The sequence below is a fragment of the Hippopotamus amphibius genome, chromosome 14 (assembly GCF_030028045.1).
Source record: "Hippopotamus amphibius kiboko isolate mHipAmp2 chromosome 14, mHipAmp2.hap2, whole genome shotgun sequence".
NCBI lineage: Eukaryota > Metazoa > Chordata > Mammalia > Artiodactyla > Hippopotamidae > Hippopotamus > Hippopotamus amphibius.
Window position 1 is genome coordinate 14744946 of NC_080199.1, and position 288358 is coordinate 15033303.

General features: G+C 41.9%; 2 protein-coding genes across 2 annotated transcripts; both read left to right on the plus strand.

Moving 5' to 3' along the window:
• The first annotated feature begins 5352 nt into the window (after positions 1-5352).
• On the plus strand, positions 5353-6586 carry LOC130835547 (zinc finger protein 677-like). Its single transcript, XM_057707184.1, has 2 exons — positions 5353-5524; positions 5595-6586. The coding sequence occupies exons 1-2, from the start codon at positions 5353-5355 to the stop codon at positions 6584-6586; spliced, it is 1164 nt and encodes a 387-aa protein (XP_057563167.1).
• Positions 6587-30794: 24208 nt separating this feature from the next.
• LOC130835726 (ATP-binding cassette sub-family C member 4-like) lies at positions 30795-223565 on the plus strand. Its single transcript, XM_057707518.1, has 31 exons — positions 30795-30874; positions 35279-35389; positions 35930-36050; positions 46040-46264; positions 57012-57101; positions 58149-58312; positions 59476-59601; positions 60776-61025; positions 70186-70287; positions 73114-73203; positions 74845-75036; positions 83306-83400; positions 83627-83713; positions 90066-90162; positions 93508-93711; positions 95077-95217; positions 96024-96061; positions 96434-96528; positions 98393-98539; positions 118162-118241; positions 146258-146408; positions 152698-152817; positions 154010-154120; positions 155207-155307; positions 156985-157176; positions 167670-167825; positions 178601-178690; positions 195343-195515; positions 195956-196061; positions 207570-207704; positions 223380-223565. Exons 1-31 carry the CDS (start codon positions 30795-30797, stop codon positions 223416-223418), a joined length of 3909 nt encoding a protein of 1302 aa, XP_057563501.1. The 3' UTR covers positions 223419-223565.
• The last annotated feature ends 64793 nt before the right edge of the window (positions 223566-288358 follow it).

The window sequence follows — 288358 nt, forward strand, 5'->3', positions numbered from 1 at the left end:
GTGAAAAGTTGGTCTTGGGGTAAATCTGATGAGAACTAACTGTCAAGAAGAAGGTTTAGGGCCTGCTCTGGAGAGAAGACTTATTTTCAGAACAGAAAGGACATTCTAGTATTGTGTTAATTTGATGTAGGAGGATAGGATAACAAATGACTCAGAATTACTGTGACATCTGCTGGAAAGAACCATATATGCTTCTCATTAAAAATATAATACAGCCTGATTTCCTAAGGTGTTCTTAACTTGTTACTAGGGAATTACAAGATGTGAGCTCAAATGAAAGACCCAGATGGACAGGAGAAGAAGACCTTGTTTGGCCATAGCAGTACCCAGTAAATGTTTGCTGAATGCATTTAAAGGACAGAAAAGGAGAGGATTAATAGCACAGTTTGTGTTTGTGAATTTGAAATATTTGCACTAAATATCTCATTAAATACTTGCATTATTAACTCTTTTCATATATTGATATAAATATAAAATATTTGCATTAAGATGAAATATTAATTATAGGTAGTTATATATTTGTAATAGTTTATGCTTATTGCACGGTACAAGTGGAGAAGGGGAAATCGTTGGCAGAAAGGTGGCAAATTGCACAGAAAAACCATGACTTTGCTGTGTGATTTGCTAATGAGATTTCAGTCTGCTGTTAGCTGAGTGGGCTCGACTACATGGCCTTAAAGATTCCATCCAAATCTCACATTCTGAGTCCTTGTTCTTCACAACAAGATAGAGAAAGTTTGGGAAAGGAACTGTTTTACTCAGAGGTAGGAACATTTAATATACAATTCAGACATTACATTTGTAATGGGTATTTAACACAGAGTAACTGTGCAAATAGATTCAATTTGCTTTTTTCTTAAGCATAAAAATGTTAAAACACAAGAGCCTCCATTATTTAACACTAAAAATGTTGACATAAAGACAAATCTCAATATAGAGACAAGGGCTCCCCATGTTACTTTAAAAAAAAGTGGAATTTGTTTGACATCAAAAATTTTTCCTTGAAATTGGAATGTATTGAGGTTTTATGCATGATACACAGAGCCAATAGGCTATTTTCAATTTTAGTGTTCATATATTCACCTATAATTGCAAATTGCATACAGATAATACTTTCCTTAGTGTAAATTCTAAGTGGTGTTAGCAAATGTCACGATTATTAGTGCCATCTATTGGTGAAATGTAGTATGACAACATTTATAGGGTGCAAGACATGGAGCTACTCTGGGGACAGGGAAGGGATAAAAGGACAGATTAAACAGTGATTATATACTGAGATGATGCTGAGTCTATCTTCTATGAGACAATTATAAATTTGAACACTGAAAGGGTATTTGATATTAAATATGATTGCTAATTGTTTTTTGGTGTGATGTTGGTATTGCGGTTCTGTTAAAACATCCTTATGCTTTAGAGATTTGGGGCCAAGTCTGTTCCACTATTTCCTATGGTGCACAAGCTAGGAACAGTTTTTACATCCTTAAATGGTTGAAAGAATCCAAAGAAGAAGAATATTTTGTTTCGTAGGAAAATTATATGAAATTCAAATTTCCGTGTCCAGAAATAAGGTTTCACTGGAGCACAGCCACGCTCATTCACTGACGTTTGTCTAAGGCCATGTTTGTGCTACACCAGCAGAGCTGAGGAGTTACAAAGACCATAGGGTCTGCAAAGCCTGAACATGTACTTTCTGGCCCTTTACTGAAAAACTCTGCCCACCATGACCTAGAGTTTGGTATTCTAAGCATGGTCTGTGGACCAACAGCATCGGCTTTGCCTGGGAGGAACATGGAATCTTGGTCTCTACCCCAGACCTACTGACTCAGAATCTTCAGGTCCCAGGTGAGTCCTGCTCACATTAAATTCTGAGAAGTGCTGGTTTAGAGGGCCCTGCTCAGGTCACCCTCTGGTTGCACCCTCCCCAAGGTTCAGGCAGCCAGAGAGGACAAGGGGGTGGATTTACCTGGAGGCCCCCTCCCCCTCTAGGCCATGCTCTGAGCATCCAAACCCTAGAATCCCTGCTCCCAGGGCCAATACAGGTCTCCTTCCTGGAGCCCATCTCCTAGCCTGACAGGTGGTCAAGATACAGCTGTTTGTGGGGCGGGAAGAGGGTGGCCTGAGCTTGGACTTGAAGGCTGGGTGGGCTCTTGCTTGGGCAGCAGATTCCTCAGGGCACAAAGAGGGTCAGAGCCAGAGGTGGGAAGAGCAGGGGGAGGACTGGGGGGCTGGGGGCAGCTCTCCCTCTGCTGTCCTGCCTTCTGTCTTGGAGCTCCAGGGTCCAGGAGTCCCCGCCTGCCAGGTGGTTAGGAAGGTGTACTTGACAGTGTGTTAGCTTGATTTACAACTTAAATATTCAAACATACGGTATGGGCTTCACTTATACTCTTGATCCAGGGCCCACAGATGTGAGTTAAATGCTTCTCAAAGTGTGTTCAGAATTCTCTGGATTGTTTGCATCAAAATTCTCTGGATTGTTTGTTAAAAATTCAAATTTCCAGGCCCCACTTGTGTGACCCCCTGGATCATATCTTTGGGGCTGGAGCCAAGGAATCTGCATTCTAACCACTCCCCTGGTGATTCTGATCCACAGCAGAGTTACAGGAGCACCTGTAATGGGGGAGCGTGGAGAGGAGCTGCCCCGAGTGGCAGGAAGCATCAGGGAGATGAGAGGGAGGCCGCCAGGTCAGAGGAAGGTGCTGACCAGGAGCTCACACTGCTTCCTGCTTCTCTCATTAGTTCTCCTCATAACCTGGCCTGACTCCACCCCTGGGAGTTGGCTGCAGGAAGAAGCTGCCAGAACCGGGCAAGGGTGTTCTCCTGCCGAATGTGGGGCTCTTGGGGGCTGCTCTGCAGAAGCAAGTATCCGAGTCAGGGCAAAATAGGGAGCAAAGGGGCTGCGGGTGCCTGGAGGGACCACATGGACCCAACCAGTGAGAATCAAGTTGAAGCCATTGTGCAAATCTTTGGGCAGGTGAGACCTCCGGGGACCTGCAGGGGACATGGGAGGAGCTGGGATAGACTACACAGTCCCGCTAGCCTGGGTTCAGAGGCTGCATTTGTCAATTAGGAGTTATATAACATTGAGCAAGGCCCTTAAGCTCTGTAGGCTTGTTGCCTTGTCTGCAAAATGGGGATCCTAACACACTCTAGGCTTGTGTTACAATTAAACGTAAGTAAAAACACATCCTTGCCACACAGAGAATAATAAAAGGGGGCTGCTGTTTATTGTGACGCTTGTCACCTTGCACCTCTGCACTTCCTGATGCTTCATATCGTAGGCACTTGTCACTGGTGATGAGACCAATTTCCTCAAACCCCAGCACAGGAAGGCTCCAGTCACAGCCTGTGCCAGCCCTGCACTTGACCAGTGGCCTAGAGCTCCCTGAGCTTCCCTGCGCAGGAGCAACTGCTGAAGCTACTGCCAAGCTGCGCATTGTGTATGGTTCCCAGGATATCCCTCCAAGCAAGTCACACCTTGGGACTCACGCTCAAGTTTGTGATGAACTAAGGCTGGGCTTGTATGAAACCTCCAGGGACAGTTTGCCATACTGAAAACCACCACCAGGGGGCAGCAGAATCCAGGCGTCCAGGTGAGGAGCGTGGAAAGGCCATGGAATGAGGGGCCAGGAAGGCCACACAAGGGGCAAGAGGGATGTAGGGTCCCAGCCTCACCCTCCCCATCTACCCCACCCTCCACACACAGAAACACACACTTCTGCTCCTGCAGAATCACCTGATCACTTTTACTGTTTCCTTGTCCAGGTACAGTCCTTTATATCTTCAATATGGCAAAGGCCAGTGGTTTGCAAACTTCCTACAAATTCAGATCCCCAGGGGAGCTCTGTAAAATCCCAGTACTGAAGCCTCACCTCAATTCAATCAGAATCTCTGGGGAGGGGAGGCAGGAATCAACACTGTTTAAAGCAGCACAGTGATTCCACCCTGCAGCCAAGTGAGAACTACTGTTGGAGGCAAAAGATCTCATGTCTTCCCAAATGGCAGCTGCTTTCATCACTAGAGGCCTCCTCCAAGAAGCCTTCCTAATAATCACACTTCCTCTCCTCCATCTGTCCACGGGTCTGTCTGTAGCTGGGCCACTGCTTTCCATATTTGAATGTGCCTATAGGTCACCTGGGGAGATTGTGAATATGCAGATTGGGACTCAGGAGGTCCAGGTGGGGCCCAGGGTCTGCATGGCTAGGAAGCTCCCAGGGGCTGCCCCCCTGCTGGTGCAGGGACCACACGGGGCAGGGGCTGTAGGAGAGCAGCCTCTGTCTGCACAGGCGCCTTTGCGATTGTTCTCCAGCTGCTCTGGGCTCCTTTTCTGCCTTCCCTGCCACACGGGGAGAGCGGCTGGTTTCCAGCTCTTTCCCATCCTGCTTCTCATCCCACTCGGGTCCCCACCACACTGGCCACGGTGTGGACACAGACCTGCACACACACGGAAAGTTCACCAACAATGTGGTGAGAAAGTCTCGGTGTTGTTAATATACACGAAGGTCTCAGGAGTGTCCTGAGGAGAAACCCAATCAATGCTCAGGGAGCCCTGGGTTTTAAGCACCGTGGTTGGTGCAGTCAGGCTCCACTCTATGGTCGTGGTGACAGGCTTCTCATCCACACTTGGAAGACTGAAACATCTCATCAAAAACTAACAAACAGGGCTTCCTAGGTGGCGCAGTGGTTAAGAATCCGCCTGCCAATGCAGGGGACACGGGTTCGATCCCTGCTCCAGGAAGATCCCACATGCCGCAGAGCAGCTAAGCCCACAACTATTGAGCCTGCGCTTTAGAGCCTGTGAGCCACAACTATTGAGCCCATGTGCTGCAACTACTGAAGCCCACATGCCTAGAGCCCGTGCTCTGCAACAAGAGAAGCCATGGCAATGAGGAACCCGCGCATCACAACGAAGAGTAGCCCCCACTCACCGCAACTAAAAGAAAGCCCGCGCACAGCAAAAAAGACCCAACACAGCCAATAAAATAAATAAATAAATTTATAAGGAAAAAAAAACCTAACAAACAAAAAAGCCCACTAAACCAAACTCATACATACAGAGAACAGATTGGTGGTTCCCAGAGGCAGGGGGTGGGGAGTGGGTGAAACTGAGGAAGCTGGTCAAAAGGTATAAACTTCCTGTTAATGAGATAAATGAGTCCTGGGGATGTAATGTACAGCAGAGTGAGTATAGTCAACAATACTGTATTGTATACTTGAAAGTTGCTAAGACAGTAGATCTTAAAAGTTCTTATCACATCAACACGGAAGCAAATCCCGCAGCAAGGCTGGCGCAGTCCAAATAATCTTACCTGAAGAATCTAACAAGAAGCTCAGAGGAGAAGGAAAGGAGAAGGAATGGAGCTTTCACAGGGACTGTTTACATTCAAGGATGTGGCCATTGAATTCTCTCAGGAGGAGTGGGAATGCCTGGACCCTGCTCAGGGGAACTTGTATGGGGACGTGATGCTGGAGACCTACAGGAACCTGATCTCCCTGGATGAGGATAACTTCCCTCTGGAAATTGATTCAGAAAATCATTGACAAGATATCAAGGAGCTTACCATGTTTTCTTCTAGAAGTTTTTTTTTCAGGAAGCCATTCTGCTGAATTTGCAATCAAGGAATTACCATCAAGCAAGGACATTGATAAAGGAGAATTACACCATCTAGTGACATCAGAGAGAAATGAAAGTCATGGCATCAAGGATTTTGATCTCAAGGAAGTCTGCGCACATATGCAGGACAGTGAGAGTGAGTGGGGATCTGATGTAAGAAATGACAAAGAAGTGCTTTGGACCCATAACAAAAATCTCACTCAGAGAGAAGATCAAGATAGTAAATCCTTAATTAATTTTCCCCAGAGTGTTTCTGTAAGAAGTAATGCACGTGAATATTTCACACATGACAAGCCATTCATAAGAAGTTTGTTAACAATGAAAAATAACGTAAGCATTGCTGCAAACAAGGATATAAAGTGTTTGGAAAGCAGAACTGGAGTAAGGCCGCAGGCACAGGTGGCTGAACTGCAGAGGTTTCCAACTGAGGAGAAAATGTACGCGTGCCCTCAAGTTGAGCAGTCAGTCAACAAGGGTCCCTCAGTTTCACCACTTCACCGAATTCCTCCTGGTGTGGAAAACGCTTTGTTACCTGCACAATACAGGAGAACACACACTGAAGAAAAATCTAACAAGTGTAATGACTGTGGGAAGGCTTTTAGCAAAAGATCAAACCTCACAAATCACAAGAGCATTCATTCCGGACAGAGACCTTACAGATGTAATCAGTGTGGCAAAGCCTTTAACCACCAGTCACACCTCACAACACATCATAGAGTGCATACAGGAGAGAAAGAATATAAATGTGATGTATGTGGCAAGGTCTTTAGTCGAAATGCACGTCTTGCAAATCATCAGAGAATGCATACTGGAGAGAAACCTTACAAATGTGATGAGTGTGGCAAAGCTTATACCCAGTTTGCAAGCCTAACTAGGCACCTGAAAATACATGCTGGAAACGACTATAAGCCTCACACATGTGGCAATGCTTTTATTCAAAACTCAAAGTTTAGGGATCATCAGATTTCACAGTAGAAGGAAACTTTAAAAATAATTCAGACAAAATTTACACATGTATTCAAGCCTTACTCAACATATGGGACTCTGTCAAGGAGAAAGAACACATACAGACGGCCAGCAGACACATGAAAAGATGCTCAGCATCACTGGTCATCAGGGAAATGCAAATCATAAGCTCAATGAGATACCACCTCACAGTTGTTAAAAATGGCTAACATCAGAAAGACAAAAATAAGCATTGGCAAGCGTGTGGAGAGAAGGGAACTCTGTGCACTGTTGCTGGGATTGTACGTTGGTGCAACATTTATGGAAAACAGTATGGAAGTTCCTCAGAAATTAAAAAAAAAGACCAAAACCCAAATAATCAAACCTGCTATATGAGCCAGGTATTGCACTTCTGGTGATTTGCTGGAAGAAAAGAAAAACACTAATTTGAGAAGATATAGGCACTTGAATATTCATTGTAGCATTATTTCCAATAGCCAAGATATGGAAGCAACCTAAGTGTCCATCAGTAGATGAATGGTTAGGGATATAGCATGCGCACACATGCACACACACACACAGGAGTATTACTCAGCCATAAATAAAGAAGTCCAGCCATTTGCAAGAACATGGATGGATCTAGAGGATATAATGCTAAGTGAAATAAGTCAGACCTAGAAAGACAAAACTGCATGATCTACTTATATGTGGAATATAAGAAACAAAAACAAAACAATGAAAACAGATTCATAGATAAAAAGAACAAATGTGTGGTTGTTGCCAGAAGGAAGAGTGGTGTGGCGCCAGGTAAAATAGGTGAACGGGATTAAGAAGTACAGCCCTCTAAGTCATGGGGATATAATATCCAGCATAAGGAATCTGTTCAAAAATAATGTAATAACTGAGGACAGATGGCTACACATATTGTTATTTCATAAAGTAAATGTTACTTCATGGATGTAATACAGCCAAAACGAACAATGTTGTAATCCATTCTATTTCAGTAAAAAGAGACTCCACTGTAGAGAGAAACCATATAAAACTAATGTACGTGATCTTTAATATTTACTCAATTGAATTTTGTTATTTAACACTAAACCTCTAGGCATCAAAAGGATAGTAAGGGACTGTTACAAAAACTCTACACGAATGTACTTGACGACATACATGAAATGGTAAAAGTGGAACCTACCACAAATCACCCATGTGAGACAGGTCATTTGAATAAATACTTTGAATTACAAAAAAAAAAGTTCTTATCACACAAAAATTTGTAACTGTCCAGTCATGAACATCAACCAGGTTTATTGTGGTGATCATTTTGCAACATATACAAATATCAAATCACTCTGTTGTACACCTGAAACTAATGTTATATGTCAATTACACCTCAATTTTTAAACTTTTGTCAAGAATATTAGAACCCTATTGCCTTAGAGTTTTGGTTTTATCTGTAGTGATGTGTCCCACTCTTAAAATTTTATCTAAAGGAGTTGATTATGTGGGGTTTTTTTAGTCTTTAATTTTTTTCTCTTGGCACTTAGATGCATTTCTTGTGGTTAATATTTGATGTTTTAAAAAGAAAAACAGAACATAATGTTATGAGCTCCTTGCTGGAAGGACTGTGTGTTATTACTGTTTCTCTCCCAGGCCTAGGACCACGCCTGCCCCTACTAGGTGCTCAGCAAAGGTTGGATTGTAACTGCTCAGTGAAAACCTCTGATAGGGCGTTTAGGAAGCTGGGGAAAGCCTCCTTTAGGACTGAAGACTGTGTCCACAGAGGGATCGGGAGTGACTGTGAGTCTGTCCAGAGGGCGCGGGGACAGGCTCCACCACCTGAGTCCCGCCTCCTCTCGGCTTCATCTCCAGACGTTCTCTGTCTCTCCAGCCAGAGCTCCAACATGTCTTCACCTCTTTCAGTTCCTCGAATTCACCAACCTCTCCTTTGTTCTGGACCTTTGGACCCGTCTTTCCGCTGCCTGGAACCCCTCTCCCGTCTTTTATTCACTGACTCTTCCTCTCCTTTCAGTCACAAGTGAAACATCCCTCTGCCCAGCAGGACCCCTCCTCCTCCGTGAGATGAGGCCCCCTTCCTGTCCTCCCTCTCCTGACTCTCCTGTGTCTGCTCCTTTCTCGTCTCCTTCCTCCTCCCGCCTGGAAGAGCAGCAGCTGTGTCTCCTCCGTGGACCCCCAGCACCTGTCTCGGAGCCTGGCGCACAGTAGGGCTCAGTCCTTGTTAGGTGACTTTGAAAGCACACAGGCTGTAGGGGTACAACTTTCCAAGTCCCAAATGTGTTCACTGGCTTCTCTGTTTCCCATGGACTAAGAGCTTAGTGGCTAATAAACTACAGGTATTGGGGTGTGGGGGAGGGTATCAGAATAAGGACAAGTGGATGATTTAAACAAAAGACAGTTGGAGAAAGAAGGAAGAAAAGAGCTTGCTAATTCAGGAAGTGCGTGGCCAACTGCAACTTGCTGTGATTTGCATAAAGCCTGTCCTGTCCAGTGTGAAGAGGGCTCCCAGGATACAGGTGCCTTGGAGACTTCCCCTAAGGGCTCCCTCTGGCTGATTATCTGATATGTTGAGTCTCTGTGGACAAGGTTGTAAATGGAAATGGAACTTGGAGGGAAACACATGTTGTCTCTTGGTATAAATTGCTGCTACTCTCCACTGCAAATAAACCACTTTAATAGGGACATCACACACATTATAGTGTACAAACCTCTCATCCACTCCCAGGGTAGAAAGGACATTGGGTGTCATTGAGTCCCATCCTTCACCCTCTGTGAATTCCTCACTCACCTTCCCCAGAAGAGCAGGGCTGAGGCCGAGAGAAGGCCTGTCAGCCTCCATCACCAGCCCCCTGACTGCTGAGTGAGCCCGGGACTGAGAGCTGGGGAAGAGGATGAGATGATGAGTGTCCTCCGGCCCCAGAGCCGGTCCTCCCCCTGCCCCGCCCCCACCATCCCCACCCTTCTGTTCCCCTCTGACCTTGTGTCTGCCCTTGGACTTGCCGTCACATCCATTCAGGGCACCCAAGAGTTCTATCTCAGAGCTGAAATCTTTCTTAAGGCAACTTACCTATTGTTTAAAAGCTTATCCCTTGATGTTTGAGTGTCTTTAATCAGAAAGGCAAGGAGGGGAGAGTTGAAGATGGAAAAGACATGAGGATCTGAGGTATTGATTGATTTCTTCTCTCAGCTTTTAAACTAGGGTATGGGGCACGTAACACGCAGCAAAGGCAAACATAGCATTTTCACCAGAATCAGGTCCCCTACAACTGTGACAGGAAGGAAAAGTTACCTTCGGTGGCCTGTGACCTCCATGTGGCAGCCCCTCTCACCACTCCAGGCTTTTGGTTTGTTCCTATCTCTCTTCAAAATCATTTTTAATTTCTGACTCCAAATGTTGGGTGGAAAACTATCTGATTAGGTTATTGCATAATAACGGCAATAGAAAAGGAGTGGTAGCAAGATAAGACTGAAGCTGTTTATCCAGTGTTTCAAAGGGAAGAAATGAATCATTCCAGAAACTGCCATCGTGTAAATTCCAAAGTGCACTATTAAGCTGATGACTTGTGGAGATTTAGAAAAGGAAGCAGTGATCAGTAGAACATCTTGGGTTCAATAAATAAATATAATGCCAAATTACATGCACATGCTTATAAAGACTGGTGGATCAGAAGAAAACCGTATTGAGATCCTGTATTAAGATTTTAGCAGGCATCTGACAAAGTTTCTCGAGATACCCTTGAGATATATGTATACATATATACACACACACACCCACTCAAGTCTTTATCTCATAGAGATGCATACTGGACTGTCTATGGGTAAAATTATATGTACCTGAGAGTTGTTTTAGATATTGGATGCAACCCAGCAAAAGTGGAGAGTTTAACGAAACAAAATGGACAGCATGCTAATAATTGGGGAAGCTTGCCTCCTGGAAGTTCATTGTGCTATTCTACTTTTGTGTATGTTAGAAAATTTCCATAATAAAAAGTTTAAACACATACTTCCCACAGTAGGATACAAACAAATAAGAAATAATAAATAAAGGCAGTGTCTTTTATCAGATGAATTCCAAGAGATTTAGGGTTGGGAACTCACCATTCCTCACAATACTTCCTTACAGGCAGGCAAGGGTTAGAGAATTGTTAGTCTTTGTGTGAGAACCAAGGGAAGGAGGGAACTGACGTAATAAAAAAGAACACCCTGGGCTCTACAGACAGGTGGGCTGATGGCTGGGACATGGGACACCTGCAGCCTCACTGCTAAGATTTGTTGCCAGTGATGCATCCAAGTTCATCCCAGAGCCCTCTCTCCTCCGTGGTCACTTCTCAGGGTTTGCCCTCCAAACTTCTAGACTCCCCTCATTCAAAAAAAAGCCTGGAATCACCTGCCTTGCTGATCTTCAGTTTCTTGATCAGAATTTGACCCTACATGAGCAATTAGTTCCTTGATCAGACTTTGACCCTACATGACTGTTGCATCCACAAACTGCAAAGGAGTGAATATGAACTTCATATTCCACATATTATCCTTTTGCCACCTGACTATGAGTATCCCCAACACAAACAAGCCCAGGTTCTTTTTTCAGGGTGGATGGAATGTTGAAGCAGGGAAGTGGAGAGAGGATTGAGGACTGGACTTTCATGATGGGTCTGTCCACCCAAATAATGTTGAGCTCATCTCCTGGTGTCTTGAATCCCATCTGCTTTTCACAGCCCCACCTCCACCACTCAAGCCCAGGTGATGAGTATTTCTCTCCTGGAAGAGAGTCACAGTGAGCAGAGAAGCCCTGCATTCACTCCAGCCCAGTGGTTCTCAACTGGGAATTGGCTTCCCCAGAGGACATCTGTCAATGTCTGGACACAGTTTTGGTTGTCACAACTAAGGGGGGCAGTGACTACTGGCATCTAGTGGGTAGAGGTCAGGGACAATGCTACATATCCTGCAATGTACAGGATCTCCTCACCAACAGAGAATTGTCAGAATGTCAGTAGCACTGAGGTTGAGAAAACCTGCTTCCAGTCCCCCTGCAATACCTGGAATATATAACCATGTTCTTTCTTTTAGAGAGCAAATTGGATCACGTCACCTCATGGCTTAAAACTTTTCGATGGTTTCCCATTATTCTTAGTATGAAGATGAACAACAACAAAAAAAATCCTTAGCTCCTTGAATCTACATGACCTGAAACCTACCCTCCTTCTTTTCTTGTATTATGTGCAGTAACCAGACTAATTGTATTCCTTTTTTACTAGAAAGTGTCATGCTTCCTCCAGCTCATGGGTCTCGACACATGTTATTCCCTCTTATAAATCATTTCCCTCCCTCTTACCAGCCTCTCCCCCTTTTGCCGACTCACTGCCGCCTTCTAATCCTTTAGGAGGCCTCAGCTCAGAGTTTACTCCATCAGAGACTCCCTCCCTGACCACCAAGCTGGAAGCAGCCTGAGATGAAAGGCCATGTGGAGAGAGAAACCAGGCCATCCCAGCCCTTCCAGCCATCCCAGCTCAGGCCCACAGTGGACGTGAGGCCCGTCTTGGACACCCAGGGCCAGCTGGGCCCCCAGCTGTGGGCAGGCCTGTGAGTGAGCCCAGGGAGGCCAGCAACAGCCCTGCCTAATCAACCCTCACAGCTGTACTAAGTAATAAATAAATGGCCACTGTTTTAAGCCATTTATGTCTTGGGTGGTTTATGTAGTGATAGACAGCAGATTTATTCTCACTGCTGTCTTGAGCTGTGCACTAAGGAGAGCTCCCTGATATTGTACGGAGTTTTCCCCTCACCTCCTGTCTCCGTCACACTTCACAGGACTGTTGCTCAGGACTTGAGGTTCTGAGTCAGGGTCCACGTGACAGGATGACGCTCTCTCCCCAGTAGGTCAGTGAGTGGAGGTGGGGAGACTGTTCCCCTTTCCCCTCTCACCATCCTGTCCCATCAGCCTCCCTAGAGCTGCAGCCTTGTACTGGGCAGGGATATTCTAATGTAGGTAACTCAAGGGCTAGAATAAATTCAGAAGGGTATTTATTTCAGTGCGGAAGGGAAATGCCTAAAGTTTTTGACAATTTGTCTTTTCCCAGATTGTAGAAGGGAAATCACTTAAAGAATTGGGACTTTTGCAAAAAGATTACTTTGTGGGAACTCACCAGAGTCAACATCATTCCTCTTCCTCCCGTTTGTTTTTTTAAAGCTTTTATTGTTTTGTTTTGTTTTGTTTTTTATTTATTTTTTGGCTGTGTCGGGTCTTAGTTGAGGCACACAGGATCTTCTTTCCAGCATGTGGGATCTTTCATCACGGTGCATGGGTTCTTTATCCTGTCGTGCCAGTTTCTCTCTCTCTAGTTGAGGCTCATGGACTCACTTGCCCCGGCAGGTGGGATATTAGTTCCCCTACCAGAGACTGAGCCCACGTGCCCTGCATTGGAAGGTGGATTCTTTACCGCTGGACCACAGGGAAGGCCCGCCCCAGGTTTTTTATTGAGGGCCCTCCTTCCGCTCTCTTCACGTGAATTTCTACCCACCTCCTTCAGGAGACCCATCCCCACAGGAAAACCTCATCCCCATGAAGGTCTCATCACCTGAATTAGGCTCCTTTCCCCTAGACAGTCACGAAGTCTCAAGTCTCAATCACTCAGTTGAGAGTGACAGGGGTGTTTCCTGGGGCTCAGGTCAGTAGGGTGGGGGCATCTGAAGGAGAAAACACTCAATGGTGTTGTCTCCTGGGTCTAATGTGAGCCTGGGGCTCCTGGACAATGGATTTCCTTCCAGAATCCCACCTCTGAGAGGTTCCTGAGTGTCTGATTCGTTAAGTCTTTGGCCTGATAGGACAGGAAGGTCTATAAACCTCACCTGGATTCTCTCAGGAGGAGAGGCCTGAGTTTCCGAGGATAGACATCACTTTTCAAGGGAACGATGCAGACTACACTCGTTTTAAGAAACCAATAGTTTTCTTAACTAGTCCAGTGCTTCTCCCTTATCTAGGTCTCTAGGAGATGTCACACATCGTTATTGGGCAGAAGAGGGTTTGATTTCTTCCTGTTCTGTTATCGACCCTCTTAAGTCACTTTCCAACACGGATCCTTCTGCCAGGTGTGTCTCGTCCCAATAGAACATGCTCTAGAGCACATGCTCTCCCCAAACAGCCAATGGCAGGGCTGCTGTACATGGTTCCTGTCAGCGGGGAGGGGGCGGGGTTCTCGCGAGGCGGCTCAGCTGTGCGGCTCGAGGCTCCAGACCACAGTGCTCTGCACACGGCCCGCTCGCCGCTATCTTGAATCGCAGTGCTGGGTGCAGCGTCTCTGCACAGGACCGCTGAGCTGAGGTGTTGGCACCGCCGTTTGCCACCAGGGACTCTGGTCTGAAGGGCCGGATATGAGGCCCTGCAGGAGGCGCCTTGTGAGCAAGTGAAACTGGACTGAGCACAAGGGACAGACAAAAGGATAGGCTGTATTTTATGACCCAGATTCTGCTTTTACTCCCAGGGAATTCTGATGGGCTTTGGGGGTGACAGTTCCATCACAGCCTGGCCTCCTGGGATATTAAGGGCACCAGCTTACCTTTAATGACTGTTTCCTGTGTTACCTGTGGAGATAATCCTGATGAAGAGAAAGGGACCAATTTCTTCCTTATGCCCGAAGGTATTGAAATAATCATTTTTATTTGTTTTTGTTTTGTTTTTTTACCCATAAGGTAACTCCCTCTCGGTAGGGGCTTGATGTTGCTCCTGAAATGAGTGGGAGTCCTTGGTGCCCTTCACTGGAGGGAGTCAACTGGGTGTTAAATAGGAAAGGGCAGGGCCTAGACATCAGGGGGCAGGGAGAACCAGGGCGGGGCTCCTGGGATACGGGCTGAGACGGCCTCGTCACTATGGAAACAGTGTGTCTGTGCTTGTGAGACAGGGAGGAAGGGGTGCACTGGTTAAAAGAATGAGGAGGGGGCACAGCTACTGAGGAAACCAGGATCCCACAAAAACTGGCTCAAACCAGCTGAAATCAAGATGGTGTTGATCATGGTCTGGTCAGTGACCTCTAACTCATGACACTTTCATTATAATAATAAAAATCATTCCCCTCATCCCATGACAGGCGCCATGATAGTTCCGAGGCTGATCATAAAAGGCCAAAATGTGTGTGGTGGTTCAATTCCTGAAAATCCCCGTCCCTTCCCCAGAATAGCAGCAAAATTCCTCCCGCTCATTATCATATGAAACTACCCAGCCCATAAAAACTAACAAGCCCATACCCTGGGGACCTCTTGCCTTCTGAGAAGGTCCACATTCTGTCTAAGGGGGTGTATCTCCCTGAATAAATCCATTTTCACTTTACTTCAGTTTGCTCTTCAATTCTTTCCTGCACGAAGCCAAGGACCCTCACTTGGCAGCTGGTTCCAGGGGCTCGCGCAGGTCTCATAATGTGATGTTTCCTTCTCCTACACAACTTGTAACTGGAGAGTGAAGAATAGGGATTATGGATCTAACCTGATTATAAAGCAGATGATCTAGATTTAAGAAGAGTTCTTTATATTCCTAGTGTTGTCTCTTAAACTTTAACAAAGTCTGGTTTCCACTTTCCTGGGCAGATGTTTTTAAAATGTATTTTGTTTTTAAAAATCAGTTCTGCTATGGGTTTTAAAGGAAGGATGTAACTGAGGCCTCATCTACTTCCCAGCTGGATGGCATAGGCTTCACCTCCTTCTATTTCATTCTCTTCTCCTGGCTCACAGACTCTATAAGCCTGCTGCCTCCTCCTTTCTGAATTTTCCAGACCTCAAGTGGGAAATCAGGGCTTTTCTTTTTTCTTGTTTTATAAATTTATTTTATTATTAATTTTATTTTATTTTTGGCTGCATTGGATCTTCGTTGCTGCATGCAGGCTTTCTCTTAGTTGCAGAGAGTGGGGGCTACTATTCATTGCTGTGCACAAGTGTCTCATTGCGGTGGCTTCTCTTGTGGAGTACAGGCTCTTGGCGTGTAGGCTTCAGTAGTTGTGGCATGCAGGCTCCGTAGTTGCGGCTTGTGGGCTCTAGAGTGAAGGCTCAGTAATTGTGGCGCACTGGCTTAGTTGCTCTGTGGCACGTGGGATCTTCCCAGACCAGGGCTCGAACCCATCTCTTCTGCATTGACAGGTGGATTCTTAACCACTGTACCACAAGGGAAGCCCCAGGCTTTTCTGCTTTACACATAACACAGGCTGATGGCATGCAAGTCTCCTCTACAAAGCTGCCAACTTGCCTGGCTTATAGCAGGAGGTAAGGCACACACCATACTTGAAGGGGGTTCTATCACATCTTGTTTTCTCCCCTAGTTTGTCATTGCTTGGGAGTTTGAGGATGGTGACTACTGGGGACCAGGATCTCCAACTCTCAGCTTCTCATTCCCAAACCTTTCCTCTCCTCTGACTTGGGTTTTAATCTCTCTTCTGTGAAGGTAATCTTGGTTGGCTAAGTTTTCTTGCAAACTACACTCTTTATGCCAGCACCAGTGCCCTTCAAACCTTCTACTCACAAAGGTATAACTTACCGAATTACTGTAAGTCATAACTAGCTTAAGAATTCCATTTTCATTCCTTTTACACAAACATCCAGGCCATGGCAAGGGATAATCAATGTAGTATTCTGGGAAAATATCTTGCCATAATAACTTCCACTTATTGACCATCTTCTCTGTACCAGGAACTGCAATAAGCACTTTCACATAAACAATAACTCCGTGAAATAGATGTTACTTTTTAGTATCTATTTTACAGGTGAGAAACTGAGTTCAGAGAATATAATTGTTATTCAGCCAGAGGTAGAAGAGTTGCATCTGTTAGGAGGGGGACTTGCTCATTTATCTGATACAGCTGCTGGGACCTAAGCACTTCCAGTTTTTGGAGGGATCAGGTAGAAAGAAAAGACAAATGTTTTAATTTGACTCATAAAGGTATAACTTACCAAATTGCTATACGTTATAATTAGCTTGAGGGGAAGGTTTTCTTTGTATCTGGAAAACACAAACTAAAACCAGTAATATTTTAGACAAAAACCATAAAAATTATTACCATATTTACCAGTTCACTCAGCAACTGATCCCTTTTGTTAACAGTTTTATGCAACCATCAGGTTTTCTGTTAGGATTCTGTAATTTCTTACCCAGTTCAGCAGTATGATCTGAAACTAATCAGAAACATTTACTTGTCACAAGTCCTTCCTATGAATCGTCTTGAAGATGAAGTACTTTTGCAAAAATATCTGAGTACAATAACTGTCTGTAAATGACATAAGATTTTTCCCACGGATGCAAGCTTCACAGGTTAATAAACTGTATTTCTCTTGTTTGTCTTATAATTGTTGAATTTCCAAGGGCCCATCCAGAGAGCTTAGAAGAGTAAAAGAAAAAGCAATTTTCCCCTCCCCTACATGGCAAAATATACGTAATGTAAAATGAACCATTTTAACCATTTTTTAAATGTACTGTTCTGTGGCATTAATTACATTCACACTGTTGTGCAACCATCACCACCATCCATCTCCAGAATTCTTCATCTTCCCCAACTGAAAGTCTGCATCCATTAAACAAACCCCCCTACCCCAATCTCCTGGCAAACACCATTCTTCTTCTCTGTGAATCTGACCACTCTAGATAATTCATATAACTGGAATCATAGTATCTTTTGGTGACAATTCTTCTGGATACCAAGTATGTGGGCTTTTCCCTACACTAACAAATTCTCCTAATCTTTAGATACAATTGTATCCTACAATTTAAGTCAATTCTGACACTAGCTACCTGGACTTAGTGTCAGTCCTCATTGGTTAAGGGCTGAGTCCCAGAAGATTGCCCCTCCTTCCCAACTTCAGAAGCCAATCATAAGTCTAGGTGGTTCTTACCTGTGCTTCTTACCAACTAGTTATAAATCAGGATTCCCACGACCCCCTCCTTGGGTTTGGTCATTTTCTAGTGTCTCTCAGAACTCAGGAAAAGAGTTTACTTGCTAGATTACCAGTTTATTATAAAAGCAGCAGTCCCCAACCGATTTGGCCCCAGGGACCATTTTCATGGAATACTTTTTTTCAAGGACTGAGGGTGGGGAGGATGGTTTGGGGATAATCTGAGTGGATTACATTTATTGTGCACTTTATTTCTATTATTATGACATCAGCTCCACCTCAGACCATCAGGCATTAGATCACAGGGGCTGGGAACCCCTGATAAAAGGATTCAACTCAAGAACAGCCAGATGGAAGAGATGCAGAGAGCAAGGTATGGGGGAGAGGCAGGAGCTTCCAAGCCCTCTCCAGGCGAGTCACCATCCTCCCCGCACCTCCACATGTTCACCAACCTGGAAGCTCTTTGAACCCCATCCAACTGTTTTCTTTTCATCAAGGCTTCATAAAAGCATACTTAGGCAAGGTTGTTTAAAGCATTGGCCATTGGTATTTGAACTCAGTTTCCAGCCCCTCTCCACCCTGGAGGTGGGGGTGTGTGGGGGTGGGGCTGAAAGTTCCAACATTTTACTCAGGTGTTTGGTTTCCCTAACAGGCAGAGTCATTCACAAAAAATCAGGTGTGGTTGAAAGGGTCTTTTTATATCTAACAAAAGATACCTTATTTCTCTTATCTTAGAGCTCCTAAGGGTTTTAGGGGCTCTGTGTCAGGAACAGCATGAAGGCCAAATACATATTTCTAACTATAAATCACAACATCACAGTCTTCAAGCTTCTTCCATGCTGTAAGGTTCATCCCTCCATTTCTTTCCTTTTTAAGGCTGAATGATATTCCATTGTATGTTTATACCACACTTTCTTTATTCATTCTGAAAGTGTGCACCTCAGACTGGGACTCGAACCCAGACTAAACCCTGATTGGGACTTGAACCCACAAGGCCGGGACATGAACCTGGCCAAAACCCAAGGTCTTCTAACTGAGATCACACACCTGGTTTTGGGACTTCATGAAGCTCAGGTTGTTGATGTCTCATCGCAAAAAGAATTCGGTGAGAGACAAAGTGATAGGTAAGAAGTGGATTTATTTAGAGAGAAACACACTTCACAGACAGAGTGTGGGCCATCTCAGAAGGTAAGAAAGGCACCAGGGTATGGGGTTAGTTTTTATAGGGGTGGGTGATTTCATAGGCTAATGAGTGGGAGGAGTATTCCAGCTATTTTGGGGAAGGGGTGGAGATTTCCAGGAATTTTGCCACTGCCCACTTTGTGATCCTTATGGTCTGGCTTGGAACTGTCTTGGCACCTGTGGGTGTGTCATTAGCTTGCTGATGTGTTACAGTGAGCATATACTGAGGCTCAAGGTCTAGTGGAAGTCGGCTTGTCCGCCATCTTGGACCCATTTGGTTCTAGTCAGTTTATGTCATGTCCTCGGGCTCTGTCATTCTTTCAAAGGTTGTGCCCTGCCCCCTTCCCTCCTGTTTCCGTGCCAGAAATAACACTTCTGAATGGTTTACTTTCTTCAAATAAATCTTGACATATATTTCAGATGGATTTCATATATGGGAAAAAAGACCGAAGTTACTTATTTCCCTCTTGTACTTAATAGCTCCCTTAAAATTTTTTATTTATTTGAGGGATAAACCAAATAAATTTTTATTTCTTGCTCATGCAGTTTTCTCTGTGCATCAGTTGACTGCTGAGTAACTGTCCTTCAGGCTAGGAGAAGAATGTGCTTTTGTCTTTCATTTTTTCCTCTCTTATTAAAATAGGGTTCCTCCAGGACCAACCTAGCAGTAGAATAAACACTAGGGAGTTGGGGTTGTCGTCTAAATAGCCTAGCTTGGGTTGTGCCTGTCATTTATGCTGACCTCCACTGACCAGTGCTGGCCACTAGCCCCATGTATCTCAGGCAGTGGAGGAAGCATAGTCCTTCCTTTGGTCCAGAGAGACAAAAAGTTTTGAGCCACATTAAATGCTTTTTTTTTTTTTTTTTAAGGGCTTCTCATTGCGATGGCTTCTCTTGTTGAGGGGCGTGGGCTCTAAGCGTGAGGGCCTCAATAGTTGCAGCTCACAGGCTCAGTAGTTGTGGTACACGGGCCCAGCCGCTCTGTAGCATGTGGGATCCTCCTCAACCAGGGAACGAACCTGTGTCCCATGCATTGGCAGGCGGATTCCTAAAAACTGCGCCACCAGGGAAGCCCACATTAAATGCTTTGAGAGGTTGCAGCACCCTCCTCTCTCTGGTGGGTGTGGGTATCCTCATCATTCACCAGGCATGTGTTTCCTAAGACCTCCTGTGGGCAGGGTGTTGAATGGGCACTGGAGACCAGGGAGCGGACCTACTCATCCTGCTTTAAGAAGCCCGTGGTCCGGGCATGGTGAACCAGTGCAGAGCCAGCAATTATAACTCACAGCTTGTTTTTTAAAAGCTGAAAATAAAACTAACAGGATTCTTTCTCCCTTATCTCCTAAAGATTAGTTTATATTTTACCTGTAACTGTACTGACTGGCAGCTAGTAGATATTCAGAAAATACTGCTGAAAGATAAGAGCTGCTCTCATGTAAAGTGTGACTGAAGAATCTAATTCTGATCAAAAATTTATTCTAAACTATGTTATTATGTAATCTGTGCCATTTTTAGCCCTTAAAGCTCAGATATACTTTAGAATTGTGTTTTCTTGGCCTGGGCAATTTTTTAAAAAATCCGCGTCTCTACTGTACAAGTTGATTTTTCCACCATTGTGATCATACTGTCCATGGTTCCAGGGTTTGGAGAGCACAGCATTCCAATCATTCACCCAACATGACCCTAATGACCCCACTCTAGGCAACCATTTCCCCAGCAAACTGTCTGTATACACATCCAGCCTCCTGGTTCTAAACTGCATGGAGCACATGAGAAATGTTGATGCAGTGATTACTCTTTGACTTTCTGTTGCTGACTCTAAAATCATAACTGAAGTTGGAGAGAGAGGCAGCCCAAAGTGGCAGAGAGTTCATGGGCTTTGGGACTGATATCTGGGCTCAACTCTTGTGGGGCTTTTTCCCCCATTTTGGAGAATTCACTTCCCTTTTCTTTAAACTTCATTATGTGTAAAAAGGTAATAATAATACATACCTTACAGGAGTATTGCAAGGATTTAGTGAGATGGTAAAAAGGTATAGCTACACATTCAATAAATGGTAGCCATTGTTATTGAATAAAAACCATGTTTTGCCAAACAGTTGCCTTACATGGCATAACCTTTGGTCTGAAGCATACTTCTAGACTGATTCTAAATTCCTTGGAATGTTGGAGTTTTGGTATGTTTTTCATATGAATATTGGTACTTTATTTGCTATGTGTTGCTGAGAAAGCAGCAGCCATGATTTTATTTAGCAATAGCTTTTGTTCTTTTCAGACCACCTTCTGAAATTCACGAAGTCTTTATTAATCTGTATGTTGAACTTACAGTACTTGTTTACCAAAAAAATCCTCTTTTTCTTGTGGAAAAATAAGTTTTGTTTTGGTTTCTAATCATCCATAATCCCACACTACAGAAATAATCACTGATATCATTTGGGAATATTTTCTCTAATGTTTCTTGTTTCATGAATTTTTGTGTAAAATTGGTGTAATGGTTGCATGTCACTATATGAATATTTTCTGTTGTCTTAGCTTGGGTCCCCTGAAACTAAACTCTAAGAATTTGAATACAATAGATTACTTGGGAGGTGGTCCCAGGAAACAATCAGAATGGAGTAGGGAAGTGAGACAAGAAAGCTAAAGAAGGCAGCAAAGGTTATATTATCAAGCATGTTCCCAGGATGGGGCTGCTGGGGCACAATCCTGCCGGGAAACTGTAGGGCACAGTGTGGAGCACAAGCCTCGTGGTCACCTTCTCTGAGGAGGGAGTGAGGTGGGTGTTTACACACCAGCTCCTGTCTGTCTGTTGACTGAAGGCTGCTGGGGGAGGAGAGCAGAGGGACACATTAGATTCCCAGCACTGCTGGCCTGCCTTGTACTTGAGCAGAGCTGACTCTGGGGGCAGACAGAGCCCTCAGGCAGAGCTGCAGGAAGTGAGGCTCCTGTGAAATGGAAGGGCCCAGGGCTTATGGGCAGACACTGACATCAGTCACCCCTGTTATGAAACACTGGCTACAGGACAGGCTACAGTGTGGATGATGCCTCCTCAAGGGTTACACTCCTGCAGGGATTTCTTTTTCTGTTTTCTGTTCCTCCTCACAGCAAAACTGCTCACAGGATCTGTGTATAACCACTGTCTCCACACCTTCACACCCCATTCTCCTCTCAACACATTTTTATAGGGTTTCTATCTCTCTCTCTTTAAAGTACTGCTTTTAATAAGTCATCAAAACCTTCCACTTTGCCAAATCCAATTGTTACTCTCCTGTCTTCAACTTACTAGCCTCTCAGAAGCATAAACTCCAGCTTTTCCTTCTAGAAACACTCTCTTCACTTCTGTGACTGCACATTTTCTCCCACCTCCGTCTCCTTGGGTGTGAGCCACAACTATTGAGGCTGCATGCTATAGCTACTGAAGCCCGCGTTCCTGGAGTCTATGCTCTGCAGCAAGAGAAGCCACCATAATGAGAAGCCTGCACATAGCAATGAAGAGTAGCCCCTGCTTGCTGCAACTAGAGAAAGCCCAAATGCAGCAATGACGACCCAACACAGTCAACAAATAAATAAATAAATTTATTTTAAAAAAAGGGGGGAAATTTACTAATCACTTATGAACACTTATAAAGCCTTTAGCAAACCAAAGCACCTTCTGATAACATTCACTTCTCCAGCTGTCATTCTTTGGTAATTTCAGTCTCACAGAAGACAACTGAGAACAAGAGGCAACTACGTTGCCAAAATTATATGTCCAAACTCATCATTATTATTCCTAGCAGAGATCCTCAGGTGCTTACTTTAAAGCCTATTAAATCTTACTGTACAAGCTAGTTTAAAAGTAGTAAAAAGTAAAATATTATTTGAAAAGCAAAGAGAGGAAATCAAAATGTGGAAAAAGTTGATGAGAAATTTTTAAAATTTAAGTTGTTTGTAGATATATGTAAGTCCATAAAACCCTACACATATGTTTCTTTGGGTCCTAAGAGTATTGTACCAAATGGCACAACACTATGCTGGTAATGATACCAAATAATTAATCACATTTTTCATTATGTTCTGCATATTCCAAGAATGGAGGAACAGCAGCAATACATTTTAGGAAAATGCCCATCAAAAATCAACATTTTTGTTTTAATATTGAAACATGATGGACTTCATGTCTGTTATCCACATTATAATAAAAGCCTTCACGCAAAGGTGTGACTCTAAGGATGAGAACTGCACACACAGTGTAAGTTGTAAACTCTGTGAGGGTAGGAAACATACGTTTCATTTAGATGGAGTTTGCTACTTTTATACCCAGAGCTTCCCTGACAGTGCAGTTAAGAGTAAACTATCCTGTGATGCCTTAGAGGGCCAGGACAGGGAGGATGGGAGGGAGTCGCAGGAGGGAGGGGATATGGGGATATATGTATAAATAAAGCTGATTCACTTTGGTGTACCTCAAAAGCTGGTACAAGTGTGTAAAGCAATTATATTCCAATAAAGAGCTTAAAAAAGAAAACAAAAGAGTAAACTATCTAGAAGGAGTGATGGGAAGGCTTTTTTCAGAAAACAAAAAAGAACTCTAAACTTCATTACAGTACGTTTAGGAAGAGCACTTCAGCTTTTTGACCCCTGAATGTCATATACTCTATCTATGAGTATCCAGAACAGAGATTAAAAATTAATAATATGCAATGTAAATTAATTTCATAAAGGTATTTCTTACCTCAAATTCTGTTTTTCTCAGTTTAACTGAAGTCACATTTAATAAACAGAAAAATTTCAATGAAGAAAAAATGGACTCGCTGATGGTAATTTGCAAGGGATGGAGAGGAGATTAATGATGATAACTCTGGTAGTGTTTATAAATTATTTTTAAAAATTGACAGGAGAAAGGCTAAGTCTGGCCTTCTAATTTCCTTGATTAAGTTGAAGAAAGCTGTGTTTCTATCAGATGATGTATAAGCCTGTGAAATTCCTAAGGGATCAATAGGGCATTTTATTAATATGAATCTCAATCTATAATGTTAAAAAATCACTTCTTTTTCTCTATTACAACACTTCACCTTTTGCATATATATAATCTTCACCAATATTTTACAAGTACTTCTTAGATTTTTCTTTCTTTTTTCTTTTTTTCATTTTTTTTTCTTTTTTAGGGGCAGGCACGGAGATTTCCTGTACACCCTCGTCCCCACACTCCACAGCCTCCCCACTACCCACACCCCCACCAGGTGATGCATTTGCTGCATCTGATGAATCTGTATCGACACGTCATTGTCACCCAAAGTCCGCAGTTTACATTAGGGTTCACTCTTGCTGTTGTGCATTCTATGGGTTTGGAGACATGTATAATGACATTTCCATCATTATGGTCTCACACAGAGTATTTTCATTGTCCTAAAAATCCTCTGTGCTCCACCTATTCATCCCTCACCCCCACCTCCACCCTCTGGCAACCACTGATCTTCTCCCTGTCTCCATAGTTTGCCTTTTTGTCATATAGTGAGAATCATACCGTATGTATCCTTTTCAGATTGGATTCTTTCACTTCATTATAAGCATTTAAGTTTCCTCCATGTCTTTTCAAGGCTCATTTCTTTTCAGTGCTGAATAACACTCCATTGTCTGGATGGACCAGTTTATTTATCCTTTTGCTTCCTGAAGGATGTCTCAGTTACTTCCACTTTTTGGCAGTTATGAATAAGCCTGCTATAGATATTTCAAAAATTCAAAAAAGTTCTTTTTTCTTCCTTCAAAATTAAACGTATAATCAACCAGCTTACTTCCAATATGCATCCAAGCCAGACTGAAGCGGCACCTCCTTTGGTCTACTTCATGCTCTCTCCATGTTTGTGTTAACTGCATTATTGTTAATATTAGCATATTAATTTTCTCCATCTTCCATTTATTTATTTTAAATAATACAGGACAATATAATGAAACACCCAATGATCTGTGAACAAGTGCCATTACAATACAGAGGTGATTGTTTTGTAGAAACTGAACCAGTTGACTGATAGGCAGAGATGGATGGCAATACTTGACAATCTCTTGCTGGATAAAAGTTAAATTTGAAATAAGAAAAATGGTTTGAGGGTAACAGATTAAGTGTTGCCATCCTATAGAACATACAGATGTGTGCTAGAAAGAGCATGCCTGGCTGTTTTGAATATGAGTAGAGACTTAAGTCTCCTGGCTATTGAAAAATGATAAATGACACACATATAAAGGTGTCAAAACTTTTGGTCCAGAATTCTGGTCTCAATTTAGAGAGAGTGGCATCTCTCACGGGATACAAGCAAGCTGTGTCACATAGTTTGATCCTGAAATTTGCTTGGATACAAGACATGAGTTAAGTGTATTCTTACAGACCAGCTCACTTGAAGAGGTAGCACAGCCTTTCTGACCAAAGCTACCAGCTTTGGACCAGAGGCCAGTTTCTCTTTCCCAGTTGCTTCTTTTCTAAAGCTTATCTGCTTTATCTTGGGTCCTCTGTCTGGTAGATGGTTGTCAATAGTAAAGTACTGTCACCACACAGAATCCAGAGAAACCCACTGCAGGCAGTAAAAAACAAACAGAACAAACATAAAAAACAAAAAAAGTCTACCTCTTTATCTTTGTCGCACTGTGAGGTAGACTGTGGTCAATAATAAAATACCATCACCCGGCAGAATGCAGCAAAAATCACTTCAAAGTTAAAAAGAACAGTATCCTTAGTTACAAATGCTCAGGCATAGTTAAATATTAGGAATCCAGAAAGAACGTACAGTTGAGTCAATAAAAGGTATTAGCCATCAGTACAGTAAATGTGGGTCAATACACAAGTCAAGGAGCTGGCTGATCGTGAGTCCACAGGAGAGGTGACACACAGCATGTGGTTGCCATGGAAGAGAAGTGAAGCGATGGGAGTGGCAGGCAGAATATAGGAACCTCCTTGCTAGAATCCTCACAACTTCTCTGTTGCTCTCATCACTACACTCTCAGGATGCAGCTTTGGCAAGTTCGTCTTCCACTCTGGCCACTGTTCAAACCTTTCAATACTATTTTATCTGTTCCTCTTGCACAATTGTCCCCTCACTCCTTCTTCGATGCTCTTCCTTACTTTACATAGATCTGAGTTTCCAATTTACTTTCCTTCTCCATGAAGAACTTCTTTTAAAATTGTTTTGCAACAAAGTCCCTCAATTTTTGTTTGTCTGAAAAGGTATTTATTTCTCTTTCATTTTTGAACGATCATTTCACAAGGAACAGAATTCTAGGTTGGTGGTTTTTTCTTTCAACACAAATTTTTTCACTCCACTCTCTCCTTGTTTGCATGGTTTCTGAGGAGAGTTGGATGTAATTCTAATGTTTGTTCCTCCATAGCTAAGGTGTTTTTCTTTGATTTGAAAACAATATGCCTAGTTGTGGGGGTTTTTTGACATTAATTCTGCTTGGTGTTCTGTGAGCTTCCTGTGCCTGTGGTTTGGTGTTTGACATTAATTAGGAGAAATTCTCAGTCATTATTGTTTCAAATATTTCTTTTGTTACTTTCTTCTCCTTCTGGAATTCTCATTATGCAGATGTGGCATCTTTTCTTTTTGATCCTCAGTCCTTGGATATTCTGGGGTTTTTTAGTCTTTGTTCTCTTTGCTTTTCGGTTTTTGTGGATTCAATTGATATATCCTCTAGCTCAGCAATTCTTCCCTCAGCTGTGTCCAGTCTATTAATAAGCCCATCAGAGGCATTCTTCATTTCTGTTACAGTACTTTTTATCTGTAGCATTTCTTCCTGGTTCTTTCTTAGGATTTCCATCCCTCTGGTTACATAGCCCGCCTGTTTTTGCATGCTGTCTACTTTATCCATTAGAGCCCTTAGTATATTAATCATAGCTGCTTTTAAATTCCTAATCTGATAATTCCAACATCCCTGCCACATCTGGTTCTGATGCATGCTCTGTCTCTTCAATTTTTTTTTTTTTTTTTTTTTTTGGCTTTAGGTGTGCCTTGTAACTTTTTTTGATATGCAGACACAATGTCCTGGGCTAAAGGAGCTGCCGTAGCAAGGCTTTTGTGAGGAGGTGGAGAGGTGTGAGGGCAGGCAGTTCCCATGATTGAGTCTCAACCCCTCAGTGAGCCTCTGCCTCTGGACTGTGAACATCAGAAGTGCTTCTCATGTTCCTCCCCCACCCCTTTCCATATGTGGGACAGAATGGCCAGGACCAGCTGGAGTTGGGGATTTCTCTTCCCCCAGGTCAGTAAATCTCAGTTAATTCCCCAGCAGGTTAGATTCTGGTAAACTAGTTTTCCCCGAGTACAGGCCTTCTTAAGAAGACTGAGTGCTCAGGCCTATTTCAAAATTGGCTACTTCCCCGCTGGCCCACTGTCCCCCCCAAGCCCACCTCCTGCCCCATTGGGAGGCCTGAGGGGACTTTTCTCTGGTATTTTCTGTAGGATCCTGGTGGAGCTCCTGGAGGTAAATCTCACAATGTTGTGAGTCCTCCCATGACTGGGTGCCCCTGGAGTTTTTAATTCTCAGACTTGTCTACACTGAGCCTCCAGCAATTAAAATTACAGTTTAGTTCCAGTTCTTCTCCCCAAGCACAGGTCCCTCTGGTGGTTTCACTCTGAGTCTCTGCTCCAGGAAGCCTTGATTTCCTCTATTCACTGGGGGCCTCCCCAGTCTCGGGGGTGACAGTTTGCCTAGTGTCCTCCTTCTCTTACAGATGCAAGAGGAGGTCTCTCTTCCCTTTTTAAAAACAAAAACAAAAACAAAAACAAACTACATTCACCCCCAAGTTATCCAATACTATGGATTCTTTTCTTTTTACTTATTTATTTATTTATTTATTTACTCCCAGACTTGCATAAGACTGAGCCCTTGGTTTTCATGTTTCAGCTCAAGTTTCTCCTCTGAGCAGCCTTCCTGACCACCCAGTTTACACCAGGCCTTGCTGGCCATCTCCAACCACTCTCATTTCCTATTTGTTTTCCTCATAGTCCTCATCAAATCTGATATTCTCTTGTTCATTCATTTACTTGCTTACTTCCTACCTTCCACTACTTCAGTGTAAGCACAGTGAGAAGATAAACTTTAGTGCTTTGTTTACCATTGACCTCTGGTGCTTTGAAGGGTATTTGATGTATGGTATGTGTTCAAAAAGCACTTGTTTAAAAATGATTCATGATGTATTTAATCATTTTGCTATAGCTGAACTTAGAAGTTAGGATGTTTCTAAATTCTATTTTAACAAGCACTGCTCTGAGAAACATATTTGTACATAAATAAATTTGTACATAAATACTTGTCTACAAGTAACCTTATGCTTTCATCATCTTATAAGTGGAAATCCTATTAAATCAAAGAGGATGAACATTTTTAAGGCTCTTAATAAATATTGTCAAATTATTTTCTGAAAAGGCTATTCTAACTTATATTTTACCAACAGTATATTAGAGTGCCTTTCACACTTTTCCTTCATTAGCATGGGGTATTCTGGTTTTTAAAGCGTGTTTCTAATTTAATAGGTGAGAATGAATGTATTTGTATATTTATATTATTTTATTATCTGTATTATTTTGCTATAATTTCCTTTTTACATATTTTTCTAGATTGTGAACCTAATAAAAACAGGGATTTCATGTTTTCTTAGGACATCTTTATCAATTCTTAGCAGTTTCTGGACAACTGATCTCAATAATGGACTAGTTTTCCAAAAGACTGAAAACAAAATAACTCAAGCTTCCAGTATAATTACATCTTAAAGGAAGACCAATAGAATATATTGACTTTAATTAAGCAGTTTATCAACATTTTGCCATTCTTCTGTTTGACTTATAAAACTGTTTGAATACATGAAAGTTTTGTTTAGAATCCATTTCCCCTCCAGTTTTATTGAGGTATAATTGACAGTGAATATTTGTATATATTTAAATGTACAACCTGATGACTTGATTTACGTTTACAATGTGAAATATTCATCACAACCAAGCCAACCAACATATCCATCACTTCACACCTTAACCATTTTCATTTTTTTCTCTTTTTTATGTAGAGACCACCCAAGATCTAATCTCTTAGCAAATTAAAAGTATATAGTACAATGTTGTCAACTGTAGCCACATTGCTGTACATCAACTCTCCAGAACTTACTCATCTTGCATAACTGGAGCTAAGAGCCATTATTAATAATGCCATTATTAATAACTCCATTTAGCCAAGGTACAGAGGAAATTATCAGAGAATAACAAAGTGATCTTGTTATAAGCACCACAAACTTTGATCCTTCTTCATTTAGGATGGAAGGGAAGAGAAGCTGCTGAGCTGGTAAGATGGCCCCCCAAATAACTAAACACTTATGAGTGGGAGTCCAAGATGTTGTTCATTCAGTCCTACAATCACTCATTCATTCACACAGCATGTTCTAGGCACTTTTCACACACACTGACAGTCTCACATCTACCAGTGAGACAACCATCCTAGACTAGAACTGGAGTCTAAATCAGGATTCCTCTTTACTGATTTGAAGACCTTTAACAACTGCTGTCCTTGAGTCTCATCTTTCTCATCTGCAAAACAGGGATAATAATACCTTCTTGAAAAGGGCATTGCTAGAGTTAAAAGTGAGGTAAGGTCCCCAGAAATGTGCATAAGCTGTGTTCTGTAACATATGCCACTGTTATTTGTCTAGGCCTTGAGCTCATGTTGAAAGAAATCATAAGGCAGTCTCTCTCTCCCCGTATTCTCCTTTCTCAATCTAAGATGGCAGCAAAAACTCACAGAGGTACCCCAACCCCCCACTACCACAGCGCAACCTGTGAGATGCCAAAAGCCTTCCTCAGTAACAGCATGCATTCATCCTCCAAAATCATTTGAGCTCTTCTTCTGTTACCTTCTTTACTTAAGTCTTGCAGTTCTACATGCATAATCTGTACTAAACCCTGCTTTTGTCCAAGGTCAAATGTTTGGCTGCTGGTTGTGTTGTCCTACCCAAGCTCTTGTTCCCAATGTACAGTGAGGCCAACAAACTGAAATGTTGGCGTTCTGAGCAGAGAAAGGTTTATTGCAAGGGCCAAGCAATGAATACAGCAGGCTCGTGTTCAATAGACTAGAACTCCCCCAACGGATTTCAGGGGGGTTATTTTAAAGGCAAGCTGAGGGAGAGAGAGAGTCCAGGGTACCTGATCAGCTCATGCACTGTTTTCTGATTGGCTGATGTGGAGGAACAGGGTGATGTAACAGGGGTCCTCATCGTTAAACCTTAGGTTCCAGCTGATCCTGGTCATCATGCAGTTAACTTCTTCCACCTGGTGGGCTTTTTAGCATCTGTACAACAACTCAGGCGTGTGCATCAAGCATGTTATCTACATCCTTCAGGGAGAACTAAAGATTCTATGACTGCTATATGGTCCATCTACTGTTTAAACATTTTTGTTATTACACATTCACAGTCTTTCGATCATTAATTCTTGAGCCAGCCTTTTGTGACTCAGGGACGCCTGGGAGACAAGCTCTTCTACGAACAAGAGGCAGGCAGAGGACATGAGGTGGGGTGGGGTCTGTCCCAGGAAGGCCCCTAGGGTCCTGCTTGGAGCACCTTCCACAGTACCCTTGTTTGGTCCTGATGAGGGCAGAGTTCCCAGAGGGCGGGCTGTTACTGCCTTCCTCCAGCTTTTCTCCAGGTCTTCGCTTCAGCCCCTGGGGAGCTTCTGAGGAGCAGAGTGGGGCAGAGCCTGAGCCTCCTCTCTCCCCCTGCTGGGTGGGTGCCTGGGCTCAGAGCAGGAACTCGGGCAGAGTGTGCCGCCAGGTGCTATCCTGGGAGCTGGGTTGGTTGTGCGGCGCCATCCGCCTCCCCGCCTCCGCGCCTCCATCAAAGAGCGGGTGGCCTCGCCTGGCACCTGCCTGCGGCTTGTGGCCGCCTCCACCAGGCTGGCTCTTCGTCCCGCAGCCCCACACGTGCGCGCTGCTCCTGTCTCCAGGGCTGTGGCCGCAGGCGTCCTGGGGGCGAGCGCGGAGGCTGCGCAGGCGGGGCGGCGGGGTCAGGGCGGGCACTGGCGCTCCCCTCCCGGAAGCAGGTGCTTCCCGGTTCCCGCCCCGGCGGGTTCGCGAGGCGGCCGCGTCCTCAGCAGCCCCGCGCCGGCGCCTCCAGGAGCCGCGGGAGCCGCACCGCCGGCAGAGCCGCGCCCCCCGGCCCCGCGCCCGCCCCGGCGGCAAGATGCTGCCGGTGCCCCCGGAGGTGAAGCCCAACGCCAGCCCGCTGCAGGGCGCGAACCTCTGCTCGCGCCTGTTCGTCTGGTGAGCGCCTCGCGCGACCCGCCACACGCGGCCGCCTCGGTGCCCGTGCCTGCCGCTGCCGGGCCTTTGGGGGCCGCGGGGCCGGGCGAGGGGGCGCTTTCCGCCGCGGGTGGAGCCTCCCCACGCCGGCCGCCTGCTCCCCTTTGCGCCCGGGCACGCGGGGCGGGCGGGGGCAGGGGCGGGAAGGGGGGCCCGGGGAGCCTGTGGGCGCTGGTGCGGGGGCTCCCTGCCTTGACGCCGCTGCCCCGCCAGCCTCCAGCGCCAGAGAGCAGGGGGAGCCGCAGGAGCAGGAGGTGGGGAGGCGGAGAACAAGGCTGCCCAGGGGTCACCGCCCGGGGGAGAACCGGCTGGACCCACCGCCCCCTCCGCCCCACAGACAGGCTCTACTCTTAGCCAGCTTCCCGCTAACTCTCAGGACGTCGCAGTTCTGAACTAAAGCGGCACCTCCCCAACTCCCACCCCCACCTCCTTTTTTTCTCCCTAGGCAAGCAGTTTATGAACAGCTTCCTTTATCTAATGAGTGCCCTGCACCTTTGTGGTCTTTCAGTAATGTCCCCACCTTTCCCTATATTCCTTAGGTGAGAGCTGCCTTCCAACTCCATCGGGCTCCCTGTGTCCCTATGTCTATGACCATGTCTTGTTTCCCTCCCTCCATCACCCCTCCTGTAGCTCTCACTGTGTCCTGATATCTAGTTGTAGAAAATTTCATGTGGGTAAAAAACACTATTGTTTTTTATTTAATGAATGGGGACGTTATTCTTGAAAACGTTTTGCTTTTGCCTGGGACACACTGAGAGGAATGGAGTATGTACTTTACCAGCCCCTTTCCTTACTGTGAATATTTCTGCTTCCACCTTTGAGGACCACTCTGGAGATGGGGTCCCTGAAGCCTGTGGGGGTCTTATTCAGATCTCTAGCCTTTAGAGAAGCAGTGCATGGTCTTTATGTAGGTGGTCGTCCCCAGGAATCATTTGGTCCTGAAACCACTGAAGGGTCCTTGAGCTGGGACGAAACACACCAATGAAAAACAGCTCAAAGAGGTGAAGCTCTTAACTATAGTTTTCCATCTAGTAGCTGGGACTACTAAGTAGGTGGGCCTGAACCTTTGGGCTTTAATCACACTTGCGTGATTACTAGATCTTTTGTTTCTGGACCCTAATCCACTCATCTGTCTGAAATTCTGAAATTTCCTTCTTTTATGGGACAGCCTGGGGATCCCCAGGGGATGGGCACTGCTATGCTTGTTTTGATTGTGGTGTATTTAGTGTGTGTAGCTATGTCTCTTGGCCATTTGATGGCCCTTGAGGAAAGAGAGGCCTAGAAGAAGGAAGTGGTTGACAGAAGTAATAACCAAATAGGCAGACATCTCCTTAACCTCAGGCAGGGCAGGGAATACTCCAAGCACCTTCTGTCTGTGGATTTTCACAGTGTGTGTGTGTGTGGACGTGGGAAGGTGAGGATGTCTCATGGATGTTGATGGGCACCCATTGCCAGTTTTCCTGCTGGAAGGGAAGGAGCTGTTCCCTCTTATTTTACACCTGAATGCTCTGAGCAGGGAGGTTGAGTGAGTTGCCTACCATCACACAGCTAGTAAGTGGTGGAACAGGATCCCAAAGCAGGCAGTCTGGCTCCCGAGCCTGTGTTCCTTGTGTAGGTAACTTCTGTACTTCTCACCAGATTGGTCGCCTGGACTCGTGCCAGGGTCCTAGCCCAGGCTAAGGATTTATTCCCTTATCTTGGCGGGGAAGGTTCTTTATCCCCTCGGATTCTCACAGCCAATAATTAAAGCAATGGCGATACTAGAAGATCACAAGCTTTATCCAATGGCCAAAGAATGGAGAAGAAGAATAGTTCACAAATCAGCTTCTCAACCCAGTTTGGGCTGAGACACTGTATGTCTAGGAGGGTTGAGGTAAAAGGGAGGGAATCGAGTCAAGAGAGGGAGGAATATTCATGACTTATCTGAGAACAGGGGTGTGGTTTGGGCCTGAAACTGAGGCAGCCCTCCTTTTCAGTCCCTGTATGGGCTCTTCAGGTTGTTGCCATGGCCATTGTCAACTGTCCTGGCCCTGGTGGGGGTGTCATTTAGCTGCTGATATATCACAGGGAGCGCATAATGATGCTCAAGGTCTACTGGCGGTTAGGTCTCCCGCCATCTTGGGCCTGGCTGGTTCTAACCAGGTCTTATTTCTCTCTCTGCAGCTTCCTCCTTTTATGGTGGAGCCTGAAACTCAGATAAGAGCCAGTGGTTTTTATTCGAGGGAGGGGCAGGGTTGTAATTCTGGGGCAACAGCCTGGTAACAATTCCTCCCTTTCTTTTTTACTGCTCCTCGTTCTTGAGGGACACTGAAGGGGCGAAGGTCGGTCTTCTGAAATGGCTTCATGCTGAGCACGGGTGTTGTCATATGTTGGGTGAGAGGAGCAGAATTTTTCCTAATTCAACTAAAATAAGTCTGACTGTCATCTGTCTGGAGTCCCAGTTGCTGATACCCCTGGGTAAGGACCATGTGCAGTTTGATTGCCTCAGGTCTCCAAGAGATGAAACTAATGAGGCAGTTGAGGATACAGCGACCACAGAGCAAGAGAAGGGGAATAACTGTAAGGGGTCCTAAGAATCCAGAAGCCCAGGGAAGCTGGGGATCACCCTTTTGATACTGTCCCAAATTTGTTCAGTCAGGCCCTTCTTATTCTGGGTAAAATGTAGCCAGGCAGCCTTCTCTAACAGTCAGGTTGCACTGTCTTCTATTTGGACACTCAGGTTAACATAGAAACAATAGAAATTTTTTCCAAGGGCACAACTACCTCCTTGAGCAGCCAGCAGGTAACTGGGAGCTGTGCAGTGGTTGAGGGTCATGTGGGCCAGAGGGTGCAGTGAAGATTGTATGATTCTAAAGTTGGAGCCGGGTTCTCTAGTTCTCCAGGCCACTGTCCGAGTGACTTCTGTTGTGGTTACGGCGTTATAAATTGTTCCCTGTGCTGGGCTCCCCAAGGATGCTACAAGGGCCACCACTCCTGCTGGTACCAGTCCAGCTCCCCTCCTGACTAGATGAATGGCCCCCTGTGGTTGGGAGGTGGGGTGGGTGTCATTAAAACCTGGATGTAACCTGGGTCGGGAGGGCACCACCTGTCGCCCAGTGTCCGCTGGTATAGTTTTCTCGGAGGCAGTTTATGGCCCAACCATGGGTGGCCCTGGCCACAGGGGCCCCGAAGAACCAATACCCCTCAGGCGCACACACCATCTGTGGGTTTTCTTGAGTCATGTTTAGGCTGATGGTGGTGCCCTTCCAGCCAGGGTGCTGGCTCCATAGGCCAGGCCCCTCTGGGTCTGGTGTGGTCCTGTTCCCAGAGCCCTTAGGCATGGGGACTGTGTAGTCGGCCATGGCTGTAGGTGGGGAGCTCATATTGGAAAGGTTGGTTGGGCCCCCAGAAAACAGGGATTTGACCAGCACATATGCCTTTTCCAGGGTGGGGTGGCAGTGGGGGCAACCTGATGTCCCTGGGCAGAAGCATGGGCGTGGAGGAATCAAACTGCTGTTTGGTGATGCTGTCAGCTGTGAGTGGAGTCCCCTGAAAGTATGGAGGGGCTGTATTTATTCCCTGACTGAGGCTGACAATGGGAGAACCAACAGTCCATAAAATTCCAGCCCTTTTGAACTTCTTGTGTTACATTTGAAAAGAAATTACTCTTCCAGGGAGTGATACCAGGGAGGACCATGAGAAGAATCACCCCATGCCTTTTAGTTGGGAAGGCGTTACTTATCTCTGGGATGTCTTCAGAAGGTCGGGGTCAGAAAGAGGCTCCTGTGAGCGTCCTGGCTGAGGGGAGTCTGACAGGGCTGTGAGGAGGTCAGGGTCCAGAGCCTGTTTGACTCAAGGGTGTTGTATCTGTGAGGTGATTCCCGGTAAGAATTCCATTGTGTTAACAGCTAATCCAAAGAAATCTTGAGACCACAAGGTTACATCTGCTTTGAGAATGACCGGAGGTATCCCTGAGCCTGATACAGTTCAGAAAACTGAAGTCCTCAGTAATACAGGAACCTGTCTGCAGCCTTACCCACAGTGGCCATTCAGCTCTGTTCTGCGTGCCTGAACCACAGTTACTTTATTTTGATTTCTAAAAGTAGTTTTCCTTAATAACTAAAGCAGATGTGCAATGTATGTTCCGAAGGCCACAAACAGGCTGCTTTAGTTAAGTTATATCATGTATAAGCCAGAGTGACTTCCCTGTGCTTTGATTTGTATGTGTGTGTGTATAAGCACATAATTAATGCCCCTCCCCCATATCCTTATATATTTAAAACGTAGACTTTTTTTTAAACAAAGCCCATGACTGTAGGATTCTAATTAGACAGTGCTCTGTAGTGTGGATATCCGTCACTCTCCTTTTCTCTTAATTTTTAACAGGTGGCTAAACCCCTTGTTTAAAATTGGCCATAAGCGGAGATTAGAAGAAGATGACATGTACTCAGTGCTTCCGGAAGATCGCTCCAGGCACCTTGGGGAAGAGCTGCAAGGGTGAGCAGCAGGCAGAGAGGAGAAGGGGAAGGAGGAGTGAGAACGTCTCCGTGTGGCTCACGGTTTGGAGTGGGTTTCGCCTCCTCCGGGCTCTTCTGGAGCCTCCTTCCCCTGACACTGCACGCTCACCCCCCTCAGGCTGAGCCCGGGCTTAGCCCCCTTTGGAGGCTGGGGGCCCCGTGTTTGCTGTGCAACGTGGAGGGAGCCAGCAGCCCAGGCGCTGGACCCCGAGCTCTGTCCCCAGAGGTGGTGTCCCTGGAGGAGGCTGTTTGCCCTCTTGGGCTGCTCATGGTGCTGTGACTCCAGCAAAGCGTGGCAGGAACTTGTTTCCCGAGACTGGGACTCTTTCCCCTCAAAGGTGTTTTTCTGGTGCTTCAGGGTCTGCAGGGCTCATCTTTCAGGAGCCCTGCAAGCAGTTAGCCAGCCTTTACAGGGCAGCCACGTAGCGCCCTGTAGTAAAGGCTTCTCCTCCCCTCTGTCACCTCCCCCGTTTTGCCTGTGGCTGGGCTGTTCTTTACTGTGCTTTGTTTCTCATCACAGGTACTGGGATCAGGAAGTTCTGAGAGCCCAGAAAGACGCACGGGAGCCTTCTTTAACGAAAGCAATCATAAAGTGTTACTGGAAATCCTACTTAGTCTGGGGAATGTTTATGTTTCTTGAGGTAAAAGCTTTTACCCACAGTGCATTGCTTTTCAGTGTATGTGGGTCGGCACTGAGATGGACGGGACGGGTGGGAGAGAGGCCAGTAGTTTAAGGTCTGAGGATAAAATGTCTAGGAAACATGAAGCTCATTGGTTGTATCTTCTTTAGAACAGGCAGATATGTAAAGGAATGGACCTCTGAGGACCTCTATTTTTCTTTTAATTGTTTAAAACATAGTGTCATGGAAGGATGGCACTGAAAAGGAAAGACATTTTATATTATGTTAGGATGTTCCTGGTGCTCAGTAAAAATGCTGAGTGATCTTTGCCCCAAGGAAGATCCTACAACTTCAAGGAATATGTGCCCTGTGTTTTGGAGGAAGTACATTTGGACCAGAGCAATGTAAGAGATTTTACAGGCACTCAGCCAACAATTGTTGTTTTCCAGGTTACATCTGGTAAATGCTTTCCTAAGATGGGATCTTGCCTCTCCCCTTCCAGTGAACAGAACTGGGGCCCTGTGTCTGAGCTGGAGCTGCCCAGAGCTCTCAAGAGCACACCCTTCCCCAGGCTGCCCCCTTCCCAGCGGGCTGAGTAACCCAAGCCAAAGCCCCCCGTGGGAGGAGCTCCAGCTTCTGGAGAATTTGGGCACCACCCATGCTGGTTTCTGTCCCTGGCTGTGAGGGTGGATTGCTGGTTGAAGGGGGAGTCTTTGTCGCCTGGCATTTGCAGAGGGTGTAGGAGGGGATGTGCAGGGGAAAACCAAAGGCAGAAAGCCATGAGGTCAGTGATCTCCATGACCCTGGGTTAGGATCCCCCAGTGAGACAGTTGCACTTGGGGGCCCAGGGCCAGTCAGCCTCCCTGTTCTGGCTGTGGCTGCTGTAGGTCTGCTGCAAACCCACCTGGGTGGCTTGTGCTCTCCGGGGCACCTTAGTGCTTCCTTAGGGACTTGGGCAGCCTGTGAGTGTGAGAGCAGGAGGGACAGAAGATGCACTTGCTATGAAAGAGTTGTTTTAGATGGAGAAGATGGTGAGTTGTCATAAGTACACTGTGTTGGGGGTGAGGTGGGGGGCCAGGTGGTTTGTAGGTAGGAGGGTGTGGCTCTTGTTTAAAAGCCTCTGTTGTACGGAAGGGCACTGCAGGCAGTGGGCAGCTGGATAGGTGAAGTCTGCCCCACACAACTGGAGAAACCAGAGAATCTGTCAGCTCTCAGGTGATGGTCCTGGGAGATTGAGTTCCCAGTAACAAATGTGTCTTTGATGACATAGGTGGGTTGGCCATAGGTGGGTTGGCCCTTCGCAAGGCACTGCAGTATGTAGGGGGTCAGAGCTCTCTCAAAGGTGGCACTCTGCCCTATATACGTGTCCCCACTCTCTGTCACCACCACAGTGGTGACCTTGAGCCGTGAATGAGGGTGATGACTTTGAATCAGTTTTCTTTTTTTAAGCATATATGTTTTTATTGGAACATTAAAAGAATTTTTTAAAATAAAGTGTGATTGACTTACAATGTTATTAGTTTCAGGTGTACAACATTGTGATTCAGTATTTTTTATACATTACAAAATAATTACCATAATAAGTCTAGTTACCGTCTGTCCCCATACAAAGTTATTCCAGTATTATTGAGTATATTCCCCATGTTGTACATGGCATCCTCGTGACTTAATTTATTTCATAACTGTAAATTTGTACCTCCTAATCTCCCTTGCCTATTTCACTCAACCCCCCACCACCCTCAGTCCATTTTCTTTAAGAAGTCAGGAAAGTAGGTGACTCATTTTTAAAAGATTGCATTCATAATGGTTACAATTTTTAGCAATCTGCTTAGAAGTGAAATTTTTAATTACTGTCTAGAAAACTTGGCTTTTACACATCACTTTTCTCAAGAGCTTCTTGTGCTGCCAAGATGGCCTGTGAGCAGCATTGAGTTTTCCAGGCCCTTTATGAAAGCAGCCTCTGCTGTTAAGAGTAGAATAGGTCTCTTCCCAGGACTTCTGATAGTAAAAGTGATCCCAGCTTACACTTGTTTTTATGCTGGTTGCAGAGCACTTTGAGCTGTTGTAGCTCATTCAGTTGTACCAGAATTTCTCCAAGGTAAACAAGGCAGATATTTCCACAGATAAGGACCTGGAGGTGCAGGAGGGCATATGATAGGTTTAAGGTCATGTAACTTGCAGGTGTCTGACCTGGTTTCTGAAGCAAAACTTTTCTTTTGGCCATGCCATGTGGCATGCAGGATCTTAGTTCCCTGACTAGGGATGGAACCTGTGCCCGCTGCAGTGGGAGTGTGGAATCTTAACCAATGGACCTCCTGGGAAGCCCCTGGAAGCAAAATGTTTTGATTCCTAGGTCAGTGTTCTCTGCATTCTGTCCTGATGCTTCCTCTCCTGGCACAGCCTGCACTGAAGGGTCAGAGCCAAGCGTAGGTATTTTTCTTTTTTCTTTTGTTAAAAATTTTATTTATTTATTTACTTATTTTTATTTATTGGCTGCTTTGGATCTTTGGTGCTGTGTGCGGGCTTTCTGTAGTTGTGGAGGGCGGGGGCTACTCTTCATTGCAGTGTGGAGGCTTCTTATTGAGGTGGCTTCTCTTGTTGTGGAGCAGGGGCTGTAGGGTGCACGAGCTTCAGTAGTTGTGGCTCATCGGCTCAGTAGTTATGGTTTCGGGCTCTAGCGCGCGGGCTCAGTTGTTGTGGTGTGTGGGCTTAGTTGTTCTGTGGTGTGTGGGATCTTCCCCGACTAGGGATTGAACCCATGTCCCCAGCATTGGCAGGCGGATTCTTAACCACTGTGCCACCAGGGAAGCCCAAGAGTAGGTATTTTACTGACTACAGTTCTGTGCTCTTCTGTCAACTGCTTCCTGTAGTGTTTTTTTTTTTTTTTCTATAGGTTTTTAAAAATATTTCAACAATGCAAAAATAGAATGGGATTGAAGGGTATCAGAATATGTCACCCAGAATATGCCTCTTTGGCACAAAGATTATTTTGAGCTGATAATTTGTTTTGAGAGATAGACACAGGGAAAGCTCTGAAGACAGAAAAGTTACCCTTCTGTGAGGGACATTTATACGGATAAAAGAAATCTTCATTTATAAAGGTATCTCTCTCTGTGCACCAGAAAGAGAAGGATGGCTCTAAATCTCAGAAAAATTCTGTCAGTGGAGGAGTCTTCAGGAAGACTTAAATGTGCATAACAGTCACAGCGGGACCCTAGTTTAAGCTGCTTTTCCCATTAACCTCTCATAAGTGTCCCTTACTTTCTTTTGTCTTTAGCTGGAGGTGGTATTTAAGGTGGTGGCTTGGGCCATCTCAGGGAGTTACTCAGTTTTTCTGGGTATTTCCCATGTGTGCCAGAAATATACATATCAATATACTTCTGTTTGATTTTTCTCTTGTTATTCTGTCATTTCTTACGGGGAGTGTCAGTTAAGAGCTGAGAAGGGTACAGGGAAATGACCCTCTATGTAACCTAAGGCAGCTTAAGTAATTGCCAACTCATGAGCAGTCTTGATTCATCTGAACCCCTACTCACTCTTATTTCCAATATTATTTTGAAGCAGTTCCTGGATATCACATCATTTTTATCTATAAATATTTTCATATGTATCTTTAAAAGATGTGAAATCCTCCCCCTAAATAATCCTAATCCCATTGCTCTGCATAAACACTAACTTTAATGTCATCAGTGTCTAGCCAGTGCTCACAGTTGTCTTTTCCCCCCTTGTGTTTTGAAATAGTATTAAATAAGGTACACATGGTTGATAGAGCTTCTATGGGTTGCTTTTCTATTCCCCTCCACTTGCTCCCCTCTCTCTTTTCCTCTCAGCCATTTATTTGGTTTATTTATTTAGTTCTTTTAAATAAATAAATTTATTTATTTATTGGCTGCATTGGGTCTTCATTGCTGCACACAGGCTTTCTCTAGTTGCGGCGAGCGGGGTCCGCTCTTCATTGTGGTGCACAGGTTCCTCATTGTGGTGGGTTCTCTTGTTGTGGAGCACGGGCTCTAGGGGCGTGGGCTTCATTAGTTGTGGAATATGGGCTCAATAGTTGTGGCTCACGGGCTCTAGAGCACAGGCTCAATAGTTGTGACACACAGGCTTAGTTGCTCCATGGCATGAGGGATCTTCCTGGACCAGAGATTGAACCCGTGTCTCCTGCATTGGTGGATTTTTAACCATGGTACCACCTAGGAAGTCCCGGTTTATTTATTTTTTTAATGGAAGAAAGCAGGTTGTTTGTCCCATAGTCTGGGTTTGGCTGATTGCTTCTCTCCCTTTGTTATGTAACATGTTCCTCTGGCACCTTAGGTTGGTGGTTAGATCTAGAAGCTTGATCTGACTCATTCAGGTTTTCTTCACCCCTTTCCTCTTTGTAGGAGGTAGGGTTGTAGGGGTGTGTCCCTCCCTTATGAGGTGCATACCATCTTTTCTGTGTGTGTGATGTGAGGAGCTACTCATGATCATTGTTCAAGATCTATTAATTCAGTAAGAGTTGCAAAATGGTGATGCTCTAATTCTAACTCTTACCCTCTTCATTTATTAGCTGAAATATTTCCATAAAGAGGAACTTTGTCATTATAAATTCCTTGGTAACCCTGAGGTATAGTATTTATAAGAAAGGTAGGGGAAATTCTTAATTTTTTCACTTTTTGAAAAACTAGTTCTCAAAATAATGAGTTGGTTCTCCTCTAGGGCTAATGAGTTTTTGTTGTTGTTTGTTTTGTTTGTTTTTATGAGTACCAGTTTGAGCTCAGGATTTAAGCATTTCTGATGTGCTTCAGTCCATTTCAGTTGCTATGCTTATGCCAACCTTTGGGCATCTTTGGCCAGTGGGAGTCTATTCAGGTTGGGTCCTTATTCTTTTGCACATACTCAGGTAGTCTTTGCTAGCTTTTTTACTCTATCGTGTGACAAGATATTTCTAGCTCATCTTGTACAGGTTTTGCCCCAGCCCTGGAATTAGCCGTTTCTCCAAGCAGCCCTGGCTCCCTTTAGTGGGAAGTAGTATTTAGAGATTACAGTTCGGGCATTCGAGGTGCTCATTGCTGCTGGGTTGGCTATTGTTTCTCAGCCTTTTAATTGGACAAAGCTAGAATACATTTTTTAAGGTAAACAAAGATGTTTATATGGGTGTTTCCAATCCAAGTCAGATTCAAGACACTCCTGTTTTTGCTTCATTACTGTTACATTTGTATCTCTTTTGTCCTATCATCTATTCTCTTTTGTCTCATGTCTAATCCCAGTTCTCAGTGATATCAACATAATTATTCATCTGCTTTATCTTACAATATCAACACCGTCCCATGTAATGTGAGTTCTAAAAACAATTTAAGATTTTTTTTCTGCAGTTCATACTGTCTTTAGGTAGGTATATCACACAGAGAATGTGTTCTCAAATTATTTTGTTGTACTCTGAAATTTTAGGAATTGCTTTTTAAAAAATTGGTTATCATAATAATTCCATATAATATTTTCATGATTCCAAAGTCAAATCAACAGAGAAGGCTATTTTTAAAGAAGGCTGATATCCTTGTTCATTTTCATTCTCTCTCCTTTTAGAGGTAGCTTTCCAAGTGAATTTTGATTCATCTTTATATTTTGTAAGTATAGTCTTTTCTGCACATTTTATTTTTCCTGCTGTGCAGAATGAAAAGTCTTAATTTCATCACTGGAAGCTCAGGTCTTGGGTTCATAAGGGTTTTCTTGGAAGCAGAAAGTGTGTCATGGAACTCTGGTTAAAACTCTATTTATGCTCCTTGTAACTCCTTCTAAGTAGGTCTGCCGCCTCTCTAGGCTCACATGCCATGACAGCACAGGATGGAGGATAGCAGATACTTATATGGGGTTAGTGTCTGCATCTAAAATCTTCCAGGGAAAGGGAACTTCTGGCTCCATCCCTAATCAGTTGAACCTAAACCAGAGTCTGGTGGCTGGGTCTCAGGCTTCTGAGTGCTCTTAACCTCTCCCAGATGATACTAATATACAGTGAGGATGAAGACTACTGTGTGAAAGAGGACTGAAGGCATATCTAGAATCCTGATGGTTATAATTTTCCCAGATTCACTGTTTTTCCCCCTTATCTCTAGATCTTTCTCAACTCTACCTTTGTCACCTTTTCCCCCAGTTCTAAAAATTAATTGCATATTCATTTTCCCACAAGCTCCTTCTTTTATGCTTATATGTGTCACTCAAGCATTTTTTTCTTTGTCTAATAGCATGTTTCTATTTCCTGTGTTTTCTCTTTTTTTTTCATGAATGAGAGATGGGAAAGTTGGGTAAGAAATGTTTCAAGTACATGAGGAGACGTGGAGGAAGAACTGTACCCACTGTGGCAGTTCTATCATCTAACTGTGTAAGAAGTTACTTTCAGAAGCAAGAGGTGGGGCCCAATGTGAGGTGCTTTCAGGAGGCTGAATAGCAAGGACTCCAGCAAGAAATGTCTGCCTCAGAGACTCTGAGACTCTCAGAGAACCTTGAGTGATGGGCATTGTGGTATTAAATTGGGCTCTTTTAAAAATCCTGCATGGTTTCACAGTTGTGAAGACTTCTTGTGAAAGAATAAGAACTGTTTTCTCAGTTGGTTTGTGGAAAGAATATTCAGGGGGTCATAGACTGATGTCAAAGATGAAGGGTTTCTGGGGGCATTTTTTGACCTTGTTCCTGCTTATCCAGAAAGTTTTAATTTTCTTAGTTTCATGTTTGTTGTTGAGTATTTTCTCAGTTGTTTTATTTCTTACTAGTTGAAGGTTAGGATCAAGGATGGACAGATGAGGGAATTTCACGGTGGCGCCCACCAACACCAGTGTACACGTGTAGGGGGAGCTCCGGGAATGGCTGTGGCCAGTGTCTCTGTCCCCAGGGTGAGCCACAGCTGCCCCTCACCTCTCTAGGAGACTCTCCAAGACAAGCAGAGTCGTCAGAAATTGGGCCGCCCCTTGGGATTCACACCACTGTCCCATTTGGAGTTAATACTTGGAACAGAGCATTGAGGATATGCAGGTGTTAATCTTCTAGCAGCTGAAAAACATTCTGCCTGGTTTGCCACAGCCAGTTGCTACCAAATGCCAGAAATGGAGACATTCACAGGTTACAGATGCTGCTGCCAGCTCTCCTGTTAAATGATTCTTCATCTCTAACCTTCCCTTGTGTGTGGAGGGGATGGACATACTGGGTCCACCTTTGATGGCTGTGATCACTTCTTCCCTATGTGTTCTGGAAGCTTTGAAGAATCATATTTAGTACATGTATTCTTATTCTCTGTATGTACTTTGGGGTTTTGTTTTCACAATTTTGTGTTATTGACTATTTTGTTTTTTATTTTGTTGAGAGAAATTCTTGGAAAATTGCTTTTTACTTACTGTTATTTTCCTTACGGAGTATAAAGTCAATTTTATAATTTCAATAGTTGCAACTTTTGTTAGAATGGGAATTCCTTGTACTTTATACTTTTCACCTCTTTTCTGAATTGCCATGACTAGTCCTTATTGGAGGCAGAGTAGTACTTAAGACTAACAAATAACTCTCCTCTCAAATTATGTCAAATCAAAGTAGCAATTCATGTTCAAAAACCTTTATCTTTTGAAAATTTCAATCCTAAATAAAGAATAATTATTATGAAGAAAAAAAAATAATGGACAGATGAGTGGAAGATCGGCGTCATGAACTGGCTTTACACCTTAATGAGGCTGTTTGCTCTATTGGCTCATTAAATACTGTCTCTCAGTGGAAAATCCAGGTGCTCAGACGATAGTGAGCTGCCGTTATTTTGCACTCCGTTTTTTGCTAAATTTCTTGTGTCTATCAGTATTCTCTTTGGTTGGTGACATTATTCTTACTTCTTTTTCTTATAATTACACCAGTGTTAGGCTTAAATGGAGCTGGGTAACAGGCAACAGCGATTCCCAGAGACAATCATAAGTTTCCAGAAAGTTTGGGACAGCAGGGTTACCACTGGGCTCCTGGAGAGCCCCAGGTCTGTAGGCTGCAGCCTTGGGCTGACCTTGACCATACCCGGGCTGGAACTGTCCATGTGTACAGTTTGACGTTCTTACTTCTCTGTGTAAGCCTCCAGATTTCCTTCTCAGTAAACTCTACAGCAGTCTGTTTTATGATCTCCTGTATGAGAGGCTCTTCCATAAGCTCTTCATGCCCTTTGGGGTGAATGATGGGACATGCTGGAAATGTAACAGTGAGCCTTTGTGTTCTTGAGAACTGATCCTCTTACTCTGATCTGATCATCTTACTCATAATTCTTCAACTAAACAGTGTTCCCTTACTTCTCCATAGTAGATGAAAACTGCTGTGACTTCATGGAAGGTGACGTGCAGCCTGTGACATGTGTGTGCATGTGTGTAGAGTAAGACAGGAGTGTTGGGCTTTGATGTCACTCCCATTTGAGGGACGGGAACAGCTTTCTATAAATATCCTGATTGGGCACTAGTTGGTTGAGCAGAAATCGCATGTTACTTTTATTTTGTGTTTGGTGTTTTGGATTTTCCTTCCTTTCCTCTTGTAAGTGGGTTCATCAACTTTGGACAGACAGAAGAGAACTATCAGAGGAGACCCATCTGTTGTTTACCATGTCTGTGTTAGTAAGGAGTGATTGCTTAAAAAGAGAAGCTTGTTTCAAAGTTGAGTTCCTGAAAGATTTCCCTACTTTTGGCATTTTGACTTTTGAGAAGTGTGTGGCGGAAATGATGTCAAGGGCCCAGGTGTTTACTTTTGGCAACTTGAATTTGTATTGAGTGTTTGGTTCTCCTTGATGAGGGAGAAGGGTACCTTACAAGGGGCAACTAGAGGGAGGAAGTATGCTGTGGGGTGGAGTGGCCGTTTGGCAGAGTGGGCAACTGTTGCTGTTTCTTTGTCTTTAATTTGGGAAAAGAAAGTTGCTTTCCCTAAGTCTTACTCAGCAGGTGAGCTCCCCAATGCCCACCCCTCAGTCAGTGGTTTAGGATTTTATTTTTTCCTTGAGGAATAAATAATTGGTAATTTTTCTTCCAACCCAGCACCTGCAGTGTACGACTGATGACAAACAATGGATAACATCCTTTTTTAGCTTGGCTTCTGCCATGTTTAAGTTTTTACTCCAAGGAACATTCCAGCTTCTAGTGGGTAGAGACATGATGAAGCAGTGTCCTCTGGGGTGGAGAGAATTGGAACCTCCCAAGCCTGGTTTCTTTGTGATGCTCCCACAGAAGCTGGGCTCCATTCTCTTGATCTATTGACAGGTGGAGTTCCTGCTGGAAAAGAGTGGATGTGTTTGTGCCAGTATCTCAGTTCATAAAGACTCTTAAAAAAGAATGTGATGGCAAAGGACTTGTCTCCCATAGATGAACATCTTGACTTTCTGTTGGGCTGGGATGTTGAGAGTACAGGGGACGGGGCAGGCTGCCAGCAGGGCTCCTTCATATGGAAGCAGATATCTTACCTTTCATCTGCTACCTTTTGCTTATTCATCATAGGCCAAGACTCTCTTGGTATTTTGTCACATGTGTTCTAAAGCAGCGGTCCCCAACCTTTCTGGCACCAGGGACTGATTCCATGGAAGACAATTTTCCTACAGATGATTGAGGGGGGATGGTTCAGGCAGTAATGTGTGCGATGGGGAGCAAAGGGGAGCAGCAGATGCAGCTCCGCTCCCTCGCCTGCTGCTCCGCCCGTGCTGTGAGGCCCAGCTCCTGACACGCGGCGGACCAGTACCGGTCCCAGGCCTGGGGCTGGGGACCCCTGTCCTACAGCACTGGTTATAGTATTTATGTAGCATCCACCGTGTACTAAGCATAATGCACTGAGGCTTTACTGTCTTCGAACGTAAAATTTTGCCTTAAAGTTAGAACTATTGTCTCTTGTCTTGTAGAAGATAGTAGATCTGCATATTTTTCTTTTAGATGAGCCATGAATGTAGCATTTTGTCAAGATACATTTTTAACATGTTTATAATAAAAGTAAAGCTTGTGTGAAGAAAAACTGGCATTGTTAATGAAGGTTTTTTTCTTTCCTTTTAGGAAGGCACAAGGGTACTTCTGCCCATATTTTTGGGCAAAATTATTAGTTATGTTGAAAACTATGATCCCACCGATTCTGCCACTTTGTACGAAGCCTACAGCTATGCTGCAGGGCTGAGTGCCTGCGTGCTGGTCTGGGCCATCCTGCACCACTTGTACTTCTATCACATTCAGCGTGTGGGCATGAGGTTAAGAGTAGCCATGTGCCATATGATTTACCACAAGGTAAGTGTCACTCAGTACCAAATTGTGTACCTCCCCTGAAGCATCACAAGTATTGGGAAAAGTTCTCTGTAAATTAAAAATGTTGTAACTGGGATCATTTACACTGTACTAGAGAAGCTTGCTATTTGCATCAAGTCAATTTTGTTGTTATTGCTTAAGCAAACTTTACCAGTAAGTGATAACAAGTTTTCTATTGACATCAGGTTAGGGCTGTCTTTGATAACTTTTAGTGACAGGCACTTGCATAATACCCACCAAATTTGTAATGAAATCTAATAAAAATTAAGTATCAAAAGTATCAAATTGCTTTCAATGTTTTCATGCCTAAATCTCTCAGTGGTATTTATGGAAATTTTGTTGTTGTTCATTAAAACCTTCATTTACATCAAATGTGTATTAAAAAAGTGAAGTTCAGTGATTGGATCTATAAAATCATATCTAGAAACAAAGAATGACTTTGAGAAGGGAAAGATTATAATTTTAAAGGACCCATCTAATTATATTAAATACAATTGTGTAACTAAAGAAATATGTAAGTGAAACCCATGCCAAATACAGACTCACTCAGTATATTCTATAGATATGATTGTTTTTAATGGTATTAAAGAAAATCCTATGGTGTTTGTGATAAAACTTGAAACTTTACATTGTTTTAGTAATTCTGGAGAGAATTTGTCACTGTTGATTCAAGTTATTTTTTTAATACAGTATTTCCTTTTATCTTTAGTATGCATCATAGCACTTTTAATAAGACCTGATTTGATGTGTTTGGTGACTGTTTGAGAAATGCCATGAAATTATTCTCAATACTGGTTTACCCTGGCCTTAATTAATGTAAAAGGAGTAAGGATTTCAGGTGTCTTTACAAAGGAATTGCTACATATATATCCGTGTCAAGAATAAATGGCTCTTTATTAACTGAATTCTGGATATCTCTTTGCCTTAGACCGTTTGCTTTAAAAAAAAAATCCTCATTTGACTGTATTGCATACTTGCAATTTTCTCAGCAAGTAGATCTTAAGTGTTCTCACCACACAGACAAAATAGGGTAACTATGACCTTTTCTTAAGAAAATATCAAAATCATAACAAACTGCTGAACAACAATCAAAGAAATTCTGGAACCCACCAAAAAAGATATAGTACATCCAGAGACAAAGAAGAGGTCACAATGAGATGGTAGGAGGGGAGCAATCATGATAAAATCAAATCCCATACCCGTTGGGTGGGTGACCCACAAACTGGAAAATAATTATACCACAGAAGTTCTCCCACAGGAGTGAAAGTCCTGAGCCTCACATCAGGCTCCCCAGGCTGCGAGTCTGGCAACAGAAGGAGGGGCCCCCAGAGAATCTGTCTTTGAAGGCCAGCAGGGTTTGATCACAGGAATTCCATAGGACTGGACGAAACAGAAACTCCACTCTTGGAGGGTGCACACAAGGCTTTGTATGCACCAGGACCCCAGGAAAAAGCAGTGACCTCATAAGAGCCTGGGCCACACCTACCTGCTGATATTGGCAGGTCTCCTGCAGAGGCGGGGGTGGCTGTGGCTCACTGCAGGGACAAAGACCCTGGTGCCAGTAGTTCTGGGATGATTTCATTGGTGTGAGCCCTCCTGGAGACTGCCATTTTCTTACCAAGACCTGGCCTCACCCAACAGCCTGTAGGCTCCAGTGCTGGGATGCCTCAGGCCAAACAACCAAAGGGTGGGAATACAACCCCACCCACCAACAGACGGGCAGCTTAAAGTCATCATAAGCACAAAGCTGCCCACTAAACACACCCCTGATATGGCCCTGTCTACCAGAGGGACAAGACATAGCAGCACTCACCAGTGGGCAGGAACCAGTCCCTCCCACCAGGAAGCCTGCACAAGCCTCTTAGACAGCCTCATCCACCAGGGGGCAGACAGCAGAAGCAAGAACTACAGAATGGAAGCCTGCAGAATGGAAACTGCAATCACAGATATTTAGACAAAATGAGACAGAGGACTATGTCCCAGATGAAGAAACAAGATAAAAACCCAGAAAACAACTAAGTGAAGCTGAGATAGACAATTCATCTGAAAAAGAATTGAGAGTAATGGTACTAAAGATGATCTAAAATCTCAGAGAAGAAATGGAGGCACAGATTGAGAAGATACCAGAAATGTTTAACAAAGACCTAGAAGAAAGAAAGAAACAGACAAAGATGAACAATACAGTCATTGAAATAAAAAAATTCACTAGAAGGAATCAATAGCAGAATAAGTGAGGCAGAAGAATGGATAAGTGACTGAATACAGAGTGGTGGAAATCACTGCCATGGAAAAGAATAAAGAAAAAGAAAGAAAAGAACTGAAAACAGTCCAAGAGACCTCTGGGAGAACATTAAATGTGCCAGCATTCACATTATAGGGGTCTCAGAAGGAGAAGAGGAAGAGAAAGAAGCTGAGAAAATATTTGAAGAAACTATAGCTGAAAACTCTCCTAACATAGGAAAGGAAACAGTCACCCAAGCCCAGTAAGTGCAGAGAGAGTCCCAGGTAGGATAAACCCAAGGAGGAACATGCAGAGACACATGGTAATCAAATTGACAAAATTAAAGATGAAGAAAATATATTAAAAGCAACACGGGAAGAATGACAAATAACATACAAGGGAACTCCTATAAAGCTTTCAGATGATTTCTCAGCAGCAAGTGTGCAGACCAGAAGGGAGAGGTACAATATATTTAAAGTGATGAAAGGGAAGTATCTGTAATCAAGGATACTCTACCCAGCAAGGCTTTCATTCAGATTCAACAGAGAAATCAAAACTTTACAGACAAGCAAAAGCGAAGATTGAGTTCAGCACCAGCTGACCAGCTTGGCAACAAATGCCAAAAGAACTTTTCTAGGCAGAAAAGAAAAGGCCAAAACTAGAAACAAGAATATTACAAGTGGAAAACTCACCAGTAAAGGCAAATTACCATAAATGTAGGAAATCATCCACACAAATACAAAATAATATCAAAACCGGCAATTGTGAGAAGAGGAGAGTATAAGTGCAGGATATTGGAAATTTATTTGAAATTAAAAGAGCAGCAGATTAAAACAAACTTGTATATATAAAGACTGCTATATCAAAACCTCATAGTAACCACAAACTAAATATCTTCGATAAATACACACACAAAAAAGAAAAAGGAATCCAAACACAGCACTAAATTTAACCATTAAATCACAAGATATGAGAACAAAAGAGGAAGGGAAGAGAAAAACAAATATTGTATATTAACACATATATGTGGACTATAGAAAAATGGTACAAATCAACCGGTTTGCAAGGCAGAAATAGAGACACAGATGTAGAGAACAAACATATGGACACCAAGTCGGGAAAGTGGGGAGGGTTGGGGGGAGAATGAATTGGGAGATTGGGATACCAAATTGTATGCTCTAAATATATGCAGTTTATTATAAAAAATAAGAAAATTAAAAATTAAAAAAAAAGACTTACAAAACTAATCTAAAACAATTAACAAAATAGCAGTAAGAACGTACAAATCAATAATTACATTAAAGGTAAACAGATTAAATGTTGCAACCAAAAGACATAGACTGGGTGAATGGATACAACAACAAGACCTGTATATATGCTATTTACAAGAGACCCATTTCAGATCTTGGGACACATACAGGCTGAAAGTAATGAGATGGAAAAAAGTATTCCGTGCAAATGGAAATCAAAAGAAAGCTGGGATAGCAATACCTATATCTGGCAAAATAGACTTTAAAGACTGTTACAAGAGATAAAGAAGGATACTACATAATAATCAGGAGATTAATCCAAGAAGAAGATATAACATTTGTAAATATACATGTACCCAACCTAGGAGCAGCTCAATATATAAGGCAAATACTAACATCCATATAAGGAGAAATCAACAGTAGCAAAATAATAGTGGGGGACTTTGATATCCCATTTTTATCAATGAATAGATCATCCAGACAGAAAATCGATAAAGAAACACAGGCCTTAAATAACACATTAGACCTGATGGACCTAACTGATATTTATAAAACATGCTATCCAAAAGCAGCAGAAAACAATTCTTCTCAAGTGCCCATGGAACATTCTCTAGGATTGATCACATGCTGAGCTATAAAGCAATCCCCAGTAAACTTAAGAAAACAGAAATCATATCAAACATCTTTTCTGACTATACCTCTATGAGATTAGAAATCAAATACAAGGAAAAAAATCCTAAAAAACACAAACAAATGGAGGCTAAACTTTATGCTACTAAATAAGTGAGAGGTCACTGAAGAAATCAAAGAGGAAATCAAAAAATACCTAGAGACAAATGAAAATGAAAGCATGATGATCCAAAACCTATGGGACACAGCAAAAGCAATTTATAAGAGGGAAGTTTATAGCAATACAATCTTACCTCAAGAAACAAGAAAAATCTCAAATAAACAACCTAATCTTACACCTAAAGCAACTAGAGAAAGAAGAACAAACAAAATCTAAAGTAAATAGAAGGAAAGAAATCATAAAATCAGATCAGAAATAAATGAAATAGACATGAAGAAAACAATAGAAAAGACCAATGAACCAAAGCTTGTTCTTTGAAAAGATAAACACAATTGATAAACCTTTAACCAGACTCATCAAGAAAAAAAGGGAGAGGGCTCAAATCAATAAAATTAGAAAAGAAAAGGGAGAAGTTACATCAGACAGCACAGAATTACAAAGGATCATAAGAGACTACTATAAGCACTTATATGCCAATAGAATGGAAAACCAAGAAGAAATAGACAAAGTTTTAGAAAGGTACAACCTTCCAAGACTGAACCAGGAAGAAGTAGAAAATATTAACAGATTAATCACAAGTACTGAAATTAAAATTGCTATTTGAAAACTCCCAACAAGCAAAAGTCCAGGACCAGATGGCTTCACGGGTGAATTCTATCAAACATTTAGAGACGAACTACCACCTATACTTCTCAAACTATTCCAAAGAATTTTAGGGAAGGAACACTCCCAAACTCATACTATGAGGCCATCACCACCCTGATACCAAAACCACAGAAAAATATCATGAAGAAACGAAAATTACAGGCCAATATCACTGATGAACCTAGATGAAAAAATCCTCAACAAAATGATGGCAAACAGAATCCAACAACACATTAAAAGGATCATAAACCATGATCAAGTGTGATTTATCCCAGGGATGCAAGGATTTTTCAACATCCTGAAATCAGTGTGATGCACTGCACCAACATATTGAAGGATAAAAACCATGTGATTATCTCAATAGATGCAGAAAAAGCTTTTTGACAACATTCACCACCCATTTATGATAGAAAGTCACCAGAAAGTGGGCATAGAGGAACATACGTCAACACAATAAAGTCCATTGATGACCAACCTGCAGAAAACATCACACACAACAGTGAAAAGCTGAAAGCATTTCCTCTAAGATCAGGAACAAGACAAGGCTGTCCACTCTTGCCACTTTTATTCAACATAGTTTTGGAAGTCCTAGCCATGGCAGTTGGAGAAGAAAAAGAAATAAAAGGAATCCAGATTGGAAAAGAAGAAGTAAAATTGTCACTGTTTGCAGATAACATGATGCTGTACATAGAAAATCCTAAAGATGCTACCAGAAAACTAATGGCTTATCAGGATTCAATAAAGTTGTAAGACAAAAATTTAACACACAGAAATCTGTGGCATTTCTATACACTAACAATGTGAGCTCGGAAAGAGAAATTAAGTAAACAATCCCATTCACCATTGCAACAAAAAATAAAATACCTTGGAATACACCTACCTAAGGAGGCAACAGATGAGTACTCCATAAACTAAGATACTGATAATAGAAACTGAAGATGACACAAATAGATGGAAAGATATACCATGTTCTCAGATTGGAAGAAGCAATATTATCAAAATGACCATACTACCCAAGGCAATTTACAGATTCAATGCAATCCCTATCAAATTACCAATGGCATTTTTCACAGAACTAGAATAAAATATTTTGTGGAGACACAAAAGACCCTGAATAGCCAAAGCTATCTTGGGAAAGAAAAACCAAGGTGTAGGAATCAGGCTCCTTGACTTCAGACTATACTACAAAGCTATAGTCATCAAAACAATATGTTACTGGTACAAAAACAGAAATATAGGTGAAGGGAACAGGATAGAAAGCCAAGAAATAAAGCCACACACCTATATTCAATTAATCTATGACAAAGGAGGCAGGATTATTCAATGGAAGAAAGACAGTTTCTTCAATAAATGGTGCTGGGAAAACTGGACAGCTACATGTAAAAGAATAAAATTAGAACATTCTTTAACACCATACATAAAAATAAATGCAAGTTGAATGAAAAAGCTAAATGTAAGACCTGATACTATAAACACTTAGAGGAAAACATAGGAAGACCACTCTTTGACATAAATCACAGCAATATCTTTTTCAATCCCTCTCTTAGAGTAATGGAAATAAAAACAAAAATAAACAAGGACCTAATTAAACTCAAAAGTTTTTGCACATCAAAGGAAACCATAAACAGAACAAAAGGACAATCCACAGAATGGGAGAATGTTTGGGGGTGAGTCAAAAAGTATCCCCACTCCAGGTACATTAAAACTTCTGTTGGCCACACTGTCTTATCAGTGCTTTCCATTCAAGGCTCCTGTCTTCCCAGTCACGGCTGTACAGATGTGAACATGTTACAACAGTTCACTTGTAACTGTGGTATGAGCAAAACTGGATGCCCCACTTGTGATTTGCACAAAAGAAGAGCAGCATGTAGTGATTTGTTTTTTGTGGTCTGAAGATGTGCACGTCTGCACACTTCTGCCCACACTGTCAACATTGTGCAAAAAAGTTCATTTTGAGGTGTTAAAGCATCCTCCCTATAGTCCTGATCTTGCTCCATCGGACTTTCACCTGTTTGGTCCCCTGAAAGCAGCCCTACAAGGATGAAGATTCACTTCTGATGAATTGAAGAAAGCAGTTCATTCGTGGCTTGCAGCTCAGCATAAAACATTTTTTAATGAGGGAATGTGAAACCTTGTTGACAGATGGACAAAGTGTATTGAAAAGTAATAAGATTATGTGAAACAATGATGTATTTGTCTTTTCTAAAGTTTAATTAAAATAAATTCTACAGCCAGAGTGCGGATAATTTTTGACTCACCCTCGTATTTGCAAATGATGCAACCGAGAAGGGATTAATCCAAAATGTACAAACAGCTTATGCAGCTCAATATCAAAAAACCAAATAACCCAATCAAAAAATGGGCAGAAGACATAAACAGACATTTCTCCAAAGAAGACAGCCAAAAGGCATGAGAAAAGATGTTCAACATCGCTAATTATTAGAGATGTGCAAATCAAGAATACAATGAGATATCACCTCACACTAGTCAGAATGGCCATCATTAAAAAGTGTACAAACAATAAATGCTGGAGCATGTGTGGAGAGAAGGGAACCCTGCTACACTGTCGGTGGCAATGTAAATTGGTAAAACCGTTATGGAGAACAGTATGGAGGTTCCTTAAAAAACTAAAAATAGAGGTACAATATGACTGAGGAATCTCACTCCTGGGCATATATCTGGAGAAAAACATGATTTGACAAGATACATGCACCCGAATATTCATTGCAGCGCTGTTTACAGTAGCCAACACATGGAAGCAACCTAAATGTCCATTGACTAATGAGTGGGTAAAGAAGATGTGGCACATATATACAATGGAATATGACTCAGTCATTAAAAAGAATGAAATTATGCCATTTGCAGCAACATGGTTGAACCTGGAGATCATCATACCTAATGAAGTATGTCAGAGAGAGACAAATATCATATATCGCTTATATGCAGAATTGAAAATAAATGATACAAATGAATTTTTTACAAAACAGACTCACAGACTTAGAAAACAAACTTATGGTTACCAAAGAGGAAAGGTGGGCAGGAGGGATAAACTGGGAGTTGGGGTTTGTCGTTTACACACTACTGTGTTTAAAATACATAACCAACAAGAACCTACTGTATAGCACGGGGAACTGCTCAATATTCTGTAATAACCGAAATGGGAAAAGAATTTGAAAATGAATAGATACATATATATGTATAATTGAATCCCTTTGCTGTACATCTGAAACTAACACAACATTGTTAATCAACTATTCCCCAATATAAAATAAAAATTAAAAAAATAGGATAACTATGTGAGGTGATGGATATATTAAGTGGTTTTACTACAGTAATCAGTTCCCAGTGTGTATTTATATCAGAACATCACGTTGTAACCTTAAACACATACCATGTTTATTATTTAATAAATAAAATCCTCATCAAAGATAAAACCAAACAATTTAAATGGAAAGTATTGCTTCCTTTCCCTATTTGCTACTTATCTAAGTGCTTCTGTTTCTTGGGATACTTTTCTTGGCAAAATGGAAGATGGCTTCTCCTCCTCCTTCCTTGAGCAGAGTCTTGTTAGTCTCGGGGCTGTGTGGACCCGGGGGCCTGGCATCTCACTGTGTGGCTCCAGCCCGTGAGCCGGTTTCCTCCTGGGTGACGTCTGAATGGCAGCGGTGCCCCCCGTACACTCTAGTCAGGAGGCTTCCTTGTCAATCATTGTCATCTGTGTTATTCTGCTGCACCTTCTACCGTTTTTTGGATGAATACTCAGACTTTCACACAAATTAGCTAAATGTTTATCTTTCAGATCATACTTAGGTCCCATAAACACACAGGAAATTTCACCAGAACTGCCCTGTGAAAACCTTGTTTTAGGTGTGAGGAGATGGTTTAGTCAAAGCTCCTGCTTTGCTGCACAGCTGAGCCATTGTCCACCTGTTTTTCTTTCTCTTCCCACTAACTCTTTGAAACATCACCTCTGGGAAACCTGATCTGACCTGGCACATTTGCTTATGTGAATGTAAACATCTCCCAAAGCCATTACTTTGCTGGCTTGATTAGATTAAGAGAATTGTCCCTTTATGAAGTCAGGTATTGTTGGGGTTAAACCAGAGACATAACCTGAAATTCCAGAAACATGGGAAAGACCAGTTTCTTCATGCCCAGGCTTGCTTCTAGGATCCTGCTGAGGTAAAGAAATAAGACCCTTTTTTGCAGGTTACAGGTGGGCTGATTCCTTAGGGGAAAAGCAGGTGCTGCAGAGCAGCTCTGGAAGGCCCCTCTGAATATTTGTTTTATGTTCAGCCCTACTTGCTAATCCCTGGTCCTGGGAAGAAATCAGGTTGGGTGTTAGAAATGGAGTGGGTGCTAAGCTTGTTTATAATTTTGAATGATCTTGTGGGATGTATCATATATAAAAATTTGTCATTTATTTACCTTTCTACAACTTTGGTAAAATTACTTTTGGCTTTTGATGATTGATTTTTTTAAAATTGTGGTAGAATACACACAACATAAAATTTACCATTTTAACTCTTCTAAGCGTAGCATTCAGTTAATATTAAGCACATTCACGTTGTTGTGCAGCCATCACCACTATGTGAATTTTTCTTCTTCCGAAACTGATCCTCTGCACCCCTTAAACACTAACTCCCCAGCCCCCTCCCCTCACCCTCTACTTCTTCTCTCTGTGGATCTGACTACTCTAGGTGCCTCGTAGATGTGAAATCACACAATGTTTGTCATTTTGTGTCTGGCTTATGTCATGTAGCACAGTGTCTTCAAGGTTCATCCATGTTGTAGCAGATGTCAGAATTTAATTCCTTTTTAAGGCTGAATAATATCCCATTATAGGTATCTACAACATTTTGTGTATCCATTCATCTGTCAGTGGACATCTAAGCTGTTTCCACTTTTGACTGTTGTAAATAATGCTGCTGTGAACACAGATATTGTACAAATGTCTATTTAAGTCCATGCTTTCAGTTCTTTGGAGTACATTCCCAGAAGCGGAATCACTGTGCTATATGCTAACTTTACATTTAATATTTTGCGGAACTTCCATACTCTCTTCCATTGTGCTTATATCATTTTACATTCCCACTTGATCACTGATTATTCTGTTTGATGTGATGAGTAAATGAAAAGTTTTTATGAACTGTGACATTTTGTTTGGATCTGTGGCTCCAGTTGGTGGTCTGTTGAAAGAACTCATGGTGGTCTCTTCAGGTTCCTCAGATCTCTAGAGCATTTTTCAGAACTTTTTACCAAATATAGGGATTGTGCAACACAGGTTGTGGTTTTGGAAAAGTCAGCAGACTGGCAGTAAAAACACAGGTTCCTCACAGGAACAGTGCTGTGAACATTGTTCTCATTCATTTCAGGATGAGGAGACCAAGACCAAAGTGTTTAAATGATGTCACATATGGAATTAATGACTGATTCCGCATTTACCGTCCAAGTCTCCTAATTTTGTTCCTTCAGGCAGCCTCCCCACTCTCATCTCAGTTGGCTCAAAATTATTTTGGTTGGCTATTAAATCTAACCTTGCATCCCTTTATCTTTTGGGCATGTCCAAGTTCATTGAGAAACAGGGTGGGGGATTTTGCTTCTACCTCCTATTGTTCCCTTTGCTGTCCTTGAGGGTGTGACTGCCGCCACATTGAGGAGTTGAAGGATAAACGTGGGTCCCTGGAGCCCTGCTGTCAGGGGTCATCCTGCTCATCCTGACACCACTCAAGACCCCATGAAAACAAACTCTGTTTTGTTATGTTCTAAGAGTGACTTGGTATCACCATAGGAATCCAATTCTCTGTATTTTTCTTACTTCAGGCCCTTCACCTGAGTAGCCTGGCCATGGGCAAGACCACCACAGGCCAGATAGTCAGTCTGCTGTCCAATGATGTGAACAAGTTGGATCAGGTAAGCTGCCCCTGAGGGATCCTTTTCCAATTCCTGTCCTTTGTACTGGGTTAAGCTTATTGGGGTGCCAGGTGCCAGGTTTGGCATTGGCCATGATTCTGTTGAGGATGTAAGACAGAATGTTTTTATCCAACTCTTATTTCTTCTTTGTGCAGCTTAGATGTAATTATATATGTTGTCCTCTAGATGAGAGTTTTGTTTTTCTAATGTTGCCTGCACCATACTCCAATAATAAATAGGCAGCGTTGTTCTTGTGCAGCTTGGTTAGTGTCCCTAAGGGTCCTCCTGGAGGGGCCCTTCTTGGCACGCTGTATTTGTGTTGCTGGCTGAACTGTCTTCCTCCTCCTGTAGATGAAGAAGGTCTGGTCACAGGGATTGTTCTATTTCCTGTGCCCTGAATGGTGCCTGCTGCATAGGGAGCCTTTGATAAATAATGCCAAATGGGTGGTCCCTAGCCAGACACAAGCTACTCTCTGCTGTCCCATCACACTCTTTTTGTACTTACCTTATGAACAGATCACATGATCCTTGGTGTTGAGGCTGTTGGTCAGATCTGTTTTGCACTAGATCCGTTTGAATTATTCATTCATCAAACATGAAGTAAGGCCCGTCCTCAGTTTCAGGGATACATAAGGCTCAGTTTCTGCCCTGGAGAAGCCACAGCCTGTCAGGGAGGTAAATACACAGATAATTACTGGAGAGTATGGCAGGTACATAATATAGGCTTTCCTGGGGTGCCAGAGAGCCCCAAGGAAAATGGGGGCTGAATTTTGGGGCAGAGAGAGTTTGGGGAAGCCCTAAGCTCCTCTGTTGGGGGGACACAATCGACCTCTTCCTCCCCATGCTGCTGGTCTGCTTCCTGGGCGGCCCCAGAGCAGCTTCATCTGGGGAGGGTGCTTGGGTTTCTGCTTTAGCAGGTTTAAGACCATTGAGATCATGTCTGTGTAGGTTCATGTCTGTTCTTTCAGAGGAGATTGTTTCTACACTGTGTCCTTACTGGTTATGTTTTCATACAGTCCTAAGAAGGCTTTGTCTTTGTCTTTTAAGGTAACGATGTTCTTGCACTTTCTGTGGGTGGGGCCACTGCAGGCTATCGCAGTGACGGCCCTGCTCTGGATGGAAACAGGAATATCATGTCTTGCCGGGATGGCGGTTCTCATGATTCTTCTGCTTTTGCAAAGCTACATCGGGAAGCTGTTTTCATCACTCTGGTAAGAGAAACACTGGTCTAAAAACTGTTAATATGTAATTGGTAACATCTACCGTCTACGTGACACTTTTGTTCAAAAACAAACAAAAACATGCCTTCTCTGGTCTCTTCTTTGCATGTGTTGTAGACCCTTCAGGCTTAGCCAGTGGAGGCTCCAGCCTTAAGCTGAAGGCTGATCTTGCAGCGGGAAAGGTGATGGCATTTGCTGTTTTCTCACAGCTAGCTTTTCAGACACTGTACCTGAATATTAGAGTGTCCTTAAGCAGAATATATCTATGTCCAAGTTTTTTACACATTATTAAATAGTAATAATGTTATAGGCCCTTTTCTAGCTGCATATATTTTTGTTATGCTTGTGTTGGAGGCTTTTCAGATATGTATGTTTGTGTCTTGTTTTCAATTCAGTGTTTTCATTAAGTTATAAGCAACCAAAGGGCAAGGCTGGTGTTAATTAATTATGTCTTTATAAAGCCCCACATTCCCAGCAGCATGTGTGATAGAAAAGTGGCTGGTGATGAAGAGCCTGATGGTGATGAGTTAGACCTAAAACAGGTCCCAGAGGGTTGGAGGTGCGTCATGGTCCAGGTTGTCAGGTGATGGAGATGTTGTGCCGTTTGAAGCTCATTGAGTTCTTCATGTGTGTGAGCACCTCTATGTGTGGTGTATTTCTCTACTTGGAATTTCCTTTCCTCTCTTTGCTGTGGAGACATGTTCCTTATCCTTTGAGGCCCTGTTCTGATGCTACCAGGTCTCTGAAGCTTTTCTTGCTCTCCTTTCCCAGGGGAATTCACAGCCCCATCTTTTCTGCTCCCAGCACCTTACTCCTATGTTATTACAGCACAGCCACTGTCTTCCTGTTAGATTCGTGCCTTCCTACCCACCTGTGACCTCCTTGAGCAGATGGTTTATATGTGACTCATTTCAGGTCTTCCTTAGTCAATACTGCAAGTGCTCCAAGTTACTTCTTGAAGTGGGCTGAATGGTTGACTTCCTAATTAAAGTCTTTCTCCATTTGTACTTTGAGTAGGACTTACCTGTATTGTCAGCACAAAAGAGCTGTAGGGAATCATTTGATCCAGGGTCTCGGGCTGGGCTGCTGATGTTCCTGATAAGGAAAGCTGGGCTGTGATCACCAGGGCTCATCTCTCACGTCTGTCCCCTTAGGGGTAAGACCGCAGCTTTCACAGACGACAGGATCAGGACCCTGAGCGAAGTTATAACTGGCATCAAAACAATAAAAATGTATGCTTGGGAAAAGTCTTTTGAAGACCTTATTACCAGCTTGAGAAGGTATGTTTTTATGTATATGAAACCATATTTTTGTACTTTTTTATTTCCTGTTTGTACTGAATGAATTTAGAAGTCTTACCAAGATTTCGCATTACAGTGAACTTAAATACTATCCACTCCACCCCCTGCATGTGGCAGGGAGTTTAGCTAGACTAGGGGAGTATGTAATTTTAACCTGCTTTTACCATTTACCATCTTGTTAAAGGAAAAAATATATGTACTGCTTATTTATACCAAAATGAAATTCCAAATATTTCCTAATACCACAAATCCCAAATAAACAGTGATTCTAAGAGGTAAGTATTTGAGACAATGACATTTGAACCAAAACTGTGATTTATGCTAAATAGCACAAATGGGGAGATTGTAAAGACCGGGTCTACCTGTATCAGGCCAAACGAATCAGTGTTATTCATACCACATACAGCTGTAAAAACACTGTTTTATTTGTTTTGTTTTTTTGCTTTGCTTTATGTTTGTAGATTTTTTTTCCACTCTCATTTAAATATCTGATGAGTGTTTATACTCTAGCACAGGGCACTTAGAATTCCCCGGGAGCTCCCTGTCACCTCTCACTTTGCCCCTTTGTGGGGGCCCCTCCCTCTGCTGGGAAGACACTCCCATCTTCCCTCTTCTCTGGCCTCCGCCAGGCCTGACTGACTCCCACTCATCTTCTCAGGTTCCACGTGTGTGTGACTTGCTCTGACTCCACTGCTCGGAGTCACACGCCTCTGCTCTGTGCTCCGCGGGGGCTGCGCTGGCTCCTCTGTCTAATGTCTTGGTGTCTCACAATTTTGGGGGTTGTTTAGTCTCTTCCCCCACAAGTTCATGAGCTCCTGAAGGGGATGGGCTGTCATCAGTCAGGAGCCCAGCACAGGACTTGTGGTTACAAATGCTGGTTGAATGAATGTTCAAATCCAGTCTGATTGACCCAGAATGTTTAAAAGTAGGACATTTAGCCTCCATTTAGTTGGAGAGTGAGGTGGTGATGCAGGGTGTGGTCCTTGTGTCGGGCAGACCCCCGGGTGTGCACTGTGTAGTGTCTCCATGATGTGAGGGATGGTTTATGTTAATCTGTGTCCACTCCCTAGAAAGGGGCCACTTGCACAGGGCACTTGAATTCATGTGTTGGATGTTGATGCTTTTAAAACCTGTTTCCCACTCTCTTTTCCAGTAAAGAAATTTCCAAGATTCTGAGAAGTTCCTACCTTAGAGGAGTGAGTTTGGCATCATTTTTCGCTGTAAGCAAAGTCATGGTCTTTGTCACCTTCATCACTAACTACCACCTGGATAACATGATCACAGCCAGCCAAGTGTTTGTGGTGGTGACGCTGTACGAGGCTGTGCGGTTGACGGGCACCCTCTACTTCCCCATGGCCGTGGAGAAGGTGTCAGAGGCAGTCGTCAGCATCCGAAGAATCAAGGTTTGGTGACAATTTTTGAAGTTGTAGGTGGATTTTACATAAAATGCCTCCTTTTATTTGGTGTCACTGTGTTCCTGTTATGTGAGGTTTAACTCTCTCAATGCCAAAGCTTATTGTCATTCCAAAATGTCTTACCTACCCCTCTCTCTTCTTAGGTAGAGTTCATTACGAATATGAGTTCCCTGCTCATTTATGGGCTGTGGTATAGATTAGCTGTGGCACAGGGTTCTTGATATAAAGTGATGACTACAGGGCGATTAAAATCACTGAAAGCAGAAGAAGCAAACAAATGTCATCTCCTGTGCTAACTTGAATGACTAGGTAGTGACTGTGTTGAGTCCTGGTGTGAATAGGATTCTTCTCTGGGCCGGGAGGGAAAGAAGTTGCTGAGAGGTCCCTGCTCCTTGGGCAGGAGAAGGGCCTCAGATTCACTTAGTTCTCTGTGTTTAAACCTGGGTTCTTTCCTCCATAGATGCTTTGCTTGTTGATGTCTGAGCAGGCCTTTTGCATCTGCCGTTTCCTCCCTGTCCTCTTTTCACTTACTGCTTAATCCTCTCTCTAGCTGCCTCTGCCTTTCAAATTTGGGATTCCCACCATACTCACGGCCTCCTTTTCCTAACTAACTGTCCCTAAATTGCCAGGGTCAAATAATTTATATCATCCAGATAAGGGCCTGGCACATAATAAATGCTTAGACATTTGCGTGTTTATGACTAGGTCTAAAATGAAAATAAATTGCCTCTGTGAGCTAGCCTGGGCATGAGCTTGAGTATCTGGACTTTATAAAATATCCAATTTGTTGTGTTCCTACTTTTCCACAGTGATGGGCAGCCAGTAATATATCTCTAGTGAAATTAGAAAGCTCTGGCTATGGAGATAGTTTATTTTTGTGTCTTGCCATAAAATCTGACATTTTTTTTGAATGAAGTTTGTATATTATAAAAAACTATTACCCATAAAACAAATCAGTCATACGAGGTCAGTTCTGGTCCCCTGAGTTTATCATTCTTTCCAACAAGGGCTTCTAGCCACACTGTTAAGAGATTGTCCAATAAAATTCTTTTTCGTAAAGTTCAATAAAATTCCCTTTTCATGGCATTCACATCTTGAAACAGGACACTGAGGAATAGCCTTGGACTGGAGGGATGTTCTAAGGTCACACGGTTACCTGTGCAGATGGAGGCTTCACACGTGTGTTGTGCTGCTGGGGTTTTGTTATTGCTGCTGCCGCGGCCGCTGTCTTCAGTCGCTGCTGCCAGGGCTCCCTGTGTGGTCCGGGCGCTCCTGAAGCCTTTCCACGTCATCTCATTTAATCCTGACAGCAATTGAGTGGGATAAGCACGAGTGTCCCCACTTTACAGATGAGGAGACAGGTTCCTGTAACAGGTGAAGTAGCTCACCCTTCCTCACACAGCTTGTACGGGATAGAACTAGGATTCTGCCCAGAGCCTGGTTTTTTAAACCATTGTTACACTGCCTTCTTAGTACCTTCTGGCATGTGGAATATCTCAAGTGTAGTTTTGATCATCTGGTCTTACTCTGAAGACCTTTAACAGGTCCCTGTTTCTGGCAGAATCAAAATTTAAAAATCTTGGCTCCACTGGCCACTCTATTTGTCTCCCAGCTCAGGACCCTCGACTCTGGCGGGGAAGGGAGGCTGTCTGTGACCTGCCACATTCATCCCTACTTTTGGTCTTTGCTCACTCTCTTCAGCCCCCTGGGCTGCCTTCTCTTCTGTCCTTGATTTAAGCAAATGCTGCTGAGCCTGTAGCAGCCCCATGACCCTCTCCCAGCACGTTCGTTCACGCTGATCTAGGGCTTCCGTTTCTGTGCTCGGCCAGTCCCGCACCGCCCAGCCTCCAGTCAAGTGGGGTGATCCTGACTCCCCAGGAGTATTCTAAGCCCCTTCACAGCAGACTCTATCTGGTAGTTCATTAGTGCCTGGCCCATGTTGAACACATCATGGGCATCAAATAAAGACTGGATGGACTGAAACAACAGTTAGAGGAAACGGCTGGGACCCCACAGAGGCCCAGGGTGGCCCAGTCTGCACTGGAAGCTGGAGAAATAGTGCAATGTGAAAGGAGGGAGCAGATTGGAGTTAGTTCCTTCCTGGAAAGTCGGAGCTTGGGGAGGGGCGGGGTCTCACCCCAGGGGAGCTGGATCTTATCCAGAGTGGGAATAGGTCTGAATCTTCCTCTTGTTCTGTGTGTCCATCAGTGTATCTCAGACCAGCCTGACTGGACTTGGTGGACCTGCTCTCTAAAGAGAGGAGCTGTTCCTGCACAGCCTGGTGTTCATGTAGACCCTGCTGGCCTGGCTCCTGGGCTGGGCTCTTGGGCCTTGTGGATAATTAGAAACACTCAATCATACTTTGTTAAACTTATTCTGACTGTCTTGCTGGCTGTCATGAAACAAAATATCAATACTATGAGGCTTTGTGGTAAAATACATCTCTAGTGGAAAGTTGCTGTGTGACAAAGGGAGGTCACCTAGTCGGAAGGTGGTCTTGAGACAGAGTTCCCTCCTCTTTGGAGTTGGTCAGTCTTTTTTCTCTGAAGGCCTGTGACTAATTGCATGAGGCCCACCCACATGATGGAGGGTAATCTGCTTTACTCAGAGTTTACTGATTTAAATGTTGATCTCATCTGAAAATACTTTCACTGCAATAGGTGTTTGAGCAAGTGTCTGCGAACTGTGGCTTAGCCAAGTTGACATAAAATTAACTGTCACACCCTCTTGACACCTCTAACTCTGAGCTCCTGGATGTGACTTTGTCCTCACTGGCCGAGAATGAGAGTGGTGAGAAGAGCTGGTGTTAGCGTGGCAGACTGCTTCCTGGTGGGTGGACGTATCGGTGAAATATCTTTTTTTCTTTTAGATCATAGACCCTTCTTCAGCCCATATAGTTGCTACAGCGTCTAGTTCATGAGAATCACCTGGTGTGTTTATTAAAACTAAATGATCACACCTTGGAGTTTCTGATTCACTAGGTCGCCCAAGGTATCTATGTCTTTAGTAAGTGTCCCTGTGTACCTGAAAATAAGTCACATTTTGGAGACATTGCCCAAGTTTAGAAAAAGGCAAACAAACCCAACATGTACTTTAGCAAATATTAAAGATGATAGGATCTTGTTAAGACTAAGAAAAAAAAAAAAACTTTCTTGGTTTATGCTAGACTTTTGGGGGTCAAATTTCAATTTATTCTTCCAATCACTTGCTCCACAAATAACTGAGGACCTACCTGACGCCTGGCTCAGGCTCAATGCGTGTGTACAAAGGCAGGGAAGCAAATGCAGAGAAGTCCTTCCTGCCTGGAGTTTATGCTTCATCAAGTGGGGGGTTAACAAGGAATCAAACAGTGAAACTCACTGTGGATGCGCTTGTGTGTCATCAGTCCTTGGAAGGAAAAATCTGAGGTGGCATGAGGTGCTTTAGCAGAGTTGCTGGTATAATTTTGATGTCCATGCTTCCTGGGAAGGCTGAGGAAATTACCTGCAGAATGACCTGTGTGGGGGTAGGGGAGGTGGGAGGCTGATGTTTCGCATTTTCCTGAGGATGATGACCTGACAAAGGCTTTCAGTGCACAAAAAGGGGATCCATGCATTTGAGGAACCAAACATGTCCGAGGCTACAGAGTAGAGACTCTGGAGGCCTGAGCAGTGGACTACACAGGATCTTCCAGGTAACATCAAGGTTTCTAGTCTCAGAGCTCACCCTGTCTGCAGCCTGGGGAACAGGTCAGGGAGGTGGGGTGGGGACCCAGAGTAGAGACAGGGAGACATGTCAGGAGGCTAACGCAGTACGTGGTGCAGGGATGAGATGATGTGGTTTGGTTTAGGGTGAAATAGAGAGACTTGGCCAGATTTGAGAGCCACTCAGGGCACATCTTGAGTTGGGTATGGAGGGAGCGGACAGATCTTGGGCTTCTTTGGGCTTTGGGGCTACAAAATCTCCTGGATTAACTCAAATAAGGAATACTAGAAGAGGACCAGATCTGGGGAGGCAAAATGCACAAACTTAGCTTTGGATTCTGAGAGCTTTGGGGATGCAAAATCTCCTGGATTAACTAAAATAAGGAATACTAGAATAGGACCAGATCTGGGGAGGCAAAATGCACAAACTTAGCTTTGGATTCTGAGAGCCTTTTGAACTACCCATATTTGCTGTAAGACCCATCTCACTGACCAGCCATTGGCCTGACTCAGCCTCCTTTCCTGTTATCTAACAGGTAACAGGCAATGATTGGATGTCTAATTTCCTTCCTTTCCCTGCCTCTCACTTAGATGTGTTAGTGCCCAATTAGAAGGTGAAAATAGCAGCATTCGTGGAAGAGAAGATCAACTGAGTTTCCTGACCAGGTGGTCAGAACTGGGCGAGACTTGACCACAGACGGGCTGGAGGTGTGATGAGCACGTAGAGTTGAGCACACAGTGTGGCGTTGAGCCCTGCTGCCCCACTGCCTTCTGCAGCCTGGCACTCAGGAGAGTGGATGGGCCATCTTCCAGGAATTGCACTGAGGTCATGTCTGGGAGCCCTAGGAAGGAAACTCACCATCCCTGCCCACCTTGGAGGGGGTGCGATGGTCTGTACCCACGGACAGACCCACAAGTGGGTGTCATAATTCTGTGTCTTCTTGTTTACATGTGCTTTTCAATTTCCTTTTTTCATATACAGAATATGAGGATTTATTATGAACTTATAGGCCCAAGAAGTCCCTTTAGTTTTCTCTTAGTAAGGAAAGGGGACTGAAGGTCTTGGCCTTGGATGACTCCAATATGATTGTAAATATCTTAACTTCAAAGCACTGAAAGGCTTCAGTGACTTTTACATCCGGTAAAATGTGTCTTTGAGGTTATACTGTTCACAAAGCTGCTTAGGTTTTCCCCACCAGCCACTGGAAAGTCAGTCTTTTTGTCTGCAGTTCTGACATTGATACTTTCCTGCATGATCTTTTCTGGGTCTGCACGTCATGGCTCTAATGGCCATTTAATTTCAGCTTTTTCATCAGCCTGAGTCCTAGAGAAACTCTGGCCAGAACTTCTGGCACTGTTACAAGCTGGTCATGTGTTGAATGGAGTCTCATTTAACCCCTGGAAGATTGTGACATTTTTCCCCATCCAGACCTCTTTGTAGACAAGTGCTCAATAGATTTACTTCCTCACTTAGGGTATACTTCTTCTTTTCTTTGTTTCTTTTTCTTTTTGAAAGTGGGGAATTTCTGTTCTACTCTGCACACACTGACTATTGAGGTTTTTGTCTTGGTAACATGCTTAAGCTAAAATTGGAATTTTTGTCTAGACAAGATCTATAACATACATGTATAACCTTTTGCTTGTTGTTATGTTAGCTCAGAGTATGTAAAGCTGTAGCCATGCAGTCAGTGGTTGGACTGATTGGAACCAGCCCTACAGTCTGTTCCTTCCTTTAGCTGATGCCCATGATGTGCCAACTCTGTGCAAGGCTTGGTCTTAGTTGGCGCTGGGACTGTGTAAGTGCGTGAACTGGTTCCAGGGGGAGTAGCATTTGAGATGGGCTTGGAAGGATGGGTGGACTTAGTACTCAGGGCATCCAGGCAGAGGCCACTTGGGGAGTGTGGACTCAGGTGCTGATGGGTCACTGGAGGGTGTTAAGCATAGTGGACATTCTCAGAGGTGTTGTAAAGAGATCAGGAGGGATTGGTGGTGGTGTAGGTTCGGTAGTATTGTGGAGGGTTGGGGAAGGAACCAGAAAAGAAAAGTATCAGTATTTGAAATGATTCATAGTGAGATTGTGAAATTATGTTGTTCCAAGAGGAAAGGAGAATTGGGAGAGAGGTGAGCTGTGGCAGAACAGGCGAGAGCTAGTACCTGGGTGATGATGGGAGAGGCCGTGCGGAGAGAGAACTCAGGCTCCAGTGGTTGACAGCCTGCAGAAGAGTCCTCAGACCACTGTCCGTCCATCCTGCCTCCTGTGGATTTGGGCTCTGGGTGGGAGGAGTAGCCGTGGCCAGTGTTTAGGTTCTTAGTGAGCCTGGTTGAAAGCAGGAGGGAACGAGAGGATCTCTTCCGCCAGCTGGTCTTTGAGAGAAGTACAAGGATCCTGTCTTGGTTTTCCTGCACAGAAACAGGTTTTCATGTTGAGTTTTTACCAATTGTTATTTTGAAGTGGAAGGTTGCAATCACATTTGTGACTTGGGAGCACGATAGAGAAGGATGTGAAGGACTTGAAGGGTGTTTATGATGTTTAGGATAGTAGGTTAGTATTCATGTGTTGTTTGTTTTCTCAAACATCCTCAGATGCTTGTTTCTGTTGCCTCCTGTGCTGGTTAGGATTTGGTTTGCCTGTGGGTCCTGGAGTTACCCGCGTTATAGCTGCTTACCCAGATAGTTTGTTTTTCTCTCCTGCAAGCATCCTTGTAAGGCTCTGTTTAAGTTTCCTGGAGCTGCTGTAACAAAGCACAAACCAAGTGCTTAAAACCACCGATATTTATTGTTTTTCAGTCCTGGAGGCTAGAAGTATGACATCAGCAGGGTCATGATCCGTCTGAATCCTGAAAGTGGGAAACCTTCCTCGCCTCTATTAGCTTCCGGTGGTTGCAGGCAAACCTTGTCTTCCTTGGCTTGTAACTGCCGTCACTCCAGCCTCTGTCTCCATCATCAGGTGGCTGTTTTCTGTGTGTCTGTCTCTGCATCTCTTCTTATAAGGGCAGCAATCATGTTGGATTCAAGGCCCACCCTACTCCCCTGTGATCTCACCTTAATTCATTACATCTGTAACAACCCTGTTTCCAGATAAAGTCATATTTAGAGGTAACGGGTTAGGACTTTAGCATATCTTTTTGTGGGGATACATTTCTCCCCATAACAAGCTCCATGGCTAGTATGATCCTCATGGTGTTAGGAACCCAGACTCTTTCTTGTCACTCCCCTGCATGTGGCCTTGACCCAGCTGGCAGCCTCCAAGTCCCAGGCCGTGGGATGGATGAAGGTCCTGGACGTTGTCAGTTTCCACTGGCCTGGATCTAGTCATGTGGCTGCTCCTATCTGTTTGGGAGGCTGGAGAGAGAGGGCCTCCTTCCAGGCTGCCACGTGCTGTCTAAAGTCCAAGGTTTGTGACCACAGAAGAATGAGAGCAGTTTTTGAGGACAGCCAGCGGTCTCTGCCACACGTTCACAGTTCTTTGAGGCGGGGTGGGCAGTGGGGGTGGTCTCAGTTGTTTACTCAATATCTGCACCACTGTAGCTTTTCTCATTGAATTATGTCTAGGATTTGCAAGGCAAGAGGGCATTTTCCTGTATATGATTATGTTAGCTTTGTAGTGGTTCACAGGACTTGGTTTATTCAGCTAAATTCCATTGAATAGCTGCTAAGGGGTGTGGAAAACAGCAAGAAGTGGGAGATGCCACCATTCCTGCTGTCGAGGAGAGAGCATGTTGACTAAGAAGAGACAGTCATTGTGAAAAGATGCTTGTAAAAGATTTTTCAAGAGATAGAAACTGAATAAGAGCATGTTATTTTTAGAACAATGACACGTGATAGTTATGACGAGCGGTGGTATGGGTTTAACAGGCGTGAGGAGGAAAGCAGAGTGTACTTGCGTGTGCAGGTAAAGGTCCCGACCCAGAACAGGTGGAGCCGGGGTTTTGTTCAGAGTCTCTGTCGTTGGTCTTGTGTCCCAGCCTATCCTGTGCCCCCGATTCCTGCAGGCCTGGGAACGGCCTTCCTCCCTGTGTTCCTAGCAGTGTCGCGTGGTGCTTGGCACCTGGTGGGATTCAGTAAATATTTATGGAATCATTTCCTACCAGCTCCCCTGTTTGTTGTTAGTAACACAAAAGTAAAACAATAAAATTGTCAAGGTTTTTAAAGTGTTGGAGTTTGGAGCCATAATTTCTCCTTAAGGACGAACCATGCACTTACTGAGAAAGTTACAACCTTCTTCATGGCCAGGAACTCTTTATTTTATATATTTATATGTTTACATTTAAAATACTTATATATGCTTTATACCTAAATATATTTTATCTATGTAGACACACATATGTATGTATATAAAATACTCTGTATGTGCATACTATATATGCGGGAGGGTCAAAAATGATCCACACGCCAATTATTTTAAAACTTCTTATCAGAAGAAGAAGTAATGCAGAGAATGGACTGGAGAACTCAAGGTTTGGGGGGGGCGGGCGGTGAAGGGGAAGCTGAGAAGTGAGAGAGTAGCATAGACATATATATACTACCAACTGTAAAATAGCCAGTGGGAAGTTGCTGTATAACAAAAGGATTTCAACTCGAGGATGGATGATGCCTTAGAGGACTGGGACGGGGAGGGTGGGGGGGAGTCGAGGGAGGGAGGGAATATGGGGATATGTGTATAAAAACAGATGATTGAACTTGGTGTACCCCCCAAAAAATAATAAATAAATAAATAAAATGAAAAAAGAAAAAAAAAAAAAGAAGTAAGGCCACACTGTCTTATAGTGCTTTTTGTTGAAGGCTACGGTCTCCCCAGTCACGGCTGTGCAGGTGTGAGTGTTTTACATCAGTTCATTTGTAACCATGGCATAAGCAAAAATGGATGTCCCGCTTGTGATTTGCACGAAAGAAGGTCAGTGTGCAGTGATTTGTTTTTTGTGATCTGAGGGTGTACCTGGAGCCATTATCTATCGAAGACTTTGTGTGCAGGATGGAGAAAGTGTTTTGTTGTGAAGAAGTGTGTATGAATGGATGGAGAAGTTCAAGCAAGGTTGCACATCAAGAAGGAGCAAGAAGTGCACAGTGGAGCATTTGTGGCTTGCAGCTCAGCCTAAAATGTTTTTTAATGAGGGAATAGGAAAGCTTGTTGACAGATCAACAAAGGGTATGGAAAAGCAAGATTATATAGAAAAATGATGTCTTTGTCTTTTCTAAAAGTTAATTAAAATACATTTTACAGAGTGCGGACAATTTTTGACCTACTCTCATGCTATTTATATGATCGCATATACTATATGTTGTAATAATAGTATTTTTCTGTGTATTATTTAGGACATTTTCATGTGAACCAACAGTTTAAGTACAGTTGGCAAAATGCTATGTGGGCTGTATAAAATTTTTTTATTCCAAATTCCAGGAAGCAATTATTTTTGTTTGTGCTTTGTTACTGCTGTTTAAACAATCTGTTTTTCCTTTTGCTATAGAACTTTCTATTACTTGATGAGATATCACAGCACAACCCTCAGCTGCCATCAACTGGTGAAACGATAGTGGACGTGCAAGATTTCACTGCTTTTTGGAATAAGGTAACAAGTTCTCCACTCCAAGATCTTGACTGCTAACAGACAACCGAAGACAGATTTGTTGGATAATTTTGAGATTTTTACACGTTATAAAATATGACTTGCTCATTTAAAGGAAGTGTGAAAGAATGCTGAAAGAATTTTTATAAAAATTCTCAGAATCAGGATTAAGGTTTGCAGCTAATGGGGATTAAGTATAAAATTAACATAAGACATTTGACATGTTGCTCTCTGTCTCATTTTCAAGAGAGTGTTCAAAGTGTTAGCACATTTTGAACTTAAAGAACATACATTTGTGATGTATGAATTTACAGAATTGGACAGACAGAATGCTGCACTATGGAAAGGGTTAACTAACAAATGCACAGCCAGTTGGTAAAGACAGGAGGCTTCGGGGAATCAGGGTACATTTTTTGCCTTGGTGTTCTCAGACCAAGTGGGAGTGAGGGCAGCTTCCTGCCATTGCTAGTCTCTGGGTTGTCTCAAGCATCACTATTCTGCGCTTTCTGCATCCCTGCCTCCCCCTGCTCCTTTCAGCATCTACGTGACTAATTCCCTGCATGGAATTCCCTCTCCCGTAGTGTGGATTCAGTTTTCCTATCTAATCCACACTTACTACATACGGAGTGGAGCCATGGGTATTCATACGGATCTGTGCTGAGGGGCAGGGTGGAGGCTCCCCCATCCTAAGCTTCTGGATGATTCTGGCTACCTCCGTGGCAGCCAGGGGCAGGGAGGAGGCAGCAGGAGGGCATAGGAAGCCCCAGTAACTTCCCGTTGACGGGCTGCACTGTGTGGCAAGCTGACAGGGAGAACTTGAGGTTTCCCAGTACTTGGTCTATTTATGACTTTCAGGCAGATGGAGTAAACAACAGGGTCTGCTCGCAAAAAGTCGTCAATATTGCACACTCAGTGCAGCCCCTTTACCGACAACTGAAACGCTCCCCCTGCCCCCTGCTTCCATGGTTCTCTGTGCACATCCTCCCATATCAGTGTGGATTAGTCAGGAAAACTGAACCCACACCACAGGAGAGGGAATTCCACGCAGGGAATTAGTTATGTAGATGATGAATGGAGGGCATGGAAGCAGAAAGGGCAGAATGGTGGTGCTTGAGAGAACCCAGAGGTCAGCGATGGCAGGAAGCTGCTCCCACCCCCAGGGCTGGAGGGACTCCGGGAGGCGGCGTCTCCACCAGAGGGTCCACTGTCTGGAGCAGAGCCCAGGAGCCCGACTGCTGTCAGAGTGGGGACCACAGAGCAAGTGTCCAGACTCTGTAGACTCCTCCTGCCTTTCACGCCTGTGACTCTGTGGTGCCACCTGCATCCTGTTCACCTGCTTCTGACTCAGTGCCTGCCGTCCCCACCAAGAAAACAATAGTATGTCCCCAAATATATAAAACCACATCCCTGTGGCTTTTGCGCATGGGAACTCACACAAGATGCCTGATCTAACCTGACAGTTTCTCCTACCTTTATACAGTAGATTTACCTCCAGCTGGGTATTTCTTATCATAACACACCTGAAGCATTTATAGAAAGCACCATTAAAATTCCATGATAAAGGCCGCTCTGTGTGAATGCTAACATATAGTTTGTACGACCCATTTCCCAATTTCTTCTGTACCACACTTTGCAGCATTTTAAAATGAGCTATTTTGTTCTTCCTTCAAGAACTTAACAACATGTTCTCAGACTTTTGTGCAACTTGCATTGTAGTACAGAACATGCTCTTCTGTTGTCCTGGCCTTGCCTATGGAAGGCTGTGCCCCATCCCGGGGTCGCTATTAATTAGGGGCTGTCAGGGTAGGTCGTGGGTGAGAGAGCCCTCAGGAGGGGGAGGGGCACAGACCCTGGGGGTTTTGGGGAGAAGCTGAATCTGAAGGAAGGGTGTGCTGGGTTGGGAGGCAGGAGATGGACATGAGCTCTGTGACCTGCTCCACTAGACAGCCAGGTGGGCGGGTGGGGGAAGGTCTCAGGGACCCAGGTCTCATCCATGAAATGATGGGACTTGGTCTCAATCTTTAAGCTTTAAAATGAATGGTCCTGTGGGAGCCTCTAGATCCACGGGGCAGGGATTTCGAACTGTGTCTGGCACAGAGTGGGGGCTCAGCTGATGACCTTTGTTCAATCAGTGTCCCTGGAGCCTGGGTAACCGGGAGGGAAGGGGACCCAGTACCAGGAGCTGACACGTGCTGCCCCCTTCTGGTCACCACAGAGCAGTGCCTGATCCTAAAGCCTGAACAAGGAAAATAATTAATTTACCAAGAGTGACTTTATCATATAAAGTGCCCCTTTGGTTGCTGAGCAATCCTGAGGTTCATTCTTATTCCAATGAAAATGGACAGATTAGCGGAGATTTCACATTATTAAAGAGCCAGGCATGCCAGGCACTTATGCTGCCACCTTGTGGAGATGAATGAGATAGTTAAAACCAAGGGTCATGATGCAAACTTATAAACGATTAAAACCCTCCCATACTGAATAGTTTATCAAATACATTATTTTAATAAGCTAGTGTGTCATTCAGTTTGAGTTTCAAGCAGGTGCCTTGTCTTCTACTCCTTAAATTCTGTGGGTGTCTAGAGCTGTGTTTTTATGGAAATCTGGTAAAAGAAGGAGGCTTTGTAAAGGCAACTAAAGCAGTTTCAATCCCCCAGAGAGATACAATTGGATGAAAACGCCTTCAGGACACAGTATCTTACAATAGGAAGGAGAAAAATGTGGATTATGTTAGCATATCAATGACTATTATGTTATTTTCTCTAATTTCTGAAGTAATGTGTGTTACTTTATTGAAATGGGTACATTTTTATAAACTTTAATTTGTAGGCATCAAATACCCCAACCCTACAAGGCCTTTCCTTTACTGTCAGACCCGGGGAACTGTTAGCTGTGATTGGACCTGTGGGAGCAGGAAAGGTAAGTTATGATGCCTTCTGGCAGCTGGATGCAACGCCACAGCCCCTGCTAAATTCTCAGAGTTGAGCCCAGATCTGCGTGTAGCACAGTTTGAATTGGGTGTTTCTAGAACAGCGTTTCTCTAAGTGTGTTCCATGGAAAATTCATTTTGCAAGAACGTTTTGTGGCCAAATAAACGTGAATAAACACACGTTGTGTTTTTCTACTTCGTGCTTCACGTTGCACAGTTGGGAACTGCTTGTCAGGAATTTGGACATCTCAGTGAAGGAAATGATTTATGTGACAGCTGTTCAGGGTGGACTGAAACAGTGGAGACTTCTTTTTGTTACAGTGGCCCCTCCAGGAAGTCTGGAGGTTGTAAAGGCTCTTCCAGGAAGCTTTGAGCATTTCCTCACGTGACTTGACTTGGTCCCATCAGTGCACGTGTAGTGAGTGTGCAGCCACGTGCTGGAGCTAAAGACACAGACGTGAGCAGGACCCCGACGCCCCTGCCTCCAGAGGCCACCAGGGTCCGGGGCGAGACAGATACGCAGGCAGGTTATTTCAGCGCAGGGTGGTGAGCTCACTGATGTTGTGGACACAGACACGTCACTTCTGTGTGTTGTTAAGGATTTGAAGGAAATGTACACATGCACTTAGTTTCCTGTGTTCTGTACAACAAAATACAGAGACCTAAATGTGGGATGTGTACATGAGAGGGTGATGATTTCCTTTATGACGGACTTTTGCTCTTCAGACACAACTCAATTCAGGGTTCTTTTAGTTAATCATCTTTGGATATATTCTTCACATATAGCTTTTTTATAAATGTTTTTTTAAATGTTTAAGTTTTTGGTGTACTGCACAGTTTGTGGAATCTTAGTTCCCTGACCAGGGATTGAACCCAGGTCCTGGGCAGTTAAAGCTCAGAGTCCTAAGTGCTGGACTGCCAGGGAATTCCCCACACATAGTTTTTTAAAAATGTTATTTTATTTTTTTGGCTGTGTCGGGTATCAGATGCAGCAAAGTAGGATCTTTTGTTGTAGCGCATGGGCATCTCTCCAGTTGTGGCACATGGGCTCTGTAGTTTGCAGCACATAGTCTCTCTCATTGAGGTGCGCGAGCTCAGTAGTTGTGGCGCAAAGGCTTAGTTGCCTTGCAGCATGTGGATTTTAGTTCCCTAACCAGGGATTGAACCGGTGTCCCCTACACTGGGAGGTGAATTCTTTACCACTGGACCACCACGGGAGTCCCTTCCACACAGAGCTTTTTAAGAACAAGTATCTGTCAAGTAAGGATACCCAGATTTGGAACAACTGCATTAAACATCAGATGCATGAAATACACATCCTGCTGGGCTGCTCTGTTAAGGATGTTAAACATTCTTAATTAGTCCTGGGTAAGAATAACACTTCATTTGGGGGAACTTAGGCAGAGTCGATTCTTTATACTATTAATATTCCTTATCAGCCATTAGTTTACATTGAGCAATCGTGTTATTTTCCATTTTTTTCTCCCCTCTGCCGGGTCTCTACTTTATCCTTTTCTAAAGGAAAGAGTTCTATCTTTTATCAAGCGCCCAGGGTGGGGGCGGCTGTGCTGCGGGGCGTGTTCCGTCCTGAGTGCTGCCTGTTCACGTGTGTGTGTTGCCGTCTGTTTCAGTCGTCCCTGTTATGTGCTGTGCTGGGGGAGCTGCCCCCGAGCCAGGGGCTGGTCAGCGTGCACGGGAGGATCGCGTATGTTCCTCAGCAGCCCTGGGTGTTTTCAGGAACTGTGCGGAGTAATATTTTATTTGGGAAGAAATATGAAAAAGAACGATATGAAAAAGTAATAAAGGCTTGTGCTTTGGAAAAGGTGAGTAATGACTTCTGAGTTTCATATACGCGAATTTCAAATAATAATAATGCTGGTTTAAACTACAAGGTTTGTTGAAAGTTTTTTTTTTTTTTCCCCTAAATTTGGAAGGTCTTTGATTGTTGCTTAATATTTTAAGCTGGTCTCCTGGGTGAATAAGCTGCTGTTTCAATCCTGATGTGATAACAACGCCCACAGAATGTCTGTTTTTGGGGCGGGTTTAATTCTGTCGTTTCATTTGCTTTTAACTTCTTTTTTTAATGGATAATTATAAAAATATCTAAAAACAGCACAGTGTAATGAGCCCTCCTGCACCCCCAGCTCCAACCAGGAGCAGCTGGAGGCCAGTCTGGCTGCGTCTCTACCCCTGCCATCTGCCAGCCCCACCCCCACCCCAGACTGTTCTGCAGCAGATTCTAGACCTCAGGTTAGTCCATCTGTAAACATTTCATTTGTTTTCCCTAAAAATAGGAAAGCCTTTGGGAAAAAAACCACCACATTATTTCACCTGAAAAATAACCCAAATTCCTGAATATGATCAACCTTCTAGTCTGTATTTAGATGTTGTTAATCATCTCACTGAGAAATCTCACTCACTAATAGTTTGCATGAGACTCCACGTGAGGTCTGTCCCTGCGCTTGGTTGGTGCCTCCTCAGTCCCTTTCAGTCTATAGGTTTCCCTCTCCTCTTCACTCTTGACTTCTATTTCTATTTAAAGAAAATGGAATGCTTTAAAATTTCTTAACATTGCATCATTTCACTGGGGGAGAGATTGTTTTCAGAAATGGCACTGAATTTCATGGAAGATGGAAGATGAAACGTTTAACTGTATTTGGGGATGTAGGGCTCCTCCTTCCCCACCCTTCTCAGTGGTCCCCCGCCCCTGCCCTCAGCATCCCCCCCCCCCGTAGCCCGCAGCCCAGTGTCCCCTCCCCCCACCCGTCCGGCTCCTTGGCAGCTACTGCAGAGGATTCAGAGCCGAGTTGCTGAGGAGGGGGAGGCTCCTAGTCCCTGCGTGCCATCTGCTACCTTACTGGACACGGGCAAGGGAGTGAGAGCATCGCCTCTCTAGCCTTCAGAGAAGACAAGGGCATTGCTGCTTCAGCCATCGCCACCACCATTTTCGCCTGTAGCGGCTTGCTGGATTCTCAAGTCGTCCACGATGAACCCTGTTTATAGATCCATGCAGCCTGGGGCTCCTTATGGCAACCCTAAGAACATGGCCTACAGGGATGGGAAAACTAAAGCACCGAGAGATTAAGTAAGTAAGAGGCCCAAGGTCATACAAGTAATTAATGGTGTTCACCTGACATGGTCCTGCTCCTCAGAGGGAAAAGACTCCTGTCCACACAGCAGAAAGCAGGCACCAGACCCTCCCACCAGGAAGCCTACTCAACACTGGACCAACCCCACCACAGGGGGCAGACAGCAGAAACATTCCATCCAAAAACTACAAAATGCACTTTCTTCTCAAGTGCACACGAAATATTCTCCAGGATACATCACATCTTGGGTCACAAATCCAGCCTCAGTAAATTCAAGAAAACTGAAATCGTATCAAGCATCTTCACCAACCACAATGCTATGTTGGGATTTAAATAAAATTAGTGAATGAATGATGAAAACTGAACTTACCTGATAGAAGAATATAGTTTGGCAAAAAGAAAGAAAAATTTAAATACTGTTAAATAGTATGGTACTCTCTTGGGTTATAAAAATCAGTGAATAATAGCATTAAAGGACTCCCCCCTGGGGTTTGTGCAGTGCAGTCTGGACATCTGACTGTTCTTTTATACTGTGAGGAAAAGGCTGGGACAGACTCTGAAACGTCTGGTGTTAAAGCTTCCAAACCCACTTTTTGGGGAAATAGTAATTCTGCTGGAACAACAGCTTGACATCATAGATTGTATCAGGTGAATAGCATTTTAGGATGATGCAGACAAAACAGAATTTCTCGTTTAAAGGGCTTCTATTTCTTTCTCCTGAGTTATTGTTAATGGGAGATTGTGCATTTGAAGAAATGACGTCAGGTTAGGACTGAGCTAGATTTTTATTAAATGGTGTGTAGACTATAAGAAAAGAGGGGAAGCAAATGTAAATCAGTGAGAGCAATAGCTCCCATTTATTCAGAGTCCACGTGCAGGTCATTTTTCTGTCTCACAAGGGCACATGCACACCCATAAAATGGTTTAGGAGTTAATTCTTTGAGTGTCTTCAGTGTTCCCATCCTCATTTTATAATTGATAAAACTGAGGCTTGGAGAGATGAAACAGCTCTCCTCAATGTTTGCAGCTCAAGTTCAGATCCATTTCTGCACGACTCTAGATGCCATGCTTTTCCATGGTGCTGTGCTGCCCCTCAACTGAGGAAGTTTGTAAGAAAGAACTTTTTAAAAAGCAGATGATGGATGATGGTGGAAGACAGGATGTGGAATAAACAGATCTCAGGCATTTCCTCTTTACTTTAATCATATCCAGCTCCTGATGCCCAGATCAGACTCCAGGGACCCAGGCTAGTGTGTGGGTGTTTGTTTGCACAATCTTGTCTTTCTGGTGAAGCTCAGCCCTGTCTTTCTCCCCCACATTTGAGCATCTCTGGAGAAAAGCAGATGTTGAGACAGTGGCTGCCATTCATCATTTTCTCTAGGGGCTGATGCTTTGCTGCAGCCACATGGGGTGACTGGACCAGTAACGTGGGCAGTGTTCTGGGGCTTTCCCCACCCTCGGGTGTCCATGCGGCACAGACTCTGGTGGGAAGGGGCCCTGCAGGATTGGGTTGCACAGCGATTCTTCTGTACGTGATGTGATGTCTATAAACATGGACACTTCTGCTGTTCTGCTGCGTGATCGGGACATGGAGTCAGGGCCCCTCATGCCCATTCCCTCCTTGGCAGGAAGGGAAGCCCAGGGCAGAGAAGTAATGGAGAGCGGAGTCCTGGCCCTGGCTTCACCACTTGCCCACTATCACTTTGGACACATCCTGTTACCTTCCTGGGCCTGTGATGTTTCTGCAGTAAAAGGAGGACCTTGAGTCAGAGGGTTTCCAAGAGGTTTTGAAGCTGCTCTGAAATGTCGTCTATGACTCTCATTAGCAAGGGGTCAGCTAGGTCTTTACGGCACCTGAGACCCACTTAATGAGTAAGGAGATCCTCTTCTTATCTCCTTATGGAATCCATCTGTCAATGGATGGACATGAGATGGCCACAGATAATAGTGGTGTCCTGGAATTATTTGGCCTGTAGATACAGAGACTGCATGTGTAATAGAAAAGGCTTGGCCTTTGGAGAGAAACAGTCCTGGGTAGTAACTCCAGGTATTTCTCTCAGTTTCCTTTCTTATTAAATGGGGGAGGGGTGGGATTACTGTAAAGGCTGCAGGCAATGCCTGTGAAATGCAAACTTGCCAGGGTTTCAGTAAATGGTAGCTATTGTTACTCTTCTAGGTCTTCTCTCTACATCCATCCATCCATCCATCCATATAAATATAGTAAAGATTTCTCCTTACAGTTCTCCCTACCCCCGCCTCTCCCAAATCCTGGAGCAAAAAACAGGAAGAAAAAAAAGCAACAGTTATTGTATTACATACATCAATAACAACTAGATGTATTATACTAGATCTAATTAAACATTTAAGTTCATTGAGCTGAAAATAATTCTGTAGTAAAATAGGGAGATAAGACATCATCACATTTGGCAACATCACTTCAGGCTGATGACATCAACTCCAAGGCCCAGGAGTCAGAAGACTTGGGGTTGAGTCTCAGTTTCTCTGCTTACTAGGTGTGTGATTTTGGCTAATTGTCTGAACCTTACAAGCCTGTTTCTTCATCTGTAAAATGGAGATAATAATACTGTCAACCTCATAAGGTTGTTTTGAGAATGAAATGAAGTAGCAATTTTAAAGCACCTGATTACTAGGAATATAATAAGCACTCTGTAAATGTTAGAATGGTTTTGAAAATAAATTAGCTCTTAATTATAAACTCAGCCACTGTTTGGTAAAATCACATCCATAAAATGTGACCTGTAAGGAAGAAAGTATCTGAGTATTTAACTTCCATTATTTCAGTTGATATTTACATAGGTGCTCTACACATAGTACATTATATAAAGCAACAATAAAAATATTTTGTTACCATGACATAAGCAATATATTATGTAACATTTGTCTGTGTGTTATCTTTAACCACTTGAAGGCTTGCAGGGCCAGAACAAAGATGCAGACGAAGAAAATGGATGTGTGGACCCAGTGGGGGACGGGAGGTGGGATGAATCGGGAGATTAGGTTTGACATATACACGCTACCGTGTGTAAAATAGATAGTGGGAACCTGCTGTAGAGCACAGGGAGCTCAGCTCGGTGCTCTGTGGTGACCTAGGTGTGTGGGATGGGGGAGCATGGGAGGGAGTTACAAAAGGGAGGGGATATATGTATACATATAGTTGATTTGCTTCCTTTTACAGCGGAAAATGAAATAGCATTGTAAAGCAACTATACCCCAATAAAAAAACAATTAAAAATAAAATAATGATAATGCTGGTAGAAACATGGATGTACAAATAAAAAATATTTAGGAAATACGTATTTAAAAGTATCTCATTGATAAATTCTAGTTTAATATTTTCCCACATAGATCACTTGAATTTATAAACTCCTCTTGGGTGCCTGTAAGCTTTCATCTCATGTTTAGCACATTCCTGCCAACTTGAATGTTTTCAGATTGCCTTGACCATCATAGGATAATAAGTTTATTGATAGTTCCTCATTTAGGTATAGAGGCCTTTAAGTCTTGAGTTATTTTAGTGTTGCCTTCATTTCGAATATACTTTTCAGTCACCACCTGGGCAGTATGATGTGAAAGAGCAAAAGGCTATGAACTGCCATGAACTTGGTTCTTCTGTTTAACAGCTGACTGTCCTCAGACCAGTGATGTAACCTCACTTAGTTTCCTCATCTGTGAAATGGGGCCAGTACTTCCTGTGCAGCTTGTTATGAGGATTAGAGATAATTAGCATTAGGGTCCAGAACAGTGCTTGGTGCACAGATCTCACCCTCCAGGAGCTGAGAGAAGCCGTGTGCACATGTACAAATGAAGGAGCAGAAAAAGACGGGTCGTTCACGAGAGATGTAAACAAAGCCTTAGGAACCAGCAGGAAGAGAGATGAGTCCAGGGTGGTTTCATGGGAGAGAGTGTTTGGGCTGAGCCTGGAAAGATGGGCAGGATTGACAGGCTATGAGAAGAGGGGCAATTCCAAATGGAGGAAAAGCTGTGAAGACAGGCAGGGGCCTCCTGCTGTTTGACTCTGGAGTCCAGCCCTCCTCTGCCAGGGCCTAAAGTCCTGTCCTCATGAACTATTTCAACAGTCATCTCCGTGGTGTTTCTACACTAAGTCTCCACCATCACTGAAGGGCCCTTGATGAGCTTCTGGACGGATGGCATAAATCCAGCCTCTCCATTTCCTAGATTGCTTCTAGTTTGTGTGTCTTCTTTTCAGTGAAAATTGGTTAAATTTACTTTAGAGGAAAATAACGTGAAAAAAAACACCTTCCTATCAGTGGGAGGAATTGTAACATATGCTCAGCTCAGGCTTTTCCCTTTAACCTAATCGGAAAATGGTGGCTGGGAAATTAGGCTGACATGGATTTTACTTCACATCCTTTGAAATGTTTTTGCCATCTGGGGCTGGTCCATAAATAGTTTGCAGAGTCAACAGCACACTCGAAGTCCTCCTACCAGACTCAGAGAGCCTGTTCCTTATGCCCTAACTGTGCCAAATGCAAGAGTGGATTTAAGTGCCTTTTCTAGAATGTGGTTAAGATTGTTGTGCTACAATGTGGTGCTATTTTGAGAAGAAAACCAGAAAAACATAAAATCAAAGCATGAAAAATAAGCAGAATAGTTTGCAAGGACTGTCAACAGTGAAATGGAGGCCAAGTAAACTCTGTGTGTGTGTGTGTGTGTGTGTGTGTGTGTGTGTGTGTGTAAGGCTGAGAACCTATGTTAAAATGGCTCATTGTTTTTCATGAAAACCAAAGCAGGAGATGGTATTAGCTTCTGAGCTCAAGAAAGAAATACGGTGCAATAATGATGAATTTTCATGACAGAGCAATTGTTTCCTCTCACTTGAGGCACCCCAGTTAAGCTTTGAGTGTGCAGGGAACCTGTGTGTGCCTGTGTGTCTTTGTGGCTGTCAGGGAGGGTTGTGATGGAGACAGTGTCTTTCTTCTTCTTGTGGTGATGTGCTTTGCATGTTGTGATTCACACTGTGAATGGGGTCCCACTGTTAGTCTCATGAGAAAATAGGCATCAGTCACCAGTAGCAAGTTACAAGCAATTCATGTCCTTTTCCCACACATGCAGGGTGTTCATGCACTTGTTTTGATTCTCACAGCATCCTTGAGTTTAGCGATTCTTGTTTCTGCAGCACATTCTATAGAAGAGGAAAACAAGACTCACAGAGATCAATGGACTTATCATGGAGACCCCAGTGTGCCACTTGCTTTCTCCTCATATTTTCTAGAGTTAGAGAAATGAGGGCTTCATCTGCAGAAAGGTAGTCTGTGTAGCCTAGGTTGATGCCTGAGGGATTTAGTAGATAACAGACTCCCCACAAGCTCTGCTTGTCTATGCCAGGATCTGTCAAGGGATAATTATAGGTAATCTAAGATTTCTAATAAAATACTGTGTAACTTAAACCTAATTGTTATCATTTTGGGGATGTTCTTGTCATTGTTTTTTTCCCGCCAGGTACTCTGGGGAAAATAGACTGATCTGTTTATTTCTTAAATAATATTCAAATATAACTTTTGATAGATTCCCAGATCCTCAAGTCAAAACTTCACATCCTTCTGAGCTTTGCGTTTTTCCTGTTTCCACGGACAAGCATCTAGTCAATCCAGCTGATCTGCTCAGTGTCCCTCAAGCACACTGTTTCTTTCCCTTTGGTTTCCCTGCCCAGCCTGCTCTTTCTGCTCCCACGTCTTGTACAGACCTTGTCTGTCACTCTATCACTTGCCTTAAGTATCACTATGAAGACAGGTCGGGTGTTATCCTTTCTCTGAAAGTGGGAAGCTGAGGCCAAGTTCAGCATAATTGGTCATTTAAGATAAAATAAGTCCTGTGCCTCCACCAGGCTGGGCCACCAGCTCTCACGCTTGTGTCTCTAGCACAGACCTTCACACTTGCATATCCAGCTGCAAAGTGACATCACCAAAAGGTCATCTCAGCTTGTCTGCAACCAAAGTCTCCTAAACCTGCATCCACCATCTTCTCAGTAAATGGTGACCCTGTCCTTCCTCTTCCTCACGCCCCGAACCCCGCAGTCCTCCTCTTCTCTTACAGCCCACACCCACCCTGTCAGAAGGTCTTACAGCCTCCACCTTCCACATGTGTCTGGAGTGTGACCCCGTCTCTCCATTCCCACTGCTCCCACTCTGGTCCTGGCCACCATCATCCATCACCTAGATTGTTGCTGTGGCCTCCTCACTTGTATCCACCCTCACTCTTCCCCCCAATTGTCTATTTTCTACAAAGCGCAGGAGTGATTCCTTAAAAACCTCAGACCATGGCAGTCCTCCCCACTGCACTCCCCTGTTACTGGGAATGACACAAGAGCTCCTCCTGCTCTGTCTCTGCCCTCATCCCCTCATTCTTACTTGGCTCCAGCTCTCCTGGCCTCCTTGCTTGTCCTGGAAAACCTCGGGCATCTGCCCCATGGCCTCTGCCCTCGCTCATTCCTCTGTGTGGAGCCTCCTCTCCAGGTCTGCGTGAGCTCCCTCCACCCTCCCCCAGATCTGCTCACAACCCTCTGAGCAGAGCCCTTCCCGACCCCAGTATAGACTCACTCTCCCTCCTTTACTCTCCATCCCCCTAAGCCGGCTTCCTTTTTCTTCTAGTCCTTAGTACCTGTACTCAGGTTAATTTTCTCTACTGTCCATCTCCCACCATGGAAACAAACTCTGGGGGCTTTGTTTCCTCATGGCTGAATTCATTGTGCCCAGAACAATGCCTACATATAGTCCGTCCTCAGTGCATATATGTTAATGGACAAATGCATAAATGTTGTGAAGAACTACAGAATGAAAACAAATGAAAAGCTGTAAGAGGTTTTTTTTAATGTTCAAGGTTATAATTTAGCCATTATGAAATATAGCCATTGCTGTTGATCAATTATTTGTATGAAGAACTGATGCTAGAAGCTTAGGATGACAGGAGGAGAACACATTTTAAATCTTTTTTCCTTTTTTTTCCCTTTTCTATCTCCATGTAGGATTTACAGCTTTTGGAGGATGGAGATCTAGCTGTGATAGGAGATGGAGGAATTACACTGAGTGCCGGGCAGAAAGCCCGGGTCGGCCTCGCAAGGTAAATGGCATCTCAGTTGCCATCCTGCCCCTGCCTCCTCTGCAGCTCCTAGTGGAGGTGAGCACGCAGAACCCACTCACCAAGTGGACGCTGTGTGAAGCAGGGTCTTGGCCTTTTCCATGGGCTCTTGGAATGAACATGGGGTTTTTGAATTGCATCAGGATTCAGAGATGAGGTCCAGGGAGCGTGAAGCGTTCTTCTCCTGACATCTGTCTACATTTTCTAGAGCCGTGTATCAGGATGCAGACATCTACCTCCTGGACGATCCGCTCAGTGCAGTGGATGCAGAAGTCAGCAGGCACTTGTTCCAAGAGTGAGTCTTCTCCTATTTTCTATCCTTTCTGCTTTCCAAGAACCCTGTAGAGTTCAGGGAAGAGAGCTCAGGAGATGCAGCTCATTCTGCCCTGGTGTCCCTGTCTCCCCTGTCTCCCCTCCCTTCCTTCCACAGAAGATCCATCATAGAGAAATATTGTGTCATGAGGTCAAGACAGGAAAATACAGGAGGTGCTTCCAGTGTGTGGAGGCCAGTGGAGCCCGCGCTTTAGGGAGCTGAGGAATAGATGGCAGATGTCCCCCTGCTGCTTGCAGTTGATAACTAGACACTGTGGGTGGATCCAGACCCCGGGAATAAGACAGATGATGTATGGTTTTTAAATCAGAGGGCGGGTCTCGGGAACCTGGTACTTCACTGCCAGTTCTTTTCCTCTGTCATTTGTTTAAGGCCCGTTAGAAGTGAAGTTTTCAGTGTTGACATAGGGCTTCTGTGGAAAGGCCTTGTTGGTTTATGCTTATAATACTATAGTTTGGAAATACTTAATACAGTCCAGAATTTAAGAATGATTTATTCCACATGAGAGTGTGGCTTCAATTGTTTCATGTTGCTTCATGGGTGCTTCCTAGAATTAATACTTCGACCCACATGTAGGGTTAACTTGAATTCGAAACTGGGAATCTAGAATCTGGCTGAAATCCTGACTCTCACTTTGTGTGTCTGGAATGTGTTGTCAGTGGCTCTTGCTTGGCCACCGAACCTCTGAAGTAGAACAACTCTGATGCTTTTCTGTGTGTAATGTGTCCTAACACACACTGACTGGTGTCTCTGATGGAGTCTAGAGTGGCCTCTTTGAAAGCCTCGTGAACTTACTTTTGCTAAAGCAACATCCACATCTACCCCATGGTTAGTTCCCTTGCTGTTGTTCCCCTTGTTAAAGCCCAGGAGCCCTTCCAGCTGCACTTATTAAAGCCCTACTGTGTGCACTGAGATCTATGCCCTTACAGATGTTATTACACAAAACCTCTTGGTTTACCAAGGAGGGCAGTGAGCCAGGAGAGGGGAAGGACCCACCCTGGACAGGATAAGGGAGACTAAGACGTTCGGCTCTCATTCCTGCCTCTAAGGAATGTGTCTCTACATGGAGCTTGTTGAGACAGATGCCTGAGAAAAGCTCAGCATAGTCAAGGTTTAAAGCATTTCAATACAGGATAGTAAATGGTAAATGGAAGCAGAAGTGGGCAGCTGTAGGGTTTCAGCTGAAGTTCAGAAGCTCCTTGTGCTCTGGGCTTGGCAGGACGTGCCCTGTGGACCTGCAAGCTGGTCAGGGTTTGTGGATGCTGAGAAGAGAATTCAGTTCCTTTTGCTAAAGAAAGAGTAGAAGCAAAGGAGTAGAGGTAGGAGGAAGCAAGGCTGTGAGAAGAACAGCAGGCACGTCCTCACCTGGAGGATGCAGGTTGTTTGGCAGAGAGAAGCTATTTGGAAATTCTCGCTGTCAGGTCCTGTGTGAGTTTGCTAGGGCTGTGTCCATCCAGGCTGCTCTCACAGGAGACCATAGACTGCAGCCTATAAATAACAGAAATTTGCCTCTCACAGTTCTGGAGGCTGGGAAAGTCCATGGTGCTGGCAGATTTGGTGTCTGGTGAGGGCCCGATTCCCATGTCCTCACGTGGTGGAAGGGGTGAGGGAGCCGTGTGGGTGCCCTTTTATAAGGACACTAATCCCATTCATGTAGGCTCCACCCTCATGACCTAATCACCTCCCAACAGCCCATCTCCAGGACCTTCACAGTGGGGATTAGGTTTCAACATATGAATTTTGAGGACACAGACATTCAGACTGTAGCAGGCTGTCACAGATGCGGGGCTGGGGGAGCAGCGCTTAAACAACAGAAATTCATTTTCTCCCAGTTCTGGAGGCTGGAAGTCTAAGATCAAGGTGAGGGCAGGTTTGGTGTCTGCTGAGACCTCTCTCCTTGACTTCTGACGGCATCTTCCTTGCTGTGTCCTCACGTGGTCTTTCCTCTGTTCACGTGCACCCCTGTGTCTCTGTCCTTATGCCTTCGTCTCCTCTTCTAAGGACACCAGTCAGATTGGATCAGGCCCACCCTAATTAAGGGTAACAGTTACTTCTTTAAAGGCTCTGTCACCAGATTCTAAGGTACTGGTGATTAACATGAATTTTGGGGGGGGCAGAATTCATTCACATCAAGTCCTAAGTAGCAAAGTAAAGACACTTGAGGAGAGTCAGCGTGTGAGAGAGATATGTGAGGAGCTCCGAGCTCTGGATGCTGGGAGCTGGGATTCCACGTCCACTAAGCAGGGGTCGTGGGGCGGGTTCCACCAAAGTGTGTATGTACCTGGAGCTGAGTGTTGGGGTGATGGCAGAGCTCTGCAGATGGATGGTGGTGATGGCTGCACAACAGTGTGAATGTACTTAATGCCACTGAGGTGTAGGCTTACACATAGTTAAAATGGTAAATTTCATGTTATGTGTATTTTACCCCATGAAAAAAGTGCGTGTTAACTTTGAAACTTTCAAAACGCAAGAGAGCAGGACCGCTGACCTGTGGCATGGCCTCCAGCCCTCTGATCTGAGCTGCCTTTCCCACCCTCTCCTCATCATGACTTGATGAAGTTTCCCTTAGAGAAGTGCCTTGTGGCTTCGTCATGAGTTCAGTGACAGGCGCTAGTGCTGTGACAGGGATTCCCACCCCCACCCCTGCTGGCATCATGAGTAGCTCAGCCTCCCTGTTCCCACCACCCTGACCTGAACTCACACATGTCTGTTCCCTGGGGTTGTGTGCGTCTGCACAAGTTCCCCATCACTGCGAGAACAGTCTCTGCTGGACACGGCATCCGTGTCACAGGGAGGGGAGAGCAAGGCATTCTGATTGCCAAGCACGGTGCGCTGATCACAAAGCTCTCCCACGTTCTTCTTCAGACACAGGAAGTGTTTATAAGTATTCTCCAGCCTTTTGGATTTAATGACCTCGGAAGTACACTTGATAGAAGCGACCTTGTTAAGATTGTTGTTTGCTAATCAGAACCACATTCCCTGAGAAAACTTAGGGCCGGGAGCATGAATGCAACTTAGGAAATCACTCAGCAGCAACTGGAGAATGTTCTCAAGTGAGAAAATTAGATGGAACAATAGCTATGAGAGATGGTGGTCGTGTCAAAGCTTAGCAATGGGAAGTGTTTTGTATTAAAAGTGAATGGATTACACTTCTACTTGCCATTGACAGTTTCCTTCAGTCATGAATATACATGTAAGGTTATTAAGGTTTGTGAGTTTTACAACAGTGTCATGAATATTAAGTGGATTCTATCACCTACAGAAGGTCAGAGGCCTCAGGTGAACTGAGGCCGTCTCACCTGTGTCCAGCTGTGGATCCTGTCGTGTTTCAGCCCCACATCCCAGACCCCCGCCTCCTGTGTCATCAGTTCTGTGGGTCTGTCCTGATCAGACTCCCAGGCTGCTGTCTACACAGTTCACCCTTCCTGCTCCAGCCCTTCACAGACTCCCCCTCACGTTCAGGATGCAGCTCCAGGTCCTCAAATGGAGAATTGACACCTGCCACCGTCAGTCTTTCCAGCTCATCCCCACACCCACTCAGTATTCCAGCCGTGCTGGCTTTGTGGCAGGTCCTTTCTCACTCCTGTCTGTCTGTAGATACTGCTCCCTCTGTCCCAGAGCCAGGAAGCAGTGCACCAGGGCAAAGAAGGCAGGTGAGAGACAGGCCCCTGCCTTTCCCTCCTGTTCCTCCAGGGGGAGCCTGTGCCCTTCTGTCTTCCCTCTGCCCTTGGTGGGTTCTTAACCATGTGTGAGTCCCCCCACCCCAAAAGCTGTGACTGCATGAAGGCGCCTTAGCCCAGCATGTTCTGTCTCAGGACCTCTGCACCTGCTGTGCCTTCTTCCAGGGGTGTTTCCCCCAGGCGGTCTCATGGCTCTAGTGTCACCCCAGCTAAGACAGCAGGGCCTACTTACTTTTCTTTCAAAGCAAACACCATGGCCCGATAGTGCATTTTAAATACTTGTTCAGTGTGTCCCCCTGTATACGGTGCAGAGTATTGGCTGCTTTCTTGACCTGCAGATGTGGGTCAGGTGTGTGACAGCTCAACAAAGCTCTGCTGACTGAATGAATGGAGGTAGGGACTCTGTCTTTCCTATTTGTATCCCTGCTATCATGGGGTGTGTCCGCTCTCAACACAGCCCATATACAGGCTTACATATGGGATTATAGGATTAACACAGCCCTTGTATAGGAATAACAGTGAAGCAACTTGTTGCTGAATCCATCATTTTTTATGGCATGACTTGGAAATCTTTGCTCTAAAGCCTTTGAAAATAGAGTATTTTCCTAGAAATCTTGATGAAAACGTTATTTAGGAAATATTCAAAGCCATCAACTGATCACCTCATTGTGACTATTTATATTCCCTCATCTGTGATGGAAAGTTAGGAAGAACACATTTTAGAACTTTTGGGCTCGTCCATCTTGGGCATAGCAGCCCGTCAGGCTTGATTAGCATCGCCTTTGGGGACTGTTGGCAGGAAATTGTGAATTAAGGAGAAACAATTCCATTAAAAGCTTTAGTACTATGTCTGAAGAGAGTGTTAGTCAAGAAACTTAGGTGCGAACACTGAATTAACACATGTCAGAAGGGAAAATGGACTCAATGAAGCCATGGTGTATGTCTCTACATCCTGGGCTCTTGCTTCTGATCATAGACCCAGTGTCCAGAGTGCCCCTTAGGACTTTTCTGAGTTCAAAGCACATCTTTTCTAACTGAGTTCAAAGACCACTTGAGGATTAGGGAGGAGTGGAGAAGGGGGCTGATGCTTACTGAGTGGATTGGTGCTTTCATTTCTCAGAACATGTGGATGAGTTGTCATTGACCTTGTTTTGAGATGAAGAAACTGAGGTTTAGTGGCTCATCCAACATTGTCAGGCTGGTGAGAGGGACTGAGCTGCCATCTGCTCCCTCTAGACTCCCTATCTGACTCACTCAGCAGGCTGAGATATATGGCCCACGTTCCTGAGATTTGCTCGGCGAGGGGCTCGGGCACCCAGAGTGCATGCCTGGAGCCCTGCCCGCGGTCACCAGGGCCCCCAAACAGGCTACTCGCTTCCCTGGAGGGTTGTAGACCCTTGTGGAGTGAGACTGGGGCTGAGTCCCTAGGGGTCTGCATTTACAATGTAGGAGCTCATGGGGGGGTTCCTGTAAAAACACACTTAAGGCAAGGCCTGTACTTGCCCAGCTTAGACCTAAGGAAGAGCCTGGAGTCAGTGACAGAGACACAAATGATTTAATGAATAGGGTGAGCTTCCGTATCTGAAGCGAACTTGGAGGGACACCCCACGGTGTGAGGCCCACATTGGGGCAGGACATGGTGGCAGTCTTTATTTCTGGGGGGTGGAGAGGTTGGCCCATGGGTTACCATGGAAACCAGCAGGGGGCACTCCCCTCACTGCGCCTTAGATAAGCATGCTGGAGGATTCTGATCTAAAGCTAGAACAGTCATTAGCTGGGGCCTGAGTCAAGTATGCAGGAAGGTCAGTCATGTGACTGGGGTGTAGGTGAAGCAGGCACTGGTTGAGCAGGGGATGTACAGAGAGCAAGAGAACAGCCATCTTGGGTGGCCTCACCATACAGGGTCTTGGCTAGAGAGAATTCCTGTGTCTTTTGAGCTGTTGGATGATTTCCACTGTGATTTGGGCCATTTGGTTTTTGTTCCTTCATTTTCGTATTTGGAAGGTGTTCAATTCTAATGAAATGCTTCCTGGATGGGACTGGGAATGTAGAGACTGAGGGAGGCCATGCTGACATTCATTTTCTAGCTAATATTATTTGGGAAGAAGTGTCTAGAAAATGGCACATGTTACCAAGAATCCATTAATTTTTTTATTGTTAATATGTACATCATAAATCATAAATAATCACCTAGGAAACTGTCTAGGGAAAATGTGCATATTTGTATATGACATAGATCCCGCTTCTCCCATTCCCGCATAGCCATAAAATAGTGTTTTAGTTCAGTCAAGTTTTGCAATCTCAGTATTGCTCAATTATTTTTCATTATGAAACATGTAAATTATTGTTAATCTGAGTTTTTGGGAAAAAACAACGTAGCTGCTGCCTCTTTCACTGGACTGCTTTTTAGAACTTTTCAGTGGCACTAGATTCAAGTTTGCTGCTGATAAATTTGAGGACCTACTTGGGATCACTGATTCATATTTGTACTTATTTTGTATGTTTATTTGGTATTTAAACTACAGATCTTTGATTGCTGTGTTGTTTTGGTCCTACTACGTTTTCAAAATATGTGTTTTCAGTTGGGAACACCCCCTTTAATGTGCTTTTGCATCCTGTACCTTTTACATTTGCAGGTGCGTTTGCCAAGCTTTGAAGGAGAAAATCACAATCTTAGTGACTCATCAGCTTCAGTTCCTCAAGGATGCAAGTCAGATTCTGATATTGAAAGATGTAAGTAATTTCTAGAAGTCTGTGGAATTGCTAACCCTGGTGTGTTGAAGATCAGGCCTCCCAGCAGGTCCCTCTCCTTGGATTCAGATTAAACGACCTCTTCTCCCTCAGATTTATGCCCCCTTCCTCCAGAGCTGGTATCCATGCCTTTGAGGATGAGTCCAAAGTCATGTAGAAATGTCACTGTTACACTCTGTGTCACATAAACCCTACAGTATATAAAAGTATTACCATAGAGTTACTCACCATAGAATTACCACTGTTCTAATGGAATTTGTTAAGAATAATGATGCTATTTTATTTAGAACTTTTTGTTTTCCCCTTCCACAACTTAGGTCAAAGTGTATTATTTGGAAATTAGAGATACTAGGACCTGTTTGTATCCATGTGATTGTCATGTGCAGTTTGCCTAAAGAGCATCTTCCATTAACACCAGGAGCGATGTTGAGTAGCTGAGCACCGTGGTCAGAGACACCCACTCTGCTGGTCTAGCCAGTTGCTGGTCTCACTTCCCAGGGCTTTTTTTGTGCCCCATACATGTGGGAGCCTGTGCAGCAGTAGGAAGGCCCTGCCTTCATGGGGCTCCTGTTCTCATGGGGACAGATGTGATGAAAGAGAGAGAGGGGAAGGGGTGACATCCTGGGTGCCTCCCTGAGGAGGTGGTGCCTCACAGGGCCTGAGTGACAGGAAGGTGGGGGCCACAAAGACCCCTGGGGGAGTGGGGTCTGAGGCAGGGGGTCTTAAAGAGTGAGTTGGAAGGTTGGAGGAATGGCAGGGAGGCCAGCGTGTCTGAGGAGAGTGAGCAGGGGGACATGGAGGGAGCTGGTCTCTGAGCAGTGGACAGGGGGCCCAGAAGTGGGATGGAAGCCCTTGGATGGTCCAGAGCAGAGGAGTGATGTGCAGGATTTAAAAGATTCCTCTGATGTTCACTGGAGGGGCGACAGCAGAAGCAACTGGAAGTCTTAGTAAAGTTGGGAAGAGGGAAGTGTGGGCTCAGGCTAGTGTATCCATTTCTAGAGCTGCCAGAACAAAGTACCACCAACTGGGTGGCTTAAAACAACAGAAATTTATTGTCTCACTGTTCTGGAGGCTACAGTTTCCAAATCAAGGTGCTGGCAGGGCCATGCTCTCCCTGAAGGCTGTTAGGGAGGGTCTTCCCTCCCAGCTTCTGGTGTTCCCTGGCCTTCCATGTGGTTCCTTGTCTTACAGCTGCAGCGCTGTAGTCTCTGCCTCTGATGTCACGTGGCCATTGTCCGCATGTCTGTCTGAGGCTCTTCTCATAAGAACATCAGTCATATTGGATTGAGGGCCACCCTACTCTCGTATGACCTCATCTTCACTTGATTACATTTGCAAAAACTCTGTATCCAAATAAGATCATGTTCACAGGTGTCATGTTGAGGGCTTGAACATACCTTTTTGGGGGCCACCGTTCTACCCCCAGCACCTAGCATGGTTGGGGGTGGGGTGGAGATTAGTGAGAAGTTTTCAGACTCGGTGGTGGTTTGATGCTTCACTCCTTGGCTTGTTTGCCTCTGTGTCTCAGCACCTCTGTTGTTAACCCTTGTCTGTTCCATCAGGCCCTTGGTCAGATGCCTCACTTACCTAGTGAATTTCTGCCCTAAGAAAGACTATTAAAATGCAGAAGTACTGCCTCTCTAGAAGCAGTTCCATGTGTCAACCCCTGTCCACACTTTCAGGAATGAGGAGATCAGGCTTCTCAAATTTGGGAGCAGTTAATTTCATGTTTGGAGGGGGTGATGCTAGTGCCTAAAACCCCAACATTGTCAGTATTATGAGCACAGAATCAGTGGGATGCAGAATAACCTGTTTAGCCCGTCCCTAGGTGTTTTGGGGTTCCCTTATTGCTTCTTTTGAGGAGACCACCCTCAATTTTACTACTATCAGAACTACTGTTTGTCCACTGGTGAACACCCTGGATGAGTTGGGGTCCATCCTTACTGTTTGTCTGGTCCCTCTCTCACAGCAGAGAGGGGATGGCTGCCCCTTTGTCCCCTTGGAGTTGTCAGCACTTGGCCACTGAATGAAATTGCTATCTTTGGACCACTGGTTGTTTCCTTGAGCATCTTACAGATACTAAGTGGAAATGGGTAATTTCACTAAATAAGGTGTATGAATATTGCCTTCCTGGTGGAACAAGACACAATATATCCTGAATAATTATCTAATTCTGCAGTATCAGATGATACCCAAAGGCTTCATTGGGCTTCTCCCAGGGGACCACCTCAGCAGATAGGATGAGAGGGGTCCCAGCTAGGGTCGTGGGCCACCTTCTTCCACCTGACCTGCCTTAACCAGAGCTGCCGTCCTTTGTTTAATTTTGCATCCTGGGATTTTTCTTAATATTTTGTTTGACACTGAATGAATCAGCTAAGTTTTATTTCATGGGGTCAGAAAATAGTGAAAACTTCTGCATAGTATTTTATATAATTTGTAAGGGAGGAAAACTGTGCAATGATGTGTCGCACGTGGTCAGAGCACATGGTTAGCTTGACTATAGTTTAAGCAGTTGCCTGATTTGGGGAAGCCTGGTTGGCTGCTTGTGGTTGGTTGTTCTTAACCACTTGTGGTTGGTTGATTCTTCTCAGATCTGAGTGCATTGATTCTGGCTTAGGGTTTGGTTTGCTGGCACAGGCTGCCAAGGCATTAGAGCCACCCTGGTTTCAATGCCTCTTTATTTAATTACTTTAACAGGTGGAATATTGAATTTTCAGTTGGGATCTTCCTGCACTTGTGGGGAAGTTGTAAAGACCATGAAGACTCAGCTCATGGGTTCTCTGTCCAGGGCTGGTTCTACATGTCTCACCCCAGTGGGGCACATGATGCTATGACAGTGGTCAGTGAGGATTTGATGAGCAACTCTTAGCTCTGCAGATGTGCTTGTGCCCCCCTCTGGGTCAGTCTTAAGTTTCTTTCCTGGAATATCCTCCCCAATGAACTGTCTTTTTAAATTTTGCTTGTCACATGAGGCTTCTCTCTATTTCCATGTTGTCTAAAAATACTGCACTGATACTTCTACCAACATCTGTGCTTTTTGCTGCCCTAAAAGCCCGTGGTAGTTATGTCAGTGGCCTCCATTTTTAACACATGATCACACATTTCTTTCATGTCCCCCAGGACCTAACACAGGGTTTGGCAGAGAACAGAATGCTCAGTTCTGTGTCAAGTGGAAAGGAGCTAGATTTGTCAACCGAAATTGCAGACATAAGGATCATTGTTTTATGAAAATTGTAATCTAAGACCAGTTAACTTTTCTTGATTAGTATTTAGATTAGATTAGAATTATCAAATGCAAATGCATTCCTCTCATATTCTCTATTACAGGGCAAAATGGTCACAAAGGGGACTTATTCTGAGTTCCTGAAATCCGGTGTAGATGTCATTTCCTTTTTTAAGAAGGAGAAGGAGGAGGCTGAACCATCTCCAATTCCAGGAACTCCCACTCTGAAGAATCAAACCTCCTCCGGGTCTTCGGTTCAGTCTCAGAAGTCTTCCTTGTTGAAAGATGCTGCTCCGGAAGACCAAGATGTGAGTTTCTCATCCTGCAACATGCCCTGGTCTATCTGCTCTTGGTAGCCTCATGGACCTTCTGTCTGCTCCGCTCACGACGTCTTCGATTGTCCCAAAGTAGACCCTAAGTTTCCAGAGCCTTATTGCATGGAATTGGTAGAATTAAAAGAGCATGAAGGCAGCAGGCCTGCATGGGGTTCCCCTCTGGGTGTAGGATGGAGAATCTTATGGAGGTCTGTAGTGGGTGTAGTGCTGTGAATTCCTGGGTATATGTTTCTCATGGTGATATTGAAATTCTTCAATTTAGTATAGTTACATCCTACTTGCTCTGGTGGCTCCTGGCTTCCTTTATGCATCCAGAGGCTTAATGTGACGACCCCCTTAGACTGAGTCCTGCTGTGGCCTAAATTAAATCAGCTACTTTTCCTGTATGTTGGAATGTTCTGGCACTGCAGGTGACTGATGGTAGTATTTTGCCCCATTGTCAGCTGGTTTGTGATAGGCCAGAGGTAGCATGTGCAAAGGACCTGAAACACAGCAAACACTTTGGAGTTAGTTCCCGTCTTCCTTTCTTACCTTTGAAGACCAAGAACCACCTCTTATCCACCTTGAATCCCCAGTGGCCAGCATAGAGCCCAGGACATCCTTAGCTCCTGTGACTCTATAATGCATTCTAAGTCCTCCAGGCAGAAATGCAGAAATGCACTAGATCTCCCTTAAATACATACACAGGTATTCCTTGATATCCAAACCCTCACTATCCAAATCCAAGAGCCTGGGTGATTCTGATAAATATTCAGATTAGTCCTTCACATTCCACACTCAGGAATCACTCTCTGAAATTTAGGAACCACATAGATTCTGATCATATGCTGTCGCCCTGCTATCCAAACTCACATGACTCCAGCTCGCTGTGTGAACTCAGTTTACTGTATTTGGCTGATATTTTGAGCCCAAGTATGTTTTATGTCACCATGACTGAGTGACACAGTAATCGAGAGGGATGCATCATCTCCATATCATTTTGTGTGTTATTTGGGGACAAGCTTTTACTTTCATACTTGAGTCGGGCATGTTGTGCCTGTGCTGAGATTCATGATCAACTTTAAGCAAAGCCACCCAACAGTGAATAAACTTGTGCAAGTGATGTTTCCTTATTTTTAATAGATTCCTAGGAGTGGGATGGATGGGTCCAAGGGTGAATGCACACATGGTTTGGCTAGATATTTCCACACCTTTCTCTGTAGGATACGGACCATCTTGCACTCCTACCAGCGTATGTGTGTTTTCCGATGGCTTTGCAGTGGTGGGCAATGTTGAATTTTGAAAATTTGGGGGTTCATTATTTAAAATTTTTCTCTCACTGCCATTTTTCCCTCCCAGACTGAGAATATAGAGTTCACACTCTCCCCGGAGGACCGTTTGGATGGAAACGTTGGTTTTAAGACCTACAAGACCTACTTCACAGCCAGTGCTCAGTGGTTTATCATCATTTTCCTTATTCTACTAAACATCGCAGCTCAGGTAAATAAGCACATTTATTGTGGTTTTTGCCCTCAGTTTGATATTTACATACTATTTATACTGTATTTATATTATTATTATTATTTTTAATATGTATATTAAGAGATTTATGTCAAAGAATTGGCTCATGAGATTGTGGGATCTAGCTGGGTGAATATGAAATCAGAAAGGCAGGCCTTCAGGCTGAAACCTTAGGCAGAAGCCGACGCTGCAGTCTTGAGGCAGAATTTCTTCCTCCTCCAGGAAGCCTCTGATTTACTCTCAAAGCCTTTGACTGACTGGACGAGGCCCACCACATTGTTGAGGGTGATCTCCTTTACTTAAGTTCTGATGACAGATGTGAACCACATCTACAAAATACCTTCACAGCAATATCTAGACAAGTGTTCGGTTGAATCGCTGGAGACTGGCCTGGCCAAGCTGACACAGAAAACTGACCGTCACAGTACCTGTCAAGCTTCTTTCCTTTGAAAAATCCCAACATTTATACATTTTTACTGTATTTTACAGTCCACTGGGATTTGCATTGAAATACATTATCTGTGGGGAGCAAAATAAGTGAGGCTTCCTGGTAGCACATGTACATGATAGAGAGATTCTAGGGAGAAAAGGATGTCTTTTAGAGATGTTGAAATGTGACACGCCCTCCCTGACCTGTGGTTGTGTGGGATGAGGGGCTGGCGCAGAGCTGAGCTGGAAGGACCGTCGCTGTTTTCCTGGAGTCTTTCCATCACCCATTCTAGTGAGTGGGGGTTTGAGGGGGTCAGTGATGTCAGTGTTTGAGTGATTGTTGTTTCCTGCTCCAGGTTGCCTACATCCTTCAAGATTGGTGGCTTGCATACTGGTGAGTGATTCCTGGTCTAACCCAAAGTGCTGTAAAATTGACACAGAGCCTCAGTTACCCACAGAGTCAGGGGGAGAGGTGGGGCTTGTTCAGCCGCCTCTTCTGATCTTCACGAGAAGTTTCCCTGAAGGAAAATTAAAGTTCTTGCTGGTGGAGTTTGACGCTCCCATGGTCTCTCCCCATGTCTGACCCTCAGCAGCTCCTTATAGACAGTTTTGAGAACCAGAAGTCATGATTCAAATTGAATTTTGTAAGGTAGATTCATTGTGAGCTGGGAATCATTTTTCAGCATAAAATACATCTCCTAAAATTTTTTTGTTATTTATCTAAATTCTGTATATAGCGTAATATTCTTTCTTCCCTGTTCCATAGGGCAAATGGACAGAGTACCCTGTATGCCATAGTATATGGAAAAGGAAAGCTAATTGTGGAGCCTGATAGTGCCTGGTACTTTACAGTTCATGCAGGTACAGTTGAACCATCTGGTCTGTTACACAAGGACTGAGGTGCTTACAGTGAGGCTTGTGTGAGCGACTAGGGCTTCCAGGAGTAATTCAGTAATGTCTTAGCAGATTGAGAGTCTGAGTCACATTTACTCTGTGAAATAATTAGAATAATTACCTTTAAAATCTACTAGAAAAAAGTGGATGGATGAAGACTCTTAATTTGCTCTGTACTGGATTTTGGAAGTTAAACCAGGATTGCGCATTCAGAAAACCAGCTACTGGAAGCATGTGGCTATTGTCTATTCTAATACGTTGCTTTAACTAAATTATATGGCTGGGCAAGGGAATTAGAAACGGACCCCCACCCTGTGGTTCTGATTGTTCCAATTCTGTCTGAATAAACTCTGGTTTTTATTGAACTTAGATGAAATCCTCTGGCAGCAAGGGCCCCAAATAAAATACCCTCCAGGTGTGCAAAGCTCCCCTTCGCCACACTGCTCTTCTCCTGGGCTTCACTAATTACTTAGGAGAGAAGCTGAGCAGGGAGGAATCCAGTGTCTGGGAATTAGGATTCATTCTCTTTCTTATCTTGAGATCACAATGTTGTGTCCTCCAGTGTGTGATTAACACCTGGCTTGCCAGGCTGATATTAACACAGCTCTCTGTTTTCACAGCAGTGCTTAAAATATATGTAGCATTACATGCTTTTCAAAGAAAATCCTCATCTAAAGTATTACATATTCCCACAGGAAACCCTCATACAAGCTTTCTGCAAAGGTGGAGTGTGTTATCTTTGTAAGAACCCACTCATTGACATTTGGTATTTATTACGTTGATCACTTGCTAAGAAACGTAAATCCATTACCTGTCTACCTTCTGAATTGGTGGACTAGGGGGCATAAAGGAAGAAGGAAGGGGTTCTGTTACACATGCATGTAGGATGGTGGGCTAAGGAAAATGCCTGTTCATGGAATTCAGGAATCCAGGCAGCTTTTAGAGGATAAATAACAGTGTTGTGTCAGCTAAAGGGGAAAAAAGGTACTTGATGGGATATTTTTTACAGAAGTTTTCTCCACTCTGTTTAGCACTGTGAGTTCAAAAGATGATAGAAGGGCTATTTTAATATTTGTATGCATAATAGGTGCTCGTTTATGTCATTAATAAAATATAAATTTAAGTGATTGTTTTTTCCAAATGCTTTGTGTTTCTATAAAACAGTGAGATTGGTTGCTTGTTTAGATTATCTCGTGTTAAAATATAATTTATATTTTCTTGCAATTCAGTTATGTAAGAGATTTTCCACTTGCAACTTAATATGCTATTTTCATACTCTTTAAAGCTACTTGGGCATGGAAATAGCTACTTTATATGGAATTAAATTTCCATATAAATTTACCATTTACAAGGACACAGTAAATCATTTCTCCTGTTCCCTGTTAATTCAGGGAATTAACGGCTGTTATCAAAGCATAGCTGAATTTTAGATTATGGGAAACGATATACATAGTAAGAAATATGGAGAAAGGAAGATACTACTTTTTATAATTTTCTTTCTTCTGAGTTTTATTAGAACTTATAATTGAATCAGGAAAGCCTGAAATGGTAGTTTACCCCTGATTTTTTTCCCATGTGGTTTCTATTTAATGAGAGGAACATAGTGATTTTTATATTCTTCTTTGTAAATGTATCTTGCAAATTTATTAAACTGTTATAGACTCCATTATATATGTATATATTCATTCTATATTCTAGATATGAATTTGTATATAAATTATATTTATAGAATAAAATCCATAATATCTTTATAAACTGCCTGACAGGCTTTAGCATCATTGAAGGAAAGGCAGAGATCTTGTTCTCTCTGAGTGATGTTTCTTTATTTCAGTTCTAACTGTAGCTACTGTCCTTTTTGGCATCACAAGATCTGTGTTGATATTCTACGTGCTTGTTAATTCTTCTCAAACTTTGCACAACAAAATGTTGGAGTCTATTTTGAGAGCTCCGGTGTTGTTCTTCAACAGAAATCCGATAGGTAAGTCAGACATCAAGCTTCTCAGTAAATATATTGTTAACGCATTTAGTGCCTGATTACATTTTCATATTTGAAAACAGAGGAGATGCTTGGAAGAAAATCACTGTGCATGTTGTTCCATTTTCTACAAAAAGCTTTACTGATATTTTTCTCCTACCAGAGAAAATCAGAATAAAGAAGCATATAAGCTTCTGTTCCAATTTGTGTCTGTGGAAAGATAAATATTAACTTTGCAGAATGATTTAGGAGCCCACTTGTTGCTTGGCATATGAAACTAAAACATCCTACGTTAGATACAAATGTGTTTCAGTGTTGTTGACCAGTTGCTAAAATGTTGGCTGTGTTACATAGTGTTAAGCGATGTTGTCCCCTAGGAAGGACCTACTTACAATGAATCTCTACAAGAGACAGGCTGTGTATTGCTTTTTTTCATTCCCCATCCATTTCTGGGATCACAGAGCTCTGGCATGTGCCCATACTTTTTGAGGTTTAATGAAAAATTAAATTAAAATATAAGATTGATGAAATGTAAACATCCTATTGAATGAAATTACCTCGATAGTTTTACTGTGGACTTTTGGTGACATGTAAGAGGCTTTGTGGTACGAAGCAGGTGGATGTTCAGTAGTGAGTTTCTCAATATGGGTGTCCCTAAAAGTTTCCCAGTGGTTGCTTCCTCTACCCTGAGGCCTTTAACCTGTCTTGCTTCAGAAGGTAGCCTCGTACCTGGGTTTCTGTGAAGAGTTAGTTCATCAGCGCACATGCCTCTCTGTTTAGTTAGTTGGACTTGTGGTGAGGCCCAGGGTGGCTTTGCTTTTGCAAGTGATGATTGACAGGGCCTGTCGAGGCAGGGAGGTGGACTGGAGGGAAGACAGGAGTAGCCTTGGCCTGGCCATCAGCTAGCCGTGTGACCAAGGCCAAAGGTAGATACTGTTAGGCAGGCAAATCTCAAGGCAGGATGCTGTCTGCCTTGGTTTAAAGGTGTGGACTCTGGAGCCAGCTGCCTGGGTTCAGTCCTGGTGCTAATTACTAATAGTAATAGCTAATTAAAGTTATGTTAATACTTATGTGCTAGTTAGTTAATTTCTCTGTGTCTCAGTTTTCTTATCTCTAAAATGAGGGTGCTATTCACACACTTATCAATATCGTTATATTGTGGGCATTAAGCAGGTTGATACATTCACAGCACTGAGCACAGGTCAGTGCCTGAGGAACCTTAGTGACGATGATGACAAGGTGTCTGGGAACTTCCTCTCCTGTGAAATGGGAATAACTGCTGCCCTTCCTGCTTCACAAGACTGTTGTGAGGATTAAATAAGACTGTTCGGGGCAGCATCTTGTGTAGATTTATTCAGCACATACTGTTTAGTTCAGGCACTGGGTGGAGCACAGGATGGTGACCTGCAGAGACCCACACAGATCTCGTCTTATGAAGCTGTAGAGAGAAAGTGCTTGGAGGAGTCCGTGCCATTACGGCTGTGAAGTTGCTCCACTTTATCAGTTAATGTGAAAACTACAGTCATAAAGTTGGGAGCATCAGTGGGACTGAATTTCTGTTCTCACAGCCTCTGAGTGCTCCTGACCACAGTTAACCAGGCTCTTCAGGTTCAAAATCTGTAACCTTCTTCAGATGCTGATGCATTTATCACTCAAGGATTTGGGACCAAGTTTAAACCGTCAAGGTCACTAATCTTTGAGCCGCCGGCACCCTAGTGTTTATCTTGCCTCCCCCTCCTGTATCTATTAGCAGGACTTCATTCCTGCCAAAACATAGAAGCCCAAATAAGTACAGCAAAGATAGACCTCCTTTGCCCAAAAGGTTTAGGGGCCATTAATGATTTACTCTTTTAGTGGTGTATTCAGTTGAGCTCTTTCCTATAGTTTATTGTCAAGAGTAGAATTTATAATAGATTATTTATGGTGGACTTTGTTTCTGGTATGTGATGGCATGAAATAAAAACCACATGTATTGATTCTTTGGAAGCTGCATGTCATAGATCCAGACTCTTCAAGCTTCTAAGTTCTGTTGTCTGTCAGTCGAGGAAATGACACCCCCAAACACCTTATACATTTCCCTGGGGTTTAGTTGTGCATTGAAGATGAGTCTTGGCACCTTTTGTGAATTAAATATTTGATACCTGATAATTTTACCTTATAAACTCCATGTCCTTAAGAAATAAAGAGGAGGAATTGATCCATTTAAAAAATCAGTAAATATTGAAAAACTGTTATGGGACAGGAATTGGGATGTAGGTGGAGATACTGCAATGTCTCAATTCTGTTAGAACATATGAGAGTGAGTCAAAAATCCTCCACCCTCCGGTTATATTAAAAGTTCTCTAAATTCTATGGCCAGAGTGCAGATAAGTTTTGACTCACCCTCATAGTTTTAGAAGAGCTATGCTGATCACGTCACTTTTTTTTTTTTCAATAACTTCACTTCTGGCCTCAGGTTATAACAGGTAAAAACAGGGGGCTTTTTCACTCATTAAGCATTTAGTGACCATCTGCTGGTTGTCAGCTGTGGTCCCAAGCATTGGGACAAAATGTCCCTGCTTTTAAGGCATTTGCAAACGTAAATAATTACAGGCAATGGATTGTTTGTTTAAAAAACAATCTAGGACTGCCCTGGTGGCTCAGTGCTTCAGAATCCTCCTGCCAATGCAGGGGACACAGGTTCGAGCCCTGGTCTGGGAGGATCCCACATGCCACAGAACAACTAAGCCCGTGCACCACAACTACTGAGGCTGTGTTCTAGAGCCCATGAGCCACAGCTACTGAAGCCCGCGTGCCTAGAGCCCGTGCTTTACAAGAGAAGGCAACACAATGAGAAGCCCACACACCACAACAAAGAGTAGCCCCCACTCGCCGCAGCTAGAGAAAGCCCACGCAGCAACAAAGACTCAATGCAGCCAATAAATAAATAAATTTATTTATTTATTTATTTATTTAAAAAAATCTTGTGTCAGTATTCTATGATTCTACATAGAAAAAAATACAAATTCAGAATTTAATACAGCTGTAGATCGGAGATCTCGATTCACATATGCACACAACGCACACACTCACAAGCATAACCCTATGGTGTATTTCTGTTTTATCATCAATTATGTAAGGATTGCCCTTGATTTCAGAAAATTTCCAAAAACTGTTTTCCTGGAATGTTAAGGTGAATTGTTTGCAAAATGAAATCACACCAATGGGAGTGAGAGGAATTTAGGAAATAAAGGCAGTGATTCTTTATTTAAGATGATCATCTCTAAGCTTACAGCAAACTCAGCCCGATTTCTAACCAGACTCCAGATGATACTGAAATGCTCTCTTGATCCATCAGGGACTGTCTGGATGCTAGAGCTTATCTCCAAAAGTGTGTTAGAGAAAGAAGAGGGAAGTCAGCACTCCCATTGCTGCCCTTTACAAATATCAACACACACTTGTTTTGGGGCTTTTTAGAAGCGTGTTACAAATGCTTTGAGCAATGATATTCTCTCCGTAAGTAATGTTATCAAGAAATCAGCTATGATCTGTTGAGTGTTCTTTTCATTCTTGAAAACCAGGATTAATCAGTTAGAAATTTCCCTCTCATTTAGGGGGGAACTCTTTAATATGTGGAAAAAGATGGCAAGCTTCAAAGTATACTTTGAGTGGAAGTTTATTAAAATACTATGCTTAAATGGAAAGCTTTCATAAAATCAAGTTCTCAGTTCTGGGAATATTTTCCTGTCATTTCTCTTTTGCATTTTAATAGATTTCATCCCGTGGGGAAATGTTTCAACCTGTTGAACACCTGGAAAGTCTATTTTAGACTTGCTCTGTGTTTACGAATCTTTATCCAGACATTATTCCAGATACAGTCATATTCCTCATGATGGGAAATCCTGCCTCCGTGTCTGCTGTTGGGAGAAAGCAGTGCTTCAGAGCAGCGTGCTGTTAACACATCAGTGGAAACCAGAGTATCTGCCCTGGTTGATTTTCAGCCTAAGTTCCTGATTTGGGAATATTTAAGTCAATAAACTCTGAACTTCTTTCTGAACTTTAAGTAAATATTTCTAGAAGTGTTCTTTTGGTTCAGTTCTGATTGTATCCTTCACTCTGTTTGAGGCATATAATCAAAAAGTGCAGATTTTTGAGGGTGTGGTATGAAAAACAATGCACCCACTTTTTGCTGTTCTACACTAAGATATCTGAACAGATACTGCAGTGTATGTGGACTTGTCTTTAAATATATTTTCTCATATAAACAATTCCATGTATGTCTAAATCAGCAGCAGTGCTTTGAGATGTACTCAGAATCATAGATTGATTTTTTTCATTACCTTTAAATATTTAGACATAGATTAAGAAGGAAACAGTTGCTTTCTTGTATATATACTCATTATTTTTATTAAAAAAAATTTTTTTTATTTATTGGCTGCACTGGGTCCTCGTTGCTGCGCACGGGCTTTCTGTAGTTGCAGAGAGTGGGAGGCTACTCTTCATTGCAGTGTGTGGGCTTCTTATTGCGGTGGCTTCTCCTGTTATGGGGCACAGGGTCTAGGCATGTGTGCTTCAGTTGTTGCGGTGTGTGGGCTTAGTAGTTGTGGCGCACGGGCTTAGTTGCTCCACGGTATGTGGAATCTTCCCGGACCAGGGCTCGAACCCGTGTCTCCTGTGTTGGCAGGTGGATTCTTAACCACTGTGCCACCGGGGAAGCCCTACTCATTTTTTTTTTTTAGAATTTTTTTCTTTTTTCTCCTGTTGGTGTCAAACTGTCCTGGGCTCATAAATTTATTTTCTTTGGGAGAACTATAAATTTATTCTTCTTTTTTGGAGAATAAAATGATTTAACATTCTAAAATTATGTCTCTTGTTAATATAAATCTTCTCTACAGCCTTCCTTTTACTTAGCATAAAAAGGAAAACGGAGTAAAGTATGGCTTAATGAGTTCCAGTAATGGGCAGTACTGTAGACAAAAGTATTTCTGATTGGTGCCAACTTTTAATTGTGAGTCTTGACATAGCCCTGTAAATGGAAGGAAAATAAACACCTATTTCAAGATGATGAGTGATCAGTGTTACTAGAAAATTATTCTTGCTTGATTCAAGATTTTTTTAAAACTCTGATCTCCTTTATTTATGTATATATTGATTTTTGTTAATTTTTATTGGAGTATAGTTGATTTACAATATTGTGTTTCAGGTATACATCAAAGCCAATCAGTTATCAATATATCCACTCTTTTTTAAATTCTTTTCCCACATAGTCCATTACAATGTATTGAGTAGAGTTCCCTGTGCTATACAGTTGGTCCTCATTATTTATCTATTCTATATATAAGAGTGTTATATGTCAAACACAGTCTCCAAGTTTATCCCTCCCCCTCTTATCCTATGGTAACTGTAACTTTGTCTTCTACATCTGTAACTCTATTTCTGTTTTGTAGATAAGTTCATTTGTACCCTTTTTTTTTGATTCCACATATAAGCAATACCATATTTATCTTTCTCTTACTTACTTCACTCAGTCTGACAATCTCTAGGTCCATCCATGTTGCTGCAAATGGCATTATTTCATTCTTTTTTATGGCTGAGTAATATGCCATTGTGTATATGTACCACATCTTCTTTATCCATTCCACTATTGATGGACATATAGGTTTCTTCCATGTCCTGGCTATTGTATTGATTGAAGATTAAATAAATCTTTATGATACAATAGCCAGGGTAATAAAAGGCAGCACCTGTGTAATCCAGACAGTCAGTGGTTTATCCTACAATCAGATGAGCTTCTATTTATTAACAGATTAAGTCTTTAGACCAGGTGCATAGATTTCAGTCATACATTAAGGAATTCTAAAACTTGAGTGAAGAAGCTTTAAATCCCCTTGGTGTCAGATTTTCTAAACACTCACATCTCCTTGCGCAAAGGAGACACGATAGGAGTTTCATGCTTAATTGACTTGGCCTTCAGTATGTCTTCTCTTGGTTTTTGTTGTATCCAAGTTGCTAAGTTTTCTACATGAAATTAAAATTTGAAGTTTTAGGTAACACAATGAGTACCTTATACGTTTTGGATAAACATTGAGCATTTTTTAAAACATAGCTCATTTTTTCTCTCTCTTTAATTCTTCCATCCATTTTTTATTTGATGTAGATAGGAGAGAATTTTGTCATTCATGGATGTTTTAAATCTGTTAATGGGCAGGGAGTTGGGATGTAGGTGGAGATGTTGTGATGTCCCAGTGATGATGGAACATAGCTTTGGAAGAGGTGTGCCAGTCACTTCATTGGCACAGTCAAGCACAATTATCTTAAGCAGCATTGATGTGGGGTGTGTGTTTGTGTGTGTGTGTGTATGTTTGTGAGTGACACTTCTTTTGTGAGTTAGATTGTCACATCAGAATAAGATTCATATTATTTGATTCTACTAAAGAGGGGTGAAATTTAAAGTTAGAAAATTAACCAACAAATAAAGTTGACTTTATTCAGACTAAATTGAAAGGTTTTCTTGTATTTTCGAAAAGTGGTTTTGAGCTACTGTGTGATTTGGGATCCATGTGTCCTGTGGTAAAGAGAAAAGACTTTGTAATCAGTTCATCTGAATATGAATCCCAGCCCAGTCACTGACAAACAGATTTTGTTGAGTTATTTAACCTCTATCTGCTTCAACTCCGTCTGTACAATAAGGATGATTGTATAATGATAATCTCAACATTTTTCTGTGAGAATTAATATATGTAAAACATTTAAAACAATGCCTAGCACATAGCTGACATTAATTGATATCTTAACTAGGTGACATGATGAAATTTGGGGGATTTATTTATTTATTTTTTACTTTTTTCCTACAAAATCCAAATGAATACATTAATTTTGGTGAAATGGTAGGGAAGGATCCCAGATGCAAAGAGATACAGATAAATGACTGAGACTAAGAAGCCACAGAACAAAATCAACAGCATGTTTTTTTGTTTGCTTGTTTTGTTTTTGTTTGTAATAGGACTTAGGTTTATTCCTTTGTTCATTTTAATTTCGTTTCACAGTGAAAGCTCAAATTTGCATATAAATACCAATCATCTTGTTTACTTTTTGCTTGAAAACCATATGGCTAAAATTTATTACAGAAGTCTATTATATAATTAAGGAAAGACAGTTGGAAATTTTATTTAAAAATTCTATTTAAATACAACATTGGAATTATTCGGGGAAGTGAATGTACTTTTTAGGAGTAGCAGGAAATATTATCTTGTAGCAAATGCTATAATTGGTCAAAATGTAGAACTTCTATGTATTCATCTTTTTCAAAAATCATGAAAATGACAAATTTCACAAGTGAAAGTTAACGTTGACCAAAGACAGTTTGAGATTGTCAAGACTTCAGATTTTATTCATGGGAGTTTTAAGAGACATTTGTGGTTTGTTCACTCCAGTTAATTCTAGGCAGTCTTCGACATTTCTATCACATGGACATTCTGATACTTCAACACTTCCTCTTGTGCAAAACATGGTTAAAGCAGCCTGGGATGATTCAGTGCAATCCCTATCAAATTACCAATGGCATTTTTTACAGAACTAGAACAAAAAAATCCTAAAATTTGTATGGAGACACAAAAGACCCCAAATAGCCAAAGCAATCTCGAGGGGAAAAAAAAACAGACCTGGAGGAATCAGACACCCTGACTTCAGACTATACTACAAAGCTACAGTAATCAAGACAATATGGCACTGGCACAAAAACAGAAATATAGATCAATGGAACAGGATAGAAAGCCCAGAGATAAACTATGGTCAACTAATCTATGACAAAGGTGGTGCTGGGAAAACTGGTCAGTTACAGGTAAAAGAATGAAATTAGAACATTTCCTAATACCATATACAAAAAATAAACTCAAAATGAATTAAAGACCTAAATGTAAGGCCAGGCACTATAAAACTCCTAGAGGAAAACATAAGAAGAACACTCTTTGGCATAAATCACAGCAAGATCTTTCTTGACCCACCTCCTAGAGTAATAGAAATAAAAACAAAAATAAATAAGTGGAACCTAATGAAAGTTAAAAGCTTTTACACAGCAAGGGAAACTATAAACAAGACGAAAAGACAACCTTCAGAATGAGAGAAAATATTTGCAAACAAATCAACAGACAAAGGATTAATCTCCAAAATATATAAACAGTTCATCCAGCTCAATATCAAAAAAACAAACAACCCAATCAAAAAATGGGCAGAAGACCTAAATAGGCATTTCTCCAAAGAAGACATACGGATGGCCAAAAGACACATGAAAATCTGCTCAGTATCACTAATTATTAGAGAAAAGCAAATCAAAACTACAATGAGGTATTGCCTCACACTGGTTAGAATGGGCATCATCAGAAAATCTACAAACAATAAATACTGGAAAGGGTTGGAGAAGAGAGAACTTTCTTGCACTACTGGTGGGAATGTAAATTGATACAGCCACTATGGAGAACAGTATGCAGGTTTATTGAAAAACTAAAAATAGAATTACGATATGACCCAGCAATCCCACTGCTGGGCATATACCCAGAGAAAAGCATAATTCAGAAAGACACATGCACTCCAGTGTTCATCACAATGCTATTTACAGTAGCCAGGTCATGGAAGCAACCTAAATGTCCATCAACAGATGAATGGATAAAGAAGATGCGGTACATACATACAATGGAATATTACTCAGCCATAAAAGAATGAAATTGGGACATTTTTAGAGACATGGATGGACCTAGAGACTGTCATACAGAGTGAAGTGAGTCGGAAAGAGAAAAACAAATATCGTATATTAACGCATATATGCAGAATATAGAAAAAATGGTACAGATCAACTGGATTGCAAGGCAGAAATAGAGACACAGATGTAGAGAATAAGCATATGGATAGCAAGGGGGGGAGCAGGGGAGGGGTTGGGGTGGGATGTATTGGGTGATTGGGATTGCCATATATACATTACTAATAAGAAAAAAATATCAAATTGTGCACTTTAAATATATGCAGTTTATTGTACGTCAAAAAAAAAAAAAAAGGCACCCTTGGATGAAAATGAGAGTCCTGGTTAGTTCTTATAAACTGTGGATTATTTTTTTAAAGCTATTAAAGGCACAACAAATGCAGCAGAAGAAATACAACTCTCCTATAAATATTGCCCAGTTAGCATTAATAAACTAACCATTTAAGTGCCCTAACTTACTGGCTGGGTATAATGGCCTTGAGGTAGATGAAGAAATGCATAGTTTTGGGTGGAAAGACCTGAGTGAAGACAGAGAGCACTTCCTCCATGAACACCTGCCTGCCAGGAAGCTTAGTTATGTGGGCAGGGAGCACCTACCTGTCCTGAGTCTTGGCATTCAGCCTCAATCATGTCTGAGTGGCCTGCAGGTCTGAAACTCAATGATTCCAGTGCACTCACTGCACAGCTTTCATCAGACCCGCAGTGGTTCAGAGCCACCGTCTTAGAGATTTTTCTGCCTGTTGCTGACCACTGGTCTGTCCATTCCTGACTGTACTTGAGCCGTGAGCCAGACTCCTGTGTGACAGCCTGTGTGACATGTGCACGAGACCCAGGGGTAACAAGCATGGTCTAGCTTCCCAAGGTTTTTTTTCAGTGCTTAGGAATTTTAGAATATCGATCTCTTAACTGTAGCAAAGCATTTATGATGGCTGCAGTAGTCTGGTTTCCTGGGGCAATTAGTGAGGTGTACCCACCGCTTCAAGGTCAGTCTCCTACCATACTTGGCAATAGGGGATATAACTTGCCCTGGGTCACAGGACAGGGTAAGGCCCAGGATGAGGGGGCTCTCAAGCCCTTGAACTTTCCTAATCAATTTTGCTTTTATTTGACCATGTGTCTTCATTCATTCTTTCAGTCATTTGTTCACGTTTTATTTTATTCATTCAACCTTCAGTAACTTACATAATTTAATTTTGAGGTGGAGTTATTTTAAATGTTTCACCTTAATTACGGTTAGCCAAGAGAGGATTCCTGGAACTCTCCAAACTGGGAGTGATGGTCAAAGTATTCAGCATCCAGTGGAGCAGGGATTAGCCAATCAGAAGGGCCAGGCTGTCAGCGGCCAGTTTGGCCATCACCCTTCATACCAGCTTAACACCAGCCCTGCCTATGATGTCATTGGCTCATCTTTATTAGTAAATATTTAGTAGAGCTTTCCAATGTGTCTAGTAAAATAGCTCCATGTCATAGATGTGTTGACATGAATTTTCTGAGTCTCTGTGACACTGGGTGAGTCAGTCCCCAACAAGGGTCCTTCTTCCCAAGTGTTGCTCGTGCCAGTAGAACAAGCCTGAGGAAAAGAAATGAGCTTCAGAAGCAAAGAAAAGCTTTATTCTTTGATCAAAGAACGGAGAGGTGCAAGCTCTTGCTCTGGAGCACAAGCTCTCACTTAAAGGCCTGGGCAGGGTGGCCTTGTAGGATTCTTGTCAGCACACACGGCTCCCGCCACCATCTTGAATTGAAGCCGCTTCACACTAGGGACTCTGGTCTGAAGGGCAGGGGCTGAGGCCTCTGCACATGGTGCCCTGTGAGCAAGTGAAACAAGATTAAGTGTTGATACAAAGGAAAAAGTAAAGGTTAGCTTTATTTTATCACCCAGCTTCTCTTTTTATTTCCCAGGAATTGTTAATGGATTTTTCCAATGACATTATGACAAACCAGACACTTCATGTTGAAACATGAATGTCCCCAGGTTGGAAAACAACAGCTAACAAAAAAAGATTGCTTAAAGTATCAATAGAGACTGAAATTTGGAAACAAACCATTTATTCATAGAAGGGCTTGTTTGAGTGATTCATTCAGAATATGCTTCTACATGTGAGGCATTGGTGCAGGCCCTGGGGTAACAGCAGTGAATGAAACAAAATCCCTGCCCTAATAATGTCTATATTCTAATTTAACTTGTGTGAATAAAAAGGAGACAAGTGGTTGTTTGCTCCTGGAAGCAAAGAATGACATTTAAAAGGGCAGGAATCATACGTGCAGAAGAGACAAGGTTAACTTAAATGCTCTTGAGACAGAAGGTGCTACTGGTCCCCACTGGGTTGGTGACCCCTCAGTGAGGCCTGTGCCTGAAGTTGAAAATGCCCCTTATGGAACTGGGTTCTGTGTAGCAGAGCAGAAACTTTACTCATTGATTAAGCAATAAAGAAGGGAGAGCGCCTGCTCTAAAAACACCTTCTCCCTGAGCGCAGGGAGTAAAAGAACTTCAAGGAGTAGGATGCAGGCATGTCTCCAGGGCTCGAGAAAAGGGGCAGAGATTTCTCAGAACAGCCGGGAGAGCTGGGGCATGTGCAGTCTCCATGCTCCTTTGCACATGGCAGGAATTGTGCCTAGTAGAGTACAGATCCTCCCTTGAGCAGAGATCTTGGCATGTTAATGAAGCAAAAGTCACTTTCAGAACCTCCAGGTCTCGTCTGTGCAAGCACATTCCTGTAGTCAAGTCAGAGCCTGTTCAGGCGAATTGACCACTGCATCTTTTAAAGCACAGCTCCAAAACATCCCCGTCAAATACTAGGTGCTTTTGAAACCAACGCAGAGGTAAATCGAGGCAGGGATCCTTTAGCTCTCAGAGGCCAGTATGGGTGACAAAGGAGCATCATCAGAAATGTTCAGTTGCTCAAAGTGTGGTCCTGGGAACAGCAGCATCAACATCACTCAGGAGTTGTTAGGATTCCAGAATCTCAGACCCCACCCAGAGCTCTTGAGAATATACATTTTAACCAGATCCCTGGAGATTCCTGTACAGATTAAAGTTGGGGAAGCACTGTTCTTATGAGTGCTGGGCTATTTCTGATCTAACTTCACTCAGATCCACAGGAACCTTCCACAAACTAGTAGTTTCACCCACATGTTTACAAGCTGAAGATGACTAGGGCATTGGTGGAGTCTGTAGTGATCAGAACTAATCTTTCCAATTGTGTCCCCTGATTGACATGAAGCGAGATGGTCGCTGAGTGGGTTCCCGGTCTTACACTCTCTGTTGAGTAAGAGCAGCTTTTACATTATTCATTTTTTAAATTTGTTGTGTGTTTTTCTGTAAGAGTCCTTCTGCAAAGAAGGTTTCCCATCTTAAAGAAAAAAAGTTGGAAAGCCACTGGGTTTATTAGTAAATCCCATCTGAGCACCAACACCTGGCACTTTGCTTTTTGTTATAGATTGTCTGTGACATGTGGTCCATGTTTACAAAGGATATATCATCTAGATGTGAACTCAAGACTAATACACATGAAAAGTATTTAAACCACTAAATATATTATACTATAATGTGTTCTGAGAATAGACCCAGACCCCAGGTGGAATCTGGAAGCTCGCTGAAATAGTCCCTCATCAAACAAAGTGTCAGAAAACCTATGCCTTTAAACATGAGAATTGTTTGTCTTTGCTGAGAGTGTGTGGAGTCTTCTTTTAGGCCCTACTTGGTTGCAGAGTCTCCTCAGTCCTCAGCTCTAAAAGTAAAAATGTAGGTTGGAGACAGGTGTGGGGCAACAGCATCATGTATCAGCTGAAAGCACAGTATTATACAAATATTTTTAAAAGATGGTAGCTGGGTGGGGGTTGGAGTGCATTTTAAGTAACCAAAAGTAACCCAGAGGACATTGCTATGTTTGAAAACAGTCAAACCATTGATGCTCAAGATATTAGATCTGTGTGGTCAAGAAAAGGTGTGTTTATACTGTGTATCTTTTGTTTAAGATGATCCCATTGTATAGCATACAGAACGATATTCAATATTCTGTAATAAACCAAAATGGAAAATTAAAAAATACCAAAGTTTCTTGTCCACATGAAAAAGTTTCTGCCAAAATGATTAAAATAATGTTATTTAAAAGGTACTTAGTAATTTGAAATTTTAACTTTACAAAATCTCTTATTTCCCCAACTAATTTTAGCAATCACCTGAGGTGATTGTTTTGGTCAGGCTTGTGGGTTTCTAGGGGCAGAATCTACCCTAGTTCAGAGGAGGAGGGCTTGATTAAAAGGAAATGGGCATCTCGTGGAGCTGGAGTGATGCTGACTTTCCTGGAACTGGAGCTGGGAACTGGGGTCCTCGTGGGAGCTGGGGCCCTTGTCACAAGGCTCGTGCATGTTCCCAAGCCCCTTCGCCTCTCATCTTTGCTGGGTGTGGAGAGTCTGCTCCACTTTCCTGCTTCTCTCCTGGCCTCGTAGATCTTAGGAGGGGAGATTTGAATGACTTGGTGGCTAGTCAATGGGTTAGCTTCCCCTGGGCACTTTGGGTCAGTTAGCTGTGGCCAGGGCTGTGGAGGGTCCCTGAGAGGGCAGCACAGTTATTCCAAGCCTGTCCAATAAAGATAAAGGAGTTCAAGTGAGTGGCAGATTCCTGGGAGCTACATTTGTCAGCAAGAGTCTCATGGAGGAGAAAGGGCTAAGGCTGAGATCTGGACAGATGGGACGGGGAATTGAGGACCTTCTTGATGGGTAGAAGAGAGAGGAGGTACCCCCATTAGAATAAGGGTATGTGATCAGGAGTGATGGAAGGGAAGGAAGTTAGGTACCTCTCTTCTGTCCCTTCTCTCCTCATTATTCCTAAAAACGTGATATCTGTGATTTGATAAAGAAAGGAGGATGTAAATGAAATTATTTAAAATGACAAGTTAAGACCTGTTGGAAATTCCGTGAGATCAAGAGAAGTCAAAAGTGAATGAAAAATTTTCATGCTGGGTGCTTGGGCAGAGGTCTAAGACAGAGTTTGAGAAGTTGGGTGTGCGTAGTTGTGGGTCCACTTTAAAGGATTATGTTCAGTTCAGATGTGCTGAGCTTAAGATATTCTGTAGGACAGCCAAGTGTCCAAGGAAGAGGTCAGGAGTGGAGATACAATTTGGGATGTATAAGCAAACAGGAAATCATTGTAATGAAAGTGACTGAAGTTTAGAGAGAACCAGAAAAAGCAAAAATGGTCAATGGCATTATCCTTAGAAAAAAATAAAAGGCAGCAAAGGACATTGCAGGAAGTTGCCCTGAAAAGTGGGCTTTCTGTGCCTCCTCTCTCTGCTGGGTGGAAACCCCAGGATGACTTGGCAGCAGCACCCACCCCATGATGTAACAGTATTGCATCACCCTGAGCGAGGCGGGACCTTGTCTCCTCCATCACCAGAAGCTTGGTCTATAAAGGGACTTGAACATTTCTGTTTGCTGCAGAACCCTTTCTTGAAATGCCATCTCTATGTGAATGTCCAAATAGATGTAAGGGGCCCTGTTTAGAAGGAGGTGGGCAGTAAGGAAGATGGATGGGATGTCTGGAGCTGGGTGAACTTGGCCTTCACTTCCTCTTCTCCCTCATTCTTCGAGGCATTTCTGTCAAATCTGATGCTTCACAGGACAACGTTTGGAAATCACTAGCCCTGGTGACCTTTCATGTCCTTTAAAGCTCTAAAATCCCTTAAGGATAATATGTATAGCACATGCGTGCTACTTCATACTCTAGAAGGTCCCTGCATAAGCCTGATCTTTTTAATCCTGTGCATGTTATCATCTCCCTTTTACAGATAAGGGATTTGCCTCCCAGTGGAAGTTGGGTGAGTTGCCTAAAGGCTTATTGCTGCTGAGGGCCAGAGGAGGACCAGAACTTGGTGGTTTTTCCACTGATGGTTTCCTAATTGCTGCTGCTTTTGCTGTTTCATGACATTCCTTGAGCAGCCACCATATTGATGACCTATTTTAACAGCAGAGAGGAAACTGTGGAGCAACCAGGCTTCTACAGCTCCCTCTCCTGTTCTCGGACTCGTCTAAGCTGAATTAGCTTGTGTAGAATGATGCAGGAAGTCCAGGCTGGCCCACCTCCCTTAGTGGCTCCCTCATGCACACAGGAATCCTTTTCAGCCTGGTGACCATCTCCAGGCTCCACTGAACACCTTCTGCACTGGGCCAATTTTGCTCCATCACCTTGCACAGTACCTGGAAGGTACAGGTATATTTTCTGTGCCTCTTTGGAGGGACTCTGCTGTTTTTTTCAGTAGGCTGCTTGAATCTGATTTCACTTCTCACCAGGACAGTGGATCTTTTATTGTCCTCCCCACCCCTCCATTTGCCTGTGATAAAGAATGGGGCTCAAAAAGAGACATGCTACATCATTGGTGAACCTCAGAAACGTTACAGAGTGCAAAAAGCCAGACCCAGAGACCACATACTTTATGATTCCATTTGTATATTATGTCCTGAAAAGGCAAATTTATAGAGAAAGTGGATTAGTGGTTGCCTGAGGCTGGCAGTGGGAATAGGGAGTCACTGTAAATGGTACAAGGGATCTTATTGGGGGCATAAAAATGTCTTAAAACTGATTTTTAGTGATGGTTGCATCATTCAGTAAAGTTACTAAAATTCATTGTACATCTGAAATCGGCAAATTTTATGAGATGTAAAATATACCTTAGTGAAAATATGGTTTGATATTTTATGATATGTAAATATATCTCTTTCTTGGTTGTTATTTAAAAAAAAATAATAAGGCCCAGACCAGGCATGGGAACTTCCAAGTTTTAAATTATAGTATGGTTGTAAGTAAGCTGAGAAGTCCTGGGTATGAGTCAGTTGTCAGAATTCTAGAGGTGACTTACTCCAGCGTAAATTGTAGACTCATTTCTTAAAATATGGTCACTTAATAAATTTGTACTTTGAGAAGTTCAGTGACATCTTTCATGATGTTCTATGTTGTGGAAAAGATAGAAAATTGTGAACCAGAGCAGTTTGGAAGACTCTAATTGGTTCTCCGATACCATGGACTTCAAGAAGGGTACCTCCCTCCTCCTCTTCCTGCTCTCCCCCTTCTCTCTCCCTCCCTTCCTTTTCTCCCCCTCCCTCATCCCTTTCAACCCTTTCTTCCTCCTCCCCCTTTTCCCCCACTCTTTCTCTTGCTCTCCCCTCCCTACTTTACCTTTTTACATAAGTAATACACAGTTACTGTACAAAAATAAGCACATACAGGAAAAATTAAAATGGTATGTAATACATTATAGACTTGTATCAGACTTGTTCGGATTGTTTTCTACTTCTGACTTGACAAATATGCCATATTCAACCATATTTGATGCACTTATTGGGTCCTGGGGATACATTCCTAGAAAGGGAATTTCTAGGTCAGGAGGGATGTGCTCTTAGAGTTGTTCATATGTATTGCTCAGTTGTTTCTAGAATCCTACCTGTGCAGTACAGGTGGGAGTGATGTGGATTTTCATTCTACATGTGTCCAAAATGGGATCTGGCCTTCAGAATTTACCATAATTGTTGGCTTTATGATTGACTATATTCTGTGCCGAATGGAGAATTGGTGATACCACTTTATTCCAAGGTAATCAGGTAACACCTGGGATATTGGTTTTATTCCTGGGCACAAGGCATTAACTGAGACTGTCCCTCTGAGTCTGGACAAGAGGCAGCAGCCGAGATAGGACACTGAGCCTTATGAGGGATCATTGAGACACCAAGGAGTAGTTGCTGGAAAGAATATGGTTTATTTCATTCAAGTATTTGAAAGGCTGTCATATCAAGAGAAATCAGATTCACTCTGTGTGGTTATCAGGACAGAATAAGCAGCAGAGCTTGGATGTTCCAGGAAGGGAAGATGCGGTTTCCTGTAAGGAAGCCCTGCCTCACAGAACAGTCTGAACCTGAATTGGGTTCCCCCTGTTCACGTGAGTCCCCCTTCCCTCTGCCTCCCTGGAGATACTCCAGCAGGGGCCCTGGGTCATTTGGGTGAAGACCATCCAGGTGGTCTCCATCTCCATCTTCTGTTCTTCATTGTTTTTTTTTCTCCTATACACTTTCCGCGTAGCCTTACTTCACACACATCCCTTCATGGCATGTGTGTGAAGGGAATTCATCATCAGGATTTCATTTGGAGACTTTTGAGAAAACTTTAATATTAACTACGAGGTCATGAACTTGAAATAATGTATCTGGTTACAATAGTCTATGCCAAAGCCTGATGAAATATTCGGGAAGTTCCATTTGCTCTCCTAATGTTTCTTAGTGCAATTAAGTAACTATTGAACTTTCTGATCTCATATTTTCTACTCAGCTCATGGGTGAGTAACAGTTTAGTTTTTTGACGTTCTTTGACATTCAGTTCAGTTTTTGTAGTCACTCTGTGGGGAGATGTTTTTTCTCATTGTTTTTATTTTCCTTGTATCTTACATTATGTCAACCCTGGGTCTCTCAGACCCTGTGCTTCCCACATCTGCTGAAAGGTAAAGGGGTGATTTTCTCCTACTGTTCATCTCTGAGTAGCCTTTTCATCTTAAAAAAATTCCAGTATTGCTTTCAACACTTTCTAAGACAAATCGTACTTGCAGTGTTTCTGAAGCCTGTCTATGTTAAAAAGTTGCATTTTTCCATCACATAAATCACCAGTATTTAAACTATGCCTTTAACATTTTTTGACATATATTTTCATTATTTTGATGTTGCTACTTTGAGAAGTTAAAAATATCTAGAGGGACCACAGAATCCATAAGAATATGTGGAAATATTGTCCATTTGATTTTAATGTTCCTAAAGCAGAACTGATTAAATAATAACCCATTCTATTGCCCCTCAAAATGTGATCTGGGAAATAGCAGAAAGGACATCAGCTGGCAGCTTGGAAGAAATGCAGACTCTCTAGCTCCCTCTAACACTCTTGAATCAGAATGAGCATTTTGACAAGTGGACCTTCCTGCAGTGCCTGGTAGACTTTCCCAGGTGACGTGATGCTGCAGAACCTGGGGGTCAGAGTCATCATCTCACCCTGGGGGTTGAGCACCTGTTAACTCACCTGACATCGTGACTGGGTTCTTATACCTTCATGAGCCCATTTAATCCTGAGAATCACCCTCTAAAGCAGGCATTCTTAGAGGCTCAGAAAATTTGTCACTGAGCCTCCAAAGGTGTCAGTAAAGGACAGATTCTGGTGTTTGTATTTCCTAAGCCTGAGACAGGAAGGTTGAGGCCCAGCCTGTAATGGCCTAGGCCTGGCCAAGAGCCAAAGCTTGCAGGTGCTCTACCTCCTGGCTTGGGCACATCCTGTGCTTCCAGTGAGCCAGGTGCCCTGTGGAGGACAGCAGAGCCAGCTCATCCCGGCAGCGGAAACTCAGCCCCCAGGCCCTGGTCATTCTCGGTCCAGTTGTGGCTTGGTGTGAAGGGCCTCGGGAGGAAGTCACCTCTGACAGAGGTCAGGAAGAGCAAGTACAGGTCCCACATCTCACCTACAGGCTGGCTTCCTGAAGCCTCAATTGTGAAAGAAGTTCAGTGGCCTAGATAACATATTTCTCAAGAGTTGCTATACCAAAATAGGCTCTGTGTGTGTATGTGTGTGTGTGTGTCTCTGTGTGTGTGTCTGTGTATGTGTAGCTTCAGTTTCTTTAAATTTAATCATAAGACTAGTGTTGACTGAAAAAAAAAATGTACAGCCTATAAGTTGACAGATATGTTGTATTCTGTGGACAAAACTGAGGACTTAAGCCAGGAGAAGGCATCTCAGATAACCCTGCGAGACTGCTCCGAAGAGGCAAGGGGCGGGGGGAGCCAGGATACATAGGAGTTTTTGCAACAAAGACCAGATAGTCAGAACATCAAAAGATTACTGTTAATAAAAGAAAACTGGACATCTCAAGTTAAGGAATTTAGGGCTTTTCTATGTATGGGAGGATGCGAGAGTCTGGGCTCACTGAAATCATGCCTTTGATGTGGATGTGCACCTCAGCTATCCGGGGCCAGTATCCTGCGTGTTTTCATCCTGAGTCTCCTCTGGGTGCACTGCTGCGGGGGTGGCTGCAGTGCCTGATGGCTGCAGCATCCTTTGTTTACTGATGGGGAGGTGGCACTTTTAATTCACACTAGATATTTGCTAGAAATTAGTTTTCATCTTCCAATCCTGCAATCTTTATGATATATTACTTTTGTGGCTTCTGAGAAGGGAAATAAAATCAATGATGATAAGTGATTTTTAGTCATTAAGTAATATTTCTGTTTTCCTGCCTACATCTTCCTTGTCTTCTTGGATGCTTAAGCATGGGTTTGTGTTTGTCACACCTGGTGTACCTCTGAAAATAACGACTTATTACCCTGGTAGTAAACTCACAACTTTGGAAATGGCGGAAATCCAAACTTTCCCAAAATGTGAGTTGCTTTGTACTATCTCGAGGGGAAAAAATTACAGAGCTTATAATTATGTTTAAAAATATCACTTAGCAAAATTAATTTTGATAAGTATAGCCAAATTAGTGTAATAATTAGGATTAACTTAAGTATTTTGCAACTGTTTATTTACTGACTTAGCACTTGGAATAAGTCTTAGATGGGACGGATCTAAAAGGAAGGAACATTCTCAAATCCACCAACCCTTCCCAAACTGCCACAAGATTTTCCCCCCCATTCTTTTAAAATTAAATCAGGGCTCAATTTCAAGTCCCCACCACTGCCATTTGGTGGTATTTTGTTTCTCTTTAGACATCGTCCTATTTTCTCTTTCTTTACCACTGACATCAGCTTATTTCATATGAATCTGTAATGTATTAAATACATATACTTTCAAAATATTGTTTTGGTTTGTTCATGAGTTGTTTCTTTCAAAGGGCCTGTCTGGGGGAAATGAGTGATTTCTCATATCCTGTTCTTGCAGGAAGAATTTTAAATCGTTTCTCCAAAGACATTGGGTGTATGGATGACTTGCTGCCCCTGACATTTCAAGATTTCATCCAGGTAATGTAACAGTCCTGTCAGAGTTCTCACAGGAAAAGCAAAATGCCTGTTTTTCACGGCCTTTTCACAAGGGCTCAGGGTGGGCCTTTCAGCCTCGCGATGTGTCATGTTATCTTAAGTAAAAGACCATGTTTATAGAAGAAAGGTGTGGTTGTGATTGGGAGGCTGAGTTAAGATGAGTAATACCTGGTGTAGGAGGGGCTACACAGTCACATCAAGGTTGGTTGGAAGCAGCGACATGCTTGGTGAGTGGCTCTCCCTCTGCCTTCCAGGGATCTGGCCTGGCTTCCCTTTACTGTGAGCACATTTCATAGCAGAGAAACAATCACCTCTCATGGAAACATAGCCTAGATTAACTAAATGATGCATTGTATTACCACAAAAGACTTGTATTTACTGCACCATTTTTTTTTGATAAGGCCAGATTTGGTTACTTACGAAGAAAGATTAGTAATAATAAAGTAAAAATAATACTTGATCAAGCACAGTAAAAAGTAGTTATTGATGATACAAGGCCTTTAAGTCAGCAGTTAGAGTATGGGATCAAAGTCAGCTTAGAATATGTCGTTTTTGTTTTTGTAGGCAATTTTTCTTTTCACGCGTTGATTGCTTTGTTTTAAGGTGTCTTTAAGACAGAAATATCCACAGAAATACCTTCTATCCAGCCTTTGTTTTGTCTGTGAACTTGAGGTTCTAAAGAATGATGTTGGTTTGTCTCAGCTCTCATCTCCTCATTCAGTATTGTTGCTCATGTGGGATGTTTTTTTCTGTTATTTAATTCAGTCTGCTTTTCAGTGTTTCAGGCTCTGGTGATTTGCAAGTGTTTATTTGGGAAATGAAATGCATTTATCCAAAGCTGCACAGAGAAATGCAGCAATGAATATCTGCAAACAACGAAGCCTGTGGGCAGTGAGAAGTAAGCTGAGACTCAGAGGCAGAGGACTTTACTGCTAACCTGTCTGATTTTTTTTTTTTCCTTTTTGGCAAAGTTATTTTATGAGTGTGTCCTGCTGGGTTTAGCTAGTTATGTATCCCCAGAAGCAATCTTTCCCTAAAAACAGTCACATTTTGAGAGTGATTGTTAATTACTTTGAAAAGATTTTGTGAAAAGATCTGTTACATTGCTACTACAAGCTAGGGCAAGGCTGGGTTTCCAATGCTGTCTGGCTTACTGTGTGCTTAGCACATGGTTAGTTAGCCGTCATGATCAGAATCCATCACATATTTTTGCATGACATATAGAGGGACAGGGAGCGATGCTACCTGATTTCAGTATAAAACATTCTCATTAGTGTGAGGAGAGAAAATTTGGTCTAGCTGATTTCTAGTCCCAGCTCTGCCACTTTTAGTTCAGTTGTCTTGAAGTTTTGAGTTCTCCAGGTGGAGGCGTCCAGCAGGTAATTTGAAGCAAGAGTCTGGTGTTTGAGAGAGAGACCTGGGATGCGTGTGGTGCCTGTGTGTTCCTCACTGAGCAGGCAGTTGTTGAGTCTGTGAAGATGCATAAGATGGCCCAGAGAGAGGGAAGCATTTTTAGGGACCAAGATCAGAAGCTTATGGAAGCCTTTATATTCAAAGAGAAATCAGAGAGAGAAGGGAAGCAGAGAAGACACACAATGAACAGCAAGGAAGAGAGGAGGAAATAGGTTGGGGAACTGAGGAAGGACAGGTCTGTTCAGTGCAGAGAAGGTAAGTCCATGGAAAGCTGTTAGTCGATTTGGAATCAGGAGGCGTCTGGTGACCCCAGGAGCAGGTTTCAGGTGGGAGGAGACCAGGTTGCAAATGGAAGAGGTGTAGAAAAAGCTAAGCTGAAGGTAGGCTACTCTTGGAAGGACTATAAAAGGAGAGAGACCCATCTGGATTGTAGGGTCTGAGGAGGTGTTGCTGGTTGTTTGGGTTTTTAGTGTGTGTGTTGGGGTTGTGTGTGGTGGTGTGTGGTATTTCCCTCTCTCCCTCCTTCCCCTCAACAAACAGGGAGTAGGGTTGAGGCCCTGAGGTACAGGGTGAGTCAGGCACAAAGCCCTCCCCTCACGGGTCTCTTCCAGCCCACAAGGGGAGGGAGACATCCAGAGATTAATCTCTTGCTGCCCTTGGAATCCTAATTGTGCGAGCACCTTGGAGGAAGTCCTGGAAGACAAACTGGACGTGGGGGCTGGAGGCAGTTAGGGAGCCTGGTCCAGGAGGTGGGCAGAACTTCTAGGAAGTGACCTTTGATTCTGGATGAGAGAAAAAGGCCCCTGTGGATGGTGGGGCAGGAGGTGCTGCCGGAAGCCGAGTTCCCATGTGGGAACCAGTCTTTTCTCTCTCACCAGCTGAGAGTGGGGTTGGGAAGGGGCTTGAAGGGGATTGTTCAGTTTTGTTTTAAAGGATGAACTTAGTGCCAAGTGTGTTCAAACTCATTTTTGATTATTCTATTCATCCTTGGTGTATTTTATAAATCTTGAAAAGTACATCATTATTTTTATTTTTATTACTTCTAAAGGGTTTATTCCATATACTTTCCCTCATCTAATTCCTTCTCATTCCTTTAAATGAAATCTCAGATAATTTATTTAATATTTTGCAGTAGTGATGCCAGGTATGGCTGATGGAAACTCTGAATTCTGAGCAGTTGTCCACACAGCAGGACAGTTCATCCCCTCAGGTGACGTCATTCAGAGACCACATCCCAGCAGAGGGGTGATCACGAGTTTGTATCCCAACCAGCAACACCTCCTCAGATGCTACACTCCAGATGGGCCTCTCTCCTTTTATACTCCTTCCAGGAGTAGCCTGCCTTCACCTCAGCTTCCTCTTATAACTAGCAGATATGTTGCCTGTCCAGTCGCATTATAGATGCTGGCCAGATTGGAGCTGTTAGTGATTCCAAAGGAAGAAGGAAAGCAGCATAAAAAAAAAAAAATTATGTAGTGTGATTCCACCTGATAATCATTTATGGTGTCAATAACTTTAAAGTGGGGTGGAGTGGGGAAGCCCACAGTCTCCCTTTCCAAGCTTGAGTCTTAGCTCTCCCTCTTCCTGTCTCTGCCCCACAGAGCCACCCTCTCCTTTTCTGTAAAATAGAGAAGGTTTTTTGGGAAGGCAAAATGAAGTCATTTTAATAAAATTCTTAGTATAACATCTAAGTGCATGCTAAGCACTAAATAATGGGGAGTTATTTTTAAAATATCACATGTATTTTTAAGTAGGAGAGATAGTCTGATAATGGCATTATGTTAAAATTATTGCCACAGACAATTTCCAGGCTCATAAGTATTGCGTCATGAGTTTGCATCACAGAGATTCTAAGTTTTGTAATCCTTAAAGATTTTAATGGACACTTTCCCATATAGACTCACAGAATAAAAATCAATTGCTTTCAAAATAGACCATTGAGGACTAAATATTTCAAATTAATGTAATTTTCATATAGTTTGCCGAAGTCCCAGGTAACATTGAGTAAGGAGTCTCAATTGTCTACAATTCTTGTCATTAAAATCATCACTTCCAAGAAGTCTTCCTACTGATAAAACAAGTAAAAATGAAGGTAAGATGCGAAAGTTGGATTTAGACATTTCATTTTTGTTTAAAAAAGTTTGGGACTGCTCTGAGCATGTGAACTTGCACACAGCTGCCCTCAGCAAAATGCAGTAATTTATTGAGGAAAACTGAATTGCAAAACCTTTCTTCCCCACACACCCCTCATTCAGAAAAAAGAAAAAAAAAATCAACAGCTTAAATAACTGACTTTTCATCTCTTTTCCTGGACACAAAGCACTAATCCTGAGGCTCCTGAGCCACCAGTGCCGGCAGTGGTGGGGACCACCCTGAAACGTGCCCTTCCCTCCTCACCACACACAACACGTTGACTGCACTTTATGAGCTGAAAATGCCCAAGAAAAAGAAAATACCAAGGAGGTGTCTTTAGTCATTTCTTTCCAGAGCAGGGAGCACAATAGCTGATGCATCTGGATGTTGAGAACACAGCAAGCCTGAGACCAGGGCATAATAGGTTGGGTCACTTGCTTTTATAGAAGCAAAGAGTGGAACTGCCTTTCCTTGTCTCAGTACCACTGACCCCTGCATTTCATTGTGTAGAGATGGCAGGGAAAGTGTGTAGAAAGCATGCAGCCCCTTTCACTGAACAATGACTTTGTCATCTTGAGATTTCTGTGGTGTGTTCACCCTTCCCCCACCCTCTCACTCAAATCCCCACTGGTGATATTTATTTTTAATATATATTTAGTACTAGTCCTTTGTGAAAATTTTCTTCACAGAGTTGGTGGCTTCCCTTTTTATATCCTTAATGGAGATCAAGTTTTAATTTTGATGATATCTAACATTTACTCTTTTTTTCTCTTATAGTCCATGTTTTTGTATCCTAAGAAATCTTTGCATAGCCTTAGGAGTTGGAGATACTTTCCTATTGTTCTGCCTTTTTAGAAATTGATGCAACTTGTATTTAGTTTTGTGTATGGAAGAATAGTTAGTGGTTGAGGTTTATTTTTTTCTGGTTATTCTAGTCGCATTTGTTAAACACTTTTATACACTAAATTGGCACCTTGGTTAAAAATCATTTGACTGTATATGAGGAAGTCTGTGTCTCTATCTTTATTTTGTTCCATCGATCTGTTTAGTCTTATAGCAATACTACAGTCTTGGTTATTGTGCATTTTAGAAAGACTTGAAATCCAGTAGTTTGTCCTCTTAACTTTGTACTTCTTTGTCAAGGTTGCTTCGATCATTGTAGATTTTTCACTTTTCTGTGAGAATTTTAGGAGCCTTTCAATTTGTTTTTTAATAAAACCCTGCTAGAATTTTATTAATTTCCTTTTAGCTGTAGATTATTTGAAGAGTCTGTCTTAACAATGTTGAACCTGGAATTATGAATATGGTATTACTCTCCACTTATTTAGGTCTTCTTTAATTTTAGAAATGTTTTGTAATTTTTAGTCTAGACATCTTACACTTCTTTGGTTAAATTTATTCCTCAATATTTAATATTTTTTCTTTGTATTATTGGATTGTTTTTAATACCATTTTCAACTATTTGTTGCTAGTAAATAGAAATAGTTGATTTATTTGTGACTTCACTTTGCATTTCCTAGAGTTGGTGGTGGTGTTTTTTTAAATTCTGTAGGATTTTGTACATATACAATCATGTCCGCTGTAAATAATGACAGTTTTACTTATTCATTTCCAATATTTATGACTTTTATTTCCCTTTCTTGACATCTTGTTGTGGCTAGAGCTTCCAGTACAGTGTTGAATAGAAGTGATGAGATAAGACCTTCTTGTACTCCTAGGACAAAATCTTTCAATTTTTTTTTTAATAAGAATGATATTAACTGTGATTTTTTTTAGGTAGATATCTGTTACCAGATTGAAAACATTTTAATTGCTCAATTACCAAGAATTTTGCATTTTGTTTTCTTAAAAAATCAAGAATAGATGTTGAATTTGAACAACTATTTTTTTCTACATCTCTTCAGATAATCATATGATTATTCACCTTTACTCTTTTAATGTGAATTATAGTGATTGGTATTTGAAGGTTAAACTTAGATTCCTGGAATAAAGTCCACTTGGTCATGATGTAGCATCTTTTTTTTAATGTATTATTATGTAGTTTGTTAATATTTTGTCAAGAATTTTTGTATCTGTTGTTCATGAAGGATATTGGTCTGTAATTTGCTTTTCTTGATATATTTTTCAGCTTTTGTTATCCGAATTACGCAGACCTCATACAAAGACATGAGAAATGTTTGCCTTATGTGATGGTCAGTTTTATATGTTCACTTGGCCAAACTACATTCCCCAGTCATTCAGTCAAAAATAATTTAGGTGTTGCTGTATAGGTATTTTGCAGATGTGATTAAAATCAATTTTCAGTTGACTTTAAGTATAGAAGATTATCCTCAACAGTCTCGGTGGGCAGTTGAAAGGCCTTAAGAGCTAAGGCTTCCCCGAACAGGAAGAGATTCTGCCTGTGGGTCACAGCATCAACTCCTGCCCAGTAGTTTCAGCCTGTCCTTTCTAACAGCAAGTCCTGTGGATTTGGAACTTGCCGAGGCAAGTGTGATTGTGGAGTGTTATCTTTTTTATATTGTTAGATTCAGCTTATTGTTGTTTAATGTTGCCAAGACAGTTTGGTTTGTAAATTTTCTTTTAATGTCTTTGTCTAGTTTTTAAGGCATGGTAGTGCAGGACTCAAATTCCCTGGAGAGTCTGGTAAAACTTTTTTGCACAATATATCTCTGAAGCCCGCTGGGCTTAAAGTCTTTCCTGTTGGAAGTCTTATAATTATAGATTCAAATTCTTAAATCAGTATGGAATTATTCAGATTATTTTATGTCAGTCTTTTTATGTCATTTTTGAAGAAATGTAGACTTTGCATTAAAATATTTAAATTTATCAGCACAATGTTTATTATATCCTCTGTGTAATGTCTGTGGTATCTCTTGTGTTAAGCTTTTTTAATTCATGTTAATGGTGATTTTCTCCTCTCTCTCTGTTTTTTTTTATTCTCTATATTTCATTGGTGCTTTGAAGGAGCCAAGCTCTGTGTTTGTTACTTTTTCTGCTTAGAAGTTAGTTTTCTATTTTCATTCATGCCTACTTTTTTTTTATTTCCATTCTTTTACATACTTTATTTTAATATATATTTTTTAAGATGGATTTTAAAACCCTTGACTTTTAGCCTTTTTTTTTTTCGTTAGACTTCATTTTTTCTTACAGCATTTTTCACTTCACAACAAACTGAGGAAAATACAGAGATTTCCCATGTATGCTCTGTAGTCTTTAAAGCTATAAGTTTACCTGTAAGCATAGCTTTAGTTTGCAGCTCACAAATTTTAATACTAATAGATTTTCATTTTGTTTTATGTCAAAATAATTTCTAATTTTACTGTAATTTTCAACTAGATGATATTTTCAAGTGTATTATTGAACTTGCAAACATTTAATGATTTTCTAGTTACCTGTTTCTTATTGATTTCTTATTAAATCCACTTAGGTTAGCATATGTTCTGTACAATTTCTGTCCTTGGAAGTTTGTTGATACTTGCTTTAGAATAACATATATGTAATTAAAAAGACTGTATCGTAGTTATTATGGCAGTTTGTGTATTTATTAATTAGGCCAAATTGTTAATTATGTTTTCAGAATCTTCTATATGCCTATTGATTTTTTTTTAAGTTCTTTATTGGAATATAATTGCTTTACACTGTTGCCAATTTTTGAGGTAAACCAAAGTGAATCAGCTGTATTTATACATATATCCCCATATACCCTCCCTCCCACGAATCCTTCCCACCTTCCCTATCCTGCCCTCTAAGTCATCACCCATCATTGAGTTTATCTCCCTATGTTATGCAGGAACTTCCCACTAGCTATTTATTTTACATTTGGTAGCATATATATGTCAGTGCTACTCTCTCACTTCGTCCCAGCTTCCCCTTTGCCACCACCGCCCAGCTCGGTCTCCTCAAGTCCATTCTCTACATCTGCATCTTTATTCTTGCCCTGTCATTGGGGTCATCAGTACCATTTTCTTTAGATTCCATATATATGAGTTAGCAAATGGTATTTGTTTTTCTCTTTCTAGCTTACTTAGCTCTGTATGACAGACTCTAGGTCTATCCACTTCATTACAAATAACTCAATTTCATTCCTTTTTATGGCTGAGAAATATTCCATTGTATATATGTGCCACATCTTCTTTATCCATTCATCTGTTGATGGGCATTTGGGTTGCTTCCACATGCTGGCTATTATAAATAGTGCTGCAGTGAACATTATGGTACATGTTTATTTTTGGATTATGGCTTTCTCAGGGTATATGCCCAGTAGTGGGATTGCTGGGTCATTTGGTAGTTCTATTTTTATTTTTTTAAGGAACCTCCAAACAGTTTTCCATAGTGGCTGTACCAACTTACATTCCCACCAACAGTGCAGGAGGGTTCCCCTTTTTCCACACCGTCTCCAGGATTTACTGTTTGTAGATTTTTTTGATGATGGCCATTCTGACTGGTGTGAGGTGATACCTCATTGTGGCTTTGACTTGCATTTCTCTAAATGATTAGTGATGTTGAGCATGTTTTCATGTGTTTGTTAGCCATCTGCATGTCTTCTTTGGAGAAATGTCTATTTAGGTCTTCTGCCCATTTGTGAATTGAGTTATTTGCTTTTTTTGGTATTCAGCTGCATGAGCTGCTTCTGTATTTTGGAGATTAATCCTTTGTCCATTGCTTAATTGGCAAATATTTTCTCCCATTCTGAGTGTTATCTTCTTGTCTTGCTTATGGTTTCTTTTGCTGTGCAAAAGCTTTTACATTTCTTTAGGTCCCATTTGTTTATTTTTGATGTTATTTCCATTATTCTAGGTTGAGGGTCAAAAAGGATTTTGCTTTGATTTATGTGATAGAGTGTTCTGCCTATGTTTTCCTCTAAGAGTTTTATAGTGTCTGGCCTTATGTTTAGGTCTTTAATCCATTTTGAGTTTATTTTTGTGTATGGTGTTAGGAAGTATTCTAATTTCATTCTTTTACATGTAGCTGTCCAATTTTCCCAGCACCACATATTGAAGAGGCTGTCATTTTTCCATTGTATGTTCTTGCCTCCTTTATCAAAGATAAGGTGCCCATATGTTCGTGGGTTTATCTCTGGGCTCTCTATTGTGTTCCATTGATCTCTTTCTGTTTATGTGCCGGTACCATACTGTCTTGATCACTGTAGCCTTGTAGTATAGTTTGAAGTCAGGGAGCCTGATTCCTCCAGCTCCGTCTTTCCTTCTCAAAATTGCTTTGGCTATTTGGCATCTTTTGCATTTCCATACAAATCATAAAATTTCTTGTTCTAGTTCTGTGAAAAATGCCATTGGTAATTTGATAGGGATTGCTTTGAATCTGTAAGTTGCTTTGGGTAGAATAGTCATTTTCACAATGTTGATTCTTCCAATGAAGAACATGGTATGTGTCTCCATTTGTACATATCATCTTTGATTTCTTTCTCATCATTGTCTTATACTTTTCTGCGTACAGGTCTTTTGCCTCCTTATGCAGGTGTATTCCTAGGTATTTTTTTCTTTTTGTTGCAATGGTCAATGGGATAGTTTCCTTAATTTCTCTTTCTGCTGTTTCGTTGTTAGTGTATAGGAATGCAAGAGATTTCTGTGCATTAATTTTGTATCCTGCTATTTTACTAAATTCATCGATTAGTGCTAGCAATTTTCTGGTAGAATCTTTAGGGTATTCTATGTATAATATCATGTCATCTGCAAAGAGTGACAATTTTACTTCTTCTTTTCCAATTTGCATTCCTTTTATTTCATTTTCTTCTCTGACTGCTGTGGCTAACACTTCCAAAACTATGTTGAATAATAGTGGTGAGAGTGGGCACCCTCATGTTGTTCCTGTTCTTAGAGGGAATGCTTTCAGTTTTTCACCATTTAGAATGATGTTGGCTGTTGATTTGTCATATATGGCTTTTATCATGTTGAGGTAACTTCCTTCTATGCTGACTTTATGAAGATTTTTTATCATAAATGGATGCAGAACTTTGTCAAGAGTTTCTTCTGCATCTATTGAGATGATCATATGGTTTTTATCCTTGAGTTTGTTAATATGATGTATCACATTGATTGATTTGCATATATTGAAGAATGCTTGCATTCCAGGGATAAACCCCACTTGATCATGGTGTATGATCTTTTTAATGTGCTGTTGGATTCTGTTCGCTTGTATTTTGTTGAGGACTTTTGCATCTATATTCATCAGTGTTATAGGCCTATAATTTTCTTTTTTTGTGACATCTTTTTCTGGTTTTGGTATCAGGATGATGGTGGCCTTGTAGAATGAGTTTGGGAGTATACTTCCTTCTGCTCTATTTTGGAAGTGTTTGAGAAGGATAGGTGTTAGCTCTTCTGTAAATGTTTGATAGAATTCACCTGTGAATCAATCTGACCCTGGGCTTTTGCATGTTGGGAGATTTTTAACCACAGTCTCAATTTCCATACTTGTGATTTGTCTGTTCATATGTTCTATTTCTTCCTGGTTCAGTCTTGGAAGATTGTACTTTTCTAAGAGTTTATCCATTTCTTCCAGGTTATCCAATTGATTGGCATATAGTTGCTTGTAGTAGTCTCTCATGATCTTTTGTATTTCTGTGGTGTCCGTTGTTACTTCTCCTTTTTCATTTCAAATTCTGTTGATTTGAGTCTTCTCCCTTTTTTCCTGATGTGTATGGCTAATGGTTTCTCAATTTTATTTATTTTCTTAAAGAACCAGCTTTTAGGTTTATTGATATTTGCTATTGTTTCCTTCTTTTCCCTTTCATTTATTTCTGATGTGATCTTTATGATTTCTTTCCTTCTGCTCACTTTGAGTTTTTTGTTTTTCTTTCTCTAATTGTTTTAGGTGTAAGGTTAGGTTGTTTATTTGAAATTTTTGTTATTTCTTGAGGTACGATTGTATTGCTATAAACTTCCCTCTTAGAACTGGTTTTGTTGTATCCCATAGGTTTTGGGTCATTGTGTTTTCACTGTCATTTGTTTCTAGGTATTTTTTGATTTCCTCTTTGATTTCTGCAGTGACTTTTTGGTTGTTTGATAGCGTATTGTTTAGCCTCCATGTGTTTTAGTTTTTTACAGTTTTTTTCCTGTAATTGATACCTAGACTCATGGCGTTGTGGTCGGAGAAGACAATTGATATGATTTCAGTTTTCTTCAATTTACTGAGACTTGGTTTATGCCCCAAGATGTGGCCTATCCTGGAGAATGTTCCATTTGCACTTGAGAAGAAAGTGTATCCTGTAGTTTTTGGATGGACTGTCCTATAAATATCCATTAAGTCAAGATGGTCTAATATCTCATTTACAGCTCATGTTTCCTTATTTATTTTCTGTTTGGATGATCTGTCCATTGGGGTAAGTGGAGTGTTAAAGTCTCCTACTGTTATTGTGTTACTGTTGATTCCCCCTTTTATGGCTGTTAGCATTTGCCTTCTGTATTGAGGTGCTCCTGCGTTGGGTGCATAGATATTTACAATTGTTATATGTTCTTCTTGGATGGATCCCTTGATCATTATGTAGTGTCCTTCCTTGTCTCTTTTAATAGTCTTTACTTTAAAGTCTAATGTGTCTGATATGAGTATTCCTACTCCAGCTTTCTTTGGACTTCCATTTGCATGGAATATCTTTTTCTATCCCCTTACTTTCAGTCTGTATGTGTCCCTAGGTCTGAAGTGGGTTTCTTGTGGACAGCATATATAAGGGTCTTATTTTTGTATCCATTCAGCCAATCTGTGTCTTTTGGTTGGAGCATTTAATCCATTTCTATTTAAGGTAATTATTGATATGTATGTTTTTATTACCATTTTCTTAATTATTTTGGCTGTGTTTTTGTAGGTCTTTTCCTTCTCTTGTGTTTACTGCCTAGAGGAATTCCTTTAGCAATTGTTGTAAGGTTGGTTTGGTGCTGCTGTACTCTATAAACTTTTGCTTGTCTTTAGAACTTTTGATTTCTCCATCAGATCTGAATGAGATTTTTGCTGGCTAGAGTATTCTTGGTTGTATGTTTTTCTCTTTCAAGGCTTTAATTATCTCATACCACTCCCTGGCCTGCAGAGTGTCTGCAGACAGATCAGCTGTTATCCTTATGGGCTTTCCCTTATATGTTATTTGTTGCTTTTCTCTTACTGCTTTTAATATTTCTTCTTTAAGTTTAATTTTTGTTAGTTTGATTAATATGTGCCTCGGTGTGTTTCTCCTTGGATTTATTCTGTATGGGACTCTCTGCACTTCTTGGACTTGCTTTACTATTTCCTTTCCCATGTGGGGGAGGTTTTCCACCATAATTTCCTCAAATATTTTCTCAGACTCTTTCTTTTATTCTTCTTCTTCTGGGACGCCTATGATTCGAATGTTGGTACACTTAATATTATCCCCGAGGTCTCTGAGACTGTCTTCCATTCTTTTTATTCATTTTTCTTTTTCTTGCTGTGTGGCAGTTATTTTCCCCCATTCTATCTTCCAACTCACTTACTCATTCTTCTGCCTCAGTTATTGTGCTGTTTATACCATATAGAGTATTGTCAATTTCATTTATTTGTTGTTCATTACTGTTTTTTTGCTCTTTAGTTCTTCTAGGTCCTTATTAAATGTTTCTTGTATTTTTTCTGTTTTGCTGTCAAGATTTTGGATCATCTTTACTATCATTACTCTGAATTCTTTTTCAGGCAATTTTCCTATTTCTTCTTCATTTATTTGGTCATGTGGGGTTTTATCTTATTCCTTTGCCTGCAAGGTGTTTCTTTATTTTCTCATTTTATCTAATTTATCATATTTGCTGTCTCCTTTCCCTATGCTGCCTAGTACAAATTCCTCTTATCTCTGTTCTGTTTGGCTTGAGGTGTCAAGCACTGGAGCTTGCTGGCCTTTGGTTGGATTTGGAGCTTGGTGTTGTGAATGAGAATTCTGGGGGAGCAATTGCTGATTAATATTCCATGGAGTCAGGAGTTCTCTGAGGGTCCAATGTCCTGGACTCTGCTCTGCTGTCTCAGAGGTCCAGGTTTGACCCCTAGCCTGGTCACCAACACCCTGGCAGCTCCACGGCATGGAGAAAAAGGAGGTAGAAGGAGAGCAAAGAAAACAGGGAAGAAGAAAGGGAAGAAGGGGAAAGGACAGACAGATCCCCAAGACTGGTGGTAAAAGCAACTCTAATCAGTCAAAATTACACAAGGAGATGTGCACACTTGCACTTGCAGAAAGAGAAGAGGAAAAGAAACCAAAGAGAAGAGAAAAAGAGAGAGCAAAGAAAAGAAAGAAAAGAGTACCCATACCAATTACAAGCACATCTACCTACGAATATATACAGTAAAAATTTAACTAACAAATATCTAAAACCAGAAACAAAATAAGCATACCAAGAAATCCTCCAATATTTCTAGCTATGGCTCTGCCCCTGCTGTGGAGAGGACTGTGGAGAGCTCAGACTGTGATCTGGTATTACTCCTGTGTGTATTTGTCCCCACAGTCCCCAGTTGTCCCCTATGTCTACAGTCTCTATTGTAGAAACACTCATCTATTCAGGTGATCCACACATGCAGGTTCTTTCAAGCCTATTGTGGGCATTAAATCTTCTCCTCCTGTGGCTGTTTGTCTTTCTCTTCCTTGGTCCTGCAGTCCTCAAGGATCAATTTTGGTTTTGGTCCCTACTTTGTGTGTGGGTTGCTCTCAGGAGTCAGTTCCCTGCCCAGGCAAGGGGGGGCAAAAGAGTGTGATTGGAGCTCACTTGCAACTTCAGGTCAGGGGTGGGGAGGGATATGGAAGTCTAATTGAAATCTGCGGAGTGCTTGCAGCCGCAGAGGTCAGTGTGAGCTTGAGGTGTGCTGTGCATTCTCCCAGGGAAGTTGGTCCTGATCGCGGGACCCTTAGTGTTGGTGGGCTTCCCCTGCTGCCAGGAAGGTGTGGCCAATAATTTGCCTTACACACAGGACCCTTGGCAGCTGTGGGTGAGTGGGCTGCGGGGTGGGCAAGCAGGGCAGCGGGCAGGTGGGCAGGCATTCGGCGGGACCCAGCAGGGGGGTGGGCTGGTGGGCTTTTCGATCCAGCAGCTGCTGGTTGGGGACACGGGGTGGGAGGCCGGCTTTTCTATCCAGCATCTGCAGGTTGCACCACTTACCAGCCTGTGAGTTCTTGGAGAGGGAAGCTCCTCCCTAGCACTCTGAAACAAAAGTCCTCTGCCTCTCCGTCTGGCCCAGGATTTTCCCCAGACTCCCTGCTAGCTCACTGGCACACCCGTCCCCAAGGCTGTTCTCATGCAGCCAGTCCCCAGCTCTCTCCCTGGTATCTGTTCTCCAAAGCCCAAGCCTGGGCTCCCAACCCCCACTGCCGCCACAGGTGAGCAGATTAGCTTCTGTGGCTGGGGCATGCTCCCTCACTCCTCCTTGTGGGGATCTCTCCACTATGCCCTCAGCAGAACTGCCATTGCTGTCTCTTCTGGGGGCTCCAAGGCTCCCCTGTGCTTCCCCGCCAGTGAGGGGGCTCCCCCGTTTGTGGGAGCCTTCCCCCCTTCACAGCTGCCTCCCAGAGGGGCTGGTCTCTTCAGAATTCTTTGTCTCTCTTTTTCCCTTCTTTCCTTTGCGCTACCTGATTACATGGAAATTCTCTTGCCTTTTTGGCGGTCTGAGGTCTCCTGCCGGCATTCAGAATGTGTTCTGCAGGAGCCACTCCCCAAGTAGATGTATTTTTGATGTATTTGTGTGGAAGAAGGTGATTGCCACATCCTGCTCCTCTTCCATCATTTTTCCAGTTCTCCTCCTATTGTTTTTTTATCTGCTTGTTCTATCAGTTATTGAGGTGAGTTTAAATCTCCTACTATGAAAATAGCATTGTCTATTTTTCCTGAGTTCTGTCAGATTATCTTTATACATTTTGTAGCTATGTTATTAGGGTTATATAAATTTAAATTTAAGAAATATCTTCTAGATAAATTGACCCTTTATTCTTATGAAATGTTTTCCTTGATTTCTAAGAATCCTTCTAACTTCATGTTTATAATAGTGCAGATAGATACTTTACATTTTTTTTAAGAACTTTTATTGAGATACAGTTAACATACATTAAACTGCATATATTTAGAGTGTACTATTTGGTATCCCAATCTCCCATTTCATTCCCCCCCAACCCTCCCCGCTTTCCCCACTTGCTGTCCATATGTCTGTTCTCTACATCTGCGTCTCTATTTCTGCCTTGCAAACCAGTTGATTTGTACCATTTTTCTATATTCCACATATATGTGTTAATATACAATATTTGTTTTTCTCTTTCTGACTCACTTCACTCTGTATGACAGTCTCTAGGTCCATCCATGTCTCTACAAATGTCCCAATTTCGTTCCTTTTTACAGCTGAGTAATATTCCATTGTATATATGTACCACATCTTTTTTATCCATTCATCTGTTGATGGACATTTAGGTTGCTTGCATGTCCTGCCTATTGTAAATAGTGCTGCAGTGAACATTGGAGTGCATGTGTCTTTTTGAATTATGGTGTTCTCTGGGTATATGAATTATGGGATTGCTGGGTCATATGGTAACTCTATTTTTAGTTTTGCAGGGAACCTCCATACTGTTCTCCATAGTGGCTGTATCAATTTACATTCCCACCAACAGTGCAAGAGCATTCCCTTTGCTCCACACCCTCTCCAGCATTTACTGTTTGTAGATTTCCTGAAGATGCCCATTCTAACCAGTGTGAGGTGATACCTCATTGTACTTTTGATTTGCATTTCTCTAATAATTAGTGATGTTGAGCATCTTTTCATGTGCCTTTTGGCCATCCGTATGTCTTCTTTGGAGAAATGCCTATTTAGGTCTTCTGCCCATTTTTTGATGGGGTTGTTTGTTTTTTTGATATTGAGCTAGATGAACTGTTTATATATTTTAGAGATTAACCCTTTGTTGATTCGTTTGCAAATATTTTCTCCCATTCTGAGGATTGTCTTTTCGTCTTGTTTATAGTTTCCTTTGCTGTGCAGAAGCTTTGAAGTTTCATTAGGTCCCACTTATTTATTTTTGTTTTTATTTACATTACTCTAGGGGGTGGATCAAAATAGATCTTGCTGTTATTTACATTGAAGAGTGTTCTTCTTATGTTTTCCTCTAGGAGTTTTATAGTGTCTGGCCTTACATTTAGATCTTTAATCCATTTTCAGTTTATTTTTGTGTATGGTGTTAGGGAGTGTTCTAATTTCACTCTTTTACATGTAGCTGACCAATTTTCCCAGCACCACTTATTGAAGTGGCTGCCTTTTTCCATTGTATTTCCTTGCCTCCTTTGTCATATATTAATTGACCGTAGTTTATCTCTGGGCTTTCTATCCTATTCCATTCATCTATATTTCTGTTTTTGTGCCACTACCATACTGTCTTGATCACTGTAGCCTTGTAGTATAGCCTGAAGTCAGGAAGCCTGATTCCACCAACTCTGTCTTTCCTTCTCAAGATTGCTTTGGCTATTCGGGGTCTTTTGCGTTTCCATACAAGTCGTAAAATTTCTTTTTCTAGTTCTGTGAAAAATGCCATTGGTAATTTGATAGGGATTGCATTGAATCTGTAAATTGCTTTGGGTAGAATAGTCATTTTCACAATGTTGATTCTTCCAATCCAAGAACATGGTATGTCCCTCCATCTGTTTGTGTCGCCTTGATTTCTCTCATTAATGTCTTTTAGTTTTCTGAGTATAGGTTTTTTACCTCCTTGGTTAGATTTATTCCTAGGCATTTGATTCTTTTTGTTGCAATGGTGAATGGGATTGTTTCCTTAATTTCTCTTTCTGATCTTTCATTGTTGGTGTATAGAAATGCAAGAGATTTCTGTGTGTTAATTTTGTATTCTGTAACTTTACCAAATTCATTGATTAGCTGAAGTAGTTTTCTGGTGGCATCTTTAGGATTTTCTATGTATAGTAGCATGTCATCTGCAAACAATGACAGTTTTACTTCTTATTTTCCAATTTGGATTCCTTTCATTTCTTTTTCTTCTCTGATTGCTGTGGCAAGGACTTCCGAAACTATGTTGAACAGTAGTGGCAAGAGTGGACATCCTTGTCTTGTTCCTGATCTTAAGGGGAATGCTTCCAGTTTTTCACCATTGAGAATGATGTTTGCTGTGGATTTGTCATACATGGCCTTTATTATGTTGAGGTGGGTTCCGTCTATGCACACCTTCTGGAGAGTTTTTATCATAAATGGGTGTTGTCAGTTTGCAAGGCGGAAATAGAGACACAGATGTAGAGAACAAACTTATGGACACCAAGTGTGAAAGTGGGGAGGGTTGGGGGGAATGAACTGGGAGATTGGGATACCAAATTGTAGGCTCTAAATATATGCAGTTTATTGTAAAAAAATAATAATAATAAAAAATAAATGGGCGTTGAATTTTGTGAAAAGCTTTTTCTGCATCTATTGAGATGATCATGTGGTTTTTATCCTTCAGTTTGTTAATATGGTGTATCACATGGATTGATTTGCGTATATTGAAGAATGCTTGCATTCCAGGGATAAACCCCACTTGGTCATGACGTATGATCCTTTTAATGTGTTGTCAGATTCTGTTGGCTAGTATTTTGTTGAGGATTTTTGCATGTAAATTCATCAGTGATATTGATCTGTAGTTTTCTTTTTTTGTAGTATCTTTGTCTGGTTTTGGTATCAGGGTGATGGTGGCCTCATAAAATGAGTTTGGGAGTGTTCCTTCCTCTGCAATGTTTTGGAAGAATTTCAAAAGGATGGGTGTTAGCTCTTCTCTAAATATTTGATAAAATTCACCTGTGAATCCATCTGGTCTTGGACTTTTGTTTGTTGGGAGATTTTTAATCACAGTTTCAACTTCATTCCTTGTGATTGGTCAGTTCAAATTTTCTATGTCTTCCTGATTCAGTCTTGGAAGGTTATACCTTTCTAAGAATCTGTCCATTTCATCCAGGTTGTCCATTTTATTGGCATATAGTTGCTTGTAGTAGTTTCTTATGGTGCTTTTTATTTCTGCAGTGTCCATTGTAATTTCTCCTGTTTCATTTCTACTTTTATTGATTTGAATCCTCTCCCTCTTTTGCTTGATGAGTCTTGCTAGAGGTTTATCAATTTTATTTATCTTCTCAAAGAATCAGCTTTTAGTTTTATTGATTTTTTTCTATTTTTTTTCTCTCTATTTCACTTATTTCTGTTCTGATCTTTATGATTTCTCTGCATCTGCTAACTTTGGGTTTTGTTTGCTCTTCTTTCTCTAGTTTCTTTAGGTGTAAGTTTGGATTGTTTATTTGGGATGTTTCTTGTTTCTTGAGGTAGGATTGTATTGCTATAAACTTCCATCTTAGAACTGCATTTGCTGCATCCCATAGGTTTTGGATCATTGTGTTTTCATTGTCATTTATCTCTAGGTATTTTTTGATTCCCTCTTTGATTTCTTCAGTGATCTCTTGGTTATTTAGTAGCATATTGTTTAGCCTCCATGTGTTTGTGTTCTCTACAGTTTTTTGCCTGTAATTGATTTCTAATCTCATAATGTTGTAGTCAGAAGAGATGCTTGATATGATTTCAATTTTCTTGAATTTACCAAGGCTTGATTTGTGACCCAGAATGTGATCTATCCTGGAGAATGTTCCATGTGCACTCGAGAAGAACATATAATCTGCTGTTTTTGGATATAATGTCCTACAGGTATCTATTAAATCAAGCTGATTTATTGTGTTATTTAAAGCTTGTGATTCGTTATTAATTTTCTGTGTGGATGATCTGTCCATTGGTGTCAGTGGGGTGTTAAAGTCTCCCACTTTGATTGTGTTACTGTCAATTTCCTCTTTCATAGTTGTTAGCATTTGCCTTATGTATTGAGGGGCTCCTATACTGGGTGCATATATATTTATAATTGTTATCTCCTCTTCTTGGATTGATCCCTTGAACATTATGTAGTGTCCTTTCTTGTCTTTTGTAACATTTTTTATTTTAAAGTCTATTTTATCTGATATGAGTATCGGTACTCCAGCTTTCTTTTGATTTCCATTTGCATGGAGTATCTTTTTCCTTCCACTCACTTTCCATCTATATGTGTCCCTAGGTCTGAAGTGGGTCTCTTGTAGACAGCATATATATGGGTCTTGTTTTTGTATCCATTCAGCCAGTCTGTGTCTTTTGGTTGGTGCATTTAGTCCATTTACATTCAAGGTAATTATCAATATGTATGTTCGTATTACCATTTTCTTACTTGTTTTGTTTTTGATTTTGTAGGTCCTTTTCTTCTCTTATGTTTTCCACTTAGAGAAGTTCCTTTAGCGTTTGTTGTAGGGCTGGTATGGTAGTGCTGAATTCTCTTAGCTGTTGCTTAACTGTAAAGCTTTTGATTTCTCTGTTGAATCTGAATGAGATCCTTCCTGGGTAGAGTATTCTTGGTTGTGGGTTCTTCCCCTTCATCACTTTAAATATATCATGCCACTCCCTTCTGGCTTGCAGAGTTTCTGCTGAGAAATCAGCTGTTAACCTTGTGGGAGTTCCATTGTATGTTATTTGTTGTTTTTCCCTTGCTGCTTTTAGTAACTTTTCTCTATCTTTAATTTTTGTCAGTTTGACTACTATATGTCTTGGCATATTTCTCCTTGGGTGTATCTTGCCTGGGATTCTCTGTGCTTCCTGGACTTGCATAGCTGTTTCCTTTTCCATGTTAGGGAAATTTTCAACCATAATCTCTTCCAATATTTTCTCGGGTCCTTTCTCTCTCTCTTCTTCTGGGACCCCTATAATGTGAATGTTAGTGCATTGAACATTGTCCCAGAGGTCTCTTAGGCTGTCTTCAGTTCTTTTCATTCTTTTTTTCTTTATTCTTTTCTGCATCAGTGATTATCACCATTCTGTGTTCCAGGTCACTTATTCGCCCTTCTGCCTCAGTTAATCTGCTATTGGTTCCTTCTAGTGTATTTTTCATTTCAGGTATTGTGTTGCATATCTCTGTTTGTTTGCTCTTTAATTCTTCTATGTCTTTGGTAAACTTTTCAATCTTTGCATCCAGTCTTTTTTCAAAGTCCTGGATCATCTTCACCATCATTATTCTGAATTCTTTTTTCTGGAAGGGTGCCTATCTCCTCTTCATTCAGTTGTTTTTCTGGGGTTTCATCTTGTCCCTTCATCTGGTACAAAGTCTTTTGCCTTTTCATTTTCTCTGTCTTTCTGTGGCTGTGGTTTTCAGTTCCACAAGACGAAATACTGCTGATACTGCTTGATTCTGCTCTCTGCCCTCTTGTGGATGAAACTGTCTCAGAGGCTCATGGGTGCTTCCTGATGGGAGGGCCTGGTGATGGGTTGGGCTGGGTGGGCAGAGCTCAGTAAAACATTCATACAATTTGGTGGGTGGAGCTCAGTAAAGCTCTAATCTGCTTGTCTTCCAATGGGTGTGGCTGTGTTCCCACCTTGTTTGATGTTTGGCCTGAGGCTACCCAGCACTGGAGCTTATAGGCTTTTTGGTGGGGCTAATGGTGGACTCCGTGAGGGCTCATGCCAATGAGCACTTTGTAGAGCCCCTGTTGCCAGTGCCCCCGTCTCCTCAGTGAGCCACAGCTGCCCCCCACCACTGTAGGCAACCCTCCAACACCAGCAGGTAGGTTTGGTTCAATCTCCTATGGGGTCACTGCGCCTTCCCCCTGGGTCCTGGTGAGCACACTTTTTTGTGTGCCCTCTAAGAGTGGAGTCTCCGTTTCCCCCAGTCCTGTGGAGGTCCTGCAATCAAATCTCGCTGGCTTTCAAAGTCTGATTCTCTGCAGATTCCTCCTCCCGTTGCTGGACCCCCAGGTTAGGAAGCCTGACGTGGGGCTCAGAAGCCTCACTTTAGTGGATGGACTTCTTCGGTATAACTGTTCTGCAGCTTGTGAGTAACCTACCCAGCATTTATGGGATTTGATTTTAATGCGATTCCACCCCTCCTACCATCTCATTGTGGCTTCTCCTTTGTCTCTGGATGTAGGGTGTTTTCTTTTGGTGAGTTCCAGTGTCTTTCTGTCGATGATTTTTCAGCAGTTAGTTGTAATTCTAGTGCTTTTGCAAGAGGGAGTGAGTGCACATCCTCCTGCTCTGCCATCTTCTTAGCTTTCTTTTTGTTAGTGTTTTCATGGGATATCTTTTTCAGCATTTTATTTCTACTTTTATGTAGTTTTATTTTTCAGGTGCCTTTAAAAAGTAGCAAATAGATGGACTCCAGTCTTGAATTTCATAGTAAGCTCCGACTCTGAGAAAAGATAGAAAGGAAGCTATTGATCAGTGAGATACACTGAACATGAAGGAAGAAGTGTACTTTATTTCCCTCATGCTTTCTATTGTGTTAGTAAGAAACTGTAAACCAAACATCACCATTCACTCTTCAGTGGAGTTAGTTGTGACTCCCACTTGGGAGCTAACTGAAGGATGCACAAGTCCCAGAGCTGGTGTGGCTGTGAAGAGATCCAAGGCAGCCAAATAAGGGAAGAAGGTGTGATTTGCATATTCCAAAGAAAGGAAAAGTATAGAAAAGCTTAGTCTTAGAGTTTGTATAGCTCTCATCATATAGATAAGACACACCAATGTTCTGTAATGTTCAGATTTAATAGAGTTAACTGAGTTGGGTGAGGTCAAAGGAAGCAGAGGTGTTAAAGGAGGAATCTTAGAACCAGAGCTGATCTCTGAACCTCCTGAAACATAAAAGGTACCACATCAGCTTACATGCAGACTCAGTGCTGATTCTAGGTTGATATTAAGTTTAGGAACTTAAATTTAAGAGTTTCCTGTATTTTTGCTTTTGCTTTTATTTAACCTGTAATTGAAGGGTAATGAGTACTGTTGGATAGGAATTACATTTTATTTCTTAATCCTTTCAGAGTTTTGTGTGACCTGTTCAGGATTTTACTGCCTCCACAAGAGACTTGTGTTAGGCAGCAGCACAATCTATGTGATAGTCATTTCATTGAAAGGTTCTTTTCTAATCTCACGTGTTTCCAGAATAGATAGGAAGAAGAATCTCTCCTATACCCACATCACTAAAAAGCTTAAAGATCAAAAAACTATTGATAGTTGTAACTTTTTCCCTCTCTAAATCACATGGAAGTCTTGCCTTGTTTTCTTACCAAGAAGTGAATCTTGCTTTGCTTATTGCACTTGAGTTATATTTTCTATAAAATCAGTAGTAGTTTAAGGCAATCTGGATAGATTGTACTCATCACAACTTGGAACAAAATTCTTAAGAGTCTAACTGACAGCAAAATTAAAAACTTTGAAATTCCTTTGAGGTGCTAGCATTCTTAATGTTCCTGATTTTTTTTTTTAATATTGTAAACAAATAATATAAGTATTGTCTACTGGTTATGTGGCTTTATGATTATATACATATTTCATGTTGTGCTAATGTAGGTATGAGATGGCGTGAGAGAGAATTCAAATAAGAATGGAGTGAGCCAGATGTATGGATGGCATATTTATTTGCATAAAAATAGAAGAATATACTTTTACTGATGTTTATAGAAAACATGTTCTTTGGCACAAGTATCACAAAGTCTAGCAGGAACAGAATCCCTTGGAATTAAGTTTAAAGTAAACTTAATTTACTTTAAGCTGGTAGATATGTGGGTAGATACCTAGGAATTCCTATAGGACTGTTCCTGGTGAATTGAAGGTTCTTGCCGTGTCGCAGAAACAACTAGACACAAGACAAGGAGGTCAAGAAAGTAGAGAGAGGGTTTATTTAAGCAAGAATAAGCTCTCAGAGGGAGAGGGAGCAGACAGGTGAGGAGCTGCTGTCCTGGGTTTCTTTGGCAATCCTGTTATGAGGGGCATACAAATGAAGGGATGGAATATTCACTGGGGAAGAAGGAGTTTGGGGGTCATATTCCCTGATTTTCATCCCATCTCCATCTTTCCTAGAGGAGGAGGTATTCCTGTCCTTATTTAGCTTTTATTGGAAGTGTCATGGCATCTGTTCATGATGAGTACTTCTTATCAGCAAAACTAATTTTATTGTAATGAGAGCATAATGAACAACAGGTATTACTGGACTCGGGAGGGTCCCGCCTTTCCCCACCTTTCTTTGTCTGCCTGCAAGACACTTATCACCCAAAATGTGTGGTTTCCTGTCAGTCTGGAGCTTCCTGCTTTTCTTTGTCTGCCCAGGGACCCCTGCTGTTTACAAGATGCTTGATTTCCCTCTACCCAGTCCCTACCCCCATTTCTCTGCTCATATCTAGCTACCTGCCTGGTGTAACAGGACTGTAAACAATTTGGAAGTTATAGTCAAAGTCAATATTCAGACTGTGCTTGTGGGAGGAATATGTTAAATCTGCAGTATTAGAATACTGTGTTCATTCTAGAGGTGGAGACTTCCTGGGGGAAATTTAGTGTTTTTACTACCATCCAAATATAGATATTGAACATGTAAAGTACTCAGCCTCATTTTGTGTCCTTGGGATTTATGTATTTATTAAAATTATTGGGCTTTTTTTCCTGAAGTCATTTTGCTTTCTGGGCTTAGAACTTATCCTTCTTATGAAACTTTCTTTTTTTTTTAATTTAAAGAATAATTCTTAAACCAACACGTGTTAGTCTGTTCTATTAGAGAGCATTTTTAAGACCTTTTAATGATCAGTCTGCTCTGTGTGCTAAGCAGGCTGTTACTCACTAACAGCTAGGAATCTAGAACTGGTCCTAGTATGGGAGAGACCAGATACAATCCCAAGAAACCCAACAAAATAGAAAATGCTGACAGAAGGGAAATATACAATAATGGAGTATATTTAGATATTAATTTTTAAAATATGAATTTTATCTTTATTTTGGATACAGTATCAGACAGAAATTAAACGAACAAACTTGGGGTCAGAATGACTGAATTACCTGACATAGGGCAAATTACTAAACCTTTCTGAGCATCACTTTCCTGCTTTGTAAAAGGAGAGAATAATCCCTCCCACTCAGATTTGAGGTGAGAATGAAATTAAATAATGCTTGTGAAATACTTGAGAGGTGGGGCACATGGCAAGCCTCATGAAATGTCCTCCATTGTTGGTAATTGGGAGGGTGGGGTACCCATCACTTCTTTGCTTGTTGCCTAGATCTAGAGAATTGTGGCATTTCTTCAGGATTATGAGAAAACTTGCCATGGGCACTAGCAATAAAGCAGTGTCATATTTTTCAAATTGATTGGGCAGGTTTTTAAACCAAATCATTAACATTTTTCTCAAGGATTATTTTTTTTTTCCTTTTCTTTACTCCTTTTGTATATTCGTTATTAACAATTCATTTAAATGCTGGTGTGGTTTGTCAGAAACAGCTGCTCACAGGGACAGCATCTTTCCTGAGGATGAGAGGTGCTCATTAGACTTCCTTCCATAGGTGGTGGTGACAGGTCCTCTACCTTAGTCATCCTGACATCCTAACTGGGCTGCTTGCACCAAGAAGGCTGACCTGGAGTGGACGCAGTTGAATTTCCTAGGATTCACTAGTGTACAAAATCTAGCTTTTGTGCTTTCATTGATATCAATATACCAGTTCATGGTGCATGTAGTAGAAAAGGTCAAATTGATCTCGTCTTGGAAATACATTGAATAATCTGGTTTGGTTTTGTTAATTCAGAGGTCCACCTTAGTCTCCCATAAATGCTCAGCAGTTTCATAACAGTAAGTCTTCACCAAGAAGAAGCAAAACTTGAAACAGACAGAGAATATGGAATAAGAAAGAAACGTCTCAGAAAAGACTGACTTGCTGCCATATCCCTAAGGTTATGAATCTCTGGGAGAAGATACAGAGAGCACAGAGACTATAGCAGGCGTGAGGTTTATTGGTCATATTTATTGTTTGAAGTGCATCGTCAAACAAAATAGACCTCAGATAAGATTTTTCGTGTGGCCAGAGAAAAGCCACAGTCACTTTGGTACATGTGACATCATCACCACATCTAGGAAAAATAGCCCCTGCTCTGATGCTTCCTTGGATAGCACTCAGCTGTTCCGGTGGTTAGAATGAGTGTCCTGTTAGGGCCTTTAAATCTACTAAATATACCATCCCTCCTGCCCTGCTGCTAGTACCCAGAGCACACTGAAATGAGGTAACAATGGACTCAGAATTTCTGTTAGTTATGCATGGACTGGTAAACACTTTATATACATGATTCATTTAATTCCCACCACCATCCTTTGATGTTGTTGGTATATTCCAGTTTTTACTAAGATTGAGAGTGGGTGTAGTGTCTTACCATTTCTGTTAATTTTCGAGAGGGTTGGCCCTAAACCCTGTCTCAGGTAGCTCAATACCTGGCTAATGGAATTTCTGATCCAGGTGTAGGTTGTCTTTCTCTGCAAACTAAAGAATTATTCTGAGTTGTGAAAAATCACCGTGTACTCTCAAGCGAAAGCCTTTATCCTATAATTTTTTGCATTTATTCATATAGAATCATAGACTTTGGATAGAATTTCCCAAATGGTGTGCTCCAGATGGGTTATAAGCACATCAGCATAATGATTCCCCTTATTTCTTGGGGCATGAGGACTTGGGTCACTTGCTTCTGGGTCAGCATGCTTCTTGCTGTGTACACATCATCATCTCTGTGCCACAGTGAGACAGAGGTACAGAAGCACTGGCCATGGGAGGTGGGCCATCAGGTGGGCCTGAAATCCAATCAGATGGGGGGAATTGAGTGTGTAGCTTGGATTAGGCTCCTTGGAATTCCTGGGAATGTGGAAGGAAGAAATGAGACTGGCTTCAAGGAAACCATGTTGGTTGTGCACCAGAATCTTTTGTTTCCTTCTTCATAGTGTTGACTGTTTGCTTAGACACTATTTTTGCCTTCTACCAACTTCTGTACAGAGTGTGAGACAGCTGGCAATAAATAAAAGATTCACAAGTGTATATACATAAATACGTGTAAATATAAACCCTTACATTGTATATATATTTTTTAATATAGTATAGTATACCATAATGTAATATCCAATCCACTATGAGGCTGGCGATAGTATGACCTACATGTAGAAATAAAGCTCTCACAGAAAGCCTCTTTGAAGTGCCTCAGAATTTAGGAGCATCACATCTGAAGGACTTAACCAAATTTGGGAGCTTCTGAGGGCAACAGTTACTGGTCTTTAATAGGTACCTGAAGAAAAGCACTGGCACAGCTCCCATAGAATCCTTTATTTTGATCTTAACTCTGCTTCCCAGGTAATCTGCCAGGCTGGCTTAACCATAAAAGGCCCTCACCTGAGGAGAGCCAGATTATTGAAACTGGTGAATAATGTCCAATCAAATGATGTGTATGCTAGAAAATTGTAAATTGGATTTTTTTTTTCGTAATTGACATTTCCTGACAGCTAGTGATGGCAAGCCAAGTGACTTTACTTAAGACATAGAAGGAGCTGGAAGGACCCCCTCCCCACGAGCACGAATGGCATAGCAGGATGGGATGCATCAGTTAATCCTGTGGCTGTAAGAAGTTGCTTAGCTGTAGGTGTAATAGGAGTATTTTCTCCACTTATGATTGGAATTTATTCCTTCAGCATTCCATCCTCTCCACTCTGAGGTTTATATTGATACCACGGCAGAGGCTGGGAGAAACAGGAAAAGCACACGAGTCAACGTCCAGATACTGCAGTTTGGTTCACAAGGGCTCCCGGCCACAGAGTCACAGCTCTGGCCATTTCCTCCTCCTCACAAGCTCCTCCTGCCTGCAGCTGTGGCTTTGGGATTCCTTGAGTATGATCTGTTCCTTTCCTTCTCTATGACCTGCAGTACCTTCCTGGGAAATCTTAGGACAACCACTTACCCTCCCAGCTTCACGTTTCTTATCTGTAATGGAAATGGCAGTCCTTGCTTTTCTAACTCACAAGATGGTTGTGAGGATCCTCTGAGAAAACTGATCTGGAAGAGCTCTGAAATGATAACCCGTGTCTCTATGATGCAGACATTACCCCAGAGACATGCCAGGGCCAGCTGCCCTGGGTGACAAGGTGGGGAAGGCCCTGGGCTGGCGAGCACGGGATGCAGGTGCTGGTGCTGCGAGGACACAGCACAGCAGATGTTAACTCAGACAAGCATCTCAGCCTTCCCAGCCCGGCTCCTTTTTCATCAAAATTTTCATCAATAGTAATTACTGCCTGCAAATTATTTATGCCACTCTTTCTGTTAGTTAAACTTGCTTATGAAATTCGGGCATCCGTTTCTTCTTCGAATTCTCAAAAAGCATTCAGGTTGTTCTTCCCCGTGTTTCCCAGCACTCTGTGTCCTGTGCAGATCGTCATGGATTTGTATCCATCTGAGACTGTAAACTTCAGAGGCCTTGGCCCAGGCCGTGAGAACCTGCATATGCCCCCCATTCACCTTGCTTTCATAGCAGGCAGATGCTACGTGTTGATTGCATTCCTATTGCTTAAAGCTGTACAGCATGATATCATACTTTTCCTGATAATGATGGATACTTAAATCAGCATGACCCAATGGCTTCCGTTTCTATTCTACCTGGTGTATTTTTAGACCAAGATAAAGCCATTGCATGGAATGAGGTGATGATTAAGTGAATGTTCATGAAACTCTTAACACAGTGCCTTGCATACCGTAAACTAATGGTAACTGGCATCTGCTGTTGTGATAAGCATTAGCCTTTGAAATGGACATTTTCAGTACTTAGCATAATGATAGAAAGTTGGTGGTATGTTGGGGGCAAGCTTAAATATGTCATAATGGCTCATGACGTGGGCTCCCTGACTCCACAACTGATGCTTAGCAGTCTCTGTCAAGTTGCTTTTCCTCTCTCTGCGCCTCAGTGTCTCCGTGGCTAAAATGAGATAATGCTGTTATTCAGTAGGTCTGTTGTGAGGAGTAAAAAGTAAATACGATAATAAAATTATCCGCACTCCAGTTATATTAAAACTTCTGTAAGTTCTACAGCCAGAGCGTGTATAATTTTTGACTCAGCCTCGTACCTGTGAAGTATTGAATGCACAGCCCTGTAAACAGTCAGCACTCAGTAAATGTTAACTATGGGTAGAAAACTAAGAAAGAGGAATTCCAACTTCCAAAGGTCAACATTTAAATTTTTTCCTCCTTTTCTGGACACTGAAGGTGTAACGAACCACTTTTTTATCCTTGCCTGTATAGCTAAGGTCTCTGGATCCCTCATCTGTGATACCTGCTCTCTCATCTCTCTAGTAACACCTATTGACTCGTGATAGTTTGGGATTCAACTCCTACTCTCTCTAAGTCTTAAATATTCTCATCTGTGAAAAATAGTAATGCCTGCCTCATAGGGCTATTGAATGTATCAAAAGACCTAATACCCAGAAAGTTCTTGTCATAGTGTTTGACCCATGCAATAAATATCATGAGGACCACCTATAATTTTATTTCTTTGGATGGGAAAGCATTCCCTGCCATTCCAACACGTCTTTCAAGAAAAGGAGTTTAATCCTAACAAAACAACCCCTTGAAGTTTATCTTTGAAAAGAATCCTTCATAAGGGGCTTCTGTATCTGTCTTTGCTATTTCAGACATTCCTACTTGTGATTGGTGTGGTGGGTGTGATGGTGGCAGTGATTCCTTGGATTGTGATACCCGTGGTTCCACTTGGCATCATTTTATTCTTTCTTTGGCGATATTTCTTAGAGACGTCACGAGATGTCAAACGCCTGGAATGTGCAAGTGAGTACCGGGGCTCTCGGGTGGGGATGGCAGTGCAGGCTGGCTTCCATTTATGCCATCATTAACCAGACCCCTGAAATTCTGCAGACTCTGTCTTCTAGAATTTCTCACCAAGTCAACATTAGGCAATTGAATATTATGGTCACTGTGAGTCAGTGTGGCCCTTATGGCAAATGGAGCTGGTGGCGGGTCAGCTGCAGCTTTGCATTTTAGCACAAGGAGGACAAATGTGAGCACCATGAGGACAGGGACCACTTCAGTCTGGTTCATGACATACTTCCTCACACAGAGCAGCCACTCAGTAAACATTTTTCTAAAAACAAATATTTCATCATGTTGGAACTAATATAGAAGGAAAATAGGGGATTTTTCTTCCCCTGAAGTTACTAGAAATGACAAGGAAAGGAAAAGATTAGGGAAAGGAAAGGAGGCATCAGTAAACATATGTCAGAAGTAATATATTTGAAAAATTAATTCTTTCACATTTTCAAAGATGGCAATTAAAGTGCAGTTGTTAAATGTTTTGAAAAGATAAGCCCTGTTAGTTTCAGTGTTGCTGTCTATCATCACCAGTATTTGCGATGATGTCACACTGTTTGTAGTCCCCTCTCCTCAAAGTTGTTCACATAAATGATGTGGAAAATAATCCCCTTAGGAACACACAGGAGGGGAATCCATTCAGTGTGCATTTAGTTTCTATCACTCCATTCAGCTTCCTAGTTTTAGAATAATGGGGAACACTGGTGGTGCAGTGGTTAAGAATCTGCCTGCCAATGCAGGGGACACAGGTTTGAGTCCTGATCCGGGAAGATCCCACAAGCTGCAGAGCAGCGAAGCCCATGTGTCACAACTACTGAGCCTGCACTCTAGAGCCCACAAGCCACAACTATTGAGCCCACGTGCCACAACTGCTGAAGCCCACGTGCCTAGAGCCCATGCTCCACAACAAGAAAAGCCTCTGCAATGAGAAGCCTGTGCACCACAACGAAGAGTAGCCCCCACTCACTGCAACTAGAGAAAGCCTGTGCGCAGCAACGAGGACCCAATGCAGCCAACAAATAAAATAAATTAATAAATTAAAAAAGAAAAGAATAATGGGGAACACATTTTATGATTCATCATTCTATTCTGCAGGTAATCACAGAGGTTGAAATAATCCAGAGCTTATCTCCTTATTAATGCACAGACATATTTTAGCATTATTAAAACAAAGAATCATAAGGAAAGTAGAATTGTTATATATTTTTTAAAAAGGTATAAGACAATAATAGCCCAAAAGTAAAGAAGGAAGATGTTTGTATCAGAAACCTCAACCACAGGTAGTTACTACAGATTAACATCAACTCAAATTTCTAGAATCCAAGCCAAGAAGAGAAACCTATTGAGGCCCATGGTTCTCTGTACCTACTAAATGAAAAAATGGAAGTTCATCAAGACAAATGAATTTTTGTTGTGGCATTTGCATGTTTTGTAAACCCTTCAAAGGCGTTTATCATAAATATTTGCATAAAGGATAATGAGCATCGTTTTCATAAAATCTATGGAAAAACTTTCAGTCATCAGGAGAACCAGCTAAACTCCATGACAGCTGGTTTGGTGAGGTGTTTGGATGGATGATAGAGAAGTAGAGTCCAGGTGTGTATGACATTCTGCTGATATGACTTGGTAGGATGGTAGGACCTGGGGAGGCAGAAGAGGACGTGATGAGCTCCATCCAGTCTTCTGTGTAGACAAGGCTTCAGACCTGTTAAGATTTGAGGCCACCCATGAGTCATGCAGCCGTCTTGTTGCAAAGCATGTCTCTGGTACATTCAGAGGGATTGTTCCAGAAGGAACACTTGACAGAGGTCTTTGTCTGGGGCGAGGGCCACTTCCCATCCATAAGGAAGTGGAGGGAAGGGCACCTCCTGAGGCTTTTTTCAAGAAGCAGTACAGGATTTTCTCAATACTTGATCTGGAGGTCTGAGAACTTTCTCTCCATCCCTGTGATATATTGGGATTTTTTACATCCTCTTAGGCTGCAGGAATGTTAGACAGTAAATTCAATCTGGATATTCCCTCCCCCACACCTCAGATAACCAGATGTGGTGGCCAGTTGAGTAGACCGTTTATGTTCTGTCTCTAGGTGCTGGGTCTGTGCCATAAATAATAACTCCGCTGTTTTCTCTGTGTAGTAGCTGATAGTGTGTCTTAAGGCCACTGCTGGAGCCACCAGCAAAAAGAAGGACTCCTGACTGCTGTGGCCAGAAGCAGAAGCCTGCTTCACCCTTGTGCTCTGAAGGACTACTGAAGTCCTGAGGTTTATGTTCAGATCCTCCTGCCTAGCTGCCTCTGGAACCTTAGGTTAACTTTTGTCATCTTAGTGACAGATCCACAGCTGATTATAATGAGGTTTTTTGCACATTTTTGCCAAAGTGAGCATAGCAATGGACAGTCAGGGAGCAGTGCATAAAACCAGGATGGCGTTTGGTCACCTTTCTCTAGCCGACTCTATGCATTGGGCAGAGCCTTAGTGATGAAGCCATATCCAAATTCTGTCTGAAGGCTGCTGTGATCAGCTAGCAGTGTCTGCCATGGGCATTGCTAGGGCAGGGTTAGCACATGTGCCAGGTGTATGCAGCCCATAGACCCTCAAGTATGCTGTTTTAAGGGGGTCTCGTGCCAGATTCCCAGGGTCTTTGTTCAACCTAAGGTTCTTAATAAGATGTGCAGTAATGGCTAAGGCTGTTGGATATTAGCTGAGTAAATTTGGGGTTTTCTGAACATAAACAAAGTCTGGAGAAAAGTGCTTTTAGTCTCACATGAGCATCCTCAGCCCTGACTATTCTCCCTCTGAGACACTGCAGCTGTGATTAAAAGCACAGCCTTGGAAATAAGACAGAGTTGAGTCTGACACCCAGCTCTACTACTTAGGTGGGTTCATTTACTTAACCTTGAACAGTGGGTGCTCTTAATCCCTCAGTCTCTGGGGGTCTCATGAGGATTGCTTGAGTTGATGCTTATAGTAAAGTACTTGCTGGCTGTTACCAAAGGCACAGAACCTTGAACATGAGGGAATTAAGAATCTATTAATAACTAGCTGGTCTCACATAATATGAATGATAACCCACAGCCAGGCTCTAGGCCCCCAGGGTCCTTGTATATGGTTCCCTACCCCCCCCACCCCCCCACTGCCAGGGAAGATCTGTAGTCCTTGTGGGATTCATTCCAAAGAGTCCTTAGGGTTGTGGAAAACATATCTGTCCATCTTGTGACCTGTAGGGTAACACGTGTCTGTGACTGCAGACTGATGCCATGGCTGGTACATAGTCTACTTCAGGACAGCGAGCTCAGTCTTGTGGGAAAAGGATGTTACATCGGGCCATGTAACACCAGAGCCTCGACATCCCCTCTCCCTCTGTACTAGTTAACTTTTTTGATGGCCCTCCAGTTCACTCATCCTGGCATCCCTCTCTGTCCTAGGAGGGGTTTGCAAAAAACGGGGTGGTTTTTCGTGGGTCCAGATTCCCGATGGACCGCTGTAACTCTTGGTCATGAGGTGAGGTAGGTGATGAGGTCTTTGGGTTCCCTGGTGTTCAAGGCTGGGACGGTATGTGATTTCTAAAGTCAACCCCATCTTCCATCCCTGCTGGAGAGAATGTCCTGCAGGTTTGATCACCTGTTGAGGGAAGCAGGTGAGGGAGGCCAAGCTGAAAAGTTTCATTCCAGGACTCTCCCTGGGTGAAAAGCCACGTCTACTTCCTTCTCAGAAGCCTTGCCTGTGATGAATAGTGTTGATGTCATAACATTTGCTCTGGAAATGAGAGCCTGGTTCTAGTGTGTTTTCTACACTTTTTGGAGCTGGGTTCTCAGCACCCTCCTGAGAGGGTGACGGGCCCTGGAAACCTCCGGCATCATCCCTGTGAGCACCCTGCTTCCAGACTGAGTTCTGTGGGCGGGTTGGGACACCTACTGGGGCTGCAGGAAAGGCCTGTGCAGAGCTCCCAGCCTTTCTTATTTGGAGCGTGAGCTCAATCTCAGTTCACGTTGCTGTATTAAAGGTGCAAAGTTATAGGAAGATAAAAAGTTACTCAGTAGAACAGTGTGGATGCTGAAGTAACACTGCAAACATGCACCTGGGCAGTGAGAAGCACCACTGAATCACTGAAGGCTCCTTGCCTGAATTAGATACAAGCGGAAATGTTAGATCATGCCCCAATTCAGAGAAGGTTTTTTCCTTAAAGCAGTATCACCGATGAGGGCCCCTCACAATTAAGGTTCCTGGTCAGATGTCCCATTTGGAAAGAGCCTCAGGGCTGAGGGGATGGTCAGCTGGCCCACAGCCCAGGCTGTCCTCCCACAGCCCAGGTCTTCCCACCCTCCCTGAGCCTCAGTGTCTCACAGGAGGAAGCCTGCCCCTTCCTTGCTTGTAGAACCAGAGATGCTAAGCATAAGAGGAGGTTCTATCTTTGCCCATTTGTACCCCAGCCCCCACTACACACACCTGCAGTGCCCATGTGCACATCGGTGCTAACTGAACTGTCACCCAGACAGGCACTTGGATGCTGGGCTAAGCAGTCAGGCCCTGAAAATAATTGGAGTTTTCCCTCTTGAATCTTTTTCCCTATAATTTAAAAAAATCTCTGTAGCCTCCTATAAGCTAAGTGACCTTAACTTCCCGTAAACACCCAGGTTTTACCAATTGGTCTTTTCTAAGAGAGGCACAGGTAACAAAGTGATGTCAGTATTTCCTGCTGATAAAGCACAAGTCATCCCAGACAGAGGTCACAGGCTCACTATCTGCCCCTGACAATAGCAAGTTACAGCCTCATTCATGGTGGGGAATGAAAACCGTAAGGGGTCCTCCCTGCCCAGCAGCCTGCAGCCCACCTGTTCCCTGAGGTGCAGGAGCCTGACCCTGGTGCGCATGGTCAGTGTGCTCTTAGAGAAGGTGGCAGGAAACGTATGGCCAGTCATGTGACACCAGGCCCCAAACCCACATGAAGTCACTAAAAACAGAATGGCCTCTAAGGCCATGGTCAGATTCTAAAAGGTTAATATCAGTGTCACAGGCCACAGTGACCTCCAAACACCAGGGCAGGTATCCAGCAGGGCAGTTATGAAAACATCCATCAGGTTCCCAGAGCAGAAGTCAAGACTATTGAAAGACCCCTTGGTTGCACAGGTCCTGTGGGCACAAGGGCAGTGCAGTACCCAGTGTCTCCGGGACCCTCAAAGAGGCTCTTGGAGCAGGTGCAGGGAAAGTCCCAGGATGCAGGGAGATGGCAGACTGTCTGTTCACCTTACTTATCTCGCCCCTGTCCTGTGCCTGGGATTGTTCCAGTTTGGGGGATATGCTGACCTTATCCCAGCTCTTACGTCACTAATCTAAGGTGGAGACAACACACAGGTGGCTCATCACAGTTCAGTGTGGTGAGGACTCTCACAGAGAATTAAATTTTAGAATACTACTGACTCCAACATTTGTGAACAATAATTAGCCCTAAAGAAGAATGAAATGTTGCCATTTCCAACTATGTGGTTGGACCTAGAGGACATTATTCTTAGTAAAGTAAGACAAAGACAAATACTATATGATACCACTTCTATGTGGAATCTGAAAAACAATACAAATGAATCTATACACAAAACAGAAACAGACTCAGAGACATAGAAAACAAACTTACAGTTACCAAAGGGAACAGGGAGGGAGGGAGGGAAGGACAAATTAGGAGTATGGGATTAACAGGTACACCCTACTATACATCAGATAGGTAAGGAACAAGGATTTACTGTATAGCACAGGGAATTTTATTCAATGTCTTGTAATAACCTATAATGGACTATAATCAGGAAAAAATAACTGAATCACTATGCTGTATACCTGGAACTAACACATTATTGTAAATCAACTATACTCAATATATACAACTTTTAAAATTAGTGAACAGTTTCCACCTGGAGGAAATTTGTAGGGAGTCGTGTTTGAGGAGAACCTAGGTGAATGTGCTAGTAACGAATTTCTTTATCCAAATCTAGCTGTGATTTGAACTTGGTCAAAGATAGATTCAAGGAGAACCTTTCATTTCCAGGTCATTAAAGTGAAGCTTGGTGTGAGCAGGAGTTGGAGGGTCACATGGAGAATTCTCTCCAGAAGGGGCGTTGTCCCTCCTCTACCAGGCAGCCCACCAGGAAGCCCTGGGTGTGCCCTTTCACGGGACGAGTGACCACATAGCACGGGAGGTGGTAGGTTTCCTTGCATCCGGCCTCCCTGACTTTCTCTCTCCTTTGTCTGTCTCTGCTTCCCCAGCACGGAGCCCAATATTTTCCCACTTAGCATCTTCTCTCAGGGGACTCTGGACCATCCAGGCGTGCAAAGCTGAACAGAGGTTTCAGGAACTGTTTGACGCACATCAGGATTTGCACTCAGGTCTGTAAGTTTCTGGAAATGATTTCAAAGGATGGGATGTGCTGCCTTCTGAGGCCTGATGTCCCTCTCAGGCGGCCTTGCTGGACAGCACCTCTCTCTGTTCCGCCCCACGTCCCCCTCTGCCCACCTGCCTCCCCCACCCTTTCCTCTCAGCATCCCCTCTGTGCTCCCCGCTTCCCCCATCACATCCCTGCTTTTCTCCCCTGACTGGCTTATGTTGTCCTTCCATCATTGTGCCCTGTGGTTTTCTGTCCTTTTAGGGTGCAGGTCAGCAAACTTTTTTTTTTTTTTTTTTGCAAAGAGGCAGAGAGTAGATATTTTAGACTTTGTATGCCATACTGCCTCTGTTGTAACTTCTCAACTTTCTTGTTGTAGCTCAAAGACAGGCAAAGACAGAACATCAACAAATGGTGGTGGTTGTTTTCCAATAAAACTGTTTACAGAACCAGGTGATGGGCTCTTCTTGGCCCACAGGCTGTAGTTTGCAGACTCTCTTTTCAGAGCACTCAGGCCATCAAACGTGATTGAGGAAAATCATTTCCTGATGATCAGATTTGCTGCCCACTTGATGTGCATTATTCTTTGTATCCATGAAGTTTTTTTCTAGGCAGAAATTTCAGAATTTCCTTTGTCTGTAAAATCCTGGTCTGTCTCTCTAATTTTTATTGTAATTTGAAGATAAAATGGCATGTGAAAGCCATATATAGATCCTTTCAGCTGATGGTCATTTAGATACTGGCTCCTAAAAGTAGACAACGTGCAGGGCCCTGTAGTAAATGCAGAAGGTGCTGGAGACAGAGTGAGCTGTGCTCTTTGCTATCAGAGAGCTGGGAACAGCTGACCCTGTGAGAGGATAACTCTCATATCAAGGCCCAGTGCTGCAGGAAACGTACTAATGAGAGCATTTCTCCATCTTTTTCATGATGATCCTATTTCTGTTTATAACCTATAGGTTGAAGTTTTCAGGGCTTTCTTCCCACACAGTCCCTGGACTGATTCCTGTGTGTACCACACAGTGTCTTGTGTTAGAACCTAACTTTCTGGAATCTTCAGGCTCCTTGGGCATGTAACTTTGCTGTCCTACCTTGTGTACACATCTTCTGTAGCTCAGCTGAGCAAAAGGCTGTCCCTCGTTCAAAGCAATAAACATGGTTTTTCTGCTTATTATGCTTATCACGGTGCACAAATCCAGAGGCTTGGTTCCTGCTTCTGACCGCGTCCCGATGGCTCGCCATGCGTCTGGATGTCATCTGTGCCATCTTTGTCACTGTTGTTGCCTTTGTGTCCCTGATTCTGGCAGAAAGTAAGTACAGATGTGAATAATTATTTGTGGTATACTTACAGTTTATAGCTTCATTTACAATTATTATATTAAACTTGCCATCTGGTCTAATATATACCGTTTGGTTCTAATGAATTGTATTAAAGTCTTTGCAGCATGTGATTCCACAGTGTGGTCTATATGAAGTCATTTGTGTGTTGATGACACATTTTAGTTTTTTATCTGTCTTTGAGGGGGTTTAGGTCTACATAAGTGTGGGAAGCTGACCTTCTGAACTTTCCAAGTAGTGTTCAGTAGTTGGGAGGAGAGGACCAAGTTTACTATTAAGCTTTTTATCCAGCTCAGGGCTTTAGGTTTTAGCTTTAGGGCTACTTGGGTCTCTTGGTTGCAGGTGCCTGGTGCACGGGGGTGAGAAGATTCTCTGTGGGAAAGAACAGTGCCCTCCCTGCTGTGTGGGCACCAGATGAGCAGGTATTATTATGCATGGCATGAATTCTATCGTAACTATTCCATAGGAACAGCGTTTAATCATAGTCTTAAATAAGGAACAGTGAGAGTAGTATTTTAGATTTAAAAGCACTGGCTCTTAGAACCCATTGCCTTGTTTTTCATGGTTTGAACTGCAGCTGTGTTGGACGTAGAAAGTGAAATTACATAATGGTTCTTTTTTTTTTTTTTTTTAATTTTATTTATTTATTTATTATTTTTTGGGGGGTACACCAAGTTTAATCATCTGTTTTTATACACATATCCCCGTATTCCCTCCCTTCCTTGACTCCCCTCCCTCGAGTCTCCCCCATAATGGTTCTTGAAAGCATAATCATGAAGGTCTGAATAATGACATGATTCCTCAGCTATATAATACTGTCAAGTGTATGTCAATGCTGTTGGGATTAATAAACTCATCTAATAGTCTTTTTGAATTCATAGTGGGTTTTTTTTTCACTGTATCATGGATTCAATCAACAGATAATACAAGTATGTGTACTACTAGCATTATATGCAAATGATTTAAATATTATAAAGGAGTCGATAAAGTGAGAGAGGGAGCCAGGCTCAGGGTTAAGAACGGGACTGACTTTATTCCCTTTCTTCTTCTGCATTTAGGTTTGGATCCCGGGCGGGTTGGCCTGGTTCTGTCTCTCACCCTCACGCTCACACAGATGTTCCAGTGGTGCGCCAGGCAAAGCATAGAAATTGAGAATATGGTGAGTTTACCTTAACGTTCTTAATCTTTTCAAGTCTCTGCCATTAAGTGGCATAAAAGCAATTCTTATGTATAATATTAAAAGTATTATTTTTACATCATAGCTAACAGTTTTTTTACATCCTCCTCCCTCTGTTTAAAATTAATGTAAGATAAAATAAATATGAGGGTAAGTCAAAAATTATCCACACTCCAGTTATATTAAAACTTCTTTTGGCCACACTGTCTTATTAGTGCTTTCCATTCAAGGCTACTGTCTCCCCAGTCACTGCTGTGCAGGTGTGAATGTGTTACATCAGCTCATTTGTAACTGTGGTGTGAGCAAATATGGATGCCCTCCTTGTGATTTGTACCAAAGAAGAACAGCGTGCAGTGATTCGTTTTTTGTGGTCTGAGGGTGTGCACATCCGCACACTTCTGCCCACACTGTGGACACACCGTAAAAACTTCATTTTGAGCTGTTAAAGCATCCTCCCTATAGTCCTGATCTTGCTCCAACGGACTTTCACCTGTTTGGTCCCCTGAAAGCAGCCCTACAAGGAAGAAGATTCACTTCTGATGAAGAAGTGAAGACAGCATGCATTTGTGGCTCGCAGCTCAGCCTAAAACATTTTTAATGAGGGAATACGAAAGCTTGTTGACAGATGGACAAAGCGTATTGAAAAGCAAGAAGATTGTGTCAAAAAATGATGTATTTGTCTTGTCTAAAGTTAAGTAAACTAAATTCTACAGCCAGAATGAGGATAATTTTTGACTCACCCTCGTACATGTTTTTCTCAGTCTTATGTGAGCCGTGTCAGCAGGTTTTATATCCATCACAAGCTGTCTTCAAATATAATAAGTGTCTCTGTAGAAGGGAGGTTCTGAAACCCTGGAGAGAATATAATCTAACTTTTTAGGTGCTTGTTTAGTTTTTTTTCTTAATGGGTAATTCCTCATTCTTGATAAATGAAGAATTCATTATTTTTAGAGGTTTTTTAAAATTTAATTCATAGGTATTCTTCCCCTTCCCCCATTTTAGGATTTATTCTTGTATGTGCTGAACACCTGAATTTGCTGGTGTCCCTCTTGTAGGGTAAGCTCCCTCTTGGAGTGTGCTGTCAGAGGTGTGAGTTATGGTTGTTCAGGAGGCTTTAGTCAATATGTGAATTGTCTCCTCTTTTGAATATTAGCACCTTCTAAAGGAAAAAACAATAAGATGAAAGGTTTCCAATCTGTTCTCCTAATAAAGTGACTAACTGTTAAAATGAGGTTTGATGACCATCCAGCTTTATTCATCTATAACAGATGGCCCTTCTGTAGCCACACAGTACTGACTGATGGTCCATAGTATTCTTTTCTTTGATAAAATTCTCTTGTTTTTTATTCATACCTGAAAATTGGGTCAGTAAAATCTTAACATTCAGCTCTCTAATCTTTTAGATTTAATATAATGTTGAAGGAAGTAGCTGTAAGTGAAAGTGTTAAAAGACAGTGAACAAGTTTGCAGATCATCAAAGGCCTCATCAAACTATTACTTCTGTCTTTTGGGGATGCTTAGACCTGAGATATTCTTAAACTTATAAAAGCAGATATAGAGATAAAATGCAGCAATTTTATTTACAGTCTCTGAACATACATAAACAAGACCCTCTATTCCTACTGGTTCCTAACTCATGTGATGTCCTGTGTCTTTCAGATGATTTCAGTAGAAAGGGTGATTGAACACGCAGACCTTGAGAAAGAAGCATCCTGGGAATATGAGTATCGTCCACCGCCAGCCTGGCCCCGTAGTGGACGGATTTCCTTTAACAGTGTTAACTTCAAATACAGCTTTGACAGTCCTCTGATATTGAAGGACCTGTCAGCACTCATTAACTCAGAAAGAAAGGTTTGTTTAAGCCATTTGCCTCTTTAAAAGTCCAGCTAAAGATTTAGCACTGCATCTGCTATTGGCTTCCTTGTCAGTGTATCAGGGGGACTCTTTGTTCCTCATGGATGTAGAGTAGATCAGTGACATTGTAGGTGAATCCTTCTAGGAAACTGACCATGGAATGGGGATCCCAGCATTTCTTCCCTGTGTCATGAGCTGCTCGTGGTGGTTGGTGGGCCCTGGGCTCCAGAGCTGGAACTTAACCTGACCCGGGATACGATATGTGACACCTGGTTATTCATGTGGAGTCTGGGAAGTCAGCCCTGGCTCCCTGTCCCTAATTCTCCAGTATCTCCCTCCTATCCATCCTTTCTTCTTTGTGTTTCTGAAATCTTCTTTTCCTCCGTGACGCCCTTAGGTTGCAGCCTCCTCCTCTGTCCCCTGGCCCTTTCTGTAGACTTAGCTGCCATCACCTGCCCTCCCACCCACAGACTGCATCTTTCTGAAGCACAGATCGAATCCTTCCTGGCCTGGGTGAGCTGCTGCTGGAACCATACTGCAGCCCCAAGTGCAGTCCAGCAGGGGCTGCTTGGCCAGCTCGTAGCCACCAGAGAAGAGCCCAGAATCATGACTCAGTCAGGGGTGAGGAACCAGAGCCCCAGCTGGAGGCAGGCCTCAGAGACTTGCTCAAAGTCAGTGAAAGGCCAGAGGAGCAGGGAAAGATGTATGTGGGAGACGACAGAGAGGTTTGTGACCTGGACCTGCCATTGTCCATGGCTGCTGGCCATGTTCCTTTCACACCAAGCTTGGGGCTCTGGGCTGGGGTCAGGGGAGGCTTTTGGAGAAGAGACTAAACCATAACAGACAAGGCAGTAGGAAGCTTTTCCCCACCTACCTGTCCAGCGTCAAGTCCTAATATACACACAGCCCTTGCACTCGGGTCGTGTATATATTCTCCCAAATCTCCACGTCCTCCCAGCTTCCAGTGTGTACACGCTGCCCCTCTACCTCAGAGACCTTTCCCTTCCATCATCTAGCTGATGATTGTTTTCATTTTCTAAGTTAATTCTCATGCATGTGCTTCTGCGAGACCCTTAATTCTTCTTCAGCATCTTATATGAGTGTGAGTCAAAAATTACCCGCACTCTGGCTGTAGAATTCATTTTCATTAACTTTTAGAAAAGGCAAATACATCATTTTTCGACACAGTCTTCTTGCTTTTCAATACAGTTTGTCCATCTGTCAACAAACTTTCATATTCCCTCATTAAAAAATGTTTTAGGCTGAGCTGTGAGCCACAAATGCACCTCTGTGTTCACTTCATCAGAAGTGAATCTTTGTCTTTGTAGGTCTGCTTTCAGGGGACCAAACAGGTGAAAGTCTGATGGAACACAATCAGGACTATAGGGAGGATGCTTTAACCCCTCAAAACGAAGTTTTTGCAGTGTGTCCACAGTGTGGGCAGAAGTGTGCAGACGTGCATTGTCATGCAAGATCACAGTAACCTTGGATAGCAGTCCTCTGCATTTAATCTGAAGTTTGGGCTTCAGCACAAACTTTTTGAAACCTAAGTCTGTCGTGGATTATTTCATAGGCAGAGCCATGACTGCTTTTCAAATGATTTGCCGCTTAATCCACAGTCACTCATCTATTTGACAGAATCATTTCACGTGTACACTCAATGTTGTCATCAGCCGTGGATGTGGACAGGCGTCCGGCTCCTACTTGATGGTGCTGGCTAACACTTGTGCTACCTTCCTTGAAATTCTCTGCCCATTCATACACACTTCTTCACGACAAAATACTTTCTCCACACTGCACACAAAGTCTTTGATAAATAATGGCACCAGGTGCACCCTCAGACCACAAGAAGTGAATCACTGCACGCTGTTCTTCTTTCGTGCAAATCACAAGTGGGACGTCTGTTTTTGCTCACACTGCAGTTACAGATGAACTGATGTAACATGTTCACACCTGCACAGCAGTGACTGGGGAGACAGTAGCCTTGAATGGAATGAGCTGATAAGACAGTCCAGCCAATAGAAATTTTAGTATAACCAGAGCACGGATAATTTTTGGCTCACCCTCGTATATTTTTTAAGATAGCACTTGTGGTGCACTTGTGTTCATAGCAGTGTTAATCATGGTAGCATTCCAAGTATCCATCAACAGATGAATGGATAAACAAATGTGCTATATCCTTACAATGGAATGTTATTCAGCTTTAAAAAGGAAGTAAATCCCAACCTATAGATAACCTTGAGGACATCATGCTAAATGAAATAAGCCAGAAACAAAAGTAACAAAGAGTGTATGATTGCACTTATATGAGGTTCCTAGAGTAGTCACACTCATAAAGACGGAAAGTGGAATGGTGGTTTCTGCGGACTATGGGAGGGCGAATGAGGAGTTATTGTTTAATGGGCACAGAATTTCAGTTTTACACTGCAGAAATATCCTGGAGGTTGGTTGCACAACAATGTGAACGTACCTAACACTAAACTGTACACTTAAAAATTGTCAAATTGGTAAATTTTGTATTATGTGCATTTTACCACAATTAAGATAAAAGAGAGCCCCTATGGCATGCTTTGTAATTTGGGGTCTGTATCTCACAGAACACTGAGGCTTCCTAAGATCAGGGAGCATCTTATTTTCATCTTTGTTCCCCAGAAAGTGGCATTCTGCAGGGCACAGAGAGGGTGCTGAGGGACTGCTGGCTGGGAGAGTGAGTAACACACAGGTGTGAGCAACCAGTAACCTAAACACACACAGAAAACAACTCCATAAACACCTGATTACCTAGACCTGTTAACTACTTTAAGAACTGCTGTTTCCACCACAGACCCATCTAGTGGACTGCAGCCGTAATTTAATGAATGATATCCTTGTGACATGGAAGAATAAATATTCAATTTACTGCCCAAATGATACCCAGGGAGCAGCTGCAGTTAGTCACAGGGCAAAAGCTCCCTCCTAATTATTTCCAGGTTCATTGTAGGCCTGGAGGAAGGTGAGGACTGCTGTGCTGGGAAAACAGTCACTGCACTTCTTTTTTTTTTAAATAAGAACTTTTGTTGAGATACAGTTAACATACAATAAACAGCATATATTTAGAGTGTACAATTTGGTATCCCAATCTCCCAATTCATTCCCCCCCAACCCTCCACTGCACTTCTGATGCAGTCCTGTCCCAGAGAGCACTGTGGGTGATGTTTGCTTACTCGTAGACAATGTTTCCTCCATATTTCCTGTTGTAAATGTATTTGTGTTAATTTGCACTCATCTTAAATTTCCCCCAAAGCCAAAAATAAAAATTATTGAATAACTCTGTAGTACATCTTAGGAATATAACAGATTTGTATTCTATGGTCTTAAAACCCCCAAATCATAGAACTATCTGAGATTCTAAAATGTTTGAGGGAAGATTGAATCTGGAGACTGAATTCATAACTGCAGTAACTTTACTTTTGTCTTGTGTCTTGATCCAACCACAGTATCACCGTCAGCTTCATTTCTGTGTTTGGAGATGATACCCGGGCAGCATAGCCATGAAGTCATTTCACTTCACCTGTGAACATCCAGGATTCCCCTGCTGCACACCTCTCCTGCCCTCTTTATCCAGGACACCCCTTTGGTGTTGGATTTGACCAAGAGAGGCTGCTGTGGGGGAACACGTGGAGTGAGCCAGCCCAACAGAAGTGGGGCTTTATTTTCTTTCTGTCTTTTCCTCTGCTGTCCCAATTCCTGGACCTTGGAGTCAACAGGGAAATGTAATAGGTACTATGCAGGTTTCTAATTGATGGAAGAAATAGCAAGTAAAAATAAAGACCCAGAATGAGGTAAATAGCCCCCTAGGATTGCTGGTTAGATTATGAACACTGGGTGTGTTTTTCATTTAATGATTTTGTGGTTGATTTGATCATTTTAGAGAGTACTGGGCCACTTTAAAGCATCTTCCAGCTCTAGTGATGGATCAATTTTGGTTTGCTTTTTCTTGTTCCCTGCTCAGAGCTATTACTTGAATAATACATTTTTTACAGATGCTTACTAGACCTTGCTCTAATATGCAAAATATTAGTGTCCTACATTTTCTCCTCTTTTACATAATATTTTCTCAGCAACCCCTCCCCTCACTCCCAGGTTGTTCCACGTCCCCTGCCGGCTTCCTAATTCCTTGTGACTCAGACTGTGATGCTGGACCAGCAGCTCCTGCATCGCCTGGAGCTTCTTAGAAATGCAGACTCTCAGGCCCCCCAGACCTCTTGACTCCACATCGCATTTGAACAAGACCTCCCAGTAAAGTCCTTTCTCTCCCACAGGCAGTTTTTGATGACGGATAATCTGTGATTTCCATGAAATGTCCTTTGACAGTTTGAAATTGAGCTCATGAATCACCCAAACCCTGCTTGTGACTGAGCATGAGGCTCTGGAACGTTCTGTGCCACGTACCCTACAGACTTATTTACTTCCATATTCTGCAAATTGCACCTTTACATTATAATCCAGCTCTGTGTGATTCCAATGCATTTATTTGCATCTTTTCAGTGAAGTCTGTCTTTATCACAGACAGTTTTCATTCTGCTGTCCTTCCCCACACCAGCCTCCTGCGGGGACTGGAGGTCTTTCACCACAGGCTGGGCTTAGGGTCAGAGACAGCCCAGCGAAGCAGTGTGTGTGCGACTCTTTCACCACCTGATGGGATCACAAATGAGTCTTGCTGCCCCAAGCAGGGCACTCGGTCTGTTTGGCCTGTTTCCCAGGCACCATGTGCCCCACTTAGCTGCAGGTTTCTCTCCCAGCACAGCTGTGGGTGCCGGGTCTTCCTGCTGAGAGCCAGCCCACCTGACCTCAGGTACCCCCTTTGCTCAGAGATGTCGGCCCCCCTGTCTCACTCACCACGTTCTACTTACCTGTATCCACGTCATGCTTTCACTGTCTGGCCTCAGGATCCCTATGGTTGGCTGATTCCTTTTACAGCCACTACACCTCTCTCCACTTCCTTCTAGTGAGACAGAGGGACTTAATAAGGTGCCAGGCCATCCAAGTGAAAAGGAGGCCATCAGCAGAATGGAAAAGAGGCCGACGCACGTGGGTTTGAGTCTCATCCTGCAACTTATGGGCTTTGTTATTTCTTGCCGGCTAATTAATCCTAAAAACTTCAATGTTTACTTTTGCAAAATGGAAGTGATAGGACCTAAGCTCTAGGGTTGTTGTACTAATTAAACAAGATAAGACATGTAAAGCCCCTGGCATAGAGAGCAGCACAGAGTAAATGCTCAAAGATAGTTGTCATTTTCATGGGATGTAAAATGACCTTAATCACTTACACTGTGCAAATTGTTTGTCCCATGAAAGTGAGAGGTTGGCCATTTGCAACTGTATTTATGGCTGTAGGATCCATCAGCCATGTCTGTATCTCTTTCTAGCTTATCATATACCTAAACAATATGGTAATAGATTTTCCATAAATATCTCCAGCCTGAGTTAAAAACCTCAATACCCTATAGAAGCCTCTTTTGCACAGGACACCACAGGTAATACATATAATACAAAGGCAAATCCAACACAGATCCTGCTGTAAACACATAGGGTCCAGTTGAAGAAACAAGGAAATGGCTATATTACCTTTGTAAGATAGAAGGTGGTCACAATTTTTATAGAAAAATAGAAAAAGATGATATAATATCTGTTAGTGTTGGGAGAAGTCCACAAGAGGGGACAGGGAGAGCATTTCCAAGGAATTAAGCATGTGAGACAGACTTAGTGACTTGTGGTTAGGGATTCAGCAGGTGGAAACGCATGTGAAAGTAATTCTGGGAGATGGACCAGCGTAAGCAAAGGCCTGATGCTCTTAGTGAGTGAATGAAGACAGGCATCTGCAGAGCATTCGGGGAAAAGAACTACCAGGTATATAAGACACATTTTCATATTCAACCCTCACAAGTAGCTAGTAATGCCACAGAAGCTGACTGCAGGACATGAAGCATGGAGAGGTTAGTAGGGACAGTTTTTGTAGAAGAGACTTCCCAGGGTGGAATAACAGGCACCAAGCCATCCTTCAAGAGTTTAGTCTGAGAAGTGGGTGCACGTGGACCAGAGTGGGCAGATGCGGGAGGCAGGGAGCCAGTAGCTGTTGTGCCTCCAGAAAGACGTCGCAGGAAAAGGATTCCATGTTTTGCAGTCAAACTGATGTCGATCAAAAGAAAGTTGTAACACCCAGTTTGTGAATGTGCAGGGAAATGGGTGGGAGTACTAACTGGTATCATATTTCTGGAGGGTAGGTTGGCAGTACTTAACAGCCTCCTTTGAAAACGTTCATACCTGATTCTCAGCAATTCCAAATCTAAGAACTTATCTTAAGGGAATAAGGTTGTTTTCAAAGATTTAGCTTCAAGGATACATAACACAGAGTTATTTATAATAGCAAAATACTGGAAAATGCCTGAATACCTACCAATAGGGGATTTGTTAAATGATAACATATACTGTAATATTATGTAGCCATTAAAATAAATATTTTTATGAAATACTAAATGAAAACAGATTACAACATTATGTTCATATTAATCTTATTTTGTTTAAATATATGAACTTGTATCTTTAACAACACATACACAGAAATAAAAAAAGAAAAAAAACACACACAAGTCAATAAAGAAAATACATCAGCATCTTATGAATGGTTTTATCAGAGTGCTGGGGTGATGGGTCGTATTTATTTGCTTTTCAAATTCATTTGCACTGATTATGATCAAGGAAAGAGTTTGTTTTATTTTGTTTTTTAAAAGTAATGCAGCCTGGCACTCAGGTGCTGAATGTGGGCCTTAAAACGAGGGATTGTGTCATGAAACACTGCAGGAGTAGAGTCTTCAGGGCTTGGCACCAAGTTGGACTCAGGGAAAGCTGGAAGTAAGATGGAGCCCATGAGCCTGGGAAAGAAGTAATGAGAGTGAAGTGGGGAAGTCAGAGGAGGGGGCTGTTTTGTGTGGGGCACTGGGTGATGATCATGTTGAATTTGGTGTCTGAATAGAGATCCAGGTGCACACGTCTAACAAGATGGTGTGGTCGTCAGAGACCCACCCTGGCCTGGTTGGAAAAACAGAAAGGGGCCGTCCCAAAGCAGCTAAAATAAGACTTTCTCCAACTGTCTTTGGATTTAGTAAGGTATACTTACTGATACTGGTGACACTCTGCATGGGCAATTGGTAAAACCCATTAGTGACCTGGGAAAGACTTCCAGACTATAATTTTCATGACTTAACTGTAGAAATAGCCAGAGCTGGGTTTTCTTTGAGTTGCCTTTTTCTTACTCACTGGAGTTTGGAGCTCAGAGTTCTTGGTTGTGAGCAGCCCTCGGTGTCCCTGATTATCTCAGCCTATTTACCCAAAGTCTACAAATGTCCCAGTTTGCACAGTTGAACCAGTTTCATTAGAGCAGATAGTATGGGAAGATACATACATTCCCATAAACACAGTTCTCACCTGCGTCCTGCTGTGTGTTGATTTACATATGAGAACACCCAGAAGTACAGGCATGCCTGTTTTTATTGTGCTTCACAGTGCATTTTTTTCTTTCTTTCTTTCTTTCTTTTTTTTTTTTTTTAACAAATTGAAGACTTTTGGCAACCCTGTGTAGAGCAAATACACTGGCACCGTTTTTCCTGAACACTTGCTCATTTCATGTTTCTGTGTCACATTTTGGTAATTCTCATAACATTTCAAACCTTTTCGTTATTATTATATTTGTTATGCTGATCTGTGATCAGTGTTCTTTAATGTTACTTCCCGATAAAGGCTCAGATGATGGTTAGCATTCTTTTAGCAATAAAATATTTGACAGTTATGGTATGTTTTTTATACATAGTGCTATTATACACTTAGCAGACTACAGGATAGTGTAAACATAACTTTTATATGCACAGAGAAACCAAAAAGTTTGTATGACTTACTTTATTTTGTGATATTCACATTATTGAGGTGGTCTGGAACCAAATCTGAAATATCTTCTAGGTCTGCCTGTACAAAGAACACAAGTCATTTATATGTGCACTAGGACCTGCCTATATACGGAGACTGGCCCATTTATATTATATAAATTAGGGTTTAACATAAGGTACCAAATATGTACAAAGATAAAATTAGCTGAGCCCATTTTTCTTACATTTAATCTCTATAAAGATGAATTCTTTTTTGAAATGCCATGATTGATTTTACAGACTAAGATTTGGAACTTAGGAGGTATTCAAATGAGAAAATACAGAAAGTTCCAAGCACGAGCGTCCTGATTACAGGGCTCAGAAAGCTTTAGTTCCTCTCTGTTTAAAGCCATGAGTTTTAAAAATTTACTGAATTAATTTACAAATGACTGAAAGCATGTCTTACACCTTTCATCAGTTTCAAATTCCTAAATAGAGATGAAATAATAAGGGAATTTGCAGTTGGGCAAGGTCATTGGCAAAAAAGGCCAGTTTCTGCGCGCATACCTGAATGCAGTTTTATTCCTCAGCAGCATTTTACCTGCATTAGATAGACTCAATCTTATTTTTAGTGCACTTATTTTTTCTCTGCTTTGGCTTTAATAAATAGATTGACATTTGGCATGTATCTTTCCAAAGTGCAACTGTAAGTATTAATTTGCAAATAAAATGCCTTTTGAACTGCTCTGATGAAAGGTCCTATATAAATAGCAAATGTTGTTTGTGGTGTTGTTAAACTCACTGTGTGTTTTCTCTACTAGCTGTTGTCTTTTAAGACACTAAGACCTGCATTTTATAATTTTAAGATGTTTCCCTTTAAGATAGAATATAATTAAGATATTTAATATCAGGAAGTGATTTAGTTTTTCTACTAAATCTATTTAAGAATAATTCCTCTTAAATAATAGATCCCTGAGAAAGTGAGTACTACTTATTTATGTATAATACTTCTGACTTGACTTGTTGGCATCTCTGTAAAATTACCCACGTAATTCTCAAGGTCTGACAGTAAGAATAAAACTAATTTAAAAAGGTGACTTTTTTTTTGGCTGTGATTTGTTTATTTTTATGGAGGTGAAATTTACATAACAAAATTATGTAAATTTTATACTTAAATGTCAGTGGAATTTAGTACATTGAAATGTGACATAACCATCACCTCTGTTTAGTCCCAAAACATTTTTACCCCTCTGTATCCATGAAGTAGTCATTCCCAAGTCCCCAGCCCAGCCCAGTCCCTGGCAACCACTAATGTGCTTTCTCTCACCGTGGATTTACCTATTCTGGATATTTCACGTAAGTGTAATCATACAATATGTGACCTTTGGTGTCTGGTGTCTTTCACTTAGCATGATTTTATCAAGATTCATACATGTTGTAGCATGTATCAGCCCTTCAATCCTTTTTTTAAGTTTAAATCAATTATTAAAAAATTTTTATTGGTGTGTAGTTGCTTTACAATGTTGTGTTAGTTTCTACTGTACAGCAAAGTGAATCAGCTATACGTATACATATATCGCCTGTTTTTTGGATTTGCTTCAAATTTAGGTCACCACAGAGCACTGAGTAGAGTTCCCTGTGCTATACACTAGGTTCTCATTAGTTATCTATTTTATACATAGTATCAATAGTTGTATATATGTCAATCCCAATTTCCCAATTTATCCCATCCCCCCATTCCCCCTTGGTATCCATATGTTTGTTCTCTACATCTGTGTCTCTACTGCTTTGTAAATAAGCTTCTATACCAATTTTTTTCAGATTCCACATATATGTGTTAGTATATGATATTTGTTTTTCTCTTTCTGACTTACTTCACTCTGTATGTCAGCCTCTAAGTCTATCCACACCTCTACAAATGACCCACTTTCGTTCCTTTTTATGGCTGAGTAATATTCCATAGTATATATGTACCACATCTTTATCCATTTGTCTGTTGGACATTTAGGTTGCTTCCATGACCTTGCTATTGTAATAGCTGCAATGAACATTGGGGTGCATGCATCTTTTTGAATTTGGTTTTCTCTGGGTATATGCCAAGTAGTAGGAGTGCTGGATCACATGGTAGTTCTATTTTTACTTTTTTAAGGAACCTCCATACTGTTCTCCACAGCAGCTGTATCAATTTACATTTACAAGCTGACTTCTTATGGCCCACTTAGAAGACTGCTGGCTTTTCACTGCCAGCAGATGGATTGTGTTATTTTTAACTCTTCTTGGGGCCCGGGGGGGGAGGGGGGGGGGGTGTCTCAACCAGGGGCCATTTGTCTCTATCTGACATTTTTGGTTGTCACAATTTGGGTGGTGCTTCTGGTATCTAATGGGTAGAGTCCATGGCTCCTGGTAAACATCCTACAATATACAGGATAGCCCCCCCATCCCCCCAACAATGAATTATCTGGCCCATAATATCAACAATGCCATGATTAAGAAACTACTCTTTAGAACTTTTAAAATTTATCTGCAGCAACAGGTTTCTCCCAGGTTTGTTGCATCTTGTTAATTCTTTATCCCTCCTGAATCTCTTTACAGGTCAGCATTGTGGGAAGAACAGGAGCTGGAAAAAGTTCCCTCATCTCTGCCCTTTTTAGATTGGCAGAACCCGAAGGTGTCATTCGAATTGATGGGATCCAGGCAACCAGAATTGGACTTCATGATTTAAGGAAGAAAATGTCCGTTGTATCTCAGGTATTTGTATCAGAGCATTCTCACGAGTTCTTTCTATAAGGGTGCTTATGTTTAATTGCTTTTAATTGGATTTTTTTTTTCAAATTGCCTGAAAAGGTTGATCCCTTTTCCCCCAGTAGAGCATATTTTTAGCAGCAGGTATTCTCAACAGATATTTTTGTCAGATACCAGGCTTTGTTTGTTCATTCATTTGTTTTGCATGCATGTGATTTAGTAACTTATCCAGTTAGATTTCTGGACTCAGACTTTGTCAGGTGACATAATTGTGTCCACTGATAGCCACATAATTCTGAGAACAAAATGATAAATGGTTTTTTAGCACTGGAGAGGTTCCTATAGGGAAACATGAATTTTAAGTGTCTATAGATGGAATTTTGCTGTAGGAAATAAAGCCACTTTTTCAAAGGTGATTATCTCCCTGGAGGACTTTCTGTGAAACTGTGGAGCTTCGAGGATTACAGAGTGTTTGGGTACTTTGGAGTAACTTTTAGAATTCAGCTATTAATAAATGATTTTAACCAGGGAGACAGTACAGAAGAGTGGGTAAGAACACAGGACACAGAATTCCGTCTCTGTACACCTCAGTGTTCTCTCCCTTACAAGGCAGCTAACAGTACCAACCTCTCGAGCTGTTGTGAGGACTAAATAGGTCAGTGCGTGTGGAGTGCTTCACATAGACCCAATGTGTTGTTGCTGTCATGGTGGAGCACTGAACTGACCATCTCTTCTTGGGCTCTGATTCTGTTTTCTTTTGCTTTGCTTCTTAAAGAAGTATACCTTTCAGGGAGTGCTTGGAGATTGGATTATATGCACAGCAGAAGCTCCTGTCATTCCTTGTGGTTCATCCACTCGCCATAAATTCAGTGAATATTTATTGAGCAATTGCTATCATCTAGTTATATAGCCAAGGGCAGCATAGGCCCAGTACCTGCCGGCCTTGGGCCTCACATCTTCCATCCTGCCCTCTGCTTTGACGGACTTGCTGATTTTTTTTGGTGAGGATGTAGAAAAATTAGAATCCTTGTTCATTGTTGGTATGAATGTAAAATGGTGCAGCTACTGTGGAAAACAAGTTGGTAGTTGCTCAGAAAAGTTACAAATAGAATTATCATATGATCCAGCAATTCTGCTTTAGAGTATAAAGCCAGAAGAATTAAAGGGAGGGTCTTGAAGAGACACCTGTACATGCGTGTTCATAGCAGCATTATTCTCAATAGCAAAAAAAGGGGAGGCACCCAAGCGTCCATTGACAGATGAATGGTTGAATGGTGGTGATGGCTGTAGAGCAATGTGAATGTATGTAATACCACTGAACTGTGCACTTAAAAATAGTTAAGGTAGTAAAATTATATGTGTATTTTACCCCAATTAAAAAAAATTTTTTTTCAAATATATCCCTTTCAGGAAAAATGGGAAGAACTTTTTAGCATGGACAATCCCTGTTTTTAAAGATCGCCTCTGGCCATTAGATTCATGATTTAGTTATTACAGTAGAAAATAAATGTTTAGATTCCCAAGTTTTATGTTTTGATCTCTGCAATGGCCAAATGAGACTAGTTTGCAGAAATAATGGGCATGTCTGTAAAGTCCTTTCATGTCCTTGAAACGTGCCCTGTGTTGTTTTTAATGCTTCTTAATAGGAAAAAATTGTATGCTGGTGTACATAAAAGAAAAAGAACTCTGTAAATAAATAACATTAAATGATTCTTGGTTCTGCTGGTAATATTTTGGAAGAACATCTGAGCAACGACTAAACATACCTTGACATCGCCAGGTTTGGGTTCTGTTCTGTTAGTTTCCACCCTACTTTTGACCATGCTCTATGTACACAGTCCAGAGAGTGTGCTTACAAAATAGGGCTAAGCTTTTTATCCATGTAGATAAAGATCACCAACCATTGTAAACACAGAAACTTTAGTATTCCACTTTAAATGCCTTTGTCTCCAAGGTACCATGTTGGTTGGTTAAAGAGAGAGAATCTGGAGAGACCCTGCAATGTGTAAAGGTATCAGAAAGTCATTCAGGAGGCCTCCAGGGATAGAATGTTTAAGAGTGTAGATTGTCAACATGACCCACATTTTTTCTGACTCTGCCTCACATGACCGTGGGAACTCGATGACGTCACTCAGCTTCCAAGCGTCAGTGTCCTCATCCTTAAACCAGGTCTAGGAATTACTGCTGCACAGATTTGTTGTGAAGATGTAACTGGGTAAGAAAATGTTTGTGCCCATGCCTGGTTCTTGAAAACACTAGTTACTATCATTATTCTTCAAGATCATGGCACTGGCCTTTCAGATATTATTTCTATTTAAGTAAAAAGAGTAACACAATCTGGAACAACTTTGCTCTTTAATTTCTATTTATGTGTTTGTGGTCTTGGTGATTTTCTTTATATTTATTGTTTGTAGTAGAAACTAAATTGTTTATATAAACTTAAAGAGTAAAGAAAAAAAAGTGCACAGTAGGAATTTTGAGGAAAAAGCAAAACACAGAAATGTGTCTAACGTTTTCTACCAAGAACAAGAGAAGAAAACATCACTTTCGTTTTCTTTTGATTTCTGGCTCCCCTCCCACTAGCTTCTTTTCTGACCACTGCCCTGTACCCAGTCCCTCACGAAAACCTCTGGCATTTTTCTCAGCCCTCCCCACATTCTCGACTATTTTCTAACTCTCCTTGCTAACAGGGCCTGTGTCTCTCATTTCTGTTGCTCTAGTGCATGCTGTAGGCCTTGACAAATTACACAGGTATTAATAATAATTCTTACTATTTGTGGAATTCTTAACACATTTTAGCCTCTTTTGCTACCGTTCCCCACTTAATCCTCACGTTTCTGTCGTTATCCTTACCTGATAGATTAAAAACCCAAGGCACTGGGAGATTATTCCTCCTACCAAGTAAGGGGCAGAGCCAGGATGCAAGTTTTTTTGTGTGTGTCTATTTTTTAATTGAAATATGGTTGATTTGGAGTGTTTCAGGTATATAGCAAAGTAATTCAGTTTTATTTATATATAATGTATATATATATATTTTTCAGATGCTTTTCATTATAGATTAGTGTAAGATATTGCATATAGTTCCCTGTGCTATGTAATAGATCTTTGTTTATTTTATGTATAGTAGTATGCATCTATTAATTCCAGATTCCTAGTTTATCCTTCCCTCCTGCTGTTTTCGTATCTGTGAGTTTATTTTTGTTTTGTAAATAAATTCATTTCTATCATTTTTTTTGATTTCACAAAAGTGATCTCATATGACTATCATTTCTTTAGATTCCACATGTAAGTGATCTTTTATGATATTTCTCTTTCTCTGCCTGAGTTACTTCACTTAGTATGATAATCTCTAGGTCCATCCACGTTGCTGCAAGTGACTTTATTTCATTCTTTTTTATGTCTGAGTAATAGTCCATTGTGTGTGTGTGTGTGCGCGCGCGCGCGCGTGTGCACTTGCACATATACCACATCTTCTTTATCCATTCTTCTGTCCATGGGTGTTTAGGTTGCTTTTATGTCCTGGCTATTGTAAGTAGTGCTCCTGTGAGCATTGGGGTGCATGTGGCTTTTTGAAGTAGAGTTTTCATCTTTTGTGGATATATGTCCAGGAGTGGGATTGCTGGATCATATGGTAACTCTATCTTCAGCTTTTTAAGGAACCTCCGTACTGTTTTCCATAATAGCTGCACCAGTTTACATTCCCACAAACAGTGTAGGAGGGCACTGTTTTCTCCACACCCATTCCAGCATTTAGTATTTATAGATTTTTTAATGATTGCCATTCTAACCAGTGTGAGGTTATACCTCATTGTAATTTTGATTTGCATTTCTCTAATAATTAGTGATGTTGAGTATCTTTTCATGTGTCTGTTGGCCGTTTGTATGTCTTCTTTGGGGAAATGTCTACATAAGTCTTCTGCCCATTTTTTAATTGGGTTGTTTGTTTTTTTGATATTGATCTGTATGAGCTATTGTACATACAGAAATCTGTTGCATTTATATACACAAAAAACAAAGTATAAGAGAAATTAAGGAAACAATCCCACTGACCGTCAAAAAATTAAAAAAAAAAAACCTAGGAATAAACTTACCTAAGGAGGCAAAAGACCTATAGTCCAAAAACTATAAGACTCTGATGAAAAAAACTGAAGACAACAGAAACAGTTGGAAAGATATACTGTGTTCTTGGATTGGAAGAATCAATATTGTTAAAATGACCACACTACCCAAGGCAATCTACAGATTCAATGCAATCCCTATCAAATTATCAATGGCATTTTTCACAGAATTAGAACAACAAAAAATTTAATTGGTATAGAAACAGAAAAGACCCCAAATAGCCAAAACAATCTTGAGAAAGAACAGAGCTGGAGGAATCACGCTATACTGCAAAGCTACAGTAATGAAAACAGCATGGTACTGTCACAAAAACCAGACACATGGAACAATGGAACAGGATAGATAACCCAGAAATAAACCCACACACTTAAGGTCAATTAATCTAAGACAAAAGAGGCAAGAATATGTAATGGAGAAAAGAGAGTCTCTTCAATAAATGGTGCTGGGAAATCTGGACAGCTACATGTAAAAGAATGAAATTAGAACATTCTCTAATACCATATACAAAAATAAACTCGAAATGAATCAAAGATCTAAATGTAAAACAAGATACTATAAAACTCCTAAAGGAAAACATAGGTAGAACACTCTTTGACATAAATTGCAGCAATATTTTCTTGGATTTATCTCCTAGACTAATGGAAACAAAAGCAAAAATAAACAAATGGGACCTAATTAAACATAAAAGCTTTTGCACAGCAAAGGAAACCATAAACAAAACAAAAAGACAATCTATGGAATGAGAGAAAATATTCACAAATTATGCGACTAACAAGGTATTAATTTCCAAAATATGCTAACAGGGTTCAAATTTAATTGAAAAAGGTTCCCAACTCCAGAGCCTGAACAGCAAACTACTCTGCTAGTGACTTCAACTGGCTGTTGACTGTGGTCCACAGAACTGCTTCGTATCATGATTTCATGTGCCTGCACACACCACACACATGCACACACCACACATACACACACACACGTGCACGCGCACACGGAAACAAAAATTTCACAAAACAATATTGCTCTTGATCTGTGCTCTGATATTTTCTATTATACCGGTTCTGTTCTAGTTCATATAAAAGACAAGATGATGGTTGCCAGGCACACAATTGATTTCATGATCCATTGCTTGCACCTGTAGTTTGACAAACACCAGCCTTCACTGTCCCTCTCTTGGACTGGGCTCCTGGTCCATGTTAGCATCATGCCAGGAGCTTCATTGTTGTTCCAGATTCTCATGGCAGCCCTGCAAGACTAACCCCATTTTCCAGTAAGGGAACTGAGTCTGGGGAGATTAATAACTTACCCTGAATCTAATACCTAATAAGTAGTAGAAGCAGAACTTAAAGTTATCAGACTCCAAATTTATTTTTTTCAATAAATGTTTGTTGAACTGAATGATGTTCTAATCAGATATTTTCCCCATTTTTCTCTACCATCCCACTCAAAGGGATTCATTCACCAAACCATAACAAAAGTGAATAAGTATAGAGCAAAGCTGAAAAATACTACTCCTACTGCTATGCCCCTCATTTGGACAGTATCAGTTTAGAAATGAGTTTATTCACTTATGAGTCATGGGCTAATAAGTGTCAGGGGAAGATACTCAAAATCTTACCCCTCCCCAGCCAAGAGCCCTTTCTCAGTACAATGTCTTGCTGGCTGCGGAGGTGGAGAAAGTCTGTTGGTTTGGTTACTTGAAGTTACTTGTCTAAGTGCAAAAAGCTTACATCCCTCTTCCACAAATGAGTAGGAAGCATGTTGCTTGTGTCTCAACATCCCGATTTAGGGAATCTAGGAAGCTAAGTACAGACTCTGCAAAGAGTGTCTCGGTGTTGCTTCTTTGAGTTGCCTCCTCTTAGATGAGCCAGTGGTCCTGGGAGCAGCAGCGGGCTTCCAGGGATGTCTCTGTTTCTCTCTCCCACATTCATCACTGTCACTCTTGACCCCACCATGAGCAGGTCAGAATTGGGGGAGATGTGATAGCAGCAAGGACCTGCATAGCAACCAGAGGCGGGGGGGTGGTGGCATAGACCATCCGTCCTGGAGTCCTGCGGGGAACTTCCAAGAACAAATACTGTAGGCATAAGGAGGTACTCCTTAATTTGTGTCCAGAATTTTAGGAACAAACAAAAAATGAAAGTGCTTCCTAGGTAATTTCCTTAAACAGAACAGGTAGCTGAAGTGTATGCGTCCTTTGTGCTCAGGAGCTTAAGTAGTTATGTATGTTCTCCAGAAAGAACACTAAGGTGAGGTTATATTCAGGGAGTAGCTTGCTTATCTGAAAGGATCTGGAAAAATGGATTTCAAAACTTCCTTGGATGATTTTCTACACCTGGAGCCCCTTATCCTATTGGCACAAAGAAAGTGTTTTTCTTGAAGAGAGATTCCATGCAAATTCAGTATTTATGACTGCAGCTAATGGTTGGCACAGATAAACAGCCATCATCTTTATCATGATTAAACAGATTCATTTTTTATATTTAACAGATTTTTTTAAAAAAATCAAAGCAAAAGCTAAGTACTTTTTAAACAGCCCACTCTTTTGGTATTTTCATTCCTTGAGTTTTCTTCACTAGGTTGAAGAAGGTGAACCAGAGCTGTCTCTCTGAGAGCTCTCCCTGATTACCTAGTTTTCTTTCCCTTTTTTTCTTGTTGAGAACAAACCTCAAAGAGAGAAGAGGTGACTGTGCTGTTCCTAGTAAAGAAACACAACTGGGTTCTAGCCCAGTGCAGTTGGCCCATTGTTTCTGCCACTGAAGTCGTCATTAAATGCCTTGGAACTGCTCCCTGGGAGCCCCTGAAAGAGGATATTACAGGATTTAAATCCTTTTTCCTTTGTTGGCAAATGATGTCATTTTCTTCTAAATATGGATGATGATGGGTGCATTCAGATGCTACAGGATTAAAAAAAAAAAAAAGAAAGCCAAGATTTAAAGTGACTTCAGGTGATTCTCTTATTCTTGAAACAGGGAGATGAGCTGCCCTTTTAAGAAAAGTTGTCAGATTAGAAATGAGAACATAGCTCTTAAAACTGAAGGAAACACAGCAGTAGCTACTCTTGATATACTTTAGCAGAGGGCAGTTTCCTGGTTTGGGACTGAAATGATTAGGGTAAAGATTGTGCTTTATCCGCCTCATTTTTAACCACTTGCATGGTTTTTATTTTGGCCCTGGGTCATTTTAAGTGTCAGAAGTTTTGTGGGTGCGGCTTCTTTGTAAGATAGTGACAGTCTTGTGTTCCAGCAGCATATACAGAAGGTCCAGTAAGACTGAAGTTTAGTCTTGCAGTTGTGTTGAGGGATTATCAGTTCACTACTCTAAATGCTCTGATTCAGGGTGGCTATTTTTGGGTCACATGCCTAATATGAACTTGTTATGTGCTAGTAATAAAGAAAAACTTACTATTGAACACGGTACAAAGGATTAAATTAAAAAGTATAAGCTTTGAACCATGATGAAAAATAGTTTTGAAACTAACGCTCCATTTAAAATATTACATTGAAAAAGAATATTTGTTTCCCTGAGTCTGCTGTGCCAGCTGACTCTTATTAAATGAGGTTTAATTGTGAACCTTCAGAAAAAATATACGTGGGCCAATAAATTTAGTGTATATTTACAATGAAGATTGTATGTTCTACCATAAATCTCTAAGTGTTCTGCCTCAAACATTTTTACAATACTTATTGATAAGATTAGTTTACTAACTTCATTGCTTGGAGGTGGGTACTGTAAATAATAATATCTATCAGAAATGATCATTAATTTGACCCTTATGTGTCCTTGAGATATGTGTCTACTGTGGGAACTTTTATTACCTTTTGAAGTTAATACAGTGGTTTCTAGTTTGGCAAGTGATGAAAGTAAAATGAATAGAAACCAAAATGAACACTGTGCATAAAACACATTGACATATTAAAATAGACCTTGTTCACAAATTGCTTGCTGGCCTTAAAGAAAAACATAGCTTCAATCAGTTAATGTTATAATAAATCATTCTTGTATTTCAAATTTTTATTGAATTTTTACCTATTTTGAAATATATATTTGGCATGTCATAACAGAGAAATACTCCTATTTACTGAGCTATGTTCTTCCATTTAATACTGCTAAATAAATGCTTGTAATTGCCCAATGTGCCCTTTTAAGACTGACAGTATAGACTTAAGTGGGGACGCTTACTGTAATGGGCAGTAATTAAACTTGAGTTTTTTTTCTTTTTATGACAATCACCAGTGGTTTCTTGATAATTAGCAGAACCTCCTTAAGGCCTAAAGAATGTCTGAAGTCCCTGTTTAAGCTCAGCGTGAAGCAGCTGCAGGCATCTGTCAGAGGCTCAGAAATGAGAGACTCCTCTCTCTGCAAAGGATCTCACTTTAGTCCCCTAGTTTTTGGAGAGCTTCATCCTCTTCAGGGAGTTTCCTAAAGAGAAGAAGATGAGGGAGGTGACAATAGAAAGAGGCCCTGATTATGAAATAGGTGATTGAAAAAAGAATTTAAATGGGGTCCCTGTGCCTGTTCTCTTGAACCACCTAAACCACTGTTCCCAAGGTGCTAATAATGTGAGCCCTTTCATTGCTCAAGGAAGGACTAAAGGTCTGTCATTTAAAAACAAAGCATTTTTGGTTTTTTTGTTATTTTTTTTTTTGTAGATTAGCTCAGGTAAGTCCTCTGTAGAGTGTACTTTGAAAACCAGGTTGACACTTCAAGCCTTACACCTCATACAGGATGTGAATTTGCTCTATGAGAGGAACCTGAAGGGAAAAACGTTCAGGTCACATAAGCCATGATGGGCAGTGAAACGTTCCCGTCATTGTTTTAAGCAGAGGCCTTGTCTCACTTCCCCCAGTTGGACTCAAAGCTGGTTCATTAACCTAGGCTCTTTCAGGCCCTTTAGCTCCTCAGACACCAGTCCTTGAAGAGTCTCTTATTTGGGGACCCAGAGTAGAATCCAGGTTTAGAGCCTTGGGGGGAAGGTGGAGGAGAGTCGGAGGAGAGGGAGGAATACTGGGGAGCAGCCTCCCCTCTCCTGGCCACGATGTTTGTGTAAACCTCATGGAAACAGCTAAAGGAAGAGAAATTGCCCACATGTTGGAATCTTAGAGTTGATAATTACAAAGAATAAAATTTTTTTAATAAAAATCTGCAGTGGAATGATGGTTATTCCGCTGACAAGGAACTCTTACCATTGCTTAGATGGTTGTTTAGTTTTTGATCCTGAACTCGAGAGTTTTAAGGGAGACCTTAAATTTCGATCTCGGGACTTTTCAGTAATCATTTTGAAATGTTATGAGAGAGTGACTTTTAACACTTGGAGGCATATCAGCCACTTAATCAACTTTGTGCACATAATGCTCCTTTTATCTTTTTAATTTTGGATTTTGCTTTGAGATATGTCTTTTTTTTTGTTGGCACACCGTGTGTCTTCTGCGTCCATTTCTTTCTCACCAGATTTAAAACTAAGGCAATAGGGAAAGAAGATATGGGAAGCTCTCGTCTTTATTCTTCTTCATGACTGGAGAAAAAGAAATGCCTCTCTCCTTCATCTTTCTTCTCAGGCTTTTGTGACGTGAGGAGGCACAGTCCAGCCCCCAGGCCAGGCGGGATTGGAGGCTGGTGATTCCCTGCAGCAGTTCCCGGGCACGTATAGGAGAGTCAGATCCCCTCTTGTTCCCACCTGTGTGCATCCCCTTGTTCTACGCCCTTCACTGAAAGGAGCCAGTTGGGCCCTTCTCCGCTGCCCATACTCTTGTGGCCTGGCTTACTAGAGCTTTCCAGAAGAAAACTTAAATGGCCTACATGAGCTTATGTCCAGATTCTTTCCTGAAGCTCAGAAGTAGGCATATGTTTCCAGAGTAATTTACTTGTGGCTCCTCCTGAAGCAGATGAATAGGAAAAGCTGTTTAAATTAAAATAATGTTGTTATTGTGCACATCACAATGGGTTTCAGGTTATCCTGGCCTTGCAGTTAGTAATGATGTTCTGTAAGGCATGTAATCCTGGTGCACAAGTGAGAGCTCGTGGGGATCAGCTGATGCAGAATCAGAGGCGATGTCTCCATGAACAGAGGTGCTGCAGGTCCCAGTAGTTGATATTCTCTTTGCACATGTGGAGATGTTCCCATTCACACATGTGAAGAGATTCTCTATCTCAGAAGTCTGTTTTACCAACAGAGAAAATAGCCTTTTTTATTCTTCCATGCAAACGTGAAAAAATCCAACAATCTTGCTTTCAGGCACAAACCTCAACTAATCATGCTCTTGGTATTTCCCAGTATCACACCAGGATTGACAATTAATTTATCCAACTCTCTTGATGTAAAGTTCCTCAAATAATTATATCCTCATCTTTTTGTTTGAGCAGATATTACCAGTAAGACATTTTTAAGAAATCAAACCTTCCTTTATCATCTTCAGTTTCTTCTTAACATAACACCCTTCAGTACTGTCTTTTGTTAGTGTTCAGTGGTCTGGAAGATATTTTGGCCTATCCTTTGTACAGTGGAAAATTAATTTAGAGATACTGTTTTGTACACAAGCATTTGCCACCTTATTATTAATGATTATAGTGAATTTTTCTTTTTTTTGTATTTTAATTCTGTTCTGTAAGCTTTTGAACAAAATGAAGATAGGTTAAGGTAATGATATTCCCTATTTTGTGGCATCTAGGAACCTGTTTTATTCACTGCAACAATGAGGAAAAATCTGGATCCCTTTAATGAGCATAAGGATGAGGAGCTGTGGAATGCCTTAGAAGAGGTAATGTGCTAAATGTAATTAACTTGTTAGAATCAGTATATGTGTATGTACATTCATAACATTGCAGGTAATTAAGGGGAGCTTATCGGTTTAACTGAGTTTACCTCCTAGGAGAACATTCATGACCCAGGTACATGTGTAAGTTACAATGTGTATATCACTGGTGATGAAAACCAACAATGTGATGCCTCATGTTTCTATGTTAGCTTTCTCCCTAGAACCCAAAGCAACTAGACACATTATCTTCTCCCTAGCAGAGCACTAAACTAGGTGTTAAAATTACGGGTTCAAATTCTACTGGTGACCTAGTGAATTAATTACCCTAATTACCCTCCAACATTCATTTTATTCCTCTGGTCTTAGGGAGCATCTACTAAGTGGAGACCATAATAGTTTTCATTATTAACTGAAAGACAAATGAGATCATACCAATAAAATGCTGTGAATTTTCATAAGAAAGTGTTTATAAAGGTAAATTATGCAGCTGGAATGTGATAATAATGTTCATTGGAAGTCGTGTCATTTTAATGCTGCAAAGTGAATGCAGGTAACAGAACCCTGGATGTTTTGCTAAGTTTTTATAGTAATAGGTTCATTTCTAGAGGATGTTCTATGATTTGTGTAGTGTTTTTCTTTGGACCACTCCTTTGAATTTCCTTACCCTTACATGAAAAGGATTTTGACTGTTAAGGTACTGCTTGTTTGTATATTTTAATACTAATTGTTTTGTGTATTTCCCCTAGTTCTGAAAATTGATTCTGAGTTAATGATAGCAGAAACTCTATCTAGACCTCTAAACCATAGAAAGACTTTTTTTTAATGCTCATTTTTATTTATTTATTTTTAAGAACTTTTACTGAGATACAGTTGACATACAATAAACTGCATATATTTAAAGTGCACAATTTGGTATTTTTTTTTCTTATGAGAAATGTATATATGGCAATCCCAATCTCCCAATTCCTTCTCCCCCCAATCCTCCCCACTTTCCCCACTTGGTGTCCATATGTTTGTTCTCTACATCTGTGTCTATTTCTGCCTTACAAACCAGTTAATTTTTACCATTTTTCTATATTCTGCATATATGTGTTAATATATGACATTTGTTTTTCTCTTTCTGACTCACTTCACTCTGTATGACAGTCTCTAGGTCCATCCATGTCTCTACAAATCTCCCAACTTCATTCCTTTTTACAGCTGAGTAATATTCCATTGTATATATGTACCACATCTTCTTTATCCATTCATCTTTCGATGGACGTTTAGGTTGTTTCCACGTCCTGCCTATTGTAAATGGTGCTGCAATGAACAAAGGAGTGCATGTGCCTTTTTGCATTATGGTGTTCTCTGGGTATATGCCCAGGAGTGGGACTGCTGGGTCATATGCTAACTCTGTTTTTAGTTTTTCAAGGAACCTCCGTACTGTTCTCCATAGTGGCTGTATCAATTTACATTCCCACCAACAGTGCAAGAGGGTTCCCTTCTCTCCACACCCTCTCCAGCATTTACTATTTGTCGATTTTCTGATGATGCCCATTCTCACCACTGTGAGGTGATACCTCATTGTAGTTTTGATTTGCGTTTCTCTAATAATTAGTGATGTTGAGCAGCTTTTCATGTGCCTCTTGGCCATCCGTATGTCTTCTTTGGAGAAATGCCTATTTAGGTCTTCTGCTCGTTTTTTCATTGGGTTGTTTGTTTTTTTGATAATGAGCTGGATGAACTATTTTTATGTTTTGGACGGTTAATCCTTTGTCTGTTGAGTCATTTGCAAATATTTTCTCCCATTCTGAGGGTTGTCTTTTCATCTTGCTTATGGTTTCCTTTGCTATGCAGAAGCTTTGAAGTTTCATTAGGTCCCACTTATTTATTTTTGTTTTTATTTCCATTACTCTAGGGGGTGGATCAAAAAAGATCTTGCTGTGATTTATGTTGAAGAGTGTTCTTCCTATGTTTTCCTCCAGGACAAAGACAGACTTTTAATTCCTCAGAGCACCTGGCTCAGTCTTTTAAAAATGCAGCAGTTAATAATAAGTACTAAATGTTTGATTAATCTCTTCATTTCAGAGGTGTGGTTTATTTCTTTAAAAAAAAATTGTGGTTTTTTTTTCTTGTTGTTGTTTTGCACAAGTCCCATGACCAATTGTTCACATTGTTGCTGTTTTGAATTGGTGCATTTTGTCATTTACTGTCACTCTTCCAGAGATAGCTCTGAGATCTTTAATATATAGGTGAACTTTGGCTGTGAGCAAGCAGATTTGGAGGCCTGACAATTTCCTGCCAGTAATTCTAGTTTCTGAAGGCATGTCGGCACTGAGTTTGTACAGACCTACGATGCTTTCCAGCAACTGTGAGGATTTTATTTTCCTAAAGCAGATCGATTGCTTCACCTTCTTTTACTTGAGGAGCAGTGCACCTCTGATTTCATTTAAGATTGTGAGTCTTTCTATAGTGAAATTCTAGAAGAGAAGAGGTGGGGAGAGCAGTTAACCTTCAAATATGAAGAAAAATGGGATGATCCACTGCTCTTAAACTCATAGGGTAAGTTTAATGGCGAAATTGTCACACACTTTTAAAAGAACTGGAAACACTGGTACCTTGTTTTCCTCTTTGTTTCCAAACTTGAGAACTCTCTTCACAGATCCTCAGGTAGTAAAATCATTCTAGAATTTTAGAACACATTGTTCCATGGACAGAGAAGAAACGCTACTTTGGAGACAAATTCTCCAAAACTATCTTAGAACTTGGTTCTAACTTATACTTAATTCATTTGTAGGAGCCAGGATTGAAGTAAAATTAGTAGCCTCTCAAATCTATAAACGATGAGATGGTAGAAGTGGCACATGATACTAAGATCTACCTTTATTGAAACTACATTTGGAACTTTCTGTAAAAACCAATGTGTTTATTTCACAAAATGAGATGTGTGGTTTCTGTGTATTCCTTTTAGAATTGACACTGTTACTTTAGTGATATCTCTTAGTGAGAAATCATCCCATCATTGTGTTTCTCTAGGAATTGTTTATGACTTTTGTGTGTTTTTCAGTGAAGGATTTGGTATCCTTATTTTTAGAATATCTACCAAATCTTTCATTGAAAAACATACACAGATCATGAAGAAATAATTCCTAGAGAAACAGAGTAAGAGATGAAACCAACCCCAGTCATTGGTTTATAAATGATGCCAAACTAATAATATGAACCAAAACTCAAAGACTTGGCCTGAGCCTGAGTAAGAGGGCACCACTGTTTAACTTCAATTAAAAGGAAAAGATGCTTTTCTGACTCTCCTCCTCCCTTAGCTGAGATGGACATTCAGAAGGGAGAGAGTCATATGGATACTGTCTGTCTCATTTGGTTATTTTTGAAGATATTCTGAAAATATGTTTTTCATATACTGAAAAATAGCCAGCCTGCTGTAAACTGAAGAAAGTTCATAGAAATTAATCTGAATGGGGCCCCTAAAAGGCAAGTGCAGTTCTACAAATATAAATTACTGAAGATGAAGTAACTGAAAAGATGAAGATAACTGAAGATGAAACACTTTATCATTCAAAGGTTAAAGATCACAGTAGATAAAACTCTGGAAATGAATCAGTGCTATATTGCTTCTGTTAAAAAAAAACAAAATAAAAACAAAACAGCTTAGATACTGGGATAAACAATTGAGTATGGTAAGTCTTGTGAAAAATGTGAAGAAATCCTCCAGTTATGTTCAACGTTGATATTATCTCTGCTAGGACACAAGTATGTCTCCTCATACAGGAAATCAAGATACAGAAATCTGGGTATCAACAGCCTGTGCATCAGAAATCCTGTGGTTCAGTCCTTGCTTTGGCAACAGGTCTCATTTCCATCTCCCTGGGTCTTGTATTTAGGTGAATGGGCTCTCCCTTTACTTCATTTAATGTTGGCTCTGCTCTAGGAAAAGCTCTTCCCCATCTGTTGATTGCATTTTATGGTCTCTTTCCAGCCCACACCAGCATTTCATTTTGAAAAGTAAGAAGGTTCCACAAAATGTGGAAACCATCTGACATCTATGCTGACCTCCCGTGAGGGGTGCTGGCACCTGGTTGGTAGATACATGACGCACAGTAGGTTAGTTTGAGAATGTTTGTGATAGAAATGGGGTGTTTTATAAGTTCAGTTTGTTATTTTCAGTTTTGTTGTAGTTTATTATTTTCCCAAGCTCAAAAACAATCTGAAGCATTTTATAGTGGGATGTATAGTTTGTTTTTTTTTAAATTGGGGTACAGTTGCTTTACAATGTTGTGTTAGTTTCTGGTGTACAATGAAGTGAATCAGCTATATGTATACATATATCCCCTCCCTCTTGGTATCGTCCCCCCTTCCCTGCCATCCAACCCATCTAGGTCACCACACAGCACCAAGCTGAGCTCCCTGCACTATGCAGCAGGTTCCCACTATCTATTTTACACATGGCAGTGCACATACGTCAAGCCCAGTCTCCCAGTTCATCCCACACCACCCCCTGCTGTGTCCATACGTGCATTCTCTATGTCTGTGTCTCTCTTCCTGCTCTGCAAATAGGTTCATCTGTACCATTTTTCTAGATTCTACATATATGCGTTAATATACGATATTTGCTTTACTCTTTCTGACTTACTTCACTCTGTAGGACAGTCTCTAGATCCAACCATGTGTCTTCAAATGGCACAATTTCATTATTTTTCATGGCTGAGTAATATTTCATTGTGTATATGTACCACATCTTCTTTATCCATTCCTCTGTTGATGGACTTTTAGGTTGCTTCCTTGTCTTGGCTGTTGTAAATAGTGCTGCAGTGAACATTGGAGTGCATATACCTTTTTGAATTATGGTTTTCTCTGGGTATATACCCAGGTGGAATTGCTGGGACATATGGTAGTTCTATTTTTAGTTTTTTAAGGAACCTCCATACTGTTCTCCATAGTGGCTGTACCAATTTATATTCCTTCCAACAGTGCGGGAGGGTTCCCTTTTCTCCACACCCTCTCCGCATTTATTGTTTGCAGATTCTTTGACGATGGCCATTCTGACTGGTGTGAGATGGTACCTCATTGTAGTTTTGATATGCATTTCTCTCAAAATTAGCAATGCTCAACATTTTTTCATGTACCTGTTGGTTTGGTGGTGCTGAATTCTCTTAACTTTTGCTTGTCTGGAAAGCTTTTGATTTCTCCCTCAAATCTGAATGAGATTCTTGCTGGGTAGAGTATTCTTGGCTGTAGGTTTCTCTCTTTCAGGACTTTCAGTATATCCTGCCATTCCCTTCTGGCCTGCAGAGTTTCTGTAGAGAGGTCAGCTGTTATCCTTATGGGTTTTCCCTTCTATGTTATTTGTTGCCTTTCTCTTGCTGCTTTTAATACTTTTTCTTTGTGTTTAATTGTAGTTAGTTTGATTAATATGTGTCTTGGTGTATTTCTCCTTGGGTTTATTCTGTATGGGACTCTCTGTGCTTCTTGGACTTGGTGAATTATTTCCTTTCCCATGTTGGGGAAGTTTTCCACTATAACCTCTTCAAATATTTTCTCAGACCCTTTCTTGTTTTCTTCTTCTTCTGGGATGCCTATAATTCGAATGTTGGTACATTTAAGGTTATCACTGAGGTCTCTGAGGCTGTCTTCTAGTCTTTTTATTTTTTTTTTCTTTTTCCTGCTCTGTGGCGTTTATTTCTCCCATTCTATCTTCCAACTCACTTATTCGTTCTTCTGCCTCAGTCATTCTGCTGGTTAGAGCATCTAGAGTATTTTTAATTTCAGTTATTTTGTTATCCATTGCTGTTTGTTTTTCTGAGTTCTTATGAACTGTTTCTTGTACTTTCTCTATTTTGTTATCGAGATTTTGTATCATTTTTACTATCATTACTCTAAATTCTTTTTCACACATTTTTCCTATTTCCTCCTCATTTATTTGGTCTTGTGGGTTTTTTTCCTGCTCCTTTGCCTGCATGGTGTGTCTTTGTTTCCTCATGGTTGTCCAAGCTTTTGGGGTTGCTTGTCCTGGTGATAGAGGTGTTTATAGAAGACTATCCAAGCCTCAGACTAATGTCCAAGTATTGGATTAAACGAATATTCAGTCTAGGAAACACATACATGTATAAGACACACAATTATTGAATCCGTTAGGACATAAGGCTCTGGAAAGACCTGACAGAACCCCAGTGTGCTATCAGATATTCAAAGAGAAACCCAGCAGAAATTGACAACTGAAACAGAACAAATCAGAGACAAAAGCAAAAGCAAACAAACAACAAATAACACCCTACACATACAAACATCAATCCAGGGAGATTTTGTAAGCTAGGATCAAATATAGAAATGAGCTGGAGTACCATCAGAGAGAATGGAGATTCTCAGAATGTAATTAGACAACTGTATTAAGAACTAAGATAAAGACAAAAGCCTAATATTAATACCAAGGCAGTGCATCATCTGGAGAATAGAGCAAGGAGTCTGAGTAGACTGATAGTGTTGCTTATAAGTATGTTAAGATAAAATACACTTAAAATGGCTGGAAGAAAGGGGAACAGAAGAGCGTAATGTGGTTGGAAATATGCAAAGAAAAAGAAAGGAATTGAAGTGTATAAAAGAAAGGGATGAAAGGAAAGTATGAAAGATATTTTGTCCGTACTACCAAAAACTTAGCTAGATATAGAAGTATATAAAATGGCAAAAAAAAAAAAAAAAAGAATAAAAAATATCCTTAAAAAATTATGTTGTAAAACTTGTAGATCCCTTAGGGCTAAGATTGTATTTAATAAATCAAAAAAAAAAAAAAAAAAAAAAAAAAAAAGAGAGAGAGAAAGAAAAAAAAAAAATCCAGAACTGATCCCAGAATGGAGCAGTTCAATAGGTATTGATACTACTATTTCTGTTTCCTTAGCGTCTCAGCTGTAAGTGTCCTTCTCCTTGCCTTGGGTTTTTTTTTTTTTTGCGTTATTCTGTGACCAGCAGAGGTTCCTTTATTGTTCGTCTGTAAGCCTCGGTGTGTGGGGAGGGAGAGGGTACAATAGTGGCTCCTTCTCCTGGGAGTGAGTGAGCAGTGGCGCACTGTTGTTTCAGTCAGGCTTGGAGGTGCCTGTTGCAGAGGGCGCTGGTGGCTCAGGCGTACACAGAAAGTCTTAGAGTTGGGCCTCTCTCGGGGTTTTTTCTTTTTGATGCTGGTTTTTTTTTTCTCTCGGCAGCCTCCCTGCTGCTGGCGTTGCAAGGAGTTTTAATCTAGCCCCGCCCGAGCGCCTGAGGGTGCTTGTTATCCCTGAGTGCCTTAGGTGGCCCGCAGGGCGTCTCTCCACTGCCTGTTGCAGAGGCACCGAAAGAGAGGGAGAGGCTATGCGCGCGGCTCCTCCCCCCCCCCCCCCCCCCCCCCCCGCCCGTGAGCCTGCAGCCTCCAGCCGCCATCATGGCCGGGCAGCTCTCAGGGACGGGCACTCCTCTCCGCGGACCTCCTCCCTCCTGTCCTCTCGGTCCGTCACCCTACCGGCAACAATGTTTCTCCCCCTGAACCAGCTCTCCGGTTCCCATGCTCCTGCTCCCGGACCCTCCGTTCAGCCGCGGATCGATGTCTCGGTCCGGGAACGCTGAGCTGCGCTGCGGACCCTCCGTATGTTTCTCACTCCCTCCCGTCTGCCACAGCTCCGCCGCTTCACCCTCTTTGATCCCTCATAGATGCCTCCCTACCGGCTATGTCGGGCTCCCCGCAGTCCTTTCTGGTGTCCGAGGCCGTCTGCTGGTGTTCAGCTGGTTCTCTGTGGGAATGACTACGTCCTTCCGTGCATTCCCAATGCATCTGTGGAGAGGGATGCACTCCACGTCTCTCTACTTCGCCGCCATCTTTTTCCCTCCAGGTTCTTTGTCTTTTAATATTGAGCTATGTGAGCTGTTTGTCTATTTTGGAGACAAATCCCTTGTTGGTTGCTTCATTTGCAAATATATTCTCCCATTCTGAGGGTTGTCTTTTCTTCTTGTTTGTGGTTTCCTTTGCTGTGCAAAAGTTTTTAAGTTTCATTAGGTCCCATTAGTTCATTTTTGTTTTTATTTTCATTACTCTAGGAGGTGCATCAAGAAAGATCTTGCTGCGATTTATGTCAGAGTGTTCTGCCTTTGTTTTCCTCTAAGAGCTTTATAGAGTCTGGCCTTACATTTATGTCTTTAATCCACTTTGAGTTTATTTTTGTGTATGGTGTTAGGGAGTGTTCTAATTTCATTCTTTTACATGTCCAGTTTCCCAGCACCACTTATTGAAGAGACTGTTTTTTCTCCATTGTATATTCTTCTTTTATATTTATTTACTTATTTGTTTGGGGCTGGGTCTTAGTTGCACCAAGCAGGCTCCTTAGTTGCAACTCACTGGCACCTTAGTTGTGACTCCAGGGCTCCTAGTTGTGGCTGGCATGCAAACTCTTACTTGCAGCATGCATTCCCTGACCAGGGATCAAACCAAGGCCCACTACTTTAGGAGTGCAGAGTCTTACCCACTGTGCCACCAAGGAAGTCCCTCCATTGTATAATCTTGCCCCCTTTGTCATAAATTAGGTGACCATAGATCTGTGGGTTTATCTCTGAGCTTTCTTTCCTGTTCCATTGATCTATATTTCTGTTTTTGTGTCAGTACCTACTGTCTCGATGATTGTAGTTTTGTAGTATAGTTCAAAGTCAGAGAGCCTGATTCCTCCAGCTCTGTTTTTCTTTCTCAATATTGCTCTGGCTATTCAGAGCCCTTTGTGTTTCCATACAAATTATACAATTCTTTGTTCTAATTCTGTGGAAAATTCCATTGTTAATTTAACAGGGATTGCTTTGAATCTGTAGATTGCTTTGGGTAGTATAGTCATTTTCACAATATTGATTCTTCCAATCCAAGAACATGGAGTATCTCTCCATCTGTTTTTGTCATCTTGATTTCTTTCTTCAGTGTCTTATACTTCTCTGAGTACAGGTCTTTTGCCTCTTTGGATAGGTTTATACCTAGGTATTTTAATCTTTCTTTCCGGCCTTTCATTGTTAGTATATAGGAATGCAAGAGATTTCTGTGTGTTAATTTTATATCCTGCAACTTTACCAAATTTACTGATTAGCTCTAGTAGTTCTCTAGTGGTATCTTTAGGATTTTCTATGTAGAATATCATGTTATCTGCAAATGGTGACAATTTTACTTCTTCTTTTCCAATGTGTATTCCTTTTATTTCTTTTTCTTCTCTGATGTTGTAGCTAGGACTTCCAAAACTATGTTGAATAATAGTGGTGACAGTGGGCATCCTTGTCTTGTTCCTGATCTTAAAGGAAATGCTTTCAGTTTTTCACCATTGAGAGTAAAGTTTGCTGTGGGTTTGTTGTATATGGCCTTTATTATGCTGAGATAGGTTCCCTCTGTGCCCACTTTCTGGAGAGTTTTTATCATGAATGGGTGTGGAATTTTGTCAAAAGCTTTTTCTGCATGTATTGAGATGATCATATTGTTTTTATTCTTTAGTTTGTTAATATGGTGTATCAGGTTGATTGATTTGCATATATTGAAGAATCCTTGCATCCCTGGGATAAATCCCACTTGTTCATGGTGTATGATCATTTTAACATGTTGTTGGATTCTATATGCTAGTATTTTGTTGAGGATTTTTCTATGTTTATCTGTGATATTGGTCTGTAATTTTCTTTTTTGTGATATCTTTTTCTGGTTTTGGTATCAGGGTGATGGTGGCCTCATAAAATGAGCTTGGGAGTTTGAGAAGGATGGGTGTTAGCTCTTCTTTAAATGATTGTGAGAATTCACCTGTGAAGCTCTCTAATCCTGAGCATTTGTTTGTTGAAAGGTTTTTAAATGCTGTTTCAGTGTAATTACTTGTGATTGGTCTGTTCATATGTTCTGTTTCTTCCTGGTTCATTCTTGGAAGTTTGTACCTTTCTAAGAATTTGTCCATTTCTTTCAGGTTGTCCATTTTATTGGTATATAGTTGTTTGTAGTAGTCACTCATGACCCTTTGTATTTGTGTGTTTTCCACTGTAACTTCTCCTTTTTCATTTCTAATTTCATTGATTTGAGTCCTCTCCCTTTTCTTGATGAGTCTGGCTGAAGGTTTATCAATGCTGTTTAACTTCTCAAAGAACCAACTTTTAGTTTCATTGATTTTTGCTGTTGTTTTCTTCTTTTCTATTTTATTTATTTATGTTAGGATTTTTATGAACTCTTCTACTAATATTGTGTTTTGTTTGTTCATCTTTAGTTGCTTTAGTGTAAGGTTAGGTTGTTTATTTGAGATTTTTCTTGTTTCTTGATCTAGGATTGACTGGCCATATATTTCCCTCTTAAGACTGCTTTTGTTGCATCCCATAGATTTGGAGTCATTGTGTTTTCATTGTCATTTTTTTCTACATATGTTTTGATTTCCTCTTTGATTTCTTCAGTGATCTCTTGGTTATTTAGTAGCATATTTTTTAGCTTCCATGTGCTTTTGTTTTTTAGGGGTTTTTTTCCTGTACTTGATTTCTAATCTCGTAGTGTTGTGGTCAAAATGATGCTTGATATGATTTCAATTTTCTTAAATTTACTGAGGCCTGATTTGTGACCCAAGATATGATCTATCCTGGAGAATGTTCCATGTGCACTTGAGAAGAAAGTGTCTTCTGTTGTTTTCAGATGGAATGTTCTATAAATGTCAATTAAGTTTATCTAGTCTATCATGTCATTTAAAGCTTGTGTGTCCTTATTTATTTTCTGTTTGGATGGTCTGTCCTTTGGTGTAACTGAGGTGTTAAAGTCCCCCACTATTATTGTGTTACTATCAGTTTCCTCTTTTATGGCTGTGAACATTTCCCTCATGTTTTGAAGTGTTCACATGTTGGTACATATATATTTAGAATTACTATGTTTTCTTCTTAAATTGATCCCTTTATCATTACATAGTGTCCTTCCTTGTCTCTTGTAGCAGTCTTTACTTTAAAGCCTAGTGTATCTGATAGGACTATTGCTACTCCAGCTTTCTTTTGATTTCCATTTGCATAGAATATATTTTTGCATCCCTTCACTTTCAGTCTGTATGTGTCTCTAGGTCTGAAGTGGATCTCTTGTAGACAGCATGTATATAGGTCTTGCTTTTGTATGCATTCAGCCAGTCTATGTCTTTTGGTTGTAACATTTCACCAATTTATGTTTAAGGTAATTATTGATATGTATGTTCCTGTTATCATTTTCTTCATTGTTTTGGGTTTATTTTTGTATGTCTTCTTCTTCTTCTTCTCTTGTGTTTCCTGCCTAGAGAAGTTTCTGTAGCTTTTATTGTACAGCTGGTTTAGTGATTCTGAATTCTCTTAGCTTTTCCTTGTCTGTAAAGCTTTTTATTTCTCCATCAAATCTGAATGAAATGCTTGCTGAGTAGAGTAATCTTGGTTGTAGGTTTTTGCCTTTCATTACTTTACATATATCATGCTACTCCCTTCTGGCCTGCAGAGTTTCTGCTGAAAAAGTAGCTGATAACCTTATGGGTATTCCCTTGTATGTTATTTTTTGCTTTTCCCTTGCTGCTTTTAATATTTTTTCTTTGAATTTAAGTTTTGTTAGTTTGATTAATATGTGTCTTGGTGTATTTCTCCTTGGGTTTATCCTGTATGGGACTCTCTGTGCTTCTTGGACTTGGGTGGCTATTTCCTTTCCCATGTTAGGGAAGTTTTTGACTAGATTCTCTTCAGATATTTTCTCAGACCCTTTCTCTTCTTCATCTGGGACCCCTATAATTTGAATGTTGGTGCATTTAATGTTGTTCCAGAGGTCTCTGAGACTGTCCTCATTTCTTTTCATTCATTTTTCTTACTCCTTGGCAGTTATTTCCACCATTGTATCTTCCAGCTCACTTATTCATTATTCTGCCTCAGTTATTCAGCTATCCATTCCTTCTAGTGTATTTTTCATTTCAGTTATTGTGTTGTTCATCACTGCTTATTCTTTAGTTCGTCTAGGTCCTTGTTAAAGATTTCTTGTACTTTCTCAATCTGTGCCTCCATTCTATTTCTGATATTTTGGATCATCTTTACTGTCATTAATCTGAATTATTTTTCAGACAGGTTGCCTATTTCCTCTTTATTTATTTGGTCTTGTAGGTTTTTACCTTGCTCCTTCATTTGTAACATATTTTTTTGTCATCTCATTTTTACTGATGAGTGTGGTTGTGTTCCTGTTTTGCTGGTTGTTTGGCCTGAGGCGTCAAGCACTGAAGTTTGCAGGCATTTGGGTGGAGCTGTGTCTAGGTGCTGAGATGAGGACCTCCGGGAGACTTCACACTCATTAATATTCCCTGGGACCTGAAATTCTCTGTTAGTCCAGAGGTTTGGACTCTGCGCTCCCACCACAGGAGCTCAGGCCCAACCCCTGGCCTGGGATCCAAGATCCTGTAAGCTGGGTGGTACAGCAAAGGAAAAAGAAACAAACAAACCAAAAAAGCAACAAACAAAAAAGAGCAGAACAATAACAATGAGTAAAAAATAAGATATAATTTAAAAAATAAAAAATATATTAGATAAAATAGCAATAAAAGTAAAAAAACAACAAAACAGAAGCACAACAGCAATAATAATTATAATTATAATCATAATCATAATAAAATGAAAAGTTCCCTGGTGCCTCCTCTATCAGTGTCCTTGCCCCCATGGTGAGCTACAGCCTCCCCCCACCTCACCAACAGGTCTACAAGACCTGCAGGTATGTCTCTGAACCCACTGTGTCAGCCCCAACTTTGCATGTGCTTCTCTCACCATCATCTGTTCCTGGAGCTGGCCCAAAGCACACATAGGGCAGCTGGGGGACAGCCCTTCACAGGCATGCCTGCAGGGGCTGGCCCAGCTGGAAGAGGGGGTGGTACTTGGCCCACCTGCACCCATGTGGCCAGAGGAGGCCCTGTCAGAGTTGGTGCTCAGGCTGCCAAGACCTTCGCAGCCAGAGGCGGCTTAGGCAGAGGCAGGGCTTGGTCCCAGGATCTGCATGCTGGAAAAGCCCTTACTGTGCGGGGGTGAGGGGGGTGGCTCAGGCCTGGGGACCCACATGGCTGGAGGGGGCTCTCAGGGGTGGGGTTCAGGCCCAGGACCTCAGTAGGCTTGCCAGGCCAAGTGGATGGGGTGACACTGGCCACATTTCCCTCGAATTCCCCAATCCCCTGAAGGTGAGTGGACTCCTCCAAGCATGGGAGCCTCTCCCCTCCCCCAACCTCCTCATAGGGGCAGCAGTCCCTTCCTGTCTCCACTTTCTTCCCTCCCTCCTTCACACCCATGTCCTACCTGGTCACACAAGGATTCCTCTCATCCCCTTAGGTGTGAGTGATCTAGCTGTGAGGAGAAGTGAACTCCACGTCCTCCTACTCGGCCATCTTTTCTCTGTCCCCCTGGGATGTATAGTTTTGAATAGTGTTATTTGCTCCATTTTCCTTAAGTTATAGTTTTAAAGTGTTTTCTACAGTTTAAAGTATGATGTGATGATATTTTGGGGCCAGTTAATTGTTATAAAGAATATATTTCTTTTACAGTGATAGTTAATAAGAAAATAGTATTATATATAAATTATTAATCTATATGGTGTTATTTTCTAAAATATAAGAACAGATACGTCACAGATGAGAGTTACTTGTGGCTTTATTCATACAGCCAGAAAACATCTTTTGAGAGCTGTTTAGACAGACATTGTTACAGATTCTGCTATTACAGTCATCAAAAGAGACAAGGTCTCTACCCTTTTGGAGCTTATATTGTTATGGAGAAGATGAAAAACAAGCCAGTGTTTATGTAACAAAGTCCCAGTACTGATACATGTAAAGGAGAAAGATAAAGCAGAACATGGAGAGAGGCCAGCTGACAGCATTATTAATAATGGGCAATTGATCTCTTTGTATCAAGTACTGTTGTAAATTCTACCCACACTGGCTCAGGTTATACTCTAACAGTGTTAGAAAGTAGACACCTTTATTATTACAGTATTATAGTCTTATTTAGAGGTTAGGAAGCTAAAATAGATTAAGTTCAGGAGGTTGCCCAACTGGCAGGCCAGACAAGGCCCCAAGTTTTCTTTTTTTTATTTTCAAATCATAGGAATATGGAAGGAATAGTATAATGAAGACACCTAGTTTCACCAGTTGTTAATACTTTTCCATATTTGCTTTTTCTTCTACAATCTATATGTTGCTGAACTGTTTGAAAGTAAGTTGCAGAAATTTTCAATAAGACTTGCAAGTCATCCTAAATATGTAAACATGTACCTTTTAAGAACAAGAAAATTCTCCTATGTAACATTATACTGTTATCTGACTGAAGAAATTTATAGTAATATTACACTATTATCTAATATGAATATGTTTTCAGAGTCTGCAGTTGTAACTCCTAGGTATTATTGTCTACTGCCTCTGTTGTCTTTCTTCCATTCTATTACTTAATTATAACTTAATTATATGATTACACTACAGAGGGCCTTCATATTCATATCATTCTCATAACCATCCTGATTCATAAATGAAGAGAAGCATCCCAGAAAATAATGTTTTCTGGAAAACATTTTCACCTCACCACCCTTATTCCTCATCAGGTATATATGGACAACCTGAAGGAAAGTCAAAAACCAGATTAGTGATGAGATGTCATCTGAGTCAGGGGCAAGTGTGACATTATTTCTTCAAAGTTAGGGCCTCAGGTTTAAGAAAGACCAGTTTACACATACAAGGATTACCAAAGTCAACTCAGAAGGAAAAGCAAGAAAAGCCTTGCCACAGTCACACTTTTGATCAGTCCCATCATATCATGAATATGTTGCATGGAAAGAATACTCAGTAAGTCCTCTTCCTTGTGATGGAGGGGGTGGTGACTACACTGACATCTTCCATATTGTAATTTTTATAATTTTCAGTACAACCGCTTGCATCACAATCCAAATCTTACACTTCAGATTTTGTGTACCTTTAATGCTATCGCCAAATACCAATACCATATTTAATCCTAACTCAGAATTCCTGTCTCTCTCGGTTGGAGTCCATCAGGAGCACAATTCAGGATCACATTCATAGAAATGCTACAGCATTCAGGATCCCTGAAAACGTTGCCCACTCACCCATGACATTTTGTTATTTGACTTTGTAATTCTGTGTCCCCTGCTTATTGGCCATCACTCATCAATCTGTTAGTTTCTTAATCTGAAGCATATTTACTTTTTGTTCTTTAACTTCAAGTATAGCCTGAGAGTTTTGTTCTTGCTTTATAATATTTTTCCAAAACGAATGTTCACTGAATTGACCCCTGCTACCCCAATGTAATTTCAGATTACCTTGGCAGGTAAAAATTTGTCTGTTTGTTTGTTTTTTAATCTTGTGATTATAGTTCTATGAAGATAGATTAATATAACCATAAACACCACCTATACCCATAGTCTGGGGGAAATAAGATGTTATGTTGCGTCCTGTTTTTCCTGAGTTTTTATTCACTGCAAAACATTTATGACATTGAAGAAAATGCACTTGACTGGTCTGGTAGTTATAGGATTAAATTTAGGAAAGAAAAGCCAAAATAGGGTCCAGGTTTACTAATGTGTGAGGTGCAGTTTGCCCTGTTTGAATTTGTTGTTCTTTTTTGATTTTTTTTAAATCTTTAAATCTTCCAAAATGGTAAAATGCTGATAAGGTTATATCTTTAGAGAACCATACTTCCTGCAATGACTAAATTTTTTTTTCTCTTTAGTATACCATTCATATGCAGAATGTACCATGGGAAACTTGACTCAACCATGAAGATCCTTTTAACTTTTCTGTTTAGACCACATTGAGAGAAATAGCTTCATTTTTTGTGAGAAGTCCTTAACAATCCCAAGATGGGATTCCTGGTAGATGTCAGGTGGCAAGGATGGGGGACACTTAGATCTTTCTGTCCTGAGTTGACTCCACCATTGTTACCAAATCAGGTCTGGCTGCTTGCCAATCAAAAATCAATATTTGAGAGAGAGACAAATGTTGGTAGAAAGGAAAGTTGCTTTTAATCAGAATGCTGGCAATCTGGGGAGATGGTGGACTCAGTGTCCCCCAAAACCACCTCTGCATTTTCTGCTCAGCCATGAAAGTTTTTAAAAAGAAAACGAGAAGTAATCCCAGTTAATCACTGAGATGGAAGTCAGAGTCGTCACCATTCCCCGCTGTGTGCAGACTTGTGTGCAGGCCTGTCGACTTCTTGTGATGTTTCTCTGGATGTTATCTTGCTCACACAGTTTATGCTCGAGATTACCGAAGGAGAAACTAGGCAAGAGATCTGGTCATCTGTTAATTACTTATACTTCATTTCTACTTGTTTGATCTACGGAAGGGACCAATAAGTTAGGCAATGTATTTTGTGATCAAAAGATTTGAAAGATGTGCTAGGGCCTGAGATGAGTAGAGCACGGGGGTGCCTGGTTTAAGGTTACTGACAAGACACAAGGGGCCTCCTGCAGAGAGCTCTTTCCTGAAAAGAACTTCGTCCTGACAAAACCTGAATAGACCATCTTTCTCAGTGAATGCTAATTGGGAGGAGCTCTCCCCATCACCTGTCTGTACTTGTAAGATGCATAAGAAGTCCTGAGGACTTCAAAGCTCTAATGTCTAAGAGATGTCTACTTGAGTAGTAGTCTGGTTAGGAAAATGTCATTCTTCTTTCTGCATCCACAGGTACAACTTAAAGAAGCCGTCAAATTTCTTCCTGATAAAATGGATACTGATTTAGCAGAATCAGGATTAAACTTGAGTGTGGGAGAGAGACAACTGGTGTGCCTTGCCAGGGCTATTCTCAGGAAAAATCAGATACTGATTCTTGACAAAGCCACATCAAATGTGGATCCAAGGTATGGAGCTTAAGTCTGTGAAACCAGGGATGTGAATTTTAAATGTGATAAATAGAAAGCATTTAATGATGCTGAGAAATGTTTCTAAATGCTCTCTTTGCCCACAGATATCTCTTGATAACATTAATTCCAGAAAAGAAAGGAAGAAACCAAAACATGTTCTATGGTGTTAATATTATTAAGAGGCATCCTAAGAGAGCTGGATCAGGAACTATCCAGTTTCTAATAGTTTCAAGCAATTTCCAGGGAAGAATATTTCCCATTGTTTTGTGAAAAACAGTAAATTTCTAAGTAGACTTTTTATACTTAGTTTTTCAAGAACAAGATTATGTCAAAGTATTGATTTTTAAAATCATTGTAAAAATATCCTGTGACATTTTTAAGTGTTAAGTCTGCTTTTCCTGTCTTCACTGAATTAAATTCACCTTCTTTGATTCCAGAACTGATGAGTTAATACATAAAAAAATCCGTGAGAAATTTGCCCAGTGCACTGTGCTGACCATCACACACAGGTTGAGCACCGTTATTGACAGTGACTGGATAATGGTAAGACCCTCACACATCAAATTTCAGTCGTTTCCATTTATGTTCAATTTTTCAATGTATCCTTTGTTGTAAAACTTGATAGGAACCTCCAACATGTTAATTTTCTCTTAATTTTTCCTCTCATTCCTGACAGTAGGTCAGGTACTTAATTACACTTTCAGAATGTGATACTAAATAATATATCCAGTAATTTCATATATTTATATTAAAAGTTTATTTGAATTGTCATTATTCTTTAAGATGGCTTACCATGAAAATATTGCAAATTTAAGATACGTGTCCATATTTCAGAGTGGTGGATCAACATAGTCATTTTCACTGTCTCACAGTTGTTTCAGCATTTTTGGATTCCCTTAATCAAAAAATTAGCCTTTCATTTAGACTGCCATGAAGTTGTTGGCTGAGGTTGCAGAATTTCACAGGTGTTGCTGTCAGAGGGGATTCCATGAAAAAAAAAAAAGGACCTTGTGAAAGAAAACAAAGTATTTCAACAGAAGTGGTTTAATATAGGAAATCTGTTACATAAGAATTGGAGGGCTAGAAAAATAGAAGGAAACACTGTGGTAATAATTTTAGGGAGCAGCTACCATGTCCTAGGACAGATTACCAGTGCTAAGACTTTAGAAGAGAGTCTCAAAAGAGTTTTGGTGCTCAGTCCTCCAAGGAGAGGTCACTGCCCAGTTGTGGCCATATTTGTAAGGGAGCAAGAGAAGGCTAGTTCTCCACATGCTAATAGAAGCTGGAAGCTGAAGTCAGATCCCACTCCTGGGGTGATGCTGCAGGAGTAGCAGAAACCACATAGACCATTTGCTCTGATTCCCACCTTGAATCTCCCTGTAGTGCCCCCTACTGGCAGAACCTAACAAAGGGGATCTGGCCAAAGAGCCTCGGAATGTGATTTGCAGAGACCCAGCCTCTGCATCACAGATGAGAGTGTGGAAAGAAAGGTAGATCGGGGCTGAGAGATTGTCGATAAACAACTAGCAAATCTCTTACACAGTAGATCTGGACTCTGCACACGCATCAGGCTCCAAGTTTTGGTCTCTATACATCCATTTAGTATCTTCTTTCCAGGTTTCATTGCCTCTTTCTTCCTTAGTAATTTAATATTTCCTTCCTTAGCTTTATTTCCTTCCTCCCTCCCTCCCTTCCTTTTCTATTTCATTCTCTCTCTCATTGTCCTTTCCCTGTGTTGCTTGCTGAATTTCAATAAATCTTAAGGTGTGGATTTACAAAATGTTGAGGAAGTCATCCCTCAAAGGAAAAATATTTGCCTACAAATAAGCCCAAAGGAATATGAGTTACTTTCAGACTAACCTTAAGCCTGTGGCAATGAGCTGATTTCACTTATCTTATGGATGCTAACTAATGTCACAAGACACCACAGTATCCAGTGATGCTGATTAGTTATGAAGTAAATAGATAAAGAAGATCTGCAAATGCATAAGAGGCAAAAGATTGAGTTAAACAGGGATTTTCATGGTCCGTACTAAATAGGTAATAATCCATAATAAACAGTAATACCTAAACTTCCTTATATCCAGTGATAATGCAGCTGTTTCTTTTGATTTAGGCAATTTATGGAATATCAGCTCCCATCCTACTTCACATGCATTGTCAGATGGGATCATCAGAGGGGCATTGAGTAGATACCAGTCTGTCAACATTGAAACAGTGCCGTAGCCTCACTCCCCCGAGCTGAACATGTACAGGAGTGAACTCTGGGGAGGCAGACGACAGGAGTGGGGCATCCACAGCCAAAGGGATGCTCTAGGCTCCTAGCAGTGTAGCCAGTCACCGGACTAGAATATCACAGTAGGAAGCAGGCTCCACCTGCAGACTTTCGTGAGGGACCGGGAAGCATTCCAAGATTATAGGACAGTGTCTCTTAAATTCCAGAAATGTTGTTCAGCATCAAGCATCCTTAGTTCTGTTTTGTGTTCTTGAGTGCTTTTCGGAAAAGTAACCTTTTGTATTTCTACTTTTTACCTGTTGTTTTGTTGTTCTAACGTCTCAGCATTGTATTTTGCTGCTGGTCCCCAGAAGCATCCTTCTTCCACAAGGAGTGAATGATGGTGTGAAGTTTACCTGTTTCAAGTCCTTTGTCAGGCTTTAGAGGCAGCAGCACAAAGAGGGCTCGATCTACGCTCAGTCAGGGGTCCGTTCCAATAACACTTTGCTCCTAAATGTACCCTAGAGATTTATGCTTGGTTTTTGGTATTACTCCATTGATGGTGGCAGCTTCCTTTTATTTTGTAATTCTTCGAAATCTTGTCACCTTGGAATGCATGATTGGTTAGGGAAACAGTGAGGAAGGGCAGAATTTGGCAGATGTGTCAGCTACTCCTAAGTCTTATCCCTCAGCATTTGAACCACAGATGTAAAAGTCCATATCTGTCCCCTTAATAAATCAGCTTTGTTGACATACGTCCATGTGTTTGATGCTTTACTTACCAGTATCTCCTGGTAAATTTCTATAACCTCAAATTTTTCTCTCTTGGTCAGTGTCTTTGAATAAATCCTTAATGTGGTTTTACAAAGCAATTTACAGCCCAGCCCCTCCCCACCGTTCTAGTTTTATCCCATTCTGCTCTCCCTCTTTCCTTTATAGCTAAAAAAACAGTGGTCTTTCAGTTCTCCAAATGCAGTGCTCACTCTCTCACAATTATGCCCTCTCTCAACTGTTGGTGGCTTAGACTAAGGTGCCAGCAGTGGAAATGGTGAGATGGCTGGATTTGGGGCAGTTAAAGTGGAGCCAAGCAGACTGTGAGATGGATTGAATGTGGGGTCTGAGGGCAGAGTGAGGAGTTGACGCTGGTTTCTGGGTGTGGGGCCTGAGCATCTGGGTGAATGGGGTAGACGGAGGGAGAAGGGAAATGCAAGGGTTCTCTTGGGAGCCTGTCACCTTTGCAATGACCAACCTTGGTGCACTTTGCCCTTCACTGTGGAGCTGCCCTTCCTACTCCTGTGTTGGGAGACCTTCAGTTTAGGGCTCCCTGGCCAAGAGTTCATCAGTGATGTCACAGGGAGGTCCCACCAGGAGATGTAAACTTGGCCACTTGTTTACATCTTGGTTTGAGGTGGTTGCGGTTGCTGACTCCTTTGGTAGGAACAGCAGGATTAGACCTTGGGGGACCCAAGAGATATACATCTCCTAGCTTCAGAGCTGGGGAATTTGTCCTCTATGTTCGACCCACCCCAGGTGTAAACCCTGTGTTTTATTCTAGAGATTCTGATTACCAGTTGATTTTGAATTCAGTTAAAACACCATAAATAATGTTCTTTCTCAAATCTTTCATTTTTGAGGCAATTTTTTTCTTACTTCCTTTAGAAATACAGGCATACCCTCTTCTACTGTGCTTTGCAGATACTGCTTTTTTTTTTTTTTTTTTTTTTTTTTTCACAAACTGAAGATTTGTTACAACCCAGTGTTGAGCAAGTCTTTCAGTGCCATTTTTCCAATAGCATTTGCTATTTTGGTAATTCTCACAATATTTCAAACTTTTCCCACTATCAATACATTTCTTATTGGTGATCAGTGATCTGTGTTGTTACTATGAGGGTGAGTCAAAAATTATCCGCACTCTAGCGGTAGAATTTACAGAAGTTTTAATATAACTGATGTGTGGATAATTTTGGACTCACCCTCGTACGACGACTTGCTGAATGCTCAGATGATGGTTAGCATTTTTTAGCAATAAAATATTGTTAAATTAAGGTCTGTACTTTGTTTTTTTCAAAAATAATGCTATTGCACACTTGATAGGCTACAGTATAATGTAAATATAACTGCTATACGGCCTGGGAAAAGAAAATGTGTGTGACTCAGTTTATTGTGATACTCACATCTTTGAGGTGTGCTGGAACTGAATCCCCCAAATCTCCGAGGGATGCGTGTATCTCTTTCCTTTCCAGAAAGCAAGTGCTCGTCTGTTCTGAAAGCTTTAAGGACAGAAAGAAAACTTAATCTGCTGCAAAGCCTGATGCCCCAGAGGGCGGGTGGCCAGCCTGGGGGAGTGGTTGGGGAGGTGCCGGATGCTGATGAAGGGCACAGTCAGCAGTGTTGTCACCGTGCACTCCTGTCATTACCAGTGTTTGAGCTGTAATAATTACATTTTGTTGCACTGGTGAATACTTGGGCAAAGAGGGATGGAGATTTTTTGTTTGTTTTTTTTTTTTTTTTTTTTTACTGTAAGTAAATCAGACAAAGGGTTGGTTGGGAAACAACTGTGACCTAATAAACAGCTTTGTTTATGTGTTGACTCTCTAAAGGAATTTACATAGTTTTGCTTCATTAAACATCATTAATGTGTCAGAATTCTATTTTACAAAGATGTTCTCTCACTTTTAACTTTATTAAACAGGACGGAGTCATAAGGACAGCTAATTTAATCTTCCTTATTTGCCCCATTGCCACAAAGCAGTGGAGCAAGACAGACAAATTAGAACGCCTCTTTTTCCTAATACTCACCACTTTGTCTACATTAGAGGTTTCTTACTGTAGTTTTCAGGATTAGCTGGTTGTTTGTGACCTGTCTTCTCTTCAGCCAATAGCACAGCTTTTCCTCTAATCCCTGCACACCCTAGTCTTCATTTCATATCACCGTGGATTCTCCCTAGTCGCATGAGCACAGGAAGCATAGGAAAATCTGCAATTGCTCTAGCAATATCTTCGCCTGTGTTCAGCATTTTCTCTGCCTGCAATTAGAGAATTCTTTGGAAATGAATGATGAAGAACCAAAACCAGGGCCAGGAAATTCAAACTCCACCTCCTCTGTTTACAGGCAGTCTTATGGTTTTATCATCATTACCTTTCTTCCTCAACTCAAACCTCTTCTTAGTAGAGTTTTTCCCAGAGAAATCAAAACCAGAAACTGTTGTAACATACCCACCTGGAAAAGCACAAAAACAACTCATACCTAATTAGAGTTTTACTTAAATTTTATTTTTCAACTTCATGAAACTTTTCTTTCATAAGCTTAAATGCAGTTAGAACATTTCAGAAGAGAAAAGCTCCTACAAGAACATGCCACGAGATTTCATTCAAGTTTTCAGAGGGAAAAATAACTAATACGGAAGTAGAAAGCACAGTTAGGGAGAAGAAGTACTTTATAAGGGGGGTGCTTACATCCAAAAGCAGCAGCTTTGGGAGAGGGACTGTGGGGGTGACCATGAGCCAGCCTTCATCATTCCCCAGTGAGAAGAATGATTTATTATTTCAAGCCCTAAGAAAGGATTTTGAGTTAATACCTGTCACATTGTCCAGTCACTGAGAAAATCACAGGCACCCATTTTACCAGTGAGGGACCAACCACCCAACTGTCCCTGTGTCACGTGGCAGCCAGAAACAGAAGTCTGACACTCAGCTCTTCCCCTCCCAGCTCTGCTTGTCCCTCAGCGGGATCTCCCCTTATTACTTGTCGCCATATTGAAAGCGGTTCCCAGCATCTCTTTCCTATCATCAGGGCTTTTCCTCCACTCTGTCCTCCCCCCACACCTTCCTGCAGCCACCCCACTATCACTGATGGCTTCTTGAAAATGAAAATTGATCAAATTATCTTGCAGTAGTTTCATTAAGCTTTTATGTCTAGGACAGCTACCGGAATATTTGCAGGTACACAGATCTGGTAAACACATCTTCATTGAGTGTATGTAACTGACTGACTCAACCAACATAATGCATTTTTCCTTAACCTACTAGAGAGTGACAAGTGATTTGAGGCTGGTGTTCTTGGAAAGAGCCTGGAATTGAGGGATTGTTATTATGCTATCTTGAATGTGTGGTTTAGTTTATGATTTAAGTTGGATTACAGAAAGAATGGGGACACAGAGGGAGATTAAAGGAGGCTTTTCTTACAGGTATAAATGATGTGAAAATAAAAACTCATTGCTAAATCCTGCAGATCCCCCCTTCAAGATTACTCCTGTCTGTTACTTTATAATCCCACTACAGCATTTGTTGTATCACCTGCTCTCCTTAGGACTATTATAAGTTATTCCTACCCAGTTCCTCCGTCTCCGATTTCTCCTTCTCTAACTCCTCCTTGAGAGTAACCTAAAAGACCCTTTTTTATCACATTACTTGTCAGCTAAAAACCCAAAAAACATAATACTCCATATGCTCCCATTGTTCACTGAATGATTTTAAAAGTTTAAACTTTTAAAGCTTCAAAGGACTTGGATAAACTGGCCTTTGTCTACTTTTCTCTCCCTTTACCTCCCTACATAAAATGTACTCTCAAGTGTCCTGCTTGCTGGCCCCTAGATTCAGCTTGCTTTCTCAACTCTGATCCTGGTCACATCGTTTACTCTGCATGAGATGTACTTTCCCTTGTCACTGCCCACAGTCATTCTATTTCATTCTTAGAGACTCAGATTACATTCCATTTCATCTGAAACTCGAACCAGAAATTACTCCTCTTCCTCTGAACACCTGAGGAGCTTACTGATATCAATACTTCCTTGATACATATTCCATACTCCCTTGTACTGCAAGGAGGGGATTTCATTCTCCCTACCAAGTATTAAGCTTTTAAGAGCAGAACTCACAACTTACACGTCTTTATGCCTCAGTACAGCACCTGGCCTTGTGCCTTGGCTGTGAGAGAGAATGCACAGATATACTAACTGAATAAATAAAGTATATGAAACAGGGAAAACGTTGTGGTAGTCAACATCCAAGGTGATCCCTAAGGATTCTTGCCTCCTGGTATTCATGCCCTTGTGTAATCCCTCCCACATTGAGTATCAATAAGATACTGCAGAAATGACAGAATGTGACTTACAAGGTAAAGTCATGAGAGAGATTGTGAACACTAAGAGTGACCGTAGTGTAAACTATGGACTTTGGGTGATTATGATATGTCATTGTCATTTCACCAGTTGCAACAAATGCACCACTCTAGTGAGGGATGTTGATAATGGGTGAGGCTATGTATGTGTGAGGGCAGGGAGTGTGTAGGGAAATCTCTGTATTTTTCTCTCAATTTTCCTGTGAAACTAAAACTGCTCTAAAAAATAAAGTCTTCAAAAGTATATTAAAAAAAACACTCAAAGTTATACCTTTTTTTCTGCACGTAAAGAAAATTTGAAATTGTTTTTTGTTTATTTGTTCTGAAATTCTGGAAAACTTTGCTTAAACCAGTAAATGTATAGGCTGAGCTGCTGAAATTCTATTCTTGACCTTTTTTCAGTCTGTGTCCCAGTGTAGCTTTTGTAGTCCCTGGTATGAGCCTTGGTCGCACTGCACTCTGTTCCTTTCAACTCTCCCTCCTCTCTGACTGCCCCTTTTCTTCTTTCTTTTTTCTAATATTTGACAATAAATGAGTTTCAAGCCTCCATTCTTAACCCTGGTTAATCTCTCTCTCATTTTCCCTCTCACTCTCCCTCTTGCCCATAGTCATCAACCTGGGGCATGAAGTGCACATCCCTAATCCTAGCATCCCTGTATCCCACTTGCCTTAGCTGTTTCCCATGCCAGCTAGGCTTGTTCCCCTCTTGACCTCACCCTACAGTTGTGCCAGATCACACCACTGGGCCATCATACAATCATGCCCTGAATTTAATTTCCTTTGTACCTAACTTTCAACCAGCATGTACTGTGTGCCTGTTACCTGTCATGTACAATGCCAGGGCCCTGCAGTGCAACAGGGAACAAGGAAAACCATATAACCCTGCCCTTAAGGAGCTGCCAGGCTCACCTCCAGCTCTCTTGGCCGATGTTGCTTCCTATGTCTAGAATGACCATTGTACATCCACCCACCCCATTTCTGCATGTTCAAGTCTATCCATTCTTCAAGGCCCAGATCACTGCCCTCTCTCCTCCTTGAAGGTTATCCTCACAACCTCTGGCCAGAAGTCATCTCTTTTGCTACTAAACTCCTCCTTCTGTGCTTTTATTCTTGCATTATATGTACTTGAGGATTTTCTTCTCTCTCTCCTTTCTGTATAGGCTTCCTAAAGGCCGGGACTGTGACTTACATATGTTTGCCTCTTCCAAAGCATCTAGCATAATGCCGTCAATACAGTTAAATATGCAATAAATGCTGAATAAATTCAGAGATTAATGAAAATTTACTTAATTTTCCAAAACACTGTATGTAACTTGCTCTTTAGTAATCCTGAAAGTTTAGTAATATGGTTTTCTTTTTCTGTGAGTATATACCAGGCACACAGTCATAAAATTGCAGTGGAAATTAGACAGAGGAAATGTTTATGTTTATTGGCATATTTTCTTAAATTATATACAAAGTTAACTTAAGGTATTATCCATATGGAAAGGTATCTTAGAAAATCGAATGTTAAAATTCTCATCTCCCTTATTTTACTTCTGATAAGAAGTTATCTAACAGTATCTTTCACTGGAAACTCACATGGAGAGGAAGGAATACAGAGTTCCCAGCTCTGGATTTAAAACCCAGCTCTGCTGTCTACTGATTCTGCCGCCTTGGCCGAGTTACTCAGTCTTCATCTCTGGCTGTGAGCTTCTTGATAGACTGTCTTGCTCATCTTGGAATCTCCCGTTCCTAGAACAGAACTTTAGTAATACTCAGTAATTACAGGATGGGTGGATGGATGGGGAGGATAGAAGGAAAGAAGGAAGGAATGAAAAATGGAAGGGTGGATTGATGGAAATTATAAGTATATACCTTGTTTGTCTACCCTGTCTTGAGAGACATTCTTGAGAATTAATAGTGGTGGTTATAAAACATGTGACGCAGTAAATTCTCAACTCACAGCTGATTTTATTTTCCTTTTCAAATCCAAAGACTGCTATTTTAATTATGAGGTGACTTCATCAATCTGATGGTCGCCATGGTCTTTGTTACATTGCCCTTATATGCCAGGGCATCCCATCTCTCAAACCTTGTGAGTCTGTCCATTTGGGGCTGCATTAATAACGCAGTTCACTTTAAGGTACTGTATGTCGTTTTAATGCATATCAAAAGAGTATTAACAAGGTGTATTGTGTTTACATTTTTAAAGTGTTATCTTACAGAAGTTAAGACTGAAGTTCTAATACATTTTCAAGCCCTATAACAAAGTGTCACAGTTCTGTCACTCCCCTCCAAAACTGAAAACTCCCCTTATAAAATATACTGAAGGCCATTAAGTTGCTAAAACTTATAAGGCTCTAAATATCTTCACCAAGATGATCTTTTTGCCATTTATATTGTTAATCCTATTGCTTTTTGAGAGCATTAGTTATTTTCTGGCTTTGACTTTTTAAATATTAATCAGTTCTGAGAACTACTCATCTCATTGGCATGTATTTTAGATAATATGAGAGAAATGGAAAAATTTGTATTCATTCAAATTTGAAAAAGTAAGAAATTTGGGGCAAAGACAAAATATTAGTAACATCCCGTTAAAAAATATATGAAGTCTTTATGGTCAGAGAACTCATTTCCACCAGCTCTGAAGAGGTGATTTTTGAAAGCTGTTGCTTTTGCAGAACGTAAAGTTGTTCATTCTATGAAGTAATTCAATTTACTTGTTTATCAATGCTTAGTCTTTAGCATGAGAGAGAGCTATGTTTTAAAATTGCTTGGTTTCTTCTTAAGTGTCTGGAGGAGTAGTTATGTTCTATCATGCTATGCTTAAGTAAAATTGCACATGCAGGGCACCTAAATTGGCATGCCAAATTATAGGACATTTTAATAATTAGATGGATGTAACAGATTCAATTATTCTTGAACTTTTTTGAGAAAGCTGCCCTTAGCAGTGATTCACAATAGTAAACAAAAGATTAACAGGAAAATGACCTTTGTGAAACTTAATAAATGTTTTATTTATTATCCTATGACTAAATACCATGGGATGGAATTAACTGCAATCCCTCGATGTAGAAAAACAACCTGTGTCCTGCTCAGAGGTTCACATATTCTCTTAAGATGTATCTACTCTAAATGTGACCTGCGTGAAGAGCTAAGTACTACTTAACATCAGAGCTGTTCTCCTAGGTGTGTCGTTTCGGCCAGTTGTTTCAAACTCTTTCTTCCCTCTGAAACCCTTAACCAAAGCCACTGGTGTGTAGAAAGGCAGCGTTAAGAGCCCCTTCCTCTCCCTCCAATCAGTGGACTTATTAATGAGCAATAACATGGCTGAAAGGAATGAAATGGGGCTATATGTAATGAGGTGGATAGACCTAGAGTCTGTCATACAGAGTGAAGTAAGCCAGAAAGAGAAAAGCAAATATTGTATGCTAACTCATATATATGGAATCTAAAAAAAAAAAAAAAAAAAATGGTACTGATGAACCCAGTGGCAAGTCAAGAATAAGGATGCAGATGCAGAGAAAGGACTGGAGGACATGAGGCTGAGGGAGCGGGGGGTGAAGGGGAAGCTGGGACGAAGTGAGAGAGTAGCATAGACATATATATACTAGCAACTGTAAAATAGATAGCCAGTGGGAAGTTGCTGTATAACAGAGGGAGATCAACTCGATGATGGGTGATTCCTTAGAGGACTGGGGCGCGGAGGGTGGGGGGAGTCACAGGAGGGAGGGAATATGGGAATATGTGTATAAATACAGCTGATTGACTTTGGTGTACCTCAAAAACTGGTACAAGAGTGTAAAGAAATTATATTCCAATAAAGAGTTTAAAAAAAAAAAAAGACTGAAAGGCAGGCAGCTCAAGAGAGACAAGGAAGCAAGGAAAGATAATTTGTGACAACAGATTCAGATCCTTGGCAGGTTCAGATTGGGCTGCTCCCGTGTGTTGGGAGGGCAGTCATCACTGGAATTTGAAGCTGAAATTCTTACTTACTTCTTTAGTCTTATCCAAAGAGAAAACTGAATTTCTAGAGACTTCTGTGCAGAGCAATTCTGCTAAAGCTGCTTAGGTAGCAGCTCTTTTTGCCAACCTTCCACTTTCAGAATAATAAACTACAACTACAGCCAACTTCAGGAAGCACCTTAACCTCCCTGAGAAGGGATTTTGTCCCTCTTGGCAGCTGACATACTCGAGGACCCTGAAGAAATTCCAGAAGCATTTCCTTTTTTTCCCAAATATTGCTCAGATTCTGTCAAACCAAGTTAACAATTAATTTGCTGTCAGGTCACTGCCATCTGGTTTGTATGACATCAACCTAATTTTTAGCTAAATTGAGTTTGATTTTTTTAAATCAAGGAATTTCCCAACTCTGAATGTCTGTATGAATAACCCTCAAAGCTCAGCGTCTGAGAACTATAAGCACCAACTAATGATAACCACCCCGGATGCCCTGGACAGAATGTAAAATGCCACATGCTGCCAAGTGCCTGCAATCATAGTCTAAAACTTTCATTTTCTTCCTTTCCTGTAACATTATAAAAATAAAAGATCAGGTTGGGCCTTTGTCTGCTTAGTCAAACAGGGTAATAAAGCCATTTAAACACCACTAGGCCTACCACCCAAATAGATTCTCTCTGCTTTTTCTCCTGTCCCTTTCTGAAATGTTGTCTGAGTTACAATGTGTTACTGCAAAACATTGTGTGCTAATGGGTTTCTTTCTGCTGATGAACAGGTTTTGGATTCAGGGACACTAAAAGAATATAAACGGCCGCATGAGTTGCTGCAAGATACAGACAGCCTGTTTTACAGGATGGTGCAACAACTGGGTGAGGCCGAGGCCACTGCCATCACTGAAAGAGCAAAACAGGTGAGCCTGCTGCAGGGAGTTGTGATTAAAGTTTGTCTCGTGGTTCACTTCTCAGACTCTGGCCCCAGGGGTCTGGTAACAAGCACTCTGTGCCCTTTTCAACTATAAGCCTCCAGAGACAAAGCTTCATGACTGGGTCTTAACACAACGTCACAGGTTGACGGCGGGTCTGCTGAGCATCTGCAGAGGGGGTGGGGGTGGGGTGCAGGGTGTGTGTGCAGTCACCTGTGCACACACGCGCCCCTGAGAGAGAGTTCAGACGGGACTCTCCACACACATGGACTCTGGGTTCAGATTTCCACAGAGCACAGAACACTCTCATTTTGCAGGCTCTTTACATTCATTCTGATTGGTGCTCAGCACATTTGTGCTGCAAGTGCTGTCAGGGAACATGCAGGAAATCTGAGAATTTGAGGGAAAAAAAGGTGGAATATTATTCATTGGGTCTAGGAAGATCTACCAGAGAAGGATATAGGTCGCTTCTGTTTTCTAATTTGTGAAGAAAAATCCTACAAGTTACTGTCACTTTCTCCCTAATTCTTTGTTCTTTAGAATTAGGTCTATTTGCCCCCCTATGCTTCCTCTACCTTCTAGAAGTTGAAATTGTCCTCAGGACAAATCAAGAATTCACAATATCTTAACGCTGTAGTCTGAATGGTGTCTGAAGGTTTACAAAGCATTTCACAGAGATGAGGTGCGTGAAAGCACTGAGCACTGTACATGGTGTGAGAAAGGTGCTTAAGGAGTAACATTCAGGTCACACGCATCTTTCTAACAAAGGTCACCTACAGAGGTGCTAAGTGAGGTCAGGTTTAAGGGACTCAGCCATTGTCATGCAGCTGCCTGTAATTCTTTCTGGAATAAGGTGGGAGTGGGATTGATGGAAGGGTGGAGGTATGGATGGAGGTCTGGTGTTCTTGCCCCTTGAAATGCATGGGATGAGGCTTCCAACTGTATGTGGTGAGGCTTTCCCTTCAAAACTTTATCTCTGGGCATTAAATTATAAGGTGCATTTTTACTTCTTCGTACACTTTTGCATTTCTCAGGTATTCATTTGTAAGTAGAATAAAATTTTATAATATTTAATATACCTCTTGAAAAAAATATGTCCTACAATTTGAGTAATTCTATATGGCAGATTTATCTAAAATGTAGCCCAAGTTCCCTCTGTCACTGTTTCATCTCATTCCTCCTTCTCAAAAATGAAGAACACGATACCTTCCACTGTTCATAGAGTAGGAAATTGCCCAGGGTCGCAGAGCTGGCTGAAGAGTTGGCAGAGTCGGAGCTCAAATCTAGGTTTAGGGATGATGAAGTCTGTGTTCTGAACTTTTCATAAGTACTTGTATTGTATGCAAATGCAGGGAAGCTGCACTTGGAGCCCTATATTTTTTTATGCCTGAAATTCATAGAATGCTTTCATCTACTAGAGTGTCTCCCAGTCCCAGCTTCTCTCCTAAGACCTGATAATCATTTGTGTTTCCCTGTGTAATTTAGTCACAAAACAGTCAGGAATCTCACAAACCTTTTTGTTCTTTGGATCTTAGGCATTTCACACCAAAGAGATGTGTCCCCACCTATGTGTCCAAGTCTTCATTTAAAAAATGTGTTGTCATCATATCTTATTAAACATTGAGGAATGAGAAATAGATCACTGAATTTTAGGTAGGTCCAGATAAAGGAAGATAATGGGTTCAACACCCTCATTTTACAGGTGAGGAAACTAAATCCCCTTAGAAGGTTGGTGGCCTTATGTATATAATTAGTGTTTCACTAGTTTGCAGCAGACACAGAATTAGAAATCCGTTCTTTCTGTAAATGTTTCTTATCAAGTGTAACATTCATATAGTAACAGACATAGGTCATAGAATTAGAAATCTTGTGATTTCTGGTCTAATAATTTTGCACCTAATTTAATAATATTAATGGGAAGTTACATTTGTGTAGTTCTTTATAATTTATTTTACATAGTTTTCACATGTATGATTTCATTTAATCCACGACAGTCCTTTTTTATCCCACATCATGGATGAGGAGATTGGGTCAATGGCTCACCTAAAGTCACAGAACTGGTCCAGTGAGCACAGGGGAGTAATTTCTTGGGAAGACTGAGTTGAGTACCACATTCTGTGTCCAGTCTGAAAATACTGCTCCTTCTTTCACGTGGTAGCCAAGGTGGGGCCAGTCACCCTAGTTCACAGGGTGGCAGAACATCACCGTTGGATTTTAGTCCTACCACTGGCTCAGGTCACTTCTACAGAAAGACATAAGGAAATACATGTCCTGATTCTCATCCCAGTTGAATATCTTCTTGACATAATTTCTTCATGTACTTGGTCAGATTGTCAGGTTGTCAGCTTTTTAAATCTGCAAGCATCAAATATCAGCACATTGTCAGAACTGTAACCCTGGGAGGATTAGCCTAAGTCACAGGTTTTTCACTCTAATAGATTAGAGTTCATTTGTTTGAAAAGAAAACTCAACATCAGGGCAAAGTGTTCTTCTTTTTAAAAAAATGTTTTAATCTGTAGTCTGTAAGTTTTGTTTCTTTGCTCATTGCTTTGTGTGTTCCCCTTTGATTTCCTCTAGAAACTTTATTTCTTTTTTATTGACTCCACATTATAAACAATGACAACAATAAATTTTCCTTCTTACCATTCTACCACCAGATTTTAGATGTTTGAGCAGTTTTTGTTCTATTATTTAGCTTCAAATCTTTAAAAATACCTCTATTATTTTACTTACTTGTATTAAATGATACTTACTCTGTCTCTTAGTTGGCTGAAGTTTGTCCTCTAGTATAGTGTTTTTCAAACTTTTCGTTGTGATTCATTAGTGGGGCTATGAAATCCATTGTCAGTCATGACTAACATGTTTTAAGAAATAAAGTAGAAAAGAATGGAATGGGGGAGATTGGGATTGCCATATATATATTACTAATAAGAAAAAAAATCAAGTTGTACACTTTAAAAAAAATGAAGGTACAGAATCTTAAAAATAAAAAAAAGAGTGGGTATATGTATATGTATAACTGATTCACTTTGCTGTACACCTGAAACTAACACAACATTGTAAATCAGGTATACTTGAAGAAAAGTTTTTTAATGAAAAAAAAAGAATGGGATGGAATAAAAGTAGCAATGTATCTTTCATAGTAAATATTTAATGAAACTCTTTTAGGTACAGATGAATATAGATGTAGATAGTGCATCTATACTGTGACTCAATGTAAAGATAAATGTATTTACTATTGCTATTGGCAGTACAAGTAAAAGATTGAAAACAATGCTCTGTACTGTCTTTAATGAGGGCTCCTTGGAGTTATGAACCCTGACTTAATTTAAATATAGTTAACCCTTGAACAACACAGGTTTTTATTGCACAGGTCTACTTACATGCAGATTTTTTTCAATAAATATGTACTACTGTACTACATGATGCGCAGTTAAATCTGTGGGTAAAAAGGGCTGACTGTAAAGTTATACACAGATTTTTGACTGTCCAGAGAGTCAGCATCCCTACCCCCTGCATTGCTCAAGGGTCAGCTGTATGAAATATTTATCTGCTGTGTCTCTAATTTAAAATAATTTGATTTTCTTTCCTGTATGCTCAAAGGGTTCATTCTCTATTTTAAGGGTCATTAGTTTTTCTTAGGACATTATGTACTCTTGATCTCTAGACCAATTCATTTATTTCTGGAATATATAATTCTTTTAATTATAATAAATAATTCTTTTATTTCTGAATTATATCTTTGAATTTGTATTATTTGATTGGATTCTCCTCTTTACAAATATCTATAATGTATGTGTTGTCCTTTATCTATTTGATAAAACTATTTTCTTCTTAATACTTTTTAAGCTTGTATTAATTTACAGTTATTTGACTTGCTTTCTCAGCTCTATCCTCCATGTCTCATAGTGTTTTTTCAGCCCTGGCTAATATTTGTGCTCCCTTTCAGAATGATTATTTCTTTGATGTTTTTATTTTTATCTTCCACTTCACTTTTGGCTTCTATCAACTCATGTTTCATCATTTTCTGTTGCTGTGGCATGCTGTATGCCCAGATCTCTGTTGTCCACAGGTTGATTGTTCTGCTACATTTTCTTTGAATGTATTACATGCTCTTTTTCATAATTTTCATTTGTTCAGTGAGGTTTTTTTCATCCATCATTTGCTCATATTGTTCCTTTTCATAATTTTTTTTGCACAGTTTACAGATCCTGTACTACTTTTTTTTTTTTATTATTGTTATCCCTACTATTCACCCTTGAATGAAGTGAGTTTTTCCTAGATCATATATTTGCAGGATAGTTGTGGATAGGACATCATTTCCAGCTAAAGGAGATTCTCTCTGCTTAACATAGAAGCTCCACAAAACCAAGAGAGAGAGAGGAAGTGGGAGAGGGAGAGAGGGAGGGAGGGAAAGAAAATAAGCAAACTAGAGAGGAATTGAGAATGCATATTCATTTAGCCTGTCCTCCTCTCCAGCCTGCAGAGATGGGTAGTTACAATGCTGCTTGTATTTCAGAGTCTCTCTTCTCCTAGGACCTCAACAGTGTGCATGCTTCAGGCAATGACAGAGATTCTGTGTGATCCCTCATTGGCACTTTAGAATTTGCCCCTTAGTTGGAGAACTGGGCTCTCACATGATTGCTTAAATCTGCTCTCCTTAGGTACCCTCTGTCTTTCTTACCGCAGCCCATTTAATCTAGTTGCTTAAGGCAGCCTGTCAAGATATTTTATTATTTGGGGCTTCAGATGACTCCTGATTTCATCAAAGTTTTGGCTTATTTTTTATCTCCCACTATCCTTGCTATTTAGGGTGATTTCTGAGAGGATAAGGAGAAAGAAAATTCATTATTCCATTAACCAAAAAGGAGAAATCCTAGCTCTTTAATACTCCTTAGCTTTGATAATATACCTGCCAGTATGTACACAAAGTTAGACCTGCTTTAAAGATGGGTAGTTTGACCTAGAGTAATGGAAACAAAAGCAAAAAATAAACAAGTGGAATCTAATTAAAATTAAAAGCTTTTGCACAGCAAAGGAGACCATAAACAAAATGAAAAGACAACCTACAGAATGGGAGAAAATATTTGCAAATGATATAATTGACAAGGGCTTAATTTCCAAAATATACAAATAGCTCATACAATTCAATAACAAAAAACCAAACAACCCAATTGAAAAATGTGCAGAAGCCTCAAATAGATATTTCTCCAAAGAAGACATACAGATGGCCAATAGGCACATGAAAAGATACTCAAGATCACTAATTATTAGAGAAATACAAATCAAAACTACAATGAGGTACCATCTCACACCAGTCAGAATGGCCATCATTAAAATTTCTACAAATAATAAATGGTGGAGAGGGTGTGGAGAAAAGTGACTCCTCCTACACTGTTGGTGGGACTGTAAATTGGTGCCACCACTTTGGAAAACAGAATGGAGGTTCCTTAAAAAACTAAAAATAGAGTTGCCATATGATCCAGTCCCACTGCCGGGCATATACCCAGACAAAACTGTAAATCAAAAAGATACATGTACCCTTATGTTCATAGAAGCACTATTTACAATAGCCAAGTTATGGAAGCAACCTAAAGGCCCATTGACAAATGAATGGATAAAGAAGATGTGAGATATATGTATGTGTGTGCATATATATATATATATATTCCATTTTATATATATATAAAATAAAATATTACTCAGCCATTAAAAAGAATGAAATAATGCCATTTACAGCAACATGGATGTACCTAGAGATCGCACTAAGTAAAGTAAGTCAGACAGAGAAAGACATACCATATGATATCACTTAAATGTGGAATCTAAAAGATGACACAAATCAACATATCTGCAAAACAAAAAGAGACTCACAGATATAGAAAATGGACTTGTAGTTGCCAAGGGGGAAGGAGCGTGGGGGAGAGAAGGATTGAGAGTTTGGAATTAGCAGATGCAAACTATTATGTATAGAATGGATAAACAGCAGGTCCTATTATATAGCACAGAGAATGTATTAAATATTTTGCAATAAATCATAATGGAAAAGAATATGAAAAAGACTATATATATACACACACAAAACTGAATATGAAGAAGAATATATATATTCTGAAATCACTGAATATATGTAAACTGAATCACTTTGCTCTACACCAAAACTAACACAGCATTGTAAATCAACTATACTTTAAATAAATAAATAAATAAATAACCAATAAAAAAATGGGTTCCTGGGCATATATCTGGAAAAGACAAAAACTCTAATTCAAAAAGATATATGCACCCCAGTGTTCATAGCAGCACTATTTACATAGCCAAGACAGGACTTCCCTGGTGTTGCAGTGGTTAAGAGTCCACCTGCCAATGCAGGGGACACAGGTTCTATCCCTGGTCCAGGAAGATCCCACATGCCGCAGAACAACTAAGCCAGTGCTCCACAACTACTGAGCCTGTACTCTAGAGCCCACAAGCCACAACTACTGAGCCCTCATGCCACAACTGCTGAAGTCCAAGCACCTACAGCCCATGCTCTACAACAATAGAAGCCACTGCAATGAGAAGCCCTCGCACTGCAACAAAGAGTAGCCTGCTCCCTGTGACTAGAGAAAGCCCACGCACAGCAGTGAAGACCCCATGCAGCCAGTAAATAAATAGCCAAGACATGGAACCTAAATGTCTGTCGACAGATGAGTGAATACGGTAGCTGTGGTGTACACACAGACACACAGACACACACACACACACACACACACACACACACACACAATGGAATATTAGTCATGAAAAAGAATGAAATAATGCCATTTGCAGCAACATAGATGGTTGTAGAGTTTATCATACTGAGTGAAATAAGAAAGAGAAAGACAAATATGATACTGCTTATATGTGGATTTAAAAAAAAAAGATACAAATGAACTTATCTACAGAAGAGAAATAGATTCACAGACATAGAAAGAAAATTTAAGATTACCAAAGAGGGGGAGGAATAAATTAGGAGTTTGGGATTAACAGATAACACACTCCTCTATATAAAATAGATAAACAAGGACCTACTGTATAGCACAGAGAATGATACTCAGTGTCCTGTAATAACTTATAATGCAAAAGAATCTGAAAAAGAATATATATATACATATGTATATAAAACTGAATCATTTTGCTTTCCACTTGAAAACTAATACAACATTGTAAATCAACTATACTTCAATAAAAATAAATAAATAATAAAATTTTTAAGAAAAGATGAGTTTTAGGATTACTGGGATTGAATTTGGGCCATGTGGTTCAGTGAAAATGAACAGAGTTTTGAGCCAGAATTCTGCATGTATTAAACTATTGACTGCTGGCCTTTATCCACACAGGGGAACTTTTATTGCTCTGTTGCTTTTAGCATGATCTAATTCTGTGATGGTGGCTTTGTTTACAATCTGAGGTTTAAATACTAGACTAAGTTTCAACCTGTGCTGGAAGAACTATAATGAACCAAACCCAAGAGAAGGAGGGGGAGAGGGCCGAGAAACCCACCACTCACTGGTCTTAGATTCTGCTTGCCCTGAATTTGAACTTTTTTGGCATTGTCTCTTTTCATCTTCATAACTGTTCTGAGCTGGCATTATTATCCCTCAGATGCAGGAACTGAGATAGAAGAACCAAAGTAACTTCTCAAAGTCACAGGTTAGAAAGTGTTAGTAAACTTTTAACTACCTTTCTGCTTCCTGAGTTACCATATTCACTGAATTAAATGTGCCTCAACTTCGACTCTGGGCTTCTTTAAAGATAAAATCAGAAGATTTACAAGAGGGCCTCCCAGATGTTTTGTTTTAATCATATAAGCTGGGTGATGCTGCTGCTTTCCATGCACTAAGGGGCCATGTCTCTGAGCAGCTTCATAATCACACTTACCATTTAGCTCAGCCTGTTTTCAACCTGTAGTTTGTCGCTATGAATGAGTTCCTAGGAGGTAAGTCATTGTCTTGTTTCACAAATGAGGCAGCCAGTACGGAGAGAGTTCAAGTGATTTTTCCAGAGTCAGTAGTGGTCCCAGGAGCGAGAGGTGAAACTGGCCCCTCCATTCCAGTCTCAGCCCATCCACGAGGACTCTGCTCACAAGTGTTCAGTCATCTCGACTCCCTTCATACCCCACCCTGTGAAAAAGATGCCTTCTCTCACTTGTGCTGACAGCCAGAGTGTGATCTACACCATGACAACAGATGAGGAAAAGAAAGGTCAAATCAAGGATTTTATACACAAGAAGCTAGGTTTCAGTATTCAGTTTCAAGTATCTCAGACCATGAAATAAAGACCATTTTGGTTAGAAGTTGCTGAGAATAACATTTTTGTTATAAAAAATTACATTGTAAAGGATTACAGGGAAAGGAATCAGCTGATTTTGGGAGTACTATCAAGCAGTAGAAAGCAAAATGTATTTCCTTTTGTTCTTTTGGCTGTTCTTAGTTTCATCAAGAGAGTACATAATATATAACCACACAAAATATGGCTAGCTTATTAAAATGGAGAAGGGAGATGATATGCAATTACCACCCAGCCCCCCTCCCACACACACATTTTTAAATCTTTGCATTATAATGAAAATAGCCTCAGATTTCACCCAGTGGGGCCCAAGCATTCTTGGAGAGTTTCTTATTTTTCTCCTTAGGTGATATTTGAATATATAGCATTTCATATGCGGTACTATTTTGGGGGGTAGCAGGTATGCAAGCAACAAGAGAATAAGCAAGTACACTTGATATGAAGCTGTCTGCCTCAGCGCTTCTCTATTTTGTTTGTGAAGTCCATTATTTCCCAAGATAACTTTGTTGACAGGACTCACAAATATATTTGGAGCCAGGTTTTATAAAATAGATCTGGAATGATACATTAAGTGACCCAGCCCATTATACAAAGAAGCCTCAGAGAGATGGTACATTTTCTGTTTTAAAGACTCAGACAGGAGGCAGAAAGATGATGGCAAAGTAGGAGGATGTGGAATGCATACCTCTCCACAGGTGCATCAGGAATACATCAAAGGATGCAATAATTCCCACAGAAAATCAGTTGAACAGCAGCAGAAGACCTTGGACACCAGAGAGGACTGCAAAGATCACAATGTAACTGGTGACCTCTGAAGTCTGGATTGCTTGACCAGAAGTCAAATTGGAGACTCTAGGGAGGGAGCACTGAATCTAGGATGCTAGACAACTAGAGTCCTCAGCCACAGGGAAGATTAACTGCAGAGAATTCTCACAGAACCCTCTATCAAAGTCTAAGTCCTGGCTCCACCTGACTGCCTGCAACTGCTAGTGCTGGATACCTCACACCAAACTACAAACAAGACAGGAACACAGACCCATCCATCAGCACACAGACTACCTAAAGCCATATTAAGCTCACAGATACGCTAAAACACACCACCCGAAACGGCCCTGCTCATCAGAGAGAAAAGACTCAGATCCACAGACCACAAAGCAGGCACCAGACGCTCCCACCAGGAAGCCTACTCAAGACACTGGACTAACCCCACCACAGGGCTCAGAGAGCAGAAACAAGAGGAATTACTACCAGGCAGCATAGGGAAAGGAGACAGCAAATACTACAAAATACACAAAGTGAGAAAAAAAGAAACACCTTGCAGGCAAAGGAGCAAGATAAAAACCCACAAGACTAAATGAAGAGGAAACAGGAAAATTGCCTGAAAAAGAATTCAGAGTAATGATAGTAAAGATGATCCAAAATCTCAAAAATAAAATAGAGAAAATACAAGAAACAGTTAATAAGGACCTAGAAGAACTAAAGAGCAAACAAACAGTAATGAACAATACAATAACTGAAATTAAAAATACTCTGGATGGTATAAACAGCAGAATAACTGAGGCAGAAGAACGAGTAAGTTAGTTGAAAAATAGAATGGGGGAAATAACTGCCACAGAGCAGGAAAAGGAAAAAAGAATAAAAGAATGGAAGACAATCTCAGAGACCTTGGTGACAATGTTAAGTGCACCAACATTCGAATCATAGGCATTCCAGAAGAAGAAGAAAAAAAAGAAAGGGTCTGAGAAAATATTTGAAGAGGTTATAGTGGAAAACTTCCCCAACATGGGAAAGGAAATAAGTCAAAAAAGCACAGAGAGTCCCATACAGAATAAACCCAAGGAGAAATACACCAAGACACATAGTAATCAAACTAACAACAATTAAACACAAAGAAAAAATATTAAAAGCAGCGAGAGAAAAACAACAAATAACATATAAGGGAAAAGCCATAAGGATAACAGCTGATCTTTCCGCAGAAATTCTGCAGGCCAGAAGGGAGTGGCAGGATATACTGAAAGTTTTGAAAGGAAAAACCTGCAGCCAGGAATACTGTACCCAGCAAGAATCTCATTCAGATTCGATGGAGGAAAAGAAAGCTTTATAGACAGACAAAAGTTAAGAGAATTCAGCACCACCAAACCAGCCATACAACAATTGCTTAAGGAATTTTCTAAGTAGGAAACACAAGAGAAGGAAAAGACCTACAAATACAAACCCAAAACAATTAAGAAAATGGTAATAGGAACACACATGTCAATAATCACCTTAAATGTAAATGGATTAAATGCTCCAACCAAAAGACACAGACTGGCTGAATGGATACAAAAACAAGACCCTTCTTTATGCTGTCTACAAGTGACCCACATCAGACCTAGGGCCACATATAGACAAAGTAAAGGGATGGAAAAAGATATTCCATGCAAATAGAAGTAAAAAGAAAGCTGGAGTAGCAATACTCATATCAGACAAATTAGACTTTAAAGTAAAGACTATTACAAGAGACAAGAAAGGATACTACATAATGATCAAGGGATCAATCCAAGAAGAATATATAACAATTGTAAATATCTTTGCACCCAACATAGGTGCACATCAATACATAAGGCAAATGCTAACAGGCATAAAAGGGGAAATTGACAGTAACACAATAATAGTAGGAAACTTTAACACCCCACTTACACCAATGGACAGATCATCCAAACAGAAAATAAATAAGGACACACAAGCTTTAAATGACATATTAAACCATCTAGACTTAATTGATATTTATAGGACATTCCATCCGAAAACTACAGAATACCCTTTCTTCTCAAGTGCACATGAAACATTCTTCAGGTTAGATCACATCTTGGGTCACAAATCAGGCCTTGGAAAATTCAAGAAAATTGAAATCATATCAAGCATTATCTCTGACCACAATGCCATGAGACTAGATATCAATTACAGGAAAAAAACTGTAAAAAATACAAACGCATGGAGTCTAAACAATATGTTCTTAAACAATGAAGAAATCAATGAGAAATCAAAGAGGAAATAAAAACCTAGAAACAAATGACAATGAAAACACAACAACCGGAAACCTATGGGACACAGCAAAAGCAGTCCCAAGAGGGAAGTTTATATCAATACAGTCCTAGCTAAAGAAACAAGAAAAATATCGAATAAACAACCTAACCTTAAACCTAAAACAATTAGAGAAAGGAGAACAAAAAACACCAAAGTGAGCAGAAGGAAAGAAATCACAAAGATCAAGTCAGAAATAAATGAAAAAGAAATGAAGGAAACAATAGCAAAGATCAATAAAACTAAAAGTTGGTTCTTTGAGAAGATAAACAAAATCGATAAACCATTAGCCAGACTCATCGGGTAAAAAAGGGAGAAGATGCAAATCAACAGAATCAGAAATGAAAAAGGAGAAGTAACAATGGACACTGCAGAAATACGAAAGATCATGAGAGACTACTACAAGCAACTATATGCCAAGAAATTGGATAACCTGGAAGAAATGGATAAATTCTTAGAAAAATACAATCTTCCAAGACTGAACCAGGAAGAAATAGAAACTATGAATAGACCAAGCACAAGTACGGAAATTGGGACTGTGATTAAAAATCTCCTAACAAACAAAAGCCCAGGGCCAGATGGCTTCGCAGACAAATTCTATTAAACATTTAGAGAAGAGCTAACACCTGTCCTTCTCAAACTCTTCCAAAATATAGCAGAAGGAGGAACACTGCCAAACTCATTCTATGAGGTGACCATCACCCTGATACCAAAACCAGGCAAAGATGTCACACAAAAAAGAAAATTATAGGCCAATATCACTGACAAATATAGATGAATAAATACTCAACAAAATACTAGCTAACAGAATCTAACAGCACATTAAAAAGATCACACACCATGATCAAGTTGGGTTTAATCCTGGAATGCAAGGATTCTTCAATATACATAAATCAATCAATGTGGTACATCATATTAACAAACTGAAGGATAAAAGCCATATGATCATCTCAATAGATGCAGAAAAAGCTTTTGACAAAGTTCAACATCCATTTATGATAAAAACTCTCCAGAAAATGGGCATAGAAGGAAATCACTTCAACATAATAAAAGCCATATATGAGAAACCAACAGCCAACGTCATTCTCAATGGTGAAAAACTGAAAGCATTCCCTCTAAGAACAGGTACGAGACAAGGGTGCCCACTTTCATCATTATTACTTAACATAGTTTTGGAAGTGTTAGCCACAACAATCAGAGAAGAAAATGAAATAAAAGGAATCCAGACTGGAAAAGAAGAAAGTAAAATTGTCACTCTTTGAAGATGACATGATATTATACATAGAAAACCCTAAAGGTTCTAGCAGAAAACTGCTAGCACTAATCAATGATTTTAGTAAAGTAACAGGATACAAAATTAATGCACAGAAATCTCTTGCATTCCTATACACTAACAATGAAAAAGCAGAAAGAGAAATTAAGGAAACACTCACATTTACCATTGCAGCAAGAACAATAAAATGCCTAGGAATAAACCTGCCTAAGGAGGCAAAAGATCTGTGTGCAGAAAACTATAAGACACTGATGAAAGAAATAAAAGATGATACAAACAGATGGAGGGACTTACCATGTTCTTGGATTGGAAGAATCAACATTGTGAAAATGACTATACTACCCAAAGCAATTTACAGATTCAATGCAATCCCTATCAAATTACCAATGGCATTTTTCATGGAACTCAAATGAGAAATCTTGCAATTTGTATGGAAATGCAAAAGACCTCAAATAGCCAAAGCAATCTTGAGAAGGAAAGATGGAGTTGGTGGAATCAGGCTTCCTGACTTCAAACTATATTACAAGGCTATAGTGATCAAGACAGTATGGTACTGGCACAAAAACAGACATGTAGATCTATGAAACAGAATAGAGAGCCCAGAGGTAAACCCACTCACATATGGGCACCTTATCTTTGACAAAGGAGGCAAGAATATACAATGGGAAAAAGACAGCCTCTTCAGTAAGTGGTGCTGGGAAAATTGGACAGCTACATGTAAAAGAATGAAATTAGAACACTTCCTAACACCATACACAAAAATAAACTCAAAATGGATTAAAGACCTACATGTAAGGCCAGACACTATAAAAATCTTAGAGGAAAACATAGGAAGAATACTCTATGACATACATCAAAGCAAGATCCTTTTTGACCTCCTAGAATAATGGAAATAACATCAAGAATAAACAAATGGGACCTAATGAAACTTAAAAGCTTTTGCCCAGTGAAAGAAACCATAAACAAGACAAGAAGACAACCCTAAGATTGAGAGAAAATATTTGCCAATGAAGCAATTGACAAAGGATTAATCTGCAAAATATACAAGCATCTCACGCAGCTTGATACTAAAAAAGTAACCCAATGCACAAATGGGTGAAACACCTAAATAGACATTTCTCCAAAGAAGACATGCAGATGGCTAACAAACACATGAAAAGATGCTCAACATCACTAATCATTAGAGAAATGCAGGTCAAACCACAATGAGGTATCATCTCACACTGGTCAGAATGTCCATCATCAAAAAATTTAGAAACAATAAATGCTGGAGAAGGTGTGGAGAAAAGGGAACTCTCCTGCACTGTTGGTGGGAATGTACATTGGTACAGCCACTATGGAAAACAGTTTGGAGGTTCCTTAAAAAACCAAAAATGGATCTACCATATGACCCAGAAATCCCACTCCTGGGTATATACCCAGAGAAAACCATAATCAAAAAAACAAAAAATTTACCATAATGTTCATTGCAGCACTATTTACAATAGCCAGGACATGGAAGCAACCTAAATGCCCATCAACAGATGAATGGACAAAGAAGATATGGCATATGTATACAATGGAATATTACTGAGCCATAAAAAGGAATGAAATGGAGCTATATGTAATGAGGTGGATAGACCTAGAGACTGTCATACAGAGCAAAGTAAGCCAGAAAGAGAAAAACAAATACCGTATGCTAACCCATATATATGGAATCTAAAACAAAAATGGTGCTGATGAACCCAGTGACAGGGCAAGAATAAAGATGCAGATGTAGAGAACAGACTTGAGGACATGGGGTTGGGAGAGGGCGAAGGGGAAGCTGGGATGAAGTGAGAGAGTAACATTGACATATATACACTACCAGATGTAAAATAGATAGCTAGAAAGAAGTTGCTGCATAACACAGGGAGATCAACTCAATGATGGGTGATGACTTAGAGGGCCAGGATAGGGAGGGTGGGAGGGAGTAGCAGGAGGGAGGGGATATGGGGCTATATGTAAATACATTTGATTCAGTTTTGTGTACCTCAAAATCTGGCATAAGAGTGTAAAGCAATTATATTCCAATAAAGAATTAAAAAAAAAAAAGACTCAAACAAAACTTTTCACATTCTTCTTTGGGGAAAAATTACATTTGAAATCCTTTTTCACCCAAACACATTTTGAAATAAGAGCTCAGAAATCTTGACATTATTTCATTTTTTCTATGCATCTGTCAGGGAACCGAGATATGATACAGCTACTAAAACTGATGATTGTGGAGCAGAGAAACTTGATAGCATTTCATTTCCTTTATGGTCTGATTAGAGATTTTATCAGAAAACCTGTGCCTCTTCCAGTTCAGCTAGAATTTGGTAGAATTCAAGAACTGAGAGGCTTGGCCAAGAACTGCCCTATTATTTGGTATCATCTTCCATTTTAGAGAAGTTGCTTAGTTGAGTCATTGTTAAAGCTTTTATTGTCTTTTCATTCTTGTGACCCACTATCCGCAGATCACATTTCTATAGGCACTATAACTACTTTGTCGCACAAATTAAATGCAGCAGTATTTCATACATGTACGCCAGCATTTCAGTGCTTGTTAATCAGAGTTTATAAAATATAGGGATTATAACCTGATATTAACATCCAAATCTATTATGCTTATTTCATGTGTGAAAATGAGAAACCCTTGTGCAGATGCTAGATTTCCCAACCTCTTTGTCACCCTGTTTTTAATTTATCTCCAGGTTTTGAGTCAGTAAAATGATTGTACTTATGAACTTAAAGTAGTAATAAAACATATCTGTGAATCAGAATGATCAGAACTCAAGTAGATCTACAGGTGGTTTGGTGTTAAGCCCAGCCCCACTGAGGGTTTTAATGGGGCTACTTCCTCCATAGAATAAATCTATCCCAGGCTTTTTAAATTGTGCCTCCTCTAGTGATGTGATTTACATGAAGAAGTGGGCATAGAAGTGCATTGCCTTAGAAAGGAGGACTTTAAAACTTTTAAACATGTTGTTTTTATTTGTCTTTTCCCCCCTCAGGTGCACAGAAGGGGAGTATTGGGATGTTACTCACAGTGACCATGTGGTTATAAATGCTTCCAGTGGACAGCCCTCAGCCTTAACAGTTTTTGAGAGAGTGCTGTGATTCTACCATGATGTCAAATCTATTCTGAAGGCATTTTTCCAATAGTTTTTGTACTGCATTAACTATTTTGTAGTTTTTTGACACCAGCAACAAATATTTACACATAAAAGATGTTAATTTATTTGGACTTTTTTTCTCCAACTTCACCCAGTGATTTCAAGCTCTAACAAAATTACTTCTTATTTTTATTTATATGTTTTTTTAATCTGAATCAAAGACAGGTCACCAATAAAAGCTGTCTACAAGGTTTTGTGCCTTAAGAGAGTCCAGAGCCAAAGTTCGTTTTCTAAAGTGTAAGACAAAGTTGTCGCAGATGTTTTTTACTGCCCGCCCCCCCCCACCAAATCATATATTACTTTCCAATTTTATCAGGAATTCTGTTTCCTTGAAGACTGTGTGAAGCCATTTTGTTTTATCATTTTCTTGAACATAACTGGGGTGCGTTATTCTACCAAAAGGCCTCTGGTTAAAATAGTACAGAGAAAACAAACAGGAAAAACAAAAATATACTTTAGTTCAAGTGACATTATAGGAGAGAGAGGTATCCCTTTCCAAAACTAATAATAAAAAAAAATCTATGGTTAAAATACAGAAGGACAATATTTAATTACATATTCTAAAAGAAGGAAAAAGGCTTCCCTGGTTGCACAGTGGTTAAGAATCCGCCTGCCAATCCAGGGGATGCAAGTTCGATCCCTGGTCCGGGAAGATCCCACATGCCACGGAGTAACTAAGCCTGTGTGCCACAACTACTGAGCCTGCACTCTAGAGCCCGAGAGCCACAACTATTGAGCCCATGTGCCACAACTACTGAAGCCCACCACCTAGATCCTGTGCTCCACAACAAGAGAAGCCACAGCAATGAGAAGCCTGCACACAGCAATGAAGAGTAGCCCTGCTCTCTGCAACTAGAGAAAGCCCGTGAGCAGCAACAAAGACCCAATGCAGCCAAAAATAAATAAATAAATAAATAAAAAGTAAAAGAGAAGGAAGAGAAAATATGCTTTTTTAAAACAGGAGCACTTCTAGATGATTTGATAATTGACAGAGATGTGATCATCAATTGTCTTCTAGACTGAGAAATTTATACCAAAAATAACCACAGTCACACATAAAGTTCTTGTTCCCACTATTTTGTATTCTAGTTGGGGATTTTAAAATGTTATAAGTATGTGTATAACCAACAATTTTTAAATAAAAATCCTCCCTGAGAACTGGAATGTTTCTTAATATGTGTTGCAGGTTGGTTCTCTTAGGTGCAGGCTCGGATGGAGCTTACTGTTGGGATGTTTATTAGGGATGCCCTTGGGATCAACACTTGTGGATCGAAGAGGGAAGAAACAGCAGAGGGCAGAGGGAAAAGTCAAGCTGGCACACTGGCCAGATGACCTTAGCTGACCCCATGGGGGTTCTGCAGTGAAGATGGCCTTCAGGGTTGTCCTGACACATCCATGGACCAGGCCTTTATACCTCTACCTGGATGGGTCATTGCGTAGAGGCTCCCCCTAGAAGGACTTAAGGTTGCCCACTGGCAGCACTTCCAGCAGCTGAGCAATGAGGCCTTGAAGGGAGGTCTGGAGAGCATGTCTCCATGCCCCCCACAGCTCCAGAGGTAGGTGATTAGGATGTACTGTGGCGGGAAACTCTTGGTGACTGATGTTTAAGTCAAAATGACTCCATGATTATCCTCAATGCTCTGTGGTCTAAAAAACAGAGAAGGTCCACGTAGGGCAGCTATTCGCATTCTCTAGAGTCAGCCCAGTTTTCACCTCTTCTAGGAAGCCATCTTAAGGTCAATCATTATCCTTGGTAACTCGTATTTCTGTAATACCCTAACTGCCTCTCGTTTGTGAAACTAAACCACATTTGGTTTAATGTCCTATTGCCTTGGGGAACAACATTGGGATTGTATGATTTTTTTTTTCCTTTTTAAAGAACAACCAAGATCAAGACTTAGGTACACTAAGAATGTTTTACAGAAAGATTACATTAGGCTGTTCTGACTAAATTCACTTTTTCACTCATCAACCATGCTCATAAAACAAGCCAACTCACAATTATCCATCCCAAAGGTGGAAGCTTTGGCTATACCAAAACAGTGTTTGATGTAACATCTAATTGTATTTAATTTTGGAGGACATTACATGAGAAACACTTCTAAAATTAAGTATTACAGACTTCCTAGACAAAAAAATGAGTCTCTAAGATGGAGTTTATATAATAATAGAAGTGTTGCAAGAAAGAAAAGAGCAGTCAATAGAGGACTGAGGATTTTTAAACCTTACATTTTATAACGATGAATTTTTTAAAAATCCGTAAGTTTATACTGATTCTGGTAAGATGTAAGATAGATAGGAGGAAGGGAAAGCTCTTTTTTGCAGTAGAATGCCAACCCACAAATGTAGAAGGATTGACAGAAAAGTGTCATATGGCAGCCATCATTGTCATAAATAATTCAGACAAAATTCATCACTGGCTGATAAATGAATATAGGATGAATGTTTGGGGGTTCAGGGGAAGCAGCAAATTTTCATAGATTCACAGTATATTCCCAGATCGATTCTTTAGGAAAGAATTGTATTTTTAAAGTGGAAAAATCTGGCAGACACAAGGCTAAGGAAGTGGCCAGAGTTAACATTACTAGTAATAGACCTACTGACACCCTTGCTTCTTGATGTGTGAGGTGCTGACAACAGTACATCATTTCTATGGTGTTCTTGCCCCTGCCCCCAAGAAGAAAAAAAGCATAGGTTAAACCAAATCAACAGACAACCCAAGCTGAGGTCATTCTACAAAACAACTGGCCTGTACTCTTTAAAAATGTCAGTGACAAAGGCTGAAACAAGTTTTAGCTCATCAGACAAGTTTTAGTCTTATGAGTGTCCTTTGCACAGCTCCCTGCAGGCTGCAGGGCTCCGGTCTAGCTTGGGGTGAAAGCATAGAAACATGCACAGCCTTGCCAAGGAGCATGTGCTGTAGAGGTGCTTGGTACTGCCAGCAAAATTACTTTTCACACAGGCAGGATACGGCATAAGGTGATTTTTTTAAAGGATGTAACAATGCCAAATGCAGAATCACCCATGAGCCAAATTCTCGGGACTGTGCCATTCACTCCTCTGTGTTGGGGGGAGGGGCCCCTGTGGGATCCCCTTGTATTCTCAGTGGAGGTTCTGCCAATAGCAGAGCTGCAGTGAGGAGAGGATGCCTAGGGCCTCAACAGGCAGTTGAAACACAAATCACTGCTCAATGCTGCTCAACACCAGCGCTGTAGACTCCCTCAAACTGTATTTTCTGATGTGAATTCATTTTTTCTAGAAGGCTCTCTTTTTTCCCACAGTACATAGATATTTCTGCCTGGAGTTGTGCCAGTAAAATTTATTCTGGTATGCCTTTTCTTGATATGAAGGCAAACTAACTCCTGTTCATTAGTCTTCTTAAAAACCTGGTTTAACTGATCTGACTCTGCCACTAGTGGACTTTATAAGAAAGCATCATCGCTGGTTTGATGCTACTCGTATGTATAGTAACCATGCAAGCCTGCACCCTGATTTGGAACTTCTGGCCTCCAGAACTGTAAGAGAATAAATTTTTTTGTGTTAAGAAATGAATGAGAATTCTATCTTTCTTATATCTTCACCAACACGTGGTATTGTCAGTCTTTTTAATTCAAGCTATTCTAATAGATGCATAGTGGTATCTTATTTGGTTTTAATTTGCATGTCCTTAATAGCTAATGATGTTGAACATCTTTGTAACTCTTTATTTGCCATGTGGATTTTCTTTAGTGAGAGGCCTTTTCAAATATTTTTGTCAATCTTTTTGAATTGTCTTTTTACGATAATTTATATGCTTTAACGTACACTATAATGGACAATTAATTTACACAAATTTAACTATTTTATTGAGAAAAAATTACAAACTTTATTACATAAAAAATAAAGCATCTTTCAGTTTGCACTTTGCATTATAAAACACAACATATTAAATAGATTTTTAATGAGCTCTATTTTATGTCCCTCCCTTTATTGGGTACTAACATTTGGAACAATGGGGCTGAGTCAGACTTCATATCAGGTGCAACCTCAAATGTCTTCATTTATTCTGTTTTTGTTGGAGCACAGAGGGTGCTGTGGCAAAAGAAGAAAAATACAAGTTGCATGTTTTGGAATATTTGGGCATCTTTGCAATGGGCTGCTCCAAAAATCATTAATTACTTCATCTTGGATAGCTCACCTTCCAGTTTTTCAGGATCTGAAGGCTGAAATTATTCATTTTCATCCAGAATTGTTCAATTTTTTGTTTTTTCATAGCCACAAGATCAGCTTCTTATTTGTAACTGCCATCTTTCAGTTGGTCAAGTATAGTAAATGTTTTAATATATAAGGAACATTGATACTCTCACAAATATGTGCTGAGATTATAAGACTCATACAATCTGGTTATGAGACAAGGTTTAGCTCATCAGACAAGTTTTAATTCTATGAGTGTCCTTTGCACAGCTCCCTGCAGGCTGCAGGGCTCCAGTCTAGCTTGGGGTGAAAGCATAGAAACATGCATAGCCTTGCCAGGGAGCATGTGGAGTAGAGGTGCTTAGTACTGCTAACAAAATTACTTTTCACACAGGCAGGATATGGCATAAGGTGATTTTTTTTAAAGGATTGTTATTGAGTAGACAACACATTGCTTACCTGTCCACGGGTATCATACATGGTTGTATCAGGTGACCTTACTTCCTGGTCTCCCCAGGAGTGCTGTACCATTATAAAAGAGACATTGTCCTATTTTAATAATAACATCTTTATAAACATATTTAATATTGACTTACCTATGTTTTTAAAATTCATTCAAGAAGATATATTCTTGCATAGAATTTTATTTTAAAGTGAAGAGGAAAATTAGAAACTTGCACTCAGGACTTCCTAGGTGGCGCAGTGGCTAAGAATCCGCCTGCCAATGCAGTGGATATGGGTTCAAACCCTGCCCCAGGAAGATACCACATGCCGCAGAGCAACTAAGCCCCTGTGCCACAACTATTGAGCCTGCCCTCTAGAGCCCGTGAGCCACAATAATTGAGCCCATGTGCTGCAAATACTGAAGCCCATGCGTCTAGAACCCATGCTCTACAACAAGAGAAGCCACCGCAATTAGAAGCCCGTGCACCACAGTGAAGAGTAGACCCCGCTCACCGCAACTAGAGAAAGCCTGTGTGCAGTGACGAAGACCCAACACAGCCAATTAAATAAATAAGTAAATAAATAAATTTATAAAAAAAAGATTTTAAGGGAGAAAAGTTCAAGAATTTGGGGAAAAAAAAAACTTGCCACTCAGCTAAAAATAACTCCATGCTCGTTCTGCTTTTGTAAAATATGCTTGCTGTGCCAAAAAGGAGAAACAAAAACAGGATGACCTAGCAATCAAATGTAACCATAGGATATTTTGCTATATATGGAATGTTCTGCACCTTCTCTTGTAAATTTCTGTTTGGAAACTTCCATGCTCTGTAAACCATGTAACCAATCTACCAATGCTAACTGTAAACAGGGGTACAGACCCCTATAAAAGTAAAGCTCACCCTGAGCTCAGGGCCCAGAACTTTGGAGCATTAGCTCATCTGGGGCCACTGGCTTAATAAACCTGAGTTTTCCAACCCTCTGAGTGTGGTGCTTGGTTTCTCAACGGACTGATTTCTGCAACAAAAGAATTGCCTATAAAGGGTGGAACAGTCTGAAAAACTCTGTGTCAAGCAGATTCACATTCATTATTTCACTGAATTTTATTTAAAGTCTAGATGAGGGACTTCCCTGGTGGTGCAGTGGTTAAGAATCCACCTGCCAATGCAGTGGACACAGGTTCTATCCCTGGTCTGGGAAGATCCCACATGCCATGGAGCAACTAAGCCCATGTGCCACAGCTAATGAGCCTGCACTCTAGAGCCCACATGCCGCAACTACTGAGCCCATATGCTGCAGCTACTGAAGCCTGAGTGTGTAAAGCCCATGCTCTGCAGCAAGAGAAGCCACTGCAGTGTGAAGTCCATGCATCTCAATGAAGAGTAGCCCCTGCTCGCCACAAGTAGAGAAAGCTCACTGGCAGCAACAAAGACCCAACGGAGCCAAAAAAAGAAAAAAAAAGTCTAGATGAATGGAATTCACATTTTAGCAGGGGTCATAGTCACCTGAGGAAGAGGTTTGTTACAATGCAGATTCCTTTTGCAACTCCCCCCCGCCCCGGAGTTCCGATTCAGTTGGTCTGGGTAGGACCTCCCCACCTTCCCCAAGTAATTCTGAAGAGTTTGTCAGGCTTTGGGAAACAACGCACAAGGCCCTTAATTGTCTCAAACTAGGATTGTGACATTTTCTGATAGGGCTGTCTTCTGACACAGGGATGGGAATTAGAAAAAAAATCATAGTCCAGAAAAAAGCAGGAAAAAAATAAAAAAGAAGGCATAATTCTAGGACTATGTACCAACAAGAAATCTAACTTTTTAAAAATAGTGTGTTCTACCCATTGGCACCACGTATGAAGTACAAACCCTTGGGTTTGTTTGGAACCCTGCCAGCCTAGAATCAAAGATTTGATTCCATTCCCTCATCTCACACAAATGCCTGTGTGGTCTCATGTAAATCGCATGACCTCAGATCCAAAAGTAAAGAAACAGCTTTGGGACACCTCTCCTCACCAAGTAGACTGGGTCCTCTGGGGCTATGTGAATTGGATGTATTTAAGCAAGTGGGAGAACAGAACACTGAGCTTTGGAGTACTGCTGTAATTATGATCTCATCTGTACTCTCAGATTGATGATTTTTTAAACTTTTTCTAGATGAATTGCAGGTAATATGCCAAAGTCAGAAAATGGGAGTTGAGCTAAACTCATTTTCCATCATCTCTGAAATCTAATGAGTACTAAGTACATCTGTCCTTTATAACATGTGCAGAAGTAATACTATAGCACAAAGGATGGGAGTAGGTAGGTAAATGGAACATTGCTATTCAAAGTAGACTGTGATAAGTTAAAAATATATATTGTAATCCCTAGAACAACTATTAAAAAAATACCAAGAGGCATAGCTAAAAAGACAATACAGGCAATAGAATGATGGAATACTAAATTGATTCAATTAACCAAAAAGACAATAAGACGGGAAGAACAAAAACATATAGAAGAAAAAAAATATATAGAAGGAAAAAAAAAGCAAGATGTAGACTTAAACCCAACCATATCAGTGATTACATGAAATATAAACAGATCAAATAGTTCAATTAAAGGCAAAGATTATTAAAGCGAGGCCCAATTATATGCTGTTTATAAGAGATTCACTTTAAAGATAAATACACAGACAAGTTGAAAGTAAAAATACAGAAAAAGATATCTATGCAAAGTAATCTGAAGAAAGCTAGGCCAGAGCTTGCCTGGTGGTGCAGTGGTTAAGAATCCTCATGCCAATGCAGGGAACACTTGCTCGAGCCCTGGTCTGGGAAGATCCCATGTGCTGCAAAGCAACAAGTCCTGCACCACAACTACTCAGCCTGTGCTCTAGAGCCCACAAGCCACAATTACTGAAGCCCACACTCCCTAGAGCCTGTGCTCCACAACAAGAGAAGCCACCACAATGAGAAGCCCTCGCACCGCAACAAAGAGTAGCCCCTGCTCGCTGCAACTAAAGAAAGCCCGAGCGCAGCAAGGAAGACCCAATGCAGCCAATAAATAAATAAATATGTTAGAAAAAAAAGAAAGAAAACTAGGCCAGCTCTATTGATTTCAGACAAAGAAATCTTCAAGACAAGGAGAATTACTAGCGATGATTAGGGTCATTTCTTAATGATAAAAGATCAGTTCCTTCAGAAGACCAAGTAAATCTGCCCGTGATAGTGTCTGCCTCATATGAGTTTGGTTCTCGTGGTTCCTTGGCAAAATGATGTCTGTCCTCCATTGCAATCCATCCCAGGTAAAAGTTCATTTTTAAAACAAAAAATAGGATCACTCCTTTAAAAGCCTTTAATGGTCCACAGTCACTAGCTGGATGAAGTTCAGATCCCTTCCTTAGCCTGTTATACTTGTCCCAGTCCAAGAAGTTGGTCTTGGGGTAAATCTGGTGAGAACTAACTATCAAGAGCAAAGTTTAGGGCCTGCCCTGGACAGAGGACTGATTTTCAGAACAGAAAGGACATTCTAGTATTGTGTTAATTTGAATATAGGAGGAGAGAATAACAAATGACTCTCAGAATTACTGTGTTTATCCACTGGAAAGAGCCATGTATGCTGCCCACTAGAAATGTAATACAGGCTAATTTCCTAAGGCTGTCTTAACTTCTTACTAGGGAATTACAAGATGTGAGCTCAAATGAAAGACCCAGCTGAGCAGGAGAAAAAGAAGATCTATTTGGTCATAGCAGTACCCAGTAAAAGTTTGCTGAATTTATTTATTATTATTTTTTTCCTTCAGAGCTTTATTGGAGTATAATTGTTTCACAATGTTGTGCCAGTTTCCACCATACAACAAAGTGAATCAGCTGTATTTATACATATGTATCCCCATATCCCCTCCCTCCTGAGCCTCCCTCCCACCCTCCCTATGCCACCACTCTAGCTGAATGTATTTAAAAGACAGAAAAAGGGAGGATTAACTGCACAGTTTGGGTTTGTGCAATTGAAATATTTGCACCAAATTTTTCATTATTAACTATTTTCATATATTTATATAAATATATGATATTTGAATTAAGATGAAATATTTATTTTTGGGTAGTTATATATTTTTAATATTTATGCTTCTTGCAGGGTAGAAGTGGAGGGAAGAAGGGGAGATTGCTGGCAGAAAGATGGCAAATTGCACAGAAATCACTGTGTGTGATTATATACTGAGATTTCAGTCTGCTGTTAGCTGAGGGGCTCGTCTAGGATGGCCTTCAAGATTCCATCTAAATCTCACATCCTGATTCCTTGTTCTTCACAACAGGCGAGAGCAAGTTTGGAAAAGAAACTTTTATTCAGAGGTAGGAACACAATACAATTCAGACAGTACATTTGTAATGGGTATTTAACACAGATTAATTGTGCAAATAGATTCAATCGGCTTTTTCCTAGCAGAAAAATGTTAAAACAAAAGGGCCTCCATTATGTAACACTAAAAACTTTGACATAGTAAAGATAAACCTCAATACAGAGAGACATGGGCTTCCCATGTTACTTTAGAAAAAAAAAATTGAAATTTGTTTTACATCAAAAATTTTTCCTTGAAATTGGAATGTATTGAGGTTTTAGGCATGATACACAGAGCCAATAGACTATTTTCAATGTTAGTGTTCATATATTCACCTACAATTGCTAATTGCATACAAATAATGCTTTCCTCTGTGTAAATTCTAAGTGGAGTTAGCAAATGTCACGATTATTAGTGCCATCTAGTGGTGAAAGGTAGTATGACAACATTTATGAGGTGCAAAACATTGAGCTCCTCTGGGGAGAGGGAAAGGATCAAAGGACAGATTAGACAGTGATTATATATTAAGACAATGGTGAATCTATCTTTTATTAGATATTTAGAAATTATAACACTGAAAGGGTATTTGATATTAAATATTATTGCTACTTGTTTTTATGTGTGAAGTTGGTATTGTTGTTATGTTAAAACATCCTTATGTTTTAGAGATTTGGGGCCATGTCTGGTCCACTATTTGTTTCCTATGGCCCACAAGCGGAGGACAGTTTTTACATTCTTAAATGGTTGAAAGAATCCAAAGAATATTTTCCGTCATACGAAAATTATATGGAATTCAAATTTCCGTGTCCAGAAATAAGGTTTCACTGGAGCACAGCCACAGTCATTCACTGATGTTTGTCTGTGGCCAAGTTTGTGCTACACCAGCAGAGCTGAGGAGCTGCAGAGACCACAGGGCCCGCAAAGACTGGACATGTACTTCCTGGCCCTTTACAGAAAAACTCTGCCAACTCTGCCCTAGAGGTTTGCTCTTTTAAGCGTGGCCTGTGGACCAACAGCATCGGCTTTGCTTGGGAGGCTGTTAGGAATGTGGAATCTTGGTCTCTACCCCAGACCTACTGACTCACAATCTTCAGATCCCAGGTGAGTCCTGCTCATATTAAATTTTGAGAAGCGCTGGTTTAGAGGGCCCTGCTCGGGTCATCCTCTGGTTTTACCCTCCCCAAGGTGCAGGCGGCCAGAGAGGACAAGGGGGTGCATCCACCTGGATCCCCTTCCCCCTCTAAGACATGTTCTGAGCATCTAAACCCTAGAATCCCTGCTCTCAGTGCCAGTGCAGGCCTGCTTCCTGGGGCCCATCTCCTAGCCTGACAGGTGGTCAAGATACAGCTGTTTATGGGGTAGGAAAAGGGTGGCCTGAGCTTGGACTTGAAGGCTGGGTGGGCTCTTGCTTGGGCAGCAGATTCCTCAGGGCACAAAGAGGGTCAGAGCCAGAGGCGGGAAAAGCAGGGGGAGGGCTGGGGGCTGGGGGCAGCTCTCCCTCTGCTGTCCTGCCTTCTGTCTTGGAGCTCCAGGGTCCAGGAGTCCCACCCTGCCAGGTGGTTGGGAAGGTGTACTTGACAGCGTGTTAGTTTGATTTATAACTTTTAAATGTTGAAACATATACGTGGGCTTCATTTACACTCTTGACCCAGGCTCACAGATGTGAGTGGCAGGTCTGTTAAATGCTTCTCAAAGTGTATTCAGAGGGAGAGAAAAGATGGCGGTGAAGTAGAGAGACGTGGAGTGCATCCCTCTCCACAGATGCATTGGGAATGCACGGAAGGATGCAGTCATTCCCACAGAGAACCAGCTGAACACCAGCAGACGGCCTCGGACACCAGAAAGGGCTGCAGGGAGCCCGACATAGCCGGTAGGGAGGCATCTACGAGGGATCAAAGAGGGTGAAGCGGCGGAGCTGTGGCAGACGGGAGGGAGTGAGAAACATACGGAGGGTCCGCAGCGCAGCTCAGCGTTCCCGGACCGAGACATCGATCCGCGGCTGAACGGAGGGTCCGGGAGCGGGAGCGTGGGAACTGGAGAGCTGGGTCAGGGTGAGAAACATTGTTGCCGGTAGGGTGACGGACCGAGAGGACAGGAGGGAGGAGGTCCGTGGAGAGGAGTGCCCGTCCCTGAGAGCTGCCCGGCCATGATGGCGGCTGGAGGCTGCAGGCTCACGGGCAGGGGGGAGGAGCCGCGCGCGTAGCCTCTCTCTCTCTCTTTCGGCGCCTCTGCAACAGGCAGTGGAGAGATGCCCGTGGGCCACCTAAGGCGCTCAGGGATAACAAGCACTCTCAGGCACTTGGGTGGGGCTAGATTAAAACCCCTTGCATCAAAAAGAAAAAAACCCCAAGAGAGGCCCAACTCTAAGACTTTCTGTTTACGCCTGAGCCACCAGCGTCCCTCTGCAACAGGCACCTCCAAGCCTGACTGAAACAACAGTGCGCCACTGCTCACTAACTCCCAGGAGAAAGAGCCACTATTGTACCCTCTCCCTCCCCACACACCAACGCTTACAGACGAACAATAAAGGAACCTCTGCTGGTCACAGAATAACGCAAAAAAAAAGCAAGGCAAGGAGAAGGACACTTACAGTTGAGACGCTAAGGAAACAGAAATAATAGTATCAATACCTATTGAACTGGTCCATTCTGGGATGAGTTCTGGATTTTTTTTTTTTTTCTCTCTCTCTTTTTTTTTTTTCTTTATTAAATACGATCTTAGCCCTAAGCGATCTACAAGTTTTATAACATAATTTTTTAATGATATTTTTTATTCTTTTTTTTTTTTCCTTTTTATATACTTCTATATCTAGCTAAGTTTTTGGTAGTACAGACAATATATCTCTCATACTTTCCTTTCATCCCTATCTTTTATACATTTCCATTCCTTTCTTTTTATTTGCCTATTTCCAACCACACTATGCTCTTCTGTTCCCCTTTCTTCCAGCCATTTTAAGTTTATTTTATCTTAACATACTTATAAGCAACACTATCGATCTGCTCAGACTCCTTGCTCTATTCTCCAGATGACGCACCACCTTGGTATTTAATATTAGGTTTTTGTCTTTATCTTAGTTCTTAGTACAGTTGTCTAATTACACTCTGAGAATCTCCATTCTCTCTGGTGATACTCTGGCTCTTTTCTATATTTGATCCTAGCTTACAAAATCTCCCTGGATTAATGTTTGTATGTATAAGGTGCTATTTGTTTGTTTGTTTGCTTTTGCTTTTGTCTCTGATTTGTTCTGTTTCAGTAGTCAATTTCTGTTGGGTTTCTCTTTGAATATCTGATAGCACACTGGGGTTCTGTCAGGTCTTTCTAGAGCCTTATGTCCTAATGGATTCAGTAATTGTGTGTCTTATACATGTATGTGTTTCCTAGACTTAATATTTGTTTAATCCAATACTTGGACATTGGTCTGAGTCTCGGACAGTCTTCTATAAACACCTCTATCACCAGGACAAGCAACCCCAAAAGTTTGGACAACCATGAGGAAACAAAGAAATACCATGCAGGCAAAGGAGCAGGAAAAAAACCCACAAGACCAAATAAATGAGGAAGAAATAGGAAAAATGCCTGAAAAAGAATTCAGAGTAATGATAGTAAAAATGATACAAAATCTTGATAACAAAATAGAGAAAGCACAAGAAACAGTTCATAAGAACTCAGAAAAACAAACAGCAATGGATAACAAAATAACTGAAATTAAAAATACTCTAGATGCTATAACCAGCAGAATGACTGAGGCAGAAGAATGAATAAGTGAGTTGGAAGATAGAATGGGGGAAATAAACGCCACAGAGCAGGAAAAAGAAAAAAGAATAAAAAGAATAGAAGACAGTCTCAGAGACCTCAGTGATAACCTTAAACGTACTAACATTCGAATTATAGGCATCCCAGAAGAAGAAGAAAACAAGAAAGGGTCTGAGAAAATATTTGAAGAGGTTATAGTGGAAAACTTCCCCAACATGGGAAAGGAAATAATTAACCGAGTCCAAGAAGCACAGAGAGTCCCATACAGAATAAACCCAAGGAGAAATACACCAAGACACATATTAATCAAACTAACGACAATTCAACACAAAGAAAAAATATTAAAAGCAGCAAGAGAAAAGCAACAAACAACATATAAGGGAAAACCCATCAGGATAACAGCTGACCTTTCTACAGAAACTCTGCAGGCCAGAAGGGAATGGCAGGATATACTGAAAGTCCTGAAAGAGAGAAACCTACAGCCAAGAATACTTTACCCAGCAAGAATCTCATTCAGATTTGAGGGAGAAATCAAAAGCTTTCCAGACAAGCAAAAGTTAAGAGAATTCAGCACCACCAAACCAGCCTTACAACAAGTGCTAAAGGAACTTCTCTAAGTAGGAAACACAAGAAAAGGAAAACACCTACAAATACAAACCCAAAACAATTAAGAAAATGGTAATTGGAACACACATGTCAATAATCACTTTAAATGTCAATGGATTAAATGCTCCAACCAAAAGACACAGACTGACTGAATGGATACAAAAACAAGACCCTTCTATATGCTGCCTACAAGAAACCCACTTCAGACCAAGGGATACATATAGACTGAAAGTGAAGGGATGGAAAAAGATATTCCATGCAAATGGAAGTCAAAAGAAAGCTGGAGTAGCAATACTCATATCAGACAAATTAGACTTGAAAGTAAAGACTATTAAAAGAGACAAGGAAGGGCACTACATAATGATCAAGGGATCCATCCAAGAAGAACATATCACAATGGTAAATATCTATGCCCCCAATATAGGAGCACCTCAATACATAAGGCAAATGCTAACAGCTATAAAAGGGGACATCGACAGTAACACAATTATAGTGGGAGACTTGAACACCCCACTTACATCAATGGACAGATCATCCAAACAGAAAATAAATAAAGACACACAAGCTTTAAATGACACATTAGACCATCTCGACTTCATTGATATTTATAGGACATTCCATCCAAAAACGACAGACTACACGTTCTTCTCAAGTGCACACGGAACATTTTCCAGGATAGATCACATCTTGGGTCACAAATCAAACCTCAGCAAATTCAAGAAAATTGAAATCATATCAAGCATCTTCTCAGACCACAACGCCATGAGACTAGATATCAATTACAGGAAAAAAACTGCAAAAAATACAAACACATGGAGGCTAAACAATTCACTATTAAACAACCAAGGAATCACTACAGAAATCAAAGAGGAAATCAAAAAGTATCTAGAAACAAATGACAACGAAAACACAACAACCCAAAACCTATGGGACGCAGCAAAAGCAGTTCTAAGAGGGAAGTTTATAGCAATACAGTCCTACCTTAAGAAACAAGAAAATGATCGAATAAACAACCTAACCTTACACCTCAAACAACTAGAGAAAGAAGAACAAAGAAACCCCAAAGTGAGCAGAAGGAAAGAAATCGTAAAGATCAGAGCAGAAATAAATGAAAAAGAAAGGAAAGAAACCATAAGAAAAATAAATAAAACTAAAAGCTGGTTCTTTGAGAAGATTAACAAAATTGATAAACCATTAGCCAGACTCATCAAGAAAAAAAGGGAGAAGATGCAAATCAACAGAATTAGAAATGAAAAAGGAGAAGTCACAACGGACACCTCAGAAATACAAAACATCATGAGAGACTACTACAAGCAACTATATGCCAATCAATTGGATAACCTGGAAGAAATGGATACATTCTTAGAAAAATACAATCTTCCAAGACTGAACCAGGAAGAAATAGAAACCATGAACAGACCAATCACAAGTACAGAAATTGAGGCAGTGATTAAAAATCTCCCAACACACAAAAGCCCAGGACCAGATGGATTCACAGGCGAATTCTATCAAACATTTCGAGAAGAGTTAACACCTATCCTTCTCAAAATCTTCCAAAATATTGCAGAAGGCGGAGCACTCCCAAACTCATTCTATGAGGCTACCATCACCCTGATACCAAAACCAGGCAAAGATGTCACAAAAAAAGAAAACTACAGACCAATATCACTGATGAATATAGATGCAAAAATCCTCAACAAAATACTAGCTAACAGACTGCAACAGCACATTAAAAAAATCATACACCACGATCAAGTGGGGTTTATCCCTGGGATGCAAGGATTCTTCAATATACGCAAATCAATCAACGTGATACATCATATCAACAAATTGAAGGATAAAAACCATATGATCATTTCAATAGATGCAGAAAAAGCTTTTGACAAAGTTCAACATCCATTTATGATAAAAGCTCTCCAGAAAATGGGCATAGAAGGAAATTACCTCAACATCATAAAAGCCATATATGACAAACCAAAAGCCAACATTGTTCTCAATGGAGAAAAACTGGAAGAATTCCCTCTAAGAACAGGAACAAGACAAGGGTGTCCACTCTCACCACTGTTATTCAACATAGTTTTGGAAGTGTTAGCCACAGCAATCAGAGAAGAAAAAGAAATTAAAGGAATCCAAATTGGAAAAGAAGAAGTAAAATTATCACTCTTTGCAGATGACATGATACTATATATAGAAAACCCTAAAGACTCTACCAGAAAACTGCTAGCACTCATTGATGAGTTTAGTAAAGTAGCAGGATACAAAATTAATGCACAGAAATCTCTTGCATTCCTATACACTAACAACGGAAGAGCAGAAAGAGAAATTAAGGAAACTCTCCCATTCACCATTGCAACCAAAAGAATAAAATACCTAGGAATAAACCTGCCTAAGGAGGCAAAAGATCTGTATGCAGAAAACTTTAAGACATTGATGAAAGAAATCAAAGATGACATAAACAGATGGAGGGATATACCAAGTTCCTGGATTGGAAGAATCAACATCGTGAAAATGACTGTACTACCCAAAGCAATTTACAGATTTAATGCAATCCCGATCAGATTACCAATGGCATTTTTCACAGAACTAGAGCAAGAAATCTTACGATTTGTATGGAAACGCAAAAGACCCCGAATAGCCAAAGCAATCTTGAGAAGGAAACATGGAGTTGGTGGAATCAGGCTTCCTGACTTCAAACTATACTACAAGGCCATAGTGATCAAGACAGTATGGTACTGGCACAAAAATAGAAAGGAAGATCAATGGAACAGAATAGAGAACTCAGAAGTAAGCCCAAACACATATGGGCACCTTATCTTTGACAAAGGAGGCACGAGTATACAATGGAAAAAAGACAGCCTCTTCAATAAGTGGTGCTGGGAAAATTGGACAGCAACATGTAAAAGAATGAAATTAGAACACTTCCTAACACCATACACAAAAATAAACTCCAAATGGATTAAAGACCTACATATAAGGCCAGACACTATCAAACTCCTAGAGGAAAACATAGGCAGAACACTCTTTGACATACATCAAAGCAACATCCTTTTTGACCCACCTCCTAGAATCATGGAAATAAAATCAAGAATAAACGAATGGGACCTCATGAAACTTAAAAGCTTTTGCACAGCAAAAGAAACCATAAACAAGACTAAAAGGCAACCCTCAGAATGGGAAAAAATAATTGCCTATGAAACAACAGACAAAGGATTAACCTCCAAAATATACAAGCAGCTCATGCAGCTTCATACCAAAAAAGCAAATAACCCAATCCACAAATGGGCAGAAGACCTAAATAGACATTTCTCCAAAGAAGACATACAGATGGCCAACAAACACATGAAAAGATGCTCAACATCACTCATCATCAGAGAAATGCAAGTCAAAGCCACAATGAGGTATCACCTCACACCAATCAGAATGGCCATCATCACAAAGTCTGGAAACAACAAATGTTGGAGAGGGTGTGGAGAAAAGGGAACTCTCCTGCACTGTTGGTGGGACTGTAAGTTGGTACAGCCACTATGGAAAACAATTTGGAGGTTCCTTAAAAAACTACAAATAGAACTACCATATGATCCAGTCATCCCACTCCTGGGCATATACCCAAAGAAAACCATAATCCCAAAAGAAACTTGTACCATAATGTTTATTGCAGCACTCTTTACAATAGCCAGGACATGGAAGCAACCTAAATGCCCATCAACAAATGAATGGATACAGAAGATGTGGCATATATATACAATGGAATATTACTCAGCTCTAAAAAGGGATGAGATGGAGCTATATGTAATGAGGTGGATAGAACTACAATCTGTCATACAGAGTGAAGTAAGTCAGAAAGAGAAAGACAAATATTGTATGCTAACTCACATATACGGAATCTAAAAATGGTACTGATGAACTCAGTGACAAGAACAGGGAAGCAGATACAGGGAATGGACTGGAGAACTCGAGGTATGGGAGGGGGCGGGGGGTGAAGGGGAAACTGAGAAGAAGCGGGAGAGTAGTACAGACATATATATACTACCAACTGTAAAATAGTCAGTGGGAAGTTGTTGTATAACAAAGGGAGTCCAACTCGAGGATGGAAGATGCCTTAGAGGACTGGGGCAGGGAGGGTGGGGGGGAATCGAGGGGGGGGCGTCAAGGAAGGGAGGGAATATGGGGATATGTGTATAAAAACAGTTGATTGAACCTGGTGTACCCCCAAAAAAAATAAAAAATAAAAAAAAAAAAAAAAAAAAAAAAAAAAAATCAAACTAACGACAATTAAACACAAAGAAAAAATATTAAAAGCAGCAAGAGAAAAGCAACAAATAACATATAAGGGAAAACCCATAAGGATAACAGCTCACCTTTCTACAGAAACTCTGCAGGCCAGAAGGGAATGGCAGGATATACTGAAAGTCCTGAAAGAGAGAAACCTACAGCCAAGAATACTCTACCCAGCAAGAATCTCATTCAGATTTGAGGGAGAAATCAAAAGCTTTCCAGACAAGCAAAAGTGAAGAGAATTCAGCACCAACAAACCAGCCTGACAACAAGTGCTAAAGGAACTTCTCTAAGTAGGACACACAAGAAAAGGAAAACACCTACAAATACAAACCCAAAACAATTCAGAAAATGGTAATTGGAACACACATGTCAATAATCACTTTAAATGTAAATGGATTAAATGCTCCAACCAAAAGACACAGACTGGCTGAATGGATACAAAAACAAGACCCTTCTATATGCTGCCTACAAGAAACCCACTTCAGACCAAGGGATACATACAGACTGAAAGGAAAGGGATGGAAAAAGATATTCCATGCAAATGGAAGTCAAAAGAAAGCTGGAGTAGCAATACTCATATCAGACAAATTAGACTTGAAAGTAAAGACTATTAAAAGAGACAAGGAAGGACACTACATAATGATCAAGGGATCCATTCAAGAAGAACATATCACAATGGTAAATATCTATGCCCCCAATATAGGAGCACCTCAATACATAAGGCAAATGCTAACAGCTATAAAAGGGGACATCGACAGGAACACAATTATAGTGGGAGACTTGAACACCACTTACATCAATGGACAGATCATCCAAACAGAAAATAAATAAAGACACACAAGCTTTAAATGACACATTAGACCATCTCGACTTCATTGATATTTAAAGGACATTCCATCCAAAAACGACAGACTACACTTTCTTCTCAAGTGCACACGGAACATTTTCCAGGATAGATCACATCTTGGGTCACAAATCAAACCTCAGCAAATTCAAGAAAATTGAAATCATATCAAGCATCTTCTCAGACCACAACGCCATGAGACTAGATATCAATTACAGGAAAAAAACTGCAAAAAATAAAAACACATGGAGGCTAAACAATTCACTCTTAAACAACCAAGGAATCACTACAGAAATCAAAGAGGAAATCAAAAAATATCTAGAAACAAATGACAACGAAAACACAACAACCCAAAACCTATGGGATGCAGCAAAAGCAGTTCTAAGAGGGAAGTTTATAGCAATACAGTCCTACCTTAAGAAACAAGAAAATTATCGAATAGACAACCCTAACCTTACACCTCAAACAACTAGAGAAAGAAGAACAAAGAAACCCCAAAGGGAGCAGAAGGAAAGAAATCATAAAGATCAGAGCAGAAATAAATGAAAAAGAAAGGAAAGAAACCATAAGAAAAATCAATAAAACTAAAAGCTGGTTCTTTGAGAAGATTAACAAAATTGATAAACCATTAGCCAGACTCATCAAGAAAAAAAGGGAGAAGATGCAAATCAACAGAATTAGAAATGAAAAAGGAGAAGTCACAACGGACACCTCAGAAATACAAAACATCATGAGAGACTACTACAAGCAACTATATGCCAATCAATTGGATAACCTGGAAGAAATGGATACATTCTTAGAAAAATACAATCTTCCAAGACTGAACCAGGAAGACATAGAAACCATGAAAAGACCAATCACAAGTACAGAAATTAAGGCAGTGATTAAAAATCTCCCAACACACAAAAGCCCAGGACCAGATGGGTTCACGGGCGAATTCTATCAAACATTTCGAGAAGAGTTAACTCCTATCCTTCTCAAACTCTTCCAAAATATTGCAGAAGGCGGAGCACTCCCAAACTCATTCTACGAGGCTACCATCACCTGATACCAAAACCAGGCAAAGATGTCACAAAAAAAGAAAACTACAGACCAATATCACTGATGAATATAGATGCAAAAATCCTCAACAAAATACTAGCTAACAGACTGCAACAGCACATTAAAAAAATCATACACCATGATCAAGTGGGGTTTATCCCTGGGATGCAAGGATTCTTCAATATACTCAAATGAATCAATGTGATACATCATATCAACAAATTGAAGGATAAAAACCATATGATCATTTCAATAGATGCAGAACAAGCTTTTGACAAAGTTCAACATCCATTTATGATAAAAGCTCTCCAGAAAATGGGCATAGAAGGAAATTACCTCAACATAATAAAAGCCATATATGAAAAACCAAAAGCCAACATCATTCTCAATGGGGAAAAACTGGAAGAATTCCCTCTAAGAACAGGTACAAGACAAGGGTGTCCACTCTCACCACTATTATTCAACATAGTTTTGGAAGTTTTAGCCACAGCAATCAGAGAAGAAAAAGAAATAAAAGGAATACAAATTGGAAAAGAAGTAAAATTGTCACTCTTTGCAGATGACATGATATTATATATAGAAAACCCTAAAGACTCTACCAGAAAACTGCTCGCACTAATTGATGAGTTTAGTAAAGTAGCAGGATACAAAATTAATGCACAGAAATCTCTTGCATTCCTATACACTAACAACGGAAGAGCAGAAAGAGAAATGAAGGAAACTCTCCCATTCACCATTGCAACCAAAAGAATAAAATACCTAGGAATAAACCTGCCGAAGGAGGCAAAAGATCTGTATGCAGAAAACTTTAAGACATTGATGAAAGAAATCAAAGACGATACAAAGAGATGGAGAGACATACCATGTTCCTGGATTGGAAGAATCAACATCGTGAAAATGTCTGTACTACCCAAAGCAATTTACAGATTCAATGCAATCCCGATCAAATTACCAATGGCATTTTTCACAGAACTAGAGCAAGAAATCTTACGATTTGTATGGAAACGCAAAAGACCCCGAATAGCCAAAGCAATCTTGAGAAGGAAAAATGGAGTTGGTGGAATCAGGCTTCCTGACTTCAAACTATACTACAAGGCCATAGTGATCAAGACAGTATGGTACTGGCACAAAAATAGAAAGGAAGATCAATGGACTAGAATAGAGAACTCAGAAGTAAGCCCAAACACATATGGGCACCTTAACTTTGACAAAGGAGGCATGAGTATACAATGGAAAAAAGACAGCCTCTTCAATAAGTGGTGCTGGGAAAATTGGACAGCAACATGTAAAAGAATGAAATTAGAACACTTCCTAACACCATACACAAAAATAAACTCCAAGTGGATTAAAGACCTACATGTAAGGCCAGACACTATAAAACTCCTAGAGGAAAACATAGGCAGAACACTCTATGACATATATCAAAGCAACATCCTTTTTGACCCACCTCCTAGAATCATGCAAATCAAATCAAGAATAAACAAATGGGACCTCATGAAACTTAAAAGCTTTTGCCCAGTGAAAGAAACCATAAACAAGACTAGAAGGCAACTCTCAGAATGGGAAAAAATAATTGCCTATGAAACAACGGACAAAGGATTAACCTCCAAAATATACAAGCAGCTCATGAAGCTTAACACCAAAAAAGCAAATAACCCAATCCACAAATGGGCAGAAGACCTAAATAGACATTTCTCCAAAGAAGACATACAGATGGCCAACAAACACATGAAAAGATGCTCAACATCACTCATCATCAGAGAAATGCAAGTCAAAGCCACAATGAGGTATCACCTCACACCAATCAGAATGGCCATCATCACAAAGTCTGGAAACCACAAATGTTGGAGAGGGTGTGGAGAAAAGGGAACTCTCCTGCATTGTTGGTGGGAATGTAAGTTGGTACAGCCACTATGGAAAACAATTTGGAGGTTCCTTAAAAAACTACAAATAGAACTACCATATGATCCAGTCATCCCACTCCTGGGCATATACCCAAAGAAAACCATAATCCCAAAAGAAACTTGTACCATAATGTTTATTGCAGCACTCTTTACAATAGCCAGGACATGGAAGCAACCTAAATGCCCATCAACAAATGAATGGATACAGAAGATGTGGCATATATATACAATGGAATATTACTCAGCTATAAAAAGAGATGAGATGGAGCTATATGTAATGAGGTGGATAGAACTACAATCTGTCATACAGAGTGAAGTAAGTCAGAAAGAGAAAGACAAATATTGTATGCTAACTCACATATACGGAATCTAAAAATGGTACTGATGAACTCAGTGACAAGAACAAGGATGCAGATACAGAGAATGGACTGGAGAACTCGAGGTATGGGAGGGGGCGGGGGGAAGGGGAAACTGAGACGAAGCAAGAGAGTAGCACAGACATATATATACTACCAACTGTAAAATAGTCAGTGGGAAGTTGTTGTATAACAGAGAGTCCAACTCGAGGATGGAAGATGCCTTAGAGGACTGGGGCGGGGAGGGTGGGGGGGACTTGAGGGGGGAGGAGTCAAGGAAGGGAGGGAATACGGGGATATGTGTATAAAAACAGATGATTGAACCTGGTGTACCCCCCCAAAAAAAATGCACACAATACGTTAGCACTATGATACTACATGTAATTTATAAATAAATAAACATATATTAAGAGGGTTGTTAAAAAAAAAAAAGTGTATTCAGAGGAACCCAGAATTCCCTGGGTTGTTTGTTAAAAATTCAAATTCCCAGGCCCCACTTGTGTGATCAGAATCCTTGGGGCTGGAACCTAGGAATCTGCATTCTAACCGCTCCCCGGGTGCTTCTGATCCACAGCAGAGTTACAGGAGCACTTGTAATGGGGGAGCGTGGAGAGGAGCTGCCCGAGCTCCTGCCCGGCAGGAAGCGTCAGGAAGGAAAACTTACCTTTGTGGGCCGGTGACTTCCATGTGGCAGCCCCTTCCACCACTCCAGGTAGGTGTGAGGAAGTTGGTTTTGTCAGCCAGTGACAAGCACCTATGATGTGAAGCATCAGGAAGTGCAGAGGTGCAAGGTGACAAGCTTCCCAATAAACAGCAGCCGCCCCTTATTCTGCTCTGTGTGACAAGGTTGTTTTTACTTATCACCTTTAAATCTAACACAAGCCTAGGTGTTAGGATCCCACTCTTACAGACAAGGAAACAAAGCTACAGACATTAAGGAATCTGCTGCAGGTCATATAACTCATAAATGATAGATGCAGCCTCAAAACTGTTTAAAACACCACAGGTGATTCCACCCTGCAGCCAAGTGAGAACCACTGTTGGAGGCAAAAGGTCTCATTTCTTCCCCAATGGCAGCTGCTTTCATTGCTAGAGGCCTCCTCCAAGAAGCCTTCCTAACTAATCACATTTTTCCATCTGTCCACTGGTCTCTCTGTAGGTGGGGCCAGCGCTTTCCATATTTGAAAGTGCCCACGGGTCACCTGGGGAGATTGTGAATATGCAGATTCGGACTCAGGAGGTCCAGGTGGGGCCCAGGGTCTGCATGGCTAGGAAGCTCCCAGGGGCTGCCCCCCTGCTGGTGCGGGGACCACTCGGGGCAGGGGCTGTAGGAGAGCAGCCTCTGTCTGCACAGGCGCCTTTGCGATTGTTCTCCAGCTGCTCTGGGCTCCTTTTCCGCCTTCCCTGCCGCACGGGGAGAGCGGCTGGTTTCCAGCTCTTTCCCATCCTGCCTCTCATCCCACTCGGGTCCCCACCACACTGGCCACGGTGTGGACACAGACCTGCACACACACGGAAAGCTCACCAATGACTGTTGAATGAATAAATGAACAATGTGGTGAGAAACTCTAGGGTGTTGCTAATATACATGAAGGTCTCAGGAGTGTCCTGAGGAGAAACTCAATCAATGCCCAGGGAGCCCTGGGTTCTCAGCACCGTGGTTGGTGCAGTCAGGCTCCACTCTGTGGTCGTGGTGACAGGCTTCTCATCCACACTCTGAAGATTAAAACATTTTATAAAAAACAAACAAAAAACCTCACCAAAACTGAACTCATAGATACAGAGAACATACTGGTGGTTCCCAGAGGCAGGGGGTGTGGGTGGTCGAAATTGAGGAAGGTAGTCGAAAGGTACAAACTTCCTGTTAATAAGTCCTGGGGGTGTAATGTACAGCATGGTGAGTATAGTTAACAATACCGTATCGTATATTTGAAAGTTGCTGAGAGAGTAGATCTTAAAAGTTCTTATCACACACAAAATTTTGTAACTGTCTAGTCATGAGTATCAGCCAGGTTTATTGTGGTGATCATTTTGCAATATATACAAATATCAAAGCATTCTGTTGTATACCTGAAACTAATCTTATATGTCAATTATACCTCAACTTTTAAAAATTTTGTCAAGGGTATTAGAACCCTATTGGCTTAGAGTTTTATTTTACCTGTAGTGATGTGTCCCACTATCCTTTAAAATTTAGTCTTAAAGGATTTGATAACATGGGGTTTTTTTAGTCTTTAATTTTTTGTCTCTTGGTTCTTGGATGTATGTGTTGTGGTTAATATTTGGTGTTCTAAAAAGAAAGAACATAATGTTATGAGCTCCTTACTGGAAGGACTGTCTGTTTTTACTGTTTTTCTCCCAGGCCTAGTACAACGCCTGCCCCTAGTAGGTGCTCAGAATAGGCTGGATTGTAACTACTCAGTGAAAACCTCTGATAGGGCATTTGAGAAGCTGCGGGAGGACTCCTTTAGCACTGAAGACTGTGTCCATTTGAGGAATTGGGAGTGACTTTGAGCCCATCCAGAGGTTGCGGAGACAGCCTCCACCATCTGAGTCCCGTCTCCTCTCTGCTTCATCTCCACACGTTCTCTCTCTCTCCAGCCTGAGCTCCAACATATCTTAACCTCTTTCACTTCCTCGAATTCACCAACCTCTCCCTTGTTTTGGACCTTTGGACGGGTTTTTCCCCTGCCTGGAAATTCCACTCCCATCTTTTATTGACCGACTCTTCCTCTCCTTTCAACTCACAAGTGAAACATCCCTCTGCCCAGCAGGACTCCTCCTCCTCCGTGAGATGAGGCCCCCTTCCTGTCCTCCCTCTCCTGACTCTCCTGTGTCTGCTCCTTTCTCGTCTCCTTCCTCCTCCCGCCTGGAAGAGCAGCAGCTGTGTCTCCTCCGTGGACCCCCAGCACCTGTCTCGGAGCCTGGTGCGCAGTAGGGCTCAGTCCTTGTTGGGTGAGTTTGAAAGCACACAGCCTGCAGGTGAACAACTTTCCAAGTCCCAAATGTGTCCACTTGCTTCTCTTTTCCCCTTGGAGTAAGGACTTAGTGGTTAATAAATTTCAGGTATTGGGGTGGGGGAGGGTATCAGAATAAGGACAAGTGCATGATTTAAATAGAAGACAGTTGGAGAAAGAAGGAAGAAAAGAACTTGCTAGTTCAGGAATTGCATGGCCAACTGCAACTTGCTGTGATTTGCATAAAGCCTGTCCTGTCGTGTGTGAAGGGGGCTCCCAGGATGAAGGTGCCCAGGAGACTTCCCTTAAGGGCTCGATCTGGCTGATTCTCTGATATGTTGAGTCTCTGTGGACAAGGCTGTGAATGGAAACTGAAGTTGGAGGGAAACACATGTTGTGTTTCTTTGTATAAATGACTGCTGCTCTTCACCCCAAATAAGCCACTTTACTAGGGACATCACACACATTATAGTGTATAAATCTCTCATCCACTCTCAGGGTAGAAAGGACATTAGGTGTCATTGAGTCCCATCCTTCAACCTCTGTGAATTCCTCACTCACCTTCCCCAGAAGAGCACGGATGAAGGCTTTTCATTTCTCCATCACCAGCCCCCTGACTGCTGAGTGAGCCTGGGACTGAGAAGTGGGGAAGAGCATGAGATGATAGAGTGTCCTCCGGCCCCACAGCCGCACCATCTCCACCCTTCTATTCCCTTCTATCCTTGTCTCTGCCCTTGGACTTGCCCTCACATCTGTTCAGGTCTCCCAGAGTTCTAGCTCAGAGCTGAAATCTTTCTTAAGCTAACTTCTCTGTTGCTTAAAAGCTTATCCCTTGATATTTGAGTGGCTTTACTCAGAAGGGCAAGGAGGGGAGGGGTGAGGATGGAAAAGGCATGAGGGTCTGAGGTATTGTTTGGGTTCTTCTCTCAGCTTTTAAACTAGGGTGTGGGGCATGTAACATGCAGCAAAGGCAAACATCATAGCATTTGCTCCAGAACCAGGTCCCCTACAACTGTGACAGGGAGGAAAACTTACCTTTGTGGGCCCGTGACTTCCATGTGGCAGCCCCTTCCACCACTTTAGGTATGTTCCTCCCTCTCCTCAAAATTATGTTTAATTTCTGACTCCAGATGTTGGGAAGAAGACTATCTGATTAGGCTATTGAATAATAATAACAAAAGAAAAGGAGTGGTATCAATAAAACTGAAGCTATTCTTCCAGTGTTTCAAAGGGAAGGAATGAATCATTCCAGAAACTGCCATCATGTAAAATTCCGAAGTGCATTATTAAACCGATGACTTGTGATGATTTAGAAAAAGAAGCAGTGATCATTGGAACAAATTCTCAGGGTCAATAATGTAATGCCAAATTAAATACATATGCTTATAAAGACCAATGGATCAGAAGAAAACTGCACTCCTTAACACCATACACAAAAGTAAACTCAAAATGGATTAAAGACCTAAATATAAGGCTGAACACTATAAAACGCTTAGAGGAAAACACAGGTAGAACACTCTTTGACATAAATTGCAGCAAGATCTTTTTTGACCCACCTCCTAGAGTAATGAAAATAGAAACAAAAATAAACAAATGGGACCTAATTAAACATAAAAGCTTTTGCACAGCAAAGGAAACCATAAACAAGACAAAAAGACAACCCTCAGAATGGGAGAAAATATTTGCAAACAAAGCAACTGACAAGGGGTTAATCTCCAAAATATAAAAACAGCTCATGCAGCTCAATATCAAAAAAACAAACAACCCAATCAAAAAAAGGGGGAAAGACCTAAATAGATATTTCTCCAAAGAAAAAATACAGATGGCCAACAAACACATGAAAAGACGCTGAATATCACTAATTATTAGAGAAGTGCAAATCAAAACTACAATGAGGTATAACCTCACACCAGTCAGAATGGCCATCATCAAAAAATTTACAACCAATAAATGCTGGAGAGGGTATGGAGAAAAGGGAATCCTCTTACACTGATGGTGGGAATGTAAATTGGTACAGCCATTATGGAGAGCATTATGGAAGTTCCTTAAAAAACTAAATAAAGGAACTACCATATGACCCAGCAATCCCACACCTGGGCACATACCTGGAGAAAACCATAATTCAAAAAGATACATGCACCCCAATGTTCATTGCAGCACTATTTACAATAGCCAGGACATGGAAGCAACCTAAATGTCCATCAACAGAGCAATAGATAAAGAAGATGTGGTGCATATATACAATAGAATATTACTAAGCCATAAAAAGGAATGAAATTGTGCCATTTGCAGAGACTTGGATGGACCTAGAGACTGTCATACTTTCTGAAGTAAGTCAGAAAGAGAGAAACAAATGTCATATAATATCGCTTATATGTGGAATCTAGAAAATGGTACAGATGAACTTATTTTCAAAGCAGAAACAGAGACACAGATGTAGAGAACAAATGTATGGATACAAAGGGGGGAAGGGGTAGGTGGGATGAATTGGGAGATTGGATTGATATATATATATATATATATACACTACTATGTATTAAATAGGTAACTAATGAGAACCTACTGTATAGCACAAGGAACTCTACTTAATGTTTTGGGGTGACTTAAATGGGAAGGAAATCCAAAAAGGAGGGGATATATGTATATGTGTAACTGATTCACTTTGCTGTACAGGAGAAACTGACAATATTGTAAAGCAACTATACTCCAATAAAAATTAATAATAAACAAATAAGAATTATAAATTTCTTAAAAAAAAGAGTTTTAGCAGGCATCTGACAAAGTTTCTCAGGATGTTCTTGAGATATAGTACTGAGAATATATATGTGTGTGTGTGTATGTATATTAGATGATATTAAGGTAATTATTGTGATAATGGTACTGTGTTTATCTTTCTCAAGTCTTTATCTCTTAGAGGTGTGTACTAGAGTATCAGTGGGTGAAATTATATGTACCTGCGAGTCATTAGTTACTGGCAGCACTACAGCAAAAGTGCAGAGTTTAATCAAACAAGATGGACAACATGTTAATAACTGTTGAAGCTTGTTTCATGAAAGTTCATTGAGCTATTCTCCTTTGGGATATGTTTGAAATTTTCCATAATAAAAAGTTAAAACACATACTTCCCATGATAGGATATGAACAAATAAGAAATATTAAATAAAGGCAGGATCCTTTATCAGATGAATTCTAATGTGTTAGGGTTGGGAACTCACCATTCCTCACAATACTTCCTTGCTGGCAGGCACGGGATAAAGAATTATTAGCCTTTGTGTAAAAATCAAGGAAAGGAGGTGCTACTGTAATAAAAAAGAACATGTTGGCCTCTGCAGACAGGTAAGAGGATGACTGGGACATCAGACAATTGCAGCCTCACTGCTAAGGTTTCTGCCAGTGATTCATGCAAGTTCATCCCAGAGCCGTCTCTGCATTGCCGTCATTTCTCAGAGTTTGCTCTCCAAACCTCTAGACTCCCCTCATTCAAAATAAGCCTGGAAATGCCCTTCCTTGCAGATCTATCATTTCCTTGATCAGACTTTGACCCTGCTTGAGCATTGCATCAACAAACTACAAAGGAGTGAATAGGAACTTTATATCTCATGTGTTATCATTTTGCCATTGGACTATGAGTATTTCCCGAAACAAATAAGACCAGGTTCTTTTCTCAGAGCAGATGAAATGTTGAAGGGGGGAAGCACAGGAGGGATTGAAGACTGGACCACCATGATGGGTCTGTCCACTCAAATACTGTTGAGTTCACTTTCTGGCCTCTGGAATCCCATCTGCTTATCTCAGCTCCACCTCCACCACTCAAACCCAGGTGATGAGTATTTCTCTCCTGGAAGACAGTCATAGCAGAGAAGCCCTGCATCCACTCCAGCCCAGTGGTTCTCAACCAGGAATCAGCTCCCCCAGAGGACATCTAACAGAACTGTCTGGACACAGTTTTGGTTGTCATGACTAAGGGGGGTGGTGACTACTGGCATGTAGTGGGTAGAGGTTGGGGACACTGCTACACATCCTGCAATGTACAGGTCTCCCCACGAACAAAGAATTAGTCCAAAATATCAGTACCCCTGATGCTGAGGAAGCCTGCTTCCAGTCCCCCTGCAATACCTCAAATATATAACCATGCTGTTTCTTTAAAGAGCAAATCAGATCACGTCACCACGTTGCTAAAAAATTCTCAATGGTTTCCTATTATTCTTAGTATGAAGATTAACAACAAAATCCTCAGCTTCTTGAACCTGCATGACCTGGCACCCACCCTCTATCTTTTCTTATATTTCTTCCAGTAACCAAATTAACTTTATTCCTGTTTCTCTAGAAGGCATCATACTTCCTCCTCCCTCACAGGGTCTTGGCACCTGTAATTCTCCTTATAAATCATTTCCCTCCCTCTTACCAGCCTCTCCCCCTTTTGCCTGTTCACTGCTGCCTCCTAATCCTTTAGGAGACCTCAGCTCAGAGGTTACTCCATCAGAGACTCCCTCCCTGACCACCAAGCTGTAAGCAAACTGAGATGAAAGGCCATGTGGAGAGAGAAACCAGGCCATGTGGGGAGAGAAACCAGGCCATCCCAGCTCTTCCAGCCATCCCAGCTCAGGCCCACAATGGAAGTGAGGCCCGTCTTGGACACCTAGTGCCAGCTGGGCCCGCAGCTGTCGGCAGGCCTGTGAGTAAGGCCAGGGAGGCCAGCAACAGCCCTGCCTAATCAGCCCTCACAGCTGTACTAAGTAATGAATAAATGACCACTGTTTTAAGCCACTGTGTCTCGGGTGGTTTATGTAGTGACAGACACAGATTCATTCTCACTGGCGTCTTGAGCTGTGCACTAAGGAGAACTCCCTGATCCTGTGTGGAATTGTCCCCTCACCTCCCAGCTCCATCACCCTTCACAGGACTGTTGCTCAGGACTTGAGATTCTGAGTCAGGGTCCACGTGACAGGATGATGCTCTCTCCCCAGTAGGTCAGTGAGTGGAGGTGGGGAGACTGTTCCCCTTTCCCATCTCACCATCCTGTCCCGTCAGCCTCCTGAGAACTGCAGCCCTGCACTGGGCAGGGATATTCTAATTTAGTTATCTCATGAGCTGGAATAAACTCAAAAGGGTATTTATTTCAGTAAGAACAGAAATAGCTAAAGTTTTTGACAATTTGTCTTTTTACAGATTCTAAAAGGGAAATCCCTTAAAGAATTGGGCCCTTTGCAAAAAAGGTGCCTTAGTGGGAGTCAGCACCCTTCCTCTCGTCCCTGGTTTTTTATTGAGGGCCCTCCTTCCACTCTCCTCACGTGAATCTCTACCCGCCTCCTGCAGGAAACCCATCCTCACAGGAAAACCTCATCCCCATGAAGGTCTCATCACCTGAATCAGGCTCCGTTCCCCTGGACAGTCACCAAGTCTCAAGTCTAACTCACTCAGTTGAGAGTGACTGGGGCGTTTCCTGGGGCTCAGGCCAGTAGGGTGGGGGCATCTGAAGGAGCAAACGCTCTGATGGTTGGCTCCTGAGTCTAGTGTGAGCCTGGGTCTCCCGGACAATGGATTTCCTTCAAGAATCCCACCTCTGAGAGGTTCTTGAGTGTCTGTTTCTTTAAGTCTTTGACCTGATAGAACAAGAAGGTCTATAAACCTCACCTGGCTTCTATCAGGAGGGGAGGCATGAGTTTCCAAGGGTAGACGTCACTTTTCAAGGGGACAGTGCAGACTACACTTATTTTAAGAAACCAATAGTCCAGTGCTTCTCCCTTATCTAGGTCTCTGGGAGATGCCACACACCATTACTGGGCAGAAGAGGGTTGGATTTCTTCCTGTTCTATTACCAGCGCTCCTGAGTTAGAGCCCAACAGGGGCCTTTTGCCCAGTGTTGCTAGAGCCAATAGAATGAGACTTAGTTTGGTTCAGAAGGAGAGGAGAACTTTATTCCAATCAAAGTATAGAGAGGTAGGAGCTTGTGCTCTAGAGCACATGTTCTCCTCCTAAACCAGCAGGGCTGCTTTACATGATTCTTGACAGCTGGGAGGGGGCAGGGTTGGGGCGGGCTCAGCTGCACTGCTTGAGGATTTAGATTACAGTGCCGGGCACAGCATCTCTGCACACGGCCCCCTCGCGGCCATCTTGAATCACAGTGCCGGGTGCAGCGTCTCTGCACACTGCCCACAGAGCTGAGGGGATGGTGCAGCCATTTCGCACCAGGGACGCTGGTCTGAAGGGCCGGGTGTGAGGCCCCTGCAGGAGGCGCCCTGTGAGCAAGTGAAACTCCACTAAGCACAAGGGGAGAGAAAAAAGGTAAGACTTGACTTTCTGACCAGATTCTGTGATTCCTCCCCGGGAATGTTGCTGGGCTTTGCGGTGCCACGTCCTCCTCTGTCTCCGTCCCGCTCCTCGGGCCTGAGGGCGCTGAGGGGCGCAGGTGCGGCTCCTGCCGCTGCTTCCTGCCGGGTGTGGGGGCGTCAGGCCCGGGGGAGGAGCAGGGCTTCCCCCGCCGCCTGTGGACGCGTCTGTGGCCCCCGGGCCTGGGCCCTAACTGCGCTGTGCCTGCGCCCCCGCCGTCTGCAGGTGTGTAGATTCTGAGGGTCATTAAGGGGCCCAGGAGAGACGCAGACCCAGCGGCACGAGGGTGGCCCGCGTTACCCCGGCCCCAGATTTGTTCCCAGACCAGGCGGCCTGGTGTGTGCAGCTAAGCGGCTCTCCCCGTGGTCTGTCTGCGCCTCCTTCAATTAGGCCACGTGGCTCCACGTGACAACAGCTCCACGTGCTGCCCGGGGCACAGACCCCTCCCCGGGCAGCTAACGGATGATCCGGGGCAGCTCGGTCCTCCAGGACCATCCCGGCCAGGGAGGCAGCGGACTTGTGTCACGGCTGGACATCCAGGTGAGTCTCATTGGCCACCATCGCCAAGGTGGCTGTTGCCTTTTTTATGGTGATGGTGTTGTGTATGGTTCCCCCGGCCAAGGTCACTAGCTCCCCTGTGAGCGCAGTGAATCCTGCAGTTAATTGTCTGCTCTCTGGGAACATGCTTTTGTCTTTTTGGAAGAGAAGCTTCAGGTCAGAGAGAGGTTCGTAGGAATAGTCAAGGGGTCCATTGTCTCAGGTTGTCTCTCTGGAGGGTGGGGCTCAGGGGCCGCTTCACTCAAGTGTGATGTCCCCACAGGGACCCCCTGCAGCTTCCGGGCAGATGGGTGGTTGGCATCGCCAAATGGGGTCCGTTCCTCTTAGGAGTGACTGGTCTTGCGGGCCTGCAGGTTTTCCAGGTTTTTAGATCACCTGGTCCTCTGGCTGGAAGGGGTGGAGGGCATGACTGCGGGTGGGGGCAGCTCCTGGTTACCATGGTTTCTCCTACCTGGAGGGCACGCTTGAGTTGTTCCATTTCAAAGGGGCTAAAGTGTCCCTTCTCTTGAGCTTGGAGAGTGGGTCTACCATATATGAGTTCAAAAGCACTTGACTTTAACTTATCCCTTGGGGCTAACTGTATGCAAAGCAGGGCAATTAGGTGCACCTTAATCCAATTTTCTGGAGTCCCCTGGCATAGCTTGGCTAAGATGCCTTTTAAGGTCTGGTTGGGTGTCTCTACTTTCCCTGATGACTGGGGTCTGCAGGCTGAGTGCAAGGTTCATTTTATGCCCAGGGCACTTGTTATTCCTTTGTCACTTGAGACAGGACTGCTGAGCCATTATCACTTTGTAAGGATCCTGGGAGCCCAAACCTGGGGGTTATCTCTTTTACTTTAGCCAATTTGGCTGCTGTTTCAGTTCTAGTGGGGAACCCTTCTACCCACCCTGAAAACACGTCCACTGGCACCTAGAGATACCTGGAGGTGCCCTATGCTTTTGGCATGACAGGTCAATCTGCCACTCTTCTCCAGGATGTGTCCCTCTGGTCTGAATGGGCTTCACGGGGGGCCTGGTGTTGGGGGTGTTCATTGGGCAGATGCGGCATGTCTCAACTCTTGAACTGACTATACCTTTCATGCCAGGAGTTACCATGAGCTCAACTAACCAATCATTCAGGGCTTTGCTCCTGTGGTGAGTTCCTTGACGAGCCTATCTAATGGTTTGGCAGGCTGCGGTTTGGGGAAAGAAGAATTGCCCGTGTTCATTAGCCCCCTCCAAGGCCTCCTAGATCTCCATCTGTAACCAAACTGACTTAGGGCCAGCGCGCCCTCTCACGGTAAAGCCAGTTCACTGACACCAGGTTGTGTTGAAGAAAAGAGTAGCGTTTATCACAGTTGCCAAATGAGTACAAGTGGCTAATGCTTAAAAGTCTGGACCTCCCCGCAGTGGGTTTCATGGAACGGCTTTTGAAGGCAAGGTGAGGGAGAGAGAAGCAGGGTTCGTGATGAGCTGGTGCACACTCTCTGGTTGATGGCCAGGTCTCGGGGGTGTCACAGGGTTAACATCAGTTCTCAGGCCCCAGCTGGCCTGGGTGCCACGTGCTCATGGTCATCATGCAGTTAATTTCTTCCATCTGGTGGGGGTTTTAGCATCTGCAAAGCATCTCAAGAGTGTGCGTCAGACACTGCTCTATGTCCTTCAGGAAAGAACTAAGGATTCTGTGAGTGCTATGGCTGATCTATTGTTTATTCTTGTTTGTTTTGTTACTACATGTTCACATTCTTTCAGTCATTAATTCTTGAGCCACCTTTTGTGTCTCAGAGGAGGTGTGGGAGACTAAAGCTTTTCTACAAAGCGGAGGGCGTGGGGGTGGGGGTGGGGGGAGTGGGGCCTATCCCTGGAAGGCGGCAAAGGGCCCTGGGGCGTTGCAGTTGGAGAACCTCCCACAGCGCCCTTGTTTGGTGCTGATGTGGGCAGGCTGCCGGAGAGCTGGCACTTATCTCCTTCCGCCAGCTTTCTCCAGGTCTTCACCACAGCTGAGGGGATGTTTCTGAGCAGACGGGGCTGATACAGTCTGCACCTCCCTTTTCCATCTTTCGGGTGGGTGTCTGAGCTCAGAGCATGCCCTTTGGTAGAGTTTGCAGCAGGTACTGGAACGTGGGCACCTAGGTTCTGTGCCTTGCGCGGGTAGTTCCCCTCCCTGCCTCCATCAGCTGTGCCTGGGGCCTCGCCTCACACCTGCGTGTGACCCCTGGCAGCCTCCAGCCTCGCCGCCCCTTCGTCCTGCTGCCCCGCACCGCCCCTGACTCCACGCCCCAGGCGCCTGTGGCAGAGGCACAGAGCCTGCGGCCGCGGGGGTCCAGGACCCGGCGGGCCACCGGCACTGCACTCCCAGAAGCAGGTGGTTCTCCGACTCCCTAGGAGCAGACCTCGCTGTGGCTGAGGCTCCAGCATCCCCGCTGGCGTCTCCAGGAGCAGCTGCAGCAGCACTGCCGCCAGAGCAAGATGCAGCCCGTGTCCCCGGAGCTGAAGCCCAACAGGCTGCAGGACGCGAACTTCTGCTCGCGCCTGTTCTTCTGGTGAGCGCCTTCCTGGGCTGCGACATCGTGCGCGGGGCCGGTGCCTAATGCAGCCTGAGCCTTTCAGGGGCCGAGGGGAGGGTCAGGGCGAGGAGCGCTTTCCTCTGGCGCCTTGGGAGCCGGGCTACTTGTAAATGGTGGTGCAGCCCCGCGCTGGCCGCAGGGTCCCTGCCTGCGCCCTGGCGTCCGACTGGGCCGGGGAGTGGGGAAGAGGGCCTGGAGAGGGAACTGGTGGCGAGGTGCAGGGTCTCCCTGCCTTGCAGCTCGCAGCCCCGCCAACCTCCCTATGCCCGGGAGCAGCAAGGGCAGGAGGCAGGGGGGCTGAGAACCAAGGCTGCCCAGCGGGAATCACTGCCCAGCGGGAGAAGGCCTGGACCCCGCACTCCGTCCTTAGCAGGCTCCCCCAGTACTCCTCAGAACCCGCAGTTCTGAACTAAAGCTGCACCTTCCCCCACGCCTTCCCACCCCCCAAACAAGCAGCTTATGAACAGCTTCCTTTATCTAATTAGTGCTCTGGACCAGTTGCCATCTTTCAATAATGTCCCCACCTTTTCCCATATTCTTTAGGTGACAGCTGAGTTCCAACTGTACCAGGCTGCCTCTGTCCCTGTGTCTATGACCATGTTTCCCTCTCTCTCCCTCTCTCCATGTGTGTCTCACTGTATATCCTGGTACCTAGTTGTGACAATTTCTTGTGTGTAAACAACACTGTTTTTTACTTAATGAATGGAGACTATTCTTGAACCCGTTTTGCTTTTCCCTGGGACACACAGCCAAGCCTGGAGTATGCATTTGACCAGCCCTTTTCCTTATTGTGAATATTTCTGCCTCCACCTTTGAGGACCACTCTGGGAATGGGATCGCTGAAGCCCCTGGAGTCTTATCCGGATCTCTAGCCTTTAGAGAAGCAGGGCATGGTCTTGGTGCAGGTGGTCTTCCCAGGAGTCCTATGGTCCTGAAACCACTGAAGGGTCCCTAAGCTGGGAGCAAACACAGAGATGAAAAATGGCTCAAAGAGGTGAAATTCTTAACTAAAGTTTTCCATCTAGTAGCTAGGACTACTAACTAGGTGGGCCTGAACCTTTGGGCTTTAATTGTACTTGAGTGATTATTAGATTGTTTGTTTCTGAACCCTAACCCCTTCATCCTTCCAAAATTCCATTTCCTTTTTTTTAAATGGGAAGGCCTTGGGGATTCCCAGGAGATGGGAGCTCACATGCTTGTTTTGATGGTGGTGTATTCAGTGTGTGTAGCTACATCTCTTGGCCATTTGGTGGCTCTTAAGGAAAGAGGGGCCTAGAAGAAGGAATATGGTTGTGGTTACTGTAAATACTAATGAAGTAGTCAAACATCTACTTAACTTCAGGCAGGGCAAGGAACTCTCCAAGCACCTTCTGTCTGTGGATTTTCAAAATATATGTGCGTGGAAATGGGAAGGTGAGGACTTCTCATTGATTTTGGTATACACCCATTTCCAGTATTCCTGCTGGAGTGGAAGGAGCTATTATCTTTTCTTTTACATGTGAAGGCACTGAAGCAGAGAGGTTGAGTAAATTGCCTACTATCACACAGCTAGTAAGTGATGGAGTTGGATCCCAAACCAGGCAGTCTGGCTCCCGAGGCTGTGTTACCCTGTATGTAACTACTGTACTGAGATATTTCTATTGGGATACTTTTTTTTTTTTTTTGGGCACACAGGCTTAGTTGCTCCGCGGCATGTGGGATCTTCCTGGAGCTGGGATCGAACCCGTGACCTCTGCATTGGCAGGCAGACTCTCAACCACTGCGCCACCTAGGAAGCCCGGGATACTTGTTCTTAAATGCAGGGAGAAGGTGATTCCAAACACATCTTTGTTCTTGTAGGCAGGAGTTTCTCAAGGGAAGTTCTTAAAGCTCTTGCAGTTGGAGATGATGCATGTGAGACATCTTTGTTTCAGGGAGGCTGTTCTCAAAGTATGGCTCTCAGACCTGCAGCAACCTCATCACCTGGCAGCTTGTTAGAAATGCAAATTATGCTGCATTCTAGACCAATTCTGTAAAATTAGAAACACAGGGGACGGGGTTTAAACAAGAGCTCCAGGTGATTCTGATGGAAGGTGGAGGCTGGCTAGTGCTTTAAGCCACTCCTCCCATTGGCATTATTACTTCAGTATTCACTTTTAAAAAGGGTCCGGACTTTGTGAAGTTAGTTGATGACCATGATTTCCATCCTGTGTGTAACGTCTGAGGTACCTTAGTGATTTCCTTGTGTCCCCCACTCGCTGCCCTGGAAAAGCGGAAATGAGCCCAGCCAGGACGTGCCGCCCAGAGACAAGGCCCACCGTGTAGAGAAAAACTGAGTTTTCATCTCCTCATTGGGTATTTGCTTTTCTTCTCACATTTCACCAGCTTTCTCAACTTGTGACTGATGCCAGTGATTAGCTTACTGTCTTATATACATGTAGTCCTCACATCAGAGGTTGGAATTAGGATCTAAGGGAAGTCGTGCACTATGGCTGTGGATAATTAGTGTGGATTTTAGAAAAGAATATGTTTTTCTATTTCTTTAAGAAATTTAAAACTATAGAAGAAGAATAAAGGAATAAGGATTTATTTCTATAAGCCAAGTACACTTGCTAGTCATTTGGTGGTTTCTTAGTCTTTCCCCTGGAAATCTTTGTGCACACCTGAGCATGCACATTTTTCCATAAAATTAAATAACTTTGAATCCTGATTCCTTCTTAATTTTCTATGGTTAACATTTATTTATAGCATTAAATAATGTTCAAAGCATGAGATTTAATTGCAGTTTATGCAGTCTTTCACTTTTGTTCACCACGGTTTATTACTAATTATGGTGTGATGCGTACCCAGGACCATATATTTTGGGGCATCTTTCCTTTTTACTTATTCCCAGAAGTAGGATAACTCGTGAAAGGCTGCATTGTTTTCCATCAGATTTGAACCAATTTTCCCTCTTAACAACTGTTGTGTGCTTATTTCATTGCCATCTTTGAGTACCCAAATTACATTTTTTATAGGTGTAAAGTTATAATATCAAAGTTGTAATTTGAATTTATTTCACTTGTAGAGATGGAACTTTTTTTAAATGTCTATTGACCATTTATTTGTCTTTCTTTAAATTGCTTATTGTCTATTAGATTTTTTTTCCTACGAGGCATTTATATTTTTTGAAATAATTTGCAATATAATACTTTTTCAGATTTTCAGTTGTCCTTTAGGTTAGAGGGTTTAAATTATATATCATTGATAATATTCAGCTTTTCTTTTTTGTTTCTCCTATTGCTTTTGTAATATTTTTTTAAAATCCTAGCATTCCCTAAATCTCTGTAAGCATTTTATTTTAGCTCTTTTCTTATTTCATTTCTAACAATAAGGGCAGCTAGAATTTTTTGCTTAAGTATTTGATATAAGATAGGTCCCATTTTTTCAAATAGCCCACATTCCCATCATGATTTATTGAATGATTCTTCTTCTTCCCCATTACTGGAAGTCAGTGGCACAGTTTATGAACTGTTCAATCTGGGGACTAGATTGTCCAGTCTGCTGAGACTCTCCCTGGCGATGTCCCCACTGTCCTGCACAGCAGGCCCCCGGGGTGTGCTCAGCATTTCTCTCCCACCCTCGTCCCAGAGGCCCACAGGGTGGGGGTTAGTGCAGCACCTGTCCCCAGAGAAGAGGCTTGAGTAGGGTCTTGGACCAGTTGCAGGTGGCCCATCAGGGAGTGGTTAAATTGTAGCTCCCCCAGCTCTGGCCACGTATCAATCGGTAAACTGTTGCCTTGCAAAGGGAGTGGTGTGTGGATACTGCCACTGGTGTCAAGACAGACTCTCTGGAGAGTCCTCTTAGAGAAGCTGATGACATGAGGGGGAATGTGAACTGGCCGCAGGCTGAGATGGTTTAGAGAGATTGGTCCTGTTAGGCTGTCAGTAAATATTGATCGTGAGTGTGTAGAAATGTTTAATTTCAAACCAGGATTCTTTGCACCTTCTTCAGAATACCGCTTGTGTGAAACTCCTTGTTCTTCATCGTCAGTCAGAAATCCAAATGTTGTAGATGGAGTCTGGGTGAGCTTTCTGGGGCTCTTTCTCTGGCCTTGTCTTTTTTCCCTTAAGCGTTTAATTTGATGAGTTTTGGTAATTTTATGCAATAGCTACAGCCCCAAGCAAGATGTAGAACATCCCAGAATGTATAGTCAAATTTACTACCATATCCTTCTGGCAAAATAAACAGCCTAACACATTTATCTCCTGTAGTTTATTCTTGATTTTATGGGTCTTTATAGTCCGGCCTCTGGTCAGCTAGTGTCCGCACAGATGGGTCAAGTGGATAATTTGCCTTTCTGTCTTCCAGGGGGCCCCCAGTCATGTTGACCCCCTTCCCTCTGTTGACTTGACACAACTAGGCTCTCAGATATTTCTCCAGCAAAGATGGGCTTCTGGGATCAGCGGAGGATTGCAATACGAGGTTTACAGCTGTGGAGAGCCGCATGCAGGTCCCCAAAGGGCAAGGGGAGGAGAGCACTTTTATAGAGGGGAAAGGAAGTTGGGAGGGCTGTTACACAGTGTCCATTGCTTTTCACTGGCAGAGTCCTTGCCAGGAAAGAAGAGGAGTCTTTCTTCTTCCTGGTGGGCTCTGCTATTGTTGTAACCGCATCTATCAAAGTTATCAGAGGCTTTCTGCTGGGGCCCACGTGGGATTACTTGAGTGCAGTTGTGGTGACGGCTGCTCTTTGTCTGGCAGGACTTTGTTGTGTTCAGAGCAACACTGATCCTCTCAGTTGATCCCTCAGCAGCCCAGGGATGTGTTATCTCCACGTGTTCTCCCCAATTTCCAGAGGCCAGTGCTGAGAGGCTTTGTGACTAATTTAAGGTCATACAACCAGGAAGTGGCAAAGTCTAGACTCCAACACAGGAAGATTTCCAACTGAAGCACATCATGTGCAAATTTTTCTCATAAAGTTTTTAAAATTGTGGAAAATGCACACAGCATGAAATTTACCATCTTGAGCATTTTTAAGCATACAGTTCAGTGTCGTTAAATGTATTTACATTTTTGTGCAACCAATTTCCAGAACTCTTTCATCCTACATGAGTGTCATCAGACAGTAACTCCCCACTTCTCTTCCTCTCAGCCCCTGGCAACCACAGGGCCATGTTGTTTCCTCTGAATTTGGCTGCTCTAAGTACCTTCATTTTAGTGGAATCATAAAATATTTGTTCTCGGTGGTGCACTAGTTTACAGTCCCACTGTCAGTGTGCAAGGGTTCCAGTTTCTTCACATCCTTGCCAACACTTCTTTTTTTATGGTAGCCCTTCTAATATGTGTGAGGTGGTATCTCATTGTGGTTTTGATTTGCATTTCCCTAAGGATGACTGATTTTGAGCATCTTTTCCTCTGCAAGCAGAATTTTCAAGAGAGTCTTTCAGGGCAGGGTGTCATCGTCTTGGTAGGTCCCAGTGGTGATTCCCTGAGCACTTTCTGAAGGGAATAACTGTAGGATAAATGGCCTAACATGTTTTAAACCTGTTTGAGAAACAGGTTTGAGAATCTGTGGTAAAGCTCACAGATGTATACTTTTGTTTTGGAAGGAAACTCAGACCTAGAGATACTAAGGGTCACAGAGATGCTGAACTGGAGTGGAGGGAGTGGAGCAGAGGACATTTGAGGCCCTGGGTCCTCAGTACCACTGCTGGGATTAGAGTCCAATCTTCTGACTCCTGGACCGGAGTTTTTTAGACGTGCCAAGCTACCAGGGTTAGCAAAGTCTGAAGCTCAGTCTCTCTTATTGCTTCTTTAATGATTCATGGACATTCATTTATTCAACAAATAACTTTTGAGCATCAACTCTGTACACATATTGTGATAGGAATAACAGAATAATAGAAATGTGATCTCTGCTTTCACAGGTTATTATTGTCTGGCCTTGGAAATTTCCTTACGCTGGCAAAATCAGTAAAATGGTGTTAATCTTTGGGCTGTCTCTGCATATTAATTATTATCATTTAATTAATGCATAATGGATTTGAATAGTTTGGTGGGGGATCCTATGTATGGTTACTGGTTTTTCCCTTTATACTAAATAATTTACAGAGCGATAATTTGAGATTATGTAAATGTTGTGTTCTACATCACACTTTCACCGCTAGTTTTAATTCTATTGATAATTTTCTGACTCCATTGTTCTTTTTATGTTTGTTTGCATTTGTTTGTAAGAGGTTTCCTTTCTCTGTTGTTTATGTAGCACTGAGTATTCATGGATTCTTTCATTATTTAATGGGTTAAGGTTCATTGCTGTTTATTTATTTTGATGCTCAAAGTATCCCAGATTTGTCTAGTGAGAGCCATTCAAGCAGGCTTCTTTGTCATTTCTATACAACATCATGATTCCTTGAGCACTTCCTTATTTTGTGGTGCAAGATGTCCCAGGCTGGTCTTGTACTTTCTCTGCCTGTTGGTCTCGGCCTGTAGACAGTGAAGCTGTTGCTGGGAGTGCCTGGGGCACTGCTCACCTGGGCCTGTACTGGTTGCAGCAGCCCCCACAGACTGTCCCCCCTTAGAGTCATGCTGTGCCTGGACTGGCTCTTATGGTTTTTATGGAAATTTATCACTCACATGTCCTGGAGGGTACAGGGCATACCTGGGGCCACAGAGTGAGGTCCTGGAGGGAGAGAGAGAGAGAGAGTGCATATGAACAAGTCTGGATTTTGGGTTCTGCCTTTTGGGGTTTAGGCGGGGTATCTAGGATTTATTGGGTTCATTCTTTATTGGTAAATTTAAAACAAAACAGCAGGAATTAAACTGCGGGAAGGGAGAAGCAAGCAGTCAGTGAGATGGTCTGTTATCAGGTCAGCCAGAGCTCTCTAAAAATGGGAAATTCGTGGGTGGGGTGGCCTGACTCTTTATCTAGTTGTGTAGCTGGCATGTGTTTGTTGGAGATGGATGTCTTTGAAGAGGATGTCTCCAAAGCTTGATGTCAGGCACGTACGTTGCAATTTAAAAAGCTAATTATCAGGTGCTGACACACACTGCCCCAACCTTGGAACCAGCCATTGCTTCAAGGAGCGTTGGTCCCTTTCAGGGAGGAGGGATATTAAAAAGTCAAGATCTGGGTGAAGGGGGCTAAAAGGCACAAACTTCCAGTTATAAAATAAGTAAGTTTTGGGGATGTAATGTCCAGTATGGTGACTGTAGTTCATGATAGTGTGTTGCATATTTGAAAGCTGCTGAAAATTCTCATCTTACACACAAAATATTGTAATCGTGTATATTAAAAAAAAAAAAAAAACCCAAGATCCAGGGGGCTGGAATCCTCTTTGCTACCAGTGTGTCATTGCTTCTAGGGTCCTTCAGGATATAGAGCTAGGGAATTTGTGTGTGTGTGTGTAAGCACATATCTAATTTGTTTTCCCATATCTCTTTCTACATTTTTTTTACGAAGCCCATAACTCTAGGATTCTAATTAGACAATGCTGTGTTGTATGGAGGTATATCACTCTGCTTTTTTCTTAATTTTAACAGGTGGCTAAACCCCTTGTTTAAAATTGGTCACAAGCGGAGATTAGAAGAAGATGACATGTACTCGGTGCTTCCGGAAGATCGCTCCAGGCACCTTGGGGAAGAGCTGCAAGGGTGAGCAGCAGGCAGAGAGGAGAAGGGGAGGGAAGAGTGAGAATTTCTCCATGTGGCTAAAGGTTTGGAGTGGGTTTTGCCTCCTCCGGGCTCTTCTGGAGCCTCCTTCCCCTGATACTGCACGCTCACCCCCCTCAGGCTGAGCCCGGGCTTAGCCCCCTTTGGAGGCTGGGGGCCCCGTGTTCCCTGTGCGTTTGTGGACGTGGAGGGAGCCAGCAGCCCGGGCCCTGGACCCTGAGCTCTGTCCCCGGAGGTGGTGTCCCTGGAGGAGGCTGTCTGCCCTCTTGGGCTGCTCTTGGTGCTGTGACTCCAGCAAAGCGTGGCAGGAACTTGTTTCCCGAGACTGGGACACTTCCCCTCAAAGGTGTTTTCCTGTTGCTTCAGGGTCTGCACGGCTCATGTTTCAGGAGCCCTGCGAGCAATTAGCCAGCCTTTATGGGGCAGCCACACAGCGCCCTGTAGTAAAGGCTTCTCCTCCCCTCTGTCACCTCCCCCCTTTGCCTGTGGTGGGGCTGTTCTTTACTGTGCTTTGTTTCTCGTCGCAGGTACTGGGACCAAGAAGTTCTGAGAGCCCAGAAAGACGCACTGGAGCCTTCTTTAACGAAAGCAGTCATGAAGTGTTACTGGAAATCCTACTTAGTTTGGGGAATGTTTACATTTCTTGAGGTAAAAGCTGTTACACACACTGCGTTGCTTTTCAGTGTGTGCGAATCAGCACTGAGATGGACGGGACGGGTGGGAGAGAGGCCAGTAGTTTAAGGTGTGAGGATCAGTCTTGTCTAGGAGACATGGTGTAGCTCAGTGGTTGTGTTTATCTTTAGAATGGACAGATACTTAAAGGACTGGGCCTCTGGCAGATTATTATTTTTCTTTTAACCAATTAAAACTTAGTGTCATGGGCGGATGGCCCTGAAATGGAAAGATATTTTATACCATGTTAGGACATTGTTGGTGATCATTAAATGATATAAATGCTGAGTGATCCTTGGCCAAAAGAAGATCCTACAAGGTCAAGGAATATGTGCCCTGTGGTTTGGAGGAAGTAAATTTGGACCAGAGCCCCAATAGCATAAGACATTTTACAGGCACTCAGCAAATAATTGTTAACTTGACCAGGTCACATCTGAGAAATGCTTTCCTAAGGAAGTATCATTGCCTCTCCCCTTCCAGAGGAACAGAACCTGGGACACTGTGTCTGGGCTGGAGCTGCCCAGAGCTCCCAACAGCACACCCTTTCCCGGGCTGCCCCCTTCCCAGTGGGCTGGGCACTGAGACCCAAAGCCCCCCCGAGGGGAGGAGCTCGAGCTGCACCATGAATTGTGGAGACTTTGTGCACCACCCATGCTGGATTCTGTCCCTGGTTGTGGAAGGAAGCCACAATGCCTCCCAACTCATTTGTTTAGAATTTTAATTTTTGCCTTGGGGAAGAGATGATTGCTAATATTTCTTCCAAACCAGCACCTGCAGTATATGGCAGATGGACAACTGTGGAAGATATCATTTTTTTAGCTTGGCTTCTGCTGTGTTTAAGTTTTTTTTTTAAAGATGAATTTTTTTTAAAGGTTATTTATTTATTTATGGCTGCATTGGGTGTTCATTGCTGCACGCTTGCTTTCTCTAGTTGCGGTGAGCAGGGGCTACTCTTCATTGAGGTGTGCGGGCTTCTCATTGCGGTAGCTTCCCTTGTTGTGGATCACGTGGGCTTTATTAGATGTGGCATGTGGCTCAGTTGTTGTGGCTCGTGGGCTGTAGGGTGTAGGCTTAGTAGTTGTGGCACATGGGCTTAATAGCTCCGTGGCATGTGGGATCTTCCCAGCCCAGGGACTGAACCCATGTCCTCTGCATTGGCAGGTGGATTCTTAAGCACTGTGCCACCAGGGAAGTCTCTGCTGTGTTTAATTTTTGACTCCAAGGAATATCCCAGCTTCTAGTGAGTAAAGGTGTATTGACACAGTGCCCCATGGGGCTGAGAGCTTGGGAACCAGGCTGAAAGCCTTGTTTCTTTGTGATACTCCAACAGAAGCTGAACTCTGTTCTCTTGATTGACTAACAGATGCATTTCTGGTTGGGAAAGATTGGATGTTTTTGTGCCAATGTCTCCATAAAGGTTCTTAAAGCAGAAGGTAATGGCAAGAGCGTGCCTCCCTTACATGAACCACCTTGACTTTCTGTTTGGCTGGGACGTTGAGAGGACAGCGGACAGCAGGGCTTGTTCAAATGGAAGCAAGTTTCTTACCCTTCCCCTGCCACCTTTTTCCTTATTCATCTTCAGCCAAGACTCACTTGGTATTTTGCCACATGTGTCCTAAAGCTCTGGGTGTGGTATTTATTGAGCATCCACAGTGTACTGAGCACAAGGTACTGAGGCTTTATTGCCTTTGAACGTAAAATTTTGCTTAAGGTTAAAACTGTTTTCTGCTTGTCTTATAGGAGATAGTGCATCTGTGTTTTTTTTTTTTTAGATTAGTCATGAATATAGCATTCTGTCAAAATGCCTTTTTAACATGCTAATAATAAAAGCAAAACTGTGTTAAGGAAAACTGGTATGGCTTGTATTTCTAATGAAGGCTTTTTTCTTTTAGGAAGGCACCAAAGTAGTTCAGCCCATGTTTTTGGGGATAATTATTAGTTATGTTAAAAACTACGATCCCACTGATTCTGCCGCTTTGTACGAAGCCTGTGGCTATGCTGCAGGGCTGAGTGCCTGCGTGCTGGTCTGGGCCATCCTGCACCACTTGTACTTCTATCACATTCAGCGTGTGGGGATGAGGCTAAGAGTAGCTGTATGCCATATGATTTTTTTTTTTTTTTTTTTTTTTTTTTCTGTTTTTATACACACATCCCCATATTCCCTCCCCTCCCCGACGCCCCCCCCTCGATTCCCCCCCACCCTCCCCGCCCCAGTCCTCTAAGGCATCTTCCATCCTCGAGTTGGACTCCCTTTGTTATACAACAACTTCCCACTGACTATTTTACAGTTGGTAGTATATATATGTCTGTACTACTCTCCCGCTTCTTCTCAGTTTCCCCTTCACCCCCCGCCCCCTCCCATACCTCGAGTTCTCCAGTCCATTCCCTGTATCTGCTTCCCTGTTCTTGTCACTGAGTTCATCAGTACCATTTTTAGATTCCGTATATGTGAGTTAGCATACAATATTTGTCTTTCTCTTTCTGACTTACTTCACTCTGTATGACAGATTGTAGTTCTATCCACCTCATTACATATAGCTCCATCTCATCCCTTTTTATAGCTGAGTAATATTCCATTGTATATATATGCCACATCTTCTGTAGCCATTCATTTGTTGATGGGCATTTAGGTTGCTTCCATGTCCTGGCTATTGTAAATAGTGCTGCAATAAACATGATGGTACAAGTTTCTTTTGGGATTATGGTTTTCTTTGGGTATATGCCCAGGAGTGGGATTACTGGATCATATGGTAGTTCTATTTGTAGTTTTTTAAGGAACCTCCAAATTGTTTTCCATAGTGGCTGTACCAACTTACAGTCCCACCAACAGTGCAGGAGAGTTCCCTTTTCTCCACACCCTCTCCAACATTTGTTGTTTCCAGACTTTGTGATGATGGCCATTCTGATTGGTGTGAGGTGATACCTCATTGTGGCTTTGACTTGCATTTCTCTAATGATGAGTGATGTTGAGCATCTTTTCATGTGTGTGTTGGCCATCTGTATGTCTTCTTTGGAGAAATGTCTATTTAGGTCTTCTGCCCATTTGTGGATTGGGTTATTTGCTTTTTTGGTATGAAGCTGCATGAGCTGCTTGTATATTTTGGAGGTTAATCCTTTGTCCGTTGTTTCATAGGCAATTATTTTTTCCCATTCTGAGGGTTGCCTTTTAGTCTTGTTTATGGTTTCTTTTGCTGTGCAAAAGCTTTTAAGTTTCATGAGGTCCCATTCGTTTATTCTTGATTTTATTTCCATGATTCTAGGAGGTGGGTCAAAAAGGATGTTGCTTTGATGTATGTCAAAGAGTGTTCTGCCTATGTTTTCCTCTAGGAGTTTGATAGTGTCTGGCCTTATATGTAGGTCTTTAATCCATTTGGAGTTTATTTTTGTGTATGGTGTTAGGAAGTGTTCTAATTTCATTCTTTTACATGTTGCTGTCCAATTTTCCCAGCACCACTTATTGAAGAGGCTGTCTTTTTTCCATTGTATACTCGTGCCTCCTTTGTCAAAGATAAGGTGCCCATATGTGTTTGGGCTTACTTCTGAGTTTTCTATTCTGTTCCATTGATCTTCCTTTCTATTTTTGTGCCAGTACCATACTGTCTTGATCACTATGGCCTTGTAGTATAGTTTGAAGTCAGGAAGCCTGATTCCACCAACTCCATTTTTCCTTCTCAAGATTGCTTTGGCTATTCGGGGTCTTTTGCGTTTCCATACATTTACCGCAAGGTAAGTGTCACTCGGTACCAAAGTGTGTACCTCCCCTGAAGCATCAGAAGCAACGTGGGAAACTTCTCTGTAAATTAAAAATCTTGTAACTGGGGTCATTTACACCTTACCAGAGAAGCTTGCTATTTGCATCAAGCCAATTTTGTTCTTGTTGTTTAAGCAAACTTTACCAATATATAGTGAAAAGTTTCCTATTGAGATCAGGTCAAGTTGCCTTTGATAACTTTTGTCCATAGGTGGTTGCATAATATCCACTAAATTGGTAATGAACTCTAATTAAAAAGTAAATATCAAAAGTATCAAATTGATTTTCAATGTTTTCATGCCTAAATCTCATAGTGCTATTTATGGAAATTTTGTTGTTGTTCATTAAAACCTTTTACATCAAAGTTGTATTTAAAAGTGAACTTCAGTGATTGCATCTATAAAATTAGATCTAGGAGCAAAGAATGTATTTGAGAAAGGGAGTGATTACATTTTTAAATGACCCATCTAATTGTGTTGGATATAATTGTGTTAACTAAAGAAAAATATAAATGGAATCCATGCCAAATACAGACTCACTCACTGTGTTTTCTAGTTATGATTGTTTTTAATGGTATTAAAGAATATAGTTGAGTGGGTAAAATTTGAAATTTTATGTTGATTTTAGTAATTTTGGAGAGAATTTGTTGCTATTCGTTCAAGTTATTTTTTTAATACAATATTTCCTTTTTTTCTTCAGTATGCATTATAGCACTTTTAGTAAAACCTGATTTGATGTGTTCAGTGATTTTGTATTGAGAAATACCACAAAATTATTCCAGAGTTTACCCCAGTCTTAACTAGTGTAAAAAGAGTAAGGATGTCAGGTGTCTTTCCAAAGGAATTGCTGCAGATACACCAGTGTCAAGAGCTGAAGGGCTCTTTATAAACTTGATCCTGGATATCTCCTTGCCTTGGGCTGTTGCATTTTTTAAAAATTCTTATTTAACTGTATTTTATACTTGAAATTTGCTGAGAGAGTAGATCTTGAGTGTCCTTACCACACACACACACAAAGATAATTACATGTGATGATGCATATGTAAATTGGTTTTCCTATAGTAATTGTTTCCCAATGTATATTTATATCAAACATCATGTTGCACATATTAAAGATATATAATTTTTATTAAAAATAAAGAAAATTCTTACTGAAAGCTAAAACCAAACAATTTAAATTGAAATTATTTCTTTTACCTAATTGCTACTTATCTACATCTTCTTTTTCTTGGCAATACTTTTCTCGGCAAAGTTCTAGGTGTCTTCTCCTCATTTTGCCTTGAGCAGAGTCTTGTTAATCTCGGGGCTGTGTGGACCCAGGGACCTGGCATCTCACTGTCTGTGTTTGGCCACAGCCCGTGAGCCTGGTTTCCTCCTGGGTGACGTGCCCTCTAGTTAGGGGTCCTCATTGTCGTCCATCATCATCTTTGTTGTTCTGTCTCACCTTCTATATTTAGGAGACAGATACTCAGATTTCCCCACAAATTAGCTTGATGTTTGTCTTTCTAAATCATGCTTAGCTACCATAAATATGCAGAAAATTTCACCAGAACTGCACTATGAAAACCTGAAGTTAGATTTGAGATGATGGTTCAGTCAAGCGAAGCTTGTTCTTTGCTGCACAGGTGAGCCATTGTCCACCTGTTTTTCTTCCTCATCTCACTAACATTCTGGAACGTCACCTTTGGGAAGTCTGACCCGACCTGGCATGTTTGCTTATGTGAATATAAATGTCTCCCAAGATGTTCATTTACCGGCCGTATTATGCCTAAAAGAGTTGTCCCTGTATAAAGTCAGGAATTGCTGGGGTTAAACCATAGACATAAGCTGAAATTCCAGAAATGTGGGAAAGAACACTTTCTTTATGCCCAGCCTTGCATCCAGAGTCCTGCTGAGGTGCAGAAATAAGACACTTCTTTGCAGGTTACAAGTGGGCTGATTCCTTAGGGCAAAAGCTGGTGCTGCAGAGCAGCTCTGAAAGGCCCCTCTGAATATTTGTTTTATGTTCAGACCTACCTCCTAATCCTTGGTCCTGGGGAGAAATCAGGTTGGGGGTTGGAAATGGAATGGCTGCTAAGTCCATAGTCATAGTTTGTAGTGTCGAATGATCTTGTGGGGTCTATCGTATATAAAAATGACTTGTCATTTATTTACCTTTCCACAGCTTTGGTAAAATTACTTTTGGCTTTAGATCATTCATTTTTTAAAAGTGTTGTGGTAAAATATACACAACATGAAGTGTACCATTTTAACTCTTTTTAAGTGCAGTGTTTAGTAACATTAGGTACATTCACATTGTTGTGGAAACATCACCACTATTAGTCTACAGAACTTTTCTTCTTCTGAAACTGAACCTCTGTGCCCATTAAACACTAACACCCCTCTCCCCCGAGCCACCACCACTGCTTCTCTATGAATCTGACTACTCTAGGTACCTCATATAAGTGGAATCATGCAGTGTTGGTCATTTTATGTCTGCAGGTCAGTTTTATGTCTGTATCACCGTAGGAATCCAGTTTTCTGTTTCTTTCTTTTGTTTCAGGCCCTCTGCCTGAGTAGCCTGGCCATGGGCAAGACCACCACAGGCCAGATAGTCAACCTGCTGTCCAATGATGTGAACAAGTTGGGTCAGGTAAGCTGCCCCTGAGGGATCCTTTTCCGTTTCCCACCCTTCTCACTGGGTTTAGGTTATGGGGATGCCAGGTGCCCATGTTTGGTGTTGGCCAGGATTCTGTTGAGGACATAAGACAAGGGCTCTTTTTATCCAACTCTCATGACTTGTGTGTGCAAATTAGATGTGATAATGTGTGTTGTCCCATAGATGAGAGTTTTGTTTTTCCAATAATAAACAGGCAGCAGTGCTCTTGCCCATCTTGGTGAGTGTCCCTAAGGGTCCTCCTGGCGGGGCCCTTCTTGGCATGCTGTGTTGGTGTTGCTGGCTGAACTGTCCTCCTCCTCCTCTGGGTGAGGAACACCTGGTGAGCAGGGATTGTTCTTTCCTGTGCCCTGTACAGTGCCTGCTGCATAGGGAGCCTTCGATAAATAGTGCCAAGTGGGTTGGAACATAGCCAGACACAACCTACTCTCTGATGTGCCCCCACACTTTTTTTCTGACACTTACCTTGTGAATAGATCACATTTTACCCAGGGGTTGTAGCTGTTGGTCAGATCTGTGCACGAGACCCCTTCTCTTTGAATTATCCGTTCATCAAACATGAAGTAAGGCCCCTACTCAGTTTCAGGGATGAATAAGCCTTCGTTTCTGCCCTGGAAAAGCCACAGCTTGTCAGGGAGGTAAGTACACAAATAATTAGTGGAGAGTGTGGTAGGTACCATAATATAGGCTTTCCTCGGATGCCGGCGAGCCCCAGGGGAGATGGGGGCTGAATTTTGGGGCAGAGAGAATTTGGAGAAGCCCTGAGCTCATCTTTGGGGTGAACAAAATCAGCAGCCTTCCTTCAGTGCTGCTGGTCTGGTTCTCCCTGGGCATCCCTGAAGCTGGCCCTGTGCTGCTCCGGAGCAGTGTCATCTGAGGTGGATGCTTGGATTTCTGCTTCAGCAGGTGTAAAACCCACTGGGATCGTGTCTGTGTAGGTTCCTGTCAGTTCCTTCAGAGCAGACTGTTTCCATACTCTGTCCTAGCTGGTTTTGTTTTAATACAGTCCTAAGATGGCATTGTTTTTCTCTTCTAAGGTAACAACGTTCTTGCACTTTCTGTGGGTGGGGCCACTGCAGGCTATCGCAGTGACCGCCCTGCTCTGGATGGAAACAGGAATATCATGTCTTGCCGGGATGGCGATTCTCATGATTCTTCTGCTTTTGCAAAGCTACATCAGGAAGCTGTTTTCATCACTCTGGTAAGAGACATACTGGTTTAAAAAACAGGTAACAGTAAAGCAATTATAATCCAATAAAGAGCTTAGAAAACAAACAAACAAACAAAAAAAACAGGTAACATCTACCAACCCTAAACTTAAATTTAAAAAAAAGGTAACCTATATTTGGTAACATCCACGGTCTGCTTGATGTTTTTGTTCAAAAACAAAACAAATGCCTTCTTGGATCTCTTCTTTGTGTGTGTTGTAGACCCTCTGGCTTAGCCAGTGGAGGCTCCAGCCTTGAACTGAAGGCTGATCTTGCAGCGGGAAAGGTGACGGCATTCCCTGGCTCCTCCTGGCACCGCACCTGAATAGGCAGAGTGTCCTTAAGCAGAACTTACCCGTGTCCACATTTTTAAACATTATTAAATAGTACTTGTCTCATAACACCATTTCTAGCTGCGTATGTTTTTGTTATGCTTAAGTTAGAGCGATTTTCTGGTATCTATGTTCATCTCTTGGTTTTAATTCAGTGTTTCCATTAATATATAAGTGCCCCAAGGACAAGGTTGATCTTAATTAATTATGTAACTTTATAAAGCCCCACATTCCTAGCAGCGTATGATAGAGAAGTGGCTGGTGGCGAATGATGAGGAGTTAGACCTCAGAGGGTTGGAGGTGGGTCATGGTCCAGGTTGTCAGGTGATGGAGATGTTGTGCCGTTTGAAGCTAGTTGACTTTGTGTGTGTGTGTGTGTGTGTGTGTGCATGTGCCTTTTTGCATGGTGTCTTTCTCTACTTGGGATTTCCTTTCCTCTCTTGGCTGTGGGGAGATGTTCCTTATCCTTTGAGGCCCTGTCCCATTGCTACCAGGTCTCTGAAGCTTTTCTTTGTCTCCTTTCCCAGGGGAATTCCCAACCCCATCTTTTCTGCTCCCAGCACTTTACTCCTATTATTCCAGCACAGACACTGTCTTCCTGTTAGACTCCTTTCTGCCTTCCCTATCTGACCATGAACTCCTTGGGCAGATGGTTTGTATCTGACTCTTTTCAGGTCTTCCTGAGCTGATACTGCAAGTTCTTCAGGTTACTTCTTGAATTGGGCTGAATGGTTGACTTCCTACTTGAAGTGTTTTTCTCCATTTGTACTTTGAGTAGGACCTGCCTGTGTTGTCAGCACAGAAGAGCTGTAGGGAATCATTTGATCCCTGGTCCCTCCCTGTGCCCTCTGCTGCTGCTGCTATGGAAAGCTGGGCTGTGCTCACTAAGGCTCATCTCACGTCTGTCCCCTTAGGAGTAAGACCGCAGCTTTCACAGACAACAGGATCAGGACCCTGAGCGAAGTTATAACTGGCATCAGAATGATAAAAATGTATGCTTGGGAAAGTCTTTTGAAGACCTTATTACCGATTTGAGAAGGTATGTTTTTATGTATATCAAACTATATTTTTGTACTTTTTAAATTCCTGTTTTTACTGAATTTAGAAGTCTTACCAAGATTGCACATTATGGTGAACTTAAATACTATCCACTCCACCCCCTGCATGTGGCAGGGAGTTTAGGTAGAATAGGGGAGTATTTAATTTCAACCTGCTTTTCCATTTACCATCTTCTTAAAGGAAAAAATATTTGTGCTGCTTACTTATACCAAAATGAAATTCCAAATATTTCTTAATACCACAAATCCCAAATAAACAATGATTCTAGGATGTTAGTATTTGAGACAATGATATTTAAACCAAAACAGTTATTTATGTTAATATAGCCCAAATGGGGAGATTACAGAGATTGGGTATACCTGTATCAGGCCAAACGAATCAGTATTATTCATTCCACAAAGAGCCCTAGAAACACTTTGTTTTGTTTTTTTTTGCTTTGCTTTATGTTTGTAGAATTTTTTCCATCTTTCATTTAAATATCTGATGAGTGTTTATACTCCAGCACAGGGCACTTAAAATTCTCCGGGAGCTCCCTGTCACCTCTCACTTTGCCCCTTTGTGGGGGCCCCTCCCTCTGCTGGGAAGACACTCCCATCTTCCTTCTTCTCTGGCCTCCGCCAGGCCTGACTGACTCCCGCTCATCTTCTCAGGTTCCACGCGTGTGTGACTTGCCCTGACTCCACTGCTCCGAGTCACACGCCTCTGCTCTGTGCTCCGTGGGGGCTGCTCTGGCTCCTCTGTCTGATGTCTTGGTGTCTCACAATTTTGGGGTTGTTTATTCTCTTTCCCCACAAGTTCATGAGCTCCTGGAGGGGACGGGCTGTGTCTTTCTATCATCAGTGAGGAGCCCAGCACAGGACTTGTGGTTACAAATGCTTGTTGAATGAATGTTCAAACCCAGTCTGATTGACCCAAAATGTTTAAAAGTGTGACATTAAGCCTCCATTTAGTTGGAGAGTGAGGTGGTGATGCAGGGTGTGGTCCTTGTGTCGGGCAGACCCCCAGGTGTACACTGTGTAGTGTCTCCATGATGTGAGGGATGGTTTATCTTACTCTGTGTCCACTCCCTAGAAAGGGGCCACTTACACAGGGCACTGAATTCATGTCTTGGATGTCAAGGCTTCTTTTAAAACCTATTTCCTACTCTCTTTTCAGGAAGGAAATTTCCAAGATTCTGAGAAATTCCTACCTTAGAGGAGTGAATTTCGCATCATTTTTCTCTGTAAGCAAAGTCATGGTCTTTGTCACCTTCATCACTAACTTCCTCCTGGACATGGTGATCACAGCCAGCCAAGTGTTTGTGGTGGTGACACTGTATGAGGCTGTGCGGTTGACGGGCACCCTCTACTTCCCCATGGCCGTGGAGAAGGTGTCAGAGGCAAATGTCAGCATCCAAAGAATCAAGGTTTGATGACACATAATTTTTGAGGTTGTAGGTGGATTTTATGTAAAATGCCTCCTTTTACTTGGTGTCACTGTGTTCCTGTTAGGTGAGGTTTAACTCTCCCAGTGCCAAAGCTGATTGTCATTTCAAAATGTCTTACATACTCCCCTCTCTTCTTAGGTGGAGTGCATTACGAATATGAGTTCCCTGCTCATTTATGGGCTGTGGTATAAATAGCTGTGGCACAGGGTTCTTGATATAAAGTGATGATTGCAGGGCGATTAAGATGACTGAAAGCAGAAAAAGCAAGCAAATGTCATCTCCTGTGCTAACTTGAATGACTAGGTAGTGACTGTGTTGAGTCCTGGTGTGAATAGGATTCTTCCCTGGGCCGGGAGGGAAAGAAGTTGCTGAGAGGTCCCTGTTCCTTGGGCAGGAGAAGGGTCTCAGGTTCACTTAGTTGTCTGTGTTTAAACATGGGTTCTTTCCTCCCCAGATGCTTTGCTTGTTGATGTCTGAGCAGGCCTTTTGCATCTGCCGTTTCCTCCCTGTCCTCTTTTCACTACTGCTTAATCCTCTCTCTCTAGCTGCCCTCTGCCTTTCAAATCTGGGATTCCCTCTATACCCAGTGCTTCCTTTTCCTAACTAACTGTCCCTGAATTGCCAGGGGCAAATAATTTACATCACCAAGATAAGGGCTTGGCACACAGCAGGTGCTTGAGTATTCCTGTGTTTATGAATAGGTCTCACATGATAAACTGGCTCTGTGAGATAAACTGGCCTGGGCATGAGCTTGAGTGTCTGGACTTTATGAAAAATCTAATCTGTTTTGTTCCTACTTCTCCACAGTGATGGACGGCCAGTAATAGATCTCTAGTGAAGTTAGCTCTGGATGTGATTATATTTTATTTTTCAGTCTTGCCATAAAAGCTGAGATTTTTTTTGTAATGAAGTTTCTATACTATAAAAAACTATTACCCATAAGACACATGAGTCATACGGGGTCAGTTCTGGTCTCCTGAGTTTATCATTCTTTCTGATGGGGGCTTTTAGCAACCCTGTTAAGGGGTAGTCCATGCAGTTCAATAAAATGTCTTTTATGAAGCTCTCACATCTTGAAAGAGAACATTTAGGAGTATCCTTGGACCATAGGGATGTTCTAAGGTCACATGGTAACTTGTCCAGATGGAGGCTTCACACGTGTGTTGTGCTGCTGTGGTTTTGTTATTGCTGCCGCAGCCGCTGTCTTCAGTTGCTGCTGCCAGGGCTCCCTGTGTGGTCCAGGCGCTCCTGAAGCCTTTACAGGTCATCTCATTTAATCCTGACAACAATTGAGTGGGATAAGCATCAATGTCCCCACTTTACAGATAAGGAAACAGGTTCCTATATCAGGTGAAATAGCTCACCCATCCTCATATAGCTTGTAAGTGACAGGACTAGGATTCTGCCCAAAGCTTGGTTTTTTAAACCATTGTTACATTGCCTTCTTAGTACCTTCTGGCATGTGGAATATCTCAAGTGTAGTTTTGGTCATCTAGTCTTACTCTGAAGACCTTCAAAGGTTCCCTGTTTCTTGCAGAATCAAAATTTTAAAATCTTGGCTCCACTGACCACTCTGTTTGTTTCCCAGCTCAGGACCCTCGACTCTGGCGGGGAAGGGAGGCTGTCTGTGACCTGCCACATTCATCCCTCCTTTTGGTCTTTGCTCACTCTGTTCAGCCCCCTGGGCTGCCTTCTCTTCTGTCCTTGATTTAAGCAAATGCTGCTGAGCCTGCAGCAGCCCCATGACCCTCTCCCAGCACTTCCGTTCACGCTGATCTCGGGCTTCCATTTGTGTGAACGGCCAGTCCTGCACAGCCCAGCATCATGTCAAATGGGGTGATCCTGACTCCCCAGGAGTATTCTAAGCCCCTTCACATCAGACTCTATCTGGTAGTTCGTTAGTGCCTGGCCCATGTTGAACACATCATGGGCATTAAATAAAGACTGGATTGATGGAAACAACAGTTAGAGGAAATGGCTGGGACCCCACAGAGGCCCAGGGTGGCCCAATCTGCACTGGAAGCTGGAGAAATAGTGCAATAGTGAAAGGAGGGAGCAGATTGGAGTTAGTTCCTTCCTGGAACATCGGAGCTTGGGGAGGGGCGGGGTCTCACCCCAGGGGAGCTGGATCCTATCCAGAGTGGGAATAGGTCTGAATCTTCCTCTTGTTCTGTATGTCCATCTGTGTATCTCAGACCAGCCTGACTGGAGTTGGTGGACCTGCTCTCTAAAGAGAGGAGCTGTCCCTGCACAGCCTGGGGTTCATGTAGACTCTGCTGGCCTGGCTCCTGGGCTGGGCTCTTGGACCTTGTGGACGGTTAGAAACACTCAATCATACTTTGTTAACAAACTTAGTCTGACTGTCTTGCTGGCCGTCATGAAACAAAAGATCAGTACCATGAGGCTTTATGGTAAAATGCATCTCTAGTGGAAAGTTGCTGTATAACAAAGGGAGATCATCTAGTCGGAAGGTGGTCTTGAGACAGAATTCCCTCCTCTTTGGAGTTGGGCAGTCTTTTTTCTCTGAAGGCCTTTGACTAATTGCATGAGGCCTACCCACATGATGGAGGATAATCTGCTTTACTCAGAGTCTACTGACGTAAATGTTGAACTCATCTGAAAAATACTTTCACTGCAGTAGGTATTTGAGCAAGCTTCTGGGGACGGCGATTTAGCCAAGTTGACATAAAATTAACCATCACACCCTCCTGAATCCCCATCTATTCCTTTGAGCTCCTGGGTGTGACTTTGTCCTCACTAAGCCATGTGTCTGTGGATTTCCTTCCTTCCCTGAACTCCAGCCTTATCTAAAGGGCAGGTACAGTGCCTCATTCATCTTCATACTTCTCCCAAATAGCAGGTGCTCAGAAAATGTGCAGCTGAAGGAACCATCCAGCTCCATCATGTCTGGGCTTCTGCAAATGCCTAACCATGAAGCCTAGTTTTAGTGGGAAAAGCGGTCACTCTGATTCTCTGGTGGATCATGTGATGCACCAAGGGGTGTAGCATGAAAGGGGTCCTGCAGAAGGTTTTCAGGGAATTGTGCTCAAATACTTGGGTAGGTTTTTTGATTCCTTTTCCACCAAAATGCAACTAAACTGCCTGGGGCTTGAGATTCCTTCCCTTGTAGGTGTGTGCAGTGACATTAACCTTATGACCTGGGGAGAACTTTGAATCTTCCTGGCACTGACTTTGTGTCCTGATGAAGAAAGCACTTTTGGGAAGGAAACCTAAATTTTCCCTCATGTACATAAAGTGTCTGGCAGGAAGGTGGTCTAGGAATTGAGATATCTGTGGGCAGTACTTGTTTTCAGTAAAGGTGGGACACATGGCTGAGAATGAGAGTAGTGAGAAGAGCTGGTGTTAGGGTGGCAGACTGCTTCCTGGTGGGTGGACGTATTGGTGAAATATTTTTTTTCTTTTAGATCATAGACCCTTCTTCAGCCCATATAGTTGCTACAGCCTCTAGTTTATGAGAATCACCTGGTGTGCTTATTAAAACTAAATGATCACACCTTGGAGTTTCTGATTCACTAGGTTGCCTATGTCTTTAGTAAGTGTCCCTGTGTACCTGAAAATAGGTCACATTTTGGAGACATTGCCCTAGTTTAGAAAAAGCCAAAGAAACCCAACATGTCCTTTAGCAAATACAAAAGATGATAGGATCTTGTTAAAACTAAGAAAAAAAAAAAACTTTCTTGGTGTATGCTAGACTTTTGGGAGTCAAATTTCAATTTATTCTTCCAGTCACTTGCTCCACAAATAACTGAGGACCTACCTGATGCCTGGCTCAGGCTTGATGTATGTGTACAAAGGCAGGGAAGCAAATGCAGAGAAGTCCTTCCTGCCTGGAGTTTATGCTTCATCAAGTAGGGGGTTAATAAAGAATCAAACAGTGAAACTCACTGTGGATGCGCTTGTGTGTCCTTAGTCCTTGGAAGGAAAAATCTCAGGTGGCATGAGATGCTTTAGCAGAGTTGCTGGTGTAATTTTGGAGGTCATGCTTCCTGGAAAGGCTGAGGACGTTACCTGGAGAATTACCTGTGTGGGGAGGTGGGAGGCAGATGTTTCACTTTTTCCTGAGGGTGGTGACCTGAAAAAGGCTTTCAGTGTACAAAAAGGGGATCCATGCATTTGAGGAACCAAACATGTCTGAGGCTACAGAGTAGAGACTCTGGAGGCCTGAGCAGGGGACTATACAGGATTTTACAGGTAACATCAAGGTTTTTAGTCTCAGAGCTCACCCTGGCTGCAGCCTGGGGAACAGGTCAGGGAGGTGGGGTGGGGACCCAGCGTAGAGACAGGGAGACATGTCAGGAGGCTAATGCAGTAGGTGGTGCAGGGATGAGATGATGTGGTTTGGTTTAGGGTGAAATAGAGAGACTTGGCCAGATTTGAGAGCCACTCAGGGCACATCTTGAGTTGGGTATGGAGGGAGGGGACAGATCTTGAGTTTCTTTGGGTTTTGGGGCTACAAAATCTCCTGGATTAACTACACTAAGGAATACTAGAAGAGGACCAGATCTGGGGAGGCAAAAAACACAAACAGCTTTGGATTCTGAGAGCCTTTTGAACTACCTATATTTGCTATAAGACCCATCTCACTGACCAGCGATGGGCCTGATTCAGCCTCCTTTCCTGTTATCTAACAGGTAACAGGCAATGATCGGGTGTCTAATTTTCTGCCTTTGCCTGCCTCTCACTTAGATGTGTTAATGCCCAAGTAGAAGGTGAAAAGAGCAGCATTCGTGGAAGAAAAGGTCAACTGAGTTTCCTGACCAGGTGGTCAGAACTGGGCGAGACTTGACCACAGACGGGCTGGAGGTGTGATGAGCACGTAGAGTTGAGCACACAGCGTGGTGTTGAGCCCTGCTGCCCTGCTGCCTCCTGCAGCCTGGCACTCAGGAGAGTGGATGGGCCGTCTCCCAGGATTTCCACTCAGGTCATGTCTGGGAGCCCTAGGACGGAAATCCACCACCCCTGCCCACCCTGGAGGGGGTGCGATGGTTCATACCCACAGGGCAGACCTACACGTGGGCATCATAATTCCGTGTCTTCTTGTTTACATATGCTTTTCAATTTGCTTTTTCATATACAGAATATGAGGATTTATTATGAACTCATAGGTCCAAGAAGCCCCTTTATTTTTCTCTTAGTAAGGAAAGGGAACTGAAGGTCTTGGCAGTGAATGACTCCAATATGATTGTAAATATCTTAACTTCAAAGCACTGAAAGGCTTCAGTGACTTTTACATCTAGTGAAATGTGTCTCTGAGGTTATTTTGTTCACAGAGCTGCTTAGGATTTTGCCCACCAGCCCCTGGGAAGTCAGTCTTCTTGTCTGCAGTTCTGACATTGATACTTTCCTGCATGATCTTTTGTGGGTCTGCACGTCATGGCTCTAATGGCCATTTAATTTCAGCTTTTTCATCAGCCTGAGTCCTGGAGAAAGTCAGGCCAGCACTTCTGGCACATTTACAAGCTGGTCATGTGTTGAATGGAGTCTCATTTAACCCCTGGAAGATTGTGACGTCTTTCCCCATCCAGACCTGTCTGTGGACAAGTGCTCAATAGATTTACTTCCTCACTTAAGGTACACTTTTTCTTTTCTTTGTTTCTTTTTCTTTTTGAAAGTGGGGAATTTCTATTCTACTCTGCACACACCGACTGTTGAGTTTTTTGTCTTGGTAACATGCTTAAGCTAAAATTGGAATTTCTGTCTAGACAAGATCTATAACATACGTGTGTAACCTTTTGCTTGTTGCTGTGTTAGCTCCGACTGTGTAAGGCTGTAGCCATGCAGTCAGTGGTTGGACTGGTTGGAACCAGCCCTACAGCCTGTTCCTTCCTTTAGCTGATGCCCACGATGGGCCGACTCTATGCAAGGCTTGGTTTTAGTTGGCGCTGGGCCTGTGTAAGTGCGTGAACTGGTTCCAGGAGGATTAGCATTTGAGATGGGCTTGGAAGGCTGGGTGGGCCTAGTACTCGGGGCATCCAGGCAGAGGCCACTTGGGGAGTGTGGACTCAGGTGCTGATGGGTCACTGGAGGGTGTTAAGCATACTGGACATTCTCAGAGGTGTCGTAAAGAGATCAGGAGGGATTGGTGGTGGTGTAGGTTCGGTAGTATTGTGGAGGGTTGGGGAAGGAACCAGAAACAAAAAGTATCAGTATTTGAAATGATTCATAGTGAGATTGTGAAATTATGTTGTTCCAAGAGGAAATGAGAATGGGGAGAGAGGTGAGCTGTGGCAGAACAGGCGAGAGCTAGTACCTGGGTGATGATGGGAGAGGCCGTGCGGAGAGAGAACTCAGGCTCTAGTGGTTGACAGCCTGCAGAAGAGTCCTCAGACCACTGTCCGTCCATCCTGCCTCCTGTGGATTTGGGCTCTGGGTGGGAGGAGTAGCCGTGGCCAGTGTTTAGGTTCTCAGTGAGCCTAGTTGAGCGGAGGAAGGAACAAGAGGATCCCATCTTCTGCCAGCTGGTCTTTGAGAGAAGTGCAAGGATCCTATCTTGGTTTTCCTGCACAGAAACAGATTTTCATGTTGAGTTTTTACCAATTGTTGTTTTGAAGTGGAAGGTTGCAATCAAATTTGTGACTTTGGGGCACGATAGAGAAGGATGTGAAGGACTTGAAGGGTGTTTATGATGTTTAGGGAAGTAGGTTAGTATTCATGTGTTGTTTTCTTTCTCAAACATCCTCAGATGCTTGTTTCTGTTGCCCCCTGTGCTGGTTAGGATTTGGTTTGCCTGTGGGTCCTAGAGTTACCCACGTTATAGCTGCTTACCCAGATAGTTTGTTTTTCTCTCCTGCAAGCATCCTTGTAAGGCTCTGTTTAAGTTTCCTGGAGCTGCTGTAACAAAGCACAAACCAGGTGCTTAAAACCACAGAAATGTATTGTTTTTCAGTCCTGGAGGCTAGAAGTATGAAATCAGCAGGGTCATGATCCCTCTGAATCCTGAAAGTGGGAAACCTTCCTCACCTCTATTAGCTTCCGGTGGTTGCAGGCAAACGTTGTCTTCCTTGGCTTGTAACTGCCATCACTCCAGCCTCTGTCTCCATCATCAGGTGGCTGTTTTCTGTGTGTCTGTCTCTGTATCTCTTATAAGGGCAGCAATCATAGTGAATTCAAGGCCCACCCTGCTCCCCTGCGATCTCACCTTAATTGATTACATCTGTAACACCCCTGTTTCCAGATAAAGTCATATTTAGAGGTAACAGGTTAGGACTGTAGCATATCTTTTTGTGGGGATACATTTCTCCCCATAACAAGCTCCATGGCTAGTATGGTCCTCATGGTGTTAGGGACCCAGACTCTTTCTTGTCACTCCCCTGCATGTGGCCTTGACCCAGCTGGCAGCCTCCAAGGCCCAGGCCGTGGGGTGGATGAAGGTCCTGGATGTTGTCATTTTCCACTGTCCTGGATTACGTCACGTGGGTGTTCCTATCTGTTTGGGAGGCTGGAGAGAGAGGGCCTCCTTCCAGGCTGCCACGTGCTGGCTAAAGTCCACGGTTTGTTACCACAGAAGAATGAGAGCAGATTTTGAGGACAGGCAGCGGTCTCTGCCCCACACGTTCACGGTTCTTGGGAGGGGGTAGTGAGGGTGGTATCAGTTGTATACTCAATACGTAGCTTTTCTCATTGAATTACGTTTAGTATTTGCAGGGCAAGAGGGAGTTTTCCTGTATGTGATTATGTTAGCTTTGCAGTGGTTTACAGGACTCGGTTTATTCAGCTAAATTCCACTGAATAGCTGCTAAGGGGTGTGGAAAACAGCAAGAAGTGGGAGTTGCCACCATTCCTGCTGTTGAGGGAGGATAGAGGGTGTTGACTAAGAAGGGACAGTGATTGTGAAAAGATGCTTGTACAAGATTTTTCAAGAGATAGAAACTGAATAAGAGCATGTTATTCGTAGAACAGTGACTGGTGATAGTTATGACGAGCGGTGATATGGGTTTAACACGTGTGAGGAGGAAAGCAGAGTATACTTCAGTGTACGGGTAAAGGTCCCGACCCAGAACAGGCGGAGCCGGGGTTTTGTTCAGAGTCTCTGCCGTTGGTCTTGTGTCCCAGCCTGTCCTGTGCCCCCTGATTCCTGCAGGCCTGGGAACAGCCTCCCTCCCTGTGTTCCTAGCAGTGTCGCATGGTGCTTGGCACCTGGTGGGATTCAGTAAATATTTATGGAATCATTTCCTACCAGCTCCCCTGTTTGTTGTTAAGATCACAAAAGTAAAACAATAAAAATGTCCAAGTTCTAAAAGTGTTGGAGTTTGGAGACATGTTTTCTCCTTAAGGACCAACCATACACTTATTGAGAAAGTTACAACCTTCTTCATGGCCAGGAACTCTTTATTTTATATATCTACATGTTTACATATAAAATATTTATATATGCTTTATACATAAATATATTTTATCTATATAGACACACATATGTATGTATATAAAATACTCTGTGTGTGCATACTATATATGAGGGCGAGTCAAAAATGATCCACACTCCAGTTATTTTAAAATTTCTCATCAGAAGAAGAAGTAAGGCCACACTGTCTTATCATTGCTTTCTGTTCAAGGCTACGGTCTTCCCAGTCACTGCTGTGCAGGTGTGCATGTGTTACATCAGTTCATTTGTAACCACGGTGTAAGCAAAAATGGATGCCCCACTTGTGATTTGCACGAAAGAAGGGCAGTGTGCAGTGATTCGTTTTTTGTGATCTGAGGGTATACCTGGAGCCATTATCTATCAAAGACTCTGTGTGCAGGATGGAGAAAGTGTTTTGTTGGGAAGAAGTGAGTATGAATGGATAGAGAAGTTCAAGCAAGGCTGCACATCAAGAAGGAGCAAGTGCACAGTGGAGTATTTGTGGCTTGAAGCTCAGCCTAAAATATTTTTTAATTTAATGAGGAAATAGGAAAGCTTGTTGACAGATGGACAAAGTGTATTGAAAAGCAAGATTACATTGAAAAATGATGTATTTGTCTTTTCTAAAAGTTAATTAAAATAAATTCTACAGAGTGCGGATAATTTTTAACCTATCTCATGCTATTTATATGATCGCATATACTATATGTTGTAATAATAGTATTTTTCTATACATTATTTAGTACATTCTGATGTGAACCAACACTTTAAGTGCAGTTGGCAAAATGCTATGTGGGCTGTATAAAAATTTTTTATTGCAAATTCCAGGAAGCAATTATTTTCGTTTGTGCTTTGTTCCTGCCGTTTAAACAATCTGGTTTTCCTTTTTCTGTAGAACTTTCTGTTACTTGATGAGATATCACAGCACAACCCTCAGCTGCCATCAGCTGGTGAAACGATAGTGGACGTGCAAGATTTCACTGCTTTTTGGGATAAGGTAACAAGTCCTCCACTCCAAGATCTTGACTGCTAACAGACAACCGAAAACATAGATTTATTGGATAATTTTGAGATTTTACACATGTTGTAAAATATGACTTGCTCATTTAAAGAAAGTGTGAAAGAATGCTGAAAGAATTTTTATAAAAATTCTCAGAATCAGGATTAAGGTTTGCAGCTAATGGGGATTAAGTATAAAATCAACCTAAGACGTTTGACATATTGCTCTCTATCTCATTTTCAAGAGAGTGTTCAAAGTGTTAGCACATTTTGAACTTAAAGTACATACATTTGTGATGTTAGAATTTACAGAATTGGACAGACAGAATGCTGCACTGTGGAAAGGGTTAACTAACAAATACACAGCCAGTTGGTAAAGACAAGAGGCTTCCGGGAATCAGGGTACATTTTTTGCCTTGGTGTTCTCAGACCAAGTGGGAGTGGGAGCAGCTTCCTGCCATTGCTAGTCTCTGGGTTGTCTCAAGCATCTATTCTGCGCTTTCTGCATCCCCGCCTCCCCCCGTTCCTTTCATCATCCACGTAACTAATTCCCTGCATGGAATTCCCTTTCGGTTTTCCTGTCTAATCCACACTTACTACATACGGAGTGGAGCCATGGGTATTCATACGGATCTGTGCTGAGGGGCAGGGTGGAGGCTCCCCCATCCTAAGCTTCTGGATGATTCTGGCTCCTTCGGTGGCAGCCAGGGGCAGGGAGGAGGTGGCAGGAGGGCACAGGAAGCACCAGTGACTTCCCGTTGACCGGCTGCACTGTGTGGAAAGCTGACAGGGAGAACTGGAGGTTTTCCAATACTTGGTCTATTTCTGACTTTCAGGCAAACGGAATAAATGACAGGGCCTGCTCTCAAAAAGTTGTCAATATTGCACGCTCAGTGCAGCCCCTTTACCGACAACGGAAACACTCCCCCTGCCCCCTGCTTCCATGGTTCTCTGTGCACATCCTCCCATATCAGTGTGGATTAGTCAGGAAAACCGAACCCACACCACAGCAGAGGGAATTCCACGCAGGGAATTAGTTACATAGATGGTGAAAGGAGGGCATGGAAGCAGAAAGGGCAGAATGGTGGTGCTTGAGACAACCCAGAGGTCAGCAATGGCAGGAAGCTGCTCCCACCCCCAGGGCTGGAGGGACTCCGGGAGGTGGCGTCTCCACCAAAGGGTCCACTGTCTGGAGCAGAGCCCAGGAGCCTGACTACTGTCAGAGTGGGGACCACAGAGCAAGTGTCCAGACTCTGTAGACTCCTCCTGCCTTTCACGCATGTGACTCTTGTGCCACCTGCATCCTGTTCACCTGCTTCTGACTCAGTGCCTGCCGTCCCCACCAAGAAAACAATAGTATGTCCCCAAATATATAAAACCACATCCCTGTGCCTTTTGCACATGGAAACTCACACAAGATGCCTGATCTAACCTGACAGTTTCTCCTACCTTTATACAGTAGATTTACCTCCTGCTGGGTATTTCTTATCATAACACACTTGAAGCATTTATAAAAAGCACCATTAAAATTCCATGATAAAGACCGCTCTGTGTGAATGCTAACATATAGTTTGTACGACCCATTTCCCAATTTCTTCTGTACCACACTCTGCAGCATTTTAAAATGAGCTATTTTGTTCTTCTTTCAAGAACTTAATAACATGTTCTCAGACTGTTGTGCAACTTGCATTGTAGTACAGAACATGCTCTTCTGTTGTCCTGGCCTTGCCTATGGAAGGCTGTGCCCCATCCCTGGGTCATTATTAATTAGGGGCTGTCAGGGTAGGTCGTGGGGGAGAGAGCCCTCAGGAGGGAGAGGGGCACAGACCCTGGGGGTTTTGGGGAGAAGCTGAATCTGAAGGAAGGGTGTGCTGGGTTGGGAGGCAGGAGATGGACATGAGCTCTGTGACCTGCTCCACTAGACAGCCAGGTGGGCGGGTGGGGGAAGGTCTCAGGGACCCAGGTCTCATTCATGAAATGATAGGACTTGGTCTCAGTCTTTAAGCTTTAAAATGAATGGTCCTGTGGGAGCCTCTAGATCCACGGGGCAGGGATTTCAAACTGTGTCTGGCACAGAGTGGGGGCTCAGCTGATGACCCTTGTTGAGTCAGTGTCCGTAGAGCCTGGATAACCAGGAGGGAAAGGGATCCAGTACCAGGAGCTGACACGTGCTGCCCCCTTCTGGTCACCACAGAGCAGTGCCTGATCCTAAAGCCTCAGCAAGGAAAATAATTTACCAAGAGTGACTTTATCATATAAAGTGCTCTTTTGCTTACTGAGCAATCCTGAGGTTCATTCTTTATCCAGTGAAAATGGAGAGATTAGCGGAGGTTTAAATTATTAAAGAGCCAGGCATGCCAGGTACTTATTCTGCCACCTTGTGGAGATAAGTGAGATAGTTAAAACCAAGGGTCATGATGCAAACTTATAAATGATTAAAACCCTCCCATACTGAATAGTTTATCAAATACATTATTTTAATAAGCTAGTGTGTGCCATTCAGTTTGAGTTTCAAGCAGGTGCCTTGTCATTTCTACTCCTTAAATTCTGTGGGTGTCTAGAGCTGTGTCTTTATGGAAATCTGGTAAAAGAAGGAGCCTTTGTAAAGGCAACTAAAGCAGTTTCAAGCC

Bases quoted from the DNA above. Each gene is read 5' to 3' on its own strand.
- LOC130835726 (XM_057707518.1), top strand. From the start codon at position 30,795: ATGCTGCCGGTGCCCCCGGAGGTGAAGCCCAACGCCAGCCCGCTGCAG. The intron at 59,602-60,775 runs GTATGTTTTTAT...TCTCTTTTCCAG, and splicing joins CTTATTACCAGCTTGAGAAG to TAAAGAAATTTCCAAGATTC. The intron at 70,288-73,113 runs GTAACAAGTTCT...TTTAATTTGTAG, and splicing joins TCACTGCTTTTTGGAATAAG to GCATCAAATACCCCAACCCT.
- LOC130835547 (XM_057707184.1), top strand. From the start codon at position 5,353: ATGGAGCTTTCACAGGGACTGTTTACATTCAAGGATGTGGCCATTGAA. The intron at 5,525-5,594 runs CAGAAAATCATT...TTTCAGGAAGCC, and splicing joins CTTCCCTCTGGAAATTGATT to ATTCTGCTGAATTTGCAATC.